Raw genomic sequence first — 288,358 nt, 5'->3', positions numbered from 1 at the left:
AAGAAGCTTTCAATCACCTCGGCACTCACCTCAGGCTCGGCAAGCAGGTGGCGACTCCATTACGCCCAGCTGCTCGAGAAACCCAAGCAGATACATGTCCAAGGGCAACTTTTAAAGGAACGGTTTATGGTACTTAGTAGAAGAAACGGTTCCGTCTCTGCAATCGTTGAGTAATGCCTAGCAATATTCTTTTTTTTTTTGTGCCGGTATATTGTATATTGTTTTGAACCCAATGTATGAACAGCTGTAAAATTTAATTTCGAATGATCTATGGCGTAAGTTTGAATTAGAAAAGCAATAACAATTTATTTTAATAGTATCTTAATTAATACTGAATTACAATGCAATTCCTATGGAAGGAACACACGACGTCGACTTGAAATGCCAAATTAATTCTTTATGACCGGCGCTGTTAAAATCAATACTAAATGAATACATAATGACGGCATAGTTAGAATGAAAAGTGACCACACGCTACAATAAAAAGCGCTCGTCACCATCCTTATCTATAGCCGAATAATAAAAAGATTCCACATCGAGCTGACGGGAGCCATAAAAATAGCCGAGGACTAAACTGTATATAAAAGAAGAGCACATTTATGTCTTTATTACATTGTTATGTGTTGTTATAGAATATTACGTTGAAAACAAGGGCATGAGCATTTATTGGATTGCTTATCAGATGTAGATGGGTGGGTGGGGGGGGGGGGTGTTCAAAATGCAAGCAACGTTAGACTAATCCAAAATGGCCAGGTCAATATACAGGGAACGGGAATATATTTTATTCTATTTTATTATGACTATTTATTTGTTTTATTTTACGTTTTATTTATTCTTTCTTCCTTTGTCTTGTTCTCACAGGGCGGATACGCTGAGTAAAAGCACACAGCCTATCCGCCCCGTGCGCCGCATCGAATTCCGGCCGACTTCCCGCACCAAACTGTGGTGCAGTTTTTCACCTGGAATGTCCGCTGAGAAAAACTGCAGAAATGTAGAGGGAGGGAATGGTCGGCCATGTTGCATTTCAACATGCCGATCCTTTTGTTTGTCTTAGAAACGCTTCTGCCAGAGGAGTATGAGGGAGTCGGGAGGAATATCTGTTGGCCGAACGAGCGTTCGGCAGACAGCAATCTAAAATGTATGGCCAGCTTCAGGTCCCCTCCTCTCGCTAATATGATATAGTGCCCAAATAATACAGTGTCCAAATGACATTGCCGTAAGGTGCATAAAAAACACTGCCCGATCAATAATCTAGAGATTGATCAGTTCAGGGTACAAGGTGTGGGATAGGGGGTGCAAGCTCCGTGTGCCCAGCTATAAGATTCATTGTCTAGGATCCCAACTGCAGGTATCTGAAATCATGGTTGGTGGATGGTATCACGCCTGGTGCCCTCACGACCACGTTTAACCCCTTCTGCACAAGCAGTGGATAGGTCAGAGGGAATGGTCATGTCTGCTAGAAACTACTCCAATCAATCTGAAATAGTGATAAAAAGCAGGTGGGGATGGGGAGCAATCTAAAACAATATATTAAAGTACAAATAAAGGCCCTTTTATAACGGCCAATTATTGGGCAAACGAGCGTTCAAAGAACGTTCGTTCCAGATAATTGCTCTGTGTAAAAAGAGCAGCGATCAACAGATGAACCAGCAAACACTCAATCATCTGCTGATTGTATCGTTTTAGAAGTGTAAAATATTGTTCTCGGCAGCACATGTGTAAGCAGGGAGACGCGCTGCCGACATGATACAAATGGATGGGGACGAGCGATCAGAGTAACGAGTGCTTGTCCCCAAACTAGCTCCTTGTGAAAGGAGCAAACGAGCGCCGATCCCGAGCTGTCGCATTGATCGGCGCTCGTTGAACCGGACAAAATGTGCCGGCGTATAAGTCCCTTAAATCATATCAATACTAGATACATTTCAGGAGCAAAGAGGGACAGAGGGGTTTGGTCAAAAGTAGAGACTCTTCTCCAAAAGTGGGACATGGGAGATATGAAGTTAAAGGGACACGTGATACAAATGTGATACACCTTGGTGTTCTTTAAATCCCTGTGTCATACTCTGCCCCCCTCAAGGTCTGACCAGGCATTAAAAATTGTACCAGCTTTGCCCGGAGTGCCCCCTTAACTTCATATTTCCCAAGTGTACCACTTTTGTTCAGGAAGAGTATAAGGGCCCATTTGTTTTTTACAATTGCTAATTTGATGACAGCAGGGTGCCAAACATAGACTATCTCATTCATGGCTCCCCAGAAAATCCCTCACTGGTATGCCAATCCACCAATCCACCAATAATTTTGACGTGGATTGGAATGCGTGTAGCCCCTTACATGTGATCTAATAGACAGTAGGGAGCGCTATTTTTTTTTAATGTATATATTTTTTTGCAATGGGCCGAGGTTGTACATGTTGTGTATCCGCCCATGTGGACAATATATATTATTTCACCCAAAATTCCTTGTTCCTCTTTAATCCTGAAATATCCTTATTTTGGAACTGAACGATTTACTATATTGTTGGGGAATTTTTCTGTCCAGTCCATACTTGCCCCGACCACGGACAATATTTTATGATTTATTGCTATTTGGTGATTATAAGTTTCTATGTTCAGATCATTTTTGTTTTTTGAAAAACATTTTATAACAATCACCATATATACCTGAAATATTCTATGTACGGTCAGCGACTGTTTACAGTCGTAACTGTTCAGAATACATATGCAAATTCATTATTTATTAGTCTGTCAATATAATGAATTTATATTTCAGGGGCTATTACACGTTTCAGGATCCCTTAGCTAAGTTAATCACACCGATCAGTATTGAATTCCCTGATTAATTAGAAGTGTACATATTGCTTTCCTGGCATGTTCTCCTCTCTGTAGAGAAGTTTTCAGGAAAGGCTCTGGAATCAGTCAATCACTCAATCATAGGAGTCATAACTAGTTTTGTGGTTCTGAATGTGATTCTGTGATATGGCAAATGCAAAATAGAAAATTGTGAAATTGAAAATTTCCTAGAAATGTTTCAGAAAATTAAAATGTATAAAAAAAATTTGCTCCAAAAATAGCAATTAATAGCTAAATCTATATGGGTCTCCAATGCCTAGACATGCTGTTTATCCAAAGCTCTAATCACTGATTCCCTGAAATTTTCTGGGCCCTCTGACATGATAACATTTTTGCTCCCCCTTTTGCCGTCAAGGCTTCTCCCTGAAATTTAACCTGTTGGAGAAGGGCACATATCTTTCACGGTCACTATGCCACCTATGCCTCTAAAACTATTGAGTTTATGGGTTTATACATTATATTTACTGTCAGCTGACGTTCTCAGTTTAAACACTAAGGGTATGTTCACACGGCAGCCTCCGTTACGGCTGAAGTTACGGAGCTGTTTTCGGGAGAAAACAGCTCCGTAATTTCAGACGTAATGGCAAGTGCAAGCGCTTTTCGCTGCGTCCATTACGGACGTAATTGGAGCTGTTTTTCCATGGAGTCAATGGAAAACGGCTCCATTTACGTCTGAAGAAGTGACAGGCCTTCTTTGACGCGGGCTTCTTTTTTACGCGCCGTCTTTTGACAGCGGCGCGTAAAAAAAATGACCGTCAGCACAGAACATCGTAAAACCCATTCAAATGAATGGACAGATGTTTGCTGCCGCTTTGGAGCCGTATTTTCGGACATAATTCGGGGCTAAAACGCCCGAATTACGTCCGTAAATAGGGTGTGTGAACCCAGCCTAAGACTTAAGGTGGCCAAACATTTTAGAAAGCAACCAACGGCTACTCTACCCAACTCCCTCATATGGCCGAGCGTGCATGTGCTCTCAGGTAGAAAGACGAGTCCGGCAGTGGCTTATCTAATAACGAACAAAAAGATTGGGCGGGTTGAAATTTAACATGCCCGACCCTCCAGTCCCCTGACATCTGCCATCCGGGGAGAGTCTGCACGACACCATATATATTAAATGGTTGCCCGCCCCCAACCGAAATCAGCCGGTTCGGCTGACATACATCTAATGTGTATGGCCAGCTTTAAAGAATACTCTGGAAGGGTCTAGCATCACCAGACTCCTTGAACCTTTGGCCCCTTGACACATGTTCATTCCACCACCCTTTTGGGTAGGTCTGCTTCTAATATATAAGTGTAGGTTCATTAAAGATAATCCTGCACCTCTACCAATATGTGAGAATACGATAAAAGGGTGGTCTCATGAAGACAACCCAAGTCCACATGTCCTATTAAAGTATGCGGACATCTTAGAGGCCAGGTTCCCTGCTCAGGACTCCCCTTTATGAGCCAGAGCAGCTCCCATTCTGGCGGACTTTGAATGGCACCCCACTGCATAATAAATACCTGGCTGGTTGGGTCTCGCCCAGCCTAATAAGCCATTTCTCAGGGGTGCCAGGATCAGCTGATCGCCCTAGGGGCTTCAAACTGAAAGGGGTTGTCTCTGATACAACAACCCCTTTAAAGGGGATTTGCAACAATTTATGACTTATAATCAATATGAGCTTATCTGAAGTATTTAATTATGAACGTTTATTTAATACCTGTTGTACCATTTTTCATAACATTTTTTAATAATAGGTATATAGATACTGATTGTCTAAAGCATACAAATCCTTTAACCCCTTAACGATGAGCGATGGATATATGCGTCACAAGCGGTTGCTAGTTCCCGCATCATGATGGATATATCCATCGCTCGTATCTCATGGCAACTGCCGCTGTACCCACGAGATCAGCGGCAAGGGCACGGCTCTTATACGCAACCTGGCTCCTGCCGCAACTGCTGGAATCTAAGAGTACTCCGATTTTGGCAGTTTAACCCCTTAGATGCTGTGGTCAATAGTGACCTCTGAGTTTGACAGAGGGAGCTCCCTCCCTCTGTCACCCCATCAACACACCCGCAATGCGATCACGCAGCTCCGATGGTTTTCCATGGAAGCCAATAAAGGCCCCCAGTCTGCCATCAGTAACTGCCTATTAGGCGATAGGCATGGAGTAATAGATTGCCTGTCAGTTTTACACTGACAGGCACGAATGATTAGGTACACTAAGTATAACAAAGTATTATATCTGCGATCGGAAGATTGCGTTGTGAAGTCCCCTAGTGGGACAAAAAAAAATAATAATTAAAAATAGTTACGTAAATAAAGTTTATGAAAAACAAAAAATATTACAGTAAAAACATAATCACTTTGTTTCAATAAAACGTAGTTTTATTTAGTAAAAGTGTAAAAATAAATAAATAAGTACACATGCATGGTATCGTCACTATCGCTATGATTTGAACAATGAAGTTAATGCATTAATTAATCTGCCGGGTAAACGGCGTCCAACCCCCCCCCCCACCCCCCAAAAAAAAAAACAACGGCAAAATTTCTTTTTTTTCCATTCCCCCCCAAATAAAATATCAAATAAAAGTTAATCAACAAGTCCCATGTCGCATGTATCCCAATATAGTACCAGTGAAAACTTCACATTGTCCCGCAAAAAAAACAAGCCACATATGGCCACATCGACGGAAAAATAAAAAAGTTACGACTCTTAAAATGCGGCGATGCAAAAACAAATAATTTCTGTTTAAAGGGTTTTTGTGTAAAGTTATTAAAACATTAAAAAAAAACGATACATAAGTATTGCCAGAATTATACCGACTCATAGAATAAAATGGTGCAAATAAAGTATACAAGTCGCCCCGCAATAGCCTTGATACGGCTATGGTGACGGAAAAATAAAAAAGTTATAACTCTTAGAAATGTGACGGTGAAAAAACGAAGAATAGTGCTTGGTCATTAATGGGTAAAGAAGGATTGTCTCTTTAGAGTTCTATTTTTATTTATTTTTTATCAGTTACTACAGAGACTGATGATTGCTCGTGGTGTTGTACTATATGCAATAAGAATAAGCAATATACAATGGAAAAATCCGGCGTTTCCGTTTTCGACCTGTCGTCTTCCTCATCTTGACGGGAGCATTTTAAAAACTTGCTCTCAGTGCACTACGCGCTCCCTCGGGCCTCCTTCCTCTATACTTCACAGCAGGAGACTTGTAAGTCCCTGTATATAGAAAGTCAGCTTGGGGAGGACATGGCTTATGCTTCTGGTTAAGATATCATTTTAAGATTTTTGCTTTGAGTCTTTTTTTTTCTTCTTTACAACCCAGCGTAGCTGGTTCATGACTAAATGGGGCCCTAGGCAGGGTAAAAGTTTTAATTTGCCTCCTCTGATCTGCAGCCTAAGCTCTACCTTCCCTATCATCAGGATGCCACATCACTGTAATACTCTATTATAAGGAAACATTAGCTTTGTTACCCTCTCTATGATCTCAGAAAGGTTACATAGGATCCTGATTATGCTACCAGTTCCCATATCATTATACAGAACAGCAATCTCCAACCTGCGGCTCTCCAGCTGTTGCAAAACTACAACTTCTGGTATGCCCTAATAGCCTCTGGCTCACAGGGCATGCTGGGAGTTGTAGTTTTTCAAAAGCTGGAGAGCCATAGGTTGGAGATTACTGATATGGAAGAATGAGCAACATATTCCAGATTAGACCAAAATGATGTATTGTTATTATTGTGATTGCTCTAAGAGAAGACATTGGGTGGTGATTGTGTCTCAGCCCCGCTACAAGTATTGGGCCATAAGGGCTGTTGGAATTAGTGCAATTCTTGGGGCCCATAATTGTGTTAGAACCTGGGCCACCAGAGGTTCCTCTGCTACTTTGGTTGGTCAGTCTGACCCTGTCTATTGGGTGTGGATGTAGTATGGCTGTACTATGTAGGAACCCTAGGAGGCAGAGGCATAGCTAGCTAGGAGATGGTTGGGCCCAGGGGCGGGCTGGGCCAGGGGTGTGCCCCCTGAGCCGATCCGCAAGCGCTGGCATGTCCCGGTTTTAACTGTATCTGCGTCATCAGTACGCAGATACAGTTGAATCCAATGGTGGAGCAGGAGCTGTCAGCTCCCTGCTCCATCATTAAGTATGTAAATCTGTCTGTGAGCGGCTCGGCGAAGAGAGGAGCAACGCAGTGGCGTCATCACACCTATCTGCATTGAGCCACACTCTGCGCAGACTCGAGGAGCAGGGGGATCTCCTCCACTCATCGTGGGAATGGGGTTAAGTGAGTATTAACTTTAGGGGCATTATACTGTGTGTGTGGGGGCACTATAGGGGCATTATACTGTGTGGGGGCACTATAGGGGTATTATACTGTGTGGGAAGGCACTATAGGGGCATTATATTGTGTGTGGGGCACTATAGGGGCATTATACTGTGTGGGAAGGCACTGTAATGACATACTGTGTGAGGGCACTATAGGGGCATTATACTGTGTGGGAAGGCACTGTAATGACATACTGTGTGAGGGCACTATAGGGGCATTATACTGTGTGGGGAGGCACTACAGGGGCATTATACTGTATGGGGAGGAACTATAGGAGCATTATACTGTGTGGGGAGGCACTATAGGGGCATTATACTGTGTGGGAAGGCACTATAGGGGCATTATACTGTATGGGAAGGCACTATAGGAGCATTATACTTTATGGGGAGGCACTATAGGAGCATTATACTTTATGGGGAGGCACTATAGGGGCATTATACTGTTTGGGGAGGCACTATAGGAGCATTATACTGTGTGGGGAGGCACTATAGGGGCATTATACTGTATGGGGAGGCACTATAGGAGCATTATACTGTGTGGAGGCACTATATGAGCATTATACTGTGTGGGGAGGCACTATGGGGGCATTATACTGTGTGGGGAGGCACTATGGGAGCATTATACTGTTTTGGGGAGGCATTATAGGGGCATTATACTGTGTGGGGAGGCACTATGGGGGCATTATACTGTGTGGTGAGGCACTATAGGAACATTATACTGTATGGGGAGGCACTATAGGAGCATTATACTGTGTGGGGAGGCACTATAGGAGCATTATACTGTGTGGGGAGGCACTATAGGAGCATTATACTGTGTGGGGAGGCACTATAGGAGCATTATACTGTGTGGGGAGGCACTATGGGGGCATTATACTGTGCGGGGAGGCACTATAGGGGCATTATACTGTGTGGGGAGGCACTATAGGAGCATTATACTTTGCGGGGAGGCACTATAGGAGCATTATACTGTGTGGGGAGGCACTATAGGAGCATTATACTGTGTGGGGAGGCACTATAGGAGCATTATACTGTGTGGGGAGGCACTATAGGAGCATTATACTGTGTGGGGAGGCACTATAGGGGCATTATACTGTATGGGGAGGCACTATAGGAGCATTATACTGTGTGGGGAGGCACTATAGGAGCATTATACTGTGTGGGGAGGCACTATAGGAGCATTATACTGTGTGGGAGGCACTATAGGAGCATTATACTGTGTGGGAGGCACTATAGGAACATTATACTGTGTGGGGAGGCACTTTCGGAGCATTATACTGTGTGGGGAGGCACTATAGGAGCATTATACTGTGTGGGGAGGCACTATAGGAGCATTATACTGTGTGGGGAGGCACTATGCTGCGAATGGAAGTTATGTAAACTGCGTAGCTCGCTATGCTACGCTGTTTCCGTAACACCCATTCACTTCTATGGAAGTTTACAGAAGCAGAGTAGCACAGCACACTGCGCTTTTTCGTAAGCCTGACCCGACCGGATGCGCCTCTGCAGTCGTAGACAAGCTTTAGGGGGCCCACTGGGTTGACACCCACTAAGATGTGTTTTGCCCCCTTGTGCTAATCCCCTAGCTACACCTCTGATAGGAGGGCATCCAGCTTACAGCCATTCACTGATGTTCATTAACATGTCAGTAGATACCTAAAGCTGTAATTTCCCTTTAAATTTAGACATACATTCTAATATGTTTGATACTTGGAAGGCAGAATTGTCACAAAAGCACATTAAAGATAAGAAACCAAAGCTATAAATAAAGTAATAAACAGCTTTGATGAAGATATTGTTGTAAGGAAAATTACTCCATTTTATCTTCTTGTAGCCGGTGCTCAACAGGAAGGAAAGAATTAATGTTACAGGTAGTAGATGGAAGGAAATTCTGAGACACGGAACACTTAAACGTGATCAAAGCAATATAGCCGCCACTCGTAGGAGTTATTTTAGTTTCAGGACAGTTCATTTGTTTCTTTGTTGTATAGATTGTACATGACCACCTCTCCTGTGTGCTAATTCTCGTATTGTGTTCTGATCCTGTATGTGTAAATAACACCCCCCACCCGCCTTAAAAAGATTGTCCAGGATTAGAGAAAAGGGTCTACTTTTTTTTTTCTAGAAACAGCGGCAGGTCTGTCCAAGGGCTGTGTCTGGCAATGTAGTTCAGTCCAATTCACTTGAATGTCAATGAGCTGCAATACCAAGCACAGCCTATATAAAGACGTCATGCTCTAAAGGCACTTTTATAAGCGGCCGGTGCAGCAAGCGCCGATCAACAAGACATCATTGATCAGCGCTCGTTTGCTCCTGTCACAAGGAGCTATGCATGGGGACGAGCGGTCGTTACTCCGATCCTTCGTCCCCATACATTATTATCATGTTGGCAGCGCGTCTCCCTGTTTACACATGTGCTGCCGACAACGATAATCTTTCACTTTTTTAAAGCGATACGACCAGCAGATGATCGAGCATTTACACTGGGCAATTATCGGCAACGAGCCTTCCTTTGAGCGCTCGTCCGACTGATAATCGCCCAGCGTAAAACCCACTTAAGGAGGGTGAACTAAGTGCCTCCTTCCCCTAACTACAGCCTACGGATCGTGAACCTATCCTCTATGTAAATAAGTTACCTGGTCCTTTAAGTGACTGTCCGGATGACTGATATTGACGTCTTTTGGATATGTTGTTGTTCTGTTGATTTGTGTTGCAGGTCCGTGTAAGAGGCAGGCCACGAAACTCGGCAGGGGTATCATGTGGGGCTGTCATCAGAGGAGGGAGGGACTGGCAGACTCTGTAAGAGTCTTGTACTGGCAAATAAGAGAGCGTGGTGGTGCCGATATGCTGTGCCACCATTATGGTCGGAGTAGGGACTATAACTGTAATGACAGGGTAGGGAGACAGACAGGTGAGCCCTAATCTACCCGCCACTCAGTCCCTGCCTACTTGCAACGACCCGTCCGAAGCGACGGGGTACAACTGGGCGACGGTCCCTACGCTCAGTAAGTGCAAGACAGACAAAACAGACAGGGGTACACAGAAGCAGGGAAACGGGGCAGCTGCCCACGGAGACACCGTGAGCAACAAGAGTGGTGAACGAGCCGAGTCAAACCAGGAGAGAGCGAAGTACAAAACGCTGAGCAGGAGAGTGGTAAGAAAGCCAAGGTCAATAACAAGCAGAGGATCCGTAGTACAAGCAGCAGCAGCAGCAGCAAGTCAGGAAACAAGCATAGAAGAATCACAGGCAAAGGAGGAACAGGAAAGGCAGGTATAAATAGAAGTGGGCGGGAACTAGCTCCGTCTGGCCAGGCTGTGATAGGCTCTCCCACTCCTAAGCCTGCCATCCTGAGTGGTGGAAGATGGAGTCAGTCTCACAGACATAGGAGCAGGTGCAGACTGATTGCCCACGGGCGTCAACACAGAACCTGTGTCTGGCAAATCCTTTACAATAACAAGCCCATATAAAGGGTGGTTTTTGGCACCCCCAGAGGGGGGATAGGGGTACAACCACGTGTAGTTCAGGGATAGCTCCTGGTGAAGATCTTGTTTTCAGAGCGGGCTTGCCTATTGCAGTAGAGCAGTAGAAGGCTGGAGGCTGCAGATTCTGGGGTTGGTTGCCAGGGCATGACCTAGGGCTGGGCACAGCAGAAGTAGAGACTGCTGTGGTGTGTAGTGCATCAGGAGGAAGCAGTGCCATTGGCAGAGTATTTTTCCTTTGTTGGAGTGGTAGCTCTGGGGGAGTCTGCTGTGGGCTGTGAAGATCATCCCGTAGCCATCCTGAAAGTGGGAACCAAGAGAGAATGAACGGTACTGTGATCAAACCCGTGGTAAGTCTGTAATGGGCCTAGTAGGGGAGTATAGAGTGTTCCCTGAAAAGGTGGGCCTGGAAGGAGGCTACAGTGTCCTGGAAGCCTGAAACGTAGTCCTGGGAAAGAGGGGACTACTGGAGAGTCATTATAGTAGGTAGCGGTAGGTGACCCATGAGAACAAAACCCTAGTGGATAGGTTACCTGGATCCTGTATTGACTGAAGTGTGAGGGAGGAGACCTGGGTGAGGTCCGGAGATCTCCTTGTAGAAGTACTTGATGGGCGTGGTCAGCAAATCATTAGACGACGGTGGCCTGCAGTTTATTTGCCCTAAAAGGGTTGAATTGCAGCTGCTGAGTAGCCAGGACCTGGAAAAATAGGGGCGGAAGGTGGAGACGGGTGCCTAGAGGTTGCAAATAGGGGAAGAGTGACACCTGGCAAAAAAAGCAGGAAAGCTGAGAAGATGGGGGACTGTGGGACTTAACACACCTGGGTGTGGTCTCGGGAAGGCGGACAGAGATCTGTGTGAGGAAATGGTTTGTGAAAAGAGTTCATCTATTTGTCGTTTAAGAGATCGTTCCACTTTAGGTGCTGAATCCATTACGCTTTTTGTGATAGAGAGGAAGTAACCGTGAGCTTGTGTGCCACTGTGACAAAAGTTGTGTTCAATAAAAATGTATTGTTCAACATTCATTTGGTCTGCAATTGTGTTTGATTAAAGCGGAACCACTCCTGTAACCCCACGTTACATGCGGGCACATCTCTTCCTGTCCAGATTGTTTTGTAATGTAATGACATTGCTGAATATATTTCCAGTATCACTTCCATATGTATCTAGAAATCCACAGTAACACCTAATCTATGTGCAGGATAAGATTCTTAGCGTCTCTTATTTTGTATGGGAAAGTGCACAGAATTGTTACTGTTAGGGTATGTTCACACGGAGGAATTTCATGGCGGATTCCGCCTCAAAATTCCGCCTCCTTTTCATTTTAATGGGAGTCGGACGCTTCTTTTTCCCGCTAGTTGATTACTTCAGGGCTGATTACTTCAGCTAGCGGGAGAAAGAAGCATCCTGCTCGATCTTCGGGCGGATTCCACCCTAACCTCCCATTAATGTCAATAAGAGGGAGGAACAGTTCTGCCTAGGATTTTGCAGCAAATTGTTTATTTACAGGGCTTGCTGTAAGAAGAACATAGGCACTTGTGTCGCTATGACAGCACTTCCTGAGATCTGGCAGCTCAGTGTTGTCATAGGGGCACTAGATCTATTAGCCCCTAAGTAGAAAAATGAATGATGGATTCTAATTAGTTTCTATAAGGCTTAGTGTTGTTACCATAATATTGAACTGCAGGGCACAGGAGCAAGAAGTGTTGTAATGGGACGAAACAGTAAACACATAGCAGTGCCATACAGTGTCCAAATAACAGAGCTATCTAATTAAAACCACCATATAGTGCCATGAGGTAAGTTCAAAATGGGTCATAAGGGGGTAACTTTAGAACGGGCCACAAGTTATGGATGCCGTGTATCATGTACCTGAAAATTGGTGGGGCCCTAGGGCAAGTCCCCCTCCTGCCCTTGCTACAATTTGCATGAACCTGCAGGCAGGATTAGTCCCAGATGCATGTGGGGTTTTGAGGCTATGCAACCCCCTGTTCACCCAAACCATGGCTTGAGAAGTGTAGAGCATGCTTAACCAGATCACTATGAGAGTCTTAAAGGGGTTTTCCCATAATCATTATTTATCACCTATCCACAAAATAGGTGATAAATATCTGACCATTGGGGTCCGACCTCTGGGATCCCCACCGATCATGAGAACTGGCTGACCTTGCCGTTCCTGGGAGCCCTAAAGGAATAAAGCGGTAGTGCGTATGCTCGGCCACTGCTCCATTCATTTCTATGGGGCTGTCGAGCGCTATCTTCGGCAGCTCCATAGAAATGAATGGAGCGGTGGCCGATCATGCGCAATACCGCTCCATGCCTATAGGGCTCCCTAGAACAGCAAGGAAAGCCCGTTCTTTTGATCGGTGGGGATCCCAACGGTCAGACTCCCAACAATCACCTATCCTGTGCATAGGTTATAAATATTGATTATGGGAAAACCCCTTTAAGCCCTTTGTGCCCTGGCCAAGTTTATCTCTATATAGCTTAGTGATTAGTCTTGGGTTGCAATCAACATCTGCAGGAGGTTTATATGTTCTCCCCATGTTCTCCAGTTTCCTCCCAGACTCCAAACACGTATTAATAGGGTAATTGGCTTCCTATGAAGTGTGTACGATATAGCACAATTAGATTGTGAGTCCCATTGGATGCAATATATTGGCACTATATGTGTATGATAAGAAAAAAATATTATACACCTTATCTCATGCTTGATGGAGTATTTAGAGAATCCACTCAAAAATGAGTAAAACAATTTATGTATACTGGGATGTGCTTGAATTCATCATAGTGTTGTGTCCACAGTTCTGTGCTGGCAGGATCCCTCGCTGGAAAGAATCAGCGTCTTACCGTGTGAAGCTTAATATCAGTGTTTTCTTTGTAGAAAAAAAACAAAGTCTATAAAGGAACGTATCTCTGGAGGCACCAGCGAGTCTAGCTTCCTCTGAGATGTGTTATGGGCATGGTGGAGATGGGCCAAGCGACACTCTTTTTCTCAGAACGAGTAATATGTAATGGGTCTGATACATTTCATGGCTCCTTTTATTTTAATATGTCTCTTTTTCCATTGGCTTTGTGTTTAACCACAAAAAAAAACAAACATGAGGTTTTACAAGGAGAGACTCGATCTCTTACAAGATGCCCCCTCTAGTCTCATTCACTCCTCAAGAAGGGCACCAGCGTCTCTCGCTTCCTGCTGAACATTTGGCGTCCATTTCCACGCTGTTACATCAATCAGGACGATAGCCAAACCTAATTGTTTTTAGTCTATGTCCCAATACACATTAATCATGCCGTAGCAGACCTGCTTTCCCTTGTATATTCTTTGCTTGTCTGTGATTTTATATCCTTTAGATTTCTTCTGTAATAATATTAGGCAGACAATTTTACGAGGGCATATTGGAAACTTTTTGTAGGGCGCTGCCAAGGTCCCACCTCGCTTTTTGAATACACATGCTTCGATTGTGGAGTTATTTGGACATGTAAGGATCTCAAATAGCAGAACATTGTAAAACGGAGCTCTAGAAGTTATTGTCTATTGTTCCGCCTGCTAAACCAAAGACAGGTTTGTCTGTATGGTTTATTTTTCTATATATAAAATGCTTGATGTTTTGCATATGCTGAACATTAAGCTAAGAGATGTGGACGCCCCTTTGCTTTAATAGTTGGAACAGAGCAGCTTATTGTCACATGCGTAGGGACAATTCAGCGCTGATTTTCATTTCCATGAGATTAAAAATGAAACATGTAACCACAAAGCTGGCTTATGTCATCCACTCTCGGCTCCAGCAGCAGTGCCAAAAACATAGACATTTGATAGGTTTGCGAGAGAAACAGATGCAGAAAATGCCATTCCCATAATTTAAACAACTTCTTATCTTAACTGGAAAGAACTTACAATACATGTTTTTACAAAAATGATATATGTATAGAAAAATGTCTTTGGGACAACCACCAAAAATTGCACCCTTCTAGAGGGTGGTCTGCTCAAAGAAGAAGCCAAAATTAATAAGATAAGGATATTGAAAAGCCTTCAAAGAAATATCTGGTTCTAGGTCAGGAGTGGTCTTCTCAAAGAGGTGGTCTTCATTAAATATATGCATTACAGGGGCACACTCATGGGGGTTTCCAGGTGCCCAGTAACCCCTCTACAGGGCATCATTAAAGGGAGGACAATACTAAGGAGGAAGTAGGGGCCTCCAACAGTCCAGAAGGCCAGAGAGGAGGTAGACAATGGTCTTTACCAGTAATGCCACGGCTGCTGCTTTGTTCTTAAGTCCATCCCTGCGCAGGGAGAACAACATAGTGACGTCTCGGTGGCGACATCGGGCAGTGATGAGTGTACAGCAGCTAAGCCTCAGCGGGCGAAAAGAGGGCAGAGGAGGTGGGTATGTGGGCGGCTGCAAGGAAGGGAACACTACATGGGGAATAGCAGGAACTTAGAAGGCAGGTGCCCTATGTGTAAAGTGTAGTATTGCTGTCAAGTTTAGTATAGAAAGTAGATGTGCTGTGTCATTATATGTGCTGTCCGACATATTGTGATATCACAATGCGCCATCTGTGGTGATAAAATTTAGCATTGCTACATCTGCCTCTTATACATTCTCCTTTCATGGACATTCTGTTTGGTACTTGCGATAGATATGATCAAAAGGTGCATGTATATGAAGCATATGTAACAGAGCTGAATTTGGCACCACAGATGGCGCATTATGCAATAAATGATAAATCCCGCACGTGCATCCTACAAAATCGCCTCTACTGCATTTATATCTCATACAGATTCTTACATGGGCCAAACTAGATTGTCTAAAATATCTAAAGGGCCATCTAAACTACTCACTCAACTTCTCCTAACCTGATGGTGTGTGTAGTACCATTGTTTGCGTCTTTCCCATCTTTCCGTAGAAGCAACATGACATAGCAGAGGGGCAGACAATCAGCAAAGCCTATAAAGGAGTAGCGCATGTCAGAGTGGACTGCAGTACAGAGTAAAGCCTCATGCACATGAACGTGTGTGCCGTCCGAGTTCCGTCAATGATCCGAGGAAAGATAGGACATGTTCTATCTTTCGGAGGCTCGGACCAATTTTTACGGACCTAATTCACCCGCTAAAGTGAATGGGTCCGTGAAGACTATGGGGTGCCACTTGGATGCCGTCAATGTGGCACAACGGTCGTGCGCATGAGACATTAGAAAGAGCCTGACAAGTGCAGGTACATCTGGCTTCTCTCCGTCTCAGCCTTCACATCTTATTAGATAAGAGAAATAGGAAGCGGACGGACTGTTGCTGGCCGCCTAGTTGGAAACCCCCCTTTAAATATTCTACGTTTGCCCTGCATTACATGGACAGCTGGACATCAAATCCATATGTTATTGTCTGAATATCTCAATCGAAAACCATGGACATTAATAAGAGGCTGGTTTCTCCTTGACTTATAACTTATAACTCTTCTCTTCCGGAAAGGATTTTTACAACATTTTTGAACACAGTTGGGTAAATGCACAACCATGCAGTCATAAGAGCATTAGTGGGGTCATTAAGTCATAGTAGGATTTCTCTTCAATCTAACCCAGGCTAGACCATGAAATACAGCCCCGGCCAATGTTCCTTCGAAACCAAAACTAATCGTTGGCACTACTCTTTTGGGCAGGAAGCATCCTCTTGGCAACTAACAAACAATAATTATTTCTTTCCGTTTGTCAAATATGATTTATCACAACAGAGAATGTATTTATTTATATTATTAACTTCTATAACGCCAGCATATTTTGTAGCTTTGTACAGGACTACATCACATTCCTTAAGACCTTCCCGCTTTCCCACTGGTTCAAATAAAGACACAAAACACAAATCTCTTCTTACTTGGATGGAAGTCGGTCACAGCTTTAATTTAAATTCTCCACAACAACATTCACGGATCTGTTTAAACAGTATGCCAGCCCGTGGTCTGCCAGTGGACAAGCCCACCTTCATCTCCACCACGTAATGTTGTCAACTAACACCGACCGCCAGCTGTAACTTGTCATGAAAGGCATAAAAAATAAAGTACTATCCTTCCATCCATCTATCTATCTATCTATCTATCTATCTATCTATCTATCTATCTATCTATCTATCTATCTATCTATCTATCTATCTATCTATCTATCTATCTATCTATCTATCTATCTATCTATCTATCTATCTATCTATCTATCCATCCATCCATCCATCCATCCATCCATCCATCCATTCATCCATCTATCCATCCATCTTCTTTTCTCAGCCACCATCGATCATTTTGCCTGATACAGAATTGTTTACAGACCCTCACCTATAAGGAATTTTTTAGGTATGCTACAGATACGCTATGAATATCTTTGGTCAGAATATCCCTTTCATTTTTAGATTATCTTTTACAAAAACAAATGACAAAAATCAAATAACATAAAACAACAATATAAACTATATAATACCGTCCTTGCTTTACAGGTCCTGCAGCAATGGATAATATGATGATGGAACTAATATATTTATATCTATCTCATGTCTTTCTTTCTTTTTTCTACCTATATATATATACATATCTCCTATTTCTTGATCGATGAATGTAAATTGCCCAAAATAAAAAAAATAATATAAACATGAAAAACATTTTGTATATGTAATTATAAAAATAATAACAAAACATTCCTTACAGACCTTATCTACTGTCACATTTTTGTGTACTAATATTCTCCGAGCTAGTGTACATGCATATATTAAATGTGTCTAAAAGAAAATATCGGAATTAGCTATGGGTATATCATCCAAAGAGGTTTTATCTTTATTTTTTCAGGCACTTTGTTCTTTTTTTAAAATTATTATTCAATTCTGCCAGCTGTCAGCTAAACAAATCTAACCAGGTGGGGTTCACAATCCATAACTAAGAAACCTAGGAGTACAGCTGGCCAGTTCGCCTTAAGGAGGAATTGAAACAAATGGCAAGACTGGATCATCCGAGCTGTTTCCAGAAAGGAGAGAAAAAAAAAGCTACCTATATTCCTTCCCTTTATTTATTGTGTCATTATTTTATTTAACTTTAAGATTATGATAAATATGAATTTAATATTGGATTATAGTGTTACATTTATTTGTATCCTAATATCATCCTCACACACCAGTTAGTCCTCTTGCACACGACCGATGTGCCACTCGGGCCATTTTTAACGGCGTCCCAGTGGCACCCGATAGTCTTCACGGACCCATTCACTTTAGCGGGTAAATCGGGTCAGTGAAAACTGACCCGAATCGAGGAAAGATAAGACATGTCCTATCTTTCCACGAATCACTGATGGGACTCGGCCTGGCGCACAAGGTCGTGTGCATGAGGTATTATACTTTGTCCTTTAATAAAGGGCTGCTACACTTTCAGCTTCTGCCACTCTAGTGGTTTATATATACAACCTGGTCTCTTATACACATACCTCCCAACAGTCCTGTTTTTTTGTGGGACTGTCCCATGAACAGGAGATATGAGGCGTGGCTTATGCAGATCAGCATATAAAGGGCGTTTCTAGATCATTTTAGGGGCGTTCCTGCTTTAAAGGTGCGGGGTTAAAAGTCCTGTTTATTGTGATTCAAATATTGAGAGTTATGAAGGCATCATGCACGGGTATGTCTGTACCATCCTGGGGTACATGTGATGTGGACACTGTTATTCGGCCAACACTTGTATTCCTGTATACACAATATTTATTATTCTGGTTATTATTGCGTTACAAGTAACTCATGTTTATTAATGGTGAAGGTGGTTGGACTGATTTTCTTCCTCAAAGTGAAGGCCCAAGTCTAAATTAGTTAATAAAACGATCCAATTGAGCTAAGGCCTAGACAACGACAGCGATTTCTAGCTGCGTGATCACGATATGTAAAACCACCATGACGTAAAGTCTGTTTTTGGGACTTAATTATAGTTTATTGTAGGATATAGTGACTTCCAAACATTAGCTTGATCACAGGCTCGTCTATGATTAAATTGCTAGAACTAGGAAAAAAAGCAAAAAGGGAGACACGGCGCCAAGTAGCGTGATCAATAGTATAAGGAGCAAAAAAAACGGTACATAAATGCTCACCTGTTCAGTGGCAAATTACCGGCATGTAATTTGTATCAATAAGCTGCTGCCAATCCCAGACGCAATCCCTGTGGAGATGCCAAAGTAATATTGAAGTAAGAGAAAAAACGGGATAAACGGCGCTGCTTATAAAGGTATGGTTTATTAGAAGGATGCTACGCGATTAAAAACTTCCTCAACTGCGGGAGCGACTATGTTATATACCTATTACAATGCACATGTGACCGTCAATACGTGGGTCGTACCACCCAAACCCTTAGAAATAGGATCAATAAGCATAGATTTAATGTTAGGACTGGTTTCGTTAAACATAGTGTATCTCGCCATTGTGCCACTGTACATAACTGTAACTTTGGCGCTATTACTGTAACTCCTATGGAGAGAATACCTATCGATATACCCGATAGATTTACCAGATTAAAACAAAGGGAAAATTTCTGGATATATAAATTGGGAACGTTATACCCCAATGGTCTTAACGATATTACAGAGTCCGCATTGGATTAATGATCTTATGTTTATGTTTATATAACTGTTGACCTTGCTTTTTTAACCATATTTCCGTATTGGATTAATGATATAGAAGTCTTGACGATTAATTTAACCTTGCTTTTAGATTTTGTTCCTCATAAGCGTTATGTTACTATTTTACAATAACCCTTCTATCTTCATTTATGCAGTTTTGTTGTAAGTATCATTATCATTGTGCTATGTAATTTTACCCTAACATTTTATGTGAATTTTATTAGCTGAGGCTAGTTCATACAATATATTTTTTTATATATATATATTTCTTTACGCTCTATAATAATGTTATTAATTATTATTTATAGTTCGTGTTTTTATAATCCCAGCATATCGCCCGTATCTGCGGTCCATTATGCGTATCACTGTGCTTCACTTTCGGGATTTTTGTTGTCTGTTGTCAGTGGTTTCCCTGACAACGTTCCACCATGCATTCCATTGAGACCGCTTTACCTCTTCCGGATTGTATTGTGTATGTGTTTCCTGGCAACATACAACGGCCGCTGCCCTTTTCTTAAACTACCATCACGTATGTACTTCAGCAATGTTTCTATTATAATTATATATATATTTTTTATTTCTATTATCGTAAACTAGCTGGTAGTTCACTCTGATTTGTATTTATCCTTTTTGTAGGTCGGCATTTCGAGACAGGCTTTTACAAATATCTGTCTTAGTTTTAATATACCTATTTAATCATCCATGTCTGTTATCGAATCACCCTTGTCATATATTGTTATTTCCTTATTATATGTTTGCATATTGCATTTCCTTATTTTTTTTTTTTTTTTTTCTCTTTATTTGTATCAACTTCTGAACTTTGACCTTTTTTTTTTTTTTTTTTTTTTTTTTTTTTTTTTTTTCTCTCTTTATTTGTATCAACTTCTGAACTTTGACCTGCTGTTTTTGGCGGTTTTTGGCCAGGAGGCTGGTCTGAACTGGTCCAATCAGTTTGTAATTTACCCTATGGTATTTGGTATATATACATGTGGTTTTTAACCCTGCGACATGCCTGATGAAGACGCCGGTCCGGCGCCGAAACGCGTAGCATCCTTCTAATAAACCATACCTTTATAAGCAGCGCCGTTTATCCCGTTTTTTCTCTTACTTCAATATAAATTGCTAGAAAGAACAAATGACTAAAGGGCAATTTAGATAGCGTGAAGATGCTACTAGAAATGTGGGGCCAAATATATCTCTTTTAGGTACTTGAATTTGTCAGTTGTAGACATAACATGGATCAACCATTACAAAAGATCACAAAAAAGCACAAAATAAAAACAAACAAGCAAAAAAACCAGTAGATCCCCATTAAATAAGAAATAACAAAAGAAGCAAAACCTATTCCATAATGAAAAAGAAATAAAAACAAAACGAAAGAAAATAGAAAAGAATTCCACAGAAATTCCATCCTGTATTAGAAAGATCATGCTGCATTGTTTACACCCTCTTATATCTTATGTCATCATTTTCCTATAAAGTCATTTGAAATTTTGGAAAAAACCTTGCCCTCGACCATTGAACGTAATTCCTCAACATTTTACAAATTGATTTATAACTGTGAAGGTGAAACTGATCTTAAAAAAATCCTTATGAATCGAAGATCAGAGAAAACTGACGGACTGCAAATAATTCCGCTCCTCTATATAAAAATGACTCTTTTCAGTATTTTTGTCAAAGCAAGCAGTGTGTGTGCCTCCTCTTAGGGGTCTTTTCCGTTTACCCGCAAGAAGATTACAACAAGTTCTGGAGCTAAGCACAAAACATATGTGTGGCTACCACAGGCAAAGCTTTCCACTCCACTCTTCATTTCTGGAGAAGGTACCGAGTGTTTTGCATTTAAGTGTAGAGTCTGTTGTGAGTTACATAGATGTACTGACTTTATTTCAATTTTTGGATATAAGAATATTTTGGGCAGCATTAACTAAGCAGTAAATTTTTAAACAGAGCTTGAGAGATTCTTGAAGAGTGGATCACTACCAGATTACTTCTAGAATCTTACCAATGATTGATTCCTTAGTTTATGTCCAGCTCGTTATAAATTATATCTAGTAGAGACGTGGCCCTAGCAGGGGGGTATCTATTGGGGTGGCATAGGTTATGTCTACACCGGGACACTGATGCCTAAGGGCGGTCAAAGGGACTATATAGGGAGGTCAGTAATATCAGGGACGGATTGAGGATTGTAATCTAGGGGGAAGGGGGAGGTCAGTAATATCAGGGACGGATTGAGGATTGTAATCTAGGGGGAAGGGGGAGGTCAGCAGGGCTCTCAACTTGGCACCTGTCTGGATTTACTCTGGTTTATACTCAGAAATCCTGCTCCAAATCATATAAATCTATATATCACAGAGCCCAGCTTCTCTTTCTATATCACATGCTGCTCTCAGATAGGACAGAGGAAATTACCTAACAGATTCTCTCTAAAGATATATAAGCTATGCAGTAAGTTCCTAAGCTCCCCCTAGTGGTGACTGCAAGCAGCCAGAATTTTATCATTTAAAGGGTACACCTTTTGAAAGGGACTTTTTTTTATATAAAAATGTCAGTCAGTGTGTTTGGTGAAACTTTAGAATTAGTTTTTATGAAAAATTATTTTTACTTTTTTAGATACAGCTGCTTTGTATCTTGTATACAGAGCAGCGGTATCTTTCACTAAGACCTGAATCCGTCAGTCCCGCGGACAGTGTCAGCCTGTCCTGCGTGTCTCTGATATGCAGGATCCACCTGTAATCGATCACTTCTATGTTATGAACACGCAGGACCCGCTGACACTGAAACTTCCAGTCCTGCGGATCTGATGGGACCAGGATTTAGCGAATGATATAGCTGCTCTGTATACAGAATACAAAGTAGCTGTATCTCTAAAAGTAAGTTTTTAATAAAAACGAATAATAAAAATGTCTATCAGTGTGATTGCTGCAACATTATAATAAAAAAAAAAGGTGTACATAGCCTTTCATTTTATGTCAATGCAGACGATTTGGTGCTCTGTATTAGAAAAATAGGAATTCATGAGCAAAGAATTTCAGACCTATTAGGATTCAAAATACAATACAAAAATACAAAGTACAATAATACAACATAATTACACGACTAAAATCAGCTTCGTTAAATATTCTATTAACAATAAAAAGCCCTAAAGATATCGCCGAAGCTGTAAATTGTTTTTCTCTTTTCTAGAATGATGACACTTACCTCTACGTAAGGAAAAGCCGATTTTAAGACATAATTGTGTACTCAATGAATTGCTATCATAATTATTCCATTAATTGTCTTGACATTAACATGAATTGGGGGTCAGTGATGCTAAAACACTCTGGCACTTTTACATTAATGCTGATGCTGGAGATTCTCACTTGGTGATGAGATAGTAAGTGACTAATTAGTAAATGACAAGACGAACATTATGGGGACACTGTGTAAAAACAAAGGATCATGAAAATTCACTTCAATGCCATAAAGTTGAGATTTCAAAATTAATTTTGAGCCATTGTGCTAAAAAAAAAGGGGCCCATGTGAGACGCATATTCCTCTGCCCAAGGGGATAGAAGATACAGATAGTCATTTTCTAGTTTTCTTATGATGTCTTTCATCCTTCCCGGTATAAAATCTAATTTATGTTATGTATAAAGAGCTTTAGGCTTCGTTCACATCTGCGTCAGGGTTCCGTTCGGACGTTCCGTCTGAGATTCCCGTCAGAACGGAACCCTCACTGAGACAAACGGAAAACATAGGTTTCCGATTGCATCAACATTGATTTCAATGATGATGGATTCAGTGCAAATGATTCCATTTGTGTCAGTTGTGTAAGAGTTCCGTCGGAATGGATAGTTCAGTCGACTATGGTATTGATTCCGTCCAACCGACTGAACCCTTGCACAACGGAGACAAACGGAAACCATTTGCAACCTCTGGTTTCCATTTCTCTCAGTCAGGGTTCGTTCTGACGGAAAGCTCCGATGGACGTCAGAACGGAACCCTGACGCAGATGTGAACGAAGCCTTACTTGTGAGGTATCATTCATAATATTTTTGTGGTAGGCATGTAATCTATAGGGCTATGTTTACACATAGCGTAATTGCTGTGGATGTTCCATCTGGATTTGCTGGTGGAAAATCCACAGCGTATTACAGTAGCAGCAAAATAGATGAGATTGAACAAATCCATACGCTGCGGAATATTTCTGTGCAGAAATGAACCATTGTTTAAAAAATGTTTAATCCATAGAATGCCAATTTACGCTGCGGATAAGTTGCGCATTTGTTGAAGATTTTTCCCATTGAGTTTGATGGGGAAGTGAAAATTTGCAACAAAAGTCAAATGTTGCATTTTTTGCTGCGTAATAGCTGCATTTCCGCAGCAAAAATTGCAAATAAAAAAATAAAAAAATTCTACTTTAAAATAGAAAAAAGACTATACTCACCTTCCCTGGCACTCCCATAGCGATGCGTCTCTGTGCAGCCAGCCTCCAGGGATGACATGTTAAAAATTTTGCATTAGTGCCCAAAAGCTTCAAGTGTTAAACCTCAGAGGCTGATATTATCCAGTGATCCCGGTAATGGGCGCAGCCATGACAACATCAGTTATTTTTATGTGCATTTGAATATTGTCCAAATCAGTAGTTAAAATATTCACCAGGTCAGTCAGGAGTGATGAATTTCATAAATGTTTGATTGAAATTTTAAATAACTCATTAGTTAAGGAATCGGTGAGTTCCGCAATAAGCTGGGGATGATGTGCGGTGGAGATCCCCTTTAAGTGGTTAAGGCCCAGCAACAAAATGAAATAATATTTTGTAATCTTTGCTGGTTATGGACTGTAAAGTGACTTTAATGAATGTGTTTTTAATATTCTGATATTTTATTACTCACCATAGCAACATGCAAAAAAAAAATAAAATAAAAACGACTTCTAATCTCGGATATTTCTATGTATACAGCAAAGTTAATTGGGTAATTAAGTGTTAAATCGAGAAAACCTAAATCCGTTCCAAGTCAGTGAGTTAGATGGTCCTGTTCTTGGGGACTGTGTTATTTAATTTAAAACATAATAATCTAATTATGATTAATTATATTATGTACAGTAATTAAGTTAAGGGAAAAACTGGAAAATCAGCACTTGACCGCCAATCAACATCCTTATCTGCGCCTTGTGCTTCTCACGCTGCAGAGATCGATTGCGTTTCCCTCTTTTCTTCTTCTAACATAGTCAGGATTATCCCTAAAATGTGGAATAAACCTTTTTCCCCTTCAGTACATTAATTTTATTAAAGAAAATCCTTAAAGGGGACGTCTCATCAGAAAAAACTATTTTCAGATTAGGGCTGCCCGGCTCTTGGGACCTCCGGCTAACAGCTGATTTTTCAGAAAGATTCTGCGGCAAGCCAGACATTGTAGTATTACATGGTGGCCTTTCAAAAGAAAAGCTCAAAGGGTTTTCCCATAATCAATATTTATCCACAGGATAGGTGTGATCTGATCGATGGGGGTCTGACTACTGGGATCCCCATCGATCCTGAGATCAGACTTACTGTGCCGTTTCTTAGAGCCCCATAGGAATAAAGTGGTAGTGCGCATGCTCGGCCACTGCTCAATTCCTTTCTATGGGGCTGCCAAAGAGTGCGCTCGCCAGCACCATAGAAATGAATGGAGCGGTGGTCAAGCATGCACACTACTGCTCCGTTCCTTCGGGGCTCCCAGGAACATCAAGGCAAGTTCGTTCTCGTGATCAGTGGGGGTCTTAGTGGTCGGAGCACCACCGATCAGATATTTTTTACCTATCCTATTTTTTCAGAAATAGTGCCACTTTTGTCCATGGCCTAAATCTGATATTCCTGCTACATAACCAGACCCGGCCTATGGATAAGAGTGGCGCTGTTTCTGAAAAAAATTACAGAAAGAATAGCCTTTATTCAAAGAACTGGCACGTGATTTATTATTTCCAAGAATTGTACAAAGGACATGGGGATATTCATTACGTGTGACAGAAAGGTGAGTCATACAACAATATAGGAAAGGCTTCTTTACAGTTAGAGCAGTCAAACTTAGAAATATCCAACCCCAAGAAGTAATGAAGGCAGATAATGACAGCTTTTAAAAATGGACTAGACATTATAATTAATATAACAATGAATATTACAGGGATATTAACTAACTGCCGTGTGGGGTTAAGAGGGAATTTACCCCTAAATGAGGTGAAATGGTCCAAGGGGCTTTGTTTTGCCTTTCTCTGTATCAAAGGTTGTATTTGATGGACGAGTGTCTTTTTTTTTAACCTAGGTATCCACCGTATGTAAGCAGCCCACGTGATCTTCCATGGTCTCACCTTTATACCAACGATACTCTAAATCAATGCACTTGGAGAGCAATGTGCTGTACAGCATTTTTAACACTATGTAATTAATTCTCTCTTAGGTTCTTCCAATTCCTCTGCAAATAATGTGTACATAATTTGTATCTTAATCATGTTTGGTAAAGAAGTCCTTTAGAAAATGTGCATTGCCTCAATAGCCGGACGAACTTACTTTTAAGTCGAAAACACTCACAAAAGGTTTACGTTATAAGGAGCGGCTTTGGAGATGAGCAGATTTTGTTAGTAAGTACAAAGTGAACATGCAAATTGCCTTATCTTGTGGGATTCACAAACAACCATCATTCAGATTGATTTAATACATAGCCTTTTATCTTTAAAAGTGTTAATTAGAAAATAGGGACAGTTCTCTGAACACTTAAGAGTAATAAACAGATCAAAACGGCATCCGTGCCTCTATGATGGGACTTCTGAAGACTTCATAAAGGGATTAATACAATTGTCAAAAAGACCACAGTATACATATTAAATAGTGCTATCAAGCCACAATAACAGACTTTATTTTTTATTTTTTTTAGGACTCATGTTTCCTGAATTTATTTTGTAAAAAAAAATAAAAAAAAAAATCTGGTGTTTTCATATGATAGATTAAATAAATGAGCAATTTGCTCTTTGTTTTTTTCCCCCCATATTAATTACTGTTACCAAGTTCAGGTTGAGAAACAGGAAAAGCAATTAAAATACCAACATGAGACGTGATGAAAGTATTGATTGGGCGATAATGTGGGTCTGGCGATTGTGAAAAGTCTGGATGGGGGTGGTTGGTAGATAATATTGCTGCTTTGCAGTACTGGGGGCACGGGCTCATATCCATACAGGGCTCCAATTACATGAAGGTTTTTATACAGTCTACATGATGGTAAGGGTCAGGGGTGGGTAGTGTCTTAGCCCGAAGTACTTCTACAGTTCCTTGGTCAAGGCACTTCTTATAAGTGCAGTGCTTTAAAATAGATATGGACCCATGCCCTTAAACAGGATATGTATCATCAGAAAATTATATATTATTTAACTCAGGTTTTTATTATAAAGATATTTATGTGGCTATTATATGACTTTTGTATAACTATCTATTAAAAAAAAAAGTATTCAATATTTTCACACTGGCTGAAGATACAGTGGCATTTTCTGTTTTCTGCATCTTACTTGCCAGCTTTACTGTGCAGACTGGGACAGTGTCAGCAGAGCACAAGGGATTTAGTGACAGCTCTATTGTACTGCCGGAGGCCTCGATATAACAGGATAGCAATAAGGCTCTGTATAGAGTTCATCTTTCACTCCCTGGTCCCTGGGGGAGGGGCTGCACAGCCCCTTCCCTGTAGGTAGCACCTTTGGGGCTCCCTCTAGGAGTGGAATCCCCAACCAGAGCATTGCCGACGCTCTGGCCAGGGATCTTGCTTACAGAGGAGGCCCTGATGTCACTGTCCATATATGGACAGTGATGTCAGGGGCAACCCCAGAGCCATAGTCCCGGGCAAAGCACTATTAGCACTCTGCCTGGGACTCCTGCTCTGCTCCTGGCATCACTATCCATATATGAACAGTAATGTCAGGGGCAACCCCAGAGCCGGAGTCCCGGGTAGAGAGCTATTAGCACTCTGCCTGGGGATCTGTATCCTAGTAAATGGCAGAGTCGGGAGCTATCTCCCTACTCTGCAACAGTGTTCAATAGTATCTGCGTCCTATGGACGCAGATACTATTAAATGTGGCATCGCTACCGCTGTAGCAACCATAGCGGCTGCTAGATGGGCTACTGGGCATGGAGGGGCCGTGACAATGGGCGGCATGGGCCCCCTCCCGCTGCGTGCCCCATAGCAGCCGCTATGGCTGCTACAACGATAGTTACGCCGCCTCCTAGACAGGGGCTCCCTCTAGAAGCTGAATCCCATCGACAACACTCAGGCCGGGGATTCCACACCTGGAGGAGCCATGATGGCAGCATCAGCACCCGTCGGCCGAGTGGGCCCCCCGAAGGGTTAGTAGGCCTCCGGCACTTGACCGTGTGCTGGCGCCGGACCTGACCCTGTCCCATCTGGTGAGACACCACCGGCCACCATATCCAACAGGAGAATGAATGGAGAGGCGGCAACGCATGTCCGTAGCTCTCTTCATTCCATTTTTTGGGAGTTGCGGAAATAGCCCAGCACGCAGCCGAGATAGGTGTGGGTCCCAGAGGTGGGACCCGCATCTATCAGACATTTATGGCATATCCTGTAGATAGACCACAAATGTCTGAGTTGGGAAAACCTCTTTAAAGGAGTAGAGGATGCAACAGAAGAAAACTCACTATTATACACATGTTAAATCATCAAACACAATCATTATAGCGTAATTTTTGGATCCTCTAGGTGCTCGGGTCCTATTTTGGTTCAAACGATGGGAACCCATGATTATTTGATATGCCCCTTCAATGCAACAAATGTATAAGTATGAGCGAGCCAAATCAGGGACGAACTGAGGGTGATCTGGGCCACCAAGCTTTAAAGGGAATAGCTCATTTGATTCCCTCATTTAAATGTAATTATTTTTACATTTATTTATTTTTTAAATGTTGTAGCTATTTATTTATTTTAAAATAAAACTTCCCTGGGAGCGGCCATTTTTAAGATACACACACACTTCCCTCCGGTATTTTCTGTATAGACATTGCAGCAGGGTCTTTAGCATAAATTATTTGGAGTCAATGGTGAGAGAAGTATTATAGATAGTTAAGATGTCCCAGGAGAGATGCTGTGTGGCACTACCTGTGAAGGGGCTAGGCGGCACTACCTGGGAGGGGGGGCCATGTGGCAGTACCTGAAAGGGGGGCTGTGTGGCACTACCCCGGGAGGGGTCTGTGTGGCACTGCCTGGGAGGGGGGCTGTGTGGCACTATCTACAGCGGTCACTAAATTTATCGGGGTACAAACTGGGTCCTAACGTCTTTATGGGGACATAATCAGGGCCTAACTATTATATGGGGCACAAAGTGATGTTTTCTGCCATTTTACTGCCACTGTGAGTTACCCCACAAAGGGACCCACTAAGTCTGTGTCGCCCAAGGGCCCACATACACCTGAAGCCGGCCCTGGACAGGTTAATGGGACTCCTGTTCTGGAGATAGGTTTGGAACCCAGAGGTGGCACCCGCATCTATCAGACATTTTAATGCCATCAATTTCTTAGTTGGGAATACCCCTCTAAGAGTAATGTTGGGTCCGCACATGTACAGCAGATTCTATGCTTGCCATTCTTTTAGTTTAGATCTTGGAAGGCTGAGTTTGTAAATGGAGCATAACACAGTTTATAATTTGGCAAAATATCATATTGTATTATCAGTGGTATTCCATAAGGATGAAGGTAAGACTATTATTGATTTATATTTTAGCATAAAAGATTGAGCTGTCTATATTACACCGTATTAGATTAATACAATAGCCTGTTACATTTTCTCAACCAAGTGCCCTCACCTGCGTTTATATAACAGAATGACACCGGATTAAGTAATGCCAGGATGTTGCCAGCAGATACATAGCTGGACCCCAGTCCAAATGCTACATCTGGCCCATCAGCTAAATGCGGATTTCACGTTGCTGTAAGTGTTATATGAGATTTATATACACTAGAATTGTGCTTGCTGTCAATGAATGGAGATATTCTTGTTTATTTTTGATCACCAGAATTAAGTGGCAGCTTCACTAGGAAAGTTCTGTGCTTCTTTGTCTCATTTCAGCTCATTTCAGCTCCAATTGCCGTATGGTCAGCCATTAACTACAATGGGGCAACGACATGGCATCCAAAAAAGCTAAGCAGAGCCAAAAGGGGCACGGTGCTTTCCTAGTGTAGCTTCCTTTGTGTTCTAGTGATTGGTGAAGGCCACAGCAGTTGGACCCCCAACCATCACACATTAATTGAGTAATATCTTAACATCTTTAGTATAAATCACCCAGAGTTGCTAGCTTTCCATAACTAAGTACCATGGCTGAGGCAGAGAATCTTGTCCCCTACATGCCACTCAGCTCCCAGTGCTTTATGCCCCCTGAAATAATACCTTTAAATCTTCCAACCTCTCATGCCCATGTCAGACATCCCATCGCTATGTATGTCGGGAAAGCATATTTAAAAATGTCGCCCACTCAGAAGTAGAACAGGCGCCATGGCCGCCGGCTCTCTGGGGGTGCCAAGATCGCAAGCATTTAACCACTCAGATACCAGTGTCAGATGTGACCATTGTGAAGGGTTTTTACTGCCCCTTTCACTTCGAAGGCCTGTCACCGGATCCCGCGCGGCGAGATCGCGGGAGCCCATGAACTCCTATAGCAGCTGGGAGCCTTGTGAACGCTCCCAGCCCTGCTATATTTAGACCTGCCTGTGGCCCTGTGGTAGGATACAATAGCAATGCCCTAATTTTGCCATAGACTGCAATATTGTGATATTGCAGTCTATGGCATACGCGATCTAATAATCGCAGGTTCAAACCCCATACGGGGGCTAAATAAAAGTAAAAAAAAACATGTATAAAATAAAAAAATATAAAAATTCAAATCACCCTAGATCACATATTAAAATAAAAAAAAATAAACATAGACAGATTAGGTATCCCGCGTCCAAAAATACCCGAACTATAAAAATATTTATCCAATATGTTGAACGTCGTAGTGGAAAAAAAAGGTCAAAATGGCAGGATCACTATTTTTTTGCCTGTTCAACCCCCACAAATATTTGAATAAAAAGTGATTGAAATGCCAGACATTCACCCAAGTGGTATTAATAAAAACGACATGTTTCCACATACAAAAAGACGCCTTACACAGCTCTGTACACAGAAATATAAAAAAGTTACTGGGGTCACAAAACAGCGATGCAAAACATTTTTTGTTTCCTTCAAACGTTAACATTTTTTTTAAATGACCCGCAGAATAAAGGTAATGTGTCGTTTTCACTGTACATTGAACACTGTTAAAAAAAAGAACCCCATAAGAAAATGGCGGAACTGCTGTATTTTTCCAATTTCACCCCATTCTGAATTTTTTCCCAGCTTCCCAGTACATCACATATAATATTAAATAGTACCATTAGAAAGTACAACTTGTCCCGTAAAAATGAAACCTCATGTGACTGTGTCAACAACAAAAAGAGGTATGACTTTTTGAAGGTGGGGGAGGAAAAGACAAAAGCATAAAAACGAAAATTAGTCTGGTCCTGAAAGGGTTAATGTATTGTGACATTTCATTCATGAACCAAGAAGCTCAGGATGAATTGAAATGCACATCATGCAAGATTGAGGCGTATTTAAAACTGATGCAATGAACAAATTTGGTGTAAATGGTAAATTATCTAAAATGTTGCAATCTATGCGGCCCTCACTGCTGCCTGGAGCAGTCCTGTCCTGCTGTGCCGACCCTTCTATTTGAGAGAAATCGAGCAGAGAATGTGTGTGAATGTGTGTCACTGTGTATATATGTATGTGTGTGTGTGTGTTTGTGTGTGTGTGTGTGTGTGTGTGTGTGTGTGTGTGTGTGTATATGTATGTATATATATATACATACACTACCGTTCAAAAGTTGGGGGTCACCCAGACAATTTTGTGTTTTCCATGAAAACTCACACTTATATTTATGAAATGAGTTGCAAAATGGCTAGAAAATATAGTCGAGACATTGACAAGGTTATAAATAATGATTTTTATTTGAAATAATAATTTTCTCCTTCAAACTTTGCTTTGGTCTTGGAATGCTCCATTTGCAGCAATTCCAGCATTGCAGACCTTTGGCATTCTAGCTGTTAATTTGCTGAGGTAATCGGGAGACATTTCACCCCATGCTTCCAGAAGGCCCTCCCACAAGTTGGATTGGCTTGATGGGCACTTCTTGCGTACCATACGGTCAAGCGGCTCCCACAACAGCTCTATGGGGTTGAGATCTGGTGACTGCGCTGGCCACTCCATTACAGATAGAATACCAGCTGCCGGCTTCTTCCCTAAATAGTTCTTGCATCATTTGGAGGTGTGTTTTGGGTCATTGTCCTGTTGTAGGATGAAATTGGCTCCAATCAAGCGCTGTCCACAGGGTATGGCATGGTGTTGCAAAATGGAGTGATAGCCTTCCGTATTCAAAATCCCTTTTACCTTGTACAAATCTCCCACTTTACAACTTTACCATCACATTACCTCCACCATGCTTGACAGATGGCGTCAGGCACTCTACCAGCATCTTTTCAGTTGTTCTGCGTCTCACAAATGTTCTTCTGTGTGATCCAAACACCTCAAACTTTGATTCGTCTGTCCATAACACTTTTTTGCAATCTTCCTCTGTCCAATGTCTGTGTGCTTTTGCCCATATTAATCTTTTCCTTTTATTAGCCAGTCTCAGATATGGCTTTTTCTTTGCCACTCTGCCCTGAAGGCCAGCATCCCGGAGTCGCCTCTTCACTGTAGACGTTGACACTGGCGTTTTGCGGGTACTATTTAATGAAGCTGCCAGTTGAGGACCTGTGAGGCGTCTATTTCTCAAACTAGAGACTCTAATGTACTTGTCTTGTTGCTCAGTTGTGCAGCGGGGCCTCCCACTTCTCTTTCTACTCTGGTTAGAGCCTGTTTGTGCTGTCCTCTGAAGGGAGTAGTACACACCGTTGTAGGAAATCTTCAGTTTCTTGGCAATTTCTCGCATAGAATAGCCTTCATTTCTAAGAACAAGAATAGACTGTCGACTTTCACATGAAAGCTCTCTTTTTCTAGCCATTTGGAGAGTTTAATCGAACCCACAAATGTAATGCTCCAGATTCTCAACTAGCTCAAAGGAAGGTCAGTTTTATAGCTCCTCTAAACAGCAAAACTGTTTACAGCAGTGCTAACATAATTGCACAAGGGTTTTCAAGTGTTTTCTAATCATCCATTAGCCTTCTAACACAGTTAGCAAACACAATGGACCATTAGAACACTGGAGTGATGGTTGCTGGATATGGGCCTCTATACACCTATGTAGATATTGCATTAAAAACCAGACGTTTGCAGCTAGAATAGTCATTTAGCACATTAACAATGTATAGAGTGTATTTCTGATTCATTTAATGTTATCTTCATTGAAAAAAACTGTGCTTTTCTTTAAAAAATAAGATTTCTAAGTGACCCTAAACTTTTGAACGGTAGTGTATGTATATATATATATATATATATATATATATATATATATATATGCACACAGGTCCTTCTCAATGAATTAGAATATCATCAAAAAGATAATTTATTTCAGTAATTCAATTCAAAAAGTGAAACTCATATATTATATGCAAATCACTGAAAAATAACTATATTAGTTTAAAATCACTGAACAGGCCATACTTACTCATGAGGGAGGTATAACACTTTGTGGCAGGACGCAGACAAACCACAATGCTACATAGAGGGAGATCACACAGGTGCAATATACTGATAAAACACCCACTCACACCCCTAATGTTGATGATTATGTCAAACAGTTACTTAAAACCAAAAATTTAGTGTCTCCGAAAATTTCAATATTGGGTAAAAGTTGAAGATTGTAGACTCATGGTGTCACACTCTAATCAGCTAATCAACACAAAACGCCTGCAAAGGTTTCCTAAGCATTTAAAGGGTCCAACAGTCTGGTTCAGTAGGCTACACAATCATGGGGAAGATGCTGATTTGACAATTGTCCAGAAGAGTCATTGGCACCCTCCACAAGGAGGATAAGCTGCAAAAGGACATTGCTAAAGAAGCTGTTCACAGGGAGCTGTATCCAAGCATATAAATGGAAAGTTGAGAGGAAGGAAAAAGTGTGGTAGAAAAAGGTGCACAAGCAACAGGGATAACCGCAGCCTTAAAAGGATTGTCAAGAAAAGGCCATTTAAGAATCTGGGGGAGATTCACAAGGAGTGGCCTGCGGCTGGAGTCAGTGCTTCAAGAGCCACCACACACAGACGTATCCAGGACATGGGCTACAACTGTCGCATTCCTTGAGACAGCGTCAGAAGCGTCTGGGCTAAGGGCTAAGGAGAAAAAGGATTGGTCTGTTGCTCAGTGTCCAAAGTCCTGTTTTCAGATGAAAGTAAATTTTGCATTTCATTTGGAAATCAAGGTCCCAGAGTCTGGAGGAAGAGTGGAGAGGTGTCAATCCAAGTGGCTTGCGGTCCAGTGTGAAGTTTCCGCAGTCAGTGATGGTTTGGGGGCCGTGTCATCTGCTGGTGTTGGTCCACTGTGTTATATCAAGTCCAGAGTCAGCGCAGCGTCTAGCAAGACATTTCCGAGCACTTCATGCTTCCCTCTGCTGACAAGCTTTATGGAGATGCTGATTTCATTTTCCAGCAGGACTTGGCACCTGCCCACACTGCCAAAATTACCAATACCTTTAATGACCACAGTATCACTGCGCCTAATTGGCCAGAAAACTCGCCTGACCTAAACCCCACATTGATAACACCTTAGCAGTGCCACAGGCTGATTGCCTCCATGCCACGCCACATTGATAACACCTCAGCAGTGCCACAGGCTGATCGCCTCCATGCCATTGATGCAGTAATTGGTCGGAGCCCTGACCAAGTATTGAGCGCATATACTCGACATACTTTTCAGTCGGCCAACATTTCGGTATTAAAAATCATTTTTGAAATTGGGCTTATATAATATTCTAATTTTCTGAGACACTAAATTTTGGGTTTTCAATAACTGTTACCATAATCACCAACATTAAAAGAAAAAAATGCCACAAATAGATCACTCTGTATGTAATGAAACCATAGAATATATGAGAGACGCTTTTTGAATTGAATTACTGAAATAAATTAACTTTTTGATGATATTCTAATTCATTGAGAAGGACTAGTATATTATATTTTTTTCTTTTCATGTTAATATATACATATATATAAAAATATGTGTGTGTGTGTGTGTGTGTGTGTATTTCAGTGTGTGCATGTGTGTCACAGTGTGTATATGTCTATGTGTATATATATATAAATATGTGCATGTTTTATAGTGTGTAAATGTGTGGGTCACAGTGTGTATGTGTGTGTTCATGTGTGTCACATTGTGTATATGTCTGTGTGTGTGTGTGTGTATATATATGCGTGTTTTACATTGTGTATATGTGTGTTCATGTGTGTCATAGTGTGTGTGTGTATGAATGTATGTATTTATGTGTGTCACCGTGTGTATATATGTCCGAACGTATGTATATGTGTGTTTGTGTAAATGTATGTATATATATATATATGTTTTACGTGTAAGTATGCATTTACTATGCAAGTATGGCCATGACCCCCGCTTAACAAAATCCTGTGTACGCCTCTGGTAACTATAATTTTAGGTGGAGTAGAGGGGGCCAAGCATTAGAGCCAAATTCTGGAGGGCTTGTTTTCCCTTTCTCTGATCAAATTATCCCCCTGAGATGGCGTGTAGGTTTTTGCTGATGTTTCCTGGTATCTGTAAACACTTGGTATGTTAATCTGTATGTTACTTTCCTCTCCATTTCACCCTGACATGAAACAGACACACTGATTGCTGGTGGCGAAGCCTCATCCCCTCCAAGAGGTGAGTAATGCTGCACCGCAGTCTGCTATTTAGTTCAGCGACGTCTTCCACCTGTATTATTATGTTTTACTTCATGCTGTAATTCCCAGGAAGTGAACAGTTAGGTTCTATGTAACCTTTATTTCAGCTATTGTTAGCACTTCTGTATGTCACGGCAGGACTCGGAGATTTAATGTTGGATCTTCAATCCTAATAGGGAATTTTAATTACTCCCCTAACACTCTTCAACCAAAAGCATCGGTAGCGTCTGAATTATATGCACGGTATATATACATAACCTCCTGCTCTTTTGCTAACATTTGTTATCGGGAATAAAAAAAAAAAGCTACAAAATAACCAAGTGCCTCAGAAGTAGTTGTAATATTCCTTGCATCATTAATTATAGTTATGTGGCTTCTATCCGGCTGTGTCCTTGTTTCCTCCTTATATTTGGCAAATAATTTCATGAAAAAAACAAAAAGCTCCATTCTTTTTCCATTATAACCCATGGAGAGCTGGAAATGCAAATATCATATCTGTCGTATGGGGTCAGATTAACCCCTTCCATCAAAAGGATGTATCGGCAGTAGGTAATTTACAAACGAGGTCGTACATGAACGTCACTGCTGTGCCCACACGATCACCAGCGAGAGGCACACTCCTATACTAATGGCCGATTGTTACAGGGCCATAGCTAAAAAGGGTGCATTGGTCTCAGTCACACCCAGGTTCTGGTGCCTAGAGGGCTCGAAGGCCACATAAGAAGACACCAGTATTATAAATGGCACATGGTAGGTGGGGACCCTGTTACAGATTTGGCTTGGGGACCAAAAAGTTTCCTGTTTACCTCGGCACGGACATGCTGGTCCTCTGGAGCTCTTTGTAGCCGCTCTGTTCTCTCTGGCTAATGGAAAAGGGTTTGGAAACAGCCCCCCCCCCCCGTTATCAATTAAGAAATCTCCAATAGGGTATTTGAAAATGGACAATCCCTTTAAGTCATCTGATAAATTCCAATATTTTAAAGAGATCTGTCTAGTCAAAGATTTTCTTTAAAACCTTTATATCTTAAAAGGTACAAGATGCACAAGAGTACATTTCAATGTTTTAGGAAAGGCTGTGAGAGACGTAAAGGGTAAAATAAAGATAAACAAGAGACCAGAGGGAATATCCAGACATTATTTCCAAATGAATGTAAGACACCGGTTACTGCAAAGGATTGTAGGCAATATGTTATTATTAATAGTGCATTATTGGTTTTAGCTGTGGCCTGCTGAGAGTAGTTCTATGGTTCTAGTGGTGAGAGTCAGGGCCGCCATCAGGGGGGTATTAGGGGTAGTGGTGTGAGGGGCCCGGCCAAACCTAATTGAAAGGGGGGCCCGGCAACTGCCGCAACATTCTTTTGGTAGGAAAAAACGGGCCCCTGCAATGGGGCCCGTTTTTTTCACCAAAAGAATGTCGTGAGCTGCTGCGGGCCCCCTCCCCTCGTCATGGGGGGCCGTCAAACCGTCCGCCCGCGCGCGCGCACCCGATCGCGCGCACAAGGAAACTCCCGCGCGTGCGCACTCGCGAGCGCGCACCCACGAACGCCCGCACTCGAGACCGCCCGCGCGCGCACCCTCGATCGCTCGCGAGCGCACCCGCAATCGGCCGCGCGCGCACCCGCGAACGAAGCGCGCGCAGCCGCGGACACACATGGACAAAACTTACCTGGAGCCTGGCTGGAGGTGAAGGACTGGACGTCTGGACTGAAGACCTCGCCTGGAAGACATCGCCGGAAGAGGACTGGAGTGGGAGCAGCTCTTCTGACACAGTGAGTAAATTATCTCAAAGTGCTGATCATGTATGGCCCTGTTCACACAGTATTTTGCAGGCAAAAAAAAATCTGCCTCAAAATTCCTTAAAGAATTTTGAGGCAGATTTTGCCCTGCCCACACTATCTTGCCGCGTTTTTTGCTGCGTTTTTTGCCCGCGGTGATTGAGGACAGCAGACAAAAAACGCAGCGAAAAATGCATTTTCTGCCTCCCATTGATTTCGATGGCAGGTCAGAGGCGGAACCGCGGCAAGAAAGGACGTGCTGCTTTTTCTTTTTTCCGCGACTGGCTCCCATTGATTTCAGATTAAATCAATGGGAGGCGGTTTTGGAAGTTGTTTGGTGCTGATTCTGACGCAGTGTCCGAGTCAATATCAAGGCCCAAAAACTCTGTGAACTGGGCCTTATTGTTAGGGCTTATTCAGACGAACGTGTAATACGTCTGTGCAACGTGCGTGATTTTCACACGCCTCGCACGGACCTATGTTACTCTATGGGGCCGTGCAGACTGTCAGTGATTTTCACGCAGCGTGTGTCCGCTGCGTAAAACTCACGACATGTCCTATATTTGTGCGTGGTTGGCGCATCACGCACCTATTGAAGTCAATGGGTGCGTGAAAATCCCGCCCAGCACTTCCGCAGCCGTATAAACTATGAATGAAAACAGAAAAGCACCGCGTGCTACAAACAGAGTGTCATAATGATGGCGGCTGCGCGAAAATCACGCAGCCGCGCATCATACGCTGCTGACACACGGAGCTGTTATGGACCTTTTGCATGCGCAAAACGCCACGTTTTTTGCGCGTGCAAAAAGCACACGCTTGTGTAAATCCGGCCTTAGGGTAGGAACACACTAGGCATGAACGCTGCGGATTTTATGCAACACATTTTATTGTGGAAAATCCTCAGCGTATTACAGTCGCAGCAGAGAGGATGAGATTTGAACAAATCTCATTCACACGCTGCAAAAATAATGGACCTGCAGTGTGGCTTTTGGCTTTTTAAGTCGCAGCGTGTCAATGTATTCTGTGGGATCGCTGCTCCTCTGTTGCGGAAATGCTGCGGTTCTGCCGCAAAAATCACACATGAGAAGAAAAAAAAGGTACTTTTTTAAATTGATAAAGTTTAGACTTGCCCCGGCCGTAGTCCTGGTGACGCGATCCTCTATTCTTAGCGCAGCCCCGCCTCCTGTCATGACGTTTCATCCCATGTGACTGCTGCAGCGGTCACATGATCTACAGCGTCATCCCAGGAGGCGGGGCTACGTTCAGAAGAGAGAGAGACGCGTCGCCCTAAACTACGGCCGGGGCAAGTCTAAACTTTTTTTTCCCTGCAGGATTCCCGCAGCGGACACGCCTCACGAAACCTGCGCCACTATTTGGTGCGGTTTTGCTGGCAGAATTCCCTGCGGCTACCGGGGCGGATAAGCTGTGGAGTCTTACTCAGCATATCCGCCTAGTGTGTCCCTTATGATGTCGCTCCTGGAGCTGCTGCCGGTCTCTAAATAGGCAGTTGGTTCAGTAGAATTTGGAATTATTTTTTTTTGTGAACCAGTTTAAAAAAATACAAAACTTTTGTGTTAGGGCCTGTTCACATCACCGTTCGCTTCCGCTCCGGGGTTCCGTCTGAGGTTTCCGTCGGGTGAACCCCGCAACGGAAAGTGAAAGTGACAGCACAGCTTCCGTTTCAGTCACCATTGATCTCAATGGTGACGGAAACATCGCTAATGGTTTCCGTTCGTCACCATTCCGGCTGGTTTTCAGACGGAATCAATAGCGCAGTCGACTGCGCTAATGGTGACTGAAACGGAAGCTGTGCTATAAATTTAAAAAAGTACCTTTTTTTTCTTCTAATGTGTGATTTTTGCGGCAGAACCGCAGCATTTCCGCAACAGAGGAGCAGCGATTCCACAGAATAAATTGACACGCTGCGGCTTAAAAAGCCAAAAAGTCACACTGCAGGTCAATTTTTTTTGCAGCGTGTGGATGAGATTTGTTAAAATCTCATCCACTCTGCTGCGACTGTAATACGCTGCGGATTATCCACAATAAAATGTGTTGCATAAAATCCGCAGTGTTCATGCCTAGTGTGTTCCTACCCTAAGGCCGGATTTACACAAGCGTGTGCTTTTTGCGCGCGCAAAAACGTGGCGTTTTGCGCATGCAAAAGGTCCATAACTGCTCCGTGTGTCAGCAGCGTATGATGCGCGGTTGCGTGATTTTCTCGCAGCCGCCATCATTACGACACTCTGTATGTTTGTAGCACGTGGTGCTTTTCTGTTTTCATTCATAGTTTATACGGCTGCGGAAGTGCTGGCCGTGATTTTCACGCACCCATTGACTTCAATGGGTGCGTGATGCGCGAACAATGCACAAATATCGGACATGTCGTGAGTTTTACGCAGCGGACTCGTGGACACACGCTGCGTGAAAACCACTGACAGTCTGCACGGCCCCGTAGAGTAACATAGGTCCGTGCGAGCCACGTGAAAATCACGCGCGTTGCACGGATGTATTACACGTTCGTCTGAATAAGCCCTAGCAATAAGGCCCAGTTCACAGAGTTTTTGGGCCTTGATATTGACTCGGACACGGCGTCAGAATCAGCACCAAACAACTTCCAAAACCGCCTCCCATTGATTTAATCTGAAATCAATGGGAGTAAGTCGCGGAAAAAAGAAAAAGCAGCACGTCCTTTCTTGCCGCGGTTCCGCCTCTGACCTCCCATCGAAATCAATGGGAGGCAGAAAATGCATTTTTCGCTGCGTTTTCTGTCTGCTGTCCTCAATCGCAGCGGGCAAAAAACGCAGCAAAAAACGCAGCAAGATAGTGCTGGCAGTTTGCGGGTGCGCGCGATCGGTCGCACGGGCGGCGGTGTTTGACGGCCCCCATGCTACCCAGGGCCGCCATCAGGGGGGGTATTAGGGGTACTGATGTGAGAGGCCCGGCCAAACCTAATTGAAAGGGGGGCCTGCAGCTCATGACATTCTTTTGGTGATATAGTGCTGGACGGAGTACCGTTAACAGGCGGTGCCACGGTAGGGGGGCCCAGAAAATTTAGCTGTAGGGGGCCCTGAAATTCCTGATGGCGGCCATGGTGAGAGTAGAACAAATATATATGTATCTGTATACAAATGTAGCAGAGCTAAATTTGTTAACAGTTTCCTTTGCATATCATGGTTTAAAAGGGCCTTTCCAGGAAAACACATTGATGACCTATCCTTTGATCGGTAGGATTTCATCCCTCGGGACCCACACTGATCAACGGAATGAAGGCGTCATAGCACTAGTGAGTACCATGGCCCTTTAAATGTTTTTTTCAGGCACAGCAGTGGGACGGCAGTGAATTGGGTTGACCTGCAATGGCGAGCCATTTCCTATTCATATTGCTGATCGCTGGGATTCCAAGGGTGTAACCTCCATCAAACCAAACATAGTGCATCTTGGTCTAGAAGAACATAAGAATCAGATTGGAAACTATTATTCTCTCGCTACCTATGTTAAGTTATGTCACATATTAAATATTTTGCTTTGAAAATCTTAAAGAAGCAGATTCAGTACAGTTGCCTTAAAAGCATGAAATGGATGTCCTCTGTCTTGGCATGACGGAACGCAATAACATGTGACTTTGGTCATGTTTGTAATCAGATGTTTTTGCCAGGTTGTTTAGACGCAGAAAATCATGAGATCCCGAAAAAAACCTCTTTACTCAGCTCATCTATTACATATTGAGAGAGACATAACAACATGTTTACTTGTTTTGCCATATCTTATATGTAAAAGGCCTGGTGGGCATTGACGGTCTGAATTGATGCGTAAAACTTGGAAATATTCCTAACTAACCTGAATATCCCAAGTCCCCTTCCTTTCATGTGATATTCACAGGAGTCTAAGAAGCTGAGTTATGAGGACGTTTTTGCTAAGATCTTCCCACTGTAGAACTTCATTCATTGCGCTTGCACCTGTCTGAGACGTGACAGCTTCTCGCGATCAGTAGATCCAAGAAGTTCAGCCTCCAGAGCAAATAGGTTATGAAATTGGAGACCACCAGCTCTTCAGTGGGAGGTCTCCACCAACATAGAGAGAGGGGGATATTGGGGTTAACTGCAGTCAGGCCAGAATTGTCAGGTCCTGACCTTTGGTGTTCGCGGTGCATGAATCGGCAAAATGACAGCTACCAGCTGCCATTTAACAGATTAGAAAAAGGAAGAGAGGAGAAGAGAAGGTAAAAAAACCAAAACCATACTCACCTGGTCTCTTGTAGTGATGCATCCCTGACGGCCTACTGATATGACTACTGATATGACCTCCATGTGACCACTGAAGCCAATCACATGATTCAGCGGTCACATGGGACATAACTAGGCCGGGCATGAGCGTGCGCGCGCATCCTAGGAAGGAGATGGGGACCAGTGCCAACGGATCCATGGCTGCGGGCGTCGGGGGTGAGTAAACTCGACGGCCCGCGGCCATGAACGCTACATAATCACTGTTTAAGTTGCTAAGTTTAAGTTGTATGGAGGTGGTTAGGTATAAATGTTGGCCTCTGTATCAGTGTCTTTGAGAGCATATGTTCTTATTGAAGTAGATGCTGAAGGTACATACAAACTTTGCACACCTTAATCTATTATTTTTACATTGTTTTTGTGTGTAAGACTCTGCTTTGATATGAGACTTATTAGAACATATTTTTTTATATATTTGTCAATCTTAGGAAATCGTCATCATCATCAACTGCCACGATTTCCTGGTCTATAAGAAGGCCCAAGGCCTTCTGATCCTTGCCTGAGCGTTGTTAGTTTTACCAGTCAATCTTGCAAATGGTCCCTTAGTGTTTCCCGTTCCAGTTGTTACCCGTGCCTTGTTCCTGTTCCTGATTCCCGTGTTGTGCCTTTACTATTGAGTCTGCCATGTCCTGTGTCATTTGCCACGTCCGGAGGAATCCGCCACGTCCTATGTCATCTGCCACGTCCGGAGGAATCCGCCATGTCCTGTGTCATCTGCCACATCCCGAGGAATCCGCCACGTCCTGTGTCATCTGCCACGTCCGGAGGAATCCATCACGTCCTGTGTCATCTGCCACGTCCGGAGGAATCCGCCACGTCTGGCGCAACCTGTGGCACCTGTGTAATCCGCCACGTTTGGCGTTACATGTTGCACCCATCTCCATCAGTGCCAGAGCTGCGGCCACTGTCCGGACTATCCAGGTAGTGCGGGACATTGTATTGCTGTGGTTTCCTGTTGTTTGGCCAGCTGCCTCCCCGCTACGGCGGTACGGCCTAGTGGGTCCACTAACCCGCTTTGTGACAGATTATAAGCAAAAACGTCACAAAAATGTAACTTTGAGACTAAAACGTCAAACTCCAGAAAACCCCTAATGCAAACAAAATGTACTGTGCAAAATCCTGTAAGATGTGAGGAGTTTATACATACCGCACAAGTCTGCGTTTATTGTTGCGTGTGCAAAAGATGTTTGTGTGTGTTGTAACTTACTTGATTCCATGATCTAAATGCTGGTAAACGTCTGGATCGTGGAGTCAATAAGCTGCCTACAGGGATGTTTAGAGGAGCAACTCCTCATAATCTCACTCTTTTTTTATTTTTTTAATAAAAAGACCCCCTATATGTAGCAATTAGAAATAAAATATGCACTCTAATTGATAATAAAGGGTGATAATATGAGCAAAAGTTCATGTTATCCTTGCCTCGAGTCATCTAAAGCCATACAGGGACAGGTAGAGGATCACAGATCCTCCTCTCCCTGCATGCTATCGGCACATCCAGGTCCCACTTCAGCCAAGTCTAGCTCGAGACAGATTATGGCTATAGACGCGTTCTTGGTCTTGTTTTAAAGACAAGATCCTTACCATAATCTAGAGCCACTTCTAGCAAGGACGTAACAGATTCGTCCCTGGCTACGGAAGTTCTTCCCTGCCAGGACTTAGGAGAAACGTCCTGGCAGGGAAAGGGTTGAGGGGGATCTGTCATGTTGAACATGCTGTCCCATCTGCAGACCGTATGTTATAGAGCAGGAGGAACTAAGCAGATTGATAGATAGTATTGTGCAAAAAGATTCAGAATAACCTGTCATTTATTCAAATCCCTTCTCACTTTGGGGCTGAATAGTTCAGTGGGCGGTCTCAGTCATTGATTGACTGTCTCAGGGGTTGTGCTTGCCACGAGTTTGGCTTCTCTAATCCCTGAAGATCATCTTTTATGGCCAGGGAAGATATGTTTGGCCTCTCATTTCCCCTGCATTGGCCACTGCAGGGGAAATATAGCATTACATGGTGGCTATTCAAATTAATGGCTGTCCATGTCAGGGTCTGCCAAATCAGAAGATCCACCTCTGTCATGTCCCTATGGCCTAATAGGCCACTTGGATAGGGGTTGTCTTTACGAAACTATGCCTTTAAGGATCTATACCTTGGTGATGTGCGCCTTGCGTCCATTGACGTAATGCGTCATCACCATGCGAATACTCTGGCGCTCTTGGTGATGAGGTGTCTCGCAACATGCGGTGTGAGCGTCGATCTGCGCAGCATCCACAGGTGTGTATCATTATTAGTGCCAGCTACCCTTTATATAGTCCCCCTTGTTTTAATATCGTCAGCCTCCTGACGAAGCCAGTCCGTGGCGAAACGCGCGTCGAGGCGTTTTTTGCTCCTGTGTTCCATCTCAGTTCTCTCCCATCATGTCCCTAGGTATGTGAGTTTCTTTTATTTTAGAAAATCTATTGATGTTGTTGCTACTGCCATTTCCCTGCTTGGTTCTCCCTACTATTTTAGTTATATATTTCTAGAGCCACATAGCAGATTATTGTCTTTTTACATATTATGCAGTCTCCATAGCATCTCTTGTTAAATTTATTCTCACAACACATATCTACTATTTACCTTCTATTCTGGGATTTGACCTTGGTTGGTGGACTCTGAGCTGGGTCAGGTTTGCTTAAACCCTTTGGTATACTTATCAGTCTACCGTGCTGCTGCTCTCCATATGTTTGTTTGTATGTTTATTGTATTTTATGTGATACCATGTATTGTAATTTATTAATAAAGACTTATATATTCTTTTAGAATACGTGATTATTATACTTTGAATATTATTCATTGGGGTGTGTTATCCCCCGTGCTTCATTGCTCCTCGGTTGTCTCTATAGTTTCTTGGGGACCCCCCGCTTCCTTTTTGTAGAGGTCTTTTGTAGGTTTACTTTAAGGATCTATAACCTAGTCCATACCAATGGAAAAATATAGCAGAGCTAAATTTGTCCTTCCACTACTTTCATTGTGTAAAGATAATACAGTTGATAAACTTGCAGTCCTATAATAAACTACAAATGACACATCATGATATCACCATGAGCATTCCAAATTGACAAAATCAGCTCTGCTCCATCTGTATATATTATGTACATGTATTTTCTGCTCCACCCATTCACAAATGATTTATGATCACTCCCGTTATTTAGGGAATTTGATAGGATCAATCAACCTATCCAGCTTTAATAAATAGTTAAACAGAGAACCATTCAGTAGAAGTTTGGAATAGAACAATTCACATATTCTCTATGAAGGTAGAATTGCCATTGCCATCGAGCTCATGAATTATTTAACAAAGGGAAAAAAAAATTCCGAGCCCATAAAATGGTTTTAAAGTTTTACTGGTTTAATGAAAAGTAATATTTTAAGAACTAAACTTGCAAAAGATAATGGTGCAATTTCATGTCCTTTTTATCTTCAAGTATATAAAAAATGGATACTCTTATGTCTAGGTGTGCCTGGCTGTATGAAAATTCAATGCAAATAAGCCTTCACCCCTGTGGTACTTGCAACTGTTTTCTCTTTGATAACCCAATTATTGTCTCAAGAGCTGTGTCAATTGCTTCAGCGATCTCTTCTTCAACAAATCACTCCTGTAACCTCAAGCATTTTCCATTTGATTCTGCCATTTTTGACAGTTCAAAGCAATCAGAGACGGCCTCACAAGGATCGGGATTGATTTTATGTACTTGCTTATCATGTTAATTCCTTGAAAATCAGCCTTTTCATCCTTCTGTCTGATTATTGCTCTTAGAAAGACTGAGAAATGGAGAAGATCAAACAGGGCAGTTATAGGTAATATTATTGTCTGGGCCCAATCTGTAAATACTATATGAAATGACATAACTACCCCAAACTGTCTAAAAGTTTATTCTCCTTGACCGTTGACCCAAACATACTTTCAGGTTTACCCATTTATTTCATGTTAAGTACTTTAACTCAATGTCAACACTTCTATAGTTGTAAATTATACTCTATTATACAGGTAAAGGGACTACTGTGCACCATGGACGAACCTTAAAGGGAATTTTCACATTTTGACACCACGTCAATTTTAGGTTCAACATTCTGTGCTGATTAATTTCTCAATATATCTTTAAAGTGATTAGAGTTCTGTTTTTCTGATACAAAGCTCCAAATCCCCTGCATAGAGAGAGTCAAATGATACAATTCTGGTTTCCTGCAACAACCACTAGAGGGAGCTTATTGCATACGGTTTTATTATTGAGTTCAATGTATAATTGGTATGCAGTAAGCTCCCAAGCTCCCCCTAGGGGTGGCTGCAGGTAGCTCAAATTTTATCCCCTGACAGCTATAAAAATATAGTAAGAAATTGATCTGCACATAATTTTGGACTTATGTAGATCAAAACAACAAAATTGTGTTCAAGGGTAAAATTCATCTTTAGGCTTGCAGGTATTTCTTAATTATTTTCAATATTAAAAGAGATATGACAACCGAGTTCCTTTTCCCTACCCAAAACCTTATTGAAGGTATCTTATCAATGGTTAATCAGTTCTTTATGGTGATGTCATCAGGTTACAGATCACACCAATGTTATGGTCATTTTCCCTGCAGTACAATCACATAGAAAACAAGGCATAGCAATTCTAAAGTAATCAGTGGTCTTCCATTCCATTCATTGCTGGATATGTACATCCTTCCATCCCGAGATCAGCTCTGGACGTGACTTTTCGCTTTAGCTGACAGAAGGTGGTTTCAACCAGATATTTAAAGTGTAGCTAAAGTTTGACAAACTTCTGACAAGTCATAGTGACATGTCAGAAGTTTTGATTGGTGGGGGTCCGAGCACTGAGACCCCCACCATTCGCTAGAACGAAGCAGCTGAAGAGTTTTTGTGAGCGCTGAGCCGCTTCGTGTATGTTTGGCTTTTTCCGGAAATAAATGTATCAGAGTACGAACGCAATAGAAAGTCTTTGAGCCCGTACTCCGATACATCGGCTTTCCGGAAAAAAACGAACACACGAAGCGGCTGAGCGCTCACACGAGCACTTCAGCTGCTTCGTTCTAGAGATTGGTGGGGGTCTCAGTTCTCAGACCCCCACCAATCCAAACTTCTGACATGTCACCTTGACATGTCAGAAGTTTGTCAAATGTTTAGCTACACTTTAAGAATGAGTTATCAAAACCAAACCACTACTTAAAATTGTAATAGTAGTGCAGATTATTGTGCTATAGTTGATGCTCTAGAGATTTGCCTTTCTTTACCTAGAGTCACATCTCGTGCACATTGTCACTCTAGGGTTGTCCAAAGTGATTTTGAAAACTTGAATGATGGAGAAGACATGGCTTTGGAGATGGGACTTTCGGCTTCACATGGACATTCCCGATGCCTATTTGTTGCATATGTAGACTGGTTGACATAATGTCTAAAAGATAAACTAATTTTAGCTACATAACATGGATAAACTGAAAATTGGGTCAAAAGTTTGGTTTATTACTATTGAGAGCAGTAAAATCAAAAAATGGGTCCCCATTTAGTAGCCAGAACTGGGAGTGTCTACAAAGAGCATCTCTTGCTGTGGGAGACCCAGTATGTCTGTGTATCACATAAGGAGTCCATTGATTACAATTGGTACCATGTAATGCTTTATTTTCCCTGTGGGGGCACTGCAGGGAAATTTAACACTTGTTGCCAGATTCCCCCACAGATTACAGCTCATCACTGGGGAATCCAGCAGCAAGAGACCCTGTAATAAGCTTATCACCAAGGGACCCAAATATTTTTTGCCACAACCAGACTACCTAGTATTCACTACTGGGGTATTTGTCCTTTCATTATTGGACACATAAAAATGTTTCATTGGTCGGAAATAATCATGTCACCATAGATTCACCAACTATCTGTTGAATTGGTCAAAACGCTACAGCAATCTTGTCTCACCCTAATAAATGTTTCCCCATAAAAAAAATCAGCTTTACGTTAAACCCATCAGTGTTTTATTTTTCCAAATGTATTATAATTGTTGCAAACAGCTGTGTGTTCTACGCCAATACCATCATCAAATAAAGTTATACATTAAATAAAAGTTAAAAAGATTTGGTCCCGGGGCGATTAAGACTCTGTGTTTAGAACTCGTCTTTATTCTGCATTTAGCCGTACGCGATCACACTATATCCAGTATATTTTATGATAAACATGTCGAGTCAAAGAAACATTAATGAAGCAATTCCCCAAATAAAACAGACCATCATATCTGAATTGCAGCAGAGAAGGAAAGTGGGGTCTTTGTAGTTTAATCAAGATCAGAAGACTTGTTTTGAGCGTCTGTCATCTTTAATTTTACGGCACTTCATTTCAGAGTGGGACAGCCAGGGTCACATGCAATTAAAACACAGGCAAGATTTGTCTTGTGAAATCTTAACATAAAAAGTAATGTGTTACTTCATTTTAACTTTTTCACTGAACTCAGCGAAAGTCACTAATTACTTCCCCCCTCTTGTCACCTTTTTCAATATAGCGTTTAATTTTTTTTTATTTTTTATTTTTTTTTGCCATAATACGGAGAAGTTTTGAATTTTCATATCAAACGTACAGCCCCGGACAACAGAATGAATCTGGAGGATAAGGAGAAGATTGAAGTTTTTTTAGAAATACATTTTAAATACATCTAAGCCGTTCTTAAATTAAGACTCTATTGGATGAAAAGATACAAAAAGCCATTAATCTGCTTAACCGGGGCAGGTAGGAATACAGATCTCAAAATGACTCATAAATGAAGGGAGTTTAATGCGATAGTGGGACAAAACGACTTACACTTATCAGTTTGAGGGAAATGTAGGGAATCAGTTTAGTCCCTGTTTTATACCTAGATGACAGTCGATTCATCACAGTGATTGGTAAATTGCAAAGACCCTTATTAACCTTATTGGTAAGGAGCTTAAAGGTTCATTGAATGCACAAAATAGACTTGCTTATAGTCATCCCTGCTGCTTCTGATACTTTGTAAAGAAAACCCTTTAGATTCACATCCCCGTCTTCCGTTCAAGTACTCTGCTAATTTAAGTGCGGCCGAGGGAGCGATATAATGGAAATAATAGGAATTCACATGAGGCTGTAGCTTTAAGCTTCGACATCTAGAGCACCTGGAGAACGTCTTAAGAGTTTGCTCTTTTGAAGATATTTTTGGGAAATGAGAGTGTTTTTTTTTTTTTTCTTCGCAAGTAACCAGGGATTATTTTTGATACCTGTCCAAAAGAGTTATGTCAACACCAATTTCCATCCCATGCCGCTAATTAACCTTATTGTATGCAGGAAACAGTCAATTTAATACCTGCATTCTTTCTGTAATGCCAAGTAAAATGAAATCTAGTGTGAAATCTAGTTAGCGTTTGCTGTTTTTGAAGTCATTTTGAAGTTTCCAGTTGTGCTGACTGTGACCTTAGAACTGATAGCTGGGAAATGTTAAGCCTGTATTCTTTTGCATTTCAAATACATAATTTTCACTCTTAGTGTTAGGTCTCACCTGGACTTTCTGGCAGTCAGATATTTATTATCGGGAAGACGGAACAAGTTTTCTTAAGACTCACAGAGGGGGGATTTTCAACAACATCTTCAAAGCAATGGTAGAAAGAAAATCATATAAAATATTTGACAGAATCCAAAAATAAATTGTTGGAAGACACAACCGTATGGTCTTATCTATTTATGATAGGTAGAAATGAGCGAATTGATTAGACACAAATCAAATTAGTTACGAATTTCATAAAAGTTTCGGGTTTTAGAGAATCCAAAATTTTTGGAATTCATTCTACATAAATTGATTAAAATGGCAGTCACCATTTTAAAAATCAGAGGAAGACAGATAAGAAGGATCACATGACCTAGGGGAGCGGCCCAGCAGGCTTCCCCATAATACCTTGCAGGCAGTCCGCCCTCTAGCAAAGCCAATCATGAGGGGTATAGGGTGTAAGTTACTGATTACAATCATATTAGTCATAGCAACTATAAGCAGCCCAACCAGGAAATGCTGCTACTTTGTGGGAATACAGATAGGAGAGAGAGGATGTCAGATAGAGAGTGAGAGACAGTAAAACACAGAATACAGATAGACAGTGGATTAGTGTCAGTGAGTGTGTTTCATTGTAAAAAGAAGATAATAGATAGTTAGATTTGCAATAATTTGATAGAGAGATAGATTTTCGAGACAGATAGGAGTCTATCAGTGTCAGTGTGTTAGTTATACGGGCCTCTATTGCTGTGAGTGAGTGCTGCTACAGCTATACAATTCTTATATTAAAGGGGTTATCCGGTTTTTTACAATTGATGGACTCTCGTTGCAATACCCATGCAAGGTTTTGCAACACTGTCCCTTTCACTAAGTGGAAGTGAAGGGTACAGTTCCTCGTTCAAATTAGAAAAAAAAATCTTGGAAATTCTGAATTTTATATTTCCTTATAAATATCTCATGATCTGGAAATAAAATATAATTTGAAATTAAATGAAGTTTAATTAACCCGTTCAATGAAAGATGCAGCTTAATGTTTCTAGCATGAGATCCTTAATTAAACTTCTCTTATTAAAACTCAATGACAAGAATTAGACACACATAATTAGACTTAATAATGACACAATTAGAGAGAAAAAATATTTTTCATAATATTTGTTTGCTTATGAAGGTGCACAGTGGAAGAGCTATAAAGAGTGCAGAGGTAGCAGCCGCACATGTGCCCTGGGGCCTGAGGGGGGCAAAGGCCGCTTCACCATTTAAGAAAACACCAAAAAATGACATGTTAGGTGGGGGTCCAGTTACAGATTTTACATTGGGCCCAGGAGCTTCAAGTTGTGTCTCTGAAGTTGCAATGAGCTCTGAACTCATTTTTACCTACTAACTGGGCAACGCTTTGTCACTATATAAAGTAGAATAAAAAACTAAACCAAAATAAAACATATAACCAGTTATCTATGGGGGTTGTCCTCCAAGGGAATTGTAATTGAATTAAATATATACACCGTTTTTTCATAATATTAAGCCCCTTACAGGTGAAGTGAATCACATTGATGATCTGGTTACAATGACACCTGACAAGAGGTGGGATATGTTAGGTAGTAAGTGTACAGTCAGTTCTTGATGCTCATGTGTTGGAAGCAGGAAAAATGGGCAAAAATATGAATCTGAGCTACTATGACAAGGGCCAAATTGTGATGTCTAGACGACTGGCTCAGAGCATCTACAAAACGGCAGGTCATCTGGGGTGTTCCCGGTATACAGTGGTTAGCACCTACAAAAAGTGGTCTAAGGAAGGACAACCGGTGACAGGGTCATGGGCAACCAAGGTTCATTACTGCACGTGGCTAGCGAAGGCTAGCCTGTCTGGTCCGATCTTACTGAAGAGCTACTGTAGCACAAATTGCTAAAAATTACCCCTGGCTATGATAGAAATATGTCAGAATACCCAGAGAATCACAGCTTGCGGCATTTCGGGCTGCCTAGCTGCAGAGTCAAAGAGCCCATTCTGACCCCTGTCCACCACCAATAGCGCCTAAAATGGGCACGTGAGTGTCAGAACTGAACCATGGAGCAATGTAGGAAGGTGGTCTGATAATCATGTTTTCTTTTACATCTTGTGGACGGCCGGGTGTGTCTGTGTGTGCGTCACTTACCGAGGGAAGAGATGGGATCAGGATTAACTTTGATAAGAAGACAAGTCGGCGGAGGCAGTGTGATGTTCTGAGCAATGTTCTGCTGGGGAACCTTGGGTCGTGGCATTACCAACAACACCCCTACATGGCAATAGTATTCCCTAAAGGAAGTGGCCTTTTTCAGCAGGATATTGCGCCCTGTCACACTGCAAAAAATATTCAGGAATGGTTTGAGGAACATGATAAAACAGTCAAGGTCTTGACTTGGCCTCCAAATTGCCCAGATCTCAATCCGATTCAGCATCTGTGGGATGTGCTGGAAAAACAAGTCTAATGCATGGAGGCCGCACCTCACAACTTATAGGACTTAAATGATCTGCTGCTAATGTCTTGGTGCCAAATACCACAGGAACCTTCAGAGCACTGGCGTAGCTATAGGGGTCGCAGCGGTCGCAATTGCGACCGGGCCCCGAAGCCAGGGGGGCCCACGGCCCCCCCGCACCACATCAATAAAAAGTTACTAAAGTAACTCGGGCCGCGGGCCCCTGTTACTATAGTAACATACTTTACTTACCTTCCTGGTTCCGGATCGCAGCGGAGGTCCTGAAGTCAAGCGCTGTGCGCAGCGCATGACGTCACAGCGCTATGCCGCCGCGCACAGCATCGAGACTACAGAACTCCCGCCGCGGCCGAAGAGGAAGGTAAGGTTACCCTGACTGGCGGGGTCCGACTCCCGGGACCCGCCAACCAGCTGTTTTGAAGGGGCCGCAGCACTCGTACGAGAGCTGCTCCCCTTCATTCCTGTCACTTCATTCCGGTCACACTGTGAATCGGTGTCGGCGATTCACAGTGTGAGCGAGTAGTGAAATGAAGGGGAAGCAGCTCTCGTACGAGTGCTGCGACCCCTTCAAAACAGCTGATTTGCGGGTCCCGGGCGACACATCAGCTATTGATGGCCTATCCTGTGGATAGGCCATCAATGTTTAGGGATTGCACAACCCCTAAGCCTACGATGTATCAGGCTTAGGGGGCCCATGAGACAGGATCACAGATTGTGTGATCCTGTCTGCTGGGCCCTGTATCTAAGCCAATCACATGGTAGGCTTAGATACATGGCCCATGCGTGATCCTGTCTGCTGGGCCCTGTATCTAAGCCTACCACACTGTAGGTTTAGATACAGGGCCCCAGCACACAGTAATCTTATACTGTATAAGATTACTGTCTGCTGGACCCTGTATCTAAGCCTACCTTGTGGTAGGCTTAGATACAGGGTCCCACAGACAGTATCACACATGGGCACTGTATCTAAGCCTTAGGGTATGTGCACAGACACTAATTACGTCCGTAATTGACGGACGTATTTCGGCCGCAAGTACCGGACCGAACACAGTGCAGGGAGCCGGGCTCCTAGCATTATAGTTATGTACGATGCTAGGAGTCCCTGGCTCGCTGCAGGACAACTGTCCCATACTGTAAACATGTTTTCAGTACGGGACAGTTGTCCGGCAGCGAGGCAGGGACTCCTAGCGTCGTACATAAGTATGATGCTAGGAGCCCGGCTCCCTGCACTGTGTTCGGTCCGGGACTTGCGGCCGAAATACGTCCGTCAATTACGGACGTAATTAGTGTGTGTGCACATACCCTAACACATGTGTTACTAATCATTTTTTGTGTGTTTTCTTACAGGTTCGGTCGTTGGACTACGGCAGATTCCAGGACTACTTCGATGACAGCTTTTTTTTTATTAATAAAATGGTTAATGAGGGCTGTGTGTGTTTTTTTTTTATTTCAATAAAATATTTTTTCTATGTCTTTGTGTTTTTTTTTTAAACTATATTACTACCGCCTTAGTAATGGCCGCCGGCTGATTGACAGCATCCATAGCTAAGGCGGGGCTTAGTGTTAGCAGGTGCAGAGTCTAACACTAACCCCCTTTATTACCCCGGTACCCACCGCCACCAGGGGTGCTGGGAAGAGCCGGGTACAATCCAGTACCTGACCATCTGTAGTGATGGTCGGCCACTGGGGTGGCCGCAGGCTCGTATTATCAGGAGGGGAAAGGCCAAAAACAGTGGCCCTTCCCATCCTGGTAATGCTGCCTGCTGCTGCTTTATTGTATCTGGCTGGTTATGAAAATGGGGGGGACCCCACGTCATTTAAAAAAAATAAAAATAAAAAATAATTGGAAAGAACGATGTCGGGTCCCCCCCCAATTTTCATAACCAGCCAGATACAACAGAGCAGCAGCAGGCAGCATTACAAGGGTGGGAAGGGCCACTGTTTTTGGCCTTCCCCAGCCTAATACTACCAACCTGCGGCCACCCCGGTGCCTGCCCGTCACTACAGATGGTCGGGTACTGGTTTGTACCCGGCTCTTCCCAGTATCCCTGGTGGCGGTGGGTACCGGGGTAATAATGGGGGTTAGTGTAGCCTCTGCACCGGCTAACATTAAGCCTCGCCTTAGTAATGGAGGTTGTCAATCAGCCAGCGGCCATTACTAAGGCGGTGATAATAAAGTTTAAAAAGATACAAGCACATAGAAAAAATATTTTATTGAAATAAAAAAACACAACCCTCATTAACCATTTTATTGAGAATAAAAAAAACGCCGTCATTGAAGTCCTCGTATCCGAAGTCCAACAACCGAACCTGTAAAAAAAACACAAACACAAAAATAATCAGTAACACATAAAGAAGCAAAATTATTATTCTTACCTATCCTGGGTCCAGCGCTGGAGCCGCAATGTCAGCGAGCTGGGCCCTGTATCTAATCCTATCATGTGTGATACAGTCTGCTGAGCTGTGTATCTAATCCAATCATGTATGATACTGTCTGCTGGGCCCTATATCTAATCCGATCATGTGTGATACTGTCTGCTGAGCCACTGTATCTAATCCTATCATGTGTGATACTGTCTGCTGAGCCACTGTATCTAATCCTATCATGTGTGGTACTGTCTGCTGAGCCACTGTATCTAATCCTATCATGTGTGATACTGTCTGCTGAGCCACTGTATCTAATCCTATCATGTGTGGTACTGTCTGCTGAGCCACTGTATCTAATCCTATCATGTGTGATACTGTCTGCTGGGACACTGTATCTAATCCTATCATGTGTGATACTGTCTGTTGAGCTGTGTATCTAATCCTATCATGTGTGATACTGTCTGCTGAGCCACTGTATCTAATCCTATCATGTGTGGTACTGTCTGCTGAGCCACTGTATCTAATCCTATCATGTGTGGTACTGTCTGCTGAGCCACTGTATCTAATCATATCATGTGTGATACTGTCTGCTGAGCCACTGTATCTAATCCTATCATGTGTGGTACTGTCTGCTGAGCCACTGTATCTAATCCTATCATGTGTGATACTGTCTGCTGGGCCACTGTATCTAATCCTATCATGTGTGATACTGTCTGTTGAGCTGTGTATCTAATCCTATCATGTGTGATACTGCCTTCTGAGCCACTGTATCTAATCCTATCATGTGTGATACTGTCTGCTCAGCCACTGTATCTAATCCTATCCATAGTTTATAGGGTCGTAGTGCTATAGATATGCTATGCTGTCTCATATACACACTTTTTTTTGGAGCGGACACATATGTATTGGGGCTATTTCCCGGACATTTTAATCCCTGAGGGTATGTTCACACGGCAGCGTCCGTTACGGCTGAAATTACTGTGCTGTTTTCAGTAGAAAACAGCACCGTAATTTCAGCCGTAATGGCATGTGCAGGCGTCTTTTGCTGCGTCCATTACGGAAGTAACTGAAGCTGGTTTTCCATGGAGTCCATGGAAAACGGCTCCATTTACGTCTGAAGAAGTGACAGGCACTTTTTTACGCGCCGCCCTTTGACAGCGACGCGTAAAAAAAAAAATGACCGTCGGCACAGAACATCGTAAGACCCATTCAAATGAATGGGCAGATGTTTGCCGACGCTTTTGAGCCGCATTTTCGGACGTAATTCAATGCTAAAACGCCCGAATTACGTCCGTAAATAGTGTGTGTGAACCCAGCCTTAGTGACGCCCCCGGCTGCTAGTGCTGCATTGTTGGGTCACTTAGGAGACCCAGCGATGCAGCTGAAAGCGGACCGTCGGCCATGAGAAGTTTGCGGGGGGGGGGGGGCCCAGTAAGAATTTTTGCATCGGGGCCCATGAGCCTCTAGCTACGCCCCTGCTTCAGAGGTCTTGTGGAAACCTTACCTCAACTATTTTAACTGCACTAGCGGACCTGCACAATATTAGGCGTGTGGTTTATATGTTATGGCTGAACGGTATATATTATCATAGTACACAACGTCAGTCCTGCTATATCTTTACCTGTCCCAGTAGAAGAGATGTGCTGTAGGAAGACTAGGGTTAGGGTTAGTGTAAGCATCTTCCAGGGACTTGTTAGGGACTTCACAGGTGCAACTTCTTAAATTTCTAGATAGAGATAAAGGGATGGACTAGTGGGGCACAGATGTACTTACAAGATCCTACCTACCCCTTAATTATATATATTTTTTATTCATTCACTAAGGGTACTTGAACATGCTTAGACCTCTCATGCACATGACCATAGTGTTTTTCTGGTCCGCAAATTCCAGGACCGTGGTCTGTATTTTGCGGATGAAATGTCATCTGTAGTGCATCTGTGTCTCACCCGCAACATGCAGATCATATAAAAAAGTGCATGGAAAACGTCCTATCGGCGCTTATCAACACTTTTGCAAATCCGCAAATTACAGATAGCACACGGAGGTGTATCCTCAGTTTCCACGGGCCCATTGACTTTATGGGCAAGTAGCGAATTTGCAAGCCGTAATAAGACATGTCCTGAGTTTCTGCGGCTCATATTTGCAGTCCTAGAAGGAACCGTGAAAACCATGTTCGTATGCATGGTGGCATATCAATGAATGGGTCCGCAATTCACCCGCAGATTTGCGGGTGATTTTCGGACGCAAAAACACGTTCGTGTGCATGAGGCCTAAGGCTTCGCCGTGTTTTTGCAGCACGGGTCAAATTTTAAAACCACTGGTTTTGGGGCATTCTGCAATATTAAAACCACAGCATGTCATATTGGTTGCAGTTATGCCTCTGTAGCGTTGCATTTTTTGCCTCGGTTTCCCTATAGACTTCAATAAAAAAACAAAAAATGGCGTCTTAACTTCATTTTTATATGTGAGGTTATTCTACTACCTATTTCCTAGTACGCTCTCTGTGAGAAAGACCCAACCATGATTGCAGCAAAGCCGCAATAAATTCTGTTAATAATGAAGGGGCTCTCTGGAGCGCATGAAAGGACCCAAACAAACAGAAGTAGGCAGGCAGATACACCTCAAGGAATACATACCTGTTCTATCACAACACACCTGCCAGTTATAGTCCTTCCACTAGAGATTATGTACAGAATATATCACATCCAATCATTTTTTCATGTCTCTTTTGGTGGTTCTGATTGAAAGCTTAATCGCAGTATCTGATGGACACCATGACAAAGCCTGCGGTCTGACAGGCGTTGGATCCAGTACTGCTTCATGGTTTCCACCACAAAGATGTGAACATATCCCAAATCAATGGCTTAAAGGCTATGTAAACCTTTGAAAACTTTTTTTTTTTTTAAATAAAAATGTCTATCAGTGTGATTGGTGCGACTTTGTAATCACTTTTTATTAAAAATAATTTTTACTTTTTGAGATACAGCTGCTTTGTATCCTGTATACAGAGCAGCTGTATCTAGTGCTGAGACCTAAATCCATTATGTCATCGGGACTGATGGGTTCAGCGACGGCGGGTCCTGCATGTCTCTGACACGCAGGATTGAACTGCTATCAATCACATCTAAGTTCATAACTTTGATCTGATCGATAACAGGTGGACCCTATGTTGCTGAACCCGTCAGTCCCACTGACCTGACGGATTCAGGTCTCATGCACGATACAGCTGTTCTGTATACAGGAGACAAAGCCACTGTATCTGAAAAAGTAAAAATATTTTTTTATAAAAAGTAATTAGAAAGTTTCACCAATTACACTGATAGACATTTTTATTTTTCAAAAATAATATTTTTTAAAGGTGTACATAGCCTTTAATTATCAATATATAATTTTTTTTATTTTTAAAAAGTAAGACTGTATTAAAAATATATTTTTTTTATTGATAACTGAAACAACACAAAAAGCAATAAAACTGCTATAAGGTATGACTGCATAATATAATAATGTTGCAAGATGTTCAAGTACAATATGGAACACATGACGTACATATTGAAGGTCATAGAAGATAACGCTGTGAAATCCACAAAAGAATTCATAGGTCGTGTATTATACATTTCATACATTAATCATTTCCTGGATACCTTCATAACATATATGACATACGGCATGCGTAGACTTTAACAATTCCATAAAAAAAATCTTATGTATTGTATAAAACACTGCAGAAACCTCTAAAACTCATATCTCTATACAGAAACAAAAATGTTTATTCTTGCCCTTGCACAACATTTAGTATTTGGAATCTAAATAGGTCCAATTCTGTGGAATTAATTTCTTAAAGGGGTTTTCCCATTAATCATTTTTATGGCGATAGTCCTGAAATAATAGCTGTTTTAATGTAATTTGTAGTTTTTCTAGTATTAAAAAAACAAAACTTTTTCCATAATTTTTTGCTTCCCTGTGTCCCCCTTGGGGCTGCTGCTTATCTGCTGGAGGAAGGAGGGGGGGGGGGGGCTTGAGCAGAATCAGTCTTCTGGAATTCTACAGCAGAGGTTCTGCTACTTCCCTGACAAGCAGGGCAAAAAACTATTTTCATTAGGTGCTGTGAATTGAACAGAGGATCACTATGCAGAGACATGCCTGTGGGGATGTACTCATTGCTATACACTTTCAGCACCAGGTGGCGCCATACTATGTACGCAAATGTCATAACTCCTCACTGGATCACTTTTTTTTTAACAGCATATAAATGGCAAATATTGTTCCGTTTTCATGATTTAGACAATGAATATTATATCTAATTGAGCGACAAACCCTTTAATAGACCTTTATAATGGTAGGTACTCTGTTTTTCTGATACATAGCTCCAAATTCACTCCATAGACAGTTTTATTCTGGTTGCCTGCATTCACCACTTGGGTGAGCTTATGAGCTTACTGCATAATGCTTATACATTGTATAAATACAACATAATAATAAAAAGCCCAAAAAACAAACAGTATGCAATAAACTCTTAATCTCCCTCTAGTGGTGGCTGCAGACAATCATAAATTTAATGTTTAACTCTATGTCTATGCAGCGGATTTAGAGTTCTCTATCAGAAAAACAAAGCTCCGACCAATATAAAGATATATAAAAACAACATGATGATAAAAGATATACATTCACTTTAATAGAAAACTCAACTTCCAAAACGAAAAAAATAAATAATTTAAAGAATCTCTCTAAAGTGATGCTCATTGTTGCAGGGATATATGGGAGTGACTAAACTGTCTGAGAGATGGTTTTTAGCCATGATTGGGAAGGGCATTACCATTCCTTTCACTTATTTACTTGAATGGAGCTGAGCTGCAATACTATACACTTCTCATTGTTCCAGCCCAGCTACTTTCACTGCACAATCACACTGTAACAATGGGCTGGAACAATGAGAAGTGTATGACGCTGATTGGTCACTGATTGGTCAGCGTCATACGTACAACGCCCAGTTAGTAAAAAGTAAAAACACACCCAGTTGTCTATTATGAAACTAATTAGCATAAATCTAAAATTGTTCATAACTTGCTAAAAAATGATCGTTTTTCAAAATATAAACCACTGTTATCTACATTACAGCGCCAATCACATTATGTAGGAAATAGGGCACATATAATGTGGTGACAGAGCCTCTTTAAATAAATGGAGGAAGCTATGGAGTAAATTATGTATTAGGACAAAAATGCTAAATTAGAATATAAGGTAGAAACATAGTTAACTAAGAGTGTACATAACATAAACCGGTTGTCTGGTCTGTACTAAACGCGAATCCCCAAGAGACTAGCTGATTGTCGAAAAGATGAGGGTCTTGCTGTTCGGCCCTTGAAAATCAGCTACTATAACCAAGGGGAGTGAACATAATTGATTTTATCCCCTAAAGTGTTGTTTTGTATCAAAATTGAAGCATTGAACCAAACCAGTTCAGATTGGCCACCCTGGATTTCAAAGGGCACCAACGGCCCTCCAGAGAATAGAGTGGGGTCCTTATCTCTAGGGCCTATTAAATTGATTCTGGAGCCGGACTATAGGAAGTGCAGAGGTCACACCTGCCCATGTCCTGCAACCTGAGGGCACTCAAATTGTCCCTCTATACTATATGGGGGGACCAGTACTATTAATAGAACATGGTAGGTGGGGACACGGTTATAGATTTTGAATTGGGGCGTCAAGCAACGCCTCGGAATAGATTTGGGTGTTGACTTACATGCAGTCTGTACTTTTTGTGCTAAAAATGTTGACTAAAATATTATGAACTTGCATTCAGTTCTTTTTGGTAACAATTAGCAGAAAATGGCATCAAATTCCAATATCATCCGCTCCACAATTTGATTTGGATAAACCATGCAGACGGCCATGTTCCCCGGTTCATTCTCCGGTCTCAGAAGGGTCGGTCCAAAAACAATTCCCAAGCTGTGTGTTGACATAAGGTTCGTAGAGGCATTGACCACAATCCTGGTAAAATAACAATAGGATATGATATTAGCTTACATTCTTCCACTTCATACTGGATTAATTCTGCACGTTGACAAATTTAGGCCCCTGTGGGAATAAAAATTTGTTACCTAAATAACAAGTAATTGTCGGCTCTATTTCCTAAGCGCATTGTTTTGTTACATCTTTTTGAAGCGGAGAATTAAATACAGACCGCTTAGATATGTTGGCCGTGAAAATCTTATTTCTAATCATTTTCCCGTTTGACATAAAAAAGATGAAATCACTTGCTTTTGGTATTTTCTTGAACGGCTTAATCAAAATAACCACAATCAGAAGATTCTTATTACTATCCTGAAATAAAACATTGTTTTGTGGGATATAAAAGTAACTAATAATTATTCCATTCTAGGCCACATTACTGGCTGCATAGTTAATTTTAGCCAAAGCTGAAGTTTTTCTTGTGCGGAAGCTGGCAGAACATTGTTTTCTTAAATAAAAGAGATAAAATTAATTTCAATGTTGAGAGACATTTTATGAGGTAAAGTTATCTGCCTGTCTATCTATCATCTATCTATCTATCTATCTATCAATCTATCTATCTATCTATCTATCTATCTATCTATCTATCTATCTATCTATCTATCTATCTATCTATCTATCTATCTATCTATCTATCTATCTATCTCATATCTATCTATCTCATATCTATCTATCTCATATCTATCTATCTATCTATCTATCTATCTATCTATCTATCTATCTATCTATCTATCTATCTATCTATCTATCTATCTATCTATCTATCTATCATCTATCTATCTATCTATCTATCTATCTATCTATCTATCTATCTATCTATCTATCTATCTATCTATCTATCTATCTATCTCATATCTATCTATCTATCTATCTATCTATCTATCTATCTATCTATCTATCTATCTATCTATCTATCTATCATCTATCTATCTATCTATCTATCTATCTATCTATCTATCTATCTATCTATCTATCTATCTATCTATCTATCTATCTATCTATCTATCTATCTATCTATCTATCTATCTATCATCTATCATCTATCTATCTATCTATCTATCTATCTATCTATCTATCTATCTATCTATCTATCTATCTATCTATCTATCTATCTATCTATCTATCTATCTATCTCATATCTATCTATCTATCTATCTATCTATCTATCTATCTATCTATCTATCTATCTATCTATCTATCTATCTATCTATCTATCTATCTATCTATCTATCTATCTATCTATCTATCTCATATCTGTCTATCTATCTCATATCTATCTATCTATCTCATATCTATCTATCTATCTATCTATCTATCTATCTATCTATCTATCTATCTATCTATCTATCTATCTATCTATCTATCTATCTATCTATCTATCTATCTATCCATCAATCATATCTATCTATCTATCTATCTATCTATCTATCTATCTATCTATCTATCTATCTATCTATCTATCTATCTATCTATCTATCTATCTATCTATCTATCTATCTATCTATCTATCTATCTATCTATCTATCTATCATCTATCTACCTGTCTGTCCTGTTTTCTCTCTCGGTCTATATATTTATTTATAATGTTTTTTCAATAATCATTCCTAAACTGCTTGGTAAAGAGATTTTGAAATAAGGTTTTCTCCAGTACATGTCTTATATATGTTTTAATAAAACCAATGCCCATTCTGAGAAAATGTACCTAGTACCTATAGTTTGCTGTACAAATTGAATGTATGGTAGTTTTAAATATTTGACGCTGCACGAGCGGTGGAAGGGAAGTGACAACTTCCCCAGAAAACATTACTACCTTACAAAAATAGTTGCCATGTTTTAAGCCCATTCGACTACTGGCCGTACCAACTAATTTAAATATATTTTCTGAACCTGCCCTAGTTTTTCCCCCTTTCGACAAATATATGTATCTGACCAGGTAGGAGTATTTGACTGAAATTGGCCCTTAGGACAGGCTGTAAGGACATAAGGAACTGTACACACATCCTGGCAGAATCCCATTCATGAAATTATTGGTAGAATCATATATACATATGGTACAGTTCTTAGTAATGAGACTACTTTCACTTAATTAGAAATTAAATTTAATAAGAAAGAGAGTCATAAATAATTCCACTCCCAAAAAATAGGTCATAAATAATCTTTTAAGTCAAGATTATATTACACATCAAAAGATACAGGATGTAATATAGATCTAGAAATTGAAGAGTAGAATTATAATAATGGGTGTTTCCATTAAATCTTACAAGTATAAAACATAAACTAAACAAATGTTATTAATTAATATTATGTTTACTTATTTTATTAATGAAATAACATATCTTTCCATATTTTATAGCTGTTTTCTCCTAAACTGTGACCTTTATTGAAATGAATAAAAAGACAAAAAGAGAAACGTTTGCAATTTTAACTACTAGGTTGTATGTGGGCTGTCATGCCCATGGCCGCGGGCCATCAGGCTCACTCACCTCCTGACGCCCGCAGCCATGGAACTGTGAGTGCTGGTCCCCATCTCCTGCTTAGGAAATGCCAGCTTTCACTTCCGCTTCTCCCGGCCGGGTCCCGTAGGGTGCACGCGCACGCTCGTGCCTGCTCTTAAAGGGCCAGTGTGCGCACCGGCAATTAGTACAACATTAGCCCATGAGCCCTGGACTATAAGAGGGGCCTAGCCCCTTCCTGTCTTGCCTGAGCCTTGTTGTCGTTACCCTAGTCTGTCTAAGCAAATAGTCTCCTAAGTGTTTTCCAGTTCCCAGTGTTTCCCGTTCCTGCTACCTGTAACCTGTATCCCGTGCTATCCTGGTCTAGTGCCGTGCTGAGCTGTAGTCGTGCTGTGCTGTATACCACACCTGTCCTGCCTGCTGCCTAGTCCCAGCCGAGCCTGTCTTACTACTGTCTGAGCTACCACAGGTACACTATACGAACTATAGACTGTGACCTGTGTCCTGTTGGCCAGCTGCCATACCATCAAGGCGGTACGGCCCAGTGGGTCCACATACCCAACGTGACATGGGCTGTGATGTGGACATTGCTACTTCCTTGTAGGAGTAACTTTCAAGGACCCCATAGTTGACTGACTATATATATGGAAATGCCTCTGATCGTGTCACCAGAAAGCTTGTGATGTGATGTGATCACAGGGATCTCACCTCTTTGATTATGCCATGGTTAGTATTGATCATATCAATCAAGGGGCTGGGCTTTTGCTGATCTTGGCCATTACAGGAGAAGTGGGGCTTATAACTGCTGTGCCCTCGCGATCACAATGGCATACATGTATGTGTTAAGGCAGGAAGGACTTAAAGGAATATTTCTATGACAAACATGAATGGCACTCCGTATGTCCCATTTATGCCAACAGTCCTGTTTTCATGGGACTGTCTCATGAACTAGGCTGCAAAGGGGTCAAATATGCTTAAAAGGGGCTTTTCTGAGGTATGATAATAGAAAGCGAGCACACATGAGTGACCACCTCGCCACCAGAAACTGACGACTAGACACCCCAATTCCCGAAGATTGGTGGTCGAACCGGCAGTTGGATTCCCACAGTTCCGTCATTTATGTCATATCCAAAAATGTTTGTCATAGGAACTTTCTGCTATCTTCTTGTGTTTTCCTTGGTGAGTCACTTTTGGTTTTTCGTATTGGCAGGATATCTTTAAACAGGAATAATCGTATCTATCCAGGATTCCTCATGCGGCACCGTCCATATCTGTCCCCTTACGCTGATTTGTCAACCCAGCCGAGGTGCTGATGTTTTTGAAAAAAGCATGAAACTATATGAAAACACAAATTGTAGATGGCGACAATATTATTCTGAGGCTTCTATCGCTAAGCGGTTGACTGTAACTTGACCTCTAGGTCTATAGGTATAAGGGCTTGTCCACGCGTAATTTCCACAGCATTTACGCATCAACTAGCAGACAATCCGCTGCGGAAAATATGCACCATTTTATGATTTGTTTTACTGCGGAAATTAGTGCAGATTTTTGGTGTGTTTTTTTCAAGAGCCGTGTGATAGTGATATTTCTTCTTTCTGTGATGTCATGTCCACACCCTGTAAGAAATTCTGCAGCGTTTCCGCAGCAAATTTCGCAGTAAATCAGAAAAACGCAGGAAATCAGTGCACTTTCCTTTCTTTAGCAATAATTGACATGCTGCGAAACTATAATTACGGTCCGCTTGTGAATTTCTGCTCTGATTTTTTCCGCAGCGTGCGGATGACATTCGTTAAATCACCCACTTTGCTGCTACTGTATTCCGCTTCATATTTTCCGTCCGCAATTCCGGAAGGAAAATACGCAGAAAATCTGTTACGTGTGGACCAGCCCTAATAGTATGTGTGGTATCGCATGTGGCCAGGATTGTCTGATAAGGGACATGTTGTTGATCGCAGAGTGATCTATATGTTCAACGTATTCGGATGTCTTTTCGAGAAGCCAAATTTTCTAAAGCATGAAAACAATAACAGGACAGGCGTCGCTATTGTACACAGAGGAGGTAGAGCTGGAGCGGTGGTTTATACCAGGTTTCCAATAAATGTTGTTATGTAACGAGAAAACACGCAGCGCAAGCCAATTTCTATTCAGCTGTTGTTTGATGGCTGCAAAAATTGACTTATTCTAAACCCCAAGGATTTAATTTATCAGTAAATTATTTTAATCCGGTATTGGATAGTCCAGAAATTCAGATAGTCCTGCACAGAACTGCAGGATGATATGGAAACTCACAAAGCTAGATTAAAAAAAGGAGAATGAGCAGAGATAATATTAACCCATTCCCACAAAATCAACACCTTCTCCCTTTCCGATGTACGTGTCAGAAGATGTGATCACCCACAAGAGCGGCTGTGATTGAGAAAGCCCGAATCCCGGCCGTTTAATTACCAATTTTGAGACTTTTCTAATTTAAAAGAAAAACAAACAAACAAACAAACAAACAAACAAACAGTAAGGCTCTGTTCACACTATTATTCGGGGCAGCATGAAACTTTCCAGTATTTTTGATGGAGAGACAAGTGAAGTCTACAACGTTGTTCTTGCTGTAGAAAATACCACAGAGGACGATGGAAACCCGGGCGGGCCTTATTGACCCCAATGAGGTCTATTGGTGTATAACGCGAGTATCCGTTTGAAAAAAGATCCGTAATAGCTGTCCTAGCCGTTATAAACAGAAGCTGCAACACTAGTGTGAACAGAGCCTAATAAATATTGTGCTGTGTTCCTCTGCATGCAAATGTAAGGTAGCCATTGTTGCTCAGTGTCTTAAAGGGTAACTGCATTTTCAAAAAACTTCTGACACGTCATAGTGACATGTCAGAAGTTTTGATTGGTGGAGGTCCGAGCTCTGCAACCCCTACCGATAATTAGAACGAAGGAGCAGAAGCGCTCGGATGATCGCTAAGACGTTTTTTTTCTGGTTGTCTTTTCTCGGAAATCTGAGCAATTGCTCAGCTTTCCGGGTAAAGCTGATCAGAAACTGAGCAACTCAGAGCTCACCCGAGCGCTTCTATCGCTTCATTTTAGCGATCGGTGGATGTCTCAGTGCTCAGACCCCCAAGATTAAAACTTCTGACATGTCACTGACATGTCAGAAGCTTTTTGAAAGTTTAGTTACCCTTTAAATATTTTTGAAAAGTCTCATGATGTCATCGCCCATAAAACACTAACCCACCAGAGCAAGTGCGTAGATAGAGGTGAGGATACCCCATAGCAAAGATAAAAAATAGCCCCCCTATAGGCGCAGGTTAATGCTACCAAACCCCTAACTATTTGGCCATGAGGACTTGGTGCTTGCTTGTCCCCATCTACTTTCCATGAATCTTAGGCCCCATGCACACGAACGTGCTGTTGCGGCCGCAATTCCCCCGAAAATCCACGGGAGAATTGCGGCCACATTCATTCCTATGGGGCCATGCACACGACCGTGGTTTCCACGGTCCGTACATGGCACCGGAGCCCGGAGAGCAGAAAGAACGGGCAAGCCTTATTACGGCCGTGGTCCGGGCTCATTGAAAATAATGGTCGCGGCCATGTGCACGGCCCGCAATATGCGGGCGGCTCGCGGTTGACACTCCGTGGCCGGCCGACCCGAAAATTACGCCCGTGCACATGGCTACGGTCATGTGAATGAGGCCTTAGGTTAATTCCCCACACTTTTGTTTGCTAACATTATAGGGATGGTGGAGAGGGGATAACTGCACAGACTATCATCACCCATAAAAATAATCGATGTAGCCTACTTGGGGCCCCATAACAGCCACATGGGTCACCTCTATGGTACAAACGCCCTTGTGCTTAGATTCTGACATGATAATGGGACCCAAGGTCCAGCAGCAGGGAACCTCATCTGAAGCTGTCCACAAAGTGATTATGGGGTTTATTACTCTTTTTTGGGGTTTTCCATAAATATCCCATAATTAGTATTGACCTGACCTTTGTGTACAATAAAAATGTTGACATTTACTGCAATATTGGGCTTGTATTGGTTGTATATAACTGGAAGGTTGGCCCTTTAATCATATTCTCTGGTGGGCCCAAGATCTCCCAGTCCCACACGGGCAGGTTGCCTCGTGACTTATGTTTTATGATGTCCCATTAATTTACAGCAATGCCACTTCCAGCATCAAATCGAACTGTACAAGTTCTAATACATTTGACCGCATTATATTTATGTGTTGTGTCATTCTCATGGATTCTTTCTTTTGGAATAAAACATACATTAAGTTCACGTACAATGTCAATGTGAAATGTCACTCAACGCATAAAATAAAATAATTCACGGCAGCCGGAGAGAAGAGACGTATCGGACGGCTCTGCAAATCATTGTAAGCCGAATGCTTGATATCATTTTGATTTAAGCACAAATAGGAAAAAACAGACATTGTCATATTGTGGAGCTCACGCGCTGTACATGTGTGAACCATTCTAGTAGAGCCAGATAGGAACAATGCGACGGCATCCAAAACTGACTGATATCATTAAAGTCAAAATACAATTGAGCTCTGTCATGACAAAATGATAAGTGTGTGAAACGGAATGAAACAAAGTGTGATAGATGAAGCCAAAGCACTGACGCCAACTGGGCTAACACAACGAGGAGTACAGCGGAGCTGGATCCATCCCCTAATGGTCGTATCTGGATGAAAGAGCAATGAAGTCAGTGCTGCAGAATCATTGCTCTTCATAGCAGTGGAGTCCTGACAACTGTGACCTCTATATAAAGTTGTATTATAGAGGACTTGTTGCTCTCCTGACATGCCTGCTTTAATCAATTCTTGTATTCCCATGATATAACAATTCGGTCTGCCTTTTTTTTTTAGAACTCTGCATTGTGCTATTCCTCTGTTATTCCTCCTGGAAATGTATAAACACATTGACAACGTAATGCTATCATTCCCTTTGTCAGTGGGGTATGTCTCTACACTCTCTGACACTGTCTAATTAGTGCTGACGGTGTCAGACTGTGTTAACACATATCCTAATGACAAGGGGATTAGTAACACCCAGTTGTCAGATATCTCATACATTTCCAGGAGGAATAACAGAGGAACATCACTGCAGAGTTCTAAGACTAAATAGACTGTGTTAACACATATCCTAATGACAAGGCGATTGGTAACACCCAGTTGTCAAATATGCCAGCACAGTGGCTCAGTGGTTAGCACTGTTGCCTTGCAGCGCTTGGGTTCAAATCCAACCAAGGACAACATCTGCATGGAGTTGGTATGTTCTCCCTGTGTTTGTGTGGGTTTCCTCTGGGTACTCCAGTTTCCTCCCACACCCCAAAAACATACCAATAGGGAATTTAGATTGTGAGCCCCAATGGGACAGTAAAAGAGGACCTCTGTACAGCGCTGCGTAATATGTTGGCGCTATATAAGTAACTGAAATAATAATAATAATATGTCATACATTTCCAGGAGGAATAACAGAGTAACAGCACTTCAGAGTTCTAAGAATAAATATACTGTATTTATTAAAATAGACTCATGAGAGCTGATTAGAGAGGTAAAAAATGTAAGATCAGTGGGGGTCCGACTGCAGGGACCCCACCGATTGCCATAACAGGGAATTCTGGTCCCCCGTTTCGCCCACCTCAAGTCTATGAGGCCATTCAAAATCTATGGGGCTGATGGAAACAGCCGAGCACATCGCTCGGCTGCTTACGTGCATGCCTGGCCTCCGCGCCATCCAAACTACTCCTAGCTGCCATCTTGCAGCTCGGTTGAACAGTGGACCTGGGGGTGCCAGCAGACAGACCCCCACTAATCTAGCATATTTCACCTAACCAGTGGACAGGTGAAAAATGCTAGAGGCTGGAATACTCATTTAAGCTTTACCCCGAATAGCCAATTGGGGCTGCAAAAATAAAATAGAAGATATGCTAGAAGTTCTCCAGTTGGCAATGCGCCATCTTCCAGACAACCCCTTTTTGTACATAGTCATGGGGAAGCCTGACAATTTCAACTTCTGCCACCCAAACTGCAGTTAGTAAACCTGTCAGAGTGGAAGGTCTCTATGAAGAAAGTTCTGTTCAGGAGAGGTACTGGCTTTTATTGAAGAGACCGGCCAGGTGTAGGAAGCCTTATTTAAAGTCAATGCTCGATGGGAAAAAAGTATGCAAATTAGCTCATGTCAGCCAAACCAGAGACTCCTCCAAAAGGAAGAGACCCCCATCTGTAGACAACACAATATCAGGGTTCTTGCCCCTTATCAGTACAGAACAGGGTATTGGAAATCAATGTCTACGGATGGGTCTCTCTTCCTTTTGGAGGAGTCCTTTTGGCTAATATGAGCTCATTTGCATCAGAAAGTTCTGGTTCTTAAATCTACTTACAGGATACATTCAGAGCCTAAATCCACCCAAAAGATACATCTTACAGGGGTTGTCCAGGTTGTGGCTGCTTTTTAGACTGATGACTTATCCACAGGATATGAATTGGTTCAGACAGCACCAGATCAGATGGGTGCACAAGTAGGGGCTCAACCCAATTGGAGTCACTCCGAGTTGGAGTAAAGTATTCTTTCTTTATTATATCAGTGGCTAAGTGCAACGTTCATCAGGCACTAGGTTGTACTGACACACTGTTGTTCGGCTCTGTGGCCGCTATAAAATAATGGCGGCTGACCGCTGCTTTTGGCGCTCAATGTCAGCTGCCATTATCGGGTCAGAGTATTTTCTTCTATCCACAGCATCAGTATATTATTGGTGAGGGTTTGAAACTCGGACCCCACACCAATCAGCTGTTTCGGCTGGCGGTAGCTACGCAGGGATCGGTGCAGGAAGCAGATGGCTCCAGCCACAGTATAGCGGTCGTGCTGCTGTACTACAGCTCTGCTCCTATTCAAGTGAATAGGACCAGAGCTGTGGTAACCCAGGATGGCTGCTATACAGTGGTCGGAGCCTCCTGCTTCCGGCACACACCACTGCATAACTTCTGGTGCCTAGAGGTCCGTGTGTTGGACCCCCACCGATCATATACTGATGATCGATCCTGTGGAAAGGTCATCAGTTTAAAAAACAACTGCAAAACTGGACAACCCCTTTAAGGTGTGACTGCAATGATCCCAAATTTCCCTCTTCCCTTCCCATGTCAGGGGTTCAGGAAGCTGAGATATTAGGAGTTGCATGTTGTTTTTTTTTTTTTTACATTGTAGAGCTCCTTTAGTTGTCCCTGCTTCTGTCTGTGATATGGAGTGAGCACATTGTTTGGAATGGATCATCTTTAGTATTATGAATGTAGCGATTATCTCTAATGATTGTAACAATTTTGTATCATTCATGGTAATCTTAAGGAGTGCACATGTTAAACCCCCACTCATCTAACACAAATAACCACACCGCAACAATAGTATTGTAAATAAATTTGTAGCACTAGCCACCCTTTATTTAAAACACATTATACAGCTCAGTTGGGTGAACCCGACCAATTGCGGCACCTCACGTGATGGGTCGGGGCCCGCCTGCCTCTGCCCTCCCAAGGACTAGGAGCCAGCGGTGCACAAGCACCTCCACTGGCTCCCCCTGAGCAACCGCTGGCTACCATGACCAAGCTTCGTAGTTGTCCAAGTCCGTCCGAACCGGGGACCAGCCGTGTAGCTTGTGTCCCGAACCGGGGACCAGCCGTGTAGCTTGTGTCCCGAACAAGGGGACCAGCCGTGTAGCTTGTGTCCCCCCACAGACGAGAAACCCTGCCGTGTAGCTCGTGGTAATCTCGCCGTGGCCCATAGCTACCGACTCCATGTGTGTGAAGTGCCGCAATCCCGCCTTACAACACAGATCATTACAACAAAACTTATAATAAGGGCTGGGTGGGTCGGTCTTGCTTTTCCCTGTTAACAGAAACAAAATTAACCTGCTCTCCTTCAATTTACCTTCCTTAAATCCTCCTACACTAATCTCCTTACCCAATTAACTTTACTCCTTCCCTAATTTCCTTACCCAATTGCCTTACATCTACCTTCAGGTCTAACCATCCCCTATTGTTCCTTTACCTCCCCATTAGACTACCTGATACCGCAAGCCATGTGGCAAGCTCCATTTTGGACAAAGCAAAAAAAACAAAACCCTTAAGCTGCATTATCCCTATTCCTACCAAACTATCTAAGGTACCCCACTACAACCCTTTTCTTCCTGGGGGCCACATGGCCCTCCTTATGGTTCCTTATGGGCATTTTGCCCATTCATCACTCTTTAGGTCTATGGTCAGCTTTAGACAGAGAAAGAAAATCCCTGGTGACCACAGTTTATCCTCAATGTCACAGACAATAACAGGGACAACTAATGCAACGCTACATTGTCAGGTTCCAACATATAGCACCTTATATCTCAGCTTCCTGAGAGTGTGTGACATGCGTGGGGATAATGGGGGCCAGCTGTAGTCATACATGATTTAAAGGGTAATTAAACGTTCAACAAACTTCTGACATGTCATAGTAACATGTCAGAAGTTTTGATTTGTGGGGTTCCGAGCACTGAGACCCCCACCAATCGCTAAAATGATGCGGAAGCGCTTGTGTGAGCGCTCAGCTGCTTTTTTTTTTTTCTGGTCGGCTTTTTCCAGAAATCAATGTATCGGAGTACGGGCTCAATAGAAAGTCTGTGAGCCCGTACTCCGAAACATCGGATTTCCTGGAAAAAGCCGAACAGAAACAAAGCGGCTGAGCGCTCACACGAGCACTTCCGCATTGTTTTAGCGATTGGTGGGGGGGGGGGTCTCATTGCTCGGAACCCCACAAATCAAAACTTCTGACATGTCACTGCGACATGTCAGAAGTTTGTTGAACATTTAGTTACCCTTTAAGGTTTTGAGAAGTTTAAGCTAATGGAGGTTCAGCTCATCACAATTTATAATCCCGTTGTACACTTCAGGAGAATAAAAAGCATTTAGTTAAGAGAAGTCTTCAACATAATGTTCTAAGCATTGCACCAAAATGTTAAAGAAGAACTGTAACAAGGAGCCATAAAGTTACCAGTGGTCCCCTTTAAAGTTTACTTGACTGACAGCCATCTTCCCTCTTGGCCACTGTGTGCAGAAGGGAGGTGGCACATATTAACATGGGGATTATCAGGTAGACGCCTCACATATACTCAGGGCCGGTCTTATGTTGGGTGATGATCCTCGCGGTACTGTACCTTCTGTTAGAGCTCCCCATATAGTGTACGGTTATATCGTGTACAATTAACCATGTCATACAGTTCCTAATTATAAGTGTTTACAGAAGGGTGTATAAGCATATGTTGGTCAAATAACATTTCCACAGAGTCGTTCTAAATACCAGTGCAGTGCCGCCACCACCACCATACACTGCAAAAACAATATACAGTATTGTGCCCAAGTAGCAGTGCCACACAATGTAAATACCGCCATACAGTGCTCAAATAATACCGCCATATAGTGACCAAATAATACTGCCATACAGTGACCAAATAATACCGCCATACAGTGACCAAATAATACCGCCATACAGTGACCAAATAATACCGCCATACAGTGACCAAATAATACCTCCATACAGTGACCAAATAATACCTCCATACAGTGACCAAATAATACCGCCATACAGTGACCAAATAATACCTCCATACAGTGACCAAATAATACCTCCATACAGTGACCAAATAATACCGCCATACAGTGACCAAATAATACCTCCATACAGTGACCAAATAATACCTCCATACAGTGACCAAATAATACCTCCATACAGTGACCAAATAATACCTCCATACAGTGACCAAATAATACCGCCATACAGTGACCAAATAATACCGCCATACAGTGACCAAATAACAGCTCCATACAGTGACCAAATAACAGCTCCATACATATGGTAATGTAATAACAGTGCTATATAATTGTTACTCCCAGCGGCTATTCCCCGCTGGCTAGGCAATCAAATGCCTCCACTGATACAGCAATGCAAATCCTGTCTTCTGCCATGACCCTTCTGGATCGGGCCACGGCTTTCCTTCCGTGTCTTCATGGCGGCGCTGTGTTGCCAAGGCAACTGATGCCCGAAGTTGACTTCGGGTCCTGGCATCCTATTTAAAGGAGACCTCAGCATTTTGTTTGCTGATTCAGATTCTCACTTTTTCTGGCTTCTGTTTCTGTACAATTGTCACTGATTTTTGCTACCTTGTTCCTGACCTCGGCCTTGTTTCTGGATACACCACTGCCTTGTCCTTTGGATTGTTTGCCTGGTACCTGTTGTTGTACTCCAGGCCATCTCCTAATTACGCTCCTTTCTTATCCCCTGGTCTGTCGCATCCTGACTATGCTACAACTCCATCAGCTCTACTGCTGCCAATCCGTGACTGTTCTGAGGAACAAGACCTGGCGATCTTCCTGCAGCAAAGTCTAAGGGTATGTTCACACGGCCTATTTACGGACGTAATTCGGGCGTTTTTGGCCCGAATTACGTCTGAAAATAGCGCCTCAATAGCGCTGACAAACATCTGCCCATTGAAAGCAATGGGCAGACGTTTGTCTGTTCACACGAGGCGTATATTTACGCGCCGCTGTCAAATGACGGCGCGTAAATAGACGCCCGCGTAGAAGAAGTGACCTGTCACTTCTTTGGCCGTAATTGGAGCCGCTATTCATTGACTCCAATGAATAGCAGCGCTAATTACGGCCGTAATTGACGCGGCGTTCAAGCGCCTGCACATGCCGGTACGGCTGAAATTACGGGGATGTTTTCAGGCTGAAACATCCCCGTAATTTCAGCCGTTACGGACCCCCGCCATGTGAACATACCCTAAAGGCTCATTCAGACGAGCGTGAATCTCGCTCGTGTGCTGTATGTTGAAATAACGCACAGCACACGGACCCATTGATTTTAATGGGGCTATTCACACATGCGTGAGTTTTCACGAAGTGAGTGTCCGTCTCACTGCAAGCCCTATATAGGTGCGTTTTCACTGGGTCAATGGGTGCGTGAAAGTCACGCAAAGCACACTGATGTAAAACGCAACGCACACGGACGGGCCACGGGCAAAAATGCTGCGAAATACGCTTTCTCTGTGTAAACCCCCGAAGATAGGGCATGTCGCTTCTTTTTCCTGCGAACGTTCTTTACTGCTTGCGGGAAAAAAGTGCCTCCGTCTGCCATTGAATCAATAGGAGGCATTTTCAGGTGTTTTTTGGCTCGTTTTCCGACACGGTTTCCGCGTAAAAAAACCCTGTTTGAACTGGGCCTTGACTCCTCACCTCAGGGCCAAACGGATTGCACATCCAGAACGTGACTATAACAACAATGTCTTTATTAATACGGATATAAAATTAATAAAAATATATGTGGTGGTCTCAAGCCTCAGGTACTTGGCCCTCTGTGGGATCTCCTTCAGAAGGGACATATGTGCACGTGTCGCACACCACTAACGCCACGTTTGCATACACTAAGGCAGAACAAAATCAAATTGGGGGACTTAAGATCTCCTTTAATGCATTTATTGTACATTGAATTTCATGTTTGATAATTCTCATGTTCCGTTATCCTTCGTGGCTGAAATAACATGTATATAAAAATTTAGCTCCTGGTTAAATCGAGGCATTCTACTGATTTGCATTGAGATGGCTTCACTTAAGAAAATGCTCTCTTTTTTTAAGGCTCCTTTGACACATTAAAAATATATTATGGCCCAATAGTGGTCTGATTCATGGTTCAGACATCAATACTTGCGAGACAAGAAGAAATTGGTAAAATAAATGATATTAAATTGACTAATTGATTCCAGGCAGGGGCCAGAAGTTGCAGGTGGTGAGCAGCTAATGAAAGTCTATAAATCAAGGGCGACAATTGGGATTCTTGTTTTCTTTATTTAAGAGCTACCTGCTCTCGGAGACTCCATTGATCTGCATGAGGATTGTTAACTCTTAGAATCGACACAGAAACCAGATTTTTTTTTTTGCGCATTAACAGTGAAGAGATACACTTAATCCAATTTGACAGGCAATGCCAAAGATGCCAGTGGTAATTAATTAGCCCGTAATTTAGACCGCAGAACAACAGGATATAGGAATCGGTGTTCAGGGCCATTTCCCCTTAGGCTCCATCTTACGGGGTCAGGTTTATGTCTGTTGTGTTGAAGGTCAGTAAATAAATTGGCAGAGTGCCACGGCACTGGACGTTTCATGATAGATATCCTTCACCCTCCTAACTGCCTCTGGCATTCGCAGCCTGGAATGAAACCGTAATTTTTTTATTTTTTTTTCCAGAATTGAACGTTGCTTTCAGCAGAGGTAGAAGTTGAACTTATGTGGCATTCACTTGTCACACGGCGGACTGTCTACACTACATACCCAAAGTATCAAGAGACACTTTTCATTTCGCAGCATTCTCCGGCCTGTTATGACCATCGCATACGAACAGGGTAATGTGTTTATATAGATTTTCTCGCACCTAGGTGGTTATGTAGTAAAAAAAATGGTTCTGATCTTTTTCATGCCAGTAACTATTTTCTTAACCTCAGCTGAACTCACACCCTAAGGCCATGTTCAGAAGTGCCCGAATTGCCACAGATTTTTTCCCTTGCCAATTTTTTGTACAATACATGTGGATGGGATGTTTTCAAAAAATCTAATAAAATCTGCTTCTAAATTAGAGCATGCTGGGAATATTTTTAATCCCGTAGCATGCTCATTCTTTGGCAGAAAAGCGGCGCACTTTAGTGACGGATTTAACACTTTGCAATGCAGAGTGTGTATTTAGCGGCAAATTTGCAGCGAAATCCAGCAAAAACAGCAGCAAAAAAAATGTAGCCATGCAGATTTTACCATTGACTCTTTGGACTTGAGGTGAAATTCACAGTAAAAAAAGTATGCTTTTTAATGCACAACATTATAGAGCTGACATAGTGGGACATAGGGTCTAGACCAAGGGTGTCAAACACGCAACACACGGGCCGCATGCAGCCCCTGTCATCTGCGGCCCGCGGGACACCGAAGCTCCTTCGGAGGAGGAGAGAGCAGGCTGGAGAAGCGCGCCGGTGTTCCTTCATGACGTCACGCTGGAGCGCAGTCCCTTTACCATGCTGCTGGATCATCGGTGGTAGGTGAGCAATGACCACACAGCCCCCTGTAGATAGTGCAACCCTCCTGTAGATATTGCCTCACACACCCCACCCTGTTGACTGCCCTACCCCCACGCTCACTATAGTTAGCTCCATTGGGGCTCCCTCTGGGAGTAGAATCCCCAGCCAGAGCGTTGCTGACACTCTGGCCGGGGATTCCTCTGCTGGAGGAGCCCCTGACGCAACTGTCCATATATGGACAGTGACGTCAGGGGCTCCTCCTGGACCGGAATCCCCGGCCAGAGTGTTGCCGGAGATTCTGGCCAGAGATTCCGCTCCTAGAGGTAGCCCCTGATGTCACTCTATGTATATTGACGGTGACATCAGGGGCTCCTTTAAGACAGAAATCCCTGACCAGAGCGTCGGCAATGCTCTGGCTGGGGATTCCACTCCTAGACGGAGCCCCAATGGAGCTATCTATAGGGGCGTGTGTGTGGCACTATCTGTAGAGGGTGTGTGTGTGGCACTATCTACAAAGTGGTGTGTGTGGCACTATCTACAAGGGGGTGTGAGTTCCATTACATACAGAGGACACTGTGGCACCATCTACAGAGGGCACTGTAGTATTATCTACAGAGGCCATTGTGGATAGATATGAGAGAGATTTTATTAATAATGATAAAAATAATATTCTAGCATATACACGTCACACGCACTGTATATACTGTATATATGGGTAAATAGCTAGAAATTGACTCATGTTTGCACTCACCGAGTACTGTTTATTTATAACAGGTTAGCTATATATAATGTCATTAATTTTTCTTTATTTTTCATTGTAACAACCAATTCTTATAAATTTCATGTGAACACATAGATGTGAGCGCCCATGTGATTAGAAGAGCCGTGGTAACCGCACGTTCCGGTACCAAGCGCTGATGTATTTGTTATACATTCCTCCTTATATTTGAAACAACGTATGCAAATTATGTTTTTGTTATATAGGGAAAATTCCTTCCTTCGACTTCAGTTGTGCTTATGTCTATGGCGGAGCAGTTATAATAATCATATCAAATAAGCATAGCCCGAATCAAATTGTGAATATTTTAAAATGCTGAATGAGGACAGCAAAAATAAACACCAGATTCTGTGTTCTCTGGGATAAGAAGGTAGAGTGAAAAAATCTGCTGGACTTGACCGCATTGTCATAATCCGCATACATAACTGCTTATTGAATCCAGGCGATGTAGACAAGGGGACGACTGCTGGCTCCATACTGGAATACTGAATGCCACAACAAAGCGCAGGCACTTTCCTCTCAATGTTTCCTGACAGACTTCTTAAAACATTGGCTTTTGTTTCATCTGACGTCCTGAAATTTCTTGTAAATTTGGATCTTACCTGTTCTGCCTAAATTGAGTAAATAAACTCAGCAAATACTTAGATAAACTAACAGCAGGAACACGTGTTCTGTATCAACCTCATTATCCCTGGAATATACTAGACAATGGTGGCGAAACGTGCAGGTAATAGGGGTATTTTAACTATACACAGGAAAGTATAGATGTAGCAGAGCTGGTGTTGTCAGTTAAAGGGGCTACAATTTAAAAAGGATCTGTCAGGTTTTTGGACATGTCCATTTTAGGGAATATCCCCCTGAAATAACAATTCTGGTCAGAGACGTAGCTAGGACTTTAGCACGGATCGGGGGGGGGGGGGGGGCAAACACATCTGATTACCCCCAACCCAGTGGTCCCCCCACACATTGTGACCCTTTAGTGGCCCACTCACAGTATAATGCCCTGATAGCTGCCCCCACACAGGATACTGCCCCTATAGCTACCCCCACACAGTATAATGCCCCTATGATTGTTCCCACAAAGAATAATAACCCCTTAGTGTCCCCCATATAGTATAATGACCCCTTAGTGGCCCCCGCACAGTATAATGCCCCTAAAGCTGCCTCACCTTGAATAATGCCCCCATACGTTCCCCAACACAGTATAATGCCCCATAAGTGCCCCCACACAGTATAATGCCCCTGTAGCTGTCCCCAAACAGTATAATGCCCCCATAGTGCCTCCCACACATTATACTGCCTCTACAGCTGCCCCCACACAGTATAATGTCCCATAGCTACCTCAATAAAGAATAATCTCCAATAGCGGCTCCCACACAGTATAATGCCCCATAGCTGCCCCCACACAGTATAATGCCCCATAGTGCATAATAAAAAAAAATATAAATAAATATTCACCTATCCCCTTTCCCACGACGAGTAGAGGAGATCCCTCTACTCCATCACGCTGTGCAGTGTGTGGCTCTGCACAGACAGGCGCGATGACATCACTACATCGCACCTGCCTTCGTCAAGCCATTTACAGCTGGCATTACATAGTGAATGCTGGAGCAAGGAGATGTCAGCTCCCTGCCACAGCATTGGATTCAACTGTTTCTGTGTCCTGAGGATGCAGATACAGTTGAAACCAGGAAATGCCACAGCTGCGGGACAGGCCCTGGCCCCAACCATCTCGCCACTGCCCCCCTACTAGCTATGCCTCTGATTCTGAAGCATCCTTACTTAGAAGTTTGCATTGTGCCGTTCCTCTGCTATTTCTCCAGTAAATGAATCAATAAATCTCGTTTTTTTTTTTTAATTCACCTCGTCCAGGGGGTGCAACCATGACAGGGCCGGGAGGGAAAGGGGGCCAGTCTTGAATGCCCTCAGGCAACCACATTAGGCAGTCTGTACCGCACCGTATACAAAGTCGACACAGCACACGATGTTCTGATGCTGGACGTTGTGTGCTTCATCGCTTAAAATGTCCTGGCGCTGCCAGACTGATGTGAGTTCGGGGCGATTCAGGGCTGGCCCCCCGTAGACAAGAGAAGATGCAAGAGCATAAAGGAAATGTTTTTTTATTTTATTTTTTATTTCTGTTGTGTTTATGATGTAGGGGAAGGTGTGTATGATCTGGGGGCTCCCGGAAGTGGGGCCCGAAATGGTGACGGTAATTAATCGTGCTCTCCTGACCTTCTTCATAGGGTGTGTAACTACACAGTCTGACATTGTCAGCACTGAATAGACAATGTGCAGCGACACAAACCATATTGATAAGGAGGATTGTAACACAGTTGTCAATTTATTCATACATTTCCAGGAGGAATAACAGAGGAACAGCACAATGCAAACTACTCCAGAATTGTTATTTTATGGAGAATTATTTACAGACCTATCTGGAGAGCTGATGAATCATCTTTAACGAAAAGGGGTGACTAAGAGGCTGCAGTCGGGATTTGGGGGCAAATTTGCAAAAAACATTCTGTCCTGATTTTGCCTCCCCATCCCAACCCCAGGCCAGAATTAAAGCTGTAGAATAGCACATCCAGGACCGTGGTGCTGACATAGTGCTCTCCTGTGTGTGACTTAGTATATTCGGTTCTGGACATAGGTGAGCACTTCCTGGCAGAGTGATCGTTTGGCTTTCTTTTACCCGGCACAACATTTTCTTGCTGGGACAGAGAGTCTCGTTGGCGTGGCCCCTGGCACACAGCACTCCCCAGGGTATATGCCCTGACACCCCTTTTCCCTCTCATCTACACCCTCTTCCTGAACACCATACTGCAAACCCTGTAATGGGTGCAAGGATGCAGAATCAGAATTGTGTGTATGATCCAAAGTGAGTCCCCTTCCTGACAGCAGCTTCCGGGCGCAAGTTTTGGAACCCCTTTAATTCTTTGAGACGGCATCATCTTTGTATCATGATAACGAGCTGAGATAAATCTGCAGGTTTAGCTCCCGTCCTATGTAAAACTATAGATCGCACATTTTGATACGTTTTTCCAAATGACAAACTCAACCCTGCTAAGTCTGATAGTCAGCACTGCTGCTACAACCATATATTAGCTCTTGTGCATAGAAGGGTAGCTGTAGGTACTCATGAGATTTGGACAATACTGCAAAGCTAGATGGAGACCTGGGCCACGTATTGAAAGAGATCACAAGCGATCGTGTGAGGGAAAGTCCCGTGACCCGAGTGTCCAGAGGCGATCGCCTCTTTCCATTGCATTTATTACTATTATATTTATTATACGTAGGTGATAACTTTATGGGTAACCATGCTGGGAGTTGTAGTGTCCCAACAGATGGAGAGCCGCAGATTGGAGACTACTGCACTAACTGGTTTTGCCATGAATATTAGAATTTATTTTCAGGCCTGTATTAACTTTTCAAGGCCAAGAATCCGAAAATGAAGAAAAACGTTAACCACTCCCGTCTGCTGACAATTAAGACTTCTCGGTTCCCACGTCTTTCAGTCTTAGTATCTGTTCTACACCAACACAGAATCCTCCCAGGACTTCACTCTGGAGATCTAGGTCAGTTTTGTTTGGTCTACTCTTGTTTTCAGTGGCCATTTAGATCATTATTCTTACTTTAAGCAGCTGCCATTATCCCCGTTGTAGTGAAAGACGTGTGCAGATCAATTGTTATCCATCCAATTTACCAGATAACATCCCCCGTGTGCTATGCAACCCCCTGTATTTGATATGTGGTTCACTATGCAACAATATTAAGAATATAAATATAATATAACAAATCATATAATAGTTACAAATGTTTTCTATTGCGAATGTATCATAGATGTAGAAAGAACCAGGGAAAAAATGAAGCACAACCCCCTTCCCCAACCTAAAACTTAACTTTCCAAGCTTGTAATGAGGAGAGTTGCTTGTTGCCTTCACCACCCTCCCATAGTACCCAGGCTTCCTCCTTAGCTATGCCCTTGATGATGGGAGTTGTAGCTTCAGAACAGCTGGAGAGCCACAAGTTGGAGACCACAGGTCTATATTGTAGTCACCACTGTTATGTGGCAAGACGACCCGCATAACTAGGGGCATTTCCAACTTCTGCAACATCTATTACTACCCATGCCCCTTGTCTGCAGAGTCCAGGCCCTATTAGTAACACAGAGCATGGTTCAAGGTGATATTATTCTCCACCATTTCCACCAACTAAAGTCAACAGTGAGGGGAAATATAGACCTCACTGTTCTTCTTCAGTCTTATTACCAGATCCCAAGGAAAACATAATTTTATGATATAGCAAATATTTAAAAAATTGACATCTTAATATGAAATGAATGAGGTTGAGCTACAGTCTCTGGAACAGAAGGGCGCTGTTTCAGGAAAAAAAAGACCCTTTTACTAACATTTCTATAAGAGATTTAGGCTTGGGCTACAAAGGGACTTGTGGTCACACACAAGTCATGGGAAAATCGTAGGACTGCTGCAATCAAGATGCTTTCCTGTGGCACAAAATATTGTCATACTTGGGTATCTTGCGACCATCACCATTTTTTTTTCCATTGCAGTCCAGTCGTGGTAGTACTATGTGGTCTCATGTGTGACCGCAAGTAGAATTTGTGATTGGTGAGGCCTTGATTTATTACATCTGTAAGATGTCCCCTAAACCGAGTGAATATCAGGGAGCAGGAGAATAACTAGGCCAACATTTCCCTCCCCTCTCGGGGCTCTCTATGCCGTTTTAGATACTTCCATGTGGTGCTGATTTATGTGAAAGAGGGTGCGCTCTATTTCTAGGAGTCTGGAAGGTGGCTCAAGTCTAGTAACATGATGCATACTAGGTTAGTGATTCCCAAACTGTAGATGGTTCTTTGGTGGGGTTGCTGTGGTTCGGCAGACTGATTTTTGGTAATTGCATTTGATTTCCACTGCGCATAGCTGGCGCCAATCGGTGACCTGCCCAATGCATTGGGAGGGCAGGGAGCCATGTTGCTTCATCCCCTCTCTGCATAAGGAGCAGCCTGTGTCCTTTTCTCCTATAGCTTGTGCTTGTAAATGCAGCTGTATATGGGGGCTGAATTCTGAGATCTGAATTATTTTTGGGGTCTCAATAACTTTTTGTGGTCTGAAGTCTCAATTTTGGTGGGCTGAAGTTTGTGGTCTCAATTTATGTTTGGGATCTGATGGGGTCATGTGCACTAGTGAGGCATTTTTGGGTGTGTGGCCTATAGAAAGAATCTGGGCACATGTACAAGTAAAAAGTTTGGACCCTCCATGTGTGTCGACGCATCATCAATACTGACGACACATCACCTGGTAAAAGTTGCAATTGCGGTGCTCAGAGGTGATGTCTCCATGGACAATACAGCCACCGTGGTCTACTGGAGAGCAGGTTAGAGTTTCACAATGGGGTTTCTAGCTGGTTTCGAGTTTTCTGAGTCTAAAGCAGTTCGGGAGCCACTAAATGGAATAGGGCCCACCAGATAATTTTTGTGGTCTGAAGTTTCAATTTTGGTGGGCTGATTTTGGGGTCAATTTATGTTTGAGATCTGATGATGGGGTCATGTGCACTAGTCAGTGTGTGGCCTATAGAAAGAGGCTGGGCACATGTACAAGTAAATAGTTTGGACCCTCCTTGAGTGTTGACGCATCATCTATACTGACGACACATCACCTGGTAAAGGTCGCAATTTCGGCACTCAGAGGTGACGTCACCATGGACAATACAGCCACCACAATGGGATTTCTAGCTGGTCTGAGTCTGAAGCAGTTTGGGAAGCACTAAATGGAATAGGGTCCACCAGATCATCGTTGATCTTCTACAGGTTCCCTGACAGGTTCCTTTGGATAAAATAATAATGAGAATAGATTTTTTTATTCATTTAGCTATTAGCCAGGTGTGAGGTTGATGCATTTCATTATTATTATACTGAACACAGAGGTTTCTATTGACAAAAGCCCATTAAAAAGTACTTTTCTAAATGATAGGAACTAAGTAGGTGGTCTGCACTCCCTCATCATTCCAAGCCAGTAACATCTTGTGTCACAGCCTGAAATAATCATAAACATTTAGGCGCTGCTTATTCTCACTGTGACTTATTAGTGGAAAAATACATCTTCGAGGTAAGTTCTTATTAAATAATTTTTCGTCACTTTAAACATGTGCTGTCCAGAACCGGCCTTCCTCGAGCAGACACAGGGAACAAACACTTCACATTCACAGATGCTCCTAATTTGATGCGGTTTGGAGTGTAATTTAGATCAAAAAGATCTATGTAAATGAGTCAGGATTTCTTAATTAGGTGCTTTCAGAGAAAGAAAGGAAAAAAAATAATTCTTGGACCACATCAGTAGGTGTGGGTGTGGCGCCCACAATATTGGAGCCTTCTACTTTGGGTTTGGTTCAATATTATATTGTTCAAGCAGAGAATTTTTTTTTCGGCACAATAATAAATCTGCAGATGGTATACATATAGCGACGCTACTTCAGAAGGATTGCATAAAATGCTGTCTCTTTGGCGAATGCCTCCAAGTAGGTCACTCTGTTGTGAGTTAGCAGTTTCTTGTATATATCTGCCAGATATTTGTTCCTATTAGAAATGGGGCGAGTTCCAGTCTATGATCCTCTCCTTAAAATTTTCCAAGTGCTATTTATTTAAAAAAAATGTGCAGATCTTTCTCAGAGCTAGGCCAATGTTCTGTCACAATAGTAATTATAAAACTACCAACCCTACAAATGTCTTTTAATTATATGGATTGATTCGTTGTTTTTCTTCGCACAGATGATACCGTTTAAAATGCCTTTTTTTTCATTTATTTTTTGGTAAAAAAAACTAATGGAAAATCAAAATCAAGTTTAAGATTAAGATTTAAAAAAAGATTTTATTTATTATTTGATTTTATTCTTATTTTTTTTTAAATATCTGTTTACTTAAAAGCACCAACATATTATACTACGCTGTTCACAGGTTGTAATTGTAGAACTATGTCTACAAGTAAATACAATTCTGAATTAAATGACGCAATGGATTTAATAAAAATGAAAAATGTGAACATTTTAAAATTAATAGAAAATGTAAAATTAAAAGTTTTTGTGCATGAATTGTTTTTGTCATAGTAAATACATTTTAATTTCTAAATCTTTTAACTGATCAGTTGAAAATAATATTAGTTCCAATAAGTAGTTAGACAATAAAGTTATGGTTATTTATTAATTCATTCATTATTTGAGTGTGTTTTTAATACTTTATAATTAATGAATATGACGGCAACCACTTCACTTCCACTACTAATGATAATGGTAATAATATAATTGAATTATAGTAACATTTTATATTGTATTTTTTTAATTATATATTTGTTTAATTAGTTAATTTTGAATACATTTTTTATTTAAGGGTTTGTTATTATTTTATAATAAATTACTACTATCACCTCTAAACCTACCTCGATAATAATGCCTCTACTACTTAAAATAATTATGATAATAATAATAATCTAATTTTATTTTACTACAATTTTATAATTTATTTTGTACACTCGAAAAATTTAAGACAAATGCAAGTTATGTGTATGTTCTGATTAAAATTCAGTATTTATAAAATATTCATTAGCAAGTAGCCACATTTGTATACTTTTACATTAGGAATTAAAAACTCTTGTCATTATATTCTTTTACTAGACTTTGAGAATAGTCAAATTAGTTTTTCAACCTTTTTTAAAAAATGTTTTAATGTACTTTATATGGGTTAAAAGAATAAAAAAAATTCTTTCAAATTCTCTATGTCCCCTGCTGGTCCTTATTTACATTGCTGCAGGCAGCAATAACATGTTGTCCAGACAGGTGACTGTGACAACCAATCACTAGCCGCAGCAGAAATGCGACAACCTTACTGAAGTGATTGGCTTCCGCAGTCACTTCTCGGGACAACACGTCATCATTGCAGCAGCGTAAACAAATTTCGCCAGTGTCCAGAGGACCACCGGAGTGAAAGGGGAAGTTTTTTCTTAATTTTTACCCATATTCAGTAGATTTAAAAAATAAAAATAAAAATCATAAATAAAATCATAATAACGTTACGTACAATGTATTAAAATATTATTTTCAGGGCGATATGATGGTTAAATCATGCTTGAAAATACATCTAATCTATGTTACCAGCTAAAAGGATCTGAGTACAGACAAAATGACTCAGAAGAATGAAAATAATGTTCTTGTGTAGATAATAAAATGAGAGGGTACGCGACATGCAATCAGCTGACCACGTGGAGGAGAAACGCCGACAACAACTTGCCTGATGAACGAGCCAATGAGCCAGATGCTGCGGTTGGCTGAGTCTTTTTCTATGTGTGTTCAAAAGTAGACATCTGGGTTCAGCAATTTTCATTCAAAAAAAGAAGATGATAGGGAAGAGTTTCTGCAACCCTCCTACCAATCTCTTCAACTAATTGTGACGATGACAAATAGATGCCTAATGGCAGAAGAAAACCTATAATTTGTTTGGAAAACGACCAATTTTTTATTTCTTTAAAAAAACAAAAAGATAAAATTTTAGCTTTCGGCCTATGCGTTTAAAAAGCTGAAGGAATAAATCCCACTAGAGTAACATTCCAATAATTCATCATTCCTAAACCAGGGAGGTGGCAAATTATCGAATATGCCGGACTATTTAAACTCTGGTGGTCCGGTGAGTCCCAATACTGACTAAATAGGAGATCTTTAGAAAATTAATCTGATTATATACTACGTCAGCATAGCGGCACCGGCGGGTTCAATGACAGCGGGTCCTGCGTGTCGATCGAGCTATCGATCACATCTAAGTTTATAACTTAAATGTGATCAATAACAGGTGGATCCTGCGTGTCAGAGACATGCAGGACCTGCTGACAATTAACCCGTGAGTGCTGCTGACCTGATGGATTCAGGTCTCAGCGCTAGATACAGCTTCTCTTTCTACAGGATACAAAGCAGCTGTATCTGAAAAAGTAAAAATAATTTTTAATGAAAAGTAATTCAAAAATTGCACCAAATAGTGGTTCATTAATCATATTCAGTAGTTAATGTAGGTTCCTGCATGGGGTCTACATAGATAATTAATTAGAGAGTAGGAGATTAGCCTACAACTAATGCAGGTATCTATGAAGTCCCCGTGTAGAAGCCAGCATTAACTACTTCAAGCCTGGTATAGTGCGCAGGATACATCATGATGTCATCACATCAGCACTGACTGTCCGCCTATTAGTCATGCTGGCCCTGTGATGTTGAGTAGAATGGGGGTGTCACTGATAGTATTTTTTATTGTGTACTTAGAAGGTGCTGCACAATCTGCTTATCATTATAATAATAAGCAGGAATTACCCTCCTGAATGTTAGGTGTGTGAGTAGATGTTCATCAGTACTTTGCACCTATATTACCCGCCTCTACATACAGTAATATTATGGGTGTTTTCACACGTGCCGTTTTGTGACTTTTTTGTCAAAATTTTTGTGGCAACAAAAAGTTACAAAATTGGCACAAGTGAATACTCCCAAGCACTGTCTGCATCCTGCTGGTAACCGGCGGCTTAACCTGCCCTTATATTGGTAACTATCCTTTCCTTCTTTCAGTGGTATTAAAAGGGTAATTTGGTTTTAGCAAATAAGGGTTATTCATTGTATAATAAAAAGTTAAACAATTTTCCATTATACTTTGTGTATCAATTCCTTATGATTTTCAAGATCTCTGATTGCAGTCACTGAACAGGACCTTTAATTGTTTACTTCTAATTGATAGAAATTGGTCCTGGTCCACAGGGGTGCAGGACTGGTTAATGGGGTTATCCGGGAGATTTCAAATTTTGTAGGAGGGTAGAGGGCGTTATAAGATAAAAAATAATAACCGGTACTCGCCCATTGAAACGCCCCCAGTTTCAGCGCCGATACCCCTTTCCCCAGTCCGGAAGCTTCTGCAGTGATCACGTATCATTCATCGGCCAGCCATTGACTGCAGCAGGACGTTACCGATGAATGGCATGTGCAGGAGCTTCCGGGACCAGAGCAGCAAAACGGAGTGTCAGCACTGGAACGAGGGGGCATTTTAAATTGTACCTGTTAGTTTATTATTTTATACTCTCCCCTACCCTCATACAAAATTTAAAAAAAAACAGAATAAACCCTTTGAAGGTTCTTATTGAATGACAGCAAGCGGAGATCTAGAGATCTAGAAATCTAGAAATTCTGGAATTAATCCAGAAAGTATATTAAAAATGTGTGCAGCTTTTCATTATGCTATGAGTAACCTTACTTTGTTTAAAAAAAAATACCCTTTTAAGTCATTTTGATGCCCCTTTTCTGTGACTTGTCAAAGGCCTTCTTCACACACACTTTTTTTTTCAACATTTTAGAACTCGGGAAGAAAACGCCTTGCGTTTTAAGCATTTTTTAATGGCGCTTTTTACTTGTGTTTTTGGTGGTTTTGAAATACTATGGAGAAGTCTATGGACAAAAAAAACCCACTATGTCTAGAGCATGCTGCATTTGGAACAAAATACCACTGCCCCGCAAGACTATAACATAAACACCACAAACCAAATCGCTTTATTAGGCCACGTTCACACGTGGCACAATATTTTCGCTGCAAATGTTGGTGCAGGTTCGGGGCAATTACGCAACAAATCTGCAGCAACATTTGCATATTTGACAGGTAATTCAGACGTTGCAGATATCACAGCGGACTTGCCGCAGATTTCAGTTTTTGCACTGCAAAGGCTGAAATCTGCAGTGAAATTCCGCTGCTTCTCTGCGACATAACGAGCTGCTGCGGAGGGGAAACTCTGCACCGCAGCCTGATTTCCGCACAGTTATTTTCCGCAACGTCTGAACTAAGTTTCCTAAAAATGTAGAGAAACAAATGTAAAAAACATCTGCTGCAGAATTCCACTGAGGACTGTCCAGAGCGGAATTCAACAGCAATTCCGCCATGTCTGAACGTGGCCTTATAGACTTTGAAGTAATGTCTGCCGTCCGTGAACTGCAACTTCAAGCAACGGCTGAAATGAAGGGATGCAGAGCTCGGTAATACCCCTAATTCTCTATAACTCACTGAGGGTATGTTCACACGCACTATTTACGGACGTAATTCAGGCGTTTTACGCCTGGAATTACGGCCGAAAATACTGCTTGAAAGCATCGGCAAACATCTGCCCATTTATTTGAATGGGTCTTACGATGTACTGTGCAGATGGTAATTTTTTTTACGCGCCACCGTCAAAAGACGGCGCGTAAAAAAGATGCCCGCGTCAAAGAAGTGCCTGTCACTTCTTGGGACGTAATTCGAGCCGTTTTCCCTTGACTCCATAGAAAAACAGCTCCAATTACGTCCGTAATGGACGTTGCTAAAAACGCCTGCACATGCCATTACGTCTGAAATTCAGGCGAAAACAGCTCCGTAATTTCAGCTGTAACGGACGTGCACGTGTGAACATACCCTTAGACGTCATTTTATTATAAAGGCCAATGACTTCATGTATTTGAATAGTCTTGATAAAAAATGTCCTATAGTTTTGTGTTTACAGCTCCTCCGCAGGCCAATGTATCTTTATGCTTTCAGACTACAACACAAACCCAGTGTAGTCTGATCCCGCAGTCATACTCCCTTTTATCAGTCCCCTACTAAACTATTGCATGTATATTAGCATGTAGTAGAGGATGGAAAAAAATGAGTATGACTGCAGAATCAGACTACACAGAATTTGTTTGTAGTCTGTTACCATGGATACCCATAGATTTGAATAGAAGCTATAAACACAAAACGGTAGTGAATTTTTAATCAATACTATTTGCAGACTTGCTTATTTTTTCATTTCAGGTGGAACTAAAATGGTTTAGAGGAGGAAATGCCCTTAAATTTGAAGATATTAATTTGAAGATATATACAGTAGCTCTTACAAGGAATACCCATGCTCTCTATATCGAACATCACATGGCACCCGCATTGTGAGGGGAGATATAATCTGCTGGTAATAAATTGCACCATAAAGCTGCACGTTGACAAGAAACCAATCTTGTGTATAAATAGCAAATATTTCTCTTTGAAAATCAAGGCAGTGACATTTTGTGCAACACTTTAATTCTTGTCTCGCAAACAGAAGAGCCCAAATCCCTTCAGGTAATGTTACTTTCGATAAGTAATGTCACAGCGTGACTTCACATGTTAGCAGCCCAGCGATAGAGTGTTTTTTAAAGCTTTCTAATCAGCTTGGAAATGGTCTATTTACAGACACCGAAATCATATTTACCTGCACTGGAGGTAATAGTAAAAAATAGCACATTATCAGCAAAGGTGTAAAGTGTTTTCCACAGCCAGGAGCGGTTTATTTATCGGCAATTAATGTGACAGTCCTATTAACTTATCTCACTATTGATAACATGAATATCTCATCCATGCCATATGTATTTCCCAGAGTTTACACTGCAAAACATTCAAACAAATCTGTACATTTTACCGCCATCATTTATTTAGATATATGAATAATATACAAGAAATTGTGGCTCATGCATGCAATAGAGTCAGATTTGTGGGGGCAGGGAGGAGAGGATCCTTGTTCTAGAACAGTGTGTGGGTCCCTTTCCGGTGAATAGTTAATATCCAGTTCACACCATTAAAGCAGCACCTCATAGCCCCCCCAGGAGAACTTACTACAGGTGTCACTAGACTCACAGGCAATGGGCCCCTTGTACATAGAGCGGCCGTGCAACTGAAGAGGTTACAGATGAAATATATTTGCCCCTGGTGGAGTTTTGAGAATATCAATGTTTCCAATAATGCATGAGCAGTTCTTCTACGTTGAAATGAATGGGAGCTAAAAATATAGCGCTGCAGAACATTTTGGTGCAACTGCTATTTTAGCAATGGGAAATAACAAAATAGTATATAGTGGCTCCAAATCAGAGCATCCCTCGATAGACAGACGGACGGACGGACAGATAGATCTGAGATATATAGATAGATAGATAGATAGATAGATAGATAGATAGATAGATAGATAGATAGATAGATAGATAGATAGATAGATAGATAGATAGATAGATAGATAGATAGACAGATATGGGAGTTATAGAGATTAGATAGATAGATAGATAGATAGATAGATAGATAGATAGATAGATAGATAGATAGATAGATAGATAGATATTAGATAGATAGGAGATAGATAGATAGATAGATAGATAGATAGATAGATAGATAGATAGATAGATAGATAGATAGATAGATAGATAGATATGAGATAGATAGATAGATAGATAGATAGATAGATAGATAGATAGATATGAGATAGATAGATAGATAGGAGATAGATAGATAGATAGATAGATAGATAGATAGATAGATAGATAGATAGATAGATAGATAGATAGACAGATATGGGAGAGATAGAGATTAGATAGATAGATAGATAGATAGATAGATAGATAGATAGATAGATAGATAGATAGATATGAGATAGATAGATAGATAGATAGACAGATATGGGAGAGATAGAGATTAGATAGATAGATAGATATGACATAGATAGATAGATATTCGTCCAATAAGAGACAGCACTCCAATTCGTGATAGAAAAAACGGCTTTTTATTAGCCCCTGTGCGACGTTTCGGCTCTTTACATGGAGCCTTTCTCACGAATTGGAGTGCTGTCTCTTATTGGACGAATATTGAGGATCTGGGAGCAGTGATCGGGCTCCTGGGACGTGCACCCACCTATATTCCTGACTGGTGCTGCTGTATGGTGGACATTCTAGATAGATAGATAGATATATAGATAGATGGATAGATAGATAGATAGATAGATAGATAGATAGATAGATAGATAGATAGATAGATAGATAGATAGATAGATAGATAGATAGATGGATGGATAGATAGATAGATAGATAGATAGATAGATAGATAGATAGATAGATAGATAGATAGATAGATAGATCGGATAAATTAATATATTGGAGCAAAGTAGGCAGCAAAAAAACATCTTAGGCCCCATGCACACGAACGTGCTTTTGCGGCCGCAATTCCCCTGAAAATCCACGGGAGAATTGCGGCCCCATTCATTCCTATGGGGCCATGCACAAGACACTGGTTTCCACGGTCCGTGCATGGCCCCGGAGCCCGGACCGCAGAATGAACGGGCAAGCCTTATTACGGCCGTGTTCTGTACTTGGCTACGGTCGTGTGCATGAGGCCTTATATACCCATAATTGATGGTAACAATATGAGCACATTATTAATATTACTCAGGAGATTTTGGGCATGTAACCTTATTGTAACTAATTCTTGTAGCCAACCCTCTGTCACCCAGGGAACACACTCTGCTAGTCCCCTGCCCCTTGGCTACTGGACTGTACAGTATGTTATTAAAGTTAAACGTTTAACAAACTTCTGATATGTCATAGTGACATGTCAAAAGTTTGGATTGGTGGGGTCCGAGTACTGAGACCCCCACCAATCGCTAGAACGAAGCAGCTGAAGTCCTTCTTGTCTGTTCGGCTTTTTCCGGAAATAAATGTCTCGGTGTACGGACTATGATGTCAGAAGTTTGTCAAATATTTAGCTACACTTTAAACTGTCCTGCTCTCCTACATAAAATATAGTACCTTGGACTAATCCTGGGGGTGAGTGTGAGCGGATATCCAATTTTTTTTTAATTTTTTTTAATTTTTTTAAATTGGGAAATTTAGCCCTAAGGCTATGTTCACACAGTGTTTTTTGACGAGTTTTTTTTTGATGCGGAAACCGCACCGCAAAACTTGTCAAAAACGGCCCGAAAATGCCTCCCATTGATTTCAATGGGAGGCGGAGGCGTCTTTTTCCAGCGAGCGGTATAATCGGTTCGCGGGAAAAAGAAGGAACATGCCCTATCTTCGGGCGTTCACGCCTCTGACCTCCCATTGACATCAATGGGAGGCAGAGAAAGCGTATTTCACTGCGTTTTATGCCCGTGACACTCAATGGCCGCGGGCGAAAAACGCTGCGAAAGTCGGCGTGCAGGGAGAGGAAAATCTGCCTCAAAATTCCGAATTTTGAGCCAGAATTTCCGCCTGCAAAAAATTCTGTGTGAACCCAGCCTTAGAGATCTGTACCAGCAATAAAGGGTTAAGACAATTTTGCTAAGATATTTAGGAGGAATAAAAATTATTACTGGAATGATGTGTTGATTTTTTCATTTCCCTTCAAAATGGCCCACAGCAGGGATGAATTAGAGTGTGGCCCTGTGAAGTAATGGAGCCGAGCCACACGTTGATTGGAACCTGCTGCTGTTTATAGACCGGGTAGTAGTGCAATCGATAGACGCCGAGGATACGTTTTGGTATGTGAGTGCGTTGCTCCCCGGAGTATATTTTACAAATTTGTCATGGACCAGTTAGTTAAGACACCAAACAACCGCGTAGACTTAAATATACCGACTCACTTTCTGAGATGTTCAAAAAGAGCTTTCATCGTGTCGCGGTTACATGGCGGCAGATGGGTCACAAGGTTCCTCAGCGTTTTAATTTTCCGGTCACTTTCTGAAATTTCTGTAGATGACATAAGAAATAAAAGAGATGACATTTAAAAAAAATGAAAAATACAAATTCTTTGTCGATGTAAAAAAAAAAATAATTCTGCTAAAAATGTAAAAAGTTTTTTTTTTAGTTCTATTTCTTTATGGGAAATCTGAGTGACAATTAATATTTCAGCTTTCAAGCCTAGATTTCGCAGACTCCTGGAAGAAAACCTGCCCAGTCATGTGGTTTTATATATTCAGCGATATGGTTTTTGTCAGATAATAATATGACAGGTTTACCCTTCAGGAGTCTAGAAAAGCTGGGTGACATATGGGAGCCGTGCTCATACTATTCGTCATGTAGCCTTGGAGGGAGACAATTGACGAACTTCGAGATAAAATAGGTTGTAGTAATTGTCGATGAAGCAGAGCTGAGTTTGATATCGGTTTTCCATGAGGACCCCTGCACTGGAGTCTATAAGGACTTCACAACCTCTGAGTTTTATAGAGCTCTAATACAGCACCCCTAGCAGTCTGTATGTCCATACTGTGCCACTGGACGCCTCCAGAAATCGATAGTCGCTCGATCCAACTCTCTAGTACAGTGGTTCTTCTTTCTAAGCATCGCTTCTAGGGAAGAACATCTCCGTAATAGAGTGCAGTATGGCGGCACCATACAGCGGCTCACTGATTCATAGTATGGAGCCATGGGGACACTGTGTGATGCCGTACGCTACTCTGCTGTTTGCATGCGGCCTTACTGTGAGTAGACAAAATAAATGGTTAAATTAAAATTTCAGCTCTGCTATACTTGTACAATTACGCAAGATTTTTGGACTACAGGGAGTAATACAGGGCATTAATACTCGTCAAGGCTGCACAGAAACATTAGTTTCCAGCAATAACTACTGCAGCAGTAGATGCCCCAACTACTTTTTTTTATTGGTGCCATATCCTGCATTGCACCCTGGTACAGATGGGTAAGACACAATACAAGGCTATGGACATATGTTGCTGTACGTCCGTTTTGCAGCAGTTTATTCACGGCCTAACCGTATTAATATGATCCAGGGGAGCGCACGTTAGTCTTTGACTCTTTACCCCTCTTGTTTGAAGCATCCCCTTCATTCTAGCTATAGGGTCGCAGCACGCAAACGCCACCAATGAGAACTACTGGACGTGTCTCTATGGCACAGACATCTTACATAGCTGCAGGTTTACTTGAAATACGTTTTTTTTCATCTAAATTTATGTATTTTTTATTTTTTTTTAAAGAAAACCTGATTAATAGCACCGTCTCAGATCATAGAATGACTGCTGCCAGTCTGTCTCAGATATCTAGCTCAAGGTAGAAATATCATAGGACTATGGGCAAGAGGGGGCAAGGACTTGGCAGAGCATAAGCCCCATCTATCTCTATATCCAACTACCATATTAACTTATTCAGGACCCCATCTATTGGCCAGAGTAGCTACAAAGTGTGTGTCTCATCTTTGTATTGCATTGAAAGCCTATTGATTTCAATGGCAATATGTAATTCTTCATTTCCCCTGCGGTGGCACTGTAGAGAAATAGAACACTTTCTGCCAGGTTCCTCCACAGATCACAGCTGATCGCTGGGGGTTCCAGTAGATCTTATTTTCGAATGAAAATGGATTATCCAGAGTGGCCGGCCTGTTTCACTATATTTTATTAAATAAATGCAGGCGGAAAACCCTTAAATGCAGGCGGAAAACCCTTTTAAGCTTTCGATCTGGGGGGAATTTAGATTATGTTTTGGTTCTGTGCCAGAAACAAGTGGCGGAGTGTCAGACTTTTTGGATTATCAGATGCCAGGTTAAATATTTTTGACATATGTAAACTATATTTAATACAGTGAATACAGTACCTATGCAAGACCCTAACAAATTCAAATCCCCCGAAGGTGCTCGTGCCCTTTTATAGCCATCGTATATATTACTATGAGCACAAATTATACATGTCTTTTATTACTTTAAAGAAATCCTTTGGTTTGCTAAGAAAAAAGTGTTGAATCTCTTGGTTTTGCAGAGAAAGTCCCCCTTGCTGAACATAAAATGATTTATCACCGGCTCGCAGCTGGAATTTACTCAGTCACTTAATAGGACATTAAGAGCAGCAATTAAGCCGTACTCCCCAAACAGAAACAACATCACTTGCTTGAGTTTGCTCTTCACATGTCCTTGTGTCTATATTTACTGCACCAAAAAGCAGCCGGTGCCAAAATTTTGCCAAATATTCGAAGTTAATGACAATCAGATCCGCAGAGCAGCAAGGGGTGCCGGTTAACCATTAAACAAGACACCTTCCATATTGGCACTGGCACAGTATAAATCATTCTCCAAGAGCCCGCTGTGCCACTTGTCTGCCAGAACCTGCGTGCAACAATGACTTCATAAATCTGATAAAAATTTTTAATGTGCCGTAAAATCACCCCTCAGGCAGGAGGTTTGACACCCAGGGACGTACCTTTCCCTAGGAATATAGTCTGGAAACATTAGAGGTGTGCGCTTGTATGTGCTTTGTCATTTTATTTCCTGCTTAAAAGACTTATAGGAAAATATGTACACAGCTTTTTTTACACTGATAGGGTCAGTTCACACTGAGTTTTTTTACACGTTTTTTGATGCGGAAACCGCGTAAAAAAACGTCCGAAAATGCCTGCCATTGATTTCAATGGGAGGCAGAGGCGATTTTTTTTCCCCGCGAGATGGTTTTTGAAATCCATCGGAGGCATTTTCGGTTTCCGCGTCAAAACGTGTCAAAAACTTCCGTGTGAACTGACCCTGTCAGGGTATAAAGAAGCGACATGCTCTAGTTTTACGTCTCTGACCTCCTACTGACATCAATGGGAGGCAGAGATAGCGTATCTCGCTGCGTTTTTGCCCCCGGCGCTCAATGGCCGCGGGTGAAAAACGCAGCCAAAAACGCGGCAAACGGCGTGCAGGCAGAACAAAATCTGCCTCAAAATTCCAAACGGAATTTTGAGGCAGAATTTTCTGCCTGCATAAAACACAGTGTGAACATACCCTAATAGAGGAATTGTATGAAAATATAAGTAACAATTTACATATAGATTTACTGTACGTAAAAAGTGGAGTAACTTTGTAAATACAATGCATTACTTATCTTGTACTGATCCTGAGTTATAGCCTGTATTATACTCCAGAGCTGTATTCACAATTCTGCTGGTTCAGAGCAGAAATCTCTCAGCATTTCTTGCATTTTCCTATTCACTCAGCATTTGCATTTTGGGACATGTAATGTTTACATCAGCAACTGATGTTACGTAAGAAAAATTGTGTCAAATCGTGGTAAGGTGAGGAAGAATGAGAAGGAGAGCTCAGCGTTCTCGGCTTTGAACATTGAAATAAGAAACAGGAATAAATAAAAAAGGACTAGAATCTGTCCTATTGAAGCGACTTGCATCTGTGATTACGTCTTCTGATTACTTCTAAGCCCAAGTAAGGTTTCGTTGTTGTTCATATCGTGCTACAAATCTGATTGTTGGACTATGTAAAAAAAATAGTCATTGCATTACAGAAAAAGCTGTTAGGGGCGTGTCTGTCAACAAGCTTGTCGACTGTTTCTAATAACAACTAGCAGCATTGTGAACGCAGCTCTGAACTCTAAAATAAGGTGCATTACACGATTCCCTGTCTGAGTAAGCCATATACTTAAGTAATAAACAAGGATGTACATACCATAGATGTACACCAAACGGTTGCTACGGGGCAGTTGGAAAGGGGGATGGTTAGTCCCATCACTTTTGCTACTGGACAGTGGGAACTTATGCAGGACTCCTCTCCAGAGGATCTGCATCATTAGCAAAAAAGGTGTTGGGGTATTGACCCAAATGATATGGAAAAGGGGGTAGAGTGTAAGAAAACCTACACCTAAGATCCCATGCACACGACCATATTTTTCCTCTGTAATTGTGGACCCATTAATTTGTATGGGCTACGGACACGTTTCCGTATTTTTACGGATGGGTGTCAGTGCCGAGGGAAATTATAGAGCATGTCTGTTTTGTGTCCGTAATTCCGACATGAACTCCACATAGAAGTCTATGGGCACTTCCGGAATTACGGGCGGCTACGGATGTGCACACGTAGCCATTCGTAATTACAGAAGCATTGCTAGGCGACGCCATGTTTTCAGATGTTGCATATCATTTGTGGTTTTCTTCTCCTTTTTGCGGACCCCTAAACACAGATGCATTACGGATGCACTACGGACCGTATTTATGGACACAGTTGCGGATATACGGATGATTTACGGATGACTATAAATGACTACGGATCCGTATTTACGGACAGTATTTACGGATGGATGAAATCTATGGTCATGTGCATGGGGCCTTGGCAAAATGCCGGACCGTAATGGGAGCTGCATTTTGATCTTTGCTATGGGGCACTCACTATTTATGCCACCCTGCTCTTTAATATACTGCCTCTCCGTACAACAAAGGCTTGCATTATAGAGGACCTGGCATCTCTCCTGACATATCTCTTTTAGGCCTCATGCACATGGCCGTGCCCTTAATCATGGCCCGCAGCCGACACCCGCGAGCCGCATTTTCGGCCCGTGCTCCCATACAAAGCATGGGAATACGGCCCGTAAAATACGAAAAGTAGGACATGCTCCATAATTCCTGTCATGGTTCTACGGCACGGACACTTATCAGTAGCGTTACGGAAAGGTGTCCGCAGCCAATAGAACCGTACTTTGGTCCGCAATTACGGAGATTTTTTACTGTCGTGTGCATGGGGCCTTATTAAATAATTATATCACGCATGAAATAACAATTCTGAAACATGTTTACTTAGAACTCTGCGTTGTTCCGTTCCTCTGTTATTCCTCCTAGAAATGTATTAATAAATTGACAACTGAGTGTTACTAGTTGGGGGTGGGTTTCTTCACAGTCTGGCAAAGTCTAATCAGGGCTGACAGCGTGGCACTGTGTAGGGACACACCTGTTTCACATGGGGAATGGTAACACCCAGTCGACAATTTATGCATACATTTTTAGGAGGAACAACAGAGGAATGGCACAATGCAGAGTTATAAGAAAATATGTTCCGGAATTGTTATTACGTGGGGAATACAAGGATTTACTAAAATAGACATGTCAGGAGAGTCCCTCTCACTTCTGCTTAATCAAACAGGACATCTAAAGACTGCTTAAGAAATGTTATATAATTTCAAGATAAAAAAGTGTAAACATGTGGAAAATTGTGAGCTATGTGAGGTCAGTGTGCCATGAAGTAGATCTGGTGGACACATTCTTTAGCAAACATAGATAGGCTTTATACTAAAGGACTTCCAAATCGCTAGGCAGGAAAATTCTAACTGTTGTAATTCATAGTCTTGTATATAGGGGGCAGAATATCCCTTGGGAAGCACAATAGGAGAATGAACTTGAAAAGTGACAACCCCTTTTCTAAACCAAAATGTGTTAAAATAAGTTGTCACTTCCTCCCCCACTCTTCATTCAAGATGAAGCACAGAGAATATGAAATATTTGCTCCATACTAAGGTATAATAAGAGTAAGGTCCCATGCACACAAACGTGCTTTTGCGGCCGCAATTCCCCCGAAAACCCAAGGGTAGAATTGCGGCCCCATTCATTTCTATGGGGCCATGCACACGACTGTAGTTTTTACGGTCCATGCATGGCCCGGGAGCCCGCACCGCAGAAAGAACGGACATGTCTTATTATGGCCGTCTTCTGCGGTCCGGGCTCATTGAAAATAATGGCCGCGGCCATGTGCGGGTGGCTTGCGGCTGACAGTCTGCTGCCGGCCGACCCGAAAATCACGGGCGGGCACATGGCTACGGTCGTGTGCATGAGGCCTAAGAAAGATACTCCGATTCGGTTTTCCGATGACACATATGTCTGGCATCACATAAGTCTGGCATCACATAGGTCTGGCATCACATAGGTCTGGCATCACATAGGTCTGGCACTATGCATGACATCCAGCCAGTTCAGTTAATGGTAAATCTCCAAAAGATTATTATAAGATTTTATCCGATTATTTCGGGATGTGTTGAGCATTTCGGGGCCACGTGCACGGGGACACTGCTGACTGTGTGCCTATTATTAGATCTATATGATGGCCCACATTCATTATTTGTTTCCACTCTATAATCTGTATTCATTAGACATGAAAATAAGTCATGCAAAGGAAATTCCCAGGACTGTGTTTGTGTCTGTTATGTCACTGAAATACCCGCGTGTCTGTCAACGATACAGAATGCACCAGGGACCGGTGACAGGAGAGATCGGAATATACACAGGCACACTACAACAGTTATTTAGTCCTATGCATATAATACACAGCAGGAAAACTCACTTCTCTCATTCTTTCTTCTGATGGACGAAAAGGGTTTGGGTGGACTTTCCCTTTAAATACACATATGATATTAGAGGGCTAGACCATGCTACTATTCAATGATGAGGTGTGGCCTGTGACAACCTCTCAGCCTATCCCATGAAAAAGAGAACATATGTGAATTCAACCCATGTGCGGTATATTCAGAGCGTTACGTGAAGCTCCTGAGCCCCAATGCAAAATATAACATGGCCCCAGTCTACCATATGCCTTCTATGTGGCACAGGGACGCCCTTAGACACCAGGGCCTGGTTACAACTGCCCCCTCTGCTATCCATATAGCTACTCCTCAGTGTATATTGGCGCAACATTATTAATTGCGGTATAGAAAATAGAGCATTGGGATAAAGTAGTAACATATAAGCCGTCAAATAAATGTTCCAGCAAGAAAGGCGGAGGTGCGCAGAGAACGGTCTGTAAAGTTCTGCAATTTTTTAAATATAATTTGTGTTTAATTACCTCACCATTTTCAAGATGTCTGCTTGCTGTCAGTGGACGAAAAATAATCTTGCTTACATTTAGATGCTGAAAATGTGCCCTGATCATATCCTGATCACACAACTGCAACCAGGGATGCTTCTAGTCTTTTTTGCTGCCTGAGGCAAAGTGAAATGGGATCTGATGCCTTCCAGAGTTAGGACGTAGTGTGTGGCGATGAAGAGCAGCCAAGGAGCGAGGAGGGTCAGTACATAGAGGAGTCTGGTCTGAATACTGTTTCTTGTCATGGCTAGGGTCTGAATTTAGGGGTATGATTTGAGGTCTGAATTAATTTAGGAGTCTGGGTTTTTAATTGATTTAGGGGTCTGGTCTGGGGTCTGAATTTATTTTTGTGGCTACTGAGGCTGGGGATGACAGCAGAAGTGAGGAGCTAAAGATGTCTGGGCAGAAACTCTGCAGTTGTGAGGAGAAGTTGTCTGTTCCGGATGGAGAAGAAAAGGAAAGAGAACGTCTACAGTCAGAGAAGACGTCACCTGTGCTCATTGGATTAAAGAGGAGCTGTCACCTTTCCTGACATGTCTGGTATAGTAAATACTTGTAGTGCCCATGAAATAACAAATCTAGTGTATCTTTCTTTGAACTCAATGTTGTGCCACTCCTCTGTTATTCCCCCAGTAAATGTATGAATAAGACACATGTAAAAAAAAAATAATTCTATGGAGCAACAACTGCAGTACCAAGAAATTCATTCAATTGCATATAATCTTGTGGACTGCAGCTGTCCCCCAATTAAGTAGCGCTACAAATAGTCTCCATGTAGCCCAGGCCTCAATGACAACAGGATGTTACCATTCCCCTTATCAAGAGGATGTTTCAGACTATGTAGGGTTATACATCTTTGACGTGGGAAATGATAACACCCAGTTGTCAATGTATTCATACAGGCAGAACAAGAAAAGTGATGTTGACTGAAGAAACGGCGTGGCAGGGCGGCGCGGATGAAAGTCGAGTTCCCAATATTGGGGAACAGCCCAGGGCCTATGAACTACTTAATTCACCACTGGCCATCAGGACAAATTTTAAGCCTCTGAATGTGGACAAGAATGTAGATTGAAGTTCATTATCTCATTCCCTTACAATCTATTGTGCCTCATGCACACGCCTCATGTTCTATCTTTCCTCGGATCGGAGACTCGGACCGTTTTTCACTGACCCGATTCACCCGCTAAAGCGAATGGGTCCGTGAAGACTGTCAGGTGCCACTCGGATGTCGTAAAAAATGGACTGAGTGGCACAACGGTCGTGTGCATGAGGCATTAGACATTAGGAAGTTGCTTTTAGGCTGGCAATGAACCCCTTACCACATGTTACGCATATGGCATGCCCGCCCTTGGTGCACCTAATAAATAATCTAATATTGAGTCAAGTGAGTAATCAGAGGAGGTCCTGGCACCTGGGCCACCACCTGTCATCAGAACAAATGGGCTACCAACAATTGACTTAACCTCTGAACAAAGTTGATGGAACCCAAAGCACATGGTCCTCTCTTGCCAGACTGTAGCGGCCCCTTCTAGAAATTGTTGGGAGGCATGGACACCATCAGTAACATCTTCTGACTTGTCTCGTGTTTGGAGAACTTCGAAGGTGCACATACCCTTTAATAAGCCCACGACTTGTGCTCAGTTATCATTGTGTAGTGGTTTATTTCTAATCTATTGTAAAAAACAAGAAAATAATAAAAAAAAACTGCAAGAGTCAACTTGTGGCAGCTTTAGTCAGCACTCCTGAACCAGCGATGATAAACACCTCCACCGGCACTGGCATTTATCAGTACTGCAATATTATTACCACATACAGACGCAGCTTGGCTACCGTTATCATTGAAGAAAGGCCCAGCTAATCTTAATGGTTTGTAAAGCCGTTACCTGCGTTGGTCTGACATTTATCATGATCACTTTACCTCATAGGCCTAACACACAAAAGGTCTTTTATCAGTAAGGGACATCACTATGAATTATTATTTGCAGCTAGGTAGAAAATTGTGTGTTGCAGATACCTTTTCTCATTATAAATCACGCAGTCACATTCCGCCATTCGACTACATAAAGCTGCTGAGCTCAGGTTTTTTTGCCACACTTTGCTCTTTTAAGCCTCGAGAAAATATTGCGAACTGATGCACTAAAAAGCGTAATATGATTTTTTTCCCCCCTCTCTTGCTACGTACCTTTGCCTTCCTGTACTAGAACAGTTTACGAGGTTCTGCTTCTCTGTCGCCCAATTGAAAATGGATAAGAAAAAGAAAATATAAAAAAAACATATTGTTTTGTAGGTGTTTATATGGGTTTTGCTTGACCTTGCAAGGGATAGTGTCTTCAAGATAAAGTTAAGTTATTCATGTGTAAAACATCATGGCGTCTTTTATGCTTCGATTAGTCTTTTGAGCATCGGAAATGGTTTTATCACAGAGAAATAAGGGCAGGATGTAGTGTGCCGGCGTTTCATGGCTTGATAAGCGCTGTCTACAGTTTTATTATTATCTGTTTGGATGTAAATAGGTTCTTTTATTGGGAATGAAATAAGATCTGGAGGATCTAGACAACTTCCACCTCTGTAGTCTCCAAATTGATGGGATAAGATGGAAGAACATTATGGAGAGTTGAGATAAGGAGATTGTTCTCAAGACAATTATGGATGAACTCTTCATTTTTTTTTTTAATCCTTAGGAGAATCGTCCTCCTGACCAATTATGACCACGTTGGGTTATACTCATTACTAATACTGGAGTTAGTACCTTGATTGTGCTTGCCAGGCTGGATAACTTCCGTGATTTGATGAAGATGGGTATACATCTGATTGTGCCCATTGTTGTCACATCTCGTAAGTTATCTAGCTTCAGGCGCAGCAAGGGCGACTGGCCTGATGATTCCTGGTGCCTATACTCATGACTGGGTCTTATAATCTTGTGATACTCATCATGACTTGGTCATATGCTTAATAAGGATGGTTTTATTGGGACTATGGCCAATCTAAATTTGCATAAAATGGAATAGGATTATGGTGATAGGGGTCGATGAAGACACAAAAATTCAGGTTTCCCTTGCTCTATTTTTTCCATATTGAAGTTACAAAAATGACAGCGATATGGTATAAGGTGGCTAAAAAACAAACAAGCAGCAGTATACCCTTGAGTAGCTCTCCATTCAAAACAGGTTTACATCTGCCAACTGAGGTTAATTACCTTAGTAACCAAAACTTCATCAAACTCCAACAGGGTCAGACGGGTTCACAAGAGTTCCGGGAGATCCTAAGGTGGGACAGGCTCTTACACAATAAACGGCCCCAAAGTTCTAGCAGAAAACAAACTTTAGAGTCAACCACTAGGGGATATTTCTTAATGGTTGATTTACAAATACCCTGTTAAATCTTATTGATGATATGTCCTGTGTGTATTGATAGCAATAAAGATTACAACGTAAATAAAAGTGGACATGCACATGTTCTGTATAGATGAAGGGTGGGCATTACAATAATTATCTCTGGTGGGCCTGAAGAACCCCATTCTTGCACTATACTCTGATATACGAGAATGGCCTTTGTGTATTTTCTTCTATAATTTTAATATGTATATTTCCTTAACTGTTTGTATCATAAAATGTAAACTAACATTTTGTTTGTAAGTAAAAGTTATAAAAGAATCTACAATTTGCACATAGCATGAAAATATTATAATAAATAATATTGCATAAAAATCATATAATGTGGGTATTCTGGTTACAAGTAAGCTAAGCAGCATTACTCAATGTCAGGCAGCAGCTGCACAAGCAAATGGGATTTTAGTGTGTGTATAAAAAGAGGTAAAAACCTGTGATTCAAATGTATTATTAGACCCCTCTAAATCCCTTGTAAGGCCACATCTTGAATATGGAATTCAGTTTTGTGCTCCAAATTGCAAAAAGGAAATAGTATAACTGGAGAGGGTTCAAAGGCGGGCAACTAGATTATTAAATGGGATGGGAGGTGCCCCTTACCATGAATGGCTAGAGAAATTGGGCTTTTAAGGTGATCTTATTAACATGTATATGTGTGGTCAATACAGAGAACTAGCACATTATCTGTTCTTTCCTCTACAAAGGACATGGGGACATTCATTGCGAGTGGAAAAAAGACATTTCAGAAAATAATATAGGAAAGGGTTCTTTACAGTTAGAGTAGTCAAACTATGGAGTGCCTTACCCCAAGATGTAGTGATGGCAGATACTATGTCAGCATTTAAGAAAAGGCGAGGTGATTATTTACTGATGAATGGCATTGAGGGTTATAATTTATCTAGCGATGAATGATGTATAATTTATTAAGAAAGGTTAAACTTGATAGACCTGTGTCTTTTTTGAAACTTTGTAATCATAATCATAAAATAGAATACATTTTTTTTTATAATTTTATATATAAATAAATCTTCTTTTTTTTATTATTATTATTATAAATATTTTTTTTCAGTTATTTTCTTTTTTTCACTCATACCCTAATAAATTGTTTGAGGATGAGAGAAAAAGGTAAAACCAGAAAAATTCAGCTTCATTACATATAAATAAAACACGGAGAATTATACAAAGGAAACAAATTTGTGCTCTTGAGGTTGATCTTGTCCGCGGCTCGAAATAACCTTCGTATTTAAAGATTTTGCATTGAAAATTGATAAATGAACTAAACACATTAAGCAGCCTGTGTGTGCTCAGTGAATACTGTTCTTTATACGGAGATGCTTAGCTTAATCTTGCCATGTTTTGCATAGATAACATTAATAAGTGAATCTGCTCTCGGAAAACTTGAGCGCTAATGTATCAAACTCCAGGTGTCGGAGACAGAGGGAAATAACCAATAATAGTCATTTTTTAACATATTTAATGGCACTGATTATGCAATATGCAACTCTAAATGGCTTATAGCACATTGTAGCATGGTTCCATCCCATTGGCTGCAGTAGGGTGCAAGCAGATGGATGACAGTGACAAGGAGGAAAGTGCTTTTGCTTATCCGTGCGTTAAGATGCCATCCCGTAGCACTGCGTACTGCAGACACTTCATTAGGATGCCAGGGTAATGGTAGACTACCACTCAAAGTGACACCCCATTTCCTGCTTACGGAGCGCTTCAACCTCAGCAGATGTCAACAATCTCCGAGTGCTACGGAGCAGACCTAAGTTTCTTGTTACTCCATAGCGTTAGTTGTTTCTCTCCTCCACGGTGCCATGCACTCTGTGCCCTACGAGCTACAGGCGTGCCCAGTCCTGGAACCCTCATGCAGAGAAACATAGTGGGCCACTGGTGTGTACATACAGGTCCGAACAGCGTGGCGCCAGACATTAGGTCCCTACCTCATCATAGTTTCAATGGTGCTGTCATGCCCACTGTGATTGTAAATGATTCGGCTGATTATGATTATTAATTAAATAAAGAGTCATCGCTGTATGCTAAACAATTCTGTAGCCTTCTATGCCTTATCGTTTTCTAGACCTCTACTTGCTGTCTGTGAATAAGAACATTATTTTACATATCCAGAGGCAAAAAAAAAAACTACCAGACCTAATACTTCTCATAGCTGAGGGCCTGTTCACATCACCCTTGCCCTTCCGCTGAGGGGTTCCGTTTGAGGTTTCCGTCGGGTGAACCCCTCAATGGAAAATGCAAACGGAAACCTAAGCTTCCGTTTGCATCACCATTGAGGTCAATAGTGAGGGAAACGTTGCTAAAGGTTTCCGTTGGTCACTGTTGTGACAGTGTTCCGTTGCTTCGGACGGAATCAATAGCGCAGTCGACTGCGCTATTGATTCAGTCAAAACGACGGACCCTGTCACAACGATGACAGATGGAAACCATTAGCTAGGTTTCCGACACCATTGAGTTCAATGGTGAGGGAAATGGAAACTGAGGTTTCCATTTGCCTTCCCGCAGAGGGGTTAACCCGACGGAAACCTCCGACAGAACCCCTCAGCGGAACACAGATGGTGATGTGAACACACCCTTATTGCAATGTATTAGGGCCTGTTCACATCAGCGTTGGCTTTCCGTTTCGGGGTTCCGTCGGAGGTTTCCGTCGGGTGAACCCCGCAACGGAAAGTCAAACTGAAACCACAGCTTCCGTTTCCATCACCATTGATATCAATGGTGACGGAAACATTGCTAATGGTTTCCGTTCATCACCATTCCGGCAGGTTTCTGTTCTAATGACGGAATCAATAGCGCAGTCAACTGCGCTATTGATTCCGTCGGAAAAACGGAAATCTTCCAGAATGGTGACGAACGGAAACCATTAGCAATGTTTCCGTCACCATTGATATCAATGGTGACGGAAACGGAAGCTGTGGTTTCAGTTTGACTTTCCGTTGCGGGGTTCACCCGACGGAACCCCAGAACGGAAAGCCAACGCTGATGTGAACAGGCCTTTAGTGTAGGCAACATGTATCAGTCCGAGCTTCTTTCTAGACTGGATACAATTGTAGCAAACCCTTAGCTGCGAGGGGTTTACAGCCTCTGTATGTAAACAGAAATGTTTCCATTCACCGGCAGAAAGTGGAGGTCTTGAAAACAATCAATATAATGGAAACACAAAGTATATTAATTAGCAATTTGCCTAATGTTTTATTATTCAATGGCTAAGATTTATTTACATAACACTGGAAAACTCCCATGTTACATATTTATTAAAGTGGTTGCCTGGTTTTGGTGATCCCTATTTAGACTGGGCTTCCTCCACCAAAAATATAATCATAGGGGGTTATATTAGGAGCTCCTTCCCCCGATCTGCTGGTCAACCTGGACAAGCTGTGACGACATCTACGGTTCATGCCATCCATTTTTTGCAGTTGAGGACATAGCCTTGGCTCTAACTAATAGAGAACAGGGACCTCTCTTTATTAGATAAACACTGCATTGGACTCAGTTCATTGCTTTTTTTAAAAAAAAATATTGCAACAATGTCTCAACGCTGCAAAAAAATTAAAGTGTATGTCCACCTTAAAACACCATTTTACCGTTTACATATAGAATGAATCTATACAAAAAGTTGAGTAACTTCGTAAATACATTAGATTACTTATATTATACTGATCTTGAGTTACATCCTGTATTATACTCCAGAGCTGCACTCACTATTCTGCTGGTGGAGTCTCTGTGTACATACATTACATTACTTATCCTATACTGATCTTGAGTTACATCCTGTATTATACTCTAGAGCTGCACTCACTATTCTGCTGGTGGAGTCACTGTGTTACTTATTCTGTACTGATCCTGAGTTACATCCTGTATTATACTCCAGAGCTGCACTCACTATTCTGCTGGTGGAGTCACTGTGTACATACATTACATTACTTATCCTGTACTGATCCTGAGTTACATCCTGTATTATACTCTAGAGCTGCACTCACTATTCTGCTGGTGGAGTCACTGTGTATATACATTACATTACTTATCATGTACTGATCCTGAGTTACATCCTGTTTTATACTCCAGAGCTGCACTCACTATTCTGCTGGTGGAGTCACTGTGTATATACATTACATTACTTATCCTGTACTGATCCTGAGTTACATCCTGTATTATACTCCAGAGCTGCAGTCACTATTCTGCTGGTGGAGTCACTGTGTATATACATTACATTACTTATCATGTACTGATCCTGAGTTACATCCTGTTTTATACTCCAGAGCTGCACTCACTATTCTGCTGGTGGAGTCACTGTGTATATACATTACATTACTTATCCTGTACTGATCCTGAGTTACATCCTGCATTCACTATTCTGCAGGCTTCACATCTTAAATATCCCAGCATTCCTTGCTGACTCAAAGTCAGCAATGTACTTTCTTTGATGATTTGTATAATAGGAAATGTTATCTATACACCAGGCACGCTACAGTAATCTGATATAGAATTTTTTTTTTTGCCTTTGCATTACAGGAGTTTAGCTTATCTGTTACGGGTGTGTCTGTCGTGAAGCTTGCTGATTTGTTCCAAAGACAACCAGCAGAAATATGAATGAGGCTCTGGAGCATAATACAGGCTGTAACTTAGGATCAGTACAGGACGAGTAATGTAATGCATTTACAAAGTTACTCAGATAGATTCTATATACATGTAAACTCTAAAATGATGATCAATGGTGGGCCTACCTTTTAAGCTTCGTCATTACGAGAGATGTAGCACAGTATACACCTAAATACTGATCAAGGAAAAAGCATTTTATTTTTTTTAATTGAAGGAAAATATCTCAGTCATTAAAATTAACATTTTCTTTAAAGTTTTTGAATCTTGTAAATCTGAATTTTTTCCATTCATTTATATAAAAAAATAATGGGATCTGCTAAAAATAAATCTATCAACGAATCACTTAAAACTCTAGTGTGAGCCCAACCTAAATCATCTAAAAAAAAGACATTTTTTTTAAATTTGTGTTTATTTATTTTTTTCATTTTAGATGGATCCGGCTCGGACACCTGGGAATCTTCTCAGTTTGTTTAATTGCACTTCCACTTGCTACAAAATATATATCTTTCTCTACACCATAAAATCCATTATTGGAAGAGGGAAAATGTTTGCTTTCTTGAAATAAAATATAATTATCTGCAATCTAAGCTCCTCGGAGCAGCCGCTATTTATGCCACAACACCACGTTTAAGGGGTGGACATGGTTTTATGACTGTTTATTGTATCAACTGAATAATACTAGACCTGGCCTTTTGACTTTGAACCACTACCAAATTTCAGGCTGTGAGGAAATTGTTGTACATTTCCTGATAAATTGAGTTAACCAGACATTAAGTGAGCTTTAAGAAAACAAATGGCCCATCTTTATCACAGGTGGACACTGATGACTTAATGGGGCCTGGGCTGATTGTATCAATTCTAATGGCTTGACGGGAAGCATTAGGGCTTCTCTTTTTTTTTTTGTACATAAAAAAAAAACTGGCATTGTGAATCCTGCTAACACAGACCTGTCAGGCGTTCTGTATCCCTCTGTGTAAGGAAGCAGATGTTTGTGTGTATACTATGAACTGGCATTGGAGCAAGCGACAGATGCCTGTATAAATGCCAGGTTTGTGAATTTTTACTGCCGGAGCATGTTCTGAGGAAGTCCAGCCCTGCCCTCTATCATAGGTAGTTCCCAGAGGAACCGGCTCAACCACAGCCATGTTTACGCATCTCCAAGTAACCGGCCGCGTTTGTGTACGCCGAAACCAGACATGCACAGTAATAGATTTCAGGGCTAAGTATAGCTAAAATGTATAATTCTCCTGGATCATGATGTCAGGAAGAAAATAAAGCAAAGCGGAGGGCGAGGGAGGGTGCGTGGTCTGCCACGTCGAATAATGTCCTTGATAAGAGGCTTGGTCAGAAGCAGCCACAAGGTAGCAGAGATAAGAGCTGCTGCAGAACATCTTTGGAGAAGAAAGATATTAGACATTTGATGCTAGTGCATGCTTTACTCTTAATAGATAGAAGGTATAGAAGCTAAAAAGACAAAAGGTATGTAATTCTCTCATCCTTATGATATCATTATCTCTCTAGGTACCACTGTATGCCTAGAAAAGGGCAGGTGGATATGCCCTTAAAGGGGGTCTCCAGACTTTGATAAATAAAGGTATATCCAACAGCACATGTTGTGCTCCATCTTTGGAATATTTGCTCTGCATTCAGTCAGGGACAGCAGATTTTAAAGTGACCCAAAAACTTATATTCCAACGGTTACCTGGAGGGTAGAAACACACCCAAAAGTCATACTTACCTTGTCTTGCCTATCTGGAGAGCCACAGGGGTTCACTTGTGACTTGCAAGCAACTCCTGCAGCCTGCTAAGGTGCCCTGGTCCTGGGCAGTGGTTGTTACAACAAGCCCAGAAAACTGTACAGGAAATAGCACCTGGCTGCAGAGAGTTATTTCCTTTTCAGATTTCTGGTGGGTCATGACAACCCCTGTCTGGGACCTGAGGACAATAGCAGGAGCAGTTTGCAAGAAGACATTCGATGTGTTAAGTTTGGACAATAACTTTTCAAAAAACTTTGCAAAAATCATTATTACAAGCAAATTCAAGAAACTCTGTAATATAATTTATTAGAGAAAAATGCCTCTTTCGCTACATATAAGGCTCCTCTTCCCTTCCTGACTGTCCGTTCATTTAGAATTCACTGCTTTTTCATTCTCCTCAAGAGGAGAAGGACCATCAGTACACTAAGGGATCAGCTGCCCATAGAAGTGTGGAGAGAGGGGAGTGGGAGCAGGAGCAAAATTAAGAGAGCGGCAGAGAGACACACACAATTGTGCTGAAGCTTCTGGTATGTGTTATATCTCCCCCAGTGCTGGATTCACAGCTACACTGCTCATTACTGCTGTATAATCTCCACCATGCTGCTGCAGTTTATATATATGTGGTGATAGATGATAGATAGATAGATAGATAGATAGATAGATAGATAGATAGATAGATAGATAGATAGATAGATGATAGATATAGGAGAGCAGGATTCTCCTCTTCTCTGTGTGCCGTGTATAGAAGACATGATAACAGTTAGGCTCCATCCACTAGCTCAGGGAAAACGGAGAATTAGAGATAGAGTCCGCAGAGGGGAAAACTGCAAAAAAATGCAGAATACAAGTTATAATGGAGAGAAATAGTGTTATACCTCATGTACACACATATGACTGCTAATTCTGAAAAGTCACCTGAAAGGTTCGGTACGCTTTAACGGTCAGTAATATACAGGGTGAGTCCAACGGCAAGACACGACCAAAGACTCTAAAATATGAAATTTTGCCTTCAAGTTGTTGGGAAGGTAACATAGTTTAGATGAAATATAATTTAATAGTCTTGGAAAGATTTTTTACATTTTTCTTTAGATTTGATTCCATTCTAATTCAATAATAAAAAATATCTTGTTCTCCAAATCTAGCCATGATATAAGATCAGAAAGGGAAGAATTGAAATATAGAAAGGGAATTAAGAAGAGATTGTGAAAATGTTTAAAAATTTATAAAACATGGGGCGAGTACATTCTATTATGGGGGGACCCCCAAGATTGTTGAAGGTGAAGTTCAGACTCTTACCCCAATATCCCTAGGGAGGAGAATTATGACAAAGAAAGCTATGGATGAAACCACATCTCCAAATGTCAAGTCAAGTCCAACGTCAAATGGAAAAGTATTACTGAATGCCCTGAGCAGAGGAAAAGACCCCGGCAATACTGCCAGAGGTACAAACACAGGGGCGGACATACCGCATGTGCAGCCGGTGCAGCTGCACAAGGGCCCCGCGTGGGAAGGGGGCCCGTTCCTCTGCTGGCCGACTCAGTTCTCAGCTGCGCGATGCTGAGGACTGAGACAGAGGCCCGTGGACCACTGGCGTAGCTATAGGGGTCGCAGCGGTCGCAATTGCGACCGGGCCCCGAAGCCAGGGGGGCCCACGGCCCCCCGCACCACATCAATAAAAAGTTACTATAGTAACTCGGGCCGCGGGCCCCTGTTACTATAGTAACATACTTTACTTACCTTCCTGGTTCCGGATCGCAGCGGAGGTCCTGACGTCAGGCGCTGTGCGCAGCGCATGACGTCACAGCGCTATGCCGCCGCGCACAGCATCGAGACTACAGAACTCCCGCCGCGGCCGAAGAGGAAGGTAAGATAGCCCTGACTGGCGGGGTCCGACTCCCGGGACCCGCCAATCAGCTGTTTTGAAGGGGCCGCAGCACTCGTACGAGAGCTGCTCCCCTTCATTCCTGTCACTTCATTCCGGTCACACTGTGAATCGGTGTCGGCGATTCACAGTGTGAGCGAGTAGTGAAATGAAGGGGAAGCAGCTCTCGTACGAGTGCTGCGGCCCCTTCAAAACAGCTGATTTGCGGGTCCCGGGCGACACATCAGCTATTGATGGCCTATCCTGAGGATAGGCCATCAATGTTTAGGGACTGCACAACCCCTAAGCCTACGATGTAGCAGGCTTAGGGGGCCCATGAGACAGGATCACAGATTGTGTGATGCTGTCTGCTGGGCCCTGTATCTAAGCCAATCACATGGTAGGCTTAGATACATGGCCCATGCGTGATCCTGTCTGCTGGGCCCTGTATCTAAGCCTACCACACTGTAGGTTTAGATACAGGGCCCCAGCACACAGTAATCTTATACTGTATAAGATTACTGTCTGCTGGACCCTGTATCTAAGCCTACCTTGTGGTAGGCTTAGATACAGGGTCCCACAGACAGTATCACACATGGGCCCTGTATCTAAGCCTTAGGGTATGTGCACAGACACTAATTACGTCCGTAAGTGACGGATGTATTTCGGCCGCAAGTACCGGACCGAACACAGTGCAGGGAGCCGGGCTCCTAGCGTCGTACTTATGTACGACGCTAGGAGTCCCTGCCTCGCTGTGGGACAACTGTCCTGTACTGTAATCATGTTTTCAGTACCGGACAGTTGTCCGGCAGCGAGGCAGGGACTCCTAGCGTCGTACATAACTATGATGCTAGGAGCCCGGCTCCCTGCAGTGTGTTCGGTCCGGTACTTGCGGCCGAAATACGTCCGTCAATTCCGGACGTAATTCGTGTGTGTGCACATACCCTAACACATGTGTTACTAATCATTTTTTGTGTGTTTTCTTACAGGTTCGGTCGTTGGACTACGGCGGATTCCAGGACTACTTCGATGACAGCTTTTTTTTTTATTAATAAAATGGTTAATGAGGGTTGTGTTTTTTTTTTTTATTTCAATAAAATATTTTTTCTATGTCTTTGTGGTTTTTTTTAAACTATATTACTACCGCCTTAGTAATGGCCGCCGGCTGATTGACAGCATCCATTGCTAAGGCGGGGCTTAGTGTTAGCCGGTGCAGAGGCTAACACTAACCCCCTTTATTACCCCGGTACCCACCGCCACCAGGGGTGCTGGGAAGAGCCGGGTACGATCCAGTACCTGACCATCTGTAGTGATGGTCGGCCACTGGGGTGGCCGCAGGCTGGTATTATCAGGAGGGGAAAGGCCAGATACAGTGGCCCTTCCTACCCTGGTGATGCTAGGCTGCTGCTGCTTTATTGTATCTGGCTGGTTATGAAAATGGGGGGGACGCCACGTCATTTAAAAAATAATTGGAAAGAACGATGTCGGGTCCCCCCCAATTTTCATAACCAGCCAGATACAACACAGCAGCAGCAGGCAGCATTACAAGGGTGGGAAGGGCCACTGTTTTTGGCCTTCCCCAGCCTAATACTACCAGCCTGCGGCCACCCCGGTGCCTGCCCGTCACTACAGCTGGTCGGGTACTGGTTTGTACCCGGCTCTTCCCAGTACCCCTGGTGGCGGTGGGTACCGGGGTAATAATGGGGGTTAGTGTAGACTCTGCACCGGCTAACATTAAGCCTCGCCTTAGTAATGGAGGTTGTCAATCAGCCAGCGGCCATTACTAAGGCGGTGATAATAAAGTTTAAAAAGATACAAGCACATAGAAATTTTTTTTATTGAAATAAAAACACAACCCTCATTAACCATTTTATTGAGAATAAAAAAAACGCCGTCATTGAAGTCCTCGTATCCGAAGTCCAACAACCGAACCTGTAAAAAAAACACAAACACACAAAAATAATCAGTAACACATAAAGAAGCAAAATTATTATTCTTACCTTTCCTGGGTCCAGCGCTGGAGCCGCAATGTCAGCGAGCTGGGCCCTGTATCTAATCCTATCATGTGTGATACAGTCTGCTGAGCTGTGTATCTAATCCAATCATGTATGATACTGTGCTGGGCCCTATATCTAATCCGATCATGTGTGATACTGTCTGCTGAGCCACTGTATCTAATCCTATCATGTGTGATACTGTCTGCTGAGCCACTGTATCTAATCCTATAATGTGTGGTACTGTCTGCTGAGCCACTGTATCTAATCCTATCATGTGTGATACTGTCTGCTGAGCCACTGTATCTAATCCTATCATGTGTGGTACTGTCTGCTGAGCCACTGTATCTAATCCTATCATGTGTGGTACTGTCTGCTGAGCCACTGTATCTAATCCTATCATGTGTGATACTGTCTGCTGGGCCACTGTATCTAATCCTATCATGTGTGATACTGTCTGCTGAGCTGTGTATCTAATCCTATCATGTGTGATACTGCCTTCTGAGCCACTGTATCTAATCCTATCATGTGTGATACTGTCTGCTCAGCCACTGTATCTAATCCTATCCATAGTTTATAGGGTCGTAGTGCTATAGATATGCTATGCTGTCTCCTATACACACACTTTTTTTTGGGGCGGACACATATGTATTGGGGCTATTTCCCGGACATTTTAAGCCCTGAGGGTATGTTCACACGGCAGCGTCTGTTACGGCTGAAATTACTGTGCTGTTTTCAGGAGAAAACAGCACCGTAATTTCAGCCGTAATGGCATGTGCAGGCGTCTTTTGCTGCGTCCACTACGGAAGTAATTGAAGCTGGTTTTCCATGGAGTCCATGGAAAACGGCTCCATTTACATCTGAAGAAGTGACAGGCAGTTTTTTACGCGCCGCCTTTCGACAGCGGCGCGTAAAAAAAAATGACCATCGGCACAGAACATCGTAAGACCCATTCAAATGAATGGGCAGATGTTTTCCGACGCTTTTGAGCCGCATTTTCGGATGTAATTCAATGCTAAAACGCCCAAATTACGTCCGTAAATAGTGTGTGTGTGAACCCAGCCTTAGTGACGCCCCGGCTGCTAGTGCTGCATTGTTGGGTCACTTAGGAGACCCAGCGATGCAGCTGAAAGCGGACCGTCGGCCATGAGAAGTTTGCGGGGTGGGGGGGGGGGGGGGGCCCTGGCACATTATCTGCACAGGGGCCTTTTGCAGTCTGTGTCCGCCACTGTACAAACAGGTTGGTTCTCCAGACAACTGGACCCCATGATGTCGTGCCGGGTCTTTATACATATATAGTTACGGAGTGGAATCTTTCCCATGCACCCTCAAAATCTGAGTGCCGCGATTTCCTTATTCAAGGACCCCATGATGTGGTATCTGAAGTTCAAGGTCCTCTGGTTAGAACCAATCATATCAAAAAAGATGTCAGAGGTTAAGTCGAGGTCAGAATCTCAGGTGCTGGAGCAGAGTATGGAACAATCACAGGTTTAATGTCAAGAAGCAAAGTTAATAAAACAGGAAAAAGAGCAAAATGAGTAGATGGGACTAAAGATCAGAACCAAAGACTCAAGATTGGAAACGGGAATGGAATTGAGAACTGGGAGAGGCAGGATCCAGGCAGGGGTTATAGCTTCTGGGCCCCAATGCTAAATCTGTAACAGGACCCCCCAACCTACTATGTGTCATTTATAATACTGGTATCTTCTTATTTGGCATAGGCCCCGAGGCACAGGGGCTCGGGTGTTGCTAATACCACTGCACCCCTTATAGCTACGTCCGTGGATCCAGGTTCTGGACATAAGACACACAAATGATAAACCATTAACCGGCATCTTTTGCTAGGAAAAAAATCTTAATCTTGATCTGAACATCTGTCAACGTCTTGCATTATAATCACTGCTAAATAACAATATATTTTCATGGGAGAATTCAGTAAAATGAGGTCTCTCACTTTTTTAGCATCCTGTTGAACTATTTTTCCTTAGGAGTGAATGAGTCTAAGGCCTTATTCACACAAGCGTTTTTGAACCTACTGTTTTTCATCCATATGAACGTCCATGTCGTGTCTGAGCGGGTTTCGTGTGTCATTCATTTTTCTCGTCTGTTTTTCTCCTCTACAAAAACTTCCTGGATTGACTTTTCTTTTTTTCGGCATTTCTTTAGCAACTGACCATTTTAAAATGGACAGCAGATGGATGTCATCCACGTGCTGTCCATTTTTTTCACACATTCATAGACTTAAATAGGTAGTCTGGTCCGCAAATATAGACGACAAAAGGACATGCTGTGAGTTTATCCCAACGGACACACACTCTGTTGAAAAATCTCAGGTGTGAATATCATCATTGACTTGTATGGGTCAGTTTGTTGCCCGTTGTTAGAACGGACTGCACGTGGACGAGAAATACGTTTGGGCGAATAACGCCTAAGGTACTTGTTTATTTCTGAATGAGTCTGAAGGCTGGAGCTTCAGTGACGGCTTTGACCAATCACATTCGCTGTTGCATAGTGAGATTATAAGGTCACATGACAGGCCAATAAGTTCCCATCTTGTAGAGGAAGCTGCTAATTTATATATTCTATATATCAGTCTAACATAATTCGTGCCAATAAATAGAAATGAAGCATTTTGTGCAAGTGAATGCGGTTGTCATGCAATACCTGACAAAGCCAACACACAAGAGTGGTGCTGTTACTGGCAAAAAAATTTTTATTTTTTTTATAATCCCATTTAACCCCCTTTTTAATTAAACATGCCATTAGGAAGATCTCTGGTTGACATTGAAATACCCAGAAAGCGTAAATTTGCCCTGATTGCCATACCCTAACCCTTCATAATGGATAACAATCTACCATTACATTGCCCATCCCTCAAACACATCTGGAAAATCATCTCCATCTTTTAACAGTAAAATACCCTCGATTTTTAAGTAGGGTCAGATATCCCTAGAGGCTACTGCATAAAATAAATCAATGACCAAAAAAAAACACACATATATACAGATATGCACATATACACACATATACATACACACATATGTATATACAGATGTAGCAAACTTTATATTGACACTTAAAGGGGTTGTCCAGATTGGGGCTGTTTTTTATACTGAGGACCTTTCCACAGGATAGGTCATCAGTATATGCTCGGTGGGGGTCCAACATCCGGACCCCACACCGATCAGCTGGTTTGGCTGCCTTTGGGCACTGGAAGATATGCAGGGATCGGTGCAGGAAGCAGATGGCTCCGGTCACAGTATAGTGGCCGTGCTGCAGTACTACAGCTCTGCTCCTATTCAAGTGAATAGAATCAGAGCTGCAGTAACTCAGGATGGCCGCTATACGTGTACGGAGCCATCTGCTTCCTGCACCGATCCCTGCATATCTTCCAGTGACGGGAGGCAGCCGGAACAGTTGATCGGTGCGGGGTCTGAATATCGACCCCCACCGATCATATACTGATGACCTATCCTGTGGAAAGGTCCTCAGTATAGAAAACAGCCCCAACCTGGACAACCCCTTTAACAGAATAAAATCCATTGAAAAAGTCAAGATAAAGTTTATTGTATCTATATATAGATATATTTGTCTATATATTATTATATGCTCATCCTAGTGAATACCGAACTGTTTATATTGATTGATATTGGAGAAGGGGGGGCACTATTTAAGCCATTTATTGGCACCGGCTCCTACTCATAAAGCTGCCAGCCGCTCAAGACGGCCAGTATGGATGCTGTAAAGAGTTTTATATTCCCAGCAATTATCCCGGATGGTGCCGGCGGTGGAAACAGGTAGCTTGTAGTCTATTAAACAAACACAGTAGCCCCCTCACTTTTATTTGACATTTTATTTGGCTGTGACAAATGAGCAGCCGTTGGATTATAACATAATTCGTCTTGTCTTTATTACTAGCACAAAGGACACCATTCATTAATTATTCTGCCGTTGTAGCTTAACACTAACTGGAAAGGTCCCTCTTCGGACAGATGGTGGGGACGATGTTATTTATATCAATCAGCCAAAATCCTCAACAAGGATTACTGTTCCTCAGAATACAATGATTCATTTCTTTTTACCCGCCCCTCACCCCAATCCCGTCTGCTTTCTGATATTCCTCTACCGAAAAAAAAACACTAGGATGACCAAAACAAGGGATAAAAAAGAAAAGTTTACAATTAAACCGGTTAATTAGATCTGCCAACCGGCCATTAACACTAATGACTTTTTAATGTATAGCAGGCAAAGCAGAGGAGGGAGGAAACAAAAACTTCAATGTTTTGTTATTTACTGACCCAAAACAATAATAATAATAATAATAATAATAAATCCCTAAAATGAAAAAAAATAAAAATAAAAATAGGAAATATAAATCCCTTGGGTAAAGATTTTTTTTAAATATTCCATTCAGCCATTTCTTGATCTGCTACATAGGTAGCAGATGCCGGATGACAACCACTAATGGCCACCATTACAATGCCCATTGGGGTCATCACTCAGCTTTCAACAGATATAAATCAGTATTGTTAGGCAGAGTTTCATTTCTTGCCTGCTTCCTTTCTCTTACTGCTCTGCTGGTGTGTCAGTCTTTACTGCCGTTCTGGTGTTCTATTCGTGATAAGAAGATTATAAAGAGAGTGTTTCACACTGTGCTGCGTTGCATGAAATTGGTAATATGACATATGAAAAAATTGAATATAAATGGTCAAAATAATATTTAACATGCAATTGTAATTATTAAGCAATGCCACATCTGCAGCTGAATCCTATAGGGCTGCTTGGCAAAGCTTTTTAAGACCTCATGCACTAGGTGCACCGCTATATGGTGCTCGGAATGGAGCTGTATTATGAAGTTATTCTCCCCTAGAAAAATGTATGAAATCGGATGCATGCATAAGTACAGTATAGCCCTATAGACTACTATGGGAGCTGTATTAAGGCTTCATACAACTCAGAGGGTGGATGGGGCGGTAATACAATATTGTGCATAAGGTCTCAGGCAGAGTTTAATTTCTTCCCTGCTTCCCTTCCCCTTCTGCTTTTCTTGCTTGTCAGTCTTTACTGCAGCTCCGGTGTTGTATTCATGAGCAAGACGAAGAGGATTATAAGACCTACCCAGATCTGAGTGTGGTAGGACATAAAGAAAAATGTGACGTAAATGGCCAAAATAAACAATTGTGATTTGTTAGCATCTGCTGGTGAAATCTTTTTTTTTTTTTTTGGGGGGGGGATAGTTATTTAAAGGGGTTGTCTCAAGATTAAAAGTTATCTCCTAACCACAGGATAGGTGATAACCTGCTGATCGGTGGGGATCCGACCGCTGGCATTCCCACTGATCACAAGAACGGGGTTCCGTTTCTCCGAATGAATGGAGCGGCAGGTCGTGCATGTGCTCTGCCGCTCCATTCACTGTCTATGAGACTGCCGGATATAGCCGAGTACATCGCTCGGCTATCTCCGGCACTGCCATAGAGAATTAATTGAGCAGCAGGGCGCAATGCGCGACCTGCAGCTCCTTTCATTCGGAGGAACGGGACCCCCGTTCTCGTGATCGGTGGGGGTGCCAGATCCCCAATAATCAGCATGTTATCACTTATCCAGTGGTTAGAAGATAACTTTTAATCTTGGGACAAACCCTTTAAATGGGTTGTCCAAGATTAGAAAAACATGGATGCTTTCTATCAAAAACAGCACCACACCTGTCAATTGGTTATGTCTGGTATTGCTGCTTCAATTCATTTAAATAAATGGGGCTGAGCTGCAATACCACACACAACCTGCGGACAGGTGTGGCACTGTTTTTGGAAGAAATCAGTCATGCTTTTCTAATCCTGGACAAAAACAGGGCTGATGTTAACAGCTGTCCTACATGACAGTCCCAAAAGATAAAAGGCCCTACCTTGCAGGGAGGCCGCTGCTGGTGCATGATGAAAAAAAAAAATAACGTCTGTGTTGACCTGGAGACAATTCTTCATTCGCTCATCAAAAAAAAAAATCACAAAACAGGAAAAAAAATCCAAAACAACAAAAAAAAAAAAAAAAGGAACGGCTGTCCGGTCTGAGACTGTGTCGACTTCATTTGTTCCATGGTTAATTACAAAATTCCTGTAATTCCAGGAGATTGGCAGATTACATAATCTGTTTCTTGACTAATCACACAGCGGCTACAGGTTGAGCGAACTCATGTGTCACATTCAGATGGGTAAAGAGGAGGAGGAGGACCGTCATAACAGCCACAACCGGCGGAGAAAACGCAGCTAAAAAGTTAACTTTCCGCCCGTCTTTATCTAAACACATCATTGTTCTAATAGTTTGGCAGAACATTTCCAGGCTCCGGCCGCCACTACAAATATCAGCAGCATGCAAATATCCTTTCAGGTTGTGATTAAGATTTTAAATGTATCCTTTTTGCTTTTAGTTAATGAAAAACAAAGTCTTGGAGGATCTAAGTTGTAATTTATTAAACATGAAAGGCTCCTTGATGAAATATAGAAATGAGATATATTTTGCATTTCAAAGATTTAAGCTGACAAGTTACTTGCATGCAAATAAGGGTGAGAATGGTAAAAAAAATATGTGGAGAGAAATGATTCTTGAGTGGACTTATTACAATAATGTGGCATGCAGATAAGACAAACACAGAGCATTAAAAGACATTCATTTCACTAAAGTCTCAAAATTGCCTTTTTCATGCCATTGTGTATTAATGTTCCTCTTCCGGAATGCCGCATATTAAGCAAGCGAACAGAACCAGCCATAAATTTCATAATTACAAATTTAAGCAACACAACTACACTCTTTTCCGCAATATGTTCCCCCCCTCCCCATACACCCCCCCCCCCCCTCGGCTACGGTAACGCAGAACTGCTAATGCATTTTAATCATTTATGTGTAAACAGTTGAGGATAAAATATTCTTAAGTTTATCAATTCCAAGAGCTGTTTATTTGCTTGCAAAATAGCGCAGATTACATAATATATATCTTATCATTTCTGCTCATCAATTCCTCATTTGCCGAATGCAAATTCTTCCTGGCTAAGTGCTCCTGCACCTCAATTTGAATGAATAATAGGATCAACTCTATTAAAATCAGTTTAGGCCTTGCCATTGGTGACACATAAGCGGGGGTTAAAATGAAAATAAAAGGTCAATGCCGAGTTCTTCCTGGATGTAGAAATGTATTACTGATTGCATCTATATCATGAGATGGTGACAAGCCGCTACTAAGTGGTTACATTTTGGGGCTACTTGTGATGTTATTGTATTATAATCATCTGTGATCGTCTCACACACAGGAATATAGAAGGTTTATTAACACGGGATTATCTCTACAGTATAATAAAACAATCTGCTACGTACTTAGAGACATAGAAATATAGAATATTGATGGGAGAGCAAGACCAAACGGCCCATCTAGTCTACATTTGTCTTGTATAATCCTCGTAGTATTCATGAAGGATAATAATATTTTATAACACACTAAACTAAGATGGTCATACAATAATAATAATTGGTAATCTATAGTAAATATTGTGCTGTGTTCATTTTCACCACTAGGGGGCATTGGTATTTTGCCCTCTCTTCGTATGTTAAATATTTTGAATTACCGTACCTGTGCGAATCGGGAAATGATGCAAATACATAATATCCACCATGAAGAAGAGTCATTACAAAAAGTGTTCAGGCCTCATCATTTCTTGTCCTCAATGGAAGCTGCCATATTATGATTGAAGTAAGAGAATATGACCCTTAAGGTTTCTAGAGGCCTGTGACTCGTTAAGATGGAAGCACATAGCGCTGGCCCCAGCCTCCTCCTCAGGAGACGCCAGAGCTCGCGTCCACTCACCTCTGCCGGATCCTGTAGGGTGCGCGCGCACGCTCGTGCCCGCTCTTAATGGTGCAGCGCGCGCACCGGACCTCATGGACGAACTTTGACTCGTGAGTACCCTGGATTATAAGAGGGGTCCAGCCCCCTAGTTCTATGCCTGAGTGTTGTGTTCCCTATAGTTTGTCTATGTGATGGCCTCCTAGTCTGTTTCCTGTTCCAGTCCCTGTCCCTGTACCTATACCTGTTTCCAGTTCCTGTTCCTAGCAATCCATACCTTCCTGGTCTAGCACTGTGCTGTGCCAAAGTCGTGCCATGCTGCATCCACGTCTGACCTGCTTCACCTCGCCTGACGTCCGCCTGCAACCTAAGTCCCAGCCGAGCCTGCCCTGCTGCTGTCTGAGCTGCCACAGGTACCTATAGAACTATAGACATTCACCTGCTCCCTGTTGGCCATCTGCCTTACCGCCAAGGCGGTACGGACTAGTGGGTCCACAGACACTTCGTGACAGCATCTGACATATTTCAATTCCCTATATACTAGTCCTCCTCAATGAATTAAAATATAATCAAAAAGTTAATTTATTTCAGTAAATCAATTCAAAAAGTGAAACTCATATATTCTATAGATTCAGTACACACAGAGTGATCTATTTCCAGCATTTTTTTCTTTTTTCTTTTAATGTTGGTGATTATGGTAACAGTTAATAAAAACCCAAAATTTTGTATCTCAGAAAATTAGAATATTATATAAACCCAATTTCAAAAATGATTTTTAATACCGAAATGTTGGCCTACTGAGAAGTATGTCCAGCATCTGCCCTCAATACTTGGTGCCACAGGCTGATTGCCTCCATGCCACGCCGCATTGATAACACCTCAGCAGTGCCACAGGCTGATCGCCTCCATGCCACGTCACATTGATGCAGTAATTCATGGAAAAGGAGCCCTGACCAAGGGTTGAGGGCAGATACTGGACATACTTTCCAGTAGGCCAACATTTGGGTATTAAAAATCATTTTTGAAATTGGGCTTATATAATATTCTAATTTTCTGAGAAACTAAATTTTGGGATTTAATTAACTGTTACCATAATCATCAACATTAAAAGAAAAAAAATGCTGGAAATAGATCACTCTGTGTGTACTGAATCTATAGAATATATGAGTTTCACTTTTTGAATTGAATTACTGAAATAAATTATCTTTTTTATGATATTATAATTCATTAAGAAGGACTAGTCTATGTTGCCTATTGAAACCAATGGGCTGTCCATGTCCAGAAACTTTTGATGAGGAGCCTAAGTTAAGATAATTCTCTTCCCTTCTTGGCCTCTGTATTAAACTATCCACTGCCTTAATTACTCTCGGGTGTCTCTTTAACAGTACAGTTGGGCCGTCTCAGTTACTGGGCCCCATAGGAGTTGCAATGCCTGCTACCCTGCTGTAAAATAACTCTAACTAGACATTTACAGTATTGTAATAATTAGTAATAAAAATATCCTTTGACGTTTTTCTACATTATACTGTATCTTTATATGTTTTACATTTCTCATTAGAGAAGTGGATCATCTAAGCTGCAATCAGGTTGGCACTGGCTAGACTGGGGTAAAGAATCTAAGGAGACTCACCGTTCTTTACCCTTAACCTCCACAAGGAGGTATGGACTTTCCCTGCCGGATTCCAAGTTGCAGTCCCCAGAATAGTCACCCATTGGCGGCTGATGCGTGGTAGAGAAAAACTTGTAGAGAAGTCATAAGTGTAGCCAGGGTCGTCAATGGATTAGCGGACAGAAAGTGAAAAAGACAGAGGATGGGACGAGATCAGGAGTCAAGCCAGGAGTCAATACCAGAAGTTGAACCACAGGCAGGAAATCCAAAGGGAGAGACAGTGGTGTATTTCAGGAACAAAGCCGAGGTCAAGGTCAGGAATAGAGCAAAATAGGAACAAATAGTTTGGAAAGGTGATGTACAGGCAAGGAGTAAAATAGTCCGCCAGGACCTGCATCATCTAGGGTTGCCGGTTGCACAAGAAACCTGACACAGCCGGACGTACACCGGAGGATAGGAGCAGAAGAGGAAGCAGTCGTCGGCTGAAGCTGTGGACGCTTGGAAGATGCACTGCTGTAACAGGGGGAGGTGAGTAATAATATGCACCACTTTCTTCAAACAGGAATGCACAGAATATACAGTTATACAGAATGCACATTTTCCTCCCCCTTCATCATGTGAGGAAATCTGCAGTGTGAGAATATCCCAGGTTACCACAGGACATTCTTATGCAACAGGACATTCTTATACAGGAGATGTGAGAATAACCTGGAGTGACTATAGGTATTCACAGCTGCTCAGACACACACAGCGGTTTCCATATTCTTGGCTGTGCATCGACACAGTGCCCATGATATACCATACAGTATGTGAATTAGATTTCTTAAGATAATATATATCTGTCTGCAATCAACTTCAAACGTAATGCAACCACTTTATTTACAATCAGGCTACAATCAGGCAGTAGAATGCGCTTAAAGAGGTTGTCAAGCAAGCTTGGGCATTAACTGCATACTGTTTTATTATTGAGTTCAATGTACCAACAGTATGCGGTAAGCTCCTTAGCACCCCCTTGTGGCGGCTGAAGGCAGCAGAATTTTATCATTTAGCTCTAAATCCATGCAGTAGATTTGGAGCTCTGAATCTTTAATGATATATTAGGAATGCTAGACCTAAAAACTACTTGTTATGGACCAGTGATTTCCATGGGCTTCATGTAATGCTTCATTCAGGGATATTGAACTTGCTACTTAGTTCCCCTGCTGATCTCTGGAGGTCCCAGCAGTGGGATAATCTTTTATTATTTTATAATTGGGGGACTCTTCTAACAAGGGATTAAACAAAGTGGACAACTTTTGCTTTGTCTAAATCAATGTTTCAAAGCCAAGTACCCTCTACTCAAATATATCACAGCAAAGTACCCTCAAGTCTAAGATGATACATTGCGCTGTACATTAAAAGCACAACATGAGGACAGTGCAAGTACTCTGTAGAGAAACCGCAGGGTCTAGATCGTTGGTCTGCAACCTGTGGCTCTCCAGCTGTTGGGAAGTACAACTCCTAGCATGCCATGATAGCCTGCAAATCTCATAGCATGCTCCGAGTTGTAGTTGTGGCGGAAATGATTATAAATGAGCAAAAAACATACAATGAACTCTACAAATCTCCGATAAGAACGAGGAAGAAACAACACACATCTTTCCTAGACTGTGATATAAGTTAGGAACAGAATTAGATGCCTTATTGCTCTCTGCGCTTCTTTTTTCCAGGCATATAGGTCAGTTGGATGGAAATATCTTCTAGTATTTTCATCATTTTGAAAGAAAAAAAAAAAGGAAAGAAAAAAATAAGAGAGAAAAAAAAGAGGATCCTCCATTTCTAAGGTTACTGTGTTAGTTTAATTTTCACAGACGCAAAAGAATATTTTGAAGTGAGTAACATTTACCAAGTCATTAATTTTATGCAAACTAAGGAAGATGAAAGTAAAAAAATATCAATTATTTATAGATTGTTAAAATGTATCGTAGTGCAGAGCTACTGTATAGAAATGACAATTAGCCGAACGTACCTTCTTTAATTAATAATGCATACATCATGCTCTTTGGGCATCTAATAAGCAGCTCCACATATCTTACATTGTTTGGGACACCAAACAGAAATGTCATGAAAAAACAACCTACTTCACGGATTAGGCCAATTCCGTGTCTCATATGACATTAAAATGTCTGTTTAACAAAGTGAGTACAATGATGAGGTTATGGACTGTCGCTGGGAGAAACTTCATTGCTTGCTGTAAGTTATTCTGGTGCCTGTGACAAATTCAGTGCAGAAATGTTTTTATTCTCGCTACCAGGAGTTGTTCCATCCATCCACCATCTCATTACCCTTTAAGGGGTTATGTGGGGACCAAAAAGTATTATCAGTGTAGTCCCTGCAGTATGTGAGTGCATTCGCTAATATACATTCCGGTCCCCCGTCGCTCTGATTCTGAGATTTTCATCGATTTTTATAGCGCTGCCGGGGGACCAGAGGTCTAGTTGCACAGTCTTCTTTGATGACGATACGACTCTTCGTCATGCGACCGGCCCCGCTGTACTCGATGTGATCACTGAACTACTACTACTACTGATGCTTCTACAAAGAGTACAGCGGGGCCAGTCACGTGACGAAGAGTCGTATCGTCATCAAAGAAGACTGTGCCACTAGACCTCCGGTCCCCCGGCAGCGCTATAAAAATCTCGGAAAATCTCAGACTCAGCACGGCGGGGGACTGGAATGTATATTAGCGAGTGTAATCATATACTGCTAATAATTTTTGGACTCCACATAACTGCTTTATACCGCTTTTTTTTTCTCCCATATGAAAGCTACGACCCAAAAGCAAACTATTGAACACCTACACTGTTTGTTCCTACCGGGACTTCATACTTTTCTGTCTTTTCTTGTCTGTGTCTCAATCCCCGGCTTCTGTTGGTTTGTGGTCGGTACTTTAGTCTTAGGTGACAAGCCAGCAGCACTGTGATAATATTTTAGCAGCATTTACTCCTATGTGCGCGCTCCTGATGCTTTGAGCCAAATACGGAGTACGACGGCTCCTGGTCTACTGTGCATGTTCGGGAGCAATCTTATTCATTTATATATTAATAATAGTAGTCTTTATTTATAGGAGGGGTGAGGGCCCTGCTCGCAAGAGCTTCTAACCTATTAGGAAATAGTGGTGACACAAGGTAAACATGCTTGTTCAGTACAATGGTCCAGCTAATTTTTATACATATAGGGTAGTATATTTAAAGCTGCATGAGCCGTCACCAGTCAGTATCTGTGTAGAACAGACATGCAGTGCTTTAAGGCCCTATTACAGCGGCCAATTTTGTCCGGTGCAGCGAGCGCCGATCAACGAGACATTACTCCGATCGCTCGTCCCCATACATTATTATCATGTCGGCAGCGCATCTCCCCGTTTACACATGTGCTGCTGACAACGATAATATTTGACTTTTAAAAAAAAACAAAAACGATACGATTAGCAGATGAACGAGCATTTGCCCGTTCATCTGCTGATCGCTGCCCTGTTTACACTGGACAATTATTTGTAACGAGCGTTATATGAACGCTCGTCTGCACGATAATCGCCCAGTGTAAACCCCCTTTATGTGACAAGGAGTGTGGGGGATACAGCTGAATGAGGGAGTCAAGTTCTGATGAGCAATAAAAGGAAAGGAGCCGGATTAGGGAATGTGATAGTCTTGTCTGTGTTTTTTTAGGGCACAGTTAAAACTGTAAATGTTTGGGATTAATCTGATTGTCTGGGATAGCGCATTTCAGAGGACCGGTGTAGCATGAGAGAGCGATGGGAGTGGGATGTTCGGATTATGGAGAATGTTAATTTTAGATCGTAGGCAGAACGTAGAGCCCGAGTAGGGTGGTGGACAGAGATGAGCGAGGAGATGTAAGGAGGTGCAGCACTGGGGAGAGCTTTGTGGGTGAGAGTAAGGAGTTTAAATTGTATTCTTAAGTGTATGGGCAACCAGTGCAGTGACTGGCAGAGGGAAGAGGCATTGGTGTAGTGACTGGCACAGGGTAAAGGCATTGGTGTAGTGACTGGCACAGGGTAGAGGCATTGGTGTAGTGGTCTAGCCCAGTGACGAACAGGGTAGAGGCATTGGCGTAGTGGTCAGGTGCAGTGACTGGCACAGGCTAGAGGTGCTGGTGTAAAGGTTGGTCAGAAAGATGAGCCTGGCTGCTGCACTCTGTATAGATTGGAGAGCGGAGAGTTTAGTGAGGGGAAGACGATTAGTAATGAGTGACAGTAATCAAGACGAGTGTGATTTAGAGCGACAGTAAGAGTTGTGGCTGTTTAGAACTGTAAGAAAAGGGCGGATTACGGAGATGTCTGTATTGAGCAGCACCGGGGGCGGAGGTGTTACAGAGTGGACATTTATATAAGGATAGCCCTACACTACTGATTTTAGTTGAGTGAATGGGATAAGTTAGACCACATGTTGATGCCTATTCACGAGTGTCCACTAAAGTCAGATGTCTGTTAAAAATTTGATCAGACATGTTGGATTTTTTTAGTTATTATCAAGTGCAGTCATTGGTATAATGACAAATGATAGACTGGTGTCAGTGGACAGGTGCCAACTCTTTGCTTTACAAAATTGGGGGAAGGGTGTATCTCATTGCAGCTAGAAAATGTGTTTACTGTACGGCTATTTATAATCACTGGTATGGCCAGCTTAAAGAGGCTCTGTCACCAGATTTTGCAACCCCTATCTGCTATTGCAGCAGATTGGCGCTGCAATGTAGATTACAGTAACGTTTTTATTTTTAAAAAACGAGCATTTTTGGCCAAGTTATGACCATTTTTGTAGTTATGCAAATGAGGCTTGCAAAAGTCCAAGTGGGTGTGTTTAAAAGTAAAAGTCCAAGTGGGCGTGTATTAGGTGCGTACATCGGGGCGTTTTTAATACTTTTACTAGCTGGGCGTTCTGCCGAGAAGTATCATCCACTTCTCTTCAGAACGCCCAGCTTCTGGCAGTGCAGACACAGCCGTGTTCTCGAGAGATCACGCTGTGACGTCACTCACAGGTCCTGCATCGTGTCGGCCACATCGGCACCAGAGGCTACAGTTGATTCTGCAGCAGCATCAGCGTTTGCAGGTAAGTAGCTACATCGACTTACCTGCAAACGCCGATGCTGCTACAGAATCATCTGTAGCCTCTGGTGCCGATGTGTCCTCGCTCGTCTGACACTATGCAGGACCTGTGAGTGACGTCACAGCGTGATCTCTCGAGAACACGGCTGTGTCTGCACTTCCAGAAGCTGGGCGTTCTGAAGAGAAGTGGATGATACTTCTCGTCAGAACGCCCAGCTAGTAAAAGTAGTAAAAACGCCCCGATGTACGCACATAATACACGCCCACTTGGACTTTTACGTTAAACACGCCCACTTGGACTTTTGCAAGCCTCATTTGCATAAATACAAAAATGGTCATAACTTGGCCAAAAATGCTCGGTTTTTAAAAATAAAAACGTTACTCTTATCTACATTGCAGCGCCTATCTGCTGCAATAGCAGATAGGGGTTGCAAAATCTGGTGACAGAGCCTCTTTAAACCCAAGGGTATAACAATAGGGGATCCGCACATCAGATTTCTTGTGTCTAGTGAATACACTTCATCTGTAAGAATACTTCACACTCTGTACAACCTAGCACACTGTGCAGACACTGCACCAGTAGAGGGGTGTAGGGAAATATAGGGTCATGCTACTTGAGAGCTAATAGTAAGCCACCAAAAACTATCAGTCTGTGTTGCCTCTTTAAAGGTCCTCTTACGCGGCCCATCCTGGGCCGTGTAAACGAGCGCCGATCAACGAGACAGCTCGTTGATCGTGCTCGTTTGCTCCTTTCACAAGGAGCTATGTATGGCGACGAGCGCTCATTACTCCGATCGCTCGTCCCCATACATTATCATCATACCGGCAGCACGTCTCACAGGGGGATGTGGTGCCGACAACGATAATATTTAACTTTTTTAAAACGACCAGCAGACGATCGAGTTTGCTTGTCCATCCGGTGATCGCTGCCTTTTTTAACACAGGGCAATTATCGGGAACGAGCGTTCTATGAATGGCCTTTAGTCAATCCTACCTCCATTTGCTGTGCAGTTTATCACAATCTATTGTTACCTGTTATCAGCCATTTCAGGTAGGTCTCAGATACACATGACTAAAATTTAAAACAGCTACTCCGGTTAAGCAAATTTAAATGAATGGTGAGTGGAAACTTTATAGTACATCTCCATTAAAATAAACTTGTGTCGTGGATATTCCTCTACCTTTATTCTGGCCATACACATTAGATGATTGGCCATCATGTGGAAAATCAATCGTACGACCATCTCCATTTCAGACTGACAGATCGTTGGTGAAAAAAATAAAATGCATTTGCGCAATGTGGCATATGATCGGCCATATACATATAGTTTCAGCTAACAACACAACATGACAATCACCTTTTCAGTCAACGATTGGTCATTTCCGTAAAATTGTGAAGCCATGACATTGTCGAATTTGGAAATATCATCGGCATTTCATCTATCATGTGGGGGCTGCATTAGATCTGTTTCAAATCACCTTTTTTCTTTGTGCTTAGGAAAGCTATCGATGTACAGGCTAAACATGTCCATAGGGCTCCATTGTTAGACGGAGGCCAAAATAGTGTCCTTTTGGCCTCCGTCTAGCCGGTAGGTCAGTCTATTGTAAAAAAAAGTCATGGAATATCAAAAAAGACTAAACTATTGAATCTTGCGGAGTCCAGTGAAAAAAAGATTTGTTATTTTTTTTTAACATGGTAGCCTATGGTGACGGATGCCACTGTGCCACGTGTTAAATGGATATGTCATGGGCTTTTCAAGAGCATTTCATGACTTATCCGTTAAACGGATGCCATTATAGCCTATGGGTGACGATGCGTTAAATGGATACCTAACAGCGTCATTCGTCACCCATAGGCTATAATGGGATCCATTTAATGGATACATAAAGAAAAGGGTCATGAAAGTTCATGACATATCAGTTAAAGGGATACTATTATTGCCTATAAGTAACAGCCATAGCCTACATTTAATATATACGCCAGGAGCTTTTCCCGTCGTATATATCAAATGAAAGTAAAAAAATGTGATGTGAACATAGGCTTAGTCTGAACAGTATTTTATTTGTTAGAGCAGCAGTTTGTGCTTCAGAGCTGCTCTTCCTATTGGCAGAAACCATATTGCAACCATATTCAACTATTATAGAGGCTATGAAGAGTCATATATAAATAGACACCTCCCTGCCGCTACAGCTCACGGCGCTCGTATACTAAGGTAGGCATGCCACATGACAGCCCACATGAATGCTTTGCTTGGAGTTTCAATTGAGTTCATTCCGAGGCAATTCTGTACAAGAAACTGAACAAATAACTGGAATTAGGTTTTAAATATTTAAATTATGGCACCGTCCGTTAATATTTACTTTTTATGATTAAGGTCGACATTTTTAAAAAATTTTGGATAAAATAAAAACTTCACAAAAACATTCAAAAATAGTGCTAAAAAATGACGGATATCTTCACTTTCTCACGATACAAACATTGAATATAGCCACTGTTTAGAATATTGACTGAATTAATCTTCTTGATTGTTTACCTATGAGGGGGGGGGGGGCTATAATCTTCTGAGAAAATAACAATATTTTTTGAATTTGTTTGTTGAAAAGTTAATCATTTCGATTCATTTATGGAAGGTTTACAATTCCAATCACGGAGGTGCCAAATGTTATACCTAACGCTCTACGGCGAATGAGTTTTTAAAATCTCAGTATTTTCGTGTCTTTGTATGATTTTCTGTGCGGACCAGAATCGTTCACTGCCTGGTGTCCCTGTGAAAATGTTCGTTAGCATCGCTCATAAAAACCCAATTCATCAATGTGAGCATAATTTGCTCTGAACGGAAAGCTCACAAAAGGGTGAATTTGTTAGATAGACAGGTGGCCTGAGATCTCTCTCTGATACTGAATGATATGAATAATAGATTCTGGTAAATGTATGCCAAGACTTGAGTTGTAAACACAGCTGCCTCCATTCCCGTCCAGAATAACAGCTTTGAGAATGAGAGCAGAGGAACTACATAGATCCACCTGAGGACTGAGCCTGGATTCACACAGAACAGAACACTAACACAGGCGCACTGTCACATACTTGGAAAAAACAAACCCATAAAATGCATTATGCTCAGTGGTCCATAGATTTCTGGGGTTTCTGAACTAAACCAATTAATAGTTTGACAGACATGTCTAAATAATGACCGCACCATTAAACTGCAGCAGAAGAGGAACGATGGAGTCAACATCTATACGGTGCGTTCATGTATGAGGCACTCGGTAAATCACAAAAAGCTAAAAACATTTTTATACTGATGCTTCTCGGGTTTAGTTTGAAACTAGAGTAAACTACAAATACAATAGTAACTCAACTGAAGGTACTGGTTCATCTTGTGGAGATCCATCTGGTGTAGGGAGACTTACAGGCAATGCTCCCTGGGAAATGTATGCAAATTGGGCATTGACTTACACTTGGGCATTAGAGAGATAGTTGTCTTCGCTCTGGAAGAGAGCTAATTTTCAAGCCAAATAAAATAAATTCCCCAGAAATGGCAGCACTTGGGTTGGAGTGGCTTACTATATTATCCTAGGAAGAATCATGACGGTATCGGTTATCCTTCTAATCTTTTATTTTCCAGTGGTGGGGTCTCCCAAGGTGGCTTTTAGAACAAACAACGTATATTAGGAACTGATGAGCCCCAATGAGTGTGAGGCTGGAGGTCTCTTGGGGAAATTCTTTAGCTTCAACGTAGGATGGTTTCATGGATAGGTCTGAGGTTGAAAAAAGTAGGTTCTTGATGTTTTTGTATGGTATAAACCTTATTGAGCATTGATAGAGATGCTTCATGTAAGTAGTAAAGTAGCATTGATTAATAAAGTAAGACATTTTATGATATCATACAAGGATGGACCGGCCCACCAGAGGCTCCGAAAAAATAATAGGCCCCAAAAGTCCAACAGAAGACAACCCCATTTGGATCTAAATTTGGGGTCAATAACTTGCAACTAGGGTCTATTTCTAGGTCTATTATTTAAGTGGATGTGCACAAGTTCTGTAAAGATTGAGGGTGGACACAAGGAACCCCAGTCTGACACTGATATCATATATCTGTTCTTCAATATGACTGTGGTTACTCAGTGGACACCATGAAACACTTAAGTCAGAGTAGGTCAGAACCGAGAGGGTCCAGACATTTACTCTATTCCGGACATGGTTAAATATCCCAGCTCCCAGAAAATATCTATCCATCTATCTATCTATCTATCTATCTATCTATCTATCTATCTATCTATCTATCTATCTATCTATCTATCTATCTATCTATCTATCTATCTATCTATCTATCTATCTATCTATCTATCTATCTATCTATCTCATATCTATCTATCTATCTATCTATCTATCTATCTATCTATCTATCTATCTATCTATCTATCTATCTATCTATCTATCTATCTATCTATCTATCTATCTATCTCATATCTATCTATCTATCTCATATCTATCTATCTATCTATCTATCTATCTATCTATCTATCTATCTATCTATCTATCTATCTATCTATCTATCTATCTATCTATCTATCTATCTATCTATCTATCTATCTATCTATCTATCATCTATCTTTCCATTTGTCCATCTATTTCCTCAACACCAAAGAAATCTTTAAAATTACTATTTCAGTTAGAAAAGTAAAAGAGCACAAAACCAACTCCACAGAACACAGTCATAACGTAAGTACATAAAACAAATGCAGTGACCACTGTTTCTACAATTCACTCCTAGAACATAATCACAAAATGTAATATTATGTTAGCGTTGAACAAAAAAAGGAACACAATCTGTCTGCAGCTTTCACTGCTTTTTAATACCGCACAAAGATCCTGACGAGATCATAAAAGCAATTTTCAGAACTCACTTGATGATATTTGGAGGTGAATTTGTCAATGTTACAGACAATAATTGCAGCGCGCCAGTATCATTCAACTCATACCAACTGCGGGAAATATCTTCATCGCTCGCGCAGTTTATTTAAGATCGAAAGCAGCAGAGAAAAAAAGGGGGAAAAATGTGACACAAACAATTCTAGTAGACGAGCGGCCAAGGCACTATACATGTGACATACAAATCGTGACTCTTAAAGGGGTACAGACCCAGGTCCGGATCAACGTTGAAAGTGGCACCTGGTTAAAACATTGGGTGGAGGTCACTACATTTTCAGGTGGGTGTCCTCTCTTTTTACTTCACGTGCTATACACACTGGTATATGATATGACTGACCTGTTACATTGTCACAGAGCAGAAAAAAGAACAGAATGGGCCAAGATGGTTTTGGGAGCACCCTGCCCCTAACAGAGAGAATTTGAGCCAAATATAAACTTTTGGTGCAGTATGCAGGCTGCAGCTTGTATATCAACAGAATGAAAAAATAATATTACGGCAGCATTATATTGTAAGGTAGTGAATAGTTTGGGATTAGACCCCACCAGCCCCAAGTTGTGAAGGCCACAGGGCAATTATTCCGTTGACCCTCCCTATATACATACCATAGAAACCACCAATGCAGCTTCTATATCGCCTAAAAAGCCCTACTAGCTTTTCTGTAGGCTGTGTGAACCTGCGAGGGTGCCCACTATCCACAATCATAGCAACGTCAGCAAACAAGTGAGGGGTACAAGACAAGACTCTCCTCTGTAGGGACACTTCTCAGTCATCACGACACTTTACTCCAAAGTGTGTAGGCTCCATCATGGCAATGTGTCCACTTATTAACCGCTTAATATGTACTGTACTGTATGTATGTCCAGTTGCACAGGGCCTAGCTTCATTATATTTCAATGTTTTGGGACCCCTTAAGTTTAAGTCCACACAGTCTGGAAGGTCCCACTCGGAACTCGAGTCGTTTCAGGACAGACATATTTATTTTAGAATACACTTTACCTATAATCCATATTTTTGACCATGAAGGCGAGTATTATATTTGTTTTTATTTTATATATCAACAATATAATTGTATTCTTGTACATATTGGCAGTATTATAGTAGTTATATTCTTGTATATAGCGGGCAGTATTATAGTAGTTATATTCTTGTATATACGGAGCAGTATTATAGTAGTTATATTCTTGTATATAGGGGGCAGTATAATAGTAGTTATATTCTTGTATATAGGGGCAGTATTATAGTAGTTATATTCTTGTATATAGGGGCAGTATTATAGTAGTTATACTCTTGTATATAGGAGAGGTATTATAGTAGTTATATTCTTGTATATAGGGGGCAGTATTATAGTAGTTATGTTCTTGTATATAGGGGGCAGTATTATAGTAGTTATATTCTTGTATATAGGGGGCAATATTATAGTAGTTATATTCTTGTATATAGGGGGCAGTATTATAGTAGTTATGTTCTTGTATATAGGGGGCAGTATTATAGTAGTTATATTCTTGTATATAGGGGCAGTATTATAGTAGTTATATTCCTGTATATAGAGGGCAGTATTATAGTAGTTATATTCTTGTATATAGGGGGCAGTATTATAGTAGTTATATTCTTGTATATAGGGGCAATATTATAGTAGTTATATTCTTGTATATAGGGGGCAGTATTATAGTAGTTATATTCTTGTATATAGGGAGCAGTATTATAGTAGTTATATTCTTGTACATAGGGAGCAGTAGTATAGTAGTTATATTCTTGTATATAGGGGGCAGTATTATAGTAGTTATTCTTGTATATAGGGAGTAGTATTATAGTAGTTATATTCTTGTATACAGGAGGCAGTATTATAGTAGTTATATTCTTGTATATAGAGGCAGTATTATAGTAGTTATATTCTTGTGTGTATATATAGGAGCAGTATTTTAGTAGTTATATTCTTGTATATAGGGGGGCAGTATTATAGTAGTTATATTCTTGTACATAGGGAACAGTATTATAGTAGTTATATTCTTGTATACAGGAGGCAGTATTACAGTAGTTATATTCTTGTATATAGGGGCAGTATAATAGTAGTTATATTCTTGTATATAGGGGCAGTATTATAGTATTTATATTCTTGTATATAGGAGCAGTATTATAGTAGTTATATTCTTGTAGATAGGGGGCAGTATTATAGTAGTTATATTCTTGTATATAGGGGGCAGTATTATAGTAGTTATATTCTTGAATATAGGGGCAGTATTATAGTAGTTATATTCTTGTACATAGGGAGAAGTATTATAATAGTTATATTCTTGTATATAGGAGCAGTATTATAGTAGTTATATTCTTGTATATAGGAGCAGTATTATAGTAGTTATATTCTTGTATATAGGAGCAGTATTATAGTAGTTATATTCTTGTATATAGCAGCAGTATTATAGTAGTTATATTCTTGTATATAGGGAGCAGTATTATAGTAGTTATATTCTTGTACATAGGGGCAGTATTATAGTAGTTATATTCTTGTATATAGGGAGCAGTATTATAGTAGTTATATTCTTGTATATAGGAGGCAGTATTATAGTAGTTATATTCTTGTATATAGTGGGCAGTATTATAGTAGTTATATTCTTGTATATAGGGGCAGTATTATAGTAGTTATATTCTTGTATATAGGAGCAGTATTATAGTAGTTATATTCTTGTATATAGAAGTATTATAGTAGTTATATTCTTGTATATGGGAGCAGTATTATAGTAGTTATATTCTTGTATATAGGGGCAGTATTATAGTAGTTATATTCTTGTACTTAGGGAGCAGTATTATGGTAGTTATATTCTTGTATATAGGGGGCAGTATTATAGTAGTTATTCTTGTATATAGGGAGTAGTATTACAGTAGTTATATTCTTGTATACAGGAGGCAGTATTATAGTAGTTATATTCTTGTATATAGGGGCAGTATAATAGTAGTTATATTCTTGTATATAGGGGCAGTATTATAGTAGTTATATTCTTTTATATAGGGGCAGTATTTCAGTATTTATATTCGTGTATATAAGAGCAGTATTATAGTACATATATTCTTGTAGATAGGGGGCAGTATTATAGTAGTTATGTTCTTGTATATAGGGGGCAGTATTATAGTAGTTATATTCTTGTATATAGGGTGCAGTATTATAGTAGTTATATTCTTGTATATAGGGGCAGTATTATGGTAGTTATATTCTTGTACATAGGGAGCAGTATTATAGTAGTTATATTCTTGTAAAGGGGCATAGCTAGGGGGGGGCAGGCGGGGCATGTGCCCCGGGCGCAGCTTACAGCGCCACCTCCTCCTGCAGTATAATTGTACCTGTGTCCGGCCATTCAGCGCCTTTCCACGAGTGAAGCAACTGGTACCTTTTGTACCAGTGAAGCTTCCGTCGATGAAAGGCGCTGAGTGACAGGGAAAGTCATCCTGCCCAGCCAATCAGCGCCTTTCATAGACGCTACGTTCAACCCCCAGGAGACCTGCGCAGAAGAGAGCAGGTCTCCATGGCTGCCAGACGGCGTGGGAGCGGGATTAAGGTGAGTTTAAATATTTTTTATGTTTTTTAAATTGTAATAAAAGTGTGTGGCTGTATCTACAAGAGGGACTTTATCTACGTGGGGGACTTTGTCTACACGGGGGGGGGGGGCTTTATCTACAAGGGGGGGGGCTTTATCTACGGAGGGGGGACTTTATCTACACGGGGGAGGCTTTATCTACACGCGGGGGGCTTTATCTACGGGGGGTGTCTATATACAGGGGGGGCTATATACTGGGGTGGGCTATCTATGGAGCACCATATACAGGGGTGGGCTATAGCTACAGGGGGGGCTATATAGTATATAGCCCCCTGTAGATATAGCCCACCCCTGTATATAGCCCCCCTGTAGATATAGCCCACTCCTGTATATAGTCCCCCTGTAGATATAGCCCATCCCTGTAGATATAACCCACCCCTGTAGATATAGCCCACCCCTGTAGATATAGCCCACCTGTAGATATAGTCCCCCTGTCGATATAGTCCCCCTGCATATAGTCCCCCTGTATATAGCCCACCCCTGGATATAGCCCACCCCTGGATATAGCCCACCTCTGGATATAGCCCACCCCTGGATATAGGCCCCCTGTAGATATAGCCCCCCTGCAGATATAGCCCCCCTGTAGATATAGCCCCCCTGTAGCTATAGTCCCCCTGTAGATATAGTCCCCCAGTAGATATAGCCCACCCCTGTATATAGTCCCCCTGTAGATATAGCCCACCCCTGTATATAGCCCCCCTGTATATAGCCCCCCTGTATATATAGCCCCCCTGTAGATATAGCCCCCCTGTAGATATAGCCCACCCCTGTATATAGTCCCCCTGAAGATATAGTCCCCCTGAAGATATAGTCCCCCTGTAGATATAGTCCGCCTGTAGATATAGTCCCCCTGTAGATATAGTCCTCCTGTAGATATAGTCCCCCTGTAGATATAGCCCACCCCTGTATATAGTCCCCCTGTAGATATAGCCCACCCCTGTATATAGTATCCCACAAATAGCTCCCCCTATAGTGCTCCACAGAAAGCCCACCCCAGTATATAGCCCCCTGTACATATAGTCCACCCCTGTATATAGTGCTCCACAGATAGTCCACCCCTGTATATAGTATATACAGGGGTGGGCTATCTGTGGAGCACTATATACACAGGGGTGGACTATCTAGTGGAGCACTATATACAGGGGTGGACTATATGTACAGGGGGGCTATATACAGGGGTGGGCTATCTGTGAAACACTATATACAGGGGTGGACTATATGTGGGGCACTATATACAGGTGTGGACTATATGTGGAGCACTATATACAGGGGTGGGCTATATCTACAGGGGGGCTACATACAGGGTTGGGCTATCTGTGGAGCACTATATACAGGGGTAGGCTATATCTACAGGGGGCTATATACAGGGGTGGGCTATATCTACAGGGGGCTATATACAGGGGTGGGCTATCTGTAGAGCACTATATACAGGGGTAGGCTATATCTACATGGGGCTATATACAGGGTTGGGCTATACGTGGAGCACTATATACAGGGCTGGGCTATATCTACAGGGGGCTATATACAGGGGTGGGCTATCTGTAGAGCACTATAGGGGGAGTTATCTGTGGGACACTATATACAGGGGTGGGCTATATGGGGGCACTATCTACAGGGGGCTCTATGGCAGGCACTATCTACAGGGGGCACAGTGTGTGTGTGTTGGACACGGTGTATGGTGCTATTATAATTAGAGGTGCAGTGTATAGTAGTTATATTCTTGTATATATGGGCAGTATTATAGTAGTTATATTCTTGTATATAGGAGGCAGTCTTATAGTAGTTATATTCTTGTATATAGGGGCAGTATTATAGTAGTTGTTATATTCTTGTATATAGGAGGCAGTATTATAGTAGTTATATTCTTGTATATAGGTGGCAGTATTATAGTAGTTATATTCTTGTACATAGGGGCAATATTATAGTAGTTATATTCTTGTATATAGGGAACAGTATTATAGTAGTTATATTCTTGTATATATGAGCAGTATTATAGTAGTTATATTCTTGTATAAGGGGGCAGTATTATAGTAGTTATATTCTTGTATATAGGTGGCAGTATTATAGCAGTTATATTCTTGTACATAGGGGCAATATTATAGTAGTTTTATTCTTGTATATAGGGGCAGTATTATAGTAGATATATTCTTGTATATAGGGGGGCAGTATTATAGTAGTTATATTCCTGTACATAGGTGCAGTATTATAGTAGTTATATTCTTGTATATAGGGGCAGTATTATAGTAGTTATATTATTGTACATAGGGGCAGTATTATAGTAGTTATATTCTTGTATATATGAGCAGTATTATAGTAGTTCTATAGTAGTTATTGTAATGACAGGGTAGGGAGACAGACAGATGAGCCCTAATCTACCCGCCACTCAGTCCCTGCCTACTTGCAACGACCCGTCCTAAGCGACGGGGTACAACTGGGCGACGGTCCCTACGCTCAGTAAGTGCAAGACAGACAAAACAGACAGGGGTACACAGAAGCAGGGAAACAGGGCAGCTGCCGACGGAGACACCGTGAGCAACAAGAGTGGTGAACGAGCCGAGTCAAACCAGGAGAGAGCGAGGTACAAAACGCTGAGCAGGAGAGTGGTCAGAAAGCCAAGGTCAATAACAAGCAGAGGATCAGAAGTACAAGCAGCAGCAGCAAGCCAGGAAACAAGCATAGAAGAATCACAGGCAAAGGAGGAACAGGAAAGGCAGGTATAAATAGACAGTGGGCGGGAACTAGCTCCGTCTGGCCAGGCTGTGATAGGCTCTCCCACTCCTAAGCCTGCCATCCTGAGTGGTGGAAGATGCAGTCAGTCTCACAGACATAGAAGCCGGTGCAGACTGATTGCCCACGGGCGTCGACACAGAACCTGTGTCTGGCAAATCCTTTACAGTACCCCCCCTTTTATGAGGGGCCACCGGACCCTTTGTAGGTGGACCTGGTTTATTGGGGAAACGAAGGTGGAACCTCCTGAGCAATACCCCAGCGTGAACATCCCGGGCGGGTACCCAAGTCCTCTCCTCAGGCCCGTATCCTCTCCAATGGACCAGGTACTGGAGGGAGCCTTGGACCATCCTGCTGTCCACAATCTTGGCCACCTCGAATTCTACCCCCTCAGGGGTGAGAACAGGGACCGGAGGTTTCCTCGAGGAAGCCAAGGACGGGGAGCAGCGTTTAAGGAGGGAGGCATGAAAGACGTCGTGCACTCGAAAAGACGGGGGCAACTCCAGTCGGAAGAAGACAGGGTTAAGGACTTCAATGACCTTGTACGACCCTATAAACCGGGGAGCAAATTTCTTAGACGGGACTTTAAGGCGCACATTTTTAGAAGATAGCCACACCAGATCCCCGACCACAAACAAGGGGTTAGCAGAACGTCTTCTATCTGCCTGAGTCTTTTGTATGCTCTGGGACACCTCTAGGTTCTTCTGAACATGGGCCCAGACTGTGCACAGTTCCTGATGAACGACATCTACATCGGGATTGTTGGAACTACCAGGTGAATGAGCCGAGTCAAACCAGGAGAGAGCGAGGTACAAAACGCTGAGCAGGAGAGTGGTCAGAAAGCCAAGGTCAATAACAAGCAGAGGATCAGAAGTACAAGCAGCAGCAAGCCAGGAAACAAGCATAGAAGAATCACAGGCAAAGGAGGAACAGGAAAAGCAGGTATAAATAGACAGTGGACGGGAACTAGCTCCGTCTGGCCAGGCTGTGATAGGCTCTCCCACTCCTAAGCCTGCCATCCTGAGTGGTGGAAGATGCAGTCAGTCTCACAGACATAGGAGCAGGTGCAGACTGATTGCCCACGGGCGTCGACACAGAACCTGTGTCTGGCAAATCCTTTACAGTTATATTCTTGTTTATATGAGCAGTATTATAGTAGTTATATTCTTATATATAGGAGGCAGTATTATAGTAGTTATATTCTTGTACATAGGGGCCAGTATTATAGCAGTTATATTCTTATCTATAGGAAGCAATATTTTAGCAGATATATTCTAGGACAGCATATGTTACTTATGTTTGTGTCTATAGGCAGCAGAATGATAGTATTTATGGTGAAGTAAATGTTTCCAGCTTAATTTGCCATGCCAGCAACTTTATAGGCGACAAAAGGGCAAACACTTACCTAAACTTATCTGAGCAATGTGTTTGAATATGAGGGCGGCACACTTAAAGAGTATCTTTTTTTGTTTTGTTTTTCATTATTAGAATTTATAAAGGTTCAAATTTCTGTGCAGAATCGTTTCATAAAATATGTTTATAGCTGTCAGAACTCCATTTGTGCTATAGAGCTCCAATCTGGAAAAGCACTATCCTTTTGCCCTGGCATATGTTTTACCAACCATGTGTCACTAAATCTGAAAATATATCTTGACACAATGCATTTTCCAGAATAAATAATAAATAAAAATAACTAAATAATAAAGATCACCATTCTTCTAGGCTACACCATTCCAAAATATTCAAAAACTATATTTCACTTAATTTATTACATCACCGGTAGGTGGCGCTGTGTAGAAAACTAGACGTCAACCAGATGTAAACAGTTTTTGCAACACTGACATCTGCTGGTGGAAACACTGAATTACTCTGAATTTTTGGTAGGAACAAAAGGGTAACTCTACTAAAATATAGATGGACCACTTCAAATAAAAGGCATAGCAAAGGTAACTATTTCACATGTACCTGTATGGGAAATCTTAACCACAACTTACTAGAAAGTAAACCATAGCATTGTACACAGGGATACATGACCTTGTATTTAGGCTGCCTGATGTTCTCCAAGTGGCTGCTCCATAGAAGATAACAGTGTAACGAAACGATAATAATAATTCACTATCATGAATATTAAGGAAGATGAATATAATCAATGTGACTTTGAACAGGACTGTGATTTATTAGCGCTGATTTGCTTGTAAATTATGACACAAAGTATTCATTTTAGCTGCTCAGAAACATGTGCAAATTTAAGCTTGCTGGACACATCCTGCAGACCTTGACATCTGCTACTGAATTCATGCTAGTATTCCTGGCGCCAGCTCCCTTCTGCATGGCTATTGAGGTTACACTCTTGTTAGGGGGGGTTTGCTGTATTCCTTGACGTTCATTTTCCTTAATACTCTTCAAAATACTTTATTCTTTTGACTCTAACAAATGTTTTTGTTTTTTTTTCTCTCTAAAGGTTCGTTTTGATTTATCTTTAATAAAGCAGAGGATATCCAGCTGCAGCTCCTCTAAATACTTTCATCTGATAAATAGTGTTCCGCGAGTCAAGAGGTTTCATTAATATATGGATGAAGTTCTTGGCGCAGAGAGTCAGGATTTCCCAGTGCTAAGTGTTAATGTTTTTCATATCAGTATTCGCTGCCGTAATCTACATGGTCAACCACAATGTGTTAATCAGAATTGATTTCTTGGCCATGTTTGTATTTGAATTGGAAATATGTTTTGGGTCTATTGACATCATCACCTTTATGCTTGTAGGCTGTCTTTATAAATTGTGACATGGTGGACGAGATAACTAGGTTGGCATCTGCAGGGAAGCAAATTGCACTTACGTCATGGTGTAATAAAATATGTATAATGTTAAAATTTGCAGTCCATGATAATATTCTACATGTTTTAAAATATGTATTATAGTCCAGAGCTGCATTCAATATTGTTTCTGTTGTTCTTGGAAACTGTCAACAAGCTTGTCGTCAGACACACCCTTAGAAGCTTGGCTGAACTGCGATTATTCAATGGGATCAGGGGTGTACCATTCTTCCAGGGGGCATGCTCTCTTTATGCCCAAGGCGGTGGTTTCAGATCGCACCCACCCCTCTTTGTCCTTGAAGTTTAGCTTGATCATTTAATTGTCACTTGATTTATCTTTCCCCTCAAATCTCCAATGATCGTATTCATACAGGGAAACACGGATTGGAAAAAAAAATACAAAGGCAGAACATTCCTTTAGAAAAAAAAAAATAATTAATTGCACCCCCCTCTTAATGGCACCGTAGGCAACCACCTATTGTGCCTAACCCTCGCCTCGCTGCTTTCACCCAAGAGGAGGTAAAAACATTGGCTAAAGGGGTACCTTTCCTGACATAGGGCAAACAGTTTCACACATGCAGTCCCACCCTCCACTTTCCTATCTCCAATTTAGAGAAGGCGCAGGGGCGTCATTTCACTTTTAAATGGAAGTAACCTGCAGGATAGAAGTACCCTGAGTAGGACAGTTAGTTTTTCCCGCATCATGTTATCAGACACTGCCTGGTATAAATATGATACTACCAAGAATGCAAATAACAACAGCAAACTCTGTGCAGACATTGTACCAGCAAAGAATGCTGAGAGAATTAAGCTCTGAAGCCTGCAGAATTGTGAATGCTGCTCTTGGCTGACTGTAACTCAGGATCAATACAATATAAGTAATGTAATGTATACACAAAGATGCTTAGTTTTTTTTTAAATATACGTTCATTCTGCTTGCACACTGTTCAAAGGTGAACATACACTTCTAAATTTTCAATGCCCAAGCATTTCCAGGTGTACCGTGTCTGAGCTTTAAACAGGGGGGTGCAGCAGAGGGAGCAGTTGTAGTCTGGCCTGGCACCTGAGAGCACCCAAAGGCCCATCTGCCATAAAAGACGACGCTAGTATTATAAATGGCACGGAAATGGCCCTGTTCAGAATAAATCAGAATACATAAGAAATCATGTGTTGCCTAGAGGAATCTTTGCATCACATGATTTGCAATGTGAAAAACGCCACCTAAAAAAAAAAACCTAGGCAGTAAAACACACAAAATCACACATGTACCATTTTACTGTGTTTTTTGGCCAAAAATAAACTACACAGGACAGTGTGTGCGATGGAAGTCTTAGGGTTGCAGATTTCATTGCCATTTCGTAGATATTCACACCCTTGAATATTTATGGACAGTCAGGTGTTTATGAAGCAGAATCAGTTATACTCCAGAGGACACTAGAACTGCGCTCTAATAGCAAGAAAGGGATAACGTTTCATATGAAACAAATTTACACCATGAAGTTTGGCAAGAGAGGATTGCTATTTTTCCCAAAGTATGGGTGGAACCAGACAATTTGTGCTATTCACAGGCAACATCTGAGTGCCAGGCGCACTGCTCTGAAAGTGTCCTAGAATGCCTTTTATTTAAAAAATGTTTGGCGCACCTGGAGTATATAGGCGGATCAACCCAAGACATTCACCTCCTGTCATGAGAACCCCATTGGTACAGCTAGGGGTTGCACAAATAGAATTTACACAACTTTCGAAAAAAACCTTTGTTTCCATTCACTGACAGCAAGAGGTAAGGCGTTGAGATACAGTCATTACATTCAGAGACTGAAAAACCATCCCGGCATATTCTTGCTAAAAGTTGAGGGTTTGTTACAATATGCTAGAGTTGGTAATCCTCTGTGAGCGCCACAAATCTGTCTTCTGACCTAGAATTCAAGCTGACAGCTCTGATACATTGTAACAAATTACAGCTGTGTGAGCAGCACTAGGTCAGTCTTTAAATGTAAACAGTAAATTCAATTTACTCACAGGAAGCACAGGAATGGATTCGGGAAGTACTGTACTAGCGTACTACATGAACCTGGGAAATGTTTTTCATGCTATAAATGCATGTAGTAGCATAATAAAAGGCCATGGACACTTTTGCGACCTTTTTAATGCTTTGAAATAAAAATGCAGTAACCCAGCACGGCCACTATACTGTGACCGGAGCCATCTGCTTCCGGCACCGACCGCTGCATATCATCCGGTGCAATGTATCAGAAAAAGCAAAGATATAATAGAGAAATAATTTATCACAACTAGGCCACAAGCTCACGAGAAGTCCTGTCCCGACCACCACTTGGTAAAGACGCTCCTTTTTTGCCTTGTATACAGGTTTTATACCATATCTATTTTTTTTTTAAACGTATATTAGATGTACTGCAGCCAGGAACTAAATTCTTATGCTTCTTCCCTAAATAGTTCTTGCATAATTTGGAGGTGTGCTTTGGGTCATTGTCCTGTTGTAGGATGAAATTGGCTCCAATCAAGCGCTGTCCACAGGGTATGGCATGGCGTTGCCAAGTGGAGTGATAGCCTTCCTTATTCAAAATCCCTTTACCTTGTACAAATCTCCCACTTTACCAGCCCCAAAGCAACCCCAGACCATCACATTACCTCCACCATGCTTGACAGATGGCGTCAGGCACTCTTCCAGCATCTTTTCAGTTGTTCTGCGTCTCACAAATGTTCTTCTGTGTGATCCAAACACCTCAAACTTCGATTCGTCTGTCCATAACACTTTTTTCCAATCTTCCTCTGTCCAATGTCTGTGTGCTTTTGCCCATATTAATCTTTTCCTTTTATTAGCCAGTCTCAGATATGGCTTTTTCTTTGCCACTCTGCCCTGAAGGCCAGCATCCCGGAGTCGCCTCTTCACTGTAGACGTTGACACTGGCGTTTTGCGGGTACTATTTAATGAAGCTGCCAGTTGAGGACCTGTGAGGCGTCTATTTCTCAAACTAGAGACTCTAATGTACTTGTCTTGTTGCTCAGTTGTGCAGCGGGGCCTCCCACTTCTCTTTCTACTCTGGTTAGAGCCTGTTTGTGCTGTCCTCTGAAGGGAGTAGTACACACCGTTGTAGGAAATCTTCAGTTTCTTGGCAATTTCTCGCATGGAATAGCCTTCATTTCTAAGAACAAGAATAGACTGTTCACATGAAAGCTCTCTTTTTCTAGCCATTTTGAGAGTTTAATCGAACCCACAAATGTAATGCTCCAGATTCTCAACTTGCTCAAAGTAAGGTCAGTTTTATAGCTCCTCTAAACAGCAAAACTGTTTACAGCGGTGCTAACATAATTGCACAAGGGTTTTCAAGTGTTTTCTAATCATCCATTAGCCTTCTAACACAGTTAGCAAACACAATGTACCATTAGAACACTGGAGTGATGGTTGCTGGAAATGGGCCTCTATACACCTATGTAGATATTGCATTAAAAACCAGACGTTTGCAGCTAGAACAGTCATTTAGCACATTAACAATGTATAGAGTGTATTTCTGATTAATTTAATGTTATCTTCATTGAAAAAAACTGCTTTTCTTTCAAAAATAAGGAAATTTCTAAGTGACCCTAAACTTTTGAACGGTAGTGTATATATATAGTCAAATCCTCCAAAATACGAGACAGCACTCCTCAGTTAGTGAACAAAGTGGATTTATTCACCATATGCGAGGTTTCAGCCCTAATTCCCATATTTTGGAGGATTTCACTAAGTATCTAGGGACACTGGTCACGTGACCAAATGGGAATATTGCAGCCTGATTTCACGGATTTGGGAAACGGTGCTGCTTTTTTACCTTTATATATATATATATATATATATATATATATATGTAGCCGTCTGTATCTTGACTTTTAATGCATTAAATACACATTGGAAAGATCCTTTATCTTGACTTTTCAGTGGCTTTTGTTCTGTGATAGCACGCTGCAGCAAGTTGTCGGAGTCAAGATAAAGATGGCTACATCCGTATAGGAAAGCAAAGAGTATACCGTAGGTCCACTTTAGCTGGAAGTAATGTTGTCTGCTAATAGATCCCCCCTTTAAACTCCATGACCTTTTGCACTGTACAATGTTTCATTGTGGCTATAATGTGTCAAATTGTTACAATCACACAGTGTATCCAATCTTCTCAGTTTCCTCTTTATTCATCCAATTTTTTCCCCTAATTCCTGCACAATGTATTTATCTCTCAACCCTGGGCTTTCACCTTCAGTGGCTCCTTCGTAAGGGTCCATTGGGGTACAAAGATTTATTGTATATGCAGTAAGCCATTCATACACAAAGACACCTGTGCAAGCCAGTTGGCTTCAGTCAAATCTTGTTTAACATTTAATTATGAATATAATTAGCATGAGTTAGGAGACAGGCCAAGCATCTGCAAGAAAATTTAGGATAGGAGAAAAAATGAAATCACATGAGAAATTGCAGGTTTAGCTTTTTGGAATTTTTTTTATTTTTAGCTCTTTTTTTTGCATTATTCTACATATTTTGTATTAATATGTAGTTCTGTGAGTGATCTTTATCTAAGTAACAAGCTGGAAACATTTCTGTCATCATTTTTAGTTAATTAGTGAAAATCCGTCTGCGATTATGCTGAAAAATGCAGTGTTACCAGGCTGCTCGGTATATCAGTGAATATCATAAAGTTTCTTGAAAAATATTTATCGATACTTTATTCTAATGATTTTGTATCAACGACACCGTTTTTCTTAGCAAATGTTTTAGATTTTTTTTTTTTACAAAAATGACTAATGAAAAACAGGAAAAAATACTAAAAACATGAAAAAGTTAAAAAAAAGAATTAGATGTGCATAACATTATCTGGCCCTATAAAACCATGAATTATGGGATTATCTGTTAATTTCCCTATGAATAATGCCAGTATACACGTGTCAGGGGATAAAGGCATTTACAAAGTGGAAATAAAAAGGCCCATATGGCAATTAATTATGTACAAATCTGCCTATGTCTCTGCATTGAGCTTCCATATGGTTGTTAATGCATTCTGCTTGATTCCAGGTATCGGAGGTTGTGGGAAGATGTGCCTGGTAAGCTGCTGTCACTTTACAGAAGACCTGTCACCTCTCCTGCCATTTCTGTTTTAATACATACTTGTATTCCCTATAAAATAAGAATCATCTTTTCTAAGAACTCTGCGTTGTGTCGTTCCTCTGTTATTCCTCCTGGAAATGTACGAAGAAATTGACAACTGAACGTTACATTTCACCATTAGGGTCAGTCCACACGTTGCATAAATACTGCGGATTTTCCGCAACGGAATTAGTTGCGGAAAATCCGCAGCATAATACAGTAGCAGCAAAGTGGATGAGATAGAACAAATCTCTCAGAAATTGACATGCGGTGCAAAATTTTATTTTGCAGCATGTAAATTGGAGTTGCGTAAATGCTGCTTATTTTTTGCAGGTTTTCCCCATTGAATTGAATTGAATGGGGAGGTAAAACCCGCAACAAATAGCAGTTGTTGCGTTTTTTAGCAGTGGAATCACAGCGATTCCGCTGCCGAAAACGCAACTCAGAAAATAAAAAAATCTTATACTTACCCAGAAGTCTGCATTTCTTCCTCCAGGCCGGCCTCCTGGGATGACGATTCATCCCATGTGACCGCTGCAGCCAATTAGAGGCTGTAGCGGCGCTAACCAGGGATCAGTGGCGTAGCTATAGGGGTCGCAACGGTCACAACTCGCAGGGCCCCAGTTACCACCAGGAGAAGGATCCTCCACCCTTTGTGGGAATGGGGATAGGTAAGTAAAATGTTATTTTTCTATTAGGTACATACATACAGGGGCATTATACTGAGTATCAGAGGGGGGCTCATATAGCAGCTGCTGAGGGGGCATTATACTGTATGGCAGCATTATAGTGTATGGGGCAGCTATGGGGGGCATTATACTGTTTGGGGGGCATTATACTGGTGTGGTCAGCTATGGGGGGCATTATACTGCGGGGGGCATTATACTGTATGTGGCAGCTATGGAGGGCATTATACTGTATGGGGCCGCTATGGGGGCATTATACTTTATGGGAGGCATTATACTGTATGGGGCAGCTATGGGGGCATTATACTGTATGGGGGCATTATACTGTATGTGGCAGCTATGAAGGGCATTATACTGTATGGGGCAGCTATGGAGGACTTTATACTGTATGGGGCAGCTGTGGGGGGCATTATACTGCATGGGGACATTATACTGTATGGGGCAGATATGGGGGCATTATACTGTATGGGACAACTATGGTGCATTATACTGTATGGGACAGCTATGGGGCATTATACTGTATGGGGCAGCTATAGAGAGCATTATACTGTATGTGGCAGCTATGGAGGACATTATACTGTATGGTGCCGCTATGGAGGGCATTATACTGTATGAAGCAGCTATGGGGGCAATATACTGTATGGGGCATTATAGTGTATGGGGACATTATACTGTATGGGGCAGCTATGGGGGGTATTATACTGTACAGGAGGCATTATACTGTATGGGACAGCTATGGGGGCATTATATTGTATGGGGCATTATAGTGTATGGGGCAGCTATGGGTGGCAATATACTGTGGGGGCAGCTATAGGAGCATTATACTCTGGAGGCATCTATGGGGGGCATTATACTATATAGGGGGCATTATACCGTGTAGTGGTATTATACTGTGGGGGACATTATACTGTGGGGGCATTCATGGGGTCTGTCGGGCAAGGTGGCTGGGCATAGGCGTGTGCAGGGGTCTAGTGGTGTTGGGGAGGGGTAGGGGGCCCAAGCTGTATTCTTGCACCAGGGCCCATGAGCCTTTAGCTACGCCCCTGCATGGGATGACGTCATCCCAGGAGGCCGGCCTGGATGATGTCAGAGGGCCGGCCTCCTGGGATGACATTTCGTCCCATGTGACGCCGCTGCAGTGAATCCCAAGCTGAAGCCGTCTCCTGGTATAAAAAATCTAGCTAACAGGTCTGCTAAATGCTGTAGTTTTCAGCAGCGGACATTCCGGGCGGAAAACTGCACCACAGTTTGGTGCAGTTTTTCGACCAGAATTCCATGCGCCGCACAGGGCGGATATGCTGCGTGCTTTTACGCAGCGTATACATTCCATGTGAACTCAGCCTTAAAGGAATATGTCCTTACACACGCCAATCAATGTTAATAGTGTCAGAATGTGTATGAACACACCCTATTGACAAGGGGAATGGTAATGCAAAGTTATTAAGTTATTTAGATATTTCCAGGAGGAATAACAGAGGAACGAAAGAATGCAAAGTTCTAAAAAAAAAAGAAGATAATTCAGCATTGTTATTTCATGAGGAATACAAATATTTAATAAGAACAGACATGTCAGGAGAGACAAGTCCTCTTTAAAGCGCTAGAGGTTTTTTCTTAAAAAAAGGAATTAAGGTGTATGCATTACACAAATCTGAGCCAGGACCTATCTCATCAGAGTTCAGTCATTCCAAATCTGCTTGTGTCATACAATACCCCTCCTGTCCTGACATGTAGCACAGTATACGTATTTTCGAAAATGCAGGGCAAGAGGAGTAATATATGGCACAGCAGATTTGGCATTTGGAACAGCTAGTCCCCTCGGGGGAGGGGATTGTCTTATGAGAAGGGCTGTTGTCCTGATGGGAAAACGCCAAAAATGGGGTGAATGTATGATAATTGTAATGATGTAAACACATATTATACTTTTAATGTAATAGGAATCTTCATAAAATGTGAAAGAGATGTAGGCATGAAGTGGCCACTTAGCCGTGCCAAAGATGTAAAAAATGTTGCGGATGTGGGTATTTAAGGTTAAAAATGTTGATAAATGTTGGTAAATAGGGCATACAAGCTGTCCGCAAAGTCTTATACAGACCCGTAGCAAGGTTTTCCTTTATATAAAGATTCAGTTAGCTGCCCCAGCCCTGTATCGGAATACCCCGGCCAAGGCAAAGTGGCTTGTTGACGCCCAAGGCGCGTGCCCTGCTAGCTTCTTTCTAGCTACGCCCCTTCCTTAGGACTTATTTGATTCATTTTTGCATCCTACTGTAATGGCCGCGGTTGCTGACCGTCGGCATTAATTACCCGCCAACGGCTGCGACCGCAGGCCAGTGAGCTCTCGCTCGTGTCTCCCTCCACTGAGATGCTGACACACAAGACTGTCCTCGGCTGCTGCTGCTGTGCATAGGGTGCACCAGAATTAAGCTCCCTATCCCATCCCTACTCAACCTTCTGTATAAAAAGGACTCTGCCCTCTTCCTCTTTTCCTGAGCGTTGTGTCTGCATAGGATCGTTTAGCAAATGGTCCCATAGTTGTATCCTGTACCCAGTGTTCCCATATCCTGTTTCCCGTATCCAGCAATTGTTTTTGTTCCAGTACATAGTATATTTCTACAGTTTCGGAGTAGAGTTTGTCATCTGTGCCGAGTGTCATCTGTACCGAGTGTCATCTGTGCCGAGTGTCATCTGTACCGAGTGTCATCTGTGCCGAGTGTCTGCCGTGCTGAGTGTCTGCCGTGCCGAGTGTCTGTCTATCTTCTACCCAGGTACGCTGGTCCTAAAGACTTTCATTGACTGTGCGGCCAGCTGCTACTCCGCTACGGCAGAGCGGCCTTTGGGTCCACAGACCCCACAGCAGTGACACCTACATTTTATATATTTCCCATCATAAGATAAAAATGAATAAAAACACAAATAAAACTACAAAAAAATATTTGACATTTTTTTTTAAAAATTGCTGGAAAAACCTCTAGGTCTTTTTCTGCTGTTACAATTCTGTATTTCAGTTGCAGAATATGCTGAGACCATATACATACTGATAAAATAGGGAGGGGGGGGGGCTTCACTTTATAGTTTAGACCACAGTACTGTGACCCACACCCTGTCCAGAAGATATAACAAAAAATATGGAATTTATTGAAACTCTAAGGCGTAAAAAATTAGAGAATAAAGCGGGTGTGATCTTAGCTACACCGAGCAGAAATTGCCGTTATTAAAGTCATTATTGTATCCTGAATATTGATTTACCTCATCCATTTCGGACACATCGCAGCCAAAATCTAAAAAAAGTGAGCTCCTAGTTGACGTAGCCAAACCCCAACTGTGCTGGCAATGTTCAGGCAGAGAGGTATAGGTTACATAGGCATTTGTCATCTGGCACAGCCACACATACATTAAATGCACAAAGAATAATATTTCAGAGCGAACAACAAGTATTTATACCAAAGAACAAACAATGGCGCGATAAAATGGGCCATGTAAAGCGAACACTTATCTAACGGGGCAGAGATCACATGACATCACGTGATACCGGGACTTATCCCGTCTGTATCTCACATCACAAGTCATGTTCACAGCACTCTGCCGTCTCCATAGGTCTCAACTTTATGCCGCGTTACATATAAATTTGACACTTCAATTGCCGAACAAGACAAAAACCACAAATATTTTTTTTCATAAATAAGTATCGGAGAGTTTTCTGCCAAAGCAGGAAAATAAAACATTTTGAAATGTATGTCAGATGTTGAACGTTTGGAAAATATGTCGAAATAAAGGTAAAGTGCTGAAAAGTAATGGAATGACCTTAACCTAACTTCTGTAAGGTTTCCAAGAAGGGTTTCATGCACCATAAAACAACATGAGACTCATCAGTGGTGACTTTTTATTTTTCAATAATTTTTCTTGAAATCGAATCTGCTTATAATAACAAGGTCACCGTAATAAGTAATCGCTGGTGACTTTTTAAAGAAATATAACTACGCGCTTTACTATCCCATATATTCAGCTTTGCTGCTTTTTTAATCTTGATTTACCCCCGCAATGTTCAATATATCATGTTCCTTCCCGAAAATATTGTTTAAGTTTGGTTTGAACCTACAGTTAGCAATATATTAGGGGACTCCTTAAATAGATATTCCAGTATATAAACCTATTTTCAAGATCTCTGCTTGCTATCAGTGAAATAATCTACTACAATTTGTAGTACAATACATGTGGATAGGGATTTCAAAACCCCATTTATAAAACGCGGGAATAATCCATGCAGATTTCAGGGTATGTCCGCAGAAAATTCCATATGTAAGTCATGCGGATTTTGGTTGGATTTGCCACGCAGTTGTGATAAAATTCCACTGCATCTGAACGTACCCTTATTGGCCCATTATACGGGGGCTGGGCTGACATGAGGAGACTCTGCTAATCTGGCATGCCACCCCAACCCTACAGATCAGCATAAGAGGTTAAAGGATTATTGCCAACTCAAACATTTATGGCATATCCACAGGATATGCCATAAATGTCTGGTAGATGTGGGTTCCTCTCCAATTAGTCATTGCCCGGAATCAACTGCCAGCGGCCATTTCACTAGGTGCGGGTCCCAGAGCTTGGACCTGCAGCTATCAGAATTTATGGCATATCCTGCAGCACAGACCGGGCCTGATGTGGCAGTCTGAAGGGTTCTGTGGTGGGTGGACAAGAGAAGACAGAGGAGCGGTGAGTAAAGCACAATATATATATATATATATATATATATATATATATATATATATATATATATATATATATATATATATATGTATATTTGACGATGGGGGGAATGATCAGAGGAGGGGTCTTATCGGAGGGGTGGTCTGATCAAAGGAGAGGCACGTGGGTCCCGACATTGCCCGGCTACACCCCTGCTTTCAATGTACATAGGAATGATTCCACTGACTAGCACCAAACAGAGATACTTTTTCATTATACAGTGGTTACGTTTTTACAGACTCAGTCTTTTTTTGGGGAGAAATTCATTAATGTTTTTTTGGGGGGTCATTAGTGACAGTGGTCTTATGTATATGATCAGCTTTAGTCTAAATGACCTGACCATGAATCCCAACTGGTCGCCTTGACCTTATATATTAATGCCAGGCTCTAAGTTCTATTGACTTAAATTTACTGAGGGGTATGTTGGGTTTCACAACACGCCAGTTCTCATAAAGCTAATCTTCATTGCTGGAGTAAAGGTCCTATTACATGGGCCAATATGGACGTTCATATGGACACTCGTTCCCGATTATTGCCCTGTGTAAACAAGGAGACGTCCTGCCGTCATGATGAAAATGTATTGGGATGAGCGATCGTAGTAATGATCGCTCATCTCCATACTTAAGCAATCATTGCTCCTTGTGAAAGGAGCAAATGAGCGCCGATCAACAAGCTGTCTTGTTGATCGGCGCTCGTTTTCACGGCCCGTATCAGGCTGCGTAATAAGACCTTAAGACTTCAGTTCATTTAGATGCATCACCCTAATTTAAGTTCTTTTAATCTGATGACATAGACTACTACTGGTGTACCCCTTCTGTTTAGTAGTCGGGGCAACAGCTGAATGGACTTTAAAAGTGTCAACCACCTTATTAGCTAGAAATATGCTAGAAGAAGTTGTCAGTTCCCTTCCCCCGTCTCCTACCGGGTAAGTGCAGCTTTTTTCTCTCTACTTGCATTGTGTTACATATGGTCTTACCTACGAAGCCCTGCACCTCCATAGACTTATACCACAGCCACTGTTGTACTGCCGAATGTCCAGAAGGACTACTGGTCCCAGCAGTGCTGACTGATTCTCTTGTACTTAAGCAACAGCTGAATGGACTTTAAAAGTGTCAACCACCTTATTAGCTAGAAATATGCTAGGAGCAGTTGTCAGTTCCCTTCCCCCGTCTCCTACTGGGAGCTCATTCAAACTTCATTACTCAACAGGGGGCGACACTGTGTACATGAGAAAACTCCTTAGAGAATATGAGAATTTAAAACATCTGATCCATTTTGGGAACTGAGCTTCAAAGTATGAAAAGATATTAACAAAAAAAGCACATCACATTAGCAGATAATTCCTTTTACATTTTATTCTCTGAACTGTATTTTTTGCTGCAGTGATACACACATCTCTGTTAACACATCTTTGTCCTGATTTCACTTGTTAAAGCTGCAGTTTGTACCCCAGATCTGCTCATACTAGAAATTGCAATCAGAGTCATCCATTCTGGACCTTATGGGGAGCTGTATGTGGTCACCTGGTCACCTGGCATGCATACAATCATACACATACTAGTAGCTGCTGTCTCCTCTCTCCTATCCTTCTCTTCTTATGTCTTTCAATCTCCGGTTTGTTTCTCTCATACTCACATCTTCTGTAACTAGCTGGATTAGTGGTATTATCTCTTCACAAACAACCCTTTTTAACCGGTTCAGGTCCGCACTGTTTTGAGCCTTCAGGGCCAGACACCGTTTAGCCCTTTTTAGCACGCGTTAGTTAAATAGCTATAACTTTTTATTTGTTGGGCTAGCGACAGTGGCGTAACTACCGCTATAGCAGCGGCTGCTACGGGGCCCGCAGCATGAGGAGGCCCGTGCCACCCGCCAGCACGGCCCTCCCCCATGGCCGGAGGCTCCGCTAGCAACCGCTATGGCTGTTACAGCGCGACGCCACTGAAGGGGTTGTTCCTACAAAAGACATGCATCCCCTATCGACAGGATAGGGGATACATGTGGGATCGATGGGACGCCCAGCGATAAGGAGAACGGGGGACCGAAAGTCCGACGAAGTTCTCCATGACAAACCTCAGACTTCCGGGGTCTGTCGGCAGCTCCATAGGAATGACTTGTGCACTGGTCACGCTTGTGCGCATGCGTGACCAGTGCACCTTTCATTTTTATTGAACTGCGCAGACGCCGGAAGTCCGAGGTTAGTCATGGAGAACTTCGGGGGACTTTCGGTCCCCCGTTCTCCTTATCGCTGCCAGCGATCACACATGTATCCCCTATACTGTGGATAGGGGATACATCTCTTTTGTAGGACAAACTATAGGCCGTTTTTTTTTGGGGGGGGGGCTGTATGGCGTTATCTAAAGGGGGGGCTGTATGGCGTTATCTACAGGGGGAGTTTAGTGCTGTATGGTGTTATCTACAGGGGGAGGGCTATATGGCGTTACCTACAGGGGGGCTGTATGGCGTTATCTACAGGGGGATTTTAGGGCTGTATGGTGTTATCTACAGGGGGGCTGTATGGTGTAATCTACAGGGGGGGCTGTATGGCGTTATCTACAGGGGGCTATATAGCGTTATCTACAGGGGGGTTGTATGGTGTAATCTACAGGGGGGGCTGTATGGCGTTATCTACAGGGGGCTATATAGCGTTATCTACAGGGGGGCTGTATGGCGTTATCTACAGGGGGCTGTTTGGCGTTATCTACAGGGGGAGGGCTGTATAGCGTTATCTACAGGGGGGTTGTATGGCGTTATCAACAGGGGGTCTGTAAGGCGTTATCTACAGGGTGCTGTGTATGGTGCTATCTATAGGGGGGCACTGTGTGGCTGAATCTATAGGGAGGCACTACATACAAGGTTGTGTGATACCCTGGGGAGGGGGGGCCCAAGTCAAAAGTTTGCTATGGGGCCCAGTCTTTCCAGGTTACGCCCCTGGCTAGCGACGTGATTTTTGCGATAATTTTTTCCGTAGACAATGCAGATTTCTTTTTTTTATCATTTTTATATACATCCTTTTTGCTATTGTAGAATTTTTATTCTTAAAGTTTGAAAATAATAGTAAAAAAATACTATTTTACTTTTCAGCTATTTTTTTTTTGGTAATAACATAGTTTTACCCTAAAATAGCTAAAATAGACCTTTTATTTGTGATCGTCATTGTCTGCTGTAAATTTTAATATATTACATGTCTATATTAGGGTAATTGAGTCCGGGCTAGCGTTGTGACAATGATTGGCAGGGGGGGGGGCGGCTTGATGGTTTTTTTGGGGTGGGTATTTTATTTGTATTTATTATTAAAAAAAATTGCACTTTACTTTTAGTTTTTTATTATTATGTTCTGTCCCTCAAAGGTCAAAAAAGAACTTTGGGGAACTTTATGTATTTTTTTTCTTTCTTTTACACCATCTTTTTCCACTGTAACTGGTGCTGCACAGCAGGGAAATCAGCCCTCTCATAGTGACGATTGTCACTAATAGGGCTGTGCTGGGTCTAGTAAGACCCAGCAGCAGTCTGTCACTAACGACACACCCGGTGATCATGTGACCAGTCACATGAACACCGGGAGCAATAGAGACAGCGGTGCAGCCGCTGCCTCTTCCTATACACAGCGCTCATTGAGCGCTGTGTACAAGTGATCAGAGAAGACAGAAGCAGCGAAAGCTGCTTGTATCCTCTCCTCAGGGTCCCCGGCAGTCACTGACAGCCGGAGACCCGACATTCAGCTGTCCGATCTCTCGGGCAGTAAGTTAAAACCTGCGCCGTAAAAAGTCTATTGCGCGGGATTTAAGGACCCTGACCGCTGGGCATAAAAACACAGCCAGCGGTCGGGAACCAGTTAATATGAAGTTGAAGTCCGGGTGAAGTTTCCATCAGCTGCTCATTTCCTTTGTAGCGGCCGCTACAGGGGAAATTAAGTATTACAGGTGGTCATCATATGAATTGCCATCCATGTAATACATAAATGGACCGGGCCAACCAATGCGAGAGCTGCTGATTAACTCTCTGCTCTTATTCATACATTGGGAGGTCTCAAGTCGGGTACCCCTTCTATGATATCCTTATGCCGAAAAAGGGCATATGTAAAGGATTCTTTGAGATGAGACAATGGTTTTCTCATATAAGTGGATGAAGAACAATTACATGCATAATCCTCCTTTATTGGGCTTCCAATAATTTCAATAGAAGTAACTATAAATTGGGTGAGATATTAAATAAAAAATTTTTAAGAAACCAAAATTTTGAATAGTTAAAATACGTCTTGAACATTCTTCAGGCCTCATCCCTACAAGTAAATAACTTAGGGCACCCTATTCTTGACACCTCCTGTAAATTTTAAACTTGGTGTATCTCACCATAGCAGACAAAACTAAAATTCTGTGACTGCTTTAAATACATAATCCTGAATAGAAATGATATAAAAGGAACAGAGGAAAGTAATTATTAGCAACAAATAATGTGATGTCACATATTGAACGTTCTGCTCTTTTGTCTTTTGTGTATATACGGTATATATAAAAAAAAACAACTTTAGTACCATTGCAACATAATCTGTAAAAAAAAAAAAAATAAAAAAAAAATGTGCAGAATAGTTTTTCTGCATTCGTCCGCACTTCCATTTTGTGCACTTATATATATGTATATATATATATATATATATACATGTATATATATCTATAGAAATTAAAAAATTGCACTTACTTATTGCTTCCACAAACTGCTCAAAGAAGCTATGTGGGAACAGAGGATCCGGCAGCTCTCGGAAAAACATCTTGAGTGCTCCAGTGACAACGTGTATGTCCTCCCACTGGCTGTCGTCCAAATTCAGCTTCTCTTCTGGGAAAACACGAGGAGAAATGGAACAACTGGTTTTAATGAAACAATTACAAGACACTAATTATTATGTTAATGTTTCCCTACTATCATCAGCAACCGTTAACAGCCTTCTGCACCTAGAGGTTTGGTGCGGTGTTTTTTTGTTTTTTTTTCGACTCTAGGAAAGGAGCGTATTCAATGAAATACCATCTGTAGGAATGCAGCTAACAAAAAAAAAAAATAACAAAAAAAATACAGGAGATAAAAAGAGACATGGCATTGACATAACATGTCAGATACATTTATTCCCATAATGCATCAGCATAGAAATTAGAATTACAGCTCAACATGATTCAAAGCTATTCGGTTTTATTCGGGAGGCCGAGGGGCTGAGTTGCCAATGTTGTGCAACTCAAGGGACCGACCTAAGGCCTAACTGAGCCAACATGAGACATATGCTAAGTGCGGCAATAGAAAATAGGCTATTATGTTACATATGCTGGCCATGCAATGTGCTGGGGAATTATAGGTAAGGCATTGTCACATTTGTTTGTGGCTGACAGCAACATCAACTAGGAATATGCACGAGAGGGGAGGAGGAGGAGGAGGAGGAGGAGGGGGAGCAAATCCTCTTTTTAATGATTTCAATAATGTTCTGTTTTCAACTCAGCAAGGTAAACTGCGGGAGCAACAATGCTAGGCGGACCCCTGTTGGTCTACCTAGGCTGTGTAAATCTGTCAGGAATGATAACGTGCCAGACACAAAAAATACTCTTCTTCCAGCAGTCGCCGGTTACACACAGGAGAACGTTTTGTTTGAAGCTACCCTGAACTGAGAATCTTTGCAAATTTGAAAGAGAGAACTTTAATACAATATTTAATTAGGAAGAATGAAATAATTATCCTCCATTGCTTGGTGTTATCAGGTTGTATTTGCTAAAACATCAAACGTACGGTAATTACACGGCGCACACGCACCTCGCTGCTCGGTGACAACTTTTTGTGGAGAACTGCGGAAGTGTTACATGGGGAAATTAATACATTTATTTAATTAGATTCGGCGGAAGTGCTGCTAACGCTACAAGACAAAGCTTATAAAAAGAGCTCAGGTAGAATAGAAACGCGTGGTAGGAGAAATGAAAGATAAACTACTGCTTCCTAATAAGATCATGAGGTGGGACAGTGGGTGTAGTAGTATATACAGCATGGACCAGGTATGGACATGGAGGAAGGAGTGCTCCTGGAAAAACTAAATAAAAATAGAGCCTGACAACTGGAATAGATTTATTATAACATATTATCACGGAACAGAGTTCCCCTTTAAATGGTATATTAAGGCCATTTAGATATTTAAAAAATGGGTTGGGTAAATTGTATTACAAGTCTAGTAAATTTAGGCAAGTGCATATATATAGACAAAAACACCAAACACGTAGGAATTTCTACACTATATGTCCTAACAGATTGCGGGAGAAACCTCATATAAACAATAGGGTCAGAGGTGAAACTTCATTTATAATACTGGTATCTTCTTATGTGTCAGAGAGACCTTTGTATCCGATCAGGGTGTGTCTGCCACCTCTGCACCCCCCTATAGCTACTCCCCTGAATAGGGAGAAATATAAAAAATGTATGAAAATGTGGCTTTGGTTGGATTAAAATCCATCCGTAACCAGTCTTTGGGGCCCTAATACATTTTTGGGTTTGTAGACCAACTTGATGTTTTTGGACTTTTTTAAGTTTCAATGATTGTCCCAAATCCATTAAAAACGGAGATGGAAATTCTGTTCAGAAAATATGGACTGTCCATCCTAGGGACTGTGGGTATTGAGGAGGGTTGTTCATAAAGCGTCTATAGGGCAGCTCTACATATGGGATATGTCCATAAGATGCAATGTATCCCACACATAGAGTAGCGATAGAATAAGAATCAGAGATAAGAAAGACACCCGCACCTACAGGGCTTGGTATACGAAGCATGAGGACATTTGCTGGTTCTCATACATAGGATTTATTTATATATTCCTTTCCAACCTGTACTACCATAGGCATATACCTGGAGTCCCCATAATATTCATTTTTGTTGCCTATATAGCGTCAACATATTCCGCAGCACTGCACAGAGTTGTCATAACTCACTGTCCCCAGTGGGACTCACAAGTTCAATCCACTATCTGTATGTTTTTGGCGTTTTTGGAGGAAACCGGAGAAACCCATGCAAAGACAGGTAGAACATACAAACTCCATACAGACGTTGCCCTCGTGCAACATAACCACTGAGCAACTACTGTGTAAATTCAACCCTAAATATAACGTTCCTGTCCCACAGCACGGCTCCACTTTTATTTGGCTTGCTGGATCCTAAACATCTGGCCGACATAACAACGGTCACAGATAGGCAGTAATAAAAAAGTAACAACAAAATATAACAAAACCTAAAACTTGAAGAACAAAAATTTCCCAGGACAAATGCTTAATACCTAAGGCTGTTTGGACAAAAATCAAATCCAATTTTCTTTTGTTGGGATTTGTATCAAAGAATATCCCGTCAAACTGCAATAAAGCGAGTTCTGCTCATTGATCATCAACGGCATTGTGTGTCAAATTCCGCCACTGACGTCAATAATGACTTTGACATAAACGTCTGTGGGGGGGCCAAACTTCTCACAGTAGCTTCTCCATAGACTTCATGTGCGTGTCAGCACGAGCTGTGGTCATCAAGTGACCTCCCTTTAACTGCAATCAAGTTGATTGTTTAAATATGATCAATTACCAGCTCCCGTCTCCTCCCCGTTCTTTTTAACTCTCATTTGGAACGAAACGTTCACATAAGACACAAGCCGACAGGATCTTAAGAGTCATCAAGAAACAATGATACGAAAAGACAAAGAACCTGATGGCTTTACTGTCACTTTAAAGAACGAGGGCTTTGCATTGTTAAAATGTGTCAGATATTTGGAAATGTCCCTCTCGCCGTGGTGCCACACCCCCTGCGTGCCCTTATAATAAAATTGGTTTTACTCCTGATTAAATCATTTTCTCCTCTCCCACTACCATACTTTTCATAATGGACCTGTGTACTCTACAGCTGGCGTTCTTCCCATGACACCAATTCTTACTTTATCTTTTAAGCACTTTGCAGCTAGGATCTCATGCAGAGGGCTTATGTTTTGTTAAGAGCTTCGTTCTTACAGAAATAGCTGAACACATGTTCTAAAAAATGTTGTACAATTTATTGCTTGAAACACATTTAGAAAATGTAAAAGTAGCTATGTTGTAACGGGGAAGTTGAGGAGCGCGCAGAACAATGTGCAATGTGATCAACGTGTTTATTGGGTTGGGGATAGACACGCAGTAGATGAGTAATTTCACGACTGCAATGAGATGTATATGACTGTAGATAAATTCACATTAGTCTGGCGTCCGTGTACAGAGGCGTAACTTGAAGCTCTTGGACCCCAATGCAAAATCTTTAAAGGGCCCCCAGTTATCACTGGCTCGAGGACCTGGGTTCAACTACATCCTATAACTTCGAAATTCACTAATATGAGCTTCCTAGGCGATATATGTTTTTAAGTCCAAAATACAAGAATTTTTTTTTTCTATGATCAGGACATGATATTCTGATGTATGGACCTTTTAATGTTTGGGATCGGAACCATGGAGATACCAAACCGTTGGCTGATATCAAGTTGGAACTATTTTACTATACCATATATTAATATCCCCAAAATCAGGACATCTTAAGCCTTGCCTGGGAACACCCGTAAAATGGCATGAACGCCCACATTTCATTCAAATTTGCATAAACCCCACCCCTTTAAGGTCTGTTTTGTAAAATGGTACCATCAAAACAGGGACTGCTACCAAATATGCTATACACACATATACATAGGGTCATGTTCACTTGGATAGATTGCTGTGTTGGGATGTACTGGGAAGGCCCAGTGACCACTTCTATGTCCCCACACACATAATAGTTGTAGACTCCTTCCCCCCAGAAGCTGTGGAGTCGATTATTTAGAGCAGTGTTTTATAATTCCAGCCCTCAAGTACATCCAACAGGTCATGAAGATATACCATAGAAAAAACATCCGTGGCAACTCCTCATGTGTAGACTACCTGTGCAATACTTAGAAAATCCAGAAAACATGTTGGGGGTAATTGGGGTCTATAGTTAAAGGCTATGTACACCTTTGAAGTATTTTTTTTTAATAAAAAAAAGTGTATCAGTGGGATTGGTGCAACTTACTAAATACTTTTTATAAAAAAATATTTTTGCTTTTTGAGATACAGCTGCTTTATATCCTGAATACAGAGCAGCTGTATCTAGTGCTGAAACCTGTATCTGTCACGTCAGCGGGACTGACGGGTTCAGTGTCAGCGTGTCCTCCATGTCTCTGACACACAGGATCCACCGGTTATCCATCACATCTAAGTTACAAACTTAGGGTATGTGCACACGACAGCGCCAAATACGTCTGAAATTACGGAGCTGTTTTCAGGAGAAAACAGCTCCAGAATTTCAGACGTTTTTACAAGTGCACGTGTTTTTCGCGGCGTCCATTACGGACGTAATTGGAGCTGTTCTTCATTGGAGTCAATGAAAAACAGCTCCAATTACATCCCAAGAAGTGTCCTGCACTTCTTTGACGCGGCCGTAATTTTATGCGCTGTTTTTTGACAGCGACGCGTAAAATGACAGCTCGTCTGCACAGAACATCGTAAGACCCATTGCAGGCAATGGGCAGATATTTGCCGACGTATTGGAGCCGTCTTTTCAGGCGTAATTCGAGGCGTAAAACGCCTTCGATCCTGTGTGTCAGGGCTAATGGACCTGATGCAAATAGATAGAACCTTTTCTATTTTGCTTACACCTTGGAGTGCTGCCTGATTCTTGGATCTATATATGTATATACATATATATATATATATATATATATATATACAGTATATATATATATATATATATATATATATATATATATATATATATATATAAAAAGAGTTGTGTTCAGTCTGACCGGTAGTAATGAACTAAACTGTAAATTCCACCTTAAAATTTTCTTGACTGATTGATCCAAACTTTCAAAAAATGTAGCCATATATTTTTGAGTTCATGCCTTACAACAAATGCTTTTAATGGTTTGTTAGGTGATGACATCATTTTACTTTTATTTAGCATAATTTTACTTTTTTTTCCCTCCAGCTAAAATCCGGGAGTCCTCTTCCAGCCCCAGAGTTCAGTTCTGAATAAATAATATGTCTCCTTTTAATTACTTGTCCGTTGGCTACAAGTCACACATTTTCCTTTAGGTCTATAAGCCTCAGATTTATTTTTCTTTTCCTATTCTCCTTAATATTATTAAAGTGTTTTGTTATCGTCATATTTCACCTCCATGGTTGGATTATTGTTATTTCATTACATTGTAAAAACTTGTTTGAGGATATTTTCTTATGATTAATAATAGATCCTCAGTGTCCCCATATGGTGGATGTTTCTGGGAACCAACTAATGTAGAAGGTTACAATCTTCAGACGACAGTAGTATACATCCGTGTGATGGCTGGTAAAACAACAACCGTCACACGGACGCATGGGTTTCAATGGGGCCGTTCACACGGCCGTTGTTTCAACGGACCGTGTGAAGGGCCAGTTGAAAAATCGAACGTGTCCTATTTTCTTTCGTTTTCACGCATACCTCGATAGACTGAAGTCTATGGGGATTCGTGAAAACGGGTGCAACTCGGGCGTGAAAAAAGGGCCGTTTTTCATGGCCGAGTTTGCACTCGTTGGTGTGAATCTGGCCTTATATATATGTGGAGGGTCCGGGAATAGTGCAACCTTATTACTCCTTGGCTTCCCTTTTCATAAAGGAGGTGAAAAGGGGGTAACTCGAAGTTCCTGAGCCCAATGTTAAATCTGTAATAGGACCAAGATGCTTCATTTTTAGGACTGATCTTATATGGGACAGAGGGACCATTGGGTGCCTGGGTGTCACCTAATTCCTTGCACCTCCTATTCTTATGCCCCCCGGAGCAATGCTCACTAAACACTTTACAGAGTGCCACCATTTTATCGTTCATTTGTATGGATTTTGTAAGGGATTGGATTTAGGACTGGACATGAGTAGCTACTGTGTTGGCCACTTGATCAATGGAGATGAAATATAGGGACGATGTCTACCATTAGACATCTCTTAATGTCTTCTACCGGCTTTACAGTAAAGTAACATTATAACTAAAATATATGTTTGCAACCATCACAAAGTAGATGTATGGGGCTTATTGGACTTTAAGATGTTTTTTATTTCATTGTACAAATATATGAGTGTTTTTTCCTCCCTCCCACAGTTTGCAGCCTCTAGGTGCTTTTTTTTTGCAGAAAAAAAAGAAAACTAAACACAGATCAGTGGTCACTGCAAGGGAACAGCTACTGATTTCATAAAAAATAAATACATAATACATACAACATTATAAGGCGTCATTCACATCTGTGTTGGGGTTACCGTTGCTCCGCTCCATCAGGGAACAGAACAGAGAAAATATCGGAAGTGCCGGTTCCGTTGAATGACGAACACCATCGGCACCCGACGGAACCCATTGATTTTATTAGGTTCTGTCTGGGTTTCCCTCATGGTGTCTGTCATTATACAGGAAACAATAACGCTATTGTTTCCGGTATTTTCGGCTGGATCTGTGATAGAGGTTCCTAACGGAGCCCCCAACACAGATGTGAACAAGGCTTTATTACTGTAATACATTTATGAACATAGAGAAAAGGGGTCCCAAAGCAAAAGTCAAAATGGACTGTTCAGAAGACTTGAAGCAGGGCAAGTCTCCATCAATGGTGGGTGATCTGATGACTAAAAGTAATTCCCCCAGTAAACGCTAATATAGCGACTAAATTACAGAATAAGAAAACGTATTTTAAATTAGTTTTAATTTCTTTTTTAAATACTATAATATTACAAGTCCAGCACTAAAATTGACAATTAGGCTGGATTCACAGGAGCATGTTCGGTCCGTAAAGGACGTAACGTATTTTGGCCGCAATTCCCGGACCGAACACACTGCAGAGAGCCGGGCACCTAGCATTATAGTTATGTACGGCGCTAGGAGTCCCTGCCTCTCCGTGGAACTACTGTCCCGTACTGAAAACATGATTACAGTACGGGACAGTTGTCTCACAGCGAGCGGACTGTGGAAGGTGCGCGGCCACGCAGCCACACACTTTATAGGGAACACTGATCACTGGTCCCATTACTGGTCCGTACTCTTCTTTTCCTTTACTTCTTAGGAAAAGAAGGGCCATTTTCCCCATCCATTTTTTGTTAATATTGAAATGCCTGTAAAGGGGAGGGCAGCGCGTGAAGGTTCACACCTCCTATGGGTATCCTACTCTCCAGATGCCCAATATCAGCTACATGCTCTGCATCTAGAGCTTGTATACCCGTCTTACTTTTAAAACTTTCCTATTACAAATTCTGACCTACTTTTTATAATTTTTTTTAGTACAAACACATCTATATACACTGGATCCTGTCAACCTATATATATATGGAACGCCCAGAGAAAACTGTATCCCATTACTTATAACAAGTGCTTTACTGAAGCTTCAAACTCTATCCTAAATTCCAGTGTAATTTTTCATTTGGTAGCGGCTGACAGTTCCCCAGTTTAGAGGGATTTTCAGAGTCAATAGGGGTCTCATTTGTGGTTTTTTAACCCTTTAAATGGACTTATATAATGATTAACATATGGCAACTATTCAGACTGTTGTGAATATTGGCATGAATTATGGTCAACTTCCCAAGATACGTAAAATGCTTCAACAGAAGGTTAAAAACACAAAACAAATAACTTAAAACTGTTGCAACATATTAACAACTTAACACATAACAACAATATACTAAATATCCCGGGATGCGGCCATATTGTCTTCTCCCATGTAACATGGAAGGTTCTCATTAAACTTTGTGCAACCATCATTGCTCACAAGGAACATCAGACCAAAGTGATATTTGTGATCCTGCTGAATATACAAAAATGTGCAAGTCATTTTATTTGAAAGGGTTTATTTATCACATGGGAAAACATTTATCATTGTGTTGAATCAAATCAGACATGGAGAACTTCCACCTGTGTTGTGATATTGTGTCGGACAGGAAGGTACTCAAGGTAAATTTACGGCAGGAAAGCAAGATTATATGTAATCCTAACACTTCCTTTCTTTTTTTTATCTTGTTAGCGACCTGTATAAATGGAAACATTTTTCTAATATTTGGGGTTTAAAAAAATGAATAAAATAATAATAATAAAAAAATATATACATATATTTTTATTGGTAAATGAGAATCACTGGTCTTGGGAATGTCAGTGTTTGGATATTTTCTATTCCTTCTTATCCCATGTTCACACTGCGTTTTTGTTGCTTTTTTCTTTTCTTTTAGTAGATAGACTTCTATGTCTCTCAATGGGAGGCCATCAACCAAAACCATTAACCCATGTTAGAAACGCAATAAAAAAAACGTGTGAACCCAGCCTTACAAGAAGTGGCAGCCACTTTTTGATCATGATAACTCAATCATTAATACCAGGGCATACAAGGCAGGGGACAATCTAAAATTACCATTTGGGCCCCTCCTAATGCTGGATGTTGTTCATCTCCCCCACCCCTTTTAGACAAAAAGCATAGCATGAACCTTGGACTGGTTCCTTACTCTCTTGTTTCTGTAGGGACAAGGAGCCTTTTGCAGGTTTCAAGACCCATTGCGGAGGACAAATTGGCATTATTGGTGGGGGGAGAAACAGACTGTGAGGAGAGGACTAGGCAACAGGATAAGGAGATCCTTTCGTTACAAAACAGCAATGAAAATGAAAATAAAAATGCCCAAATAATGTAAAATAATCACATTTCTGATACTGAAAGTGAAACATTTAAAGGCAAGTTAAAGTGTATGTTCACAAATGGCAGAAGTCTAGCAAGCAAAATGGGGGAGCTGGAGGCCTTGGTACTGGAAGAAAATATAAATATAGTTGGTGTTGCTGAAACATGGCTGGACTCTTCTCATGACTGGGCTGTAAATCTACAGGGTTTCACATTGTTTCGGAAAGACAGGGTGAATAGGAAAGGTAGTGGTGCATGTCTGTATGTAAGAAGCGATATGAAGGTGGTGTATGTGTGTATGTGAGAAGTGATATGAAGGTGGTGTATGTCTGTATGTGAGAAGTGATATGAAGGCGGTGATGTATGTCTGTATGGGAGAAGTGATATGAAGGCGGTGGTGTATCTCTGTATGTGAGAAGTGATATGAAGGCGGTGGTGTATGTATGTGAGAAGTGATATGAAGGCGAGTGTGAAAGAGACATTAGAGGGTGAAGATTGTGAGGAGATTGAAACCTTGTGGGTGGAATTACAAAGGGAGGTAAACACTGAAAAAATTACTTTTGGTGTAATCTATAGACCCCCCAATATAACTGAGGAGATGGAAGGTCAGCTATATAAACAGATGGAGCGGGCTGCACAGGGGGGTACTGTAGTGATAATGGGAGATTTTAATTATCGGGATATTAATTGGTGTCATGGTTCGGCTTCAACTGCAAAGGGGAGACATTTCCTCAACCTGTTGCAGGAAAATTTTATGGGCCAGTTTGTGGAAGACCCGACTAGAGGTGAAGCTCTGTTGGATCTGGTCATTTCTAATAATGCAGAGCTTGTTGGGAATGTCAATGTTCTTGAAAACCTCGGTAACAGTGATCATAATATAGTTATATTTTACATATACTGTAAAAAACAAACACAGGCTGGGAGGGCAAAAACATTTAATTTTAAGAAGGCCAATTTCCCCAGGATGAGGGCGGCAATTCAGGATATAGACTGGGAAGAACTAATGTCAAATGATAAATGGGAGATTTTCAAATCTACTTTAGGTAATTATAGTGCAAAATTTATTCCTATAGGTAACAAGTATAAACGTCAAAAATTAAATCTCACATGGCTTACACCTTCTGTAAAAAGGGCGGAAAATGTTTGAGGGGCTATTGAGGGACTATATACAGGATTATGTGACAATAAATAGTATTATAAGTGACAGCCAGCACGGTTTTACTAAGGACAGAAGCTGTCAAACCAACCTGATCTGTTTTTATGAAGAGGTGAGCAGAAGCCTTGACAGAGGGGCTGCTGTGGATATAGTGTTTTTGGACTTTGCAAAGGCATTTGACACTGTCCCACATAGACGTCTAATGGGTAAATTAAAGAGGCTCTGTCACCAGATTTTGCAACCCCTATCTGCTAGTGCAGCAGATAGGCGCTGCAATGTAGATTACAGTAAAATTTAAGTCGATGTAGCTACTTACCTGCAAACGCCGATGCTGCTGCAGAATCAACTGTAGCCTCTGGTGCCGATGTGTCCTCGCTCGTCTGACACGATGCAGGACCTGTGAGTGACGTCACAGCGTGATCTGGCAGAAGCTGGGCGTTCTGAAGAGAAGTGGATGATACTTCTCGTCAGAGCGCCCAGCTAGTAAAAGTATTAAAAACGCCCCGATGTACGCACATAATACACGCCCACTTGGACTTTTACTTTTAAACACACCCACTTGGACTTTTGAAAGCCTCATTTGCATAACTACAAAAATGGTCATAACTTGGCCAAAAATGCTCGTTTTTTAAAAATAAAACCGTTACTGTAATCTACATTGCAGCGCCTATCTGCTGCAATAGCAGATAGGGGTTGCAAAATCTGGTGACAGAGCCTCTTTAAGGACTATAGGTCTAGAAAATATAGTTTGTAATTGGATTGAGAATTGGCTCAAGGACCGTATCCAGAGAGTTGTGGTCATGATTCCTACTCTGAATGGTCCCCGGTTATAAGAGGTGTACCCCAGGGTTCAGTGCTAGGACCACTATTATTCAACTTATTTATTAATGATATAGAGGATGGGATTAATAGCACTATTTCTTTTTGCAGATGACACCAAGCTATGTAGTAATGTTCAGTCTATGGAAGATGTTCGTGAATTGCAGGCAGATTTAAACAAACTGAGTGTTTGGGCGTCCAGTTGGCAAATGAGGTTTAATGTAGATAAATGTAAAGTTATGCACCTGGGTACGAACAACCTGCATGCATCATATGTCCTAGGGGGAGCTACACTGGGGGAGTCACTTGTTGAGAAGGATCTGGGTGTACTTGTAAATCATAAACTAAATAACAGCATGCAATGTCAATCAGCTGCTTCAAAGGCCAGCAGGATATTGTCGTGTATTAAAAGAGGCATGGACTCGCGGGACAGGGATGTAATATTGCCACTTTACAAAGCATTAGTGAGGCCTCATCTAGAATATGCAGTTCAGTTCTGGGCTCCAGTTCATAGAAAGGATGCCCTGGAGTTGGAAAAAATACATAGAAGAGCAACGAAGCTAATTAGGGGCATGGAAAATCTAAGTTATGAGGAAAGATTAAAAGAACTAAACCTATTTAGCCTTGAGAAAAGACGACTAAGGGGGGACATGATTAATTTATATAAATATATTAAGAGAAAAACAGGTTCAACCTGCAGAGGCGACAAGTCTTCTTTACTGTGAGAACTGTGAATCTATGGAATAGTCACCGCAGGAGCCGTCACAGCAGGGACAGGAGATGGCTTTAAAAAAGGGTTAGATAATTTCCTAGAACAAAAATATATTAGCTCCTATGTGTAGAAATGTTTCCTTTCCCTTTTCCCATTCCTTGGTTGAACTTGATGGACATGTGTCTTTTTACAACCGTACGAACTATGTAACTATGTAACTATGTAACTATGTAAGTCCTTCCTTTCATGGGCCGTAGAGGCTGCCCTTGCGGCTGCTATAAGGCCCATGGAGAGAGAAGGCACATTTCAAGTTGGTCTTGTCCCCATTTTAAAGGGGATATTCAGGTTTTGGTAAATAATTGGTATTCTCTTTAATAATACAGTATAAATGTTCTTTCCATATCACTTTCTTGCAGTTTTCAAGATCTCTGCTTGTTGTCATTAAATAGAAAACTTAATGGTTTGCGGTCAGTGGATTCAATTCTGTCTCGGTCATGTGACAGACACAGGTGCAGGGCTCGTTGCAGTTACAGTACAGTTATCACAGCAGTGTATTTTAACGAGCCCTGCACCTGATGTCTGCACATGACCCGTACACATTTTGGAAAGAAATAATAAATGTTCCTATTGAATAACGCTAAGCAGAGATCTTGTAAACGGTGAGAAATTGGCACAGAAAATATATTGGAAAATAGTACTAATTATTAAGCACATTTTTTTTATTTGTTAAGTACCCATTTAATGGGTGGCGAGAACCTGCACAGAGGTACTGCAGTGTTAGCAAACAATTAAGGGGCCACCAGAACCATAGTTTTTTAGGACCAAATTTCTGTTCTCATTCATTTCATAATATATATCTTTCTAGAGGTTGGAGCTTGACTTTTCTGATATAGAGCTTTAATTCCCTACATAGCCAACATTCTTGCTATCTGTATTCACCACTAGGGGGAGCTTAGGTGCGTACTGCATACCTTTTATACATAAAACTCAAGAGTTAAACAGAATGCAACAAAATCCCAAGCCCTTCCCACATTCATAAACTTAAACGGGTTGTCCAGTCCCAAAAAATGTATAGGCTATCCTCAGGATAGGCCATCAATATCTAAACGGTTGGGTCCGGACCCCCAGGACCCCCACCGCTCAGCTGTTTGAAGGGGCCGCAGTGCTCGTACGAGCGCTGCTTCCCCTTTATTATGGTTACTGATCACTCTCTGAATCGTCGACGCAGCAGTAGTGGCGGTTCACAGTATTACAATCTTCTCCAATTGAAGTGAATGAGAGAAGGCTTTAATACTGTGAAGCGCCACTACAAGCGTGTCGGCGATTCACTGTGGGAGCAAGTAAGGCAAATGAAGGGGAAGCAGCGCTCGCACGAGCGCTGTGGCCCCTTAGAAACAGCTGATCGGCGGAGGTCCTGACAGTCGGACTCCGACCGATCAAACATTGATGGCCTATCCTGAGGATAGGCCATTAATTTTGAGGGACTGAACAACCCCTTTAAATGATAGAATTCTAGCTGCATGCACCCACCATTAGGGGGAGCTCACTGCATACAAATGTATACATCTATTCTTGAAATCAATGATAGCTGTATACATTTATATCCAGGGAGTTCCCCCTAGTGGCAGCTACAGGCAAAAACCATAACTGTATCTTACAGGAAGCAGGGAAACCAGTTCAGTAATGGGCCCCCTCACACCATGGAAGTTATTTGGTCTGCCTCTCTGGTAGGTATGCCACTGCAAATGTAGCAGAGCTGAGTTTGCACTACTCATTAGGATATAGTTTTACATAGGACAGTATGTAAAGCTACTGCATTATTTTAACCCAGAGCTGCAGCCTCAAAAAGTTAAACAACAAATTCAGCTCTGCTATATCTATACAAGGAGATCAAATGGCTTTGGTACAATCATCTATTGAAACTTTTTAAGCAGCATATAACAAGAAGTACAAGTAATCAGCAATAGTCGCAGCATCTGCTTTTCCGTGTCCTCGAGTTAAAGTTTTTCATTGAAAGGCTGATATATATTTCTGTAGTCAATATAATTAACTCACAAAAAAAATCCGGAGAAAGTGCGATGCAAGAGACTGATAGAAAATCAAAGATTGCAGTGAGTACTGCTGGGGGATTAAAATTTCTAACACACCAATAAAAATATTAATTAAAAGTATCTCTCTTAAATATAAAATACAGTTATGGAATTAGTACTTAGCTAATGAATTAGTTTGTGTGCTTTCTCGGAATGTACATAAACTTCAGACGAGCGGGGAGGAAGAAAAATAAACTTATGATTTAATGTGGAACCAAAAGCACTAAATAGAAAACACATATTAAAATTCCATTTATTCACACATGTTCCAGTAATAAATATAAAATATACAGAAATATATTAGTTCTATCATATTATCCATTGCTGCAGGACCTGTAAAGCAAGGACCGTATTATATAGTTTATATTGTTGTTTTAGGTTATTTTATTTTTGTCATTTGTTTTTGTAAAAGATAATCTAAAAATGAAAGGGATATTCTGACCAAAGATATTCATAGCGTATCTGTAGCATACCTAAAAAATTCCTTATAGGTGAGGGTCTGTAAACAATTCTGTATCAGGCAAACTGATCGATAGTGGCTGAGAAAAGGAGAAAGATAGATGGATGGATAGATAGATAGATAGATAGATAGATAGATAGATAGATAGATAGATAGATAGATAGATAGATAGATAGATAGATAGATAGATAGATAGATAGATAGATAGATAGATAGATAGATGATAGATAGATATGAAATAGATGATAGATAGATAGATAGATAGATAGATAGATAGATAGATAGATAGATAGATAGATAGATAGATAGATAGATAGATAGATAGATAGATAGATAGATAGATAGATAGATATGAGAGAGATAGATAGATAGATAGATAGATAGATAGATAGATAGATAGATAGATAGATAGATAGATAGATAGATAGATAGATAGATAGATAGATATGAAATAGATGATAGATAGATGATAGATAGATAATACATATATACATAGGAGATAGATAGATAGATAGATAGATAGATAGATAGATAGATAGATAGATAGATAGATAGATAGATAGATAGATAGATAGATAGATAGATATGAAATAGATGATAGATAGATGATAGATAGATAATACATATATACATAGGAGATAGATAGATAGATAGATAGATAGATAGATAGATAGATAGATAGATAGATAGATAGATAGATAGATAGATATGAGATAGATAGATAGATAGATAGATAGATAGATAGATAGATAGATAGATAGATAGATAGATAGATAGATAGATAGATAGATAGACAGACAGATAGATAGATAGATAGATAGATAGATAGATAGATAGATAGATAGATAGATAGATAGATAGATAGATAGATAGATAGATATGAGATAGATAGATAGATAGATAGATAGATAGATAGATAGATAGATAGATAGATAGATAGATAGATAGATAGATATGAGAGAGATAGATAGATAGATAGATATGAGAGAGATAGATAAATAGATAGATAGATAGATAGATAGATAGATAGATAGATAGATAGATAGATAGATAGATAGATAGATAGATAGATAGATAGATAGATAGATAGATATGAAATAGATGATAGATAGATGATAGATAGATAATACATATATACATAGGAGATAGATAGATAGATAGATAGATAGATAGATAGATAGATAGATAGATAGATAGATAGATAGATAGATAGATAGATAGATAGATAGATAGATAGATAGATAGATAGATAGATAGATATGAAATAGATGATAGATAGATGATAGATAGATAATACATATATACATAGGAGATAGATAGATAGATAGATAGATAGATAGATAGATAGATAGATAGATAGATAGATAGATAGATAGATAGATATGAGATAGATAGATAGATAGATAGATAGATAGATAGATAGATAGATAGATAGATAGATAGACAGACAGACAGATAGATAGATAGATAGATAGATAGATAGATAGATAGATAGATAGATAGATAGATAGATAGATAGATAGATAGATATGAGATAGATAGCTATGAGATAGATAGATAGATGATAGATAGATAGATAGATAGATAGATAGATAGATAGATAGATAGATAGATAGATAGATAGATAGATAGATAGATAGATAGATAGATAGATAGATAGATAGATGATAGATAGATAGATAGATAGATAGATAGATAGATAGATAGATAGATAGATAGATAGATAGATCGATAGATAGATAGATATGAGATAGATAGATAGATAGATAGATAGATAGATAGATAGATAGATAGATAGATAGATAGATAGATATGAAATAGATGATAGATAGATGATAGATAGATAATACATATATACATAGGAGATAGATAGATAGATAGATAGATAGATAGATAGATAGATAGATAGATAGATAGATAGATAGATAGATAGATAGATAGATAGATAGATAGATAGATATGAGATAGATAGATAGATAGATAGATAGATAGATAGATAGATAGATAGATAGATAGATATGAGATAGATAGCTATGAGATAGATAGATAGATAGATAGATAGATAGATAGATAGATAGATAGATAGATAGATAGATAGATAGATAGATAGATAGATATGAAATAGATGATAGATAGATGATAGATAGATAATACATATATACATAGGAGATAGATAGATAGATAGATAGATAGATAGATAGATAGATAGATAGATAGATAGATAGATAGATAGATAGACAGACAGACAGACAGATAGATAGATAGATAGATAGATAGATAGATAGATAGATAGATAGATAGATAGATAGATAGATAGATAGATAGATAGACGATAATGATAATGTATGCTGTGATAAATATAATAGTAAATCAGTAAAAATAATTATCCATTTTTCATTGTTGTGATGGTCATACTGGCCAACAGTCCTAATTTTGGTGGGACAAAAAAGTGCAAATGGCTTTCTCAGGTGAAATGCAGGGCGGGGCAATAGAAAGTGTCTTCCCTGCTTGTCAGTAAAGAAGTAGAGAAGAACATTTTATTCAGAAACACAGATGATCTTCTTGAGTTATATAGTGCTTGGCTCTTCTTCTTTATGGGAGGAATTTGTAAATCTTTTCCTAGAGAGGAGGCAGTGAAACAGAACGATCTGCCTCTACAAACTATGACATGAAGTGGGAGGAGCTGCAGCAGAAAGGACACACCCCCTGAACTGCCAGCCTAAAGAAAATCCAGCACTGCAACAGGAAAAATGAATGGGGAGATCTCTGGATCCATTTAAGATACAGGGCTGGTTATAGCTTTGTTATATAGAGATTATCATGCACTATATTATGTCTGATTTTCTTATTTTTTCTGGGACAACCCTTTGAAACACTTAATGTAATAGGAACATGTACAATACAAAAAAAAAATAATTATATATATATATATATATATATATATATATATACACATACACTACCGTTCAAAAGTTTAGGGTCACTTAGAAATTTCCTTATTTTTGAAAGAAAAGCACAGTTTTTTCAATGAAGATAACATTGAATTAATCAGAAATACACTCTATACATTGTTAATGTGCTAAATGACTATTCTAGCTGCAAAAGTCTGGTTTTTAATGCAATATCTACATAGGTGTATAGAGGCCCATTTCCAGCAACCATCACTCCAGTGTTCTAATGGTACATTGTGTTTGCTAACTGTGTTAGAAGGCTAATGGATGATTAGAAAACACTTGAAAACCCTTGTGCAATTATGTTAGCACCGCTGCAAACAGTTTTGCTGTTTAGAGGAGCTATAAAACTGACCTTCCTTTGAGCTAGTTGAGAATCTGGAGCATTACATTTGTGGGTTCGATTAAACTCTCCAAATGGTTAGAAAAAGAGAGCTTTCATGTGAAACTCAACAGTATTCTAGTTCTTAGAAATGAAGGCTATTCCATGCGAGAAATTGCCAAGAAACTGAAGATTTCCTAAAACGGTGTGTACTACTCCCTTCAGAGGACAGCACAAACAGGCTCTAACCAGAGTAGAAAGAGAAGTGGGAGGCCCCGCTGCACAACTGAGCAACAAGACAAGTACATTAGAGTCTCTAGTTTGAGAAATAGACGCCTCACAGGTCCTCAACTGGCAGCTTCATTAAATAGTACCCCCAAAACGCCAGTGTCAACGTCTACAGTGAAGAGGCGACTCTGGGATGCTGGCCTTCAGGGCAGAGTGGCAAAGAAAACATGTTGTGGTGCTGTATGGTGGTGTCTGTTGCTGTAGTGCTGCACTTGTGGGGGGACGTGGCCCAGAGCCAAGGAGGCTTGGCACGGTCTGTTAGCATGGGTGCTTTTGGACCACTGGGTTGCTCCCTCTGCAGGAGCGGTGCTGCGGTGGCAGGGGCCGCCATGCGGTGCTGCAGCCGATAGAGTAGGGACCCACTTAAAAGAGGTCGCCGTGAAGTGGCAAGTGGGCTTATACAGTTTGATCAAAATGTTTACAAAGAACCTCATGTTCATGTTTCTAAATTATGCCTAGCGGCTTAGATCAACGTATATATTGTGGATTGTGCGGTCCATGTATAGTTTCTCACAATGCTGAGAGTGGCAAAGAAAAAGCCATATCTGAGACTGGCTAATAAAAGGAAAAGATTAATATGGGCAAAAGCACACAGACATTGGACAGAGGAAGATTGGAAAAAAGTGTTATGGACAGACGAATCGAAGTTTGAGGTGTTTGGATCACACAGAAGAACATTTGTGAGACGCAGAACCACTGAAAAGATGCTGGAAGAGTGCCTGACGCCATCTGTCAAGCATGGTGGGGGTCATGTGATGGTCTGGGGTTGCTTTGGTGCTGGTAAAGTGGGAGATTTGTACAAGGTAAAAGGGATTTTGAATAAGGAAGGCTATCACTCCATTTTGCAACGCCATGCCATACCCTGTGGACAGCGCTTGATTGGAGCCAATTTCATCCTACAACAGGACAATGACCCAAAGCACACCTCCAAATTATGCAAGAACTATTTAGGGAAGAAGCCGGCAGCTGGTATTCTATCTGTAATGGAGTGGCCAGCGCAGTCACCAGATCTCAACCCCATAGAGCTGTTGTGGGAGCAGCTTGACCGTATGGTACGCAAGAAGTGCCCATCAAGCCAATCCAACTTGTGGGAGGGCCTTCTGGATGCATGGGGTGACATTTCTCCCGATTACCTCAGCAAATTAACAGCTAGAATGCCAAAGGTCTGCAATGCTGGAATTGCTGCAAATGGAGCATTCCAAGACGAAAGCAAAGTCTGAAGGAGAAAATTATTATTTCAAATAAAAATCATTATTTCTAACCTTGTCAATGTCTTGACTATATTTTCTAGTCATTTTGCAACTCCTTTGATAAATATAAGTGTGAGTTTTCATGGAAAACACAAAATTGTCTGGGTGACCCCAAACTTTTGAACGGTAGTGTGTGTATATATATATATATATATATATATATATATATATATATATATATATATATATATATATATATATATATAAAAATTTGCAACCCCACCCCTATAATGATTATAAGATAGGAAAAGCCTTGCTGACGATTGTGATTTGTCGAGGATGAATCTGAATGACCCTTTAAAGGGGTTATCCGGAAAGTAAACATTTTTTAGTGGGGGGCTACAAAGGAAATAAATAAATCAAAATAGCAATACTTACCTATCCTTGTCCCCGGCGATCCAGCGCTGAGGCTCCCGCAGCACTCCCTGTTGTTGTTACATGTAGCATGTAACCGGTGCAGCCAAGCAGAGGGCTCAGTGTTAATGAACTGTAATTCTGGCATAATATACATAAACATATATACATGTAAATTACCACTGGTAATGCCGCCGGAGCCTCTGCACTGGATTGCTGCTGCAAGGATAGGTAAGTATTGCTTTTTTGGTTTATTTATTTCATTTGTAGCCCCAACTAAAAAAAAAATGTAATTTCCCAATTAACCCCTTTAACGAAGCGTCTCTATTATCTTAAAGGCTATGTATACCCTTGAAATAATTTTTCTTTCTTAATAAAAAATTCTTATTACTTTTGAACTTAGATCGGTACCAGCTGGATCCTGCGTGTCAGAGACAGGCAGGACCCGCTGTCACTGAACCCATCACTGACGCTGACCTCACAAATACAGATTTCAGCGCACTATACAGCTGCTCTGTATACAGGATACAAAGCAGCTGTATCTCAAAAAGTAAACATAATTTTCAATAAAAGGTATTTAGAAAGTTGCACGAAACACACGGATTCCCATTTTTTTAAAAAATAATAAAAGTTTTTAAAAGGTGTATATAGCCTTTAAAGGGAATAGGGAATAAAGTTGAGAAATGTGAAAGTAACTCATCAACGAAACAATAAAGATGCAAATTTTCAGGGTTCAACCCCTCTCAGCTTGTTATATAAACACATACACACACACACACACGCACGCACGCACGCACGCACGCACATATATATAATTCAGCATTCATAACACACCTAATAAATAATGTCCTGACTAAAACAGAACTGCAGCGACAAGCGAGGAGAGATAAGACATAACAATTCACATGTTTACATGCTCTGAACTTGAAAGATGAGATTCTAGGAGGAGCAGACTCCAAAGGGATTTTATGTTATGAATGTCACAAGATACAGGAGCTTTGTATGACACATGCATACAATATTAAACACAGAAATTGTTCTCTGTATACACCACACGCTGCAAGAGATAAGAGGGCTTCATCACAAGGCTCAGGCAATAGTTTACCAGGATTCTCTGTTGGAATCTCTTCTGTAAAACTTTTGTTGCAAAAGCATCTATCTGTGTTTTTTTATATGAGTATTATTTGCATTTTTCTTTTCTTTTTTTTTTATTACTAGTCACGTCTATTGATAATTAATATTAACAGCAATAATACTGTAAACAAACTATTCCAAATTGTAAAAAAAAATACTGTACTACACCCCCTATATACATAACTATATTACAGGAAAAATAATGCCTCCTAGGTACAAGAATATAAGTACTATTATACTGCCCCCTATGTACAAGAATATAACTACTATAATACTGCTGCTATATGCAAGAATATAACTACTATAATACTGCCCCCTATGTACAAGAATATAACTAATATAATACTGCCCCTATGTACAAGAATATAAGTACCATAATACTGCCAACTACATACAAGAATATAACTACTATAATACTGTTCCCTATATACAAGAATATAACTACTATAATACTGCTCCTATATACAAGAATATAACTACTATAATACTACCTCCTATGTACAAGAATATAACTACTATAATACTGCTCCTATATACAAGAATATAACTACCATAATACTGCTCCTATATACAAGAATATAACTACTATAATACTGCTCCTATATACAAGAATATAACTACTATAATACTGCCCCTATATACAAGAATATAACTACTATAATACTGCCCCCTATATACAAGAATATAACTACTATAATACCGCCCCCTATATACAAGAACATAACTACTATAATACTGCCTCCTATATACAAGAATATAACTACTATAATACCGCCCCCTATGTAAAAGAATATAACTAATATAATACTGCCCTTATGTACAAGAATATAAGTACTATAATACTGTCCCTATGTAGAAGAATATAACTACTATAATACTGCCCCCTATGTACAAGAATATAACTACTATAATACTGCCTCCTATATACAAGAATATAACTACTATAATACTGCCTGCTATATACAAGAATATAACTACTATAATACTGCTCCAATATATATTAATATAACAACTATAATACTGCTCCTATATACAAGAATATAACTACTATAATACTGCTCCTATATACAAGAATATAATTTCTATAATACTGCCCCCTATATACAAGAATATAACTACTATAATACTGCCCCTATATACAAGAATATAACTACTATAATACTGCTCCTATATACAAGAATATAACTACTATAATACTGCCCCCTATATACAAGAATATAACTACTATAATACTGCTCCTATATACAAGAATATAATTTCTATAATACTGCTCCTATATACAAGAATATAACTACTATAATACTGCCCCTATATACAAGAGTATAACTACTATAATACTGCTCCCTATGTACAAGAATATAACTACTATAATACTGCTCCTATATATACAAGAATATAACTACTATAATACTGCCCCCTATATACAAGAATATAACTACTATAATACTGCCCCCTATATACAAGAATATTTCTACTATAATACTGCCCCCTATATACAAGAATATTTCTACTATAATACTTCCCCCTTTGCGCAATAATGTAACAACTACCTGGGCCACTGAAAACATTGTTTCTAGACTGTGTTTGGCACTGTTGTGGGGGCACTGTGGGACCTAAGGAATTTTCTGCAGCACACTATCTATATGTCCAACATTTGCCATGGATGTTGAATGCTGGTGAGGCCCTTATGTTTACGTGATTTGCAGGGAAAGGCACCAGAAGAAAAACTATGAGGAGCCCTGGGTGAGAAGTTTTTTGTATTCATCACATGTGGAAGAGGGAACAGAATTGTGATTAGATCGGCACAGGTTTCCATCCTGAGGAGTCATCTGGTCGTTCAAGCATTCATATGCAGTACTTGAGCATCACCAACTGTTAACACAATCCTGACTACTGTATATAAGATTTCCCAAAAAGTCATAGGATTTGACAAGTTTTCTCTTTCTAAAACCGGTTTCATAACATTCAGGGTAAGAAAGTGAGAGAAGACAACTCATCCATTATCCAGTATTGTGGTATTTCCCGTCTCTACAGCTGTAAGAAACACAAAGGTATTATTTCCAAAGTATAGCGGATGGGTCACAATTGAATTCCTACACATAGGGAATGAAGAAGGTGGTAACGTGCTTAGTAGCGATGATGTCATCTTTCCATAACCCACAAGTCACAAGGCAGAAATATAACTGATAAGATGTGACCATGCTCAATGCTAATGAATGGATTCACTGTTATTGCGAGACCAAATTATGATTTATATCTACAGACTAGCTTGCTGATTTTTATTGCTGTGCCTTATTGTTAACAAGACATCACTTGTTCTTATAGCACCTCAAGGCATAATAGTTTCTGGGAACCTAAATAAGATCTATTCTACAACTGCAAGACGACATTCCATGATTTTTCAACACAACTTGTTGGCCAAATTAGACCATTTCAGGAACTGAGGGAGCCTTGTCTGATTTATTTATTTATTTTTTTGTTTTTTTTTTGTTTTTTTTTTTAAATAGATAAACTTTGAGGATCAAAACAAGAAAAGAAACATTGTAACAAAAGTTAGCATTTCGAAATAGCTATGCTTATAAGACATGACACTATTTTAATGGGACCTTAAATAGGTAATGTTGTTTTCTTTGTAAAAAAAACAAAACAATAGGATTACAAATATATAATATAAATGAAAAAGATTTTTGTATAATATTCAATACATTCAAAAGCAAACATTTCAGAGCTGAGAATTTTATTGTTCTTCCATATTTATTGAGATTCCAGGAATTATAGCAAATTTGAGGACGTGACTTCAAAAAGGAGGAATATACCAAACAGACACCACAATGAGACTGATCGTCAGTAAAGCTGCTCATAGATATTAGATATTCAACTACTCCAACACTCTATAGTAGCAAACAAACCCCACCCTGATATCTGATTATGGGAGTTAAAAAAATATATATATATTTTTATTTTTCAAAATTTTAATTTTATTTTTCACAATTTGAATGTAATACTTTCCAGTATAAATAGTGATGAACACATTTGTCTGTTGCGCACCTCCCCCATATTGCATACAGTGGCGTAACCACCGCTGTAGTGGCTGCTACGGGGCCCGTAGCATGAGGGGGCCTATGCCACCTGCCAACACGCCCCCCATATGCCCGGTGGCACTGCTAGCAGTCGTTATTGCTGCTACAGCGGTAGCGACATTACTACGGAGCTCGCGCCGCCGAGCCTCTAACATTTATGGGCCGGGCGACACAGGCCCTCTTATGCCCGTTGGCGTCGCTATCACCGGAGGGGGCCCTGGTGCTAGTGAAAGCCACCCCCTCTTGTAGTAATTGTACCTGCGTCTATAGCATGCAGGTACAAATATATGCATAAGCGCTGAATGGCCGGGCAAAATGACTTGCCTTACAATGACGCTGATTGGTGGGGCAAAATGACTTGCCCCGCAAATCAGCACCTTTCAACGACGCTAGCAGCGCGATGACGTCATCGCGCCGCCTCCGTGGTTGAAAGGCACTGATTGACAGGGCAAGTCATTCTGCCCTGACAATCAGCGCCTTGCAACGACGCGCCACTCTCATCGTTCAGCTCCAGCAGACCTGCTCAGAAGAGAGCAGATCTGCATTGCCCCCGGACGGTGCGGGAACGGGATCAGGGTGAGTATGTAAAGTGTTTTTTTTCTACTAAAACTGTGAGTGGCATTATCTACAGTGGGGGCTCTATCTACATTGGGGGGGTCTATACGTGGGGAGGTGGAGCACTATATACAGGGGAAGCTATATGTAGGGCACTATCTACAGGGTTGGGCTATATGTGGGACACTATATACATGGGGTGGCTATATGTGGAGCACTATGTATTGGGTGAGCTATTTCTACGGCACTATCTATAGGGGTGGGCTATATGTGGGAGACTATATACAGGGGTGGGTTACCTGTGGGTAACTATCTACAGGGGGCTATATGTAGGGCACTGTCTACAGGGGTGGGCTATATTTGGGACTATATACAGGAGTGGGCTATATGTGGGACACTATATAAAGGGGTGGGTTACCTGTGGGGCACTATCTACAGGGGGGCTATATGTAGGGCACTATCTAAAGGGGTGGGCTATATGCTATATGTGAGGCACTATCTACAGAGGTGGGCTATATGTGGAGCACTATCTATAGGGGAAGCTATATGAAGGGCAGCACAGTTAGCACTATTGCCTTGCAGCTCTGGAGTCCATATGTGGGCACTATCTACAGGGGGCTATGGGGGCACTATCTACAGGGGGCACAGTGTGTGTGTGTGGGACACAGTCTATGGAACTATTATAATCAGGGACACAGTGTATGGCGCTATTATAGTTAGAGGTGCAGTCTATGGTGCTATTATATATAGAGGTGTTGAGAATTTTATCTTCGTTTATAGGTGCAGAAATGTTTTAAAAGTGAGAAGCTGAAGACATCTGAACGGAAAAATGCAGAAATGGGTCGTGGCTGCGAGAAGTCATCATAGAGGTCTGGACCGGAGGGAGAAGAAAAGAGAAAAATAACTAGAATCTGAGACATCACCGGTAAGTCACTTAATGTAAATGTTTATTCTGCCTCTAATCAGTACTGTAGTGACTGTATGATCTGCAGTGAGATCATGGGTGGTATGATTTTTTTTTTTTTGTGAAACAGCATCTCTCAGCATATCCTTACCATTGTTCGGGCCATGCAGGGAGCTGTAGTTTTACGTCGTACAAACCTATACAGCAGGGGTTGCACTAAATTGAGCTGTTTGTTCTGGTGTTGTATATATGTACTGAGCTTTGTTCTGATGCTGTATATATGTACTGAGCTTTGTTCTGGTGTTGTATATATGTATGAGCTTTGTTCTGGTACTGTATATATGTACTGAGCTTGGTTCTGAGGCTGTATTTATGTATCGAGCTTGGTTCTAGTGCTGTATTTATGTACTGAGATTGGTTCTGGTGCAGTTTATATGTACTGAGCTTGGTTCTGGGGATGTATATATGTACTGAGCTTGGTTCTGCTGCTGTATTTATCTACTGAGCTTGGATCTAGGGCTGTATTTATGTACTGATCTTGGTTCTGGTATTGTATATATGTATGGGCTTGGTTCTAGTGCTGTATTTACGTACTGAGGTTGATTCTGGTGCTGTAAATATGTTAGAGCTTTGTTCTAGTGCCGTATATGTGTACTGATCTTGGTTCTGGTGCTGTATATATGTACTGAGCTTTGTTCAGGTGCTGTATATATGTAATGAGCTTTGCTCTCGTGCCGTATATATGTATGAGCTTGGTTCTAGTTCTGTATTTATGTACTGAGGTTGGTTGTGGTACTGTAAATATGTATGAGCTTAGTTCTGGAGCTGTAATTATATAGGATATACTTATAATAACAAAGTTGCAGGGCAGATGGAATGGTTTTCAATTTATTGTATATTTAATGTGAACCTTTCTGGTAGTTTTAACCCCTTGAACCGCCACCATGTGGTAATACATGACCTGACAATATTTCCAAATGTATGTTTTTTTCAGATGCATCATAATCTATAAAATCAACTTTTAAAACGGCGCAATCTATATGCTAATTGCTCATTAAAGGGTCATGGGGCGGTGCCGCTATCCTGAAGAGTCACATAGTCCTGCCTCCAAACCCACCTTTCCATGTTTGATTGACATCCCCCTGGCTGATACAACTTTCTTGGATGTGCCATTGCCTTGTACTACTTGGGGGGCTCTGTTATACTATATACCAGGGGGGGCTGTGTGGCACTATACACATGGTGGAGCTGTGTGGCACTATACACATGGGGGAGCTGTGTGGTACTATATGCAAGGATCTGTGTGGCACTATTAAGGGGGGCTGTGTGGCACCATCTACTAGGGGGCCTGTATGGCACTATTTACAAGGGGGAGGGCTGTGGCACAATCTACAGGGGGCTGTGTGTGCACTATCTACTAAGGGGTGGGGCTGTGTGGCACTATATACAAGGGAGGGGGGCTTGTGGCACTATATACAGGGGTAGCTGTATGGTGCTATATACAGGGGGGGGCTTTTTGGGGATATCTACAGCGGGGGCTATATGGCACTATTTACAAGGGGGAGGGGGGGTGCTATCTACAAGAGGGGTGCGACACTGTCGTCTACAGGTGGGGCTATATGGCACAATCTACAGGGAGCACTATCTGTAAGGGGGGCTGCGTGTGGCACCTGGGGGGGGCAGTCAAGAGTTTGCTATGGGGCCCAGTCTTTCCTAGTTACGCCCCTGATTGCATAGAATTAAAAAGCTTTTTCGGGCCTGCTGAATTGAAAATCTTTATAGTCACTTAAAAAATTTGCTGCAGCAGTCACATGGTGTTAGACGATACATCAGGGGATTGCGATGACAACATGAAGCAGCGGGGGATCCCTGTGACTGCCTATGTGAGAACGGCATAGGATTTTTAAAAGTACATTAAAATACAATATTATTTTTTTTAAACATTTCAAGTTATTTTTTAGTGGTTAGAAAACCTTTTTAAGACAAAGTGTAACTTTTGGCTTGTTGCACAAAAATGGAGTGAAATGTTTGCAATATCTAGAAGCCTTTATTATCTTCTCCCATATGCACATTGGTAAAACCTAGATATAAATTAGACTGTGACTATGATTATTTGCTCTTCAGAGGTTATAGTATCCAGGGGCTAAAGGTATGCAGAGGTAGCAGTCACACAAGGACCCAAAGGACCCTCTGCCACATAGAAAGACACTAGTAATATCAACGGCACATGATGGGGGACCCCGTTACATATTCTGCATTAGAAACCAGGAGCTTCAAGTTACACGTCTCTTAGTGGGGCCACTTGTGGTGCCCTATTGCAGCCGTTCATTAAATGCTAAATGAAAACGGAATAATTTAACTGATATCAGAGAATAGAAATCTATTAGATGCAATCACATCGTCTTCAAGGGAAAAGCAAAAACAAAAATCTAAAAAAAATCATATTGACATAGCTACTTGCTTTTCCTAAACGCCATAAAAACGACACAAAACAATGTAAACCAAAGACAAAGAAAGAATACCAACTCAACAAAAATAAAAAAACATTTACATTCTAAATTAGTTAATTTTTCAAAAATATTTAGAGTCATATTTTTTTTTTATAAACAAAGAAAACTTGATGCGGAATCAGATAATTTAGCCATGACCAATATTCAGGTTAGTGAGCCAGCTCTGTGAGTTTTACCATTTGACACCTGCTTTGTGGGTGCAGCTCACAGCTACAAGTCAGGTCCAAGTCTGTTATATTTTTTTTCCCCACACTGTGCCAGATGCTCCACTAGACTGCGTTCCTGGCATCCCTCTATCCTGCAGTATCTGATCTCAAACACAGGAGAGACTCAGAGGAAGCAAGATCAATAGAGCAGTAAGGCAGAATATCTGGCAGGATACACTCCCATATGTCCATTATTTCAGGAGAGTGTTCTATTTTGTTTTACACCTGATGTCCGATGTCACAAAAAAACAAAAAATGCAGCTTAAATAACAAAAACAATATTCAGCACATGTGCACATTTTACTCCATCTTGAAAACGTTTCATTTGATCCATAGAACGTTATAGACCTGAAAGTATTTAGAACATTTGATTGTAAGGCCTCATGCACATAGTAGAGTCTTATGGAGTTGCCCACGACCGAGTGGCACTCGACAGTTTTTCACGACATCCGCGTGGCACCCGATACTTTTCACGGACCCATTCACTTTAGCAGGTGAATTGGGTCAGAGGAAAATGAACACGACTCTCTGATCCGTGGAAAGATAGGACATGTCCTATCATTCCATAGATCACTGACGGGACTCGAGCGGCACACACGGTTATGTGCATTAGCCCGAAGTCCTTGAGGCTTTATACTAAGGAGCTTTAAGCACTCTATGTGTCTCAATATGGAGTCTTCGAACCTCTGTTATATGGCCTACGATGGAACATGCCAAAAAAAATGTATGCCAGATTTCGGATAAACTACGTATGTCTCAGTATGAAATCAGACGTTTGCAGGCATACAGTAGGGTGCCATAGATTGTACAAGAGCTGTTTTACAACCCAGATGTTGTGCGGAGCTATAATGCAGTAGTCTGCATAAGGCCTAAACCTAAGTTCAAGTTAATACCATAATGAAGACTTCCCAGTGTATGTCCGCACTCGGCTCTTTTTGTGTGTCTACGTTGACTGCAGGAGAGCAAAACAACACTTGTATGATTACTTCTCCGTAAGGTATAAGAACTCAGTTTTCGATATGAGTGACTGAACATCCATGATCTGATTTTTACGACATAAGAACAATAATATATAAGGCTGAAAAAAGACATAAGTTCATCCAGTTCAGCCTATTATCCTGCTATGTTGATCCAGAGAAAGAAAAAACCATGAGGCAAAAGACAATCTTTGAGAAAAAATTCCTTCTCGACTCCAAATATGTCGATCAGAATAAATCCCGGGATCAACCACCCATCTTGAGAAATCTAGTAGCCATAACTTGTAATATTATTACACTTAAGAAAGGCATCCAGACCCCTTTTGAATTTTTTTTGTGAATTCACCGTAACATCTTCCTCTGGTAGAGTTCCATAGTCTCACTGCTCTTACAGTAAAGAATCCCCTTTTCTGTCCTCTAGACGTAGTGGTGGTCCCCTTGTTATAGTTATAGTCCTGGGTATAAATAGATAATGGGAGAGATCTCTGTATCGACCTTTGATAATTTTATACATAGTTATTAGGTCACCCCACAGCCTTCGTTTTTCTTAACTAAATAACCCTAAATTTGATACTCTTTCTGGATACTGTAGTCCACACCTTCTATCCATTACTTTAGTTGCCCGTCTTTCAACCTGCTCAAAGTCTTCTAGGTCTTTCTTGTGCACTGGTGGCCAAAACTATACAAAATATTCCATGTGCGGTCTTACTAGAGATTTATGAAGTGGTAGAGCTGTTCTTGTCATGTGCATCTACAGTGAAGGAAATAAGTATTTGATCCCTTGCTGATTTTGTAAGTTTGCCCACTGTCAAAGACATGAACAGTCTAGAATTTTTAGGCTAGGTTAATTTTACCAGTGAGAGATAGATTATATTAAAAAAAAAAAAAGAAAATCACATTGTCAAAATTATATATATTTATTTGCATTGTGCACAGAGAAATAAGTATTTGATCCCTTTGGCAAACAAGACTTAATACTTGGTGGCAAAACCCTTGTTGGCAAGCACAGCAGTCAGACGTTTTTAGTAGTTGATGATGAGGTTTGCACACATGTTAGATGGAATTTTGGCCCACTCCTCTTTGCAGATCATCTGTAAATCATTAAGATTTCGAGGCTGTCGCTTGGCAACTCGGATCTTCAGCTCCCTCCATAAGTTTTCGATGGGATTAAGGTCTGGAGACTGGCTAGGCCACTCCATGACCTTAATGTGCTTCTTTTTGAGCCACTCCTTTGTTGCCTTGGCTGTATGTTTCGGGTCATTGTCGTGCTGGAAGACCCAGCCACGAGCCATTCTTAATGTCCTGGTGGAGGGAAGGAGGTTGTCACTCAGGATTTGACGGTACATGGCTCCATCCATTCTCCCATTGATGCGGTGAAGTAGTCCTGTGCCCTTAGCAGAGAAACACCCCCAAAACATAATGTTTCCACCTCCATGCTTGACAGTCGGGACGGTGTTCTTTGGGTCATAGGCAGCATTTCTCTTCCTCCAAACACGGCGAGTTGAGTTAATGCCAAAGAGCTCAATTTTAGTCTCATCTGACCACAGCACCTTCTCCCAATCACTCTCAGAATCATCCAGATGTTCATTTGCAAACTTCAGACGGGCCTGTACATGTGCCTTCTTGAGCAGGGGGACCTTGCGGGCACTGCAGGATTTTAATCCATTACGGCGTAATGTGTTACCAATGGTTTTCTTGGTGACTGTGGTCCCAGCTGCCTTGAGATCATTAACAAGTTCCCCCCGTGTAGTTTTCGGCTGAGATCTCACCTTCCACAGGATCAAGGATACCCCACGAGGTGAGATTTTGCATGGAGCCCCAGATCGATGTCGATTGACAGTCATTTTGTATGTCTTCCATTTTCTTACTATTGCACCAACAGTTGTCTCCTTCTCACCCAGCGTCTTACTTATGGTTTTGTAGCCCATTCCAGCCTTGTGCAGGTCTATGATCTTGTCCCTGACATCCTTAGAAAGCTCTTTGGTCTTGCCCATGTTGTAGAGGTTAGAGTCAGACTGATTAATTGAGTCTGTGGACAGGAGTCTTTTATACAGGTGACCATGTAAGAGCTGTCTATAATGCAGGCACCAAGTTGATTTGGAGCGTGTAACTGGTCTGGAGGAGGCTGAACTCTTAATGGTTGGTAGGGGATCGAATACTTATTTCTCTGTGCACAATGCAAATAAATATATATAATTTTGACTATGTGATTTTCTTTTTTTTTTTTTATATAATCTATCTCTCACTGGTAAAATTAACCTAGCCTAAAAATTCTAGACTGTTCATGACTTTGACAGTGGGCAAACTTACAAAATCAGCAGGGAATCAAATACTTATTTCCTCCACTGTATACCCCTTTCAAGCAACCCCATGTTCTTATTTGTTTTGGCAGCAGCTGCCTGACACTGGTTGCTACAGTTAAGTTTACTGTCAACTAAAATTCCTAAGTCCTTTTCCATGTCAGTTTTAACCAATGTTTTCTCATTTAGTATGTAACGGTGCCATGTATTTTCCCTTTCCAAGTGTATAACCTCACATTTATCAGTGTTAAACCTCATTTGCCACTTCTCGAATCTAATGGACTGTTATATCAGTTATGCCTGTTTTCCATAGAGGACAATTCCAGGCCCCATGCATTTGTCAGGCTTCCAAATATTCACACTGCATATATTGATCATTTGTATCCACCGTGCCGAGAGCAAAGCGTGGCATGTGACCAAATAAATCAATTGGCATCCATCGTATTTATTGACTTCAATCAGTCTCCGGTAGTCCTCTGTCAGAGCACAGTGGTAATAGCTCCCAGCTTTAGCAAAGGAACATCCCCTCTATTAATAGGGGCTGCTTTTTTTCCTGAAATAGCGCCACTCTTGTCCATGTGCTGTGTCTGGTATTGCAGCTCCGTTCGAATAGGGCAGATCCCTAGGAAGAGTCTGAAGTGTAATATATATCTTCTTAATATCTTGATGTTTGGATTTTTTTCTCAGCAATGAGTTAGTTAATAATAAACTTTAAACCTTAAGATATTATCCGTTAGCAACCTACTGTCTGAGGGACTGTAACAAAGCGATGTATTTTATATTTCTGCTATGCAAACTGTTAAAGGAAATGTTTGAAAACCCTTTAACTGTGAGAAAGCAGCATGATCCCTTCTTAATTTGCTGTTTTTAACTACAGGTGGTCCGCAGCCTCGTGTAAACAGGTTATACGTTACTTCACATTCCCAGGAGCCACGACACAATGTCCTATCTGTATTCAGGGAAGTGTATTTAGTATTCCAGACCCATTGTTCCCATCGCCTGAGGTAAGTCCCCGAGCCACGGACAAAACAGAAGCCTTTTTGTCTCAGTAGCTGAAAATGAACACAAATGGTATCAAAAAGCCCACTTCACATGACTCGTACAGGCCCGGCGCCAGCTTGTAGCTATTACAAGCTATTTATACAAACATGGATTTCATGGGCGATAGCGGAGGGCTACACGAAAAATCAAAAATATGCTGTTTGATAAAAATTCCTACAGACATCATGACAATGGTTCATCACAGAGAAGGAGATACGGCTATGGCTACAGTTTAATATTGTTACCAGTGTCTTATATTGGATACATTATATTTCAGAGGAGCACTGGGAGTGTGACATAGTACCAGATTGTATATAACCGAGGGGCATAGAATAGAAGGGAAATAGACCAGGGTGTCATTGTTTCTCAGCATTCCTATGCTAAATGCCCCTTCCTCAAACTAATTTCACTAAAATGCCCCCAACAGGTACAATAAAGTAGACGTTTGCTGCAATTTTTGTTCTTTTTGTTTTTGTTTTTCTGCCTAAACTTTTTGAAACTGGTCCCTTTTCAAATCGTATCTTTATTGTTCTAGTGTTTTATTATTTCAAATAATTTAAATCGTTTACAGTAAAGTACATTTCTGATAATCCGGTATTCCTGGGACTGGTGGGAAGGTTGGGATAATTACATTTTCCAGACAGATGTCAAAAAATGTAGACAGAAAAAGATGGGGAGCTTGTAAACTGGTATCTAGTCTAAAAGCGTTTAATGAGGTTTCTTAAGGCTATGTTCAGACTGCCGATCGAGTTCATATGCTGATCGAGTCCATACGTTTTTTTTGGGCATCTACTGGGTTGGTATATATTAGGATACCTTTTTTCTTTTCACTATAAAGGAAATCGTTGCCTGCTTCACTTTCCTATATAGTCTGCAGCCGCAGAATATATATATAAATACCGAAGAGTATGTACTTTTTTACAAAGGTAGCCTATGGGTGATCTAAGCGACTATATGATATACAGTTGCATACTTGGGGGCTTTATGTCTGGAGCATACGTTGGAAGATTCTCTTGGCTTGTGCACTGAATGTATAGAAAGAACAATATGTGAACATATAAAAAAACATATAAAAAGAAATAAAATATGTCGGTAGGATTCTTATTAGATTTGATAAACTCAAGGCCCTTTACGATTTTCTGTAAAAAAAAAAAGTGTAACAATGTACAATGAACAGTTCTGCAGCTTTCTTTTATACTTTTTGTTCAAATTATCCTCAGTTTCCAAGATCTCTATTTGCTGTCAGTTAATGGAAACCTTCTTGTTTCCATTCAGAGGATGAAAACCCATTTATATACGGTGGTTCTCACTTAAAGGGGTTGAAAAAGGATTAGAAATGGCTGCTATCGTCCAAAAAATAGCGCCACACCTGTCCACAGGTTGTGTTTTGTATTGCAGGTCAGCTCCTTTCAAATAAATGGGGCTGAGCTGCAGTACCAAACAAAATCTGTGGACAGGCGTGATGCTGTTTTTGCAAGAAACCAGCATTGTTTTTCTTCCAACCCCTTTATTTTTACAGCTTGTTACAGTATATCGGACCTCATGCAATGAGTCATGCACCCCTGTGAGCACAGGACAGGTTTTTATCCTCTGATTCTAAACCTAAATGTTTCCGTTCACTGACAGCAAGCAGAAATATTGAAAATGATGAAAAATTTAAACACAAAGTAAATTAGAAAACGGCAGAACTAATTTTACCACAATTAAGCTTTATTTACCTATAAAGTGGACAACCCCCTTAATAGGGGAAAAACTTTTGGTGTATTTCCTTAAAGGTTGCGTATTGGCTTGACTGCCGTTGTCAGGTTCTGTCAGATTGATATAAATTCTGAATAAAGCGCCTCAGACTGTATCTTGGGAAAACTGCTTAAGCAATTTACAGGCGATATAAACACAATGATGAAGTGACAAGCGCTATTTTACTGTATCTTAGATGACAGTGATGTACGTGGACATTAATCATCAGGCTGAGGTTTCCTGTCCCAGCCTGTCCGAGCTCATAGCGGACGCAGACACACAGCCCTGTAGAGTCTCATTTCCTGGAAAATCATTGTACGGTTTCTGCCTAGACATATAAAGGCAGGTACATATGGTGGGATACCGCTAGGCTGGAGTACGGCAACATTTGCTTCCAGCAGGCAGAAGCGACAATTGGAAGAATGCGAACCTCCAATATTCTGCTTACTAACACACAGTCTATAATGGGCCCAACATAAAGTACGTCAAAAGAAAAGCCAAGTCAACGGCGACATTCAATGCAAAGAAATCCGGCAGAAAAACATTTCTTGACCATGAGAGATTCAAGAGCTGATGTGTCCAGACGTGCTCTATAGCGCCCCCATAGGCTTCTTTTGTCCAGCGCGTTCTTTTGGCACATGTCTGGCAGGTTTATGTCTATGTCTTTTTTTTGTTATTTATTTTTATAGTACTATAATACAAAGGCTACTAATAGCATATACATTATATTCTTTACAATGTTAGTCAATAGCAGACCCTACAGTGAGGCTCTATTCACGTTGTGTTTGCAGCGCACATTGAAGGTGTACTTCAGGAGGATTCCCAACGTGTAACTCCAATAGTAGCCTCTGACGTACAGTTGTAGCCATCTTTATCTTGACTTTTAACGCATTAAATACACAGTCTCAGGAAACTTTGAACTTTACTTTTTCAATGACTTGTGTGATATCCCGCTGCAGCAAGTAATCAGAGTCAAGATAAACTTGGCTACATCTGTATACCACGGTATAGGCACAGAGTGGAATACATCAACCATTGGCTTCCATGTTGAAAATACATTCTCCAAGTGACATGTTTTTTTTTTACTGGATGCCTCTGTACAGATGTAGCCATCTTTAATTGGATTCTAATAACTTGCTGCAGCGTGATATCACACAACAAAAGCCAGTGAAAAGTCAAGATAAGAGATCTAGCCATTGTTTATTTAATGCATTAAAAGTCAAAATAAAGACGGCTACATCTGTATGTAAAAGATGTAGTCAAGTTTGTATGGACTCTGATAACTTGCTGCCACGTGATATCACACAAGAAAAGCCATAGAAAAAGTCAAGTTAAAGTTTCCGGACACTATTTAATGCGTTAAAATTCAAGATAAAGATGGCTACATCTGTATGTAAAAGATGTAGTCAAGTTTGTATGGACTTTGATAACTTGCTGCCACGTGATATCACACAAGAAAAGCCATAGAAAAAGTCAAGTTAAAGTTTCCGGACACTATTTAATGCGTTAAAATTCAAGATAAAGATGGCTACATCTGTAATAGTGTAGTCAACTGCGCTTTTCCATATAGTTGAAAAAAAGGTATACCTGGAAGTTCCGCTGTAAACTCACTGTAAATAGGTCCTTACATATCATTTAATCTCTTTTAATAGTACCTTAAACATATATTTCAACCGTATTTCCCAAATATCATGTGACCTTCTATAGAAATCATATAAAATGTGAGGGACCATGACTTTATATGAGGTTTTTTTTCCAGGATTCTGTATGAATTTGTGGGAGATAAAAATGCTATGGAAGTAAATTGTAGCAGGTCATGCACTGGAGAAAAAAAATGCGGCAAAACCGCACCGTGTGAATGCACCCTTAAAAGAGCAGGGTAAGGCCGTGTTCCCACGTAGCGTAAATGCTGCGGAATTTCCACAACGGAATTGTGTGTGGAAATTCCACAGCATTTACAGTAGCAACAAAGTGGATGAGATTTAAAAAATCTCATGCCCCCCGCTGTGGAAAAAACCTGCAGCGTAAACGATAATAAATTGACCTGCGGTGAGGAATTTAATTCCGCAGAGTGTCAATTTATGCTGCGTTTTTGTTGATTTTCTGTTTCGGGTTTTCCCCATTTAATTCAATGGGGATGCAAAACCCGCAATTGTAAGCCAAGTGTTGAGACTTTTGCGGCATAATCGCAGCGATTACGCCGCAAGAATCGCAACTCTGGAGAAAAAAAAATCGTATTTACCCAGAACGCTCTCCTTTTTCCTGCAGTCCAGCCTCCTGGGATGACGTTTCATCCCATGTGACCGCAGCAGCCAATCACAGGCTGTAGCGTCACATGGCCTGCAACGTCATCCAGGAAGGGCGAAGCGGACGTCAGAGGAGAGAGGCGATAAGTATGAGCACTTTTTTTTTGCAGTGGAAATTCCATCTGAAAAACCGCACCACCGTTGTGGTGGGATTTTTTTTTAGACTAAATATACTGCGGGATCCAGATCAGATACGCTGCATGATTTTTACCCAATCTATCCGACCCGTGGAAACCCGGCCTAATTCTCCCGATTACAGTTTTTCCGTATAAAGTAAACTTGACGGCTACCACCACTTTTTGTTTTTTTTGCTGACGCTTACTACAGTACAACTTATGTTATAGTACGTAGCATTGCTTCTAGAGGAGAATAAGGAAAATGGCGGCACACGAAGTCTCAACAGGTCCACAATAAAGACCCATCCGCGCCAATACAGGGTCGGTGAACAGAGCGTTGCTATGTGCAGGAGCTCTTACTCACACTGAGTGACATATAATCATAAGCATAACTCTAGGTATATCCATTTAATTAAAACCCCCCCAAAAAATACATGAAAAATAAATATCTAAAAAAATATAAGATAAATAATAAATAATATAAATAAAGTGAAAAATATTAACAAAGTAAAAAGAACAAACGTAAAAGAAAATTTGTTTTCTTCATTTCACAATTTTTCATTTCCTTCACATTAAATAAATGCCCCCGGCCGGCAGAATGAGTACGAGAGTCTTTGTTAACCTGACGAGTGTGTGTATTATTACTAAAAGCTCCATCTATATTCCTATCCGGGATACTGCTCCCCTTTTGTCATTTTCCAATAAAAGCCGCCATACCAAATAGGCCGAGCACATCGTAATTAGCAGCTGGCAGAACGAGCTGTAAATCTGTATCGGTTCTGAACGATTTGCTTACATTGTTTCTTTGTTGACAAATGATGCTGTACATGTTAATGTTTCTGCAATGTCCCCGCTGCACCTGACGTGCCAATAAATGGCAGCCAGCTGTATGAATTATGGAAATAAGATTTTTGTTTATGAAGGTGCCCCAGACATTTATTTTACAGCTTGCCTCTTGACACATTTAATGTCTACAGTTACACTGCAAGGATATTTGCTACTTGACACAATGAGTAATCAAAAGTTTACTTTTATTTTCTGTATTAAAAAAAAAAAAAAAGATGGAGAGGTCTTAGGTACATTATTCCTGCCAAGTCCGTGTAACTCAGCCTTAAATAGGAGAAAACAGGTGAAGCTCCAATAGATTTATAGAAGATAATATATATATATTCTAAATAGGAAGTATTAAAAATATATTTTCTATCTATTATCTATCTATCTATCTATCTATCTATCTATCTATCTATCTATCTATCTATCTATCTATCTATCTATCTATCTATCTATCTATCTATCTATCTATCTATCTATCTATCTATCTATCTATCTATCTATCTATCTATCTATCTATCTATCTATCGTATTCATCTATCATCACATCCATTCCCACTAATCATGCATCCCCTTTATCTTTAAATTGATTGTTAGACTGAAGGGACTACTCTACTAATCAGAAACAAGGCCACAATTATTGGTGTTAATAAATAGGGATTAAAAGTGCCTCCAATTGGCTAATGACATTTATAAGTATGCTGGACATAAAGTAAATAAGCAAGCCAGATAAGTTGGGACTCCCCTTGTGACCCATGAGATCCTTTCTTTAGAAATGTGAATGTATGGAATGTATGTATGTATGTATGTATGTATGTATGTATGTATGTATGTATGTATGTATGTAAAGTGTGCTTATGTGTGTATGTATGGAATGAGTGTATATGTATGTATGTATGTATGTGTGTGTGTGTGTGTGTGTGTGTGTGTGTGTGTGTGTGTGTGTGTTTGGGTATGTATGGAAAGTGTGTATATTTATGTATGTATGTATGTATATGTATGATTGTATGTGGGTATGTATGGAAAGTGTATGTATGTATGTATGTATGCATGTGTATAGATGGAATGGGTGGATATGTATATATATATGTATGTATGTGTGTACATATATTTAGAATCAAGCATTGTATTAGAGAATATATTTGTTTAAGTGCATGAATATGTGTATATATTTGTACATATATGTATTTATTATGTGTGTAAGTTTGTTTATATAGATGGATCCATGTATGTATGTATGTATGTATGCATTCATGTATGTGTTTTTATGTGTATCGTTGAATCAATTCTCTAGTGGTGCCATGCTGCAGGAGGAAGCTCCGCCCTGCCGACTCATCACCTGCCTTGTCTGCCCAGTCTGAGGGGCTGCACCCCCATTCTCCCTATCTACTCCCTGTTCTGTCCCTGCTTCCTCACGGAACTGCTGTTCTGTACTGAACACAATGTTACAGTACGGAACAGTAGTTCCGTGGGGAAGCAGGGACTCCTAGTATAGTGCCACACCGCCCTGTAGATAGTACCAACCCCCTTGTAGATAGCACACCCCTTTTAGATAGCACCCTCCCTTGTAGATAGCACCACCCCCTTGTAAATAGTACCAACTTCTTGTAGATAGCACAAACCCCCCTTGTAGATAGCACAACCCCCCTTGTAGATAGCACCACCACCCTATAGATAGCACACCCACACTGTAGCTCCCTCTAGGAGTGGAATCCCCACCCAGGTCATCGGCAACACTCTGGCCGGGGATTTCACTCCTAAAGGGAGTCCCTGACGTCTCTATGCATATATGGACAGTGACGTCAGGGGTTCCCTCTAAGAGCGTCCGCAACCTCTGGCTGGGAAAGCCTCTCCAAGAGGAGCCCCTGTCACCACTGTCCATATGTGGACAGTGACTTCAGGGGCTCCCTCTAGAGGCGGAGTCCCCGGCCAGTACATTGCAAGATCTCTGGCCAGGGACCCCTGTCTTGGGAAAGCCCTTGACGTCGGCACTGTCGGCAACGCTCTGGCCGAGGATTCCACTCCTAGAGGGAGACCCTGACGTATCTGTCCATATATGGACAGAGACGTCAGGGACTCCCTCTAGGAGCAGAATCCCCGGCCAGAATGTCTGCAGGGTTTGGTGCTATTTACAGGGGTGTGTGGCACTATCTACATGGGCACTGTGGCACTATGTACATGGGAACTATGGCACTATATGGGGAGGGGTGTCGCATTATCTACATGTGCACTGTGCAAGGCACTATCTACATGGGCAGTGTGGCACTATGTGGGCTCTGCCACTTTATATGTGGGCACTATGTCACTTTATATGTGGGCACTGTGGCACTATCTACAGTGGGCACTGTGGCACTATGTGGGCACTATGGCACTATCTACATGGACATTGTGGCACTATCTACATGGGCACTGTGGCACTTCATATGGGAGCACTGTGGCACTATGTGGGCACTGTGGCACCATCTACAGTGGGCACTGTGGAACTATCTACAGGGACATTGTCATTTATTTAAAACCCCATTGTGGGACCGGTACTGCACAGGGTCCTGCTCACACTTCAGACACTATCTCGCCCCAGAGTGCCCGCTCGGCGCTATCTGCCTGCTGCAATTTAGACTGGTCTCGTCTGCAATGTCGGAGACCGGCTGAGGTGCTGACGGGCAGAGAGGGATGTTAGTGCACGCAGTATATAATTGATTATAGATTCTGTTAACCTGTTCTCTGCCGGGGAACACAGAAGTTATAATGAATTAGATATACATTTTTCTAATTGTATTTCTGATAAAAAAGTATTTGCAGAGGTTAAAAGTGGTGACGTTACATTCAATTATTATAGCAATATATGATAAAAAGTTATTTATATATAGAAAATAATTTATTAAAATTATCTTTAGGTATTTTTCTCAGTTTAACAGTAATAAGAAAATAAAGATTCAAATCGAAAATCACCTATAGGGTTGAGAAAAATCTAGATTTTATTTTTTGGCAATATATATATATATGTGTGTGTGTGTGTGAATTTTTATGTTTGTACCCCTGTATTGCTGCATGTGTGTCTATGTATGTTTGTATATCTATGTATGTGTTTGTATGTATACTCTTGTATGGATATATGTATCTATGTATATGTATGTGTACCCATGGATGTATACATATATGTACACTATGTATGTGTGTTTTTGTGTTGTACCCATGTATGTATAAATATATGTATGTATATGTTCATGTACCAATGTATTTGTATTTATGAATGTATGGATGTTTGTTTATGTATTTTTGCAGTGGAATCCGCCACAGAATTCCGCCTCCCATGCATTTCAATGGGAGCCAGAGTCTTCTGTTACCCGCTGTTGTCCTGCCAAATCTTCAGGCGGATTCTGCTCGAACCTCCCAATGAGGTGAATGGGAGGAGGAATCTTCCTGTCGAAGGCAGGAATAATTTTGTGGCGGATTTTGTGTCGGGACCCGCCAAGCAAATCCTGCCGGTGAACTGGAACTTACCATGGCTGCACATTGACAAATCAATAGAATTACATGGGAATAGATATGGAAGTTATTTGATATAAAGTATCTATGTATAGTTGTTTTTTATGCCAATGAAGCATAGATAGTTTAATCCACAAGATTTCCACCATAAAAATAATTTTTACAGACCTAGAATTTCAAGTAAGTTCTAGCGCTACAAAGTTCTACAGCCCCCACCTTATACCATGTTATGACAATCAGGAGGAATGAAAATTATATAGAAATTTCCTTTACAAAATGTAATTTTAGCAGATATATGAGGAACTGATATGGTATACAGCATGCATACATATATGACCTGCACGCTAGGTTTTCCTTCAACTATCAGAAGCAAATTGAACTCTACAACAGAAAGCTTTAGGCTACAAAGATCCAAAATAAATACAATATTTTTTATTCCTCGTACTGTTGAAAGAAAATGAGATTTAACACTTCCACTTTTTTTTAGATTTCCGTCTTTGATCTTTCTTTACTCTTTTTAAAGATGCATGAAATTGTTTGGTTAGAGTTTGCTGAGGCCCAATACAAAATAATTTATTTATTTAATGAATTTGGTAAAAAAAATAAAATAAGGAGAAAAAAAAGGTCTTCCTCTGAAATAATTTTCCACCCAACAAGGAAACGTTTCGGGATACTTGACAATTCTCGTATTTTCAAATTTCCATCTATTGTGCAGAAGATCGATATATTTATATTTGTTTTAGAATTCTTTTTAAATGAAATATAGACATTGAACAACATCCCGTTATACATTCTTAGCTTCCAGGGCACCTATGATCGCAGTGATGTGATCCCAGGGAAAATGTATTATATGACCGACCAATAACCTGTCCTAGGACAGCCCAGGGGCATAACTGGGGGAAAGGGGAACTGGCAAGACATGTACCCCAGGAGCTGCGTGGTAAAAGGGGGTCAATGAGAAGTTGGCAGAGTCAGGAGACAGACTGTCCTATAGGAGGTGAAAGAACACCCATGGGACAGCCAATGTAGTACGATTTATATTTGTCTAGGACTCAATCATATCACGTCAATACCATCCATCTTTTTTTTTATAGGGAGGTGGTTTGTGTGACTGAGAGGACTTGTTAACTAAAATAGTTTAGCAAAAGTACAAAACAGTCACAAAACTTGGCTTGGTGAACCATAAAGAAGCTGAGCTGTCAAGGCAAAACTTAAGTTGGCTAATGTGATATTTTTGGTTGAGAGTATAGTAAAGTCACATCTCAGATCTTTACCAGGTTACTGGACTTTATCTTTTTGAATGTTGCTACCATCAGATTAATGTTACCCATAACAACTACTTTTATCAATTAAAGCTGTGACAGATTAACTTTGATTTCCAAAAAGACTAATTTATTATATCATAATTTTATCATTAGGTTCTCACTTCCCCACAAACTAACTTGAAGAAGACACACAGGAGATGCAATCCATGGTTGTTGCAGAGTTTTATTGAATATATTATTTGAGGCCCTTTATTTATAATATATATATATGTTTTTTTTGTTTTTTTATTTAAGCTGAAGTACCAAAGGCAAGGAGTGAAATCTCATTAAAAAAAATAATCAAATCCATTTAATATTTTCTTTTCGTTCTCGATTCTGCCATTGTTCTCAGTATACAATGCAATATATCAGGATCTAGTGCATTAAAGTATACCTTCCAGTAAAAAAAACTCCAATGTGCCCTAGGATCCTTATGCACAGCACCTTTGTGATGCCTTTCCCTTCAAAGCTCAGACATTTGTGCTGCAGACCCGTCTTTCTTCCTAATTTATGAATTGTCTCCCATGCTACAAACACAGTGGAGCTGCAGACCGGCCACCGGTCACTCTGTTGATATGGCTGCTAGTTTACATTACACTTACCTATACTCGCCTCAGCCTTGTTCGTACACTTCTACATACTGCGTCAAAGGGTTTACCCACAATTGCCATTTATAATAGGTGCTAAATGTCTGATCGCTGGGGGCCCCACCACTGATCACTAGAACAGCAGTCCCGAGTTCCTACTCACTTTATGACTGCTGTAAGGAGGAGCTTGAATGGAGCGTCAGTCGAGCATGCGACCTGTTGCTCCATTCAATGTCTATGAATGTCAATGTCTATGGGATTGGCGTCTCCCTCAGTTCTATAGACTTTGAAAGGAGCTGCGCTACGCCTTCCCGGCCGTCGCTCCATTTGAGCTCCTCCTCACTACGGTTGTACAGTGCGGAGGAACAGGAGGCTTGCAAAGCCTGTTCCAGCGGTGAGGTCCCAGTATTTAGGCATTTGTCAACTAACCTTTAAACCAGTGCTGAGGCTGCTGTAATCACAGGACTTTATTAGCTAGCAAGTTCCCTTTACAGATACACAGACAGCTTGTAATTCTATGTTTGGGTAAGATATTCAAGTTATTTCAGCTATCATTCTTTCTATCTATCTCTCTCTTTCTACTCTCTCTCTCTATCTCTGTGTCTCCAGCAGCTAACATCAGCAGGGAGGAAGGGAGGAAGTAAAGGTAAGTCTTCGTTCACATCTGTGTCAGGGTTCCGTTGTGGCATTCCGTCGGGGCTTCCTGTCGGAACGGAAGCTTAACTGAAACAAACGGAAACCATAGGTTTCCGTTTGCATCACCATTGATTCAATGGTGACGGTTTTGATGCAAATGGTTTCCGTTTGTCTCAGTTGTGCAAGGGTTCCGTCGTTTTGACGGAATCAATACCGTAGTCAACTGCGCTATTCATTCCATCAAAATGACGGAACCCTTGCACAACGCACACAAACTGAAACCATTTGCACCGGATCCGTCACCATTAATATCAATGGTGATACAAACTGAAACCTATGGTTTCCGTTTGTTTCAGTCGGAGTTCGGTTCTGACGGGAAGCTCTGATGGAGACGCAGATGTGAATGAAGCCTTAGTCAGGTCTCCTCCAAGACGCACAGAGCACACATCTTTACATTTCTAGATAAGAAAATTAAATTGACACACCGATGTGCACATCCTAAAAGACACTTTAATAGGTTGAATTATTATACATAATGGCTCCCTCTACAGTGGAGATTTTCATGCATAAAGACATGTTCATGTTAATATTTGTACAGTGAAATATATTAGGTGACTCCATTTTTTCCTACGTGAAATATCCTGTTTCCACTATAGTGTGTGAGAGCCCATCCTGAACTATTTCAGCCACAGAACATTATTAATGTTATATGTGGCTTTTCTCTACAGCCATAATTGTGCTATAAACCACCTGTGGTTGACCATACCATTTACCATCATTGATCACTCTTTAACATTCTCTGGTCTCTCGTATCAAAACACAACTAAGCTATTTGATATCATTCGGGGGAAGAATGTAAATGCTCATTTGTTACTTTGTTAGCTTTAAAATCTGTATTATAATTATTATGGTTTCAAGCTTTTGGAATTGTTCTCGGCTAAGTGCCTCCACTTCCTGTGTTAGTATAAAGGCGGCTGTATTATCCGTCATACTGATTTACGTTATTAGTCATTAACATCACCTGGGAGCATGATCGAAGAGCAGAAATTAGAAAATGACCTTCAATTGCATTGTAAAATTATGATATTTCTGGGGGAGATGTTTCTACTGGTAAAGGGAGTACGGATTGTAGTGAACAATGACAGATAGAGCCTGATTGTTCAGCACTGAGCTCCCTACACCACAAAACATTCACCAGGCTGGTGATATACCAAACGGGTATCTGAGACCCTACTCTAATTTTGGTCAATAGACCTCATCATGATGTATTCATATCCCCCACCGTGTATGAACAGCCAAGAAGAATAAAGATAGGAAGTGACAACCGCTCGGTGCACATTTCTGCGACCAAATAGTTGGTGTCAAACCCATTTTAGGCCCTGTTCACACAGTGTGTTTTGCAGGCAGAAAAACCTGCCTCGAAATTCCATCTGGAACTTTGAGGCAGATGTTGCCTGCACGCCATTTGGCGCGGTTTTTCAGTGTTTTTTGCCCACGGCCATTGAGTGCCGCGGGCAAAAAATGCAACAAAAAACGCTTCCTCTGCCTCCCATTGATGTCAATGGGAGGTCAGAGACGGAAACGCCCGAAAAAAGGGCATGTCTTCTTTTTTTTGCTCTCGTGGGAAAAAAACGCCTCCGCCTCCCATTGAAATCAACGGGAGGCGGTTTCCACGGCAAAGACCGCGGCAAAAAACTCTGTTAACAGAGTCTAAGCAAACTATAAACTAACCAGAATATCTTTACAAAGCCTAATTAGTATAATACTTCACCCTAACTGGCCATCAACTAACAATAATCTATGGGCCCTGGCTGTGGCTGTTGCCTCGATGCCAGGACCATCAAAATTGATCTATAGATATATAGCACCACCCATTCACCAGTACAGTGCCTGCAATAGCATTTTCCTGTTATTTCAAGCTTCCCATTTAACGCACCTCTCTATGTGACTTTTAAACCCTGATCGATCTTGGTTTTCACCGGATTCATTTCTTGTCGCTTTTCCTCTGAGATCTTGAGTTTCTGTTAGGACCTGATTAAACTTTTATATATTGATTCGACGCCCAACATCCCACTATTTACTACCACCCTTCTTTGGGTGACATATGATGACAACTCTTCATCCATTGGTAAGCAACGGTTTTCTCTGGTCAGCTTTTGTCTACAGTCTTACCAGCTGAAAGAAGTTAACTCAGGTAAGACTAACTTGTGTCAAAGTCTTAACAAAGTAACTTTTGAGAAGTCTATGACAACAGGGGGCCTTAAAGGGGCATGTACACCTTCACAACCAATACATTTTATTTATCCAATGAATCTAAAATAGTAATAATAATAGTAAAAATAATAGTAGTAATAATAATAATTAAACAACTTTCAAATAGATCTACTTTGTTTTGTGTTTACAGCTCCTATGAAAACCTATGTGTCTCCATGGTTAAATACTACAAACAAACACTGTGTAGTCTGATCATGCATTTATACTCCCTTTCATATGTCCCACAAACTACCAAATGTATGTTAGTTAGGGTATGTTCACACGATGAGAGGCATTTACGTGTGAAAAGACAGACTGTTAACAGCTGCCTCGTTTCACACGTTAAATGCTCCTCCTCGTAATTTACGAGGCGTCTGAGACGCTCTGAGACGCTCGTAAATCTTGAGCTGTGCTTCATTGAGTTCAATGAAGAACAGCTCAAATTACGTGGCAAAGAAGTGCCCTGCACTTCTTTGCCGAGGCAGTCAATTTACGCGTCGTCGTTTGACAGCTGTCAAACGACGACGCGTAAATTACAGGTCGACTGCACAGTACGTCGGCAAACCCATTCAAATGAATAGGCAGATGTTTGCCGACGTATTGTAGCCCTATTTTCAGACGTAAAACGAGGCATAATACGCCTCGTTTACGTCTGAAAATAGGTCGTGTGAACCCAGCCTAAGAAGCAAGGAGCAGATTTTAAAAAAAGAGTATAACTACAGGATCAGACTACACAGGGTCTGTCTGTAGTCTGTAACCATAAGCACACATAGGTCTGCATAGGAGCTGTAGACACAAAACGGTAAACTGGGCTTTTTTCATCATTTGGGCCAGTGTCATCACACCTAAAGATTGTGTTGTTTAATACTCAAATATGAGATACAATTTATCATTTGTTATCGAGACACTGAGCTTAAAATAATATTTTTTCTCTGATGGAATCCATAAATCTTCCAATTACAACTCTAGAATTTATGATGCACATATGGAAAATAATACACGTTAAAGTAGAAAAGGGTTTTGCCTGGTGCTGTCAATACTTTGAAGGATGTAGTGATTATAAAGCAAATTAACAATACTTTTAAATGTGCATTCACTTATCTTTTCAATTAAATTCTTGTTAAACAACTGCTCAGACAGTAATACGGCGTCGCTGAGGAGCCCATCAAGACAGGTTTATTGTAAATTTTCTCTGCACCAATTAATCAAGTCGCGTTCTCCCTATTATTAAATTATTTCAATGTGTAATTTACTTAATACATATCTGGAGATTGTTCGCATTTTTGCTGCGTGTGGCTCCGCTAAAAATAACGAGAATTGTGTGTCGGCTCATTTCGCTAGAAAGAGAGTGAACTAAATATTTTCAGATATTTTACTTTGATTGACATTTGTTAGGATTATTTCATAATTTGATTTAGACTTGTAACCCATCCCATTCCAAAGGGGCCAAAATCAGCTTTCCAATGGGTTACTGAAAATGAGTTTGTGGTTTTTGAATCCTCTGGTTTGGATTACCCATTTTAGAATGTGGGTCCTTGTGAAAAATTTAGGTCATAGGGAGTGTGGGGAGATAAGGGGCGCCTGGTTCTTAGGGCACCATTATTTTTCAGTGAGGAAATGAAGCATGATAAAGTGTCCATTAAAATCTATGGGGGCCCATGTCATCTATTGTTATCACTGGATACTTGTGCTTAAGCTCCCGCTATTAATGAAACATTCCCAAATAAGAAATATGACAAAAGGTTTTCTCAAACCAGACAACCCCTTTAAAGTTCGCACTTTACATTAGATTATAGAGGTATTATGGTTTCAGCAAATAAGGGATATTTATTGTATGATAAAAAGTTCTGCAATTTTTCAATATACTTTCTGCATCAATTCCTATTTTTTTTTCAAGATCTCTGCTTGCTGTCATTCAAAAGGAGCCTTCATTGTTAACTTTCAGTCTTTAAAAATCTGTCCTGGTCATGTGATGATCCCACAGGTACATGGGCCGAGCACCTGAGTCCAGGACAGACTTTTATCCCCTGGAAGTAAACAATAAATGTTACTATTGAATGACTGCAAGCAGAGATCTCGAATAGTGTGAGGAATTGATACAGAAAGTATATTGAAAAATTGTCTAACTTTCATTATATAATGAATAACCTGTATTTGTTGAAATCGTAATACCACTTTTAGATCAGTCACCATACATCCGCTCCAATCCTTTGCCCGTTTTGTTGCAACATGGAGGCAGGACAGTGACAACCACTGTAGAATTTTCACTTGGATGTATTGGCCACGCTTAGTTTTCTCATAATAACCAAGAACTAATAGACCGGGGATATAGATAATATAACTACTACTGTCCCATTAAACCACATCAATAGCCCAGATATAGATTGCAGTTTGAAGGTTGCAAGGAATTTGTACCCATAGCCGACCATTTTGAAGAATATGGAGTTACTCTCCTCGGTCACTCGGTCACAGAGTGCAAGCAAATATACACAGACTCTTCCCTGTTTTCTCCTCCCCTGCTTCTCTCTCTGTCAATCGTGTCAGAACCCAATGCTTCCTGTGCCTGCATACAATAATCCACAAGAGAAAATATACTCCTAGACTGGGGGTAGAATGGCCACATGACAGTCCACATGAGACCTACTAATACAAAATCTTTATCTTAATTTCTACAAAATCAAAATCCTTCTCTTAGGTTCCACAATACAAAGTATTGTATAAGAGGCAAAGAAAAAAATGGGGCTATTCGTCCTAATATCTGGACTCTAGACCCTACAGGGTTCACCTAGGGCCGTGTTATCCTGGCAGGACTTCTTTTTTCGGTGCATATTATTTTGGAATGCAAGAAATTCCATTGCTTGGTTTGCTATATATCAGCTATATAAATCTTCTGAAATACATAGTTTTGCACAAAAAAAAAAAACAACAGAATTTGCGCAATTTCCTACAATCCCCAGTTGAATGATTCTGCTCTTATGAAACATTTACGTGGAATGTGGTAATACCCAAAGGCTCACTCAATCAACGCAAAGACACGATAAAAGTTCTGAGTAACTGTAGCGACTACTTTTACTTTTGGTCATGTGGTTTCAGACTTTAATAGAAAATATAAATCATCGCTCCAAGATAATCTTATCTCATGTAAACCATATAGTTTATTATCAATGGCTCCTCGTGCAGAAAACCCCATGGAAAGGAATAAAGGATAACATTATATTACAACACTTGTCTGAAGGATTGAAATGCCGGCTAAAATCATATCCAGCTACAAATAATATGAATACAGTCTGAGATTCTTTACTTATATTCTGTATTATTAAAAAATATATTTAAATAAGGACATCATGTGTATTGGGTACATTTAAAAAAATTACTATTTCCCATAATTTGTTAACCCACAAAATATTTATCTATCATCTATTTAATGTCAAATCTATCTATCTATCTATCTATCTATCTATCTATCTATCTATCTATCTATCTATCTATCTATCTATCTATCTATCTATCTATCATCTATCTATCTATCTATCTATCTATCTATCTATCTATCTATCTATCTATCTATCTATCTATCTATCTATCTATCTATCTATCTATCTATCTATCTATCTATCTATCTCATGTCTATCTATCTATCTATCTATCTATCTATCTATCTATCTATCTATCTATCTATCTATCTATCTATCTATCTATCTATCTCATGTCTGTCTATCTATCTATCTATCTATCTATCTATCTATCTATCTATCTATCTATCTATCTATCTATCTATCTATCTATCTATCTATCTATCTATCTATCTATCTATCTATCTATCTATCTATCTATCTATCTATCAGTACCTATGACTTTCTCACCAAGAGACAGCACAGATATTTTCATATCATATGACCCTAATTGCTGATGCCTCTAAATAAAACGTACGTTCATCACTCCTCTGAAATGATGGTAGTTGCGGCTACGTTGCAAGTGATGTGAACCGAGGATGGGTCCATAGGCAAAAGCATGTTTAAAAACCCTGAATAGGAGGATTGGTTGAGTTATCTGATTGGTTAATGTGGCGTGGGTCTTTCTAGGATGTCTACACTCTTCTCCTGCTGTTCCCTATGTTGACATCATACAGACCATACTAGAAAATGTGTGAGGTACGTTGTACTAAAAAACTACCCTAGTGGTAGGAGCCTTCTCAGCATACTACTGTGGAACAAGGAAAAAAAATCAATAAAAACTACACTTGTTATGAAGCACAAACATTAGTCGTTGAAAAAATGGAAAGTAACATGGTCTATAGGTCCAGATAGGCCACCAACTGGAGCCGTTATTGGAAATATTATATTTAGACGTGTAAAGTGACCACAAGCTCAGAATGAACCACAAAACGGGAAAAAATCCACAGTTCCCAATAACGCTCTTCCCTTAACCATCCAAAAAACTTCCGTAGGCCGTTAACATAAAGGGCTGATGTTCTGTTTAAAGTCATTATGTAGTGGTGGAGGGTCTAATTGACAGAATATTCTCACAATAGCTGGACAGACCTATGGGATGGGCACTTCCTGTGGTTAATGACGGAGCAGCCCGAGCCATGGGCTTTTAGCTCTACAAGACAATCATCAATTTCCAGGAAATGTCTTCCCCTGTGGCCATTATTCCTCAGAAAAGTTCAAACGCTCACCACTAAACTTTCTGCCTTTCATTTCCAGATAAGCTGAGCACATTATCATCAAAGGCTTAATACTAGAATACAAACATTGATCAAAATTGCAATGAAAAAAAAAAAAAAAAAAAAAGAGAGAGAAAGAACAAGAGAATGAGAGTCTGTATTCCAGGAATAACAGAACGACATGATGGAAAAGTCAAAACATGTCTGTATACATGAGGATTAACTCACCCTGATTCACAACAAATCGCAACTTCTGTATCGTTGACAGGTTCCCGCTGACTCTGTACAAACCATCTGCATCTAAACCTGGAAGGAAGAAATGTATTATGTTACTGATATAATAAGAAATCCATCCATGTATCATCGGGTAGGATGTGTACGGTATGAAGACCAGATCAGATTTAACGCTACACAAACTTTTGAAAAACCTTCTAGTAAATCAATTACAATTTATCTGTCGAGGTTGATCACGGTATTGACAACCAATTTGTCATTGATTAATCTTATTTTTCTACTATAAAATTATAGGGAATGTCTTAAATGGAGAAGCCCTTCTACAGCTCTACGGAGTGGCTCCGGCAACTCCAACCACCTGCAAACCGGGCTGGTCATGTAATACATAAAACTGGCTTACCACTCTGGCTCATAGAGGACGATTTTGAGCAGGAAACCCCCATTTATAATGCCCATATGCCTTACAGGATATATGAAAATGGTTTGTCCTGATAAAACAACCACTTAACCCCTACCCGCACCATGATGTAATAGCACGTCGTGGTGGGTGGGTAATATATGGAGCGGGCTCACCCGCTGATCCCGCTCCATACGCAGCGGGTGTCAGTTGTGTATTACAGCTGACACCTCGGACTAACAGCCAGGAACAGTTCCTAGACATTTAACCCCTTATCATCTAAGATGTTAAAAATAGGGGGGCGCCCCCTCTGACGGCTCATCAGCCTCCGCGCAATGCAATCTGGGGTGCCAATTGTTGTCATGGCAACCCAGGGGCCTAATGAAGGCCCCCAGCGCTGCATTTCTTTAACTCCTGGAGCCTGTAAAATGACAATATACCGCAACACACTAGTATTGCAGTGTTTTGTACCAGCAATCCAACGATCGCTGGATCAAGTCCACTAGGGGTAGCCCACGTGCAAATCAACAAACCAACTGGCCAATCAGCCAATTGGTTTGTGTCCGGATGAAGATGGGATGACTCTGAAATGTTGCATAAATCTGGGATACCCCTCAACCTTTTGTCAAAGGAAACTTGATGAGACTTACATAATGTGAGAACAATAAAATCAACCCCTGATGAAGGGAATATGAGGCCACCATGAAGACTGTGGCTACCTATCAAGCTGTTGATATAATCGTTGGGCCTAATACTTCATTATTACTTCCCAGGTTATATATCTGTACTAGTTAGATGAAGGCGGTCTAGCCATAGCTCATGGCAGCGTTACTCATAGACTTACAATCCCCCCCCATGCCCCACACCAGCCGTCATTATCTAAAATAGAATAAAATCACACAATTCTTTTCATATTGTTTCAGATTAAGAAAATTAGCAGATTGTATATAAAATAAAGTTGCCACATTAAACATATGCATATTTATAAATATTACATAGCACAATGGATAATGTGGCGGTAAGCAATGACATTCGAATAATTTGCATGTAAAACAGAAATGTTTTGATTTACAATTAAGATTTGGAAAAACAAAAAACATGTGCAGAACATCAGATTTACAATTTTTTTTAAGATACATCATAACCTACAGGAAAACGAGTCATAGCCAGACCTGGTGCCAGCACATTGCTTTGTGTTGTCAAATTGGACAGAATACAATAAGCTCAAGGAGGTCATTATGGCCTATGGTAAAATATTTTATTCCCAACACATTCAGTGGCTAATTTAACTTCAACGATGGCTGTATGGACTACTAAAGGTCCATGTAATAGTCGAGCTCTGATTTGCAGCCTCTTTATAGGCAATGACAATTAATCACCATGGACCGCCATTTATAGTTTTTATATAGTCATAGGAAGGAATTTTTTTAAGACTGGCATTTCATACAACAGTCTTAAACTGAAGTATGTCGGGGTAAAATGCAGCAAATTTATTAAAAGAACTGGCGAATTTCAGGCAGTCCTAAAGACAGAAGCTGAAATCTACGCATACTATGAGCAGGCGCAGATTTGCTCTGCAATTTGCACCATTTTCTGTCTTTAGAAGTCATAAATCTGTCGGAAACTTTCTGGCTTTGCCCCTTCCAAGTTAACCCTCCCACTTTTTCTGCTACTTTTCAAAAGCGACGTGTGGAGCGAAAAGTGCAAATATGGCATGCGGAAAAATGTGCAACTTTTTGCAAGAAATTCCCCCTATGATCTATAGAAAAAGTGGAGTCACTTGTATATATATATACACATTACATTACTTATCTTGTACTGATCCTGAGTTATAGCCTGTATTATACTCCAGAGCTGCACTCACTATTTTGCTGGTGGAGTTACTGTGTACATACATTACATTACTTATCCTGTACTGATCTTTACTTACATCCTGTAATACACTCCAGAGCTGCACTCACTATTCTGCAGATGGAGTCACTGTGTACATACATTACATTACTTATCCTGTATTAATCCTTATTTACCTCCTGTATTATACTTCAGAGCTGCACTCACTATTCTGCGCGTGGAGTCACTGTGTATATACATTACATTACTTATCCTGTACTGATCCTGAGTTACATCCTGTATTATACTCCAGAGCTGCACTCACTATTCTGCGCGTGGAGTCACTGTGTATATATCTTACATTACTTATATTGTACTGATCCTGAGTTACAACCTATATTATGCTCCAGAACTGCATTCCCAATTTTACTGGTTGCTTTGGAAACCGACTACAATCTTTGTAGAGAGATATCTCTAGCAAATGAGCTGAGCTCCTATAATGCTGGAATCCGTTCGTTTTTTTTCTACACCAGATTACTGCAGTGGCTGGTGTAAAGACTTCACTTCCCATCACCAGAACAAGCTTTAGGCCCCATGCACACGACCGTGTTTTTGCGTCCGCAATTCCCCCGCAAATCCACGGGAGAATTGCGGACCCATTCATTTCTATGGGCCCATACACACTATCCGTGTTTTCACGGGTCTCCGCATGTCCGCACATCCGTGCCGCAGAAACTCAGGACATGTCTTATTACGGGCCGCAAATTCGATGCGGACATGCCAATAGAAGTCAATGGGCCCGTGGAAATTGCGGATACACCTCCGTGTGTCATCCGCAGTTTTGCGGATTTGCGGAAGTGTTGCTAGGCGACGACCGGGAATGAGTTCTGTCGTCATCCTGTTTTACCTAGGCTTTTTTTTTTTCATCCGCATTTTGCGGATTACATACGGATGAACTGCGGATTACATACGGATGAACTGCGGATGACATTTCACGGAACACGGTCCTGGAATTTGCGGACCAGAAAAACACTACGGTCGTGTGCATGAGGCCTAAAGAGTCTCTGTCACCACATTATAAGTGGCCTATATTGTACATGATGGGATCGGCGCTGTAATGTAGGTGACAGCAGTGTTTTTTATTTAGAAAAACAATCATTTTTGACAGAGTTATGACCTATATTAGCTTTATGCTAATGACTTTCTTAATGGACACCTGGGCGTGTTTTACTTTTTGACCAAGTGGGCGTTGTACAGAGGAGTGTATGACGCTGATCAATCAGTGACCAATCAATGACCAATCAGCGTTATACACTTCTCTCTATTCATTTACACAGCACATAGTGATCTAGCTAGATCACTATGTACAGCCACATACTCACACATTAACGTTACTCAAGTGTCCTGAGAGTTAATAGACATCACTACCAGCCAGGACATGATGTCTATTCAGAATCCTGATACTTCGGTAACGTTTGTGTGAGATTTACAGCAAGGCAAGCGTAATCTCACGAGATTACGCTGTCATTTAAAACGAGATTACGTTTGCCTTGCCATTAAGAAAGGCATTAGCATAAAGCTAAAATAGGTTATAACTCCGTCAAAAATGATCGCTTTTCTAAGTGTAATTCAGGATTAGTATAAGAAAAGTAAAGTAACATATTTACAAAATGACAACTTTTTATCTAGACTAATTTTATATTCAAATTGTAAAATTATGTTTACAGATAAGTATAGGCTGTACATATTATGTTAGGGTACTGTATTATCAGAAATATTCTATTCCCTATATTCTGTCATCTGGAATCTGCACTTTACAAGAAATTAGGATAACACAATGTTGCAGCAACAAGGAAATCAAGCAACATTTCCTCGCAGTTTCTGTCAGCAAAATATAGCTGCTGTTTATGGTGGCCTGTATTCAGTGAATAAATAGCTGTTACAAGCTGTTGATAGTACATCTCCATAGCCACTGTGAGGATAAAATTATTCATGGAACTTGATGGTGGGAGTTGGACCCCTCCAATCCCTAGATCATTTTTGGAAGAAAAGGTCTAACTTGATGCTCATGGGCCCCTGTGCAAAATATGTAACAGGACCCCCCATTAACCATGTGCCATTTATAATACTGGTGTCTTCTCATGTGGCAGAGGGGCCTTGGGGCCCTCTCAGGTACCAGAACAAGGGAGCAACTGCTACTTTGTCTGCCCCCTGGTTTGGAGGAAAGCAGGCTCTGCATGTGCCATCGGTCCCCATAGAAACAAATGGACGTTATTCCACCATAAAATGTTATTGTTCATCAAGATACAAAAATATCTTGTGGGTAGAAGACGAGATCTGCTTTGTTTTTCACACTTTGCAGGCTGATTAGCATCTCGCACAGTTTATATACAATATCTAAGGCCTCAGATATATTTCCCCAATTATAATTTTCACGAGCCGCAATTCTCCTCTCCAAGAACTTTTCAAGCTTAGCCAAACCAAACCAATGTAAATTGAAGGGTTTGGGCATCAGCTTTGTGACCACATTCCCCTCGTTGGATCTCACATATATTATTTTAGAAACACAATTAGGCCAACTTTAACTTTGAAGAGAGAACGTTCTTTAAAGTTCCAAGCTTGTGATTCTGTGAACATTTTTCAAACAAAACAACTTTAAAGGCACCTTAGTCTAAAAAAAGCAAAAATCATGAAACGTGAGGACGTTGACATTCAATAAAGACAAATGACATCACGAAAGTAGATGTATAGTATTTGTAACCACTTCTGTCCGAGACTGTTATGAAGGAAGTGGTGGTTGGTAGGAACCATACAATTTTGTTCTGCACGGTCTAGTACCAACCTGGCAGAATCAAAATGTTCTTATAATACTGTGTTAGGTGGATAACGCTCAAAGGACTCAATAATAACAACCTCGGAGTGCAAGGAAGGATAAAACGAAGCCAAATTAAACTTTTAATCCTTTATTACAAGGTAATAGCAGCTGAGAACTGTGGAAAAAGAAAAAATGGAGAATATGATATAATATTAAGGTGTGTATGGGTGAATGTCACACCTCTGTCAAGCCTCTGGACAGGAGCGTGGACCCACAGGTGGAGAGCCACAAACTGGAGACCACAGATCTGGACTATTAAATGTCTCCAATAGAAACAAGGCCACCTTAGTTCACCTATAGTCCATGTCCAGACTATACATATTTTTTAAACATGGCTCTGCCAATTGCTGCCATGATTTACACTTCTGCATTAGGATCCAAAAAAATGACAGATACGTAGCCAACTTTCTGCTTTTGTGGTATTGCAAGTATTTTCGTCATATGCAAGACTACCACGGATTCTAGATGATCAAACTCGAGTTTATTGAATTAGTTCCCAAGAATATTATTGTGCTAAATATCACGGATGCCCTCGGGAGTGTGCAACCTGTGCTGTCGCATAAGGCACGCCCTCTCTCACTACAGAAGTGAGCGCCACTCACCTTGATGGCCTGGGCACCCACAATTACACACTTGGAGCCCAAGCCTATGGAAAGGCAGCTGCACAGGAAGCAGCTACATACCCAGTTTATTAATTGAGAAGAGCTATGTAGACAACTGCCTGGCAGTGTTACATGGGCGCTAAAGGGTAAGGTTTTTCCGTATGCTGTATGATTGTATTATTTGGGCACTATGTGGTACACCGTAAGAGGGGGTCGGTCAATAGAAGGTATTGCACAGAGCAACAACCAACCTTTGGCCAGCTCTATTAAACATACGATACTATTCTATAGCTAACAGAACGGTGTCAGCGTAAGACGTATTGCAGGAAGCTGATATACGACTATGTAAACTATCATTACTAGGATTCAGTTGTATTTCTGTAAGGTTGCAATTTAGTAATTTGACCTCATTATTCTGTTCCCATTACAACAGTTAATCTTGTAGCTGAAAATTGGAAACACAGAAAATAAAGCTTTTCCCTTTAAATCAGAATTACAGTGCTTGGCTTGACATGAATCACGACTGTCACTTTTCAGTCACATACTATAACGTGAAGCTTCTGAAATATTTCTTCCATTCATGGATATATCTAACCAGCCCAGTAATTCACTTGCTTCTTAAAGGCACTTTATCATATACAAATGTTTTGAGATTTTTTTTTTTATACATGGGTTGATACCAATGCTATAATGTAGTAATTCCATCAAACGTTTTATTCTTTCTGTTTCTATTTGGGGTCACACTGCTTCCGGGTCCGCTCTGGACAAGATCAAGGTCACATATGGCACATGAAAGCAAGGACATGGACTATTTTGAACATAGTTTGGCCAGAGTGGGTAAGCAAAGGTGGCCTACAGTCAGAAGAATAACTTGAAGCTTCTGAGCCTCAATGCAACTTCGGTAAAGGCCCTTTTACACTGGCCAATTATCGGGCAAACGAGCGTTCACAGAATGCTTGTTCCCGATAATTGCACTTTGTAAACAGGTCAAAGATCAGCAGATAAAAGAGCCACTGCTCATTCATCGGCTGATTGTATCGTTTTAAATGCACAAAATATCGTTGTTTTGAAGCTGACAAGACAGAAATGTATGGGGACGAGCGATTGGAGTAACAATCGCTCGTCCCCATACATAGCTCCTTGTGAAAGGAGCAAACGAGCGCCAAACAACGAGCTGTCTCATTGATCGGCTTTTGTTATATCGGCCAAAATGGGCCCTTGTAAAAGGACCTTAGCAGGGACCCCTACCTAATATGTGCCATTTATAATACTGGTGTCTTCTCACGAAGAAGAAGAGTCCTTGGATCCCTCAGCCACCCCCCCCCCTGCTGGCACCAATACTCTGCACCCATTGACCTGATAATGGAGTGAACCAAATTATCGTGGATATCAAGTCTTTGGGAGGCAAAAGCCATGATGGCCTGAGATCTGATAGTTTTCGAGTAGTACTGTAACTGCTATTGAAGGTTACCGGTTGCTGATTGGGGCTCTGTATGGGACTTTTACAATTGGGAACTGTCCATTAATATTATTTGGCACTGTATGGCACTGTTATTTGGGCACTGTGTGAAGATATTATTTAGGCATGATTATTCATCCAATGTATGGCACGGTTATTTCGAGACTGTCCGAATATGTTTTTAGGCATGGTTATTCATCCAATGTACTAGTATAACACATGAATGTATGGCAAGTGGATGAAAAGTAAAATGGAAGGGAAATGTAATAAAAGTTATATTGTAAAGAAATTATACGCAATTTTAAATTTAATTACACATGATTAAAGATGTTTTTCTATTTTAGTGTATTTTTAGAAAAATCTGATTAATAAAGTAGGCTGATATGGAAAGTTGTATAATGTGTGTGCTGTCAAAGTGCATTTTCCCTTCTTTGCTCTGAGCACTGTGTGTATGCCAATGTGTTATCTGATAGTCTGGTAGCTAGGGTTACCCTGCCTAATAGCTATAGGATTTCAAATGGGGTTGTCCGGTTGTGTGCCCCATAGTAACTAGTTTGTCGATTACTCAGGTCTTCAGCTCAAGGCAAAACTAGTAAGAAGTTGGGAGCAGAGAATCGTAACAAGTACCAACACTTGAAGGGGTTATCTGGTATAAAAACCAATTTTCAAAAGCCTATGAGGAAATTATGAGTTAAAAGAAGGGGGTCCCACGTTTAGGACCCTCAACTATTTGAGCAGGAAGCATCTACAGTGCGCATTTCTCTATCTCTCTCTGTAATGCTTCATCTCACCTGTGGTGGCACTGCAGGAAATTCAACACTTGTTGCCAAGTTTCCCCATAGATCACAGCTGATCCCAGTAGCTTATAGTCTTTGAAATGTAGTCTACCCCATTTTAAGCAATTTTTAATCTATCTCATAATGCCATAATAATCAAATCTTTTTGGAAAGAAACAATGGTGAAAAACCTCCTTAAAGTTGCATATTTTTTTTTATTGAGATAAAACTGTATTTAGCAAAGTTAGTAAAACCTCAGTGTTTACTATAAGGATGAAAACTGTTGGACTCCTGTAGATTAACCCCTTCCCCCTGCTGGCATTCTGGGCCCTAATGTCCAAGCCATTTTTTAGATTTTTCCATTGTCACATTCGAAGAGCTGTAACTTTTTTATTTTTGCGTCGGCATAGCTGTATAAGGTCTTGTTTTTTGCGGGACGACTTGCAGTTTTTATTGGTACCATTTGAGAGTAGATGCGACTTTTTGATCACTTTTTATCACATTTTTTTAAAGTCAGGATTAACAAAAAACAGCAATTTTTCCATTGTTTTTTATTTTATTTTTTACGACGTTCACCGTGCGGGTTAAATAATGTAACAGCTTTATAGTCGGGGTCGTTACGGACGCAGCGATACCAAATATGTGTAACTTTTTTGCTTTATTGTAGTTTTTTTTAATAGTAAAGCATTTTGTAAGGGGAAAAGCTGGGTTTTTCATTTTTTTTTTTTTCACTTTTTTTTTTAATTAACTTTATTAAACTTTTTTTACTTTTTTACTAGTCCCACTAGGGGACTTCCCTATCCTCCGATCGCTATTATAATACACTGCAATACTTTTGTATTGCAGTGTATTACTGCCTGTCCGTTTAAAACGGACAGGCATCTGCTAGGTCATGATCTAACAGGCATTCGCTGCAGGCAGACCTGGGGGTCTTTATTAGACCCCCGGCTGCCATAGAAGACACAGACACTCGGCGATTTTATCGCCGGGTGTCAGTGAGATGAGAGGGAGCTCCCTCTCTGCAAAACCATTCAGATGCGGTGCTCGCTATTGTGCACCGCATCTGAAGGGTTAAACGGGTGAGATCGATACTAATATCGATCTCACCCGGCAGAGCAGGGACGCCCCCAGCCCTCAGCTGCTTCTGGCAGCTGAGAGCAGGGAGATTTCACGGCTCCCTGCTCTGTTTACTTTATTCTAATGCAGCGACGTAGTTTGGCGGCGCTCTAGAATAAAGCCCACTAATGACCGCCGTAAAAAGACGTATCGGCGGTCATTAAGGGGTTAAACTCAAGTTACTTTATTGTTTGTTATGTTTTCTTGTTCTGTTGTTCTTGTCATGTTAAAATAAAAGCCTCTTGGGATAAACGCAGCTCATAATGAATTGATGAGAATGTGTTTACGGTGAGACACAACAAAACAAACCTTTTTTTCTATGTTTGACTAATGCAATTTAGTTTGCGATAGTTGCATAATAGGTGGTTGTTTTTTTTAAGGAAAGGAAGATATAATTATTCTGAGGTGTCATCCAAGATTATAAAATAATCTACTGTAGTTTTTTTTTAGTTGTACTAGTTTATGCTAAACCTTTTTATAAATAAATCGGGTTAATCCTAACACAAGAATAAGGCCTCATGCACACAACCATATTAGGAATCGGTGAAATTTGGATCCATAATATGTCCCCTATAGACTGCTGTGGACCCATAATGTACCTTTGTGTGCCTCCAATTGTATACAGAGGCCCACAGAGGTTTAAAGGGGTTTTCCCATGAGGGACATTTATGACATATCCGCAGGATATGTCATAAATGTCAGATAGATGCGGGTTCCACCTCTGGGACCCGCACCTATCTCTAGAACGGGACCTCCTAAACCTACCGTTCTACCTCTGTGTGTGTCGGCTGATTTCTGACCATGAAGGTGAAAACAGCGTAGCTTGCTGAGCTACACTGTTTCCGTAAGTCCCATATAACTGAATGGTAGTTACGGAAACAGTGTAGCTTGCGTTGCTTCCATAACTGCTATTCACTACTATGGGAGTTACGGAAACAGTAGTTTAGTGAGCTACGCTTTTTTCGTAACTCCCGACCATAAATTCAGGAAGTGGCCGGGAGTCAGCGATAGCAGACAAAACTAGAACTGGGTTTAGGGTTCTAGAGATAGGTGCGGGGGTCCCAGAGGTGGGACCCGCATATATCTGACATTTATGACGTATCCTGTGGATACGTCATAAACGTCCCTCGTGGGAAAACCCCTTTAATGATAAAAAAAATTTGTGGCATGTTCTATCTATCATGCCAATTACAGAGGTATTTGGCCTTAGCAGTATGGGTTCCAGGGGCGAATTCGAGACACCATATGGCAGGAGGCAAAATGTCTACAGGTTCATAATATGGACCCATGGAGACTTGGTGTGTTGCTGTGCAGGATCCACATGAATGAATCCTAAAAGTCACTTTGTAATGCAAACTATGTTACTATTTTGCCCCGTTCTCCAGTTCTCTGAATGTAACCAACAGTGTAAACATTGGATGTTTTCATTCTAGTTGCCATGGCTACGTCCATAGATGATCTAAATGTATAAAGTAATTGGAGGTTTTAAATGTATATCTGTCTATAAATACACTTTCTCCCCTAATCTATCATACTTAGTTACTTAGTTACATAGTTAAAATGGTTGAAAAAGACCTATGTCTTGGTTTAATCCCCAAACATTACCAACATTTAAATCCCCATTAACAACACATTTTAAACCCCATTTTTGTCCATAAACACCCATTTTCAATACACATTAGCATTAACCTCCCCAGGGGTGTCGCTAGTACTGGACCTCCGGGGCCCAGCCCTGGATCTTTGCCTCAGTGCCCCGGAACCCCGGTTGACTATGGTTACAGGGGTCGCAGCGGTCGCAATTGCGACCGGGCTGCGGCCCCCGCACCGCGTCTATGGAAATTTACTATAGTAACTGGGGCCTATGTCATAAAATATATGGGCCCCTGTTACTATAGTAATACCACTATACTTACCCTCCTGCTCCAGCGCAGCGGAAGTTCTGACGTCTTCTTGCGTCATGAAGTCATGATGCTGTGCGCCGCGCATGACGTCACAATGCTGGATGGTATTGGGACATCCGCTGCACCGAAGAGCTCGGTAAGTGTAACATCATTACTGCCTGCTGGGGTCCTGTATCTAAGCCTGCTTTGTGGTAGGCTTAGATACAGGGTCCAACAGACAGCATCACACATAGGCTTAGATACAGGGCCCATGTGTGATACTGTCTGTTGGACCATGTATCTAAGCTTACCACATGTCAGACTTAGATACATGACCCAAGCAGACAGTAATCTTATACTGTATAAGATTACTGTCTGCTGGGGCCCTGTATATAAGCCTAACATGTGGTAGGCTTAGATACATGGTCTAACAGAGAGCATTACACATGGGCCCTGTATCTAAGCCTACCACCTGTGTTACTAATGGGTTTTTCGCGTGTTTGTGTTTTTTTACAGGTTCCGTCGTTGGACTACGTCGGATTAGAGTACAACTTCAATGACGGCTTTTTTTATTTTCAATAAAATGGTTAATGAGGGTTGTGTGTTTTTTTTAATTTCAATTAAATATATTTTATGTCTTTGTATTTTCTTTTAAACTTCATTACTAGTAATGGCCGATGGCTGATTAACAGGGACCATTACTAAGGCGGGGCTTAGTGTTAGCCAGTGATAATCCCGATACCCACTGCCACCAGGGGTACAGGGAAGACTGGGTACGATCCAATACCTGATCATCTGTAGTAATGGTAGGGCACTGGGGCTGCTGCAGGCTGGTATTATTAGGATGGGGAAAGCCCAAAACAGTGGCTCTTCCCACCCTAGGCTGCTGCTGTGTTGTTTCTGGCTGGTTATCAAAAATGGGGGGACCCAATGTCATTTTTTTATTTTTATGGAATAAACATTGTGCGGTCCCCCCCAGCAGCAGCCCAGCATTACCAGGGTGGGAAGGGCCACTGTTTTTGGCCTTTCCGAGCCTAATATTATTCCGAGCCTTATTAGTGCCTGGGCTGCAACTACAGATTGTCGGGTACCCGGCTCTTCTCGTTACTCCGGGTGGCGGTGGGTATCGGGGTGATACTTTCTGCTGGCCCATGTATCTAAGCCTATCATGTGAGAGATTGTTTGTTGGGGCCTTGTACTAAAGCCTATCATGTATGATACTGTCTGCTGAGACAAGGTGGGTATGTGGGACTACTTACAGGGGACTGCATGGCCCTATCTACAAGGGGGATGTATGGCAGGGGGACTGTGTGTGTAACCATACAGGGGGGTTGTGACACTATATACGGGGGGCATTGTGTGGGGCGCTCTCTACAGGTGTGTTTGATTAGAGCCACGAGACATAACTTTGCTTGGGGCCCCAGAAATGCCAAATTTGCCCCTGAGGTGTAGTACAAGGGTACTTACTGCTGGGGCCCTGTATCTAAGGATACATTCACACGTGTGTGACAGATTTACGTGCTTAAAAAACACGGTAAATCTGTCCGCGTGCGTTTCGTTTGGCATGTGTTTTTCACAGACTTGCAAGCACTTTTCTTTTTTCTGTGTAATTGATGTGTGAATCATGGACAGCACACTGATGTCGTCCGTGTGCTGTCCATGGTTTTCACGCACCCATTGACTTCAATGGGTGACTAGGTGCATGAAAACGCACCAATATAGAGCATGCAATGAGTTTCACGCAACGGACACTCGCTGTGTGAAAACTCCTGCATGTGTGAATAGCCCCATTGAAATCAATGGGTCCGTGTGCTGTGCGTTGTTTCAACGCACAGCACACAGGCGAGAATCCTGCTCATCTGAATGAGCCCTAAGTATATCATGTGTGATACTGTCTGTTTGCATTGTGGCCCAGGAACTGCACGTCACCCCTTTGTTCTTGTACAGAGTATTGCTGCATGCCTGAACCCAACAGTACACGGAGTCCCTTTGGGTCTGTATTATGGACTCGTAGCCCCTCTCTGTGCATCAGCAATGCTCCTAGGGGAGAATACCCCTGTAATAACACGTGCGACTGTACAGGAAGGTATTGTATGAGCCCAAAGCAGTTTATGGGCTCCGTATTATAGATTCTCACAACATAGATCCATAATACAGTGGTAAGCGTGAGGCCCTCGCCTGAAAAAAATGAAACATGAAATACAGTATTGGCTTTACTGTCTAAGTGGCTTTTCCTGAACAGATTGCATTTTACACAGGGGCGGACATACCGCATGTGCAGCCGGTGCAGCTGCACAAGGGCCCCGCGTGGGAAGGGGGCCCGTTCCTCTGCTGGCCGACTCAGTTCTCAGCTGCGCGATGCTGAGGACTGAGACAGAGGCCCGTGGACCACTGGCGTAGCTATAGGGGTCGCAGCGGTCGCAATTGCGACCGGGCCCCGAAGCCAGGGGGGCCCACGGCCCCCCGCACCACATCAATAAAAAGTTACTATAGTAACTCGGGCCGCGGGCCCCTGTTACTATAGTAACATACTTTACTTACCTTCCTGGTTCCGGATCGCAGCGGAGGTCCTGACGTCAGGCGCTGTGCGCAGCACATGACGTCACAGCGCTATGCGCCGCGCACAGCATCGAGACGACAGAACTCCCGCCGCGGCCGAAGAGGAAGGTAAGATAGCCCTGACTGGCGGGGTCCGACTCCTGGGACCCGCCAATCAGCTGTTTTGAAGGGGCCGCAGCACTCGTACGAGAGCTGCTCCCCTTCATTCCTGTCACTTCATTCCGGTCACACTGTGAATCGGTTTCGGCGATTCACAGTGTGGGCGAGTAGTGAAATGAAGGGGAAGCAGCTCTCGTACGAGTGCTGCGGCCCCTTCAAAACAGCTGATTTGCGGGTCCCGGGCGACACATCAGCTATTGATGGCCTATCCTGAGGATAGGCCATCAATGTTTAGGGACTGCACAACCCCTAAGCCTACGATGTAGCAGGCTTAGGGGGCCCATGAGACAGGATCACAGATTGTGTGATGCTGTCTGCTGGGCCCTGTATCTAAGCCAATCACATGGTAGGCTTAGATACATGGCCCATGCGTGATCCTGTCTGCTGGGCCCTGTATCTAAGCCTACCACACTGTAGGTTTAGATACAGGGCCCCAGCACACAGTAATCTTATACTGTATAAGATTACTGTCTGCTGGACCCTGTATCTAAGCCTACCTTGTGGTAGGCTTAGATACAGGGTCCCACAGACAGTATCACACATGGGCCCTGTATCTAAGCCTTAGGGTATGTGCACAGACACTAATTACGTCCGTAAGTGACGGATGTATTTCGGCCGCAAGTACCGGACCGAACACACTGCAGGGAGCCGGGCTCCTAGCGTCGTACTTATGTACGACGCTAGGAGTCCCTGCCTCGCTGTGGGACAACTGTCCTGTACTGTAATCATGTTTTCAGTACCGGACAGTTGTCCGGCAGCGAGGCAGGGACTCCTAGCGTCGTACATAACTATGATGCTAGGAGCCCGGCTCCCTGCAGTGTGTTCGGTCCGGTACTTGCGGCCGAAATACGTCCGTCAATTCCGGACGTAATTAGTGTGTGTGCACATACCCTAACACATGTGTTACTAATCATTTTTTGTGTGTTTTCTTACAGGTTCGGTCGTTGGACTACGGCGGATTCCAGGACTACTTCGATGACAGCTTTTTTTTTTATTAATAAAATGGTTAATGAGGGTTGTGTTTTTTTTTTTTATTTCAATAAAATATTTTTTCTATGTCTTTGTGGTTTTTTTTAAACTATATTACTACCGCCTTAGTAATGGCCGCCGGCTGATTGACAGCATCCATTGCTAAGGCAGGGCTTAGTGTTAGCCGGTGCAGAGGCTAACACTAACCCCCTTTATTACCCCGGTACCCACCGCCACCAGGGGTGCTGGGAAGAGCCGGGTACGATCCAGTACCTGACCATCTGTAGTGATGGTCGGCCACTGGGGTGGCCGCAGGCTGGTATTATCAGGAGGGGAAAGGCCAGATACAGTGGCCCTTCCTACCCTGGTGATGCTAGGCTGCTGCTGCTTTATTGTATCTGGCTGGTTATGAAAATGGGGGGGACGCCACGTCATTTAAAAAATAATTGGAAAGAACGATGTCGGGTCCCCCCCAATTTTCATAACCAGCCAGATACAACACAGCAGCAGCAGGCAGCATTACAAGGGTGGGAAGGGCCACTGTTTTTGGCCTTCCCCAGCCTAATACTACCAGCCTGCGGCCACCCCGGTGCCTGCCCGTCACTACAGCTGGTCGGGTACTGGTTTGTACCCGGCTCTTCCCAGTACCCCTGGTGGCGGTGGGTACCGGGGTAATAATGGGGGTTAGTGTAGACTCTGCACCGGCTAACATTAAGCCTCGCCTTAGTAATGGAGGTTGTCAATCAGCCAGCGGCCATTACTAAGGCGGTGATAATAAAGTTTAAAAAGATACAAGCACATAGAAATTTTTTTTATTGAAATAAAAACACAACCCTCATTAACCATTTTATTGAGAATAAAAAAAACGCCGTCATTGAAGTCCTCGTATCCGAAGTCCAACAACCGAACCTGTAAAAAAAACACAAACACACAAAAATAATCAGTAACACATAAAGAAGCAAAATTATTATTCTTACCTTTCCTGGGTCCAGCGCTGGAGCCGCAATGTCAGCGAGCTGGGCCCTGTATCTAATCCTATCATGTGTGATACAGTCTGCTGAGCTGTGTATCTAATCCAATCATGTATGATACTGTGCTGGGCCCTATATCTAATCCGATCATGTGTGATACTGTCTGCTGAGCCACTGTATCTAATCCTATCATGTGTGATACTGTCTGCTGAGCCACTGTATCTAATCCTATCATGTGTGGTACTGTCTGCTGAGCCACTGTATCTAATCCTATCATGTGTGGTACTGTCTGCTGAGCCACTGTATCTAATCCTATCATGTGTGATACTGTCTGCTGGGCCACTGTATCTAATCCTATCATGTGTGATACTGTCTGCTGAGCTGTGTATCTAATCCTATCATGTGTGATACTGCCTTCTGAGCCACTGTATCTAATCCTATCATGTGTGATACTGTCTGCTCAGCCACTGTATCTAATCCTATCCATAGTTTATAGGGTCGTAGTGCTATAGATATGCTATGCTGTCTCCTATACACACACTTTTTTTTGGGGCGGACACATATGTATTGGGGCTATTTCCCGGACATTTTAAGCCCTGAGGGTATGTTCACACGGCAGCGTCTGTTACGGCTGAAATTACTGTGCTGTTTTCAGGAGAAAACAGCACCGTAATTTCAGCCGTAATGGCATGTGCAGGCGTCTTTTGCTGCGTCCACTACGGAAGTAATTGAAGCTGGTTTTCCATGGAGTCCATGGAAAACGGCTCCATTTACATCTGAAGAAGTGACAGGCAGTTTTTTACGCGCCGCCTTTCGACAGCGGCGCGTAAAAAAAAATGACCATCGGCACAGAACATCGTAAGACCCATTCAAATGAATGGGCAGATGTTTTCCGACGCTTTTGAGCCGCATTTTCGGATGTAATTCAATGCTAAAACGCCCAAATTACGTCCGTAAATAGTGTGTGTGTGAACCCAGCCTTAGTGACGCCCCGGCTGCTAGTGCTGCATTGTTGGGTCACTTAGGAGACCCAGCGATGCAGCTGAAAGCGGACCGTCGGCCATGAGAAGTTTGCGGGGTGGGGGGGGGGGGGGGGCCCTGGCACATTATCTGCACAGGGGCCTTTTGCAGTCTGTGTCCGCCACTGATTTTACACATTGCAACCTTTGCACTAATTAATTTTCAGAGCTAACTGACAACTAATTAGTTTACTCAATCCTAATTTAATGATATCCTTACGAGAACTTTAAATATATCTTTGGAATAATTAGGCCATGCAGAGTAAAGAGCAGCGAGCAGGAAAGCTCAAATGTTCCTTTATATATTTTTTAAACAATAACTTGACTTCTAAAAGTGACTCCATATTTTCTATAAATAATAATATTACAGATGTAGAAATCTTTAACTTGACACTTAACACCTTAAATACACGGAGGCAAGAAACTATAACTTGAACTTTTTAATGGCTTTTGTTGTGTTAAAGTTTCGATTGTGGGGGTACGAGCACTCAGACCCCCACCGATCGCTAAAATTAAGGAGCAGAAGCGCTGGAGTGAGCATTGTGCCGCTTTGTTTGTGATTGGCTTTGGGAAGCTGAGCGAGCGGTGTACAGGCTCAATAAAAAGCCAGTGATAGAGCAAATCGATGCCATTTTCACAGAGGGGATTCTCTTGCTCGGTACCTCCACATTGGCCCTCGATCAGGCGGACTATCCAAGTATTGTGTGTCAGATAAACGGCCACCATGTAATATTACATTTTCTTTGCAACTGGCCAAAGTTTCCCCCGGCAAAGTCAGCTGTTTGCTGGGGGTCTCGGAAGAGACGGCTCCCACATTAAATGGGTTGCTGGTTGTGATTTTCGTTTTTTCATTTTACATTTTTCATCCCCGCCTCCTAAAATCTTTTTTTATTTTTCTGTCGACATACCCGTAAGACGGCTTGTCTTCTGTGGAACAAGTTCTAGATTATAATGGCACCATTTAATGTACCATATAATGTACTGGGAAACTGATTTTTGTTTTTGGGTGGGGTGAAATGGGCAAATAAGATCCATTCCGCCATTGTTTTTCGAGTTTTGTTTTTACAATGTTCATCATGCGGTAAAAACTACATGTTAACTTTATTCTATGGGTTGATACGATTACGGCGATATTAAATTTATATCATTTTTACCACTTTTACAAAGAAAATGGTAGTTGTTAAAAAACATTTTTTAGTGTTGCCATATTTTGAGAGCCATAACTTTTTTATATTTCTGTCGAGTGAGCGGTATGAGGGCTTATTTTTTGCAGAGCAAGCTGTCATTTTTATTGCTACAATTTCGGGGTACAGGTGACCTTTTGATCACTCTTTATTTTTTATTTTTTTGGAGATCTAATGTGACCAAAAAACAGCAATTCTGGTGTCTTTAATATATAATTTTTTTTTAACAGCATTGGCCATGCGGGTTATAGTGTAATAGTTCGGACTTTTATTGACGTGGCGATACTAGTTATGTTATTTTTTATTTTTTAATAATACATTAAAGGAAAAGTGTTTTCTTTTTACTTTTAATGTTTCTTTATACATTACAGAAAACTTTACCTGTTTTTTTTTTGTATGTCCCCCTAGGGAACTTGAACCAGTGATCACTTGCACTAATACTAATGTTTTGTAGCATATAGCGATTTTGACAAGTTCCTTTTAAGCAAAATAGGAGCAAATAGATGGCAGACTTGGTACCTTCATTAGGCCCCCAGGCTGCCATGACAACATCAGCACCCCACGTTCACATCGCAAGGGGGCTCATGGGCTGTTGAAGGGAGCTGCCCAACTATTAATGGACCTAATGGATTAGATGCCATGGTTGCTATTGACCACGGCATCTAAGAGTTTAAACGGCTGGAATCAACGTGATCTTTGATTTCCGCCCGCTCCAGTGAGGTGTCAGCTGTAACATACAGCCGTGACCCACTCAGTAGGGAGCGCGCTCAGCCTGTGTGCCCGCTCTATACTTACCCTTAACGCCTGTCTCGTACATTACGTGACATTGCGTTAGGGGGTTAAACCACAGAATCCCATTAATCCCTATAATTCTTCAAAAGAAAACCTCAAACTCATCTTAATAGTAGGCACATAGAGCGAATAAACCTCTACTGAATAATAAAGCAGTCAATATAATTGATGTCCAACCATGGTGGACTTTTTAGCTACCTGAAGTCTTTTGGATGAAGTTAACGTTAAAATTTCTTTAAACGACAAAGGTTTGGTATAAATAGGAGGGTTTTCCCCCTATAACCCTGTCAATATGAAGGCTTTAAGTTACAGTAAATAACGCAGGATCGCTATGTGACATACAAAATACCCAGACCGCAGAGACTAAGTACATCACAGAGAAGAAGGATTGAGCATGTCTACGGGTACAAGACGAGCTCCCCCGGCTTCCTGTGAACAGCACGGCTGAAACACAACTTCATAACAAAGTAGTTAAGGTAATAATTTCAGTAATATGTTTTTTTCAGGTCACTGTAATCTAACCAAAGATAACTAATTGCCGAAAGTAAACATTCCACTGTGACCACAAAAGGAATCCATTACATAAACATATAATTCACAGTCATTTTCGTGGGCTGTAAACAGTTTGGAATGAGCATGAAAATGGAACAAAAATCAAAGTGAGCATTTAGAAATGAAAAAGTGTTTGCTACAAAAGGTCAGTCCCTTTGCTTGGCAAACCCTATGCAAAACCCTGGGAACAGGCTGATCACACAAGCAGAGAGGGACTTTTCAAGCCAACAACCGCTTTGTTTCTTTAAACAGACATCGGAACCTATAACTGGATCCTGTCAAACAAACGACAGTAAAAAATACATAACAGCTGCTAAGAATTACATTTGAGAGATAAAGGAATAAGTGAAGACCCTTCTCAGAGAAGGGACCAATGGCCTCTTTCATTCCTGAAGCACAGTCATAGGCTCCAGGCTGACATTTCGGGCACGGAATCAAATTTGCACTATTCTGCTTATCCCACGACTTTGTCTTTTGTTTCACTTAGTAAATAATGTCAGCTTTAAATGCAAGAATGTGCGTGATGAAGTTCATAACTGTACACAACATGAGCGCGATATATTAACACTAAGCGCTTCTTTATAGGGACCCGCAAACATGCACGCTAGAATTATTTTAATAAATATTCATTTGTAAAAGGAAAAAGTTCACATTATAAAATAAGTTGATGTACAAAAAAAGTTTCATGTAGAGGTTTTGTGTTGACCAGGCTCTTATTATTGTCTAAGTTACTCTTGCCCTCTTCATCTCATCTCATTACTGTTTAGGTCACTGCCTCACACAAAATCAACATACTGTACTCTGTGTTATTGTGGTCACTCCCATGATATGGTTGGTTACAGGGAGTTCTATACTTGTTTATTTCATGGTGCTGTCCTTCATTGAAAATGCCCTATACTTTACTAATATATTATATGTGGACAGGTCACTGCCTCCAACAAGATCAGCACACTCTTCTCCTGCTGCTGTCATCATTTCCATTATTTGACTGCATATAGGGTGTTATATCCTTGATCTCTGCCCCACCCAAGGCAATCCTGGTCCACAAAACAAGCACACAAATCTTCTGCTTTGTTCAATCACATGATCTATTTGGCAAGAGGATGTTCTGTACAAACCCACATTCAGGCACTATGATCCATGTAACCCAGCTCTTTACTAAAAGTGGACAGGTCACTGCCTCCCAAAAGATCAACACACTCTTCTCCTGCTGCTGTCATTACTCCCATTATCTTATAGGATATAGGGTGTATTATCCCTGTTATCTTAGTGGTACCAACCCATTTCTCACTAATACAAACATATGAGTAGATTCGTCACTGACTTCCACAAAATCAACAAACTCAGTATTTGGTTACAGGTTGTTCACTTCCGGCCACTGCTCCCATCTCGTGAAGTCCTGTTCAGCCAAGCTTTGTCTAATGTGTATGGGCATCTTAAAGAGGCTCTGTCACCAGATTTTGCAACCCCTATCTGCTATTGCAGCAGATAGGCGCTGCAATGTAGATTACAGTAACGTTTTTATTTTTTAAAAATGAGCATTTTTGGCCAAGTTATGACCATTTTTGTATTTATGCAAATGAGGCTTGCAAAAGTCCAAGTGGGCATGTTTAAAGTAAAAGTCCAACTGTGCATGTATTATGTGCGTACATCGGGGCGTTTTTACTACTTTTACTAGCTGGGCGTTCTGACGAGAAGTATCATCCACTTCTCTTCAGAATGCCCAGCTTCTGGCAGTGCAGACAGCGTGTTCTCGAGAGATCACGCTGTGACGTCACTCACTTCCTGCCCCAGGTCCTGCATCGTGTCGGACGAGCGAGGACACATCGGCACCAGAGGCTACAGTTGATTCTGCAGCAGCATCGGCGTTTGCAGGTAAGTCGATGTAGCTACTTACCTGCAAACGCTGTTGCTGCTGCAGAATCAACTGTAGCCTCTGGTGCCGATGTGGCCGACACGATGCAGGACCTGGGGCAGGAAGTGAGTGACGTCACAGCGTGATTTCTCGAGAACACGCTGTCTGCACTGCCAGAAGCTGGGCGTTTTGAAGAGAAGTGGATGATACTTCTCGTCAGAACGCCCAGCTAGTAAAAGTAGTAAAAACGCCCCGATGTACGCACATAATACACGCCCAGTTGGACTTTTACTTTAAACACGCCCACTTGGACTTTTGCAAGCCTCATTTGCATAAATACAAAAATGGTCATAACTTGGCCAAAAATGCTCGTTTTTTAAAAATAAAAACGTTACTGTAATCTACATTGCAGCGCCTATCTGCTGCAATAGCAGATAGGGGTTGCAAAATCTGGTGACAGAGCCTCTTTAAGGCGTAATTTGAAACTCCTGGGCTTGGTGCAAGGTTTGCACCAAGGTCCACACCTTTACTGTCACATGCCATTGTACATAATGATTTCTCATTGTTTAAGATACATATACAATATAGAAGTGAATCATTCATTTGTAAAGTAATGCAGCTATGGCTAAGGTTTCTTTATGATTGTGTAGTTATCATGAAACCCTGTCACACTAAGGTACTTTCCTTTGATAATACCGCTTCTCGGTTATGTGTGTAAGGAGTTTTTGGGCCCCATCAAGCATCAGGGCCTGGGCGCAACTGCACCCTCTTTATCCCATAGTTACACTCCTGCCCTATATTGAGCTATTACTAATGGTAATGGTGGAAAAAACACGCAGGAGACGTCAGCATGCTATTTAATTAAAGTTCCGATTTTTTGCGCCTTACGTATCACAAACAAATTGAGCCTTTTTCAACCTTCCATTCATTTTCATAAAACAAAGAATGGGTGTCACCATTAAATTAACACTTTGGGCAAAACTGATACACTGTGATATACCTAGTGCAGAACCTGAGGAGGCGGGGCATGACCCAGTGATTCTCTCATTGTTGCTCTTTGAATCTCTGTGTCATGCTCCGCCCTCGCAGACCCTGCACTAGACATAACACTATGGAGCAGATTAAGACAGCAAAAACTTAGACAAGGCAGGCAGAAGATGTGCCAAATTTATCAGCGGCAGACACTCGAGCATGTCTAGCAAGGTGGGCCAAATTTAGCATAGACACTTTACTCTTCCTTATATCAACTCTTGGTTAGCATAGTTTTGACGCACTGTGGCACATTTTGGTGCATATTAAGTCACACCCCCTTCCCCATTAATCCACGCCCACTTTTCCAGAAATTTTTAAAAGTAGTAAATCTTCCCCAAAGTATCAGTTCTGACTGGAAGGTTCCTTTAATAAATGAATTGGTATAATTTATGTGTAACCGCGGATCAACTTAACTAGTAATATTGATAGCTTGCACTTACTTAGTTTCTACCAATTACTGCGATCATCTCTGGATTTCTTCTTCCCTATTGTCATGGTCAAAACTTCTGACAGGGGTGCGGATCCACTATGTCAAAATTGACTAGGCTAAACCAGGGGGGGGGGTGCAGAGACTAAGGGATACAGTGTGCAATCTTCACCTTGTAATGCCCCTCACAGGGATGGACATTGTGCAGGCAATCCTCAGGTCACTTCCCCTGAGTAGTCTACAAAAAGCAAACACTGGCGGTTTGCACAAGATGTTTCCGAAGCCAGGTACTAGAATTGATAAATACTGCAGAAGTACGGTCATATAAATCCAAGGTCAGGTCTGGCAGAGGTGATGTCACATGATAAAACAGGTCAGGGCAAGCAGCGATCCAAAGGAAGAGCCAGGACGCAGTCCGGATCAAATCCAAAATAGCAAACAATCACCTGTACAAATGGACAGGAACCAATGAACCTTGTTGCGCAGTGGGGTAATTCTGAGCAGGTTTATAGAATCAGAGGTCACAAAGGGAGCACTGACCAGTTGTCACAGACCTGTCCCTTGTAGCAGAGCTAGCGGTTGTAGCAGAGCTCTTGCATGCACCTCTATGGAGACGTCGGCGGTAAGACAAGAAGAGGGACGTCGGTCGCAGCACAGCTGGTCCTCGTTATACCTATAGTTGTATAGAGCAACAAAGAGTATATGTATTCTGAATATATAATACAACTACAGCTAATAGTTAATGTCCACCTATAAGGTAGCATGCTGTATGTGTATGTCTGAACAGTTCGGTTCACCTTGTATTTCAGGCGTTATGGCCCTTTAAGGAAGGTGAATATTTATTGCAGCTTTCAAGCTAATTTAAACATCCATGCAAATTAGACCAGTTTCAAATGGAATATGCTAAGATGCAAATGTATTTTATTCACACTTTATCACAATTTGTTGTATCCATAGACAATTGTGTCAAAACCTGTGTACAGTATAATTTACATATATAACACATTCTGGTATTTGATGCAAATGTCCCTGAATAAAGTAAGCGGAGTATATTATATGTAGACCAAATCCCAATGTGATTCAGTTAAATTTATAGCATTGTTCAAAGCAGGAATGATGGAAAAGTGTTGTTGTTTTTTAGTCAATGATGTAACATATATGATACTGTATTTCTACTTCTTCTACTCATCATTATTATTATTATTTGTATTATATGATGAATCTTGTGTCTGAATGTAACTCCACAATCGGTATTCGAATGGCCGCTAACTAAGGTCTACGGAGGCCAACGGGCAGAATATTCCGTGAGCACTTTTTTCCGTTTTTGTCATAGTGTCCAAGTAAAACTATTATTCAATAATGCAGCTTAATAGTGCCCAATAATAACAGTACTATATAGCAACCAAATCACAAACCCTAGGCGGCAGTCACTACAAGACCCTGCTCTGCCCAAAACGTCATGAGGGGTTCAGATCCATCAGATTTACACCAACCCCCACATGACCTTGGCTTCCCAGAAATGAGATGCCTATGTTAAGATAGCCTATAGTGTTAGTCACTCATTGTGGGGTCAACTATATTTTTAGATTGGGAAACCCTGGGACAACTGCCCCATTTGCCCCACCTATAATCCAGTCCAGATTCGATTTAGCACCAGACAAATGCAACTGAAAATAATTGCTCACTCTATCCAGTAACGTATCGATTCATACTGAGTATGGTAGAAAATAAAAAGTAAAAAATTGCATATAGACACTAAAATATTACACAATATAAAAAACTTCTTCTAAAACTATTGGTTTTCACAATCTGTATGGAACTTGTCTGATTTCTCCTATTTCCTTCAAGCTCAACATACATGTATCAGTGTGCCTCTCGAAAACATTTTCAGTATTGATATTAAAGTGGTAATTATGAAAGTCCTAAACCAGTTATGACCAATAAAACACATTTATATTAATTGGAAAATTATACAACCTGAAGGGGTTGTCTGAGAGTTTCATAAAATAAACTGGCAGCAAGAAATCTTATTAAAAAAATCCTCACCTTTTAATTCCCCCTTCCCCCAGTTTCGACACCGATGCCCGTGGTCCCCGTTGGTCCTTGTTTATTTTCTGTAGCGATGACGTGCCGCATATCTACGTGATCACTGCAGCTTATCACTGGCCTCATGCCGTACGTGCTAGCACCGCCGCTGAGGCCAGTGTTTGGCTGCAATAGTTGGTGAATTTTTGTTTTCAATTTTTTGACATTTCCTGCTGCCAGTTTATTTTATTAAACTCTCGAACAACCACTTGAATATAGTTTGTGTTCCATCATGTCCAGAACAAGAAACACTCCATATACGTAGTCTTTATAGACTTTCTTGGGAATTACCATAAACTAAAAGCCATATTTTAGCCTAAATTATAAGGACAAGGTCACATTTAGGCTGGATTCACACGAGCACATTACGTCCGTAATGGACGGAACGTATTTCGGCCAGAAGTCACGGACCGAACACAGTGCAGGGAGCTGGGCTCCTAGCATCATAGTTATGTACGATGCTAGGAGTCCCTGCCTCTCCATGGAACTACTGTCCCGTACTGAAAACATGATTACAGTACGGGACCCTTTTCCGACAGCGAGGCAGGGACTCCTAGCGTCGTACATAACTATGATGCTAGGAGCCCGGCTCCCCGCACTGTGTTCGGTCCGGGACTTCCAGCCGAAATACGTTCCGTCCATTACGGACGTAATGTGCTCGTGTGAATCCAGCCTTATAGTATATATAGTCTAGTGATAGCAAGTTATGAGTGTCAAGTCAACATCTAGTTCTTGTTGACCAAAACCCATCCATAGCTTGACAGTGGACACTTGAGAGATATGTAACAAGATAATAGACAGGATTTGGACCAAGAAAGCTGTAATCTTCACATAAAGGAAAGTTTGACTATTTTTGGCAAATCTTTTTGGTACAACTCATCCAATAGTTTTTCGGATTACCTTTCTTAATATAGCACATCAGCATCTGGTTAATTGTACATACTACATTGAAATAGTTCATGTTTTGAGGTTCCCATCAATTACAAAATCATCAAAAATACATGTTCTCCAAACATGAAGTAAAGGTGACCAAAGAATATTGGTTTATATGGCTTCAGGGGATGAGTATAATGCTCGAGAGAATTAAACCATGGAAGGATGTTCTGTTCCTCAACTTGTGAAATGCTGAGGACCATGGCAGAAACGTAACTTTATGATGGGAAATATGTGAATTTTGACAAGTCTGTAAAATTGAACCAGTAAACCCTAAAATTCCATTTTCTTTGACCAGATCAATATATCATCCTTTTCTTCCGAGAAAGTGTAATTTTCTCACATCAGATTATCTAACAAGTTCATCAAATATTATTTTTAAACAAAGTTTATTCCCATAGTTAAAAAGTAACTTTTTCCCATGACATTGGAGTGTCAGAGACATTGGTTGAACAAGGTCCGTTACCAGAAAAGTTTTAGTTCTCCTGAACCCTAACCTTCCTTAGGCGGTTTTGGCACCTCCGCACACTTTCTCTTCAGCATGAAATGTCATCAGGAGCTTACATAAATATTAAAGTCAATCTTCACATACTCTCTGTCTAGTCCAAGAGTCCATGCCAAGTCTTAGTAGCAATGTTTTAACTAAACATCATAATAACTACAAGAACGTAATGCACAAAAAAATAGAGTTCCTTAGAAAATCGTTTAATACGTAGTACTAAACATTTATATCTATAAACAGAGTCTTCAGGCTCAACATTCCACCAATGATCCAACACTCATAAACAAAACTTTTACTTTCAGAAGTTTTTTGGATTCCACTTTGAATATCACCATGCTATAGGTTCATATACACTGGAAACCACAAGGCTCTAAAAGTCAAGTAAGACCCAATTCAGGTCTAAGATGAGTTTTACAAGAACCAAGCTGGATATTAAAGGGGTTTGCCCATCAGGGACATTTATGGCATATCCACAGGATATACCATAAATATCAGATAAATGCGGGTCCCACCTCAGGGACCCACACCTATCTCTAGAACGGGGCCCCCTAAACCTTGTTCTAAGTTTCTCGGTTCCTGCTGCCTCCCGGGCCACTTCGCTGTTTTCGTAACATCCATAGAAGTGAATGGCATTAACGAAAACAGCGTAACTCGCATACTAAGCTGCTTCCATAACTGTAGTTCACTTCTATGGGATGTACGGAAACAGCGTAGCTCAGTGAGTAAAGCTGTTTTCCTGAGTACATGGTCAGAAATTACTAAGTGGCAGCGAGAACCGAGAAAGGTAGAACAGGGTTTAAGGGGCCTAGTTCTAGAGAGAGGTGTGGGTCCCAGAGGTTCGACCCACATCTATCTGACATTTATGGCATATTCTGGGGAAATGCCATAAATGTCCCTGATGGGCAAACCCCCTTAATCATATTAATGATACGTATAATTGAAGAATTGTTGTCTTCTTTTTATTTCATGGAACCAACCATACTTAATACCATGGAACTAAAGTGGTTGTCCTCTTGGACAACCTCTGTCTGCTAGAAGGTTCCCCAATACTAAGCTGATCACATGATGTTCTGCGCAGAGCCCACAACAATCAATTATAGTCTGATGGGAATCCCAGCAGTATGTGTTCAATTCCCTTGCAGTGCCACCACAGGTGAAATAAAGCATTATATTGTGTCCATTTAAATCAACGGCCCATCAGTGTAATGCATGGAAGTAGTGGGTCCACTAAAGCAAGAAAAGCTCTTTGTCGTCGCTGTCCACTAAGGCTATTATGTAAGAGTCCCGAATAGGTGACCCTACTCAGTTAAATCAGAATTCTCTAATAGGGTACCTGAAATGGGAGAGGCAAGGAGCACAGAAAAAGAAATACTCTGCAATACATAAGTTTTTTGCAGTGTATTGCATAAACAATCTACCAAACGCATGGTTCAGTACCCTTAAAAAAGAAAACTAAGGGTATGTTCACACGGCTTACCAAAATACGTATGATTTTCAGAAGTTTTTTTCCTACTCGCGTTTTTCGCGGCATATTTTACGGACGTTATTGGAGCTGTTTGTCAATGGAGTCAATGAAAAATGGCTCCAAAAAACATCCCAAGAAGTGACATGCACTTCTTTTTCGCGGGCGTCTTTTTACGCACTGTCTTTTGACAGTGACACGTCAAATAACACCCCGTGGGAACAGAACATCGTAAAACCCATTGAATGCAAAGGGCAGATGTTTGTAGGCGTAATGGAGCTGTTTTTTCAGGCGTATTTAGAGGCGTAAAATGCCCGAATTACGTCTGAAAACAGTGCGTGTGAACATACCCAAAAAGTTAAAAAAAACAACTTTTTTCATTTTTTACATAAACAATATAAACAATAAATAAGCATAATTAGTATCGCCGTGTCCGTAAAAATCGGAATTATTAAAATATCCCATTATTTTAACCCACACAGGATCACTTTAGGGAAAATTTCATAATGGCGGAATTGCTGTTTTTTTTTGGTCACTTCACTTCCTCAATAAAATGTAATGAAATATGATCTAAAAGTCATACAGTATGTACCCCAAAATGGTGCCAATAAAGCGGGCAGCTCGCCCTGCAAAAAATAAGCCCTCACACCGCACAATGGACTGAAAAAAAAAAAAAAAGTTATGGGTCTCAAATTATGGCGAAACGAAACAATTTTCTTTAATAAATTGTTTTTATTTTGTAAGATTAGAATAACATAAAAAGCTATATAAATTTAATATCGCCATATTCGTACTGACCCGCAGAAAAAAGTTAACGTCATTTTTACCACACTGTGAATGCCCAAAAAACGAAACCCAAAAAACGATGGAAGAATTGCTGTTTTTTTAAAATTGCACCCCATAAAATAATTTATTTAAAAATACAACTCGTCCCACAAAAATCAAGCCCTCATACGGCTATGTCGACAAAAGCTTTTAAAAGATATATCTCTTGGAATGTGTAGAGGTAAAAATTAAAAAAATAAATCAATTGTGTCCTTTGGGGGCTAATATTTAACTTTATGTCTACAGTGACAATCGGTAAGGGGGGTTCAAGGGTAACTAAATGTTTGACAAACTCCTGACATGTCATAGTGACATGTCAGACGTTTTGATTGGTGGGGGTCTGAGCACCGAGACCCCCACCAATCGCTCAAATGGAGCTGCAGAAGCGCTCAGCCGCTTCGTTTCTGTTTGACTTTTTCCGGAAAGCCGATGTATCGGAGTACGGGCTCATAGACTTTCTATTGAGTCCGTACCACGCTAGATTAATTTCTGGAAAAAGCCAGACAGACACGAAGCGGCTGAGCGCTTCTGCAGCTCCATTTGAGCGATTGGTGGGGGTCTCATTGCTCGGACCCCCACCAATCCAAACTTCTGACATGTCACAATGACATGTCAGAAGTTTGTTAAACGTTTAGTTACCCTTTAAGTTTATGAACTCCTTCTTGTGGGGCAGAACACGGAGTTTGACAATATAAGATGATAATGGGATAGTTATCTCCTACGATGCCACATACCTCTATTTTCCACAGCTTCTATACACATCCGTACAAAGTGAGGAACGGTGGTGTTCTCCCGCTTACAAAGAGTCACAAGTTGACAGCCGAACACTTGATCTAGTTGGAAAGAAAAGAAGTTGCATGTTTGAGGTTAGAAGTGTTTAGTCAAGGATGAAAATTACAGATCATTTATAGTGCGATGTGTAACAAAATACTACATTTATTTTTTCTGCATAGAAGACATGTATACACTGTTCACATTAGCGGCATGGCCATGACAGCTATGAAAGAACCATTTTTAAATGGATCCCAATTAATTATTTTTCATTGAGAGATCCAGTTAGCTCATACTGGGTCTATCAGGCTATCAGGATTCTGTTAGATTTTGTTGTGAAAAGAGCCCAAAATGTTAGCAAATTTTCAAATGTGCAGACCGAATGAAACCCAAAATTCTTCACTTATATCTAAATTAAAAGACTACTCTAATTTGCCCCCAGTATCAAATTGTACCAAAAAAAAAAGGTGCAAAAATAGGGGGCGTTCCCCTGTGTAAAGAACTGGCTCTTTTCATATCTGCGTTGTGGTTTCCATTCATAATGGAAACCCCAACTCAGTGCCAGACCTCTCCCATGACAGATACCACCAGCACCCAACCGACCCCATTGACTTATAATGGGGTCCATCGAATTCTGTCGTGGTGTCCGTTAATTTGATGGGAAAATCCGATGCACTCTGCAACGAAGGCTTCGAACCGAGATATGAACAGAGCCTACATAGATAAAAAATGCAACTCGCCAGGGTAAAGATTTAATGGCCCAATATTGAGTTAAAAAGCAGGAGCTTGATATTTAGCAAATACTAAAATACTATTTAAGTGCGGTCTGTAAAGTGGTGAGTACTCGTTATTGCAAAAAAAACGGATTGTACAAAAAATATATGTCCCATATTATTTAATCTAAAAAGTTCTGGATGTATGAAATGAAGAGAGTAAAAGTGTGAATTACTTAAATTTAAGCAAAATAGTGGATTTACTTGAGGAATGGTAGAGACCTATATAAGATCATTGGGCGCCGGACCTGATACAGAGTCAGAGATATGACTTTTGTAGGTAGGTTTGATAAGATAAGAAAGACTTTATTGATCCCAAAAGGGAAATTAATAATAGTCAAATGGTTTGCCACATAGAAAGACGTCAACAATACATACAAGTACAATTATACTAAAATGAATACCTAAAATCACATTAATGAAGTTGTTTCAATAATGAATAAAAAAAAAATGTAAAACAAATTTGCAGTCAATAAATATCAATTTAGATCACTCTAATAAATAAAGAAATAGCAGTAGGTAAAAATAACCTCATATACCTGTCTTTAGTGCGCTTTAATTGCTGATAGCATTGACTAAATGAACTCCTTTGAGATATAACATAGTTATATAGCGGATGTTGAGGGCAGGCAACAATCCTCTCAAATTTCCGCAGGACCCTTTTTTCTGCCACTGCCCTAACCGGCTCAATCGCACCTCCAATAATACTACTCGCTTTCTTGACAATCTTATTTAGTCTATTAATGTCTATGACCTTTGCATTACCGTACCAACAAATAACAGCAAAAAAAATTGCACTCCCTACCACCGAATTATAAAACATCCGTAACATTTCTGAGCACACGTTAAAAGACCCCAGTTGGCGTAGAAAGTACAAACGATTCGTGCCCTTCGTATAAAGCATATCGCAATTTAGCTTCCGATCCAATTTATTGTCAATAAATACTCCCAAATACTTATAGTTCTCCACAATTGACACTTTCTGCCCATTGATACTCAACTCATTTATTTATTTTTTCTTTCTGGCCAAATCAATAATCATCTCCTGAGTTTTACGAACGTTCAGTATTAGCGAATTTGCCGCTGACCATGCACAAAAATTTTCCACTTGCTCCCTATATTCCAGATTTGAGGGTTGGCAGGGGAGGGAGAGGCGGATATGTTTTTTTTCTCGTTTTTTTTGTGTGGGGTGATTGGAATGGGGAGTTTAGTAACGGTATGTATTATATTTTTTTTTATATATTTCTAGAATGAATAAAGAAAAACCCAAAATCTTAAAATGTAACTAAACGTTCAACAAACTTCTGACATTTCATAGTGACATGTCAGAAGTTTGTATTGGTGGGGGTCCGAGCACGGAGACCCCCACCAATCGATAGAACGAAGCAGCTGAAGCGTTTGTGTGAGCACTCAGCTGCTTCGCTTCTGTTCAGCTTTTTCCGGAAATAAATGTATCGTGTACGGACTCAATAGAAAGTCTATGAGTCCGTACACAATACATTTATTTCCGGAAAAAGCCGAACAGAAATGAAGCGGCTGAGCGCTCACACAAACGCTTCAGCTGCTTCGTTGTAGCGATTGGTGGGGGTCTCCTTGCTCGGACACCCACCAATACAAACTTCTGACATGTCACTATGACATGTCAGAAGTTTGTCGAATGTTTAGCTACATTTTAAGGTCTTCTGACCTCTTCTTTCAGGCAGATATTTGTCAGTACCGGTTTCCGCAAGTAAAGTTTATTTATTGTGTAATAAAAAATAACTTTCAACCATATTTTGTGTATCAGTTCTTTACAGTTTTCAGAGATATAACTTGAAGCTCCTTGGCCCAATGCAAAATCAGGTACCCCCAGCTACCATGTGCCGTATATAATACTTGCATTTTTTTAGGTGACATAGGGGGTTTGGGCCCCTTCAGGCACCAGAACTAGGGTGCGACAGCTACCTCAGCACCCCCAATGACTGCGTCCCAGTGGTCAATAAATAGGAACCTTTTTGTTTACTTCCATAGAATGAAAATCTGTCCTGGTCATGTGATGATCACACAGGTGCGTGACTTGTTACAAGAGAAGGTTCTAATAACTGAACTACGGTATAGCGAGCCGCACACCTGTGTGATCATCACATGACCAGGACAGATTTTCATCCTATGGAAGTAAACAAAAAGGTTCCTATTTAATGGCGAAGAGCAGAGTTCTTGAAAACCAAGAGAAATTGATTCGCAAAGTATATTACAAAATGTCATAACTTTTCATTATACAATAAATAAGCTTTACTTGCAGAAAACCAGAATACTTTAAATAGGATGACAGGGCAGCCACTTGTATAGACCCTAATTAGCTTATTGCCAGTGATAGTATATTTGTATGGTGGCATTCATTCCATTTTAAAAAATACAAAATAAATGAAAAATATAAAAAAAAAAAATATTTACAGATTGTTCAATTGCGTGTCCTATTTTGTCAAAAATTTTATAAAAAAGTTTATATAATTATAATAATATGATTCCACCATCTTTGCTTCTGGCATAGCAATACATTGATATATCATTGTTTACTGACCTCAAAAAAATTTGGAGGGCTGCCATCGGAATCTTTACTATCATGGAAAACATGGTGGCATACCGGTTACCACTGCTGCCTCAGAGCTGACGATCTGGGTTTGAATCCAATCAGGACACGGTCTACATGGAATATATGTATACTCTCCATGTCTATCTCCGTTACCTCCAGGTGTTCTGTTTCCCCCCCACAGCCCAGAAACATACTGGTAGGTTAATTGGCCTCCAATTAAACTGTCCCCCGTGCGTGCTTATATTTTGTGCCTGTGGTGGGGAAATTAGATTGTAAGCTCCACTGGGGCAGAGACAGATGTGAGTGAATAAACATGCTCAGCATAGTACTGCTTACTGTGCCTGTGTCATATAAATAAAGTATAATAGTTGTAAAAATTAAATGGTAAATAAATAAGTTTTTATATTATGTTATATTATATCTTATATTACTTTATACTGCATAACAATGTTTTATTTTATGTTCTGTTAGTCCCTGTTATCTTTTATTATATTATATTATATAAGTTTACCTTATAGTATTTTATATAATATCTTATGCCATTTTATATTGTATGTAAACGTGTTGCTTTATGTTTGGTAGTCTCTGGTATCTTATATTATATGATTATATGTTATGCCAGAGTATAGCGCGTTACAAAGAAAGTCTCTCTCTCTCTGGAGCACCTGTCCTGCATTACGCACTCAACCCATTTATTTGAATGGACACTGCGTAATGCTTAATTTCCCCTGTGGTGGCGCTGCAGGTAAATTGAACTCTTATTGCCAGGTTTCCCCACAGATTACTGCAGATCGCTGGGGATCACGGCAAGGGGACACTTTGTAATCAACTTATTGTCAAGGGACCCTTCTAAGTAGGCATTGTCCATAGTGCAGAACACCTTTAATAACACTTTAAATTATATAATATTAATTTACTTTACTCGAACACGTTATGTATGTTATATTATGCTATTTTAGTAGATTGTATGTGACAATACATTACATGGCATAATATGGGATTATATTATATAATTTAATGTTGCTGTATATTATACTATCTGACTACATCACTTTCTAGTATATGACTTCATACAGGTTTATAGTATGTCATTATATAACATGATGTATTATACAACATTATTATTTGACTATATTGTACTATATGACTGTCGATTTTGTGATATAACATTATATGTATTTATGTCATGTGACTTTATATTATATTAATACATTTATTAATATGGGTGTATGTAACGGCCGCGGTCGAAGACCACAGACCCCTTTCATCCTGCTGATGTCTTCCTCCCCGAGGATGCCAGCACATGCAGCCGTCCTGTCCTGCAGTGACCACTAGGGTGAGCGCATGAGCTCATTCCCAGCCTTAAAGGGCTAGCGTGCACACATGTTAAGAATTGACTAATTACTCCCAGATCACCCTGAACTATAAGAAGGGCCTTGCCCCTTCACTCCTTGCCTGAACATTTAGTAATTCCCATGTTAGTCTTTGCAAATGGTCCCTTAGTGTCCCGGTGTTCCCGTGCCCTGCTACCTGTATCCTGTATCCCGTGCTGTGTTATTGTTCCTGAGCCTGTTAGTGATTGGAGTCGTGTCCTGCTGCTCCTGTTGTCATCCGCCACGTCTAGCGCAACTTGCTGCACCCACCTCCATCTGTGCTAAAGCCTCTACCACTGTCTGGACTATTCTGGTACCCGTGTGCTGGACTTTGTATTGATTGGGTGCTCTGTTGTTTGGCCAGCTGCCTCCCTGCTTCGGCGGTGCGGCCTAGTGGGTCCACATACCCACAGACCGTGACAGTTTATATTATATAAACTGACTATAAAGCATTACATTGTATTCTTTTATATGACATATTATACAACATTATTTTAGATATGAGACTTTCTAAGACTGTTTATTATAGTATTTGACTCAATAGTATGATTTGACTATACATTGTATTATATAACTTTATACGGGCTTATATCATGTGACTTTATACTATATTATAGTTAGTAATAAAGCTCTATTTTATTATAGGACATTATATTATACAATATTATATGGGTTTATATTTTATGGAATTATATGATATGTTATGACTTAATAAGACTATATTTTTTATTTCATTTGATAATTTTACTTTACATGATATTACATGACATTCAATTATATCATGTGATTTTATACTATTATATATTAATTATGGCTGTATGTTATACTATCTGACTAAATTCATTATATTATATAGGTTTTTATTATATGACATGATGTTGTATGTAACATTATTTTATATATTATATTATATGACTTGTTGAAACCTTATATTATATATTTTTTTTATTGCATTATATTTAAATTCATGTTCTACAATTATCTAGGCGTGAGAATTCTTAGTAAACTAAATTTACCCTCCTCCGGGAATAAAAGACAAGGGAAAATAACATGTGAAGTTCTATTTTCCTTCCTAGCTGAGCTGTTGAGCTGCTTTCTACCTGTGTGTCACAGTCTCCACACACTAATTTCTTATCTTAACATAGTAATTATTCATAAACACCTCTCGCTTGGATGTCAAGATGTGGAAATACATGCTAATTAAATCTAATATAAATCTCAGGCACATCAGTGGCGGTTTTTTTTCTTTCCGTGTTCCTTAAATTAATGTTTTTCAATAAAGCTGCTGTAGGTGAGAAGTCGGCGATTCCTGTTTGTTGCTATTTTTAATGACATACCACCCTGTATGAAGGATGTATGATTCGTCAGTGTCTCCACCTGCTAATTGTCTAATCACATTTAAATAATGAATTACAGTTTAGCATGAAATTATTTTTGCTCGCGTCCTCGGGTCGACATGTTGCTTGCCTTAAAATATGTATCGGTACATCAGGTGTGATCTCACCAATGAGCGTGCTTACTCTGGTGGTATTCGGCATATTGTGAGAAATTATGGAAAGGTGACTGTAATGTTAATTGTCTTAGCTTTGATAAATATGTCAAATTATTTGAAGCAGTTTTTTAATGCAAGCAGGTTAATGACTGTGATGTTTCCCCGGATAATGTCTAGTGCAATAGAATCGTTAATACAAGGTAGGACTAAGTAAGCGACAGGAACACGATGAGGATTGCTAATTTCATTGCTAAAAGCTGCAGCTCAAATTGAATTTTTTTTCCATGGTCTCAACCTTTTTAGTGATTTTGATGTGAAAAGATTAGGTGTCATGTGAACTATTTTGCTTACTGCAATGCTATAGGGTCTGGAGGCGTGCAGTATGTTGTACAGCAGTAATCTATCCAATTTTTGGTGCAAACTAACTCTCCCCTAGAAGAGGCTACTCTGTAAAGTCAATGTCTGAGCCTTTAAAGTGAAACTCCAGGGCAAATAATGGGGTCGTCCCAGTATTGACAATGATCACCTGTCCACAGGATAGGATATAAATGTCTGTCCACTAGGGGCTCTGTCACTGGGACCCCCACCAAACACAAAAATGGGGCTACCTCAACCCCCAGATCCTTCTCACTGCACCCCCGCAGTGAGAAGGAGCTTGAATGCAGCAGCTGTACTCGCCTGTTTCTGTAGCTTCCATAGACTTTGAATGCAGTGGCAACGCGCATACACGACTGCCACTCCATTCAGTGTCCTTCTCACTGCGGTCGAGCAGTGAGGAGAAACGGAGGGTTTGGGACCCCCGTTGTACTAATTGGTAGGGGTCCCAGCGGTGGGGCTCCCAGTGATTAGATTGTTATCACCTAGCCTATAAATAGGTTCGAATTGTTGATTCTGGCTATACCTCTTTAACACTACTTTCAATCTGATCCCCAAATGCAAGTTTCCAAGGTGCTCTTTAAGCTATATTAACATCGCAGACAATAATAATTACTGTTACTGCTGCATATTACTGGGATGTACAGGAAAAGTTTCCAAAATGACGCTTCTTCCTCTATGACATCACTTCCTGCTCTGCAGCTAATGGCTGAACTTGCACCATACAGACTTCCTGCTCTGCCCGCCCCCTGCATGCTGCACTTATACTGGTAATACTTTGGGCTCTCTTCTCCATTTTACCTGCTTCCGCCTGCATTTGGATCTCACTCTTATATCTATCTATTTATCTATATTCTATCTATCTCATATCTATGACCTATCTATCTATATATTATCTATCTATCTATCTATCTTGGTTTATTTAAAGAGGCTCTGTCACCACATTATAAGTGGCCTATATTGTACATGATGTGATCGGCGCTGTAATGTAGATTACAGCAGTGTTTTTTATTTAGAAAAATGATCATTTTTGACGGTTATGACCTATAATAGGTGTATGCTAATGAGTTTCTTAATGAACAACTGGGAATGTTTTACTTTTTGGCCAAGTGGGCGTTGTGGAGAGAAGTGTATGACGCTGACCAATCAGTGACCAATCAGCGTCATACACTTCTCTCCATTCATTTACACAGTACATAGCGATATAGCTATATCGCTATGTGCAGCCACATAAACACACTATAACACTATAACAGAATCCTAACACTTCGCTAACACAATCCCGACACTACAGCATAGTAAGTGTAATCTCGCGAGATTACGCTGTAAACTGTCATTTCAAACGAGATTACGCCTGCTGTGCTGTAGTGTCGGGATTCTGTTAGCGAAGTGTCAGGATTCTGAATACACATCACGTCCTGGCTGGAGCCTCTTTAAACTCTTTTCTTACAGATGTCAAAATCTATCTATCTATCTATCTATCTATCTATCTATCTATCTATCTATCTATCTATCTATCTATCTATCTATCTATCTATCTATCTATCTCATGTCTATCTATCTATCTATCTATCTATCTATCTATCTATCTATCTATCTATCTATCTATCTATCTATTATCTATCTATCTATCTATCTATCTATCTATCTCATGTCTATCTATCTATCTATCTATCTATCTATCTATCTATCTATCTATCTATCTATCTATCTATCTATCTATCTATCTATCTATCTATCTATCTATCTATCATCTATCTATCTATCTATCTATCTATCTATCTATCTATCTATCTATCTATCTATCTATCTATCTATCTATCTATCTATCATCTTCTATATTCTATCTATCTTTGTTTTTTTAACCTCTTTTCCTACAGATTTCAAAAGCACAGCAATTAGTCCTCTTTAAAGTGAAAAGCTGAGTCATGCAAAAAGGTCAACACTCTAGAGAATATATTTCCCCTTATTAACCCTAACAAATGGAATACAATTTATTGTTGAGAACCATCCCAGGAAATCAGAATTTTTAGACCTTCCAAAAACAATCACTAATCATTAAAATATGCTCATGGCTTGAAAGGAAATGTAATTCATTAACTTAACAAAAATTCCCATACATAATGGCTGGTTCACAGGAGCACGGAGCGTTTTGCCCATATTCCACAACCATCACTCATTCATTCAGCTGTTATCAATTTAAAACCAATGAAAACTCCCACACTGAGTACATTGGAACAGTCAATTTTAATATCTTGGGGCATCTATAACTTTTGTGAATTGGCTGTGGAGCAGAAGTAGCACGTTAAGCTCGGACCATAAGTCTATATGAGGTTTGTATTACATACATCAAGCACGAGACAGATAGTCAATAGCAGACTTATAAAGACAACACCATTTTTTTTTATACCAAAAACAACATATTTACACATTACTTATCTTTAACATGAAATCTATTCCATACTAAAAAGTTTTTTTTTGTAAATATTTTCCCTTCATTTAAAAGTTAGCTAGATCATACATCTTCCGTGAGTTACATACTTAAAGGGGTTACACAAAGATTAAAATTTATATCCTATCCATAGGATAAGGAATTCATGTCTGATCGCTGGGACCCCTATCGATCACTAGAACAGCGGTCCTGAGCTCCTCATTCCTCCTCACTGTTCCCCCATCCCCGCAGTGAAGAAGAAAAATAACGGTTGAGCATTCAAAGTTCTCCCCACTGCAGTGAGGAAGAATGGGGGGGGGGGGGGCTCGTATCCCTCAATCTAGTGATCGCTGGGGGTCCAGAGATTGACGGCAAATATTCCTTATTAAATTTATTTTGTATTTAGTAGTGCTAAGAATTTTTATTTATTAATTATTTTTTATTAAGGCTAATGCTTTATTTTTAACCTGTTTTTATATTTTTTTTATGATCATTCTGAAACCCTTCCTGAAGTAAGAAAGTTTCCAAGGCAATTATGGGAGCTTCACTGCCCTTAAAATTAAAATATCAAGACTATAAAAGTGGTTGACTCTTCAGTCAAGATGTTGAAAATTAAAGGGGTTGTCTGACTAAGACTGCCCCTTTCCATATGCCCTATTAGTACATATGACCATCATAGAGGGAAGTCCATAGCTAAGGACCCTACCTTATGAGTCAGAGCAGTTAGCACCAAAAATGTGTTATATGGCCAACCTCATATTTGAATGGCCGCATTTAATACTACATTTACCCCGCAATGGCCACTGTAGGGGAAATGTATGGTTGGCGGCAGCTTCCCTCAGCAAGAACAGCTGATTGTTGGGCCAGCTTCAGTTGTAAAAGGGTTATGCTCATTAGACAACTCCTTTAAAGAGGCTCTGTCACCAGATTTTGCAACCCCTATCTCCTATTGCAGCAGATCGGCGCTGCAATGTAGATAACAGGAACGTTTTTTTTTTTTTTTTTAAACGAGCATTTTTGGCCAAGTTATGACCATTTTTATATTTATGCAAATGAGGCTTTCTAAAGTACAACTGGGCGTGTTTAAAGTTATGTACAAGTGGGCGTGTATTGTGTATGTACATCTGGGCGTTTTTACTTCTTTTACTAGCTGGGCGTTGTGAATAGAAGTTTTTGATGCTGACGAATCAGCATCATCCACTTCTCTTCACAACGCCCAGCTTCTGGCAGTGCAGACACACAGTGTGTCCTCGCGAGATCACGCTGTGACGTCACTCACTTCCTGCCCCAGGTCCTGCATCGTGTCGGACGAGCGAGGACACATCGGCACCAGAGGCTACAGTTGATTCTGCAGCAGCATCGGCGTTTGCAGGTAAGTCGATGTAGCTACTTACCTGCAAACGTCGATGCTGCTGCAGAATCAACTGTAGCCTCTGGTGCCGATGTGTCCTCGCTCGTCCGACACGATGCAGGACCTGGGGCAGGAAGTGAGTGACGTCACAGCGTGATCTCTCGAGAACACACTGTGTGTCTGTGCACTGCCAGAAGCTGGGCGTTGTGAAGAGAAGTGGATGATGCTGATTCGTCAGCATCATACACTTCTATTCACAACGCCCAGCTAGTAAAACAAGTAAAAACGCCCAGATGTTACACACAATACACGCCCAGTTGTACATAACTTTAAACACGCCCAGTTGTACTTTAGAAAGCCTAATTTGCATAAATATAAAAATGGTCATAACTTGGCCAAAAATGCTCGTTTAAAATTAAAAAAAACGTTACTCTTATCTACATTGCAGCGCCGATCTGCTGCAATAGGAGAAAGGGGTTACAAAATCTGGTGACAGAGCCTCTTTAATATTTTTGTTATGTCTGTTTCAGGGAAAGCTGGGTGGCAGACAATACGGGTGGCAGCCAATACAGCTGCCACCCACCTTTCCTGAATAAAAAGACTGGGTTCACATGTGCCCTCTTTTCATAATTTTGCCATGATTTTTATTAGTAAAATGTATAGTAAAATATTTTATTATAATAATGAAAAAAGCATTGAAAATCTTAGTAAAAATCATAGACAAAACCGCAACAAAAAATTTCAACAAAATAGCATGTGTGAACACAGTCAAATACATTAAAGGGTAGCGGTCATTTATCAAAACTTCTGAAATGCAGAAATGCAGGTGGGAGTACAGATGCTGACACCCCACTGATCACTGAAACAAAGAGGCAGAAGTGCTCAGCTGATTGCTGTGGCTCTCCGACTCTGATTGACTTTTTTGGTTCTCCCGGGACGATAGAGTAAAGTACGGGTTCATAGAAAATCTATAGTTCTCCAAAAAGCCAATCAGATCAGAAGTTGCTCGGAGTTCGCTGATTGTCTATGGCTATCATTAATCCTGCCATTTAGGACACTGGAAGCTAAAAAAAAACAAGATTTAAAGTGCAAAACTCCATTGTCTAAGATAGGCAACTGGGTGACAACAGGGTGACAACCCCTATTAGAACTGTAAAGGTGGCCATATTGAATGTTACACAACTTTCCAAAAAACACATATAATTGAATAGAATTTTGACCAAATTATCAGAACAACTCAAGGACTGAAGATTTTTTTAAAAAATGTTTTCATTTTATATGGAAATGCTCTTTTTAACTCTAAACCATTTGCAGTAAATTCATTTTTTAAGTTGTAGAGCCGACTTTACACTAATATTAGCTCACCAAACATGCATTCTAGAATTATTTAATTGTAGCTAAAGAAGCCAGCTGTATTTGTAAATAAATTATAGCAATTATAAAATAATCATATGTACGGGAAAGTAAAAAGTGCAGCTAAAACTGGAACACGGAAAAAGTTGGAATGTGTTCAAAGAATATCAAAATGATACTAATGTAGCAAACACCAATCACAAAATGGGGGCTTCTTCTTCAAGGGGTTCATCCTTTAGATGTATTTATTTATTTGGCTCTGTATACCCTCTTGCAACTTTTGGAAAAAATCATTGATTTACATTTTAAAACTTGATGCAGTTGTATACATTTGGTCAAGAACATTTGCTCATACGGCCACTTATATGTTTTTCTGTATATACTTGTCAGTGTAGTGGGCAGGGATGTGCAGGACAGACAATTGGGCAGTTTCAAAGAGCCCATTGGCTAAAGCGATCTATAGGTCCCATTCCTGCCCCAAGCAATGGGTAACCTGGTGAGCCCTTTGTTCCTCTGATGGTTTTAGACTGATATTATTTGAAACCCAAGATCATATAATTCTAGGTTGACGATAATCAAACTTTCCTTTTTAAATTTATTGTGTATTTAGTAGTGATTGGAACTATTTTTTTTTAACTTATTTTTTTTGTCAAGACTTATTCTTTATTTTTAACTTGTTTTTATATTTTTTTGTGTCATTTATGAAAATTATGAGATTATTTTATGGAGCTGCCCTTGGTCATAAAGGAAAGGTGCCTTCTACATACAACTGAATCTTATGCAGAGAGCTCAGCAGACCTATATGGTATCTATGGACAACAAAATTACTATTATGTAGCTGATTTGTCTAAACTGAATATCTGGGCAAAAAAACTAAAGGTTTTCGGTTTCTTCAATGTAGTTATTTTTTCTGCCAGAAACAGATCGATGGAGTCGCAGACTATGAGAAGCCAGAAGAGCCCCATATTGTAGGATCCCATGCAGGTTAAGGATTGCCACTTATCAAGGAAATTGAATAGATAGTTTTTGCCCAATGATACAATTTAAACTAAAAACCAAAAAGGAAAAATTTTAGTAAAACGGTAAAGTAGAGAATGTAGACCCTAGATTAAAATTTGTCGAAAAGCTTATTATTTACTTTTTCCCAATACCTTTAATAAGTCCCTTCTCTTGTAGAGTTTTCAGAGAAGGACGACGAATTATGAACTTCTTCAGTCTGGTTTTCACACGGTTTCTTTCAGATGAGTCTGATGCGCTGTAGTGTAATTTGAATACTGGAAAAAATAAAGAAATCAATTATAAGAAGACATTTCACCACACATTGGATTTGCTGCTTCTGATGATCTACCCTGTTTGCTTTTGTCCTAGGATTTTTACGGCTACCATATAGTAAAATAAAATATACAAAGCAGCTCTTAGCAAAACGCAAATATCAATACAGTCCAAATATCAGCACTATGTAGCGCCCAATAAAATACTCAAATAACGCCGGCATACAAATCCCCAAATAACAGTATCATGCAGTGTTAAAATAATACCCTCATAGAGTGCTCAAATAATACTTCCATAATGTCAAAATGACAGATTTATACACCACCAATATAACATAACCGTACATTGCTTAAATAACAGTTATTAGACCCCATATCCAAAAGCTATCTTTGCACAAGGGAAGGACCTATAGTAAGTTCCTCCTATGGCTCCCATTAAGGAGAATGGTGGAAGCTTCTAGAAGGTTGAGGCCTGTGGCATTTGCTCCATTTACCCCCCAACCATTATATTTGTTTTTGCAATGATGTATATTCCTGCCTCTTCCATTAGTACATTTTTTTGTTCATGCATATGCTTATAAAATGAATTCTTATCAATAGAATAGCACCGATTATGGTTGTAGATATGGCTGTTGATGGTGGTTTTACTGTTAAAAGTGCACCATATAGCTTTATACTTGCCTTTTATAAGTCGAGGGCTACAGAAATGAACACATACTGCGCTAACAAATGGTGGAACGACTGAAGAACACGACAGGTTGCCACATTCATTTGGCATAAAGATTCTATTATGGGCCACAATGGGATGCTATATTGCCCTTTAACACCATTGCATCATAAATAATAAATGTGCCATATAGGAGTAGACTAACGTATACGGGTTTATGTAGGTTAAAAGATGGATCTTGCTACTGAGAAACTCAATCCATGCATTTTTATAGAAGGAACTACTTTTATCAGCTAGGCCTCAGATTCATGCCCAGGACAGTATTTAGGATTAAAGGGCCACGGTTCATACACTGGGAACCATTGAAGAAATGGACATCAATTAATTTAATCTGAACCTCAATATTAAAAGTGGTTGACTAAACAGAGCTTCTTCTTCAAGAGTTTTTGAGGGGTTGGGGGAGTGTAGGGCTGTGAGCTGGGACCACCTTCAGTTCCCATTATTATGGATTTCTAGCACTTGTTCTATCTCTTGAACCCTGCCCATGTCATCTTCGGAGATGTTAATGACATATCGGAATTTTTTAAAAAAAATTCTCTTTAAGTAGTCCATCCAAAAAGTTTTTCTTCGTTTTTTTTTTTTTACTTTTCTTAACTTCAATGAAAGACCAAAGTTCCTTCTCTTCTTCTCGGAGCTTAACTTTTTGTTTAGACTGGTGGAAACTAACAAGGGAGATTTATTTTACAAATGTTTTGTAACTTATATCAGGTACATCATTTTCTAACTAATATACAATTAAAATATCAAGTGACATGATGATTTCCTCTACTTATCGAAGTTACAAAATAACCTAAATTAACTCATTCGTTTCCTGAGAGACAGAATGAAACAGACAGTTATCTTTACCAAGCTGATTTTCATTTACATTAGCCAATTATTTCTGAAGTATCTTGGGGATGTTTGGATTTCCAGCCTTGAATGTATGACTTTATAATCCAAACTTCTAACACACTTTGTGCCTCATTGATATCAAGGGAGCTAAACTTGCCAAATTGTTCATTTAAAGTAAATAAAAGATAGCCAATTAAGGAAAGTAAAATATAAACACATGCCCATGATAATAAGAGGATAGTTTGCCTGTCGTTTTACTACTGAATTTAATAGAACGCTTCTCCTTTTTCCCACAACACCAGCTGACCTCACAAATACTTTCATGAACTTGTAATCACATGAAAAAACGATGCCTCTGCTGAAAAACGCATTAACCAAATAATCTATTCCTTTACAAAAACACCCTTCACGCTAATTCGACCGCTCGGTCAAAGGCAACACTTGGTATAATGCTGTTGGAGACAAGTCATCTACAGTGTATACCCTGAGAGGGCATTACTTTTGCTGTCGATAGCTACACTATAACCAAAAGGACAATTTATGCAGATCCTTATCCAAATAAATGAATCCTTGATTCCAACAGATTTATTCAATCATTTATGAAAGGTTTAGGTTTCCATTGTAGTCAATTCAAAATCACTATTTCATGATTGAAATAAAACAAAACATTATTAGCTGAATTTGTGAGTACATGTAAAAGAAGACAGCCCATAAACGTGCTAAAGGTGCCATGGTGGGGTCGAACCCAGCCCAGGTGGGCTCATTTCATGAGTTTTTCCCCTATGTAGATGCTTTAATTCTTGAAAGGGACTATAGCATTAGTAGCAGGACCAGATCAAGGTTGGTGGTGACCCCCTCCCCAGTAACAGCGTCATATCATACACATTAGATAATCATCAGGTTTTAATGGTGGGAGAAAGTCTGGGGTAGAGAGCTCTAGAGTATGGGGGATGCACGGGTGAAATCTTGGAGATGACAATGTGAGGAGCAGATAAGAGGAGAGCAAAGTAGAAGGTCTTGTGAGGACTGGAGATTATGTGTGGGGAGTATCGGTAGATTAGGGAAGAGATGTATGGAGGGGACAGGTTGTAGATAGCCTTGTATGTCATTGTAAATATTTTGAACTAAAGTCGCTGGGCAATGGGTAGCCAGAGAAGGGATTGGCAGAGATGAAACGAGGGGACAGGTAGGGTGGGATTTGAGGGTGGGTTGGAGGGGTGCAAAGGTGTTAGAAGGGAGGCCACAGAGAAGGATGTTGCAGTAGTCTAGGTGGGAGATTATAAGAGAATGTACTAGTATTTTTGTTGACTCGAGGTTAAGGGAAAGAGCGGATTTGAGAAATGTTTTTAAAGTGGATTTGGCAAGAGGTGGTAAGGTCTTGGATGAGCGGATTGAAAGACAGCGCAGAATAGAAGATTATCCCAAGACAGCGGACTTGTAAAACTGGGGAATATGAGGAGCCATTAACGGTAATTCTGGTAAGGAGGTTGAGTGAGATGGGGAAAAATTATTAATTCTGTTTTCTCCATGTTTAGTTTACGGAAGCAGGAGGAGAAGAAAAGCGATAAAGCTGATAGACACTCTGGAAAGCATAGAGGTGACTTCTGGGCCAGAGAGGTACATTTGTGTTAAGTGAGCATAGAAGCATACTGAAAGCCATGGGATGTTATGAGCTGTCGCGGACCAAAGGTGTGGATGGAGAAGAGCAAATGTCCCATTACAGAGCCTTGAGGGACCAGCGGAGAGAGGGGGCGAGATAAGGAGGTGATGTGTGAGTGGGAGACACCAAATGTTGGGTTGGTGAGGTATGAGGAGATCCAGGAGAGGGCCAGGTCTGTGATGCTAAGAGATGAGGGAATTATGTGATATTCTGGTTTCCACACGATAAGCATGTAGCATATTTTTATTTGCTCCTAGTGGACTTAGGCTGGATTTAATAATTGTTGGTTTCATTAGAGGTACCTCCGGTGATCAAAAAGTGCTCACAGCTGAGTGAAGAACTTATCGCTCCCTTGTACATGCCCCATATACTGTATGCTTTATAGGAGGCGAAGGTCATGCACCAGAATACAGTGAACCATTGGAAATGATTGCACACATCATATTAAAGACCAGCTCCCCTGTCTGTTTATTGTCTGTTTTAGTAAATACTTATGCTCCAGCGTAGTTATTTTATGGGGAATATATTTACTTCTGTACAAAAATATCATTGAATAAAACAACGAAGGATGGACACATTTAAAGTCTTAAACATGTTTTGTAAAGTATCAAAATTGGTCAAATGAAATAAAATCTGTGATATCATCTGCCACCTGAGACAACATACATCTGTTCCCAGCGGCAAGGAAATTCTGCGATTGAAACCTATGAGTCAGAATGGGCTGTATTTTGAATCAATAGGAAGAAACGGGCAGTAATTAATTGCTTCCTATTACCTTTATCTATTCACCTTAATGGAATCAATATCTTAAAACAAGCGACTACTCAACAGTACAGCAAAGCATTGTAAGCACCAGACAAGAACGGCCGGAGAGACAATACATTTTTTACATTAATTTTAGAAATGTGAGCATATTACTCATTAGAAAAAACACATTATTCAATATCACAATGAACATGAGGTGGGCTTATCAACCGCGCTTATTCAAGATCTCATGGGAAAATTCAGACCTTCCTCTGACTTTTATTTCACTCTCAATATATAAAAAAACAACATTTGTATATAATCCCATGGGTTTACCTATAATTAATTCCTGCCAGGGTAGATTTGAGCACTTTTAACATGTGTTGAAAGCATCGGTTTTTGGACGAACTATCCATTAACGACTTTCTGAACTGTAACAATGGTTATTGACAGAGCTTGTCAGACTAAAGTACTATTGATTTTTTCACATCATGTGTATAGCAAAACCAATTTCTTTCAAATGTTTCATCCTAACTGAAATACATTATAACAGGCTTCCTATCAGTTTATCATAACCAAAGTCATAGAATAGAATGCATTATAGAAAGGATTAAAGTGAATTAATGAATCAAAAAAACTTAAAGTTCCTTCTACTTTTTGTTTATAGGAATTCCCATTCCCAATAAAAATCATTGGTAGGGTACTCTCCATCAGTCCACCACAACTTCATGTCTGAGCTACATACTGTATCTATCTGGTATTAACATCCATATATAAAGGAGACTGATCTTTGGTGTCCCGGTAGCAAGAGGTACGTAAAAGTCTTAAATTAAAGACACTTGCTCAACTCTTTTAACGAGTAGTTTTCATTCAGAGAGAACAACGCAGAATTTTCCTGCTTCTCAATAGAGTTCTGACTCCAATCTGACTATGGCTACCAATCTTCCATACATCGTAATCTTCATTCCTGCCTCACAACCATGGATTTATGCAATTTTACCTTCCTTGCTTGCTTGATTTCCGGATACTGACATCGGTTCTATCTACTGGTCACATAACAAATCTTCTCTGTTACTTCTGCACAACTCTTTCCGCTTTCCTGATCCTAACCCTTGGCTGTGACCTTCCCATTGTCACGATCCGTGGGTATGCGGACCCACTAGGCAGCACCACCATAGTGGAGTAGCAGCTGCCAAACAACAGTCTATACAAAGTCCTAGTACAAGAGTAGTCCAGACAGTAGCAGAGGCTTAGGCGCAGATGAAACTTGAAGGCAGATGATGCCACACGTGGCGGATGATATCAGGTATGGCAGATGACACCAGACGTGGTGTAAGGCAGCAGGCATGACAGGTGGCACAACACGACTCCAACAATCCAAGGCTCAGGAAGAAATACAGCACAGGATACAGGTAGCAGGGCACAGGAACAACGGGAACAGGATTACCCTAAGGGACCATTTGATAAGACTAACATGGGTATATACAACAATTCTCAGGCAAGGAATGAAAGGGCAGAGCCCTTTTTATAATCCAGGGGATCATGGGCTAATTGGTAATATTTTTCATGTGCCTTTAAGGCCGGGCACAAGTGTGCACACTCTGCAGGACACAGCAGAAAGGAGCGGACGTGAGTGCTGGCATCTACTAGGAAGGAGATGCCGGCGAGCACCTGCATGTCCATGGCCGCGCCCATTTGGGGGTGAGTAGGAATGACGCTCCGCCCATCTGCATCACCCATCTGCATCACTTTCCATGTCAATCCCTGACATCTACAGCAAGCCATCTGCTGCCTACCGGTGACATCTACAAATAATAATAATAATAATGATGATGAAATGGCTTATATTATAATAATAAGTATTATATTATTATAAGTATTATACACAGTAGAAGTAGGATCCGCAGCAGCACTAGCAGTTATAGAGGTAATAATAATCATAATAATAATAATAGAATTATAAATACAATAATAATGAAAATAATGATGATCTTTATTATTATTTATATTATTACCTCTATAAAGGACCTGTTCACATCTGCGTTTAGTGATTCCATTGCTTTGCTCCGTTACAGAAGTAGAACAATGAAAATACCGGAAGCGCTGATTCCGTTGCATGACGGACACCATCGGTGCCTTGACTTAAATAGGTTCCGTCAGGTTTCCATCATGGCGTCCGTTGCTTTACTGTAAACAATGGAGAAGCATGCTGCGCTATTGTTTACAGTATTTTGGGCTGGATCTGTGACATAGGGCCCCTAACGGAGTTAGTGAACAAGCCCTAATAGCTAGTGCTGCTACTACCACTGTATATAGTGCTTAGAACGATTACTATTAGGGCAGATTCAGACGAACGTTGCGTTTTTGCGCGCGCAAACAACGCAGCGTTTTGCGCGCGCAAAAAACACTTGACAGCTGCGTGTGTCATCCGTGTATGATGCGCGGCTGCGTGATTTTCGCGCAGCCGCCATCATAGAGATGAGGCTAGTCGACGCCCGTCACTGTCCAAGGTGCTGAAAGAGCTAACTGATCGGCAGTAACTCTTTCAGCACCCTCGACAGTGAATGGCAAACACAATATCGAGAAACCTGTTAAAAAAAAAGAAAAAGTTCGTACTTACCGAGAACTTCCCTCCCAGCCGTTGCCTTGGTGACGCGTCCTTGGTGATGCGCCTCTCTTGACATCGGGCCCCACTTCCCTGGATGACGCGGCAGTCCATGTGACCGCTGCAGCCTGTGCTTGGCCTGTGATTGGCTGGAGCTGTCACTTGGACTGAATTGTCATCCCGGGAGGTCAGACTGGAGGAAGAAGCCGGGAGTTATCGGTAAGTCAGAACTTCGTTTTTATTTTTACACGTTCATGTATATTGGGATCGGAAGTCACTGTCCATGGTGCTGAAACAGTTTAACTCTTTCAGCACCCTGGACAGTGACTATCTCCTGACGTCGCGTACCGGAAATTTTTTTGCCGGGTTCGGCCAAAACGAGTTCGGCCGAACCCGGTGAAGTTCGGTTCGGTTATCCGGGTTCGCTCATCTCAAAAGACACTCCGTTTGGATGTTTGGAAACAGAAAATCACGTGGTGCTTTTCTGTTCACATTCATCCTTTTGACAGCTGGTGCGCTGTTTCAGTCGGTTCGCACGGAAGTGCTTCCGTGCGACCTGCGTGGTTTTCACGCACCCATTGACTTCAATGGGTGCGTGATGCGCAAAATACGCGGAGATATTGAGCATGTCGCGCTTTTTGCGCAGCTGACAAACGCTGTGCAAAAAGCACGGACTGTCTGTACTGCCCCATAGACTTGTATTGGTCTGTGCGTGGCGCGTGAAAACCACGCGGCCTGCACGGACCCAATACACGTTCGTGTGAATCCCCCCTTACTATTTATTATTGTGATGTTTTGTAATTCTTATGATTAATTATTGCCATCATCATCAGGCATAATTAAGAAATGGTAGTGGTTTATATTGAACTTTTTATTAACATTTTATCCCCTTTTGTTTCCAAATTTTTAGAGTATTTATTTTTTAATCAAACCAATTTCCACTAGCTGTGCTGTATTTTTCCGTATGGAAAGTAAATAAAAACTTTCCTTTCAATAAATTTTTGTAAGGAAAATAAATAAATAAAACAGGGCTGTCCCAAGAAACTCCAGACAGATGGGAGTATTGAACAGACTTTAGAAATATGACATCATTTATCCAAGCAGATGGGAATGTTCTTGTGATGTCATTATAGGCACATATGGATCAGGTCATGTGATGTCATTGAGATATATATATATATATATTTTTTTTAAGAAGTGATTCTCCCGTGTCATCTGAGAAGTAAGATACATATCTTTTCTATTGTGTAAACGGCAAGTTCCTAGGGAAAGACAAATGAGCTGCACTGGAGACTAAACACAAAAAAAGCTACATTAATTCTTGCAACGGCTAATAATTTTACTGTAATGCGACAACCTAATGGTTTAAGTGGCCGGTATTGTCATTATCACTGTGAAGCATTGGACACCTGCAACCCTATCAATATTAACCTGGTGAACTAATGAAATCAATTGAAGAACCTTGCCTGGGATTTGTCTCGGAGCCAGTTTTCTGTAGACTTATCTGTGTTAATACAGAGGCAGTGGAGATAGAGAAAACGTTGCTTATTTCGAAACTATCTTTACAGGAAAATGGATAATACAGTTGCAGGGTTACATATGTCATTCACAAAAATTACATCAATCACAAAAATAAACAAGCGTTCATATGAACGCTCGTTCCCGAACTTTGCTCTGTATAAACAGACCAACGATCAGCCGATGATCGCGCAAACGGTCATTCATTGGCTGCACAAAATATTATCGTTGTCGGCAGCACATCTTCCTGTGTAAATAGGGAGACGTGCTGCCGACACGCTGGAAATGTATGGGGACGAACAATCATAGTAACGATTGCTCGTCCCCATACATTACTGATAATAGCTCCTCATGACAGGAGCAAATGAGCGCCGATCATCAACCTGTGTTGTTGATCGGCGCTCTTATTCATGGTCCATATTGGCACGTGTAAAAGTACCCTAACCCATTTTGGTTGTTTATGGTTTATGTAAATACAGTAATTGTGGCAAATTACCGTAATACTTTAAGGATACTGAAACTTTTAGGGTGCCCATATGTGTAGCGGTAGTATGTTACTCAGCCAAGAACCGTGCTGCAAAAAGAAACGGAAACACATTTACCAAGTATTTCCACGGTTTTGTAACGTGTTTTTTGCGGAAAATTGTGTTTCATCTGTGGCCACACGAGTGCCTTTAGGTTCACACCACTCTTAGGGTCCTCTTACATGATCCGAGATGGGCCGTGTAAACAAGCGCCGATCAACGAGACCGCTCTTTGATCGGGGCTCATTTGCTTTTTTCACAAGGAGCTATGTATAGGGACGAGCGCTCATTACTACGATCGCTCGTCCCCATACATTTCTATCATGTCGGCAGCTCGTCTTCCTGTTTACACAGATAGATGTGCTGCCGACAACAATAATATATTTTGCAGCATAAACTATACAATCCGTAGATGAACGAGCATTTGCTCGGTCATCGGCCGATCGTTGCCCTGTTTACACAGAGCAATGATCGGCAACGAGCATTCTTATGAGCACTCGTTTGCCTGGTTATTGGCCGGTGTAAAAGGACATTTACAGTGCTGCTGCTTTTCACAATGAAAAAGTCCCTATATGTATCTTAATTACTGTAGTAGACACCTAGTGGTTAAGTTAGAGGGGTTGTAAAATTGACATTTATCACTTAATCATAGGATAGCTGATAAATCCTGTGATAAATCACTAGAATGGGCGTCCCAAACCCCCGTTCCTCTTCTGCAATAGGAAGTTTGAATGGAGTGAACCAACCAATGTCAATGGTCCTGACAAAAACAGCTGTGCGCTCTCTGCTGTCTCCTCCAGTCTATAGACTTTGAATGAAGGAGGACTGTACATGCTCGGACATCACTTCATTATAGGTTCTCCTCATTGAGGTCGTGCAGTGAGGAGCTAGAGGGGCTCAGAACCCCCATTCTAGTGATCAGTGGAGTCCCTCCCTGTGGTGGGGCCCTGAATGATCAGACATTTATCAATTTTCTTTCAGCTAATTACCCTGGCTCTCTGGTCCCAATGCAGAAGAAAGTCGCTACAATGTATCAGAGAACTCAGCATTATCAACATTATGTGCAGCTTCAGTCAACAGCTGCAGTTCCCTGAGTGATGTCAGATATGGGGGGGGGTCGTCATTTTTGGCAACTTCTGCTGTATACTAAGTGACATGCAGCCGTAGTTATATCCTGCAGTGTTAAAGACCTATAATGTACATAGCACTTTAGAAACCTCCATTTGAGGGATCAAAGTGAAATAATTAACGGCCCCGGTATGTCAAATGATACATTTCTGTACCTAAATAATTAAAACACAAAGAACTATGAGCCATTTCATTATATCCAGAGAAAATTTTACCCCATAAGACCCTGTTCACATCACATCACTTTTAATGTCTGTTTAGTGTGTATACCAGGAACGCTTCCAGCATTTAACTAAACATGTCCATAGGCACTATTACCCCGACGGAGGACAATCTAGGATCCTTTGTCGGGCTGGTATACACCGGTTTAGCTTTTTTTGAAGTATGGAATAGCATAGTAGACTATGCTATTCCATACAGCGGGAATCCTGCAAAATAACGAATACGAAGCGTTTTTAACATCAGAGCCTATGTTTGGCATCCGTTACATGGATGCGTCCGATGTTAAATGAATGCCATAATAGCCTATGGGTGACAGAAGCCTGTGACAGATGATTAACAGTGGCAACCGTCACCCATAGACTATTTTGGGATCCGTTTAACATATACGTCAAGAAAAGCTCATGGGAGTTCATGACGTAAACGTTAAACGTATGCCATAATAGTCTATGGGTAATGGATACCACTGTTGGGCACCCATCACAGCCTACATATAATGTACACGTCAGGAGCTTCACCTGCAGTATATGTTAAACGTAGTCCAAAAAACATGATGTGAATGGGACCTAAAGATTGTAGACCCAACCAAAACCGGGGTTAGGATCCAAAGAGGATTTATACCTCTCTTTCCTTTTGGATCTAATCGAAACATTGGCAGATAATAACATGTGCCACCTACTTGTATAGTGACCTCTCTATTCAATGTAACAAATATTTTCTTTTTAGACAGGACCCATTTTGCCCTCTCCGACTGTTGACAGTAACATTTAGATGATTCAGTGGTATTACATGCACTTGGAGCATTAGTGTAGGTGAAACCTCTTTATGCAAAGGCTACCTGGCACGGAGACTCTAGATAAACACTGAATAATCTATGATTAGGTATATTTAGTCATTAGCTGTGAAAAAGACACTCGACTGCAGTAAAGTGTCACAGTAATAGAAGATAAAAAGCTGCTGCTTGGCTGGGGTCCCGCATTTCAACATGCATTGATCTAACACAGGAAGAAAAAAAAAAAAAATCATCCATAAAGATAGAAGATGGCACAGCCGCCGCTTGTTGCCGAGCAAGTTTTAAATCAAGGTACAGGTGTAGAGACTCATTAAGAAGACATCATTGCTATTGATCTGCTTGGCCTTGAAAAGGTAGCAGGTTCCTGTCGAAATACTTCATCCCAAATCCCCAAATCAGCAGAGCTACCCGGTGCCCGCTGCTTCTTCCTCACAGCTGCTTTCCATCGTCATTAATTAAATTCAAATCACAGAAAAATAAACATGCAAGCGAACGAACCAAAAAATGAACTCTTTCCAAAAACACAAAATAAAATCTCTTAGTGAGCAGCATTTCTGTAATGATGTGAGCTGCGCACACAAAGCGAATCCTTTTCCAGAGGCTTCTGGAGACAGATTCAAATCAGTTTTTTGTTTTTTTTTATAAGCGCTGCAGGTGTTGCCATTACCAAAACGTAACTTTGCGATCACCTGTCGTATAATGCGCCTAAAATATCAATAAAAGGATATTGCTCGTACTTCCCGATGAATAAATTAGTCTTTACTGTGACGCATTGTCTGCAGAAGAGAATATCTAAAGAAATTTAAATTTGTTTTTTGTGCCGTTACTTTAACCGTGTTGTTATTTTACATTCCGCCATTCAGCGGAGAGATTCATTGTGACTAAATTGTACTGCATTATGAAACCCTGTGAATAGGTAGCAATCATCTTTACAAATCGGGGGAAAAGAAAAAGTTTCTGCTGAAGCTGCACGTGTTTTGTGTTGATCCAGGAGAAGATTATTTTTTTTTAAATCTTGCAAAGAAGAAGAAATGTAGTCAAGGAATAAAATGTGTTTGATAAGAATTTAGGGTCCATATTAATGAAGGGAACACATTTTGGTAGTAAAGATACTGTAAGTTTGTTTGCTCTTGCTGTAGAACCCCTTGCTATTCTGATGCGACAGGATGAGATATTCCGGGGCACATGCCTAATCACTGGAGAGGAGAGGATTGCCTTATATGCGGATGATATGCTATTATATATGTCGTATCCGGAGAGGTCGCTGGAGAGAGCAATGTCGATAATTGAGTTATTTGGAGAATATTCTGGTTTACGTATTAACTGGGATAAGTCATGTCTGATGTACTTCTCCCCGCTCCGGAGTTCCATGGTGGGTTTGAAGGTGTGCAGTTTGCAAGTTGTATCTCACTTTAAATATTTGGGTATTCAGGTATCAAGATTAGATTCTGATATGATGAGGCTGAACATTGACCCCTTGTTTACGATCTTCAAAGACAAATTCAAAGTCTGGTCGGCTCTGCCCCTATCGGTGGCGGGTCGCATAAACCTTATTAAAATGGTGGTTCAACCTAAGTGCTTATAAGTCCTGCAGCATATATTTGTCCCCATTCCAGTGTCATTCTTCAAAGAAATGGACTCTATGATTATTACATTTATATGGGGGTCCTCCAGATCCAAATTACAACTAGCCAAACTACAAAGGCCTAAAGATCTGGCGGGTATGGCTCTTACGGACCTATATGTATACTACCTGGCTGGTCACCTTAAATATCTGGGAGCCTGGGTGTCTCATGAGGAACCAGTGGGAATGGAGAGATGTCTGGCAAAATTCATGGGATTGAGGAAATTGTGGCCTATACTGGGGCCTTCGGTGCCAATTGGAGGAAACTCCTTACCGATTCATAAGGTGGCGAGAAAGACCTGGGCAGCTGCGCTGCAGATCTCGAGGCAAGGTCAGATAATGGCTGAGACCCCCCTGTGGCATAATGAAACGATGGGTCAGCTGAGTTCTTCACAGGACGATTTTTTTTGATCTCATCTAGGTATTAATATTATCGGGGATGTTTTTGATAACAATTTGCTACTTTCTTTTACACAGATGGAAGAGGTCTACCAAGTCCCGAGACAGGCTTTTTATAAATTTTTGCAATTACGACACTCGCTACAGGCTCAATTTAGTGGCAGAGCTATTGACATCTCCTCATATCCTCTAATAGGCATTGTTCGATCTCAGGGACCAGGGGAGTTGATTTCCTCGATCTACTCCTTTCTTATCCATGCCAAAGCAAGTAAGGCAGACTTCCCGGCATTGGATTGATGGCAGGAGCTGATTCCTTCCATGGACGAGGAAGCTAGATTAAGCCTTTTGGAATCACATAGATTTGTCTCCCCTACTATTAACAATAAACTTATACAGTTGTATATAATACATCAGAGCTATCTCACACCACTCCGACTTCATAAAATGGGAAGACGGTCTACCCCCCATTGTCATAGATGTTTCTTTAGCCCTGCTGGATTTCAGCATATGATATGGGATTGCCCTGACATTCGTCACTTTTGGATAGAAGTTACCACCCTGCTTACACAGGTACTGTCGGTTCCAGTGTTAGTGGAGCCGGGTATATGCTTATTTGGGCTGATTGAGGAGGAATTGGCCTCCCCACACCTCCGCACATGTCTTTGTGAGACCCTGTTCATGGCCCGGAAGGCAATTGCACTTAGATGGATGAATGCTTGTCCCCCTACCAAAGCTATGTGGATCCAATTGGTAAACACAGTTATACCTTATGAGCGTATTATTTATATTCATAGAAACCGACCTGAAAAATGTAACTGGATATGGGATAGTTGGTGTAATTCTGACCTTACGTCCTATTCTGGTCCAGAGTTATCAGTGGCTATTGGAGGGATCAATACATGAGCACTGTCATACTACATTGACCCAGGTAGGATACGAGGGAAGGTGGCTGAACATCATCACTGCAGGGGGTATTTATATACTGTACTGGATGCCCCAAGATACATGAGTCATTGACTGTTTGAGTTGCTGACCCGCCGGCTATCTTTTCTCTTTTGGAATGTACAAACTACCATTGATGCATGTATGCCACTGGATGGAAATTTGATAAAAGAGATGTATTTTCTTTACTTTTATTTCATATAGTTGTTATGAATCTTGTTATGTACTCAGTGTAAAAAGTTGTTTTTTTTTCTTTTTATATACATACATTCTGGACATGTCCGCTGAGCGGGGGTCCAGCAGTTTACTATGCTAATGTGTTTATATGTCTGCTTCAATAAACTGAGTTTAAAAAAAAAAAGAAGATACTGTAAGTTATCTGCAGAAAATATCACAGAATTTGCTTGAATAGCAATTCCTTGATATAACAATATAACTTTATTATCTCAATGGTTTTTGTTAGTTGGAGTAGAGAAGCTGGAGGACTAAATCTAGTGACTTCCCTGACTCTCCTTAACCAGGTTACAGACTCATTTACAACTTCATTTATAAAAATGTATTATCTCTAATCTATCTATCTATCTATCTATCTATCTACCTATCTATCTATCTATCTATCTATCTATGAATCATCTATCTATCTATCTATCTATCTATCTAATCTCTATCTATCTATCTATCTATCTATCTATCTATCTATCTATCTATCTATCTATCTATCTATCTATCTATCTATCTATCTATCTATCTATCTATCTATCTATCTATCTATCTATCTATCTAATCTCTATCTATCTATCTATCTATCTATCTATCTATCTATCTATCTATCTATCTATCTATCTATCTATCTATCTATCTATCTATCTATCTATCTATCTATCTATCTATCTATCTATCTCATATCTATCTATCTATCATCTATCTATCTATCTATCTATCTATCTATCTATCTATCTATCTATCTATCTATCTATCTATCTATCTATCTATCTATCTATCTAATATCTATACAACGGAAAAAAAACAGCACCGTTCAATTTGTGCAGGGTGCAAAGTTCCTGTTCGGAACTATATCTCCTTTTTTTTTTTAGAATTGGTCTAACCAAATTTTCGGCAAAAGTGGAATAGGTCATTGATGAATCTGGTGGGAATGGGTATTTTTTTAGTCAAAGAGATGGATACGTGATCCCTATAATTGTTTGCCAACTGTGAAATATTCCAGGGTCTTGAAAGCCCATTTTGATCTCCGTTACAAGATGTCTCCTAAAGAAAAGGACAATAGACTAACAATATCTGTTTATTCTCCAGAAGTAGCCCCTTTCTCGGCAACAAAGGATTAATGTTTATAGAAGTCACATAGGAGATCATTCCCTTGAACTTCAGTTCTCTGAGCTGTTTTGAACAATTCTACGGAGACTTTCAGATCGACATTTTTGTATTATATCACGCCCAGGGGAAAACTATATGATCATCTTAACAAGGGCTTTCTCAGTCTCGGCTGAATAAATATGCATTTTGTTTTATTAATCTTCAAACAACTGCAATGAATTTTATCCAGGACTTTTAAAGCAAATAGAACAAAACAAATAATAGAAATCTTTAGAGGGAAAGGCTATAGGAAAGGACCTGAGGTGAGTCTTTCAAAGCAAACAGTCCTTAAATGATGTGCAAATGATTTCTCTGCTGTAACTTGATTTACGAGCGACGATTGCCTGACTGAGTCTATAACCTGCTTTAAAATGCCGGCCTTTGAAAGAAAAAAAAGATCAAATTTGAAATGGATGGAAACAATGTGGCTGGATAGATATGTAGATTATATTATCAGCTAATTGTAATTCAGCTCCTTGGCACGTGGTATATGCCTATGTTTACGATGAATATATCTCCTTTTCATACAATATATTGGGCTTCTTAGGTCTACGTGACTTAGGTCTCCTGCACCTGGCCATATAACCTCTAAGTTGTACAGAGCCGAAATACGGCACCCACAGAAGCGTATGGTGCAATACTGTACCTCTGTATACCTCCCATTAGCGCCTTACTAGCAGCTAATAACAAAGCCAGGGAGCAGGAGGAGACATGTACTACTGTTGGTACTACTACTATTATGCCAGTTGCACACGACCGAGTGCCACTTGGGCCGTTTTTCATGCCATCCGAGTGGCACCCAATAGTTTTCACGGACCCAAATTGACCAGACTCTCCGATCCATGGAAAGATAGAACTTGTCCTATATTTCCACGGATCACTGACGGGACTTGGTCGGCACACACAGCCATTTGCATTAGGCATTACTGTTTCCGTCTGTGCCAATTCCAAGCGTCAGGATTTACCAAGCTCGGCGGTGGTGAGCCGTGCTCCGGATACCTAGGAGGAGGTGCAGGATCGGAACTCCTCTTCTTTTAGCCTTGCCCCTCCTCCCTCTACACAGGACGCCTTGCGGACGACCTATATAAGTATTTAGTGCAACTGGGTGGACAGAGCCCGATTCATTACATTTGCCAGCTTTGCCAACGTCATCACCCTTGCTTTGGGGCTCTGCTGCAAATGCAATAGCTACAACCCCTATAACTGTAATCTTTGTTAATATCATTATACATACAGGACATATCATCAATAAGATCTAATATATTATTTATGATCAACCTATAAGTGGAAAGTGAATGTCTCCAAAGTCAGCTCCACATGGGGTTGTCTTCTGGTGGCTCTTTGGGTCCTATTATTGTGTTAGATTCTGGGCCTGTCATAGGGTCCACTGGTATCAATAAAAGACTGTAAGGGAGAATAGCTCCATAATATGGTGCTGTACAGAGGCACAAGGACTGTCTACAGCTCTGAGTAGATTCTCCACGTGACACCGTAAAGACTTGGAAGAAAACATTGGTTATTTGGTTGACAAAACTGATTTCTTTTATTTCAGATGGATCTAATAAAGTGTCGCTGGGAGGGGGGGGATTTAAAAGTTGGCATGCACTTTCTAGTTACTGTGTAGCAACAGGCAGACGTGACCACCCAGGACTTCCAGTCTGGCCACCTTGTTACCGAAGTACTGTGAGAGCATAGAGTATTTCTTTTACTCGAACGCTCAGGAGAACATAGCCACCGGCCTCCATTCATGGAGACAGAAGAATTGACTTCCTATGGATTCTTCTTTATTTGGAAAACTTTTTGAGCCTCTCTTACGTGAAACATGGAAGGAACCAAGGTGTGACTATCCTGCTCAATACCTAAACCAGCCTGACACCAAGCGCCTATGAGAGATGATGTCTAACAATGAGACTGAGCAGCTTTTAAAGAAAGAACGTGGAATATCTCATGCATTCTAGTGATTTGCATACCAATGCACACAATGGTGCGAGGACAAGCACAGCTGTGTTTTGAAGTACGATTGAAAGAACAGAATTGAAAGTTCTTTATAGAAGCATTCTCCTCCAGCATCTCAGCTTTGTTTAGTAAACTAAATTGTGAAGGAGAACGTTTGCCTCTTTTGTGCGCCAGTTGGGAAATACGCCTACCTCACTTACTTGGCCGCATTATCTTAATAATATCAGCTTCTTTTACATACTGCATATACAATATATATTAGCGTGCTGGATTGTGGAATAACGGAAGTAAGGCGTATATTCATGTGCCTATTTGCATACTCAAACCCAGATTGAGCTTTGAAGCCACACAGCTGTGATATGACTGCACCAAATTTAACATCTGCTAGAGAAATAAAAGCCTAGGAAAATAAAAGAAATTAAGCCCCTCTATCGTATTGACTTCTCCATTATATAGATTTTTTTCTTTGAATTTATATTAATATAGTTGGATAAATGGCAGAATTAAGGCAAACGAGCTGTTGAGCGGTTAAAGATACGGATCTGGGTCCCATTTCTTTCTGGTGGCCTTGGTTTGGATACTTTGCTCTCCTTCGTCCCGAGATTGGGGTCTTGGTTGGTAAACATGGACGTTCCGTATAAACCGAAAGGACTATGTATGCCCCTGCTCTAAACTAATGAGGAAGGGGTGACCCATCCCAGAATGGAGCTAAACCCAACAAATAGATTTCAGTAGTTTTTATTCTAGTTTATCAGTAAAGTCCTAAGTCTAGATATGGCTTTTGGATCCAACTAATCAGTATTAGGAAAACATTCCCTAAACAACATTTAAAGGGGTTCTCCAGGCATTTTCTGTTGATGGGCTATGCTTAGGATAGGTCATTAATATCAAATTGGTGGGGGTTGCACCCCCATAGATCAGCTGATTGAAGTGAATGGGACTGAGCTGCAATCCCAGGCACAATCGCTACGGATGTGTATGGTAAAGCTGCAGCGACTAACGCCACTGCTCCTGCAGTTAGCTGATTGGCGAACGTGAACATTAAGGGTATGTTCACACGGCCTATTTTTTTGCCATTTTTCTGCCCGTAACCGGCCCAAAAAACGGCTGAAAAATAGGAAGCACAACGCCTCCAAACATCTGCCCATTGATTTCAATGGGAAATACAGCGTTCTGTTCCGACGGGGCGTTATTTTACCCCTCATTTTCAAATAACGGCACGTAAAAAGATGCCCCGTATAAAGAGGTGCATGTCTAAAAAACTAAAAAACGCTAGTTGCTAAGGGTATGTTCACACCCTTAATAAAAACATCTGAAAATACGGAGCTGTTTTCAAGGGAAAACAGCCTCTGATTATCAGCCGTTTTTTAAGAAACTAGCGTTTTTTTGCAGCCATTTTTAGAGCTGTTTTTCTATTGAGTCAATGTAAAACGGCTCCAAAAACGGATCAAGAAGTGACGTGCACTTCTTTTTACGAGGCGTTTTTTTTAAATGGCCGCGTAAAAAATGCCCTGTGGGAACGGAACGCCGTTTTTCCAATTGAAATCAATGGCAGATGCTTGGAGGCGTTCAGCCCTCGTATTTGTAGCCATTTTTCGGGGCGTTTACAGCCCGAAATACGGCTTAAAATAGGCCGTGTGAACATACCCTAAGAGTAACATTTTAGACCAAAGTATAGAACCCTAATTAAATGGGTCTTACATTTGTAGCTAAGATATGACATCACTTGCTGATTATTGGGGGTCCGGTGGCTGGCTAAAATGAAAGGGCCACATTCGAAGAGGGGGAGTTGAAATTCTATACACGACGTCTGGATGGCATTGGCTCTGTTCAGGGAAAAATTCAGATGGAATGAAATACCCCTTTAAGAACTGATAGCATATATCCACACTTTCTAGTAGTTCAGGATCACAATGTCAAATACTGTAACCACCACCAGAAATTTGGTTAAAGGGAGTCCGTCATCACATTTCCGCCTTCCAAAATGCTAATACCGCTATATAGTGAAGGATGATAGTTTTTCAAACATACCTATCTTGCCTATGTCAACCCTTCGGGAACCATAAAGAAAAGTGTTTTTATTCCTCCAGGCGCCATATGCAAATGAGCACTGAAGAGTCCTGCAATACAAGAAGTGTCCTGCATTGAACATGGTTTATGCTTAGACTACAGGACACTTTGTGGATATAGCAGGACTCTACAGTGCTCATTTTCAGGAATATAAATAGTTTTTTATGGTTCAACGTGGGCTGACTTGGGTAACATCATACCTCCCAACCGTCCCGGATTCGGTGGGACAGTCCCGGATTCCGAGTGATGACCGCTGTCCCAGGCGACCGGAGGTATGTCCCGCTGTCAACTATATCTGCGTCCTCAGGATTATTGGGGGTCCTCAGTACTCAGTACTCAGTCCTCAGCTACTTTAAGCGCTGTGCTCGGGGAAGCCGTTGACGTCACTGTGAATATATGGTGAGTGACGTCAGTGGCCACTCCTTGAGCGGAATCCCCATTGCCGATGATCTGGCGGGGGATTCGGCTCTTAGAGGAAACCCCTGAGGTCACTGTCCATATATGGACATTGACGTCAGGGGCTCCTCCTGGAGAGGAATGTCCGGCCGGAGTCGGCAACATGCTTTCCGCTCAAGGAGCAGCCACTGAAGTCACTGTCCATATATAGACAGTAAAATCCGGGCTTCCCTCTATGAGCAGAATCCCCGGCCTATGCTCTGAATGGAGACTCCGCTCCTAGAGGGAGTCCCAATGGCGCTATTTAAAGGGGTGTGGTGCTATCTTCATGGGGGGGGTATAGCACTATCTACATGGTCACTGTGGCACTATATAGGGGCACTAACTACAGGGGACACTGTGGTGCTATCTACATGGGCACTGTGTCTATCTACAAGGGCACTGGCACTAGGGGAAGCTAAGGGGGCATTATACTGTATGGTGGCAGCTAAGGGGGTATTAAACTATGTGGGGGCAGCTATGGGGGCATTATACTGTGTGGGAGGCACTATTGGGGCATGATACTGTGTCGGCTGAACCGGGTGTGTATGGGCAGGGATTGGGTGGGATTAGTGGTGTGGCTTATAAGAAAATAAAAATTGCCACGGCGCCCTGCGCGCGACGCATTGGTTGTCCTTCTTGGTGATACTTTTGAAGTCGGGAGGTATGGGCAACATAGGTATGTTTGAATAACTATCATCCTTCTCTATATAGCGGTATTATTGGTTTGGGAAGCGAAAATGTGACGGCTCCCTTTAATGTATTTGTGACCAAAAAAAAAATCTATGGAGGCCCTTAGGTATCGCCGTAGGTCTCTGAATAACTAGAGAGGCATACAGAAGTGTTTCTGTATGAATCTCCCCTGTTAGATCTCCCTAATAAGGCGCTGAATGGAGGCGCAATACTGCGGATCATGAGTGCTCACAGTATGCAGCTAGAGGGACTCCATGTGCCTCCATACAGGCTCTGGGCATATGGATCTGCTTTGTGAATGAGGCCTTAATATTGCAGTTGACAATGTTGTATGGACAATGAAAATAAATTGTCATTGATACAATTAACCCCTTGTTTGTCATAGTCAATAGGGGGGTGGTTATGAAGTGGGCTCACGGGCTGAATCCACTCTATACACCACAGGTATCAGTTGTGTATTACATTTATGTGTATAACTCCGATCCGGGCCGTTTAACTGCTTACAGGCTGCTCCCTCTATCAACTCATCGCCCCCCCGCCCGCGACGCGATAGCAAGGTGCCGATAGTTGTCATTGCAGCCTGTGGACCTAATAACAGCCCCAGGTCCTCTTATTCAGGGGTGGATTTGGCATTTCTAGGGACCCAAGCAAAGTTATTCCTTGGGGCCCTAATCATACACTAATGAAGACTAATCAATGCCCCCTTACAGTAATAATACCTCTAAGTGACCCCTCACAGTAATAATGTCCCCTTAGTGCCCCTTTCACAGTAATAAATTCTGCTCCTCCATTGTATTTAATTGTATCTGTGTCCTAAAGGTGCAGATACAATGAAATAGTTTGTATCTGCGTCCTGGTTTTGCAGTTGCAGTCGACAGTGGTGCTGCGCAGCCCGAGCCCCGTAGTAACCGCTTCGGCTGCTATGGCAGTAGTTACGCCACTGTCCATAACTGTATCTCCGTACTGAGGACACAGATACAGTTGAAAGTTGTGGTATTGTCGAGCTGGACAGGGGCTCCCTGACCACTGGGGGCTCAACGCAATTGCGTTTTTTGCATAGTGGTAAAGACCACCACTGCTCCTATTAACTTGGAGGACCAAGAATGATTACTGGGAGGATTACTAAAAGGATGCTAAAAGCCCAATACACTCAAAATAAATACAATAAGTATTGCAGTGTATTGTACCAGCGATCCAACAATCAAATGTTCAAGTAAAAAAAGCCATGAATGAAAAATATGCCAGAATTATCTTACCTCCCAAAAAAACTGAATAAAAAGTGATACAAAAGTTGCATGTACCCTAAAATAATACCAATAAAAACGACTTGCCCTGCAAAAAACAAGCCCTCAAACCACTCAATCGATAGAAAAATAAAAAAAAGTTATCGGTATCAGACTACGGCGACACAGAACACATTTGTTTTTATTCTGTAGAAGGTGTAAACCATAAAAAAGCGATATAAATTTGGTATCGCCATATTTGTATTGACCCGCAGAATAAAAAACAAAAGCCAAAAAACGATGGAGGAATTGCAGTTCTTGATTCCAATCCACAAAATAATTTGTAAACTTTTTTTAATACATTTTATAGTACATAAAAGGGTCCTGTTAAAAACTACAACTTGTTGCGCAAACAAATGTTGATGGAAAAACTAAATATGTATGGCATTTGGAAGGCAGGGAGAAAAAAAACGAACATGAAAAAATGAGAAATGGCGGTGACGGCAAAGGGTTAATGTACCAATAATGGGATAAAAAAAAAAGAAGTGATAAATAACAGGTGATAAAAAAAACTGATAAAAATCAATAAATTGCTAATAGTATATAGGATATTAATGATACTACTACTATTGCTATTACTATTACTTCTAATGTTAGTACTATTACCAATACGGTTACAATTATTACTACTTTTACAAGTTCTGCTACTAAAGTTACTATTACCACTTATGTAACCACTACTACCACTATTACTGCTGCTACTAATAATAATAATAATATCCATCATCATATTAATGTAGCAACATATTGTACAATGAATTGTTATTTACTTTGTCAGTTTCAAGATGCTGCGGTGGAAAAAGCATTCCCACTACAGTCAGTCACCAGCATTTTGTAGCAAAAGGGAAAAAAAACAACATGAAAAAAATCAGAATTACATTTTGCCAATCTGTACTGTGGGACATATTGGATTATCACAGCCAATACTCGTTGGCTCAGAGTATTTTCCAAACGGAGCCAAAAACCCGTAACTAACTTCATTCTCTGACAATATCAGATTTTTTGCTAAAATATTGTATATTTTGATAATTAATTGAATATATCATATAACTTTGTCACAATATTAATCCCTAGATGATATTGTTTAAAAATCCTTATTTCATTGACTGTGACCCAGTCATTATCAACAAGAGAATTTTGGAGTTGTGGGAAAGAATACATATTAATGAAGAAGTGATTATTTGCAGTTGTGATGCTCACAGACTATATCTGAAATTCAAGGTTATGATGCATTTTCTATCAGTTTTATGTCTACATGGCGCCATCTTTTTCTGCAATATCAAATGTTTCATGTTCTGAACATGTCTTGCATTGGAAATATTTTTGTATGGTATGTTACTGTTGATATAGCAAGAAAATGAGCCTATTAGTCAGTGATTAGCGGGACAACTTTGGCCCAAATATGGTAGCTTACACTGCATAACCTTAAGGGCACGGCCAGACGTGGCGGAATCGCAGTGGAATTCTCCTGCGGCCGGTTTTTACAGTTTCAATACATTTTGAGGCAAGTTAGTTCAGACGTTGCGGAAAACTCCGCTGCGGACCATGGGCTGCGGTGCAGAATTTTCCCTCCGCAGCATGCACTGACTGTTGCGGAGAAGAAGCGGAATTTCACTGCGGATTTCATCCTTTGCAATGCAAAAACTGAAATCTGTGGCAAGTCCGCTGTGTTTTCTGCAAAGTCTGAATTACCTGTCAAATATGCAAATGTTGGTGCAGATTCGTTGCGTAAATGCCCCAAATCTGCACCAACATTTGCAGTGGAAAAACCGCCACATCTGGCCGTGCCCTTAGGGCTTGTTCAGACGTGGCAGAAATACTGTTGAATTCCGTTGTGGACAGTCCACAGTGGAAATCTGCAGCAGCCGTTTTTCCCATTGTTTTCTATACCTTAGTTCAGATTCTGCGGAAAGTAACAGTGCAGAATTTAGGTTGCGGTGCAGAATTTTTTCATTCTGCTGCATGCATGGCCGCCAGCAGTGAAGCATTGGATTTTTACTGCAGATTTCAGCCTTTGCAATGCAGTCCGCAGTAATATCCGCAATGTCTGAATTACTTGTCAAATATGCAAATGTTGCTGCAGATTCGTTGCGTTTGTGCCGCGAATTTGAAGCAACATTTGCAGAGGAAAAATTCCACCACGTCTGAGCATGCCCTAACTCCTTCCCGCTGCAGCCATTTTCCGCTTTTTCATTTTTGTTTATTCCTCCCGCCTTCTAAAAGCCATAACTTTTTTATTTTTCCATTGACATAACCGTATGAAGACTTTTTGCGAGACAAGTTGTAGTTTTTAATTGCACCGTTTAATGTACTTAATAATGTACTGGGAATTTGAAAATGTATTTGTGGGGTGGAAGGGAATTCCACTATCATTTTTTGGGGTTTAGTTTTTACGGTGTTCACCATGTGGTGTCTCCACCAACCTTAATATGGCCCTTACTCCTCCAGATCCATAGACTCTGTGGAATCTCACCATACAGGGTTACTATATCTTGGCATGTTAACATCACGTGAGCTGGATGATGAAGCTGTGGTATTAAGCAAACACAAGCAATCCTGAAAGCAGCAATTCTCCAGAACAAAACCGGTAAACAAGTATATTTATATTTATATGAGTTCAGCACTTTGCAAACCTATGATTTTTTTCCCATAAAACCAAAAGCCTTTGGTTAGCTCAGGGATTTTGTTTGTCTTCTGAGTCACACACAATCACAAATTACATTTATAAAGATGATACTTCAGAAGAAAAAGACGTTCTGTGTTTTGAGTAGCTGCAGCCTCTTTAGTTCATGGTGTGGGGGCAGGTAAAGTGATTTGGTTATTTAAAATTTTTCCCCTAAAATAAAGAAAAATTCCCTGTAGATAAGAGTTTGCACTTACATAAATATCTTGCATATTTTATCATGATATGTGGCCATTGTCGTTCTTGGTATCCCTTAAAGTGTAACTAAACTGTTAAAAAATTTGACATAATTTTTTGATTATGTGACAAAAAATAGTATTATAAGTGACAGCCAGCACGGTTTTACTAAGGGCAGAAGTTGTTAAACTAACCTGATTTGTTTTTATGAAGAGGTGAACAGAAGCCTAGACAGAGGGGCCGCTGTGGATACAGTGTTTATGGACTTTGTGAAGGCATTTGACACTGTCCTTCATAGATGTCTAATGGGTAAATTAAGGACTATAGGTTTAGAAAGTATCGTTTGTAATTGGATTGAGAATTGGCTCAAGGACCGTATCCAGAGAGTTGTGGTCAATGATTCCTACTCTGTATGGTCACCGGTTATAAGTGGTGTACCCCAGGGTTCAGTGCTGGGACCACTATTATTCAACTTATTTATTAATGACATAGAGGATGGGATTACTAGCACTATTTCTATTTTTGCAGATGACACCAAGCTATGTAATATAGTTCAGTCTATGGATGATATTCGCAAATTACAAGCTGATTTGGACGAACTGAGTGTTTGGGCATCCACTTGGCAGATGAAGTTTAATGTAGATAAATGTAAAGTTATGCATCTGGGTACCAACAACCTGCATGCATCATATGTCCTAGGGGGAGCTACACTGGCGGATTCACTTGTTGAGAAGGATCTGGGTGTACTTGTAAATCATAAACTAAATAACAGCATGCAGTGTCAATCAGCTGCTTCAAAGGCCAGCAGAATATTGTCGTGTGTTAAAAGTGGCATGGACTCGCGGGACAGGGATGTAATATTGCCACTTTACAAAGCATTAGTGAGGCCTCATCTAGAATATGCAGTTCAGTTCTGGGCTCCAGTTCATAGAAAGGATGCCCTGGAGTTGGAAAAAATACAAAGAAGAGGAACAAAACTAATAAAATCTAAGTTATGAGGAAAGATTAATAGAATTAAACCTATTTAGTCTTGAAATGAGATGACTAAGGGGGACATGATTAACTTATATAAATATATGAATGGCACATACAAAAAATATGGTGAAATCCTGTTCCATGTAAAACCCCCTCAAAAAACAAGGGGACACTCCCTCTGTCTGGAGAAAAAAAGGTTCACTCTGCGGAGTCGACAAGCCTTCTTTACTGTGAGAACTGTGAATCTATGGAATAGTCACCGCAGGAGCTGGTCACAGCAGGGACAGTAGATGGCTTTAAAAAAGGCAAAGATAATTTCCTAGAACAAAAAAATATCAGCTCCTATGTCAATGTGTAGGAATTTTTCCCTTCCCTTATCCCATCCTTTGGTTGAACTTGATAGACATGTGTCTTTTTTCAACTGTACTATGTTACTATGTAACAAGTCATAGTGACATGTCAAAAGCTTTGATCCGTTGGGGTCTGAGAACTGAGACCCCCACCGATCACTAAAACAAAGCAGCAAAAGCGCTCGAATAAGCGCTGTGCTGCTTCCTTTCTGATCGGCTTTCCTCGGAAAGACGAGCGAGTGATGTACAGACTCATAGACTTTCTATCGAGCCCGTACGCCGCTCGTTTGGCTTTCCCATTAAAGCCGATAAGAAACTAAGTGGCACAACGCTCACCCGATCACTTCTGCCCATTCATTTTAGGGATTGGTGGGGGTCTTAGTGCTCGGACCCCCACCAGTCAAAACTTCTGACATGTTACTATGACATGTCAAAAGTTTTTTAAAAGTTTAGTTACCCTTTAAAAACCACAGAAAACCTTAAAAATTTGGTGGTTGTCCTAAAAAAAAATGAGATTCACCTGAATGGGAGTCTTTAAATTGTTATCCTCTACCAAGTTGTTATAAGTTTTACTTAATAGTTTTTTTTAATTATTTCTGCTTTAGGAAATCTGGAACCTTGATCTGATGCTTCTTTACTCAGATCTACTACTGAGGGCTTTAGAAAGGCATGGAAGCTGTAATGGTGGGCATTTACAATATATAGAAAATTCCTTTAAGCCGGCAAAAATGGGACCTAAAAGGTGCTAGATAATAAAAATATTCTGAATCATCGGACAGTCACGGAAAAGTATTTAAAACTCATTTGTAAAAGTTCAGAACCTTCAGGAAGAAAGATCAAAAATAAAATCTACTGTTATATTATAGCATTTACAATAGCAGCAAAATCTCATGCCCACGCTGCGGAAAATAATGCACAAATGTTGTGCGGAAAGTGGTCTGTATTACAGAAAATCAGCAGCGTATCATGTTCAAATGGCTTATTTTCAGACGTTTTTGGGCCGTAGACGCACTGAAAAATGGCGGAATACACGGAAGTTGAATGCCTCCAAACATCTACCTTTTCATTTCAATGGCAAAAACGGCGTTTCGTTCCAACGGGGTTTGATTTTTCTCGCGGCCACTTGAAAAAACGGCGCGTAAAAAAAGCCATATAAAAAGAAGTGCATGCCCCTTCTTGAGCCATTTTTCATTGTGTCAATAGAAAAACAGCTCCAAAAACAGGTGGCAAAAAACGTTTTGCGTGTGAACATACCCTTAGACTTTCTGGACTATCTGACAGTATATATATATATATATTTAAATTATTTCAGAATTGGTGGAAATGTACTAACAATTACAATTTAAAAAAAAAATGATTTTCTTTGGCACTCTCATGGGAAGATGAAGTCATATAACTACATTTTCTAGCAATTTTAATTACTATCTCTGAATTATTTTGCATTTCTACAATACAAACATGCAATTACTTACAGATACATGTGTAGGCTGCAGAAAATCTGTGGTGTTAAAAATTTATATTTTGAAATATCCCAATTTTTGGAATTCTGTGTAGGCAAACTGGACAATGATAGAGCCACCTGTTAATTGCTAACAATGTGTCATCTGTGTTTCCATGCCAAATTTTCAGAAGTCAGTTTTGGCTCCGTCACTATGTTGTACTGGCTACAGTATCGGACTCGGTTGTGTGATCATTAAAACATTATTCCAAAAAGCAATTTCTTTTCTTCTTTTTTTTTCCATGCAATTGACACTGTAACATTAATACTGTATATTTATGATACATTTGATATGCCGTTCTTAGTTTTTCATGTAGATTGGAAACGCAAATGCAGTAAGAAATAGTTTTCTTAATATTCTGAAATTAAAGGGGTTGGCTGGGATTAGAAAAAGAGGTATATATATATTTTTTTACCCAGAAGCAGTGCTACTCTTGTCTATGGACTGTGTGTGGAATTGCAGCTCAGCCCTATTCTAACGTATACGGCTCAACTGCAATACCAGACTCAGCCTTTGGGCAAGAGTGGCACTGTTTCTAGAAAAAAATTAGACTTCTGTTCTAATTCAGAACAAAATCTTTTATCCAGTCAAATCTATTAGATTCCCTAATAAAATCAATCCAATAGGTGATATTGCACCTACTGGAGAGCTCATTGGGAGAATTGTTCCATCTGGCTGATTGGCATAGAAGAATTACAAGATTAACTTAACAATACCTGATTGACCAACAAGGATGCAATATTTTCTGACCTTCTAAATGGGGATCGGGGAGCCATTTAGTGGATGCAATAGCATCTAGCAACAGATTTCCTTCAAATAGATTATACTGGATTTGGAACACAACTCATACCCCATTTCATTATTAGTTCCATTCTCAATTCTTCAAATTGCTGAGATTAAATTTCCAAGTATTCTGTAATGTTTTAATGCCTGCCAAGAGCGTGCTCTGGTGATTTGCATTGTGGGAAGTGTAGTCTTTATACTAGGCACTGTACTATAACCTGATGTAGGAAAACCTACATTTTGAACTGCACTAGAAGAGCTCAGCTAAACTGTGAGGGGCGTGTCTGTCGACAAGTTGTCAACTGATTCCAATGCCAATGAATAGAATTGTGAATGCTGCTCTGGAATATAAGACAGGCTTAAATCAAAATCAGTATCAGTCAGATAAGTAATACAATGTATTTCTAATGTTAGTCAGATTTTTCTGTAGATTATATGTACAGTATGTATAAGTTGTAAAATGGCATTCAAAAGGTTAACTCAACATTTAAAGTGAATATTAACCTTTAATTATCATGTCATTTTTAGGTTCAAAATTCTGTGCTGATTGATTCCATAATATATCTTTATATGGTTCTGATATAGAGCTGTAAATCCCCTGCATAGACATATAGTAAAATTATAAAAGTCTGGCTGCCTGTTGAATTTCTTGCCTCGACACAATGTAACTCATTTTATTTACAGAAGCTGGACTGCGTTTATATATCACAAAGCATACGACTATAGTATTGTGCTTACAAGATCTTAAATAAAATAATTTAAAAAAAAAACATTCTGGCTGCCTGCAGCCACCACTAGAGGGAGCTTAGGAGCTTACTGCATACTGTGTTATTATTGAGTTCAATGTATCACCAGTATGCAGTAAGCTCCTAAGCTCCCCCTAGTGGTGGCTGCAGGTAGCCAGCATGTTATCTTATAAATCTATGTCTGTGCAGGGGATTTGGAACTCTGTTTTAGAAAAACACATCTCCAACTGCTATAAACATAGATTAAGAAATTAATCAACAGAAAATCTGAACCTATTTAAATTAAAAAATAATGCGTTTGAGGGTGGATATTCACTTTAGGCTTGGTGAGTTTCCTGTGCAACTCACTTGAGGGGTTTACAGCGGTATTGGAATCCTGAGTTAAAATCTGACCAGAGAAATATCTAAATGGAGTTGAATATTTATTCAACAATTTCTTCTCGCACATTAAAAACATACTGATGAACCAATTACATTAAAAAAAATTGGCCCTACTCTGTATGTCAGAATGTAACTGTGAGCCTCTATGGGGACAGGGAATAATGCGAGAGATTGCAACCGGTTTACAGCATTTTCTGCAATACACAAAGATAATGGGCGGATGAAGTGGAGACCAGAATTAGAATTAAAAAAAGAAAAAACTTAAAAAAAAATAATACAAAAAACAGACCCAGTGATCTTCTTTGCTCATTTTTCTTTTCTTTTATTTCAGCCCCTTGATGTAAGGCTTCTGTGCTGGCGGACTTCCGGACATTAACACTCAATGCTGAAAATGGCTGCACTGTTCCCTGAAAGACACATTCAAAGGTTTATAGACTTTAAAGTACTTCTAAATTTATTTTTTACAAAAATCAGATCAAGGATAGTTTCTCACGGCCGCATTTCTACTGAACCGAACTTAAATGATGATCGGACCCTATAATTGTATCTCTGATCGATTCTTAAAGGAAACTCCAGGCAAAACTGATACACAGTGTTGTACCTAGTGCAGAGCCTGAGGGGTGTTAGAGATTCAAAGAAAACCAATGATAAGTGTTGCACCGCACCTTCGGGCCCTGCACTAGGTATAACATGCGTAAGTTTTTCCTGGAGTTTCCTTTAAGTTTTAGGTGGAGGTGCCCTTTAAGCTTGAAAAGGCTCTGGGTCATGGAAAAAGGACTGTAAATTGCTGGTGTCTGATCATTCTTGATAAGTCTAGATATCCGTGCAGTGTAGACTCTTCTTCTGTGGATTAAATGAAAATGAGCACAAAATATAGCAGATATATTTCACCGATGTTGCAGGGCTGAGTTTGCCATTTGGCACATCCCATCATGTGTTCACAATGTCTTATCCGTGATATTACAGAAGACTTCAGGTTAACCTACTGCCTTATCCTAATATGAAATTAACATGATTCCAAAATTATCCAGCCTCAGAGAATGATCTAACAATATCACCTCTGCTACATGTGTATATACGGAACATTGTTCAGTGTTACTAATGTAATCAGTTTATTGGAGACGGACAAATTTACCAAATTTACAACATGTGCACCTGGGAAAAAAAAACTTTTCCTGGGACAGCTCCCCCGGAGGTGAGCTGACTTTGGAGGCCCCGCAGTTGGCCCCACCTATGACATCCATACATATAAACCCGGATTTGTATCATTTAAAGAGATTTGCAAGTTTTTACACCCCCATCTCATCTTGCTGTTCCCCTTCCCTGAAGCCAATTGAGAGAAGGGTCTAATCCCACTGCCTGAGGCCCATTAATCAGCCCTTTGGGGCAGGGGAACTGTCTACGGTATGTTCATTATGTCAAAACCACTGATGACAACTGCAATGAATAGTCCTTCATACCATTAATAGCATCGACTAAGTTACGGTCCTTCAGAAGAACAGCACTATACACGGTATTCAGCCTCATCCGATGGAAATTCTATCAAGGACCCTCATCTATTAGCTAAATATACCCAAAAAAGGGCACTTAAAAATGGGTTTGCAAAACACTACACCCCCTTTAATGCAATATTGTCTGACTCATATGTGCAAGAAGCAAACCATGGCATGCAAATCAAAGAACAGAAGTTTTTTTGTGTTACATAGCTGTCAGCTATAGAACGTAACCTTCCCAGGACGTCAAAGCAAATGACTAATTCTCCAAATAATCAAGCTATAATTATTTAATTATTGACGGCTCGCGCTGTTTGTTTTTGTCTGCATATCTGTCATTTCATCCATCCACTAAACCGTATAAACACTTCTGAAAACTTTTTTTTTTTTCTCAAAAAGGTAACAAAGTAATACATACCAAGCTGTCAATTGTGTTTCGGATCGTACAGAACCATTCCTGTATGGTAATGTCTGCGTCTGACTGTAGAAGGAACTCATTTCCTGATTCTGTTGTGATCTGAGGAGAGAATTTTATTGTAAGCAATTGGACCGTTGAAAGATTATTTATTTAGACCAAACATGCCTGGTCCATGGGAATTCCTTTACTTTCATACTAACAACCACGAGGAGCCTTCACTTTGAAAATTAATGCAATTCTTATACAGTCATGGTACTAAATTGTGGGTGGAAAACGCAGAAATTAGATGTGAAAGTACAAAAGAAATAGGAACGTAATCTAAAACAATTACATAATACAGTAAAATTCCTTGAATCTGGCATCCGATAGTCCAAAAACCGATTGACTGGCACTTTTTTTATCCAGAACATTCCTGCAAGATGATCTGAAATCTCACAAGACTAAGCCGAGAATAACCAATTGTGAGCCTCCTTTGATTATAAAGGGATAGTAGTAAAGTTTATATTAGCATTTTACTTTAGGCTGTTTTCTTTGAAGCGGTTATATTACAAACAAAGGATCTAATTTTTTTTTTTCCAGAAACCACATCAGTTTTGTCTAGTATTGAGTTCAGCCCATCCGGGGAATAGATAATTCGAAAACTACATATTATATAAATCAGATTTTTACTGTAACACAATTTCAACACTGGCCTCTAGACCAGACACAAAACGGTGAAACTTCCTGGATTCCCTAGCTCCCTTGCCAGATTTGCTGTATAGATTGGAACAGAGTGAGCAGAGTCATCTCATTATCATTATAAGATGGGCGAGTTAATGACAGCTCTGTTGTACTCCTGGAAGCCTAGATAAGGGAGGATAATAACACTATACACACAGATTGGGAGGTTGTTTGTGGGTGCAATTGTACCCTTTAGCATAGCACAAATCACTGCTTTAATTTAAAGCGGTCTGTCATAGTGATGGTTATTCTTTAAAGAGAACCTGGCATCAGTATTTCACATACCAAATAATGAATGGGGTGCATTTGTAGAAGCTTGAAGATCCTGGGCCCTATGCAAAACTGGGATCCCCTCAGGCACCGGGGCCTGGGTGCGACTACAACTTCCACACTCTCCACTGTTCACATGATTCAGATTATATTAGGGCTAACCTTTTTTTTTCATAAATTGCCTCATCAGAGGTCAGACAGTCCATACCATTCCTGCTGCCAACACAAATGATGCTGACAGGAGTCCCATGCAGAACAGAGTCCCATGTTAGTCTTAGCCAATCACATGACCAGTGGGGTTACTCATTCCTCATGTGATTGAACAAAAACCTGCACATGACAACTATAGTAGGTTCTTTGGAGGTTCTTTTAACCTCTATATAGTAATTCAAAAAAATAACTGGGACCCAGTTTCGAATTATATCTCTACATCTCCTATAGATACGTCCCGGGGTGCAGCTACTGAACTAGGTTTTCCTGTCCTACTATCGGCAATGGCTCATCACCATTTTTCCGAGTGGTAGAAGTTTCTTGTAAATAAGTCTAATTCCATGTGACTATAAAACCACACCCCATTTTTCTAAAAACTTTGGTACTAAGTAAATATTAGCCTAAACATCATTCTTCTAGAAAAGACGGCACAATTGCATTGATAAATACACCCCACTGTCTTCAAGACCCGTATACTCCCTGGTGTATACCCTCTTTGTTTATTTCATAGGAGACAAAGTGGTGACAGGTCCTCTTTAAAAAAATAGGAACACATTGTACTTGCTCGGCTTCAGCCCTTGTGTTCTTTTGCAAATAAACCCTTAAAGGCTATGTACACCTTTGAAATTGTGTGTATATATATATATATATATATATATATATATATATATGTGTGTGTGAGTGTGTATCAGTGTGTTCTGTGCAACTTTATACTTTTTGTTAAAAATTATGTTTTTCAGGTACAGCTGCTTTGTATTCTTTATACACAGCAGCTGTATTGTGCGCTGAGACCTGAATCCGTCAGGTCAGCGGCACTGACGGGTGCAGTGTCAGTAGGTCCTGCATGTCACCGACATACAGGCTCCACCTGATATCGATCAGATCTAAGGTATGAACTTAGATGTGATCGGTAACAGCTCGACCCTGTGTGTCAGAGACCCGCATGACCCGCTAACACTGAATCCATCAGTCCTGTGTATCTGACGGATACAAATTTCAGCGCTAGATACAGCTGCTCTGTAAATAGGATACAAAACAACTGTATCTCAAAAAGTAAAAATAATTTTGAATAAAAAGTATTTAGAAAGTTGCTCAAAACACACAGATAGAAAAAAAAAAAAACGATTTCATAAGGTGTACATAGCCTTTAAGCATTTACTGCAAAAATGTGATACTGATTGTAATAATCATAAAAGTAATACAAAATGCGCAGATACGCAAAGGATTTGAAGTGGCAACGCGATTATCTATCGATACAGAAAACCTTTTGTAACGTACAGACAGTCTTCGTTCTCTTCCTCGCAGTTTAGCTGTGCGATGCTATTTTTATCTTTTCAATTTGGCTCCTAATTGTACCATCACATCACAGCTCTGTCAGTCCATATATTAGGTGCTAAAATTAACACAAATGTAGTAATAATGGAAACCAGGCACGTCGGAGAAAAATATGTTAATACACAAACATTCTATACTGTGAAATGGCTCGTGCCAGTAGACCATTAACCATACAGAATACTTTCCGCATAACTAAAATGCAGAGTTCAAGCCTCATACGTGCAGCACTGTTCTTGGCATGTCTTCAGTGCCGCATAACTTGGCATCTATCTTTAAGGAAAGTCGTTTCTTCTAAAGTCATTTATTCTAAATATTGTTATTTTTTGTTTATTAACTTTTTAAAAAGCAGAAAAATAGTGCAAATATTGTGACAGATTTTTGGTGTTTTAGTTGTTTTTAGTCTGACCCAGACCCCATGATGTGTGCGTCAGGGTCATGTGGGGTGTCACTGACTACACTAGTCTTTTTGTTTCTTTGTTTAATACTTCTGACATCATAGAGTGAGATGAGGATATTGACACAGACTATATTATGTTGCAGATGGATTATGATTGTCTGATGACATCACAGATTGAAATGATATAATCTATGCCTATAATTTGTTTTATTTTTATAAAAGGGGTGTAAAAAGTAACCTTTGGGCCCTGTAGCTAAATTTACAATGGGGTTAAATTCTGCCATGGCAACATCAGGTCAGAGGAAACACAGACATCGTAGGGGCCCATAGCAAAACTCAGAATGACCCCCCCACTGACAATTCCAGCAAATGCTAATTTTTACAGTTAACGTCGACCGTAATTTCATAATATACCATTAAAGGAGTCGGACCTGTGATTTCACACCTAGAGTTATAAATCTTTTTTTTTTTTCTAGATATATTCATATAGTTAAAGGGGTTATGTGGGGACCAAAAATTATTATCAGTGTAGTCACTGCAGTATGTGATACACTCGCTAATATACATTCCGGTCCCCCGTCGCGCTGATTCTGAGATTTTCATAGATTTTTATAGCACTGCCGGGGGACTGGAAGTCTTGTTGCACAGCCTTCTTCTATGACGCTACGACTCTTTATCATGTGACCGGCCCCGCTGCACTCTATGAACAAGCAGTAGTAGTAGTAGTTACTGTCAGTCTTACGTAATCTTCATATGTCTCGACCACCATAGCAAACCAAGTTACAAACAATGTAACAATCCAAACATACATTAATGTTAAAGAATTGAAAGGGGTATTTTCCAAAATAAACATTTATGACATATCCACAGGATATGCCATAAATGTCTGATAGATGCGGGCCACCCAATCCCCGTTTCACCTCTTGTGGTGGACACTGGCTGCAGAGTCTGTTCCGGGACTAGTGGAGAGAGGAGCATGTATGCATGCGTCTCTCTCCATTCTTTTGTATGGAAGTTAAAAAAACAGCTGAGCAATGCTTGCTCGACTGTTTCCATAACTCCCATAAAACAGAATAGGGAGAGTCGTACGCATGTGCGTCCCGCTCTCCACTAGTCCCTGATAGGAAACTGCTGCCGCACCAGGTAACCCCTATATTCAATATAGGTGTGGGTTCCAGAGCTGGGCCCGCATCTACTAGCCAGTTATGGCTGGAACTCCCCTTTATGAACTTAATATGCTTGTATAAGTAGTTGAAGTGGGACAACCCTTTTAATATCTTCTTTTAATTCAAATTTATTGATGTTACTTATATAGCGCTAACATAGGTTGTCCTTACCTACTGTCCCCATTGGGGCTCACATTCTAAATCCTAAGTTTTTGGGGTGTGGGATGAAACCAGAGTACCCGGAGGAAACCCACACAAACACAGGGAGAACATACAAACTCCATGCAGATGTTGGGATTGGAACCCAGGACCCCATATCATAAATATCATAGTATTCATTTAAAATGAACCCTTTCCATTAAATGGGGGGATAAAACTAATTGAACTGTCAGAGAAGAGTTAAACCAAATATGTAAAGGATTAATGCAGGAGGCATTGCCGTCATTTCTTTTCTATACATTTGAAGTGTCGCTTTCCTTCTTCAATGTAACCGGGTACGGCAGCTTTTAAAGACTGCTACTGCTCTCTACAGTTTAAAAGCTTCCACTTCTTAATTACATATGGTAATTCACTTTGTTCCTTGTGTATCAGTCACAGCCGTTCCGTAGCTTTTTGGCTGCTAAATCCTTTTCTTTTGACTTTTTTTTTTCTTTAGTGTTTAGATTTCTTTAGCTTACTTTTATATATTGACTCTTCTGTTTTCTCTGATAAATGAGCCTTGGAACGGTTCACTAAAGCATATTTACACTTTGTACTAGGAAAATTTCAACACCCTTGGGGAAAGACTTCAGTGGAAGCTGTTAGCTTTCGAGTCTGAGCTTGTGATTGACCAATTTGTGATCATAGACGTAAATGATCTATAACTGACAACAAGAGCAAATAGTGGAGCATTGAAATGTTCTAGAGGCTCGGGTGCCTCGCTCTGCGCTGTGCGGCTGGACTCGGGTGAGCTACATAAATATCAGTAAAACAAATGTGAGACATCACTGAAGTGTCAGCTCGGATTTCAATCATGATCTGCGTTACTTAAATTGCTTTTGAAAGCCCTTCTTAGCACACATCAGACTTGAGGCATAAATATGCATTTTTTGTAATCTTGAATTTTTAATTAAAATGAATATAGGGGTCCAAAAATGAAAGGAGGTAAAACTTTTTTTAAAAAAGGCTGTCCAATCAGGACATAAAAATAATTGTCACTTTGTCATAGAAACCTTCTTTCTATTGTACATCGTATTCCAGTTCTCCAGTAAATGTTTTTTTTCCAGTGAATATTTTTCCAGTGGATGTTTTTTTTATTCTGGTTGATATGGTTATGTGAACCTTTATATCTCTACTACAATTGACATTTTTTTATCACATTTTTCAATGTAAAAACAAAATTAATTGCATGCCTACTAAACTTTACATACGTAGTGAAGTCTATTTTTATATTAGTATATTTCATATAGATTAGAGCAAAGATTCACAACTTTTTTTGGCCCAGGCATCCCCAAACCAGCTAGTGACAGTACAGTAGTAAGAGTAGTGGTCACCGTGGTGCAGTGACCCCCAAACCAGTGTGCTATCCCACCATTAATTGTGAGACATGAATAGGAATCTGTAGCCCCCCCTTACATGTGATCTAATACCCATTATTATTATTTTAATTTTTTTAAGGCATTAGGGGGGCCCCTTTGCAGACGTTCAAGTTGCATATATGGTATATCCACCCCCAAATATACCCAATACTGTAATAAGTGCAGTCTACATCTTGCAAAGAATATAAAAAAAATATTATTTTTAGTTTGTTTCTCTGTTTTGTAATGCAGAATCTCTCTGTGTATTGGTCCACTGTGTCTCCTATAAATAAGTCTTACCGGGTGATATCGCTTTCTCCTTTCACTCAATTATCTGGGTTCCTCTTTCCTAGATATAGGCAACCATATTAGTTAATTAGTGCTAATGTGGATATCTATTGTTTCACAGCATGCTGAAAAGCAACATGTCATTGAAGATGAGGGGGTAAATCCACTGGGATGTCAACCGCAGCTCAGCCAAGCAAATACCAATAATTGGTAAAAAAAAAATTATATTTACATAAAATTCAAAACAATAATAAAATTCTTAATTATCACTTGCAAACATTGTGCGTGGAATGGATTTTTTTTTATTGTTTTTCTATTTTTTTAATTGTGTATTTTACATATAGAAATAATATACAGTATTACATACACATGGGATCATTCACATCCCAGTTGCAAATGAGTCACAAAGAGTATATATGGTCATCACTAATGTATCGGATTTAAAGGAAGCATAAAATGACATATAAATAAGCAATACGTTCAATTTATTTTATTTAACATTTTTCAATGATATTTAGAATTATATTCCAAAGTTACATGTAGCGAGTTCTATGAAGAAATGTTAGACAGACTCATCCTCTTTATCGAGAACAGTAACAACAGTGACACCTTCAGTTTACAACAGAATGAACAAAGACATGCTAAAAAGAGGAAAAAAAGGAAGAAAAAAGACCTTAACGCCGAGATGTAAAATATATGTAAAGAATGGAAATATGTCATTTTAATTGTTTGTATTTTCAATGAAGAATTCCTTGGTAGATGCCACATAACTTGACTACCATTATTTTAACCTTTTTGTAGGGTACAACACGAATATATCATGAGAAAGGCTGGCAGCTGTCACACTTATAAGTATGTGCCAGGATACTACTCCATGCAAGAACTGATGGAGGTCCAGGAGAGCGACCTATTGTAAAGAACTTTTCCAAAAAGCAATGCATTGCCTAAAATATACCTCATTATTCACAAACGTTGTTTTAAACACAGGTAGACAGATACATTTGAGATAGATAGATAGATAGATAGATAGATAGATAGATAGATAGATAGATAGATAGATAGATAGATAGATAGATAGATAGATAGATAGATAGATAGATAGATAGATAGATACATTTGGGATAAATAGATAGATAGATAGATAGATAGATAGATAGATAGATAGATAGATAGATAGATAGATAGATAGATAGATAGATAGATAGACAGACAGACAGACAGACAGATAGATAGATAGATAGATAGATAGATAGATAGATAGATAGATACATTTGGGATAAATAGATAGATAGATAGATAGATAGATAGATAGATAGATAGACAGACAGACAGACAGACAGACAGACAGACAGACAGATAGATAGATAGATAGATAGATAGATAGATAGATAGATAGATAGATAGATAGATAGATAGATAGATAGATAGATAGTCCACTAGAGACAAGAATAGTCACCAATGACCACCCCCTGTAGATACATTGTAGTATACAGTGTATGGAACCGTATAAACAATAGGTAATACATAAACTCTATCTATTGAACTCAATGCGGCGGGGGATTTAACAGGTCAGTAATATGTTTTTTTTGTTATTTGAGAACACATTCTGCTGACAGATTTTTTTTTAACTCTCGGACAATCTTGAGAAATATTGACCATGGCACTTTATTAGGAATGTATGACATCACTATGTATCGGACATCATGAACAATACTGATGCTTGAAGTAATGGCTTCATTAAAATCAATTGGTTTCAATGCTTGACCATTCCGAGATACAAACGTGCATCAGTCTAATGCTAAGTAGCGCAGGAGCTTTTCTGTCTACAGAGCGGTGATACCCATTTGCTCAGTCCACGGTGCTTGTCCCAACACTTGGTAGAGCAACTTTAGAAGGTTCAACTAAACCCCCAGTTATGCGACTTGAAGAATGGTATACTGAAAGAAACCAATCCTGAAGACAGATTCTCTTTTAATGACTTACAAATGTAGTAGAGCTGAGTTTGTCATGTGGTACAATCAGTAATTTCATAGGTTTAATGTGGTTTTCAATAGGCAAGGCCGGCGTCAGGACAGTACTGCTGGAACTCCCATTAGGGGACTGGCCATGAAAAAAAAAAGGGGCCCGCCCGCCGCCCATCATAATTTTTTCAGCAGTCGTTAATTTGGGCCCCATTATGTTGCAGGGCCTGTTCCCTTCTCCAAAGTATCTAGGCCCTGCTTTTGAAGATCCTGAACATTGCCACCACTGCCACAGACAATGTCCTGACGTCAGGGCCCCAGCATCAGAATCGTGAAGCACTATAAGTGGAGATGCGGGAGGCCGAAAGTGGAGGCAAGAAGAGCCGGAAGTGGTAAGTACATACGGGGTCCTGTCTGGGGTCTGAATATATTTTGTTTGGTCTGGGGTTTGAATTTTTTTTTCTTGGTCTGGTTTGGGGTGTAAATACATTTAGGGGTTTTCTCTTGGATGTGATTTAATTTAGAGGGCTGATTGGGGTGTGTATTTATTTAGTAGTCTGGTCTGTAGTCTGAATTAATTTAAGGGATCTGGTCAGGGGTTTGAATTAATTTAAGGCCCCATGCACACAAACTTAAAAACGCCCGTAATTACGGGCCCATAGACTTCTATTTGCCACGGGTACTTTCCCGTTTGCGTACGGGAAGGTGCCCGGGCCATTGAAAAATATAGAACATGTCCTATTTCAGGCTGTAATTACAGCACGGGCAGGCCCATAGAAGTCTATGGGGCTCCCGTAATTACGGGAGCGTTGCTACGCATGGTACTCACTGTCACGGTAGTCACTGTCCAGGGTGCTGAAAGAGTTAAACGATCAGTGCTGGATAGAGCATAGGGGCTGCACTGATCGGCAGTAACTCTTTCAGCACCCTGGACAGTGACTACTGCTAAACAGTGAGTACCATGTGCGGCGCTCACAATATACATTTCTAATGTTTCCTTCAAAAACCTGCAACAAAAAAAGTTCATACTTACACAGAACTCCCTGCTTCTTCCTCCCATCCCACCTCCTGGGATAACGTTTCATCCCATGTGACCGCTGCAGCCAATCACAGGCTGCAGCGGTCACATGGACTGCCGAGTCATCCAGGGAGGTCGGACTGGATGTCAAAAGGGGGACGCGTCACCAAGACAACGGCCGGGTAAGTATGAACTTCTTTTTATTTCTATCGCTGCGTTCCGCTGTGGAAACTCTGTCCAAAAGGGCTGCCCCTTCTCTCTATCCAGCACTGATATGTACGGACACGGGTCCATTAATACTGGTTAAATACGGGTGACAA

The 288,358-nt window shown here is 40.8% G+C and overlaps 1 protein-coding gene across 1 annotated transcript; it reads right to left on the bottom strand.

Moving 5' to 3' along the window:
- Positions 1-57,070: 57,070 nt before the first annotated feature.
- Positions 57,071-279,311, bottom strand: ARHGAP15 (Rho GTPase activating protein 15). The gene is made up of 9 exons (XM_075831029.1): positions 279,306-279,311; positions 279,118-279,216; positions 277,496-277,613; positions 247,971-248,093; positions 235,063-235,161; positions 206,062-206,139; positions 155,800-155,934; positions 91,368-91,473; positions 57,071-59,570 (listed from the first exon to the last, which is right to left on the bottom strand). Exons 1-9 carry the CDS (start codon positions 279,309-279,311, stop codon positions 59,399-59,401), a joined length of 936 nt encoding a protein of 311 aa, XP_075687144.1. The 3' UTR covers positions 57,071-59,398.
- Positions 279,312-288,358: the final 9,047 nt, after the last annotated feature.

Source organism: Rhinoderma darwinii, chromosome 6 (assembly GCF_050947455.1).
Source record: "Rhinoderma darwinii isolate aRhiDar2 chromosome 6, aRhiDar2.hap1, whole genome shotgun sequence".
Lineage (NCBI taxonomy): Eukaryota > Metazoa > Chordata > Amphibia > Anura > Rhinodermatidae > Rhinoderma > Rhinoderma darwinii.
The sequence above is the reverse complement of the archived record's forward strand: the minus strand, read 5'-3'. Positions and strand labels throughout refer to the sequence as shown.

Coding starts and splice junctions, on each gene's coding strand:
- ARHGAP15 (XM_075831029.1), bottom strand. Junction 248,094..277,495: donor TGAGCAAAGAAGATCACTGG/GTCTGTTTTTTG, acceptor TATTTTTTCCAG/TATTCAAATTACACTACAGC. Junction 59,571..91,367: donor CTTTTTGAACATCTCAGAAA/GTGAGTCGGTAT, acceptor TTATTTTACCAG/GATTGTGGTCAATGCCTCTA.